The 286,107-nt window shown below is 45.4% G+C and overlaps 8 protein-coding genes, 4 non-coding genes and 1 pseudogene across 15 annotated transcripts in view; 4 read left to right on the top strand and 9 right to left on the bottom strand.

Annotated features, from left to right (window-relative positions):
* The window catches only part of LOC123458531, a 774-nt gene extending 181 nt beyond the window's left edge, over positions 1-593 (bottom strand). The window contains exon 1 of the mRNA XM_045142718.1: positions 1-593. This exon is cut by the window's left edge and continues 181 nt beyond it. Within this exon, the coding sequence (XP_044998653.1) occupies positions 1-479 (479 nt within the window). The 5' untranslated portion in view covers positions 480-593.
* A 5,249-nt stretch (positions 594-5,842) lies between these two features.
* Positions 5,843-7,674, bottom strand: LOC101612537 (probable ATP-dependent RNA helicase DDX28). The gene has a single exon (XM_004670726.2). It carries the CDS (start codon positions 7,672-7,674, stop codon positions 6,052-6,054), a length of 1,623 nt encoding a protein of 540 aa, XP_004670783.2. The 3' UTR covers positions 5,843-6,051.
* A 16,372-nt stretch (positions 7,675-24,046) lies between these two features.
* Positions 24,047-24,129, top strand: Trnal-cag. Its single transcript has one exon. It is a non-coding gene; the product is annotated as a tRNA-Leu (tRNA).
* Positions 24,130-24,497: 368 nt separating this feature from the next.
* On the bottom strand, positions 24,498-24,580 carry Trnal-cag. The gene has a single exon. It is a non-coding gene; the product is annotated as a tRNA-Leu (tRNA).
* A 10,390-nt stretch (positions 24,581-34,970) lies between these two features.
* Positions 34,971-59,555, top strand: LOC101612830 (plasmolipin). Of its 2 annotated transcripts, none has more exons than XM_045145165.1 (4): positions 34,971-35,120; positions 55,362-55,535; positions 57,275-57,397; positions 58,883-59,555. In XM_045145165.1, exons 1-4 carry the CDS (start codon positions 34,986-34,988, stop codon positions 58,991-58,993), a joined length of 543 nt encoding a protein of 180 aa, XP_045001100.1. In that variant the 5' UTR covers positions 34,971-34,985; the 3' UTR covers positions 58,994-59,555. The 2 variants fall into 2 exon arrangements, with proteins under 2 accessions (XP_045001100.1, XP_004670784.1); XM_004670727.2 differs by having other exon boundaries at positions 58,666-59,555.
* Positions 59,556-63,123: 3,568 nt separating this feature from the next.
* On the bottom strand, positions 63,124-73,228 carry LOC101613124 (ADP ribosylation factor like GTPase 2 binding protein). The gene is made up of 6 exons (XM_004670728.2): positions 73,085-73,228; positions 71,437-71,498; positions 66,891-66,997; positions 64,841-64,926; positions 64,574-64,670; positions 63,124-63,928 (listed from the first exon to the last, which is right to left on the bottom strand). Exons 1-6 carry the CDS (start codon positions 73,120-73,122, stop codon positions 63,827-63,829), a joined length of 492 nt encoding a protein of 163 aa, XP_004670785.1. The 5' UTR covers positions 73,123-73,228; the 3' UTR covers positions 63,124-63,826.
* An 11,739-nt stretch (positions 73,229-84,967) lies between these two features.
* Rspry1 (ring finger and SPRY domain containing 1) lies at positions 84,968-173,985 on the bottom strand. Its single transcript, XM_045136197.1, has 15 exons — positions 173,505-173,985; positions 149,172-149,676; positions 142,800-142,852; positions 142,019-142,131; positions 139,113-139,239; positions 138,276-138,334; positions 136,028-136,094; positions 134,111-134,242; positions 132,292-132,407; positions 130,659-130,802; positions 115,544-115,655; positions 113,092-113,194; positions 112,601-112,753; positions 105,887-105,991; positions 84,968-86,351 (listed from the first exon to the last, which is right to left on the bottom strand). The coding sequence occupies exons 2-15, from the start codon at positions 149,519-149,521 to the stop codon at positions 86,255-86,257; spliced, it is 1,731 nt and encodes a 576-aa protein (XP_044992132.1). The 5' UTR covers positions 149,522-149,676; positions 173,505-173,985; the 3' UTR covers positions 84,968-86,254.
* LOC123457920 lies at positions 87,007-87,141 on the bottom strand. Its single transcript, XR_006635271.1, has one exon.
* LOC123458338 lies at positions 124,652-124,756 on the top strand. Its single transcript, XR_006635613.1, has one exon. It is a non-coding gene; the product is annotated as a U6 spliceosomal RNA (small nuclear RNA).
* Positions 146,353-148,823, bottom strand: LOC105944922 (annotated as a pseudogene).
* Positions 173,986-174,249: 264 nt separating the features above from the next.
* Positions 174,250-220,728, top strand: Psme3ip1 (proteasome activator subunit 3 interacting protein 1). 2 transcript variants are annotated; one of them, XM_045133378.1, is made up of 7 exons: positions 174,250-174,453; positions 199,433-199,570; positions 200,022-200,120; positions 200,502-200,623; positions 207,500-207,633; positions 213,696-213,760; positions 219,788-220,728. In XM_045133378.1, exons 2-7 carry the CDS (start codon positions 199,444-199,446, stop codon positions 220,003-220,005), a joined length of 765 nt encoding a protein of 254 aa, XP_044989313.1. In that variant the 5' UTR covers positions 174,250-174,453; positions 199,433-199,443; the 3' UTR covers positions 220,006-220,728. The 2 variants fall into 2 exon arrangements, with proteins under 2 accessions (XP_044989313.1, XP_004670788.1); XM_004670731.2 differs by having other exon boundaries at positions 174,250-174,457.
* LOC101613874 (torsin-1A-interacting protein 2-like) lies at positions 193,654-194,049 on the bottom strand. Its single transcript, XM_045133380.1, has one exon. It carries the CDS (start codon positions 194,047-194,049, stop codon positions 193,654-193,656), a length of 396 nt encoding a protein of 131 aa, XP_044989315.1.
* A 6,067-nt stretch (positions 220,729-226,795) lies between the features above and the next one.
* Cpne2 (copine 2) lies at positions 226,796-279,042 on the bottom strand. 2 transcript variants are annotated; one of them, XM_045156191.1, is made up of 16 exons: positions 278,953-279,042; positions 262,828-263,045; positions 253,680-253,859; positions 251,812-251,886; positions 250,173-250,244; positions 248,240-248,323; positions 247,938-248,027; positions 247,333-247,431; positions 246,919-247,005; positions 245,017-245,076; positions 243,690-243,823; positions 241,799-241,853; positions 238,526-238,577; positions 235,151-235,284; positions 228,017-228,253; positions 226,796-227,221 (listed from the first exon to the last, which is right to left on the bottom strand). In XM_045156191.1, exons 2-16 carry the CDS (start codon positions 263,005-263,007, stop codon positions 227,114-227,116), a joined length of 1,647 nt encoding a protein of 548 aa, XP_045012126.1. In that variant the 5' UTR covers positions 263,008-263,045; positions 278,953-279,042; the 3' UTR covers positions 226,796-227,113. The 2 variants fall into 2 exon arrangements, with proteins under 2 accessions (XP_045012126.1, XP_004670790.1); XM_004670733.2 differs by lacking the exon at positions 278,953-279,042 and having other exon boundaries at positions 228,017-228,250.
* Between the last annotated feature and the right edge of the window lie 7,065 nt (positions 279,043-286,107).

The following is a 286,107-nucleotide window of genomic DNA, read 5'->3' as shown; positions in this document are numbered from 1 at the left end:
GGCAGGCTGTTCTTTCTTCTGCCCACGAAGGGGCTGGAGAGGACCGAGCAGAGGGTGGGATGGTCAGGGCAGCTGCTCCTTTCCAACTGCGCCTCGGAGGCTCCTTGCTCCTGGCCAGGGGACGTGACTATGGCTCCCGGATGAAGAAGGCTCAGGCAGAACAGGTCGTCTCCCAGAGGGGCAGTGGTCAGTGCTGAAGGGGCCTGAGCGGTCTCAGCAGCTCGAGGCTTGTCCTCGCCACCGAGATGCCCAACCAGCAAGCTTCTCTGGGCGCGCCTCTTGCTGCCACGCCTCAGGCGAGGAATTTTGGGGCTTGGGCACCCTCCATCTTTGTGGGACTCTTCCTGAGCTCGACGTCTCTTGGAAGCCTGCCTGGGTGCTGGCTCCTCTTCCTTGGCCTTTGCAGGGGTGGCAATGGGAGCGTCCCCATAGGCCCGGTAGCCACCAACCAGGCAGTAAGTCTCCCCATGCCAGCGCATCTGGCTCTCTCCATTTCCCCTGTAGACGACATGGTAGTAAGCAGGGGTAGGGTGCGGCGTGGGAGGCGGTGGTGCTGCAAGGAAAACCAGAACTGCAGTGAAGGTCACGGACCATTAGTGGAAGCTGCTACTGTTAACTGAATAATGCATATGCTGTGCTCATGAAATTACCCTCTAAACCGGGCGTGGTGGCGCACGCCTTTAATCCCAGCACTTGGGAGGCAGAGGTAGGAGGATCGCCATGAGTTCAAGGCCACCCTGAGACTACAGAGTTAATTCCAGGTCAGCCTGGACCAGAGTGAGACCCTACCTCAAAAAAACAAAAAAACAAAAAAAAAGAAAAAAAGAAAAAAGAAATTACCCTCTAAATATATCACGTTTAGCCCATAGGTTTGTGCTGATTGCGTGTTATTCAAAGAAGCATCTTTCCTTCCTCTCTTCCCTCCTTCCTTCTTTCTTTGAGGGAGAGAGAGGGAGAATGGGCATGTCAGGACCTCTAGCCACTGAAAACAAACTCTAGATGCATTTGCTATGGTGTGCATTTGGCAGTTTACATGGGTACTGGGGAATCAAACCTAGGTCCTTAGGCTTCACAGGTAAACGCCTTAACTACTAAGCTCTCTCTCCAACCAATGCTCTGGCCAGCCCATTCTCTGTCTCTCTCTGCCTCTCTTTCTCTCTCAAATAAATAAAATTTTGCTGGGTATAGTGGCATACACCTTTAATCCTAGCCCTGGGGAGGCAGAGGTAGGAGAATCACCATGAGTTCCAGGCCACCTTGACTACATAGTGAATTCCAGCTTAGCCTGGGCTAGAGTGAGACCCTACCTTGAAGAAAAACAAACAAACAAAAGTTTGAAGTTTATTTGTAAGCAGAGAGAGAGAGAGAGAGAGAGAGAGAGAGAGGGAGAAGAGAAACAGAATAGGCACACCAGGGCCTCCAGCTGCTACAAATAAACTCGAGGCATGTGCCACTGTGTGCATCTGGCTTTATGTGAGCACTGGGAAATCAAACCCTGGATATTAGGCTTTGCAGGCAAGTGCCTTCACCACCGAGCCATCTGTCCAGTCCCCTAAATTTTTTTTTTTTTTTTTGGCCAGGCATGGAGGCACATGCCTTTAATCCTAGGTAGGAGGATCACAGTGAATTCAAAGCCACTTAGTGAAATGCCAGTCATCCTGGACTAGAGTGATACCTTGCTTCAAAAAAAAAGGGGGGGGGGCTGGAGAGATGGCTTAGTGGTTAAAGCATTTGCCTGAGAAGCTGAAGGACCCAGATTCAATTCCCCAGGACCCATGTAAGCCAGATGCACAAAGTGGCACATGCATTTGGAGTTTGTTTACAGTGGCTGAAGGCCCAAGCATGCCCATTCTCTCTGCCTTTCTCTTTCTCAAATAAATTAAAAACTTGTTTAAAAAAAAAAAAAAGGAGGAGGAGGAGGAAGAAGAAGAAAGCTGAGTGTGGTGGTGCACACCTTTATTCCCAGCATTTGAGAGGCAGAAGTAGGAGGACTGCCATCAGTTTGAGGCCACCCTGAAACCATAGTGAATTCCAGGTCAGCCTGGGTTACAGCAAGACCCCATTTTGAAAATATATAATCTTTATTGGGCTGGAGAGATGTCTAAGTGGTTATGGTGCTTGCTTACAGAGTCTGACAACCCAGGTTTGGTTCCCCAGTATCCACATGGAGCCAGATGCACAAAGTGGCACATGTGTCTGGAGTTCATTTGCAGAGGCAAGAGGTCTTGGTGCACCTATTCTTATTCTCTCATCCTTCTTGCAAATAAAAATGCTTAAAATATATTGTTAATATTTTTTAAAAATTAATTTAAGAGAGGGCTGGAGAGATGGCTTAGCGGTTAAATGCTTGCCTGTGAAGCCTAAGGACCCCGGTTCGAGGCTCGGTTCCCCAGGTCCCACGTTAGCCAGATGCACAAGGGGGCGCACGCGTCTGGAGTTCGTTTGCAGAGGCTGGAAGCCCTGGCGCGCCCATTCTCTCTCTCTCCCTCTATCTGTCTTTCTCTCTGTGTCTGTCGCTCTCAAATAAATAAATAAAAAATGAACAAAAAAATTTAAAAAAATTAATTTAAGAGAAAGAGGCACAGAGAGAAAGAGAGAGAGGGAGAGAATAAGCATGCCAGAGGCTTCAGCCACTGCTCAGCCACTGCAACGAATTCCAGATGCACGTGCCACCTTGTGCATCTGGCTTATCTGTGTCCTTTGGCTTTGCAAGCAAGCACCTTAACCGCTAAGCCATCTCTAAAACGCCTAATTTTTTTTTTATTTCAGTTACTTATTTGAGAAAAAGAGATGCGGAAAGAGAGAAAATGGGCACACCAGGGCCTCTAGCCAGTGCAAATGAACTCCAGATACATGCACCACCTTGTGCATCTGGCTTACGTGGGTACTGGGGAATTGAACCTGGGACTTTAGGCTTCACAAGCAAGTTTCTTAACTGCTAAGCCATGTTTCCAGTCCTAAAATTTATTTATTTATTCATTTGCAAGGAGAATGTGTGTGTCAGGGCTTTTTGCCACTGCAAACTGAAAACGCATGGGCCACTGTGTGCATCTGGCTTTCCATGGGTACTGGGGCACTGAACCCAGTCAGGTTTTGCTAGTGAGTGCTTGTAACCACTGAGCAATCTCCCCAGCACCAGAGAAGCTTCTTTTTGCACATGGCAGTGACTACTGGGGAGACTCAATGCTCTCAAGTGTTAAGAAGTGAAGGATGAGTGTAAAGTGCTGAGAGATCTGTATATATAGCACCTATAGCCTCAGACTCGCCTCAAATGCCTGGCAATCCTTCCACCTCAGCTTGGCTTAAAAACTACTTTCATCTGTCCAATATGTTTAGGCTATTTCTTCTATAAATAAGAATGCAACATGAAAAAAAAATGTAGATAAACCAGGCATGGCAGTGTAGGCCTTTAATCCCTAGCCCTCTGTTTTGTTTTGTTTTGTTGTTTTTTCAAGACAAGTTCTTACTATGTTGGCCACTCAGCCTGAAACTCCTACAACCCACACAATCCTCCTGCCTCAGTCTCCCAAGTAGCTGCAACTACAGTTCTGCTCGACTGTGTCTAGGTCTAATATGTTCAAAGCTAAATTTTAAGTACCATGTTTATTCCCAAAGAGGCTTCTCACATCCACTTCCAGAGATACTATTTCCGCAGCTCTCCCTGCACAAGAGCACTTCATGTGCAATGCCTGGCTCTTTCGCTCTTCCCAGATGAGCAGTCAGCAGCTCACACTGCCACGTGACCTAGGGAAACTATGCGTGTTTCTCCATTACTGTGTAGGAAAGGTGCCTGGGTCTGAGGATAAGGGGATTAGCCTTCAACAGCTCTTCCTCAAACTGCTCCATTTACCACTTGGCAACAAAAGTACACTTGGCGTTTGCTAACAGATCAAGAAAGGATCTGGCTGGAAGTGGTGGCACATACCTAGAATCCTATCACCTGAAAGGCACGGGCAGCAGGATTGCCAAAAATTGGAGGCAAACCTGCTTCCCATACAGATTTCTAGGCCTGGCAGGGATACATGCTGAAACTGTCTTAAAAAATAAGTCTGCATGGGCTGGAGAGATGGCTTAGCGGTTAAGCGCTTGCCTGTGAAGCCTAAGGACCCCGGTTCGAGGCTCGGTTCCCCAGGTCCCACGTTAGCCAGATGCACAAGGGGGCACACGCGTCTGGAGTTCGTTTGCAGTGGCTGGAAGCCCTGGCGCGCCCATTCTCTCTCTCTCCCTCTATCTGCCTTTCTCTCTGTGTCTGTCGCTCTCAAATAAATAAATAAATAAATAAATAAGTCTGCAGGAAGCATTTTGTAGCCCAAGGGAAGGCTAAATTGATAAGAGTAGGACCTGCTTCAATACTTGACAAAGAGTAGCGAACATAAAAAGTTGGTCCTGAGTGTGTGGGGGTGAGAGGTAGGGTAGCCATTCACTGTACTGTATGCAAGGCATGGTGGCCATTTAGGAGGCTGAGGTAGGTGGATTGCTGTGAGTTCAAGGCCACCCTGCAGATACAGTGAATTCCAGGTTAGCCTGAGCTAAAATGAAACCCTACCTCAAAAAAAAAAAAAAAACATTAAGGTGTAGCAGGCAAGACCAAAGCAGTATGTAGTAGCTCAGTACCCCAACAAGTTTTTGTGTACCCCAAAGCCTCTTGTTGAGATCCTGGTCTACCTGGACTTACCTGACACACTGGCCTCACAGGGGACAGAGGAGAGGTTAGAGTTAATATAGAAGATTCGGTCACACATTCTCTCTGAGACAACCAAACAGACTGGTATCAGAGGGAAATGATAAGAAAGTTTCCCCAAGGGTACCAGGTGTGTTGTCACATTGCCATGGCAACTGAGAACAGTGATGTCATCATTACGGAGTGATGTCACGTAAGGAAGCTGTAACTGACGGGAAAGAGCTCAGCCTTGAGTACTTTATAGAGAAGAGCAGGGAAAAACCAGAGAGGAACTCTGGACTCGTCTGGTCTCCCCACCCACATCTTAAGTCCCTCTAGACAGCATTTGTAGGTGGGCACAACTCTGGTGACCATAGAAGGGCCCTGCCCCCCGCCAAAAAAAAAAAATTCTGAGATTTGTAACAATCAAGATAAAGATAACCATGGGCTGGAGAGATTGCTTAGCAGTTAACGTACTTGCCTGTGAACCCAGGACCCAGGTTCAATTCCTTAATACCTATGTAAAGCCAGATGTGCAACGTGGCACATGCATCTGGAGTTCATTAGCAGTGGGTACAGGGCTTAGTGAGCCCATTCTCTCTCTCATAAAGAAAGAATGAACGAGGTATTTAGGTATTTAGAAGGGCATGTTCATGTTGGCTTTCTGGATTTACAGCTGCCAGAAACATGAGCCCAGCTCATTATATTCAAAGCTGACCAGTACTGGCAAGAATGGTAAAGGTGTTCCATGGAAACCAGGAGTTGCCAGGGACTTTACACAGTGGGAATAGCAACTATTTTAACAGGAAATAGGAAATACACTCATGACGCAATGATATAGTAATAACGGACAATCTTAAAATTTCACTTCCATCTCAAAACAGGCAAATAAGGTGGGGATGTAGCTCAGCCCAGTGGTAGAGTACTTAGTTGCCAGGTATCCTTGAGGCCCTGGTTTCAAATGCTACTGTGGGACAAAGAAAAAAAGTAAAAATGGAGCGTGACTCCTCAAAACCTACTACTGTATTCTGCCCCAACAGTAATTACTGTGAAGAGAAGCCATTAAAACAAGGCATCATTTACTAGCTAGTTTACATTGCCTGTAATCCCAGCATTCAAGAGGCCAACCCCAGTTACACAGTGAGGTCAAGACCAGCCTGGGCTATACAGTAACAACTTGTCTCAAAACAAATCATTTATTGTTAGAAATCATTACATGATATGAAGTAAAACCACTGTATTTTTTTTATTATCATGTGAAAAACTCGCCTTGCTCAGCTCCTAATGCCCTCAGAGTAGCAACAGTAGTCCAGTGTCCTCTACAAGTGTGCTAATCCATCTGGGACCCCAGCAAGATTCCTGCTCTAACATGACATTTAAGCCAACCAAAATCAGGCTTCTTGAGGCAAAGGGTCTCTGACTGAGGATGCAAGTCCTGGAAGGCTTCTTCTTCGGCGAGCTGCCAACTCAATCTTCTGAACCAGGCTCACATCCCAGGGATGGGTCACAAAGCTGACGACCTTCCCTGGCACTTCGCTCCCCACACGGCCCACCCTTCCTGCTCTGTGGATATAATCCTGCAGGGTAGGGGGGAAGTCATAATTGACAACCAGTTCCACACCAGTGCTGTCTAGGCCACGAGAGGCTATGTCTGTGCAAACAAGGATGTCTTGGGAGCCCTTCTGGAAGCACTGGAAAATCCCTGCCCTCATGGCGGCTGGCATCTGCCCTTGCAGCCTTAGATGTTGGATCTTGTGGTCATCCAGAATATAGCCTAGCCAGTTCACAGTGCTGGAGCTGTTGCAGAACACCAGGACGGTTCCAGAGGACCCAGTCTTCCGTGCTTTATCATGCTGCTTGAGGATCTGCACCAACTCTGTCACCTTCTCTGCTCCCTTCAGCTTCATAAACGTCTGTCGGACATGAGGCATGATGCAGTGGAGCTTGGAGCTGGTGATGGTAATGAGAGACTCTGGGTTGGGAACTTTACTCAGCAACTGGCTTACACCTTCAGGAAATGTAGCTCCCACCAGCACTAACTGAGCTCTGGGGTTAAAGGGGTCTTGTAACTCATCCGGGCCTTCTGCAATATGGGTCTTTTCCAAGATGTAGTCCACCAGTTCCAGAAAACTTTCATCCAGCAGTGTGTCCGCTTCATCCAACACCATGAAGGAGAGGTGTTCTAAGCTGATCAGCCGACTTTTCAGAGCCTTCCACAGAGCCCCTGGAGTGGCCACCAGCACATCTGCTGACCGCTGTCTGGACAGCTGCAGCTTGATCCTACGTATGCCATGACCTCCCTCTATCTGCCGCACCTGCAAGCCCAAGGACTTGCCCAGTGACCGGGCCACAGCTTGCACCTGCTCGGCTAATTCTCGGGAAGGCACAAGAATCAGGCCCCGGGGGGCGGTGGCGGTGCTCGAGTCCAGACTTGGCCGGCTCAACAGCAGTTGAAACAGAGGTAGTAGATAGCTCAGAGTCTTGCCACTGCCGGTTTCCGCGGCGCAGACGACGTGGTGGCCGCGTAGTATTGGGGGGATGGTACTCGACTGCACCGTGGTGGGACGAATCACCTGGGGCGCGGCTTCCTCAAGGGCGCGCAGGACTCGGGGCTCCAGACCTAGGTGTGCAAAACTGCCCTGGGACGACGGGTTGCAGAGGGCGGGCGCCTCCTGTCGCACGCGCTCGATGGAGAACTGGTCCCCGCGAGCGCGGCGATGCTTCCAGCCGAGGGAGGCCAGAGGCGCGCACTGCCAACGGCTCAGGGCGAGGCGCGCGGGCTGCCTCCATTCGGGCCGCCGCGCCCACACCAGCAGGGCTCCAGGTCGCACCACCACCGGCCGCCGCCCACTCCCACGACCGCTCTGTCGCTGCTCCTGCTGTCGCTGCAACGCCCGCGGGATGCGCACCACGGGCAAGGGCTCGTCGGAAGCACGGACTGCCAGGTTCCGCCGCGGCGCCGGGAGCAACCGACCCACTAGCGACGAAAGCCGCACCGGCCGCGCGGCCGCCATCGTCTGGCGGAAGCGGAAGAGGCGCGCGTGAGTGACGTCACGCGCGCGCCGCGGCCTCTGGTTCGGTGCCTGACGCGGCTCAGCGCGGTGCGCGGAGCTGGAAAAGCGTCCCGAAGGAGGGAGGATCCTTAGAAGTCTGTGGCTGCGAGGTCTGTAGGTTCGAACCCGGCAGGACGCCATGCAGACCAGGGTCAACTTTAAGGAAGGGCGCGGGGTGAAGACAGGAACCTGGACAAGGCAGTACGCGGTAGCCATGTGTGCCCCGCGCAGTGGACCCGGAATGGGGATGGCAATTCCCTGCGATTCTCCTAAGTCGTCCTCATGGCTCCTGGCTTGTCCAGTGCGGGTTTCCCTGCAGACCCTGAGGGTGCCACGTTGTTTTCCCAGATGCAGACGCCCCGCGCATGTGGGCCCTACGTGTTTAGTGAGAGTCTGAATGAATGGTAGGCCTGCCGGCCGGGGCAAGGTTTGGGAGTTGTGAATTCAGAATCTCAGACAGCCCAGAGTGCCAGCTGATGGTCTTCAGCCTATTTCCTCTCTGAGGAGAGACGCAAGATCTCGGGCTTTTAAATGGAGTCTCTTTTTCACACACTCCTCCTCTACAGCCAAACTTCACCTTTCTCCATTTTTCTTTTCTTTTCTTCTTTCTTTCTTTCTTTTCTTTTTTTTTTTTTTTAAGGTAGGTTCTCTCTCTAGCCCAGGCTGACATGGAATTCATTATGTAGCCTCAGATGGCCTCAAATTCACAGCGGTCCTCTGGAGAGCTGGGATTAAAGGCATGCCCCACCACGCCCCGTTCTCTCCATTTTCTCGTCACTTCTTCCACCTTTCCACCTTGAACTCACTACTCCTGCAGCCTGCTTATGTCCATTGACTTCTCTGTCAGATTCCTACGTCATCTGAATAGGAGGAGTAGGGTGGTGAGATGATCTGGCTTATTTCACACAGCCCTTGTCAAGCTGACTACTTGACCTGAATGCAGAGGTTCAGCTTTAAAAACAATTCACTATTCATACTCTTGAACAGAACTGAAAAAATGAGTACCAGATCTTTTCTGTAATGTGAATGTATTTCCTGGGTTGGGAGATAAAGTAAATGTTTATGGACCTAAAATGGCCTAAAAATGAAAGACACAGGAGATTGTCTGGGCCCAGCATAGTGGTACATTCCTTAAATCCCAGGTAGCCTAGAAAAGAGGATCATCATGAGTTTGAGGCCAGCTGAGTGAATTCCAGGGCAGAATAAGCTACACTGCGGGGGGCCGGGGGGAGAAAGAGAGGAAGGAGGAAGAAATTAAATGATTGAAATGGTAAACTGGAAAAAAACTCAGTAGCAGAGGCCAGTAAGTTAAAAAAGAGATACAAAGGGAAGACAAAGGAAGGGAGGAGGGTACTTAATAGGTTGGTATTGTATATATGTAAGTAGAAGAATAGACTAACGGGGGTAAAAAGGCCCAAAGTAAGGTCAGGGGTGATTGAGTAAAGGAAAGGTGGAGGGAGAGCTAATCAAAATCTAAAAGGATATAAATAAATCATATGGAATTCTCCAATTTTGGACAATGGAACACTCAGGAGCCATAGAGCATTGCCAGAAAATTTTCAGTGCCAGGGATGGGATACCTTCCATTGAGTTGTTGGCCAGGGAGGTCCCTGATGCCCCTAAAACATTATAGGCCATTGCCAAGGCCATTGGTTTCCCTCCAGGAATCAATGGTAAGACCCTGTTGCTGAAGACTCCACATACTTGGGCTGCAAGGCCACTGAGCAATCCTGCTGGAACTGAGCTGATAACCTCCTCCATGTAGGCCAGCTGACAGAAAGCTGGAAGAAGCCATTCTACATGCCGTTCAATGAGAGAAAGAGATACCACCAGTGAAGATACTCAAGAGTGGACACTGCAACCTTATAATTGGCCAACCAGGCGAATGAGCCAATGGGTGCAATAGTGGCACATCTGTCATGGTGGAAACCAGTTGCCCTCCAATTGGACTGGAGGCCTGCTCCTTGGGAGGGAATATGTCCCTGATACTGAAAACTTAAAACAGGGGTAGTCATGATCCCTAGGGGTGTAACATCTGCTGATGTCTGGATAAGTGTATATACTATGCTTCTCAAACTGCCCAGTAAGCACTTAATATTCATTCCCTTACATTAATGCTACTCTCACTCTGGGTAGAGGATCTTCTCTTTTCAGATGGCAGTGACCTTGGGACGACTCAGAAGTTATCATGGTGCTGGAAAGAAGTGACAAGAGTACCGAGTAACATCTCAATCACACTATCCAGGGCTCAGGGTCTAATGCAGAAGAGGTGGCGGAAAGAATGTAAGAGCCAAAGGAAGGGTTGGACTCCTTACAACGTGCTCCCTCCAGACATAAAATGGCCTGGATATCCATGACCTCATAGTGCCTGACACTACCTACACAAGACCATCATAAGAGGAGAGAAAGATCATGACATCAAAATAAAAGACTTATTGAGATGGGGAGGGAATATGATGGAGAATGGAATTTCAAAGGGGAAAGTGGGGGGGAGAGGGAGGGTATTACCATGGGATATTTTATATAATGGGAGATGTTTTTAAAAATTAAGAAAAAATAAAATAAGATTAAAAAGATAAAATAAAATCCTACCTGCCCCCAAAGGAAAAAAAAAAGAAATGGTAAACTAGTTGTGATTGTTAGGGAGAAAGTCAGTGGTTTGGCAGGAGCTGGGGGAAGGTGAGCCTGTCTAGCTTTCTTTTATTTTATTTTATTTTTATTAACATTTTCCATGATTATAAAAAATATCCCATGGTAATACCTCCCCCCAGCCGCACTTTCCCCTTTGAAATTCCATTCTTCATCATATTACCTCCCCATCTCAATCATTGTACTTACATATATACAACACCAACCTATTAAGTACCCTCCTCCCTTCCTTTCTCTTCCCTTTATATCTCCTTTTTAACTTACTGGCCTCTGCTACTGAGTATTTTCCTTCTGTTCTCATGCAGAAGCCCAATTATCCGTAGCTAGGATCCACATATGAGGGAGAATATGTGGCGTTTGGCTTTCTGGGCCTGGGTTACCTCACTTAGTATAATCCTTTCCAGATCCATCCATTTTTCTGCAAATTTCATAACTTCATTTTTCTTAACCGCAGAGTAGAACTCCATTTTATAAATATACCACATTTTCATTATCCACTCATCAGTTGAGGGACATCTAGGCTGGTTCCATTTCCCAGCTATTATAAATTGAGTGGCAATAAACATGGTTGAGCACGTACTTCTAAGGAAATGAGATGAGTCCTTAGGATATATGCCTAGGAGTGCTATAGCTGGGTGCCTAGCTTTCTTGAGAGAACCCTTGTCAGAAGCAAGACATGTCAGGCACTTCTGTGCCCAGAGGAAGTCTCCAAACCAGGTGACTGATGAGTTAGGAAGCTGACAGTGAGTACCAGAGACTGATGCCTGCTGGCAAACTAAGCAGCCATCCCCCTGTCCTGTGGCGCTTGCTGCATGATGGTCTGGAGGAGGAGCTGACAGCACACCCATCAGTGTGGACACATGGATCCTACCTGTATGTCCAGAATTACAGGGTGTTGTGAGGTCATGTGACCAGGGCTCTAAAGGTGATTATATTGTAGGGATATATCTCCATTGAGGGGACATTCAAAGACGAGACGTTAGGTATGGAGTCTGGGAATAAATCAGGAAGAGTGTTTCTCACAAAGAGAGGAGGGCTAGAAAGGAGATAGAAAATAGAAAGGGAGGGAGGTGGGGACTTAGTAGGATGGTATTACATATATGTAAGTAGAAGAACAGATTACTGGGGGTGAAAAGGCCTAAGTGAGGCCAGGGGAAGAGATTGAATAAAGGTGGAGGGAGGGCTAATCAAAATCTGAGAGGATATAAATAAGTCATATGGAAACCTACTTTTTTGGGCAGTGGAACACTCAGAAGCTGTAGATTGTTGCTAGAAAATTTTCAGTGCCAGGGATGGGGTACCTTCCAGTAAATTGTTGGCCAGGGAGGTCCCTGATGCCCCTAAAACATTATAGGCCATTGCCAAGGCCATTGGTTTCCCTCCAGGAATCAATGGTAAGACCCTGTTGCTGAAGACTCCACATACTTGGGCTGCAAGGCCACTGAGCAATCCTGCTGGAACTGAGCTGTTAACCTCCTCCATGTAGACCAGCTGACAGAAAGCTGGAAGAAGCCATTCTGCATGCAGTTCAATGGGAGAAAGAGATACCACCAGTGAAGATACACACAGTGGACACTGCAAGCCTTATATTTGGTCACCCAGGCCAAATGAGTCAACAGGTGCAATAGTGGCACATCTGTCATGGTAGAAACCAATTGCTCTTTAATTGGACTGGAGGCCCACTCCATGGGAGGGAATACATCCCTGATACTGAAAACTGTAAACAAGGGTAGTTATGAGCCATAAGGGTGTAACATCTGCCACTGTCTGGCTGAATGTATATACTATGCTTATCAAACTGTCCTGCAAGCACTTCTCTTAGTGTTCATACCCATATAGTAATGCTACTCTCGCTTTTGGATAGGGAAGCTTCTCTTTTCAGATGGCAGTGACGTTGGAATGACTTAGAAAGCACCATGGTGCTAAGAAGTGACAGAGGAGCGCTCAACACTGAAATATCTCTTATCACATCTTCCAAGACTCAGAGTCCGTTACAGAAGAGGTGGCAGAAAGAATGTAAGAGCCAAAGGAAGGGTAGGACTCCTAAGAAGTGACAGAGGAGCGCTCAACACTGAAATATCTCTTATCACATCTTCCAAGACTCAGAGTCCGTTACAGAAGAGGTGGCAGAAAGAATGTAAGAGCCAAAGGAAGGGTAGGACTCCTTACAAAATGCTCTTCCCAACACAAAATGGCTTGAATATCCATGACCTGAAAGTGCCTGATACTACCTACATAAGATTATCATAATAGGAGGAAAAGATCATGACATCAAATAAAAGACTGATTGAAAGGGTGAGGGGAAATGATGGAGAGTGGTATGTCAAAGGGGAAAGTGGGGGGAAGGAGGGAAGTACTGTGGGATATTGTTTACAGTTATGGAATTTTCAATAAAACTAAATAAATAAATAAAAATTTTATGAAGAGGAGGAAGGAGACAGGCAAAAGGGAACAGAGAGGTAGGTAGGCTAGAGCAGAGAGTGAGACACAAAGGTGGGTAGGTAGGACCAGCGAGGACTGTGTGAGCTGTTCAAAGGGTTGCAATTTATCCTTAATTCAGTGGGAAGCCATTGCAAGTTAGAAATGGGGGAGTGGTGATATCAGAATCCCTTTAAAATGTCTTTTTACTTATTTATTGCAAGTAAAGAGAAAGAGTATGAGCACCCCAGGGTATCTTGACACTGTAAAGGAACTCCACACACATGCACCTTTTTGTGCATCTGGCTTTATGTGGGTGCTGGGGAATTGAACTGGGGTGCTTGGCTTTGCAGGCAAGCACCTTAACCACTAAGCCATCTCCAATCCCTGAATTCCTTTTTAAAACTGAGAGTGGTAGTACTTACTTGTAATTCCAGCACTTGGAATGTAGAGGCAAGAGAATTAGGAGTTCAGGGGGCAGGAGGGAATTACCATGGTTTATTGTCTGATTATGAAAGTTATCAATAAAAACATATATTAAAAAGAGAATTAGTAGTTCTTAGTTATCCTCTGCTACACAGTGCATTCAAAGCCAACTTGAGCCTCATGAAACAATCAAAAACAAACTTTAAAAAATATATATATTAAAAAAAATTTTAATTATATATTTGGGATTAAAGCCATGTGCCACCATGTCTGGCTTCATTTTTTTATTATTGACAACTTCCATAATTATAGAAAGTAAACTATGAAAATTCCCTCCCCCTCCACTTTGCCCTTCACAATTCCACTCTCCATCATATCCTCTCCCCCTCTCAATCATTCTCTCTCTTCTTTTTTATTTATTTATTTATTTTGGTTTTCCAAGGTAGGGTCTCATTCTAGCTCTGGATGACCTGGAATTCACAGTCTCGGGATAGCCTCAAACTCTCAGCAGTCCTCTTACCTCTGCCTCCTGAGTGCCAGGATTAAAGGCATACACCACCATGCCTGGCCTCTCTTTTATTTTGATGACATCATCTTTTCCTGGGGGTTGGTTTCCCCCATAATAGAAATGCCACTATTGCACATATTGGCTTATTTGGCCTAGCTGGCCAAACTTAAGACTTGCAGTGTCCACTGTTGTTTATCTTCACTGGTGATTTCTCTCCCCTGGAACTGCATGTGGCATAGCTTTTTCCAGCTTTCTATCAGCTGATCTACATATGAGGTTTGCAGCTCAGCTCCAGCAGGATTTCTCATTGACCTTGCAGCCAAAGCATGTGGAGTCTTCAGCAATAGGGTCTTAGCAGCTATTCTTGGGAAACTAAGAGCCTTGGCAATGGCCTGTAATTTTGGGGGGACTTCAGGGACCTCTCTGGCCAATAATTCACTGGAAGATATCCCATCCCTGGCACTGAAAATTTTCTACTAACAATCTATGTCTTCTGGATGTGCCATTGTCCATAAAAGTAGGTTTCTGTATGACTTACTTATACCCTCTTAGATTCTTTCTTTCTTCTTTTTTTTTTTTTATTTTTTAGTTTTGATTTTTTTGAGATAGCATCTCACTCTATCCCAGGCTGACCTGGACTTCACTATGTAGTCTCAGGGTTGCCTCAAATTTATGGCAATCCTCCTACCTCTGCCTCCCAAGTGCTGGGATTAAAGGCATGCGCCACCATGCCTGGCCCCTCTGAGATTTTGATTAACCCTCCTTCCTTTACTCAGTCTCTTAGTTAGGCCTTTACACCCCAAGTTATCTTTTTCTACTTACATATATAAAACACCATCCCCTTAAGTCCTCTCCTCCCTCTTTTGTAGCCCTTTCTAGATTGCTGGCCTCTGTTATCAAGTTTTAATCCAACTCACATACAAGTCCAAATATTTGTAGCTAGGATCCACATATGAGAGAAAACATACAGCACTTGGCTTTCTGGGGGGAAAATGTTTTTATTTATTTATTTGAGAGAAAGAGATTGAAATGTGGACATACCAGGGCCTCCAGCCTGCACAAATGAACTCCAGGCGCATGCCCCACATTGTGCATCTGGCTTATGTGAGTCCTGGAGAATTGAACCTGGGTCCTTTGGCTTTACAGGCAAGCACCTTAACAGCTAAGCTATCTCTCCACACCAACAAATTGCTTTTTTAAGATGTCTGGTCTTGGGCTGGAGAGACGGCTTAGCGGTTCAGCATTTGCCTGTGAAGCCAAAGGACCCCAGTTCGAGGCTCGATTCCCCAAGTCCCACGTAAGCCAAATGCACAAGGGGGCGCAATGCATCTGGAGTTCATTTTCAGTGGCTGGAAGCCCTGGCATGCCCATTCTATATCTATCTGCTGCTTTCTCTGTCTGTCGCTCTCAAATAAATAAAAAAAAAATTTTAATTTAAAAATGAAAAAACAAAAAGAAAAGATGTCTGGTCTGAAAAAATTGGACAGGAGGGAGCATGAATCAATTTGGGGTCCCATATGGTGGCACATGCCTGTAACACTTAGAAGGCATAGATAGGAGAATCTAAAGTTTGATGACAGCCAGTATTACATAACAAGACCTTGTCAAGAAAAACTCACATCTGGGGGATCCATTAGGAGACGTGGCTGAGATGTCAGGAGATGAGGTAAGGGCACTGGTGACAGTGGCAGCAGTGGATATGGAGTCATCATCTTGCACATGGCTTACTGAACTGCCCTTGATTGGTCTTGTAAGGTTCAGGAGTGACAAAGATCACTCTGAGGCAAAGATGGAAGCTTTTATTCGAGAAAAGCATGAGGTGTCAGGACTGACTCTCAAGAGCAGAGCACAGCCAACTTTGAGATTACAGATAGTGGGCTGTATAGAGTTCTTCAGTTGGGGGAAGGTGAAGAAGGGAAAAGAACTCCTTTGTTCTTTTTTTTTTTTTTTAATTTTTTGTTTATTTTCATTTATTTATTGAGAGTGACAGTCAGAGAGAAAGAGGCAGAGAGAGAGAGAGAATGGGCGCACCAGGGCCTCCAGCCGCTGCAAATGAACTCCAGACACGTGCGCCTCCTTGTGCATCTGGCTAACGTGGGTCCTGGGGAATGGAGCCTCGAACCGGGGTCCTTAGGCTTCGTAGGCAAGCGCTCAACCGCCAAGCCATCTCTCCAGCCCAACTCCTTTGTTCTTTACATTAGCCATTTCGAATAGCTAGGGTGTGAGACCAGAAGTGACCAGAAGTGGGAGATAAGGGGGCAGGAAACCAAGACCTGGGGCATTGTTGGGCAAGGAAGGGATAATGGTTGGACAGGTTTCTTGAAGAATGTGGATGACCCATTTCCTTGTGTCTGTCACCATCCTGCTGTCTGGTGACTCCATTTTGTCCCAACCTAACAGGCCTCCCTGGAGTCTTGTCTGTCACAAGTCTTTCTTTGACCCTCCTGCCCCACAGTCTACTTTTAATTTTGTTTGTTTTTTTTTTTTAACTTTGTTTTTTTTTTGTTAATATTTTTATCTATTTATTTGAGAGCGACAGACAGAGAGAGAAAGAGGTAAAGAGAGAGAGAGAGAATGGGCGCGCCAGGGCCTCCAGCCACTGCAAACGAACTCCAGACATGTGTGCGCCACCTTCTACATGCAGCTAATGTGGGTCCTGGGGAATCGAGGAACCGGGGTCCTTAGGCTTTAAAGGCAAGCGCTTAACCGCTAAGCCATCTCTCCAGCCCTAAACTTTGTTTTTAATTGACAAGTTCCATAATTATAGACAATAAACCATGGTAATTCCCTCCCCTCCTCCACTTTCTTCTTCCTGTTTCTACCCTCCATCATATCACCTCCGCTTTTTAGTCTGTAATATTTTTTCCTTTTCATTTGGGAAAACGGGGTTTATTTTGGCTTACAGATTCAAGGGGAAGCTCCATGATGGCAAGGAGAAATGATGGCATGAGCTGAGGGTGGACATCACACCAAGGCAACATCAGATGGACAACAGCAATAAGAGAGTGTGCCAAACACTGGCAAGAGGAAGCTGGCTATAATACCCATTAGCCTGCTCCCAACAATATACTTTCTCCAAGAGGAGAAATTCCCAAATCTCCATCGCAGGGAACCTAGCATTCAGAACACCTAAGTTTATGGAGGACACCTGAATCAAGCCACCACTTTCCACCCTAACCCCCATAAACTGAACCATCCATAATGTAAAATACAATGCATTCAGTGCAACTTTAAAAGTCCCCATAGTTTTTATCAATCCCAATGATGTTTAAACATCCCCATAGTCCAAGATCTTTTAACTGAGCTGTAATACCAAAAACCAAACAACAACAACACATATTGGCACAGAATCAACGTTCACACTGCAAAACATGGATCGGGCATTGGGCATAGCAACCAAGACAAGATGAGCAGGGCAAACACCAAACTCTTGTAGCTCCAAGTCCAACAACACCAGTCAGTGACAAATCTCCAAGTCAGATAATTCTAACTGGTGATGAGTCTCTGGAGTTCCAATTCCACCCTTCTAGCTAGGCTACTCCAACTCCCAGAAAACTTCATCTGGTGCTGGCAGCTCCCCTGAGCAGCCATCTCATAGTCCTGGCATCTCCACTGGGTCTCTACTGCAACCCACAGCTCATCCTAATGGCTCCATAATGTCTCCACACAGGTAATCCAGCAAGCCTTCTTCACACTACCCATAGCCATTTTCACAATCCAAAACCATGTTGCAAAATCAATGACCCTTTCTTTCCTGCATTTTTTAATACTCCATCATACAAGATAGGCTACCATTTTGTTAATCCGGGGGGAAATAAAGCAGACTTTGAAGAACCGGCCATTCCTTCAGCATTCAGGCCCCTTCAAAAGAGTCCACATTCTTCCTGTTGTCCCAGTGCAGGTCAACTGGCCCAATCTCAAAAGTCGTAATCTCTCATAAAATTGCAGCTGAACAGGCAGAAGTTTTGGCCCAAAGATTTCTTTTCCTGCCACATCCCTCTGCTCACACCAGTCCATTTCTACACAATGCAACCCTGCACAAGTTCTCAGGACACAGGCAGGCAGAACTTAGCAAGCCTCTCACATAAACTTTCTAGCCTAGGCTAAGCAAAGCTCTTCCTCACCCTCATAAACCAAACCTCACAGTGCATTGTTCTTGCTGCACTCAGATCTTTCAACTCTGATCAGAATAATCCAGCAAGCTGTATTTAGAGCACTGCAAGGCATCTCCTAGGCCAATGTTCCAAAGTCATCCACATTCTCCTGCAAAGCAGTTCCAAAAAAGCTGAAGTCACAGTCAGGTTTCTAACAGCAATGATCCCATCTCTCAGTACCAATTCTACTGTTGTAACCAGGTTTTCAGTGCTGGCAGAAATCACCTGACCAAGGGCAGCTTGTGGGTAAAAGCAGACTATCTTGGCTTACAGACTTGAGGAGGAACTCCATGTTGGCAATGAAAATGATGGTATGAGCAGTGGGTGGGCATCACCTCCTGGTCAACATGTGGTGAACTACAGCAACAAGAGAGTGTACCTTAGTGTCTCTTGTATTTTAATGTCATCACCTTTTCCTCATTATGAAGACTTGTGTAGGTAGTACCAGGCACTGTGAGGTCATGAATATCCATGTCTGGGTTGTTAGCAGTCCTACCCTTCCTTTGGCTCTTGAGTTCTTTCTGCTACCTGTCCCACAATGGACCCTGAGCCTTGAGAGGTGTGATAGAGGTCTCAGTGCTGAACACTCTTCTGTCACCTCTTCTCAGCACTGTGGTGCCTTTTGAGTCATCCCAGAGGTCACTGCCATCTGAAAAAAGAAGCTTCTCTAACCACAAGTGAAAGTAGCATGAATATATTGTTATAAACATTAAGAAAAGATGAGAACCTGGCAGAAGGGGAAGGAAAAGGCAAGATGTGAATGGAAGACACAGTGCGATGTCAGGCTGGCTCAGAGGAGGCAGGGAGGGTGCCCAGGGTTGAGGATGGCACTATAGAAACTCTGAAAGGTCAGAACTTGTCCCAAATATTCATCTTGTACCAAAAATATTGCCTTGCTTATTTTGCTGACTCCCCATTACATGAAGAGGTTGCCCAGCTTGGCTTAACTCATTTGATCCCAATAATCCCTGGAAGCAGACATTATTACTGAGCCCATTTTTTAGGTGGAGAAAGTGAGGAGCTGGGAGGATGAGTAACTTCCCTAAGGCCACTCCTTGCTTCTGGCAAAGGGCAGAAGCACGTTATGAACCCAGGTGATCTCGAGCCCACCACTTGCACTTATAGTCATGATACCTCCAGCTAAACTTGGCCCCACACTGGCTTCCAGAGTGGTAAGCAGAATGGTCAGCCATTCCTGGACTTCACTAGCTAGAATGACTATGGCTTTGGGTCTAGAGAACTTGGATATGCGCTCCTGGCCTTGGGAACATTCTGGTTACAGGGAAACACTCAGTTCCTATGTCATCCATTCAAATTGGGCCGCCTTGACTCTAGCGTCTGTGGTGGCCTTGGGGGGTCTTTGGCATACTCTACTACATTCAAGACCCACACCTGCTTCACCTATGCCAGCCCTTACTTCCTGCCCTTGAAGTAGCCTGGCTTCCCCAGTGTCTGAGATGCCAGGCCGGGTCCTTGGCATGGGCTACTGGTCACCTGATGGTTCTGACCTCCTTCCTTAGCTAAAGAAACCAGAGCCTGGAGCACAAAAGCTTGGCTGCATGGCTTGACGCTATGATGGGAAAAACCTGACCTTCTTTTAAGTTTCCTCCAATAATGAAAACATCACTATAAATAGCCACTCCCAGCCCATCCTGCCACCTAGATAAGCAAGTCCTCATGGCTATTTCTGTTCATTTCTTTTCCTTTCTTTTCTTAAGTAAACAATATGAAGGAAATACCCACTACAGTGCTAGGCACATGGTAGTTCTTTTTATTTTTTCCTTGGGGTTTTTCATGGTAGGGTCTTGCTCGATTACAGGATGACCTGGAATTCACTATGTTTGGAATAGAACTCAGTCATCCTCCTACCTGAGCCTCCTAAGTGCTGAGAGTAAAGGCACGCAGAACCAGCTTCGCTTCCCCAGAACCCATGGAAGCCAGATACACAAGGTGGTACTTGCATCTGGAGTTTGGTTGTAGTGGCTGGAAGCCCTGACATGCCCATTCTCTCCCCACCCCACCCCCTTCTCTTTTTCAAATAAATACTTTTTGGTTTTTTTTTTTTTTTTTTTTTTGGTTTTTCAAAGTCAGGCCTCATTCTATCCCAGGCTGACATGGAATCCACTCGGTGGTCTCAGGGTGGCCTTGAACTCACAGCAATACTCCTACTTCTGCCTCCCAAGTACTGAGATTAAAAACATGCACCACCACGCCCAGCTAAATTAATTTTTTGTTTTGTTTTCTTTTGGTTTTGTTTTCTGAGGCAGGATCTCATACTACCTCAGGCTGACCTGAAATTCACTACTACAGGGCGGCCTCGAACTCTTGGCAATCCTCCTACCTCTGCCTCCCGAGTGCTGGAGTTAAGAGTGTGTGCTGCCACACCTGGCCCTAAATAAAATATTTTTAAAGGGATGTGCCACCATGCCCAGCCACACAGTCATCCTTAAGAAGGGAATTAAGATGGCTTAGCAGTTAAGGCACTTGCCTGTGAAGTCTAAGGACCCAGGTTCAATTCCCCAGTACCCACGTAAACCAGATGCACATGGTGGCACATGCATATGGAGTTTGCAGTGGTTACAGGCCCTGGCATGCCCATTCTATCTCTCATTCTCTCTAAATAAATAAATAAAATATTTTAAAAGGGACTAACTAACTCAGGCAAAATGGGTTCTAATTATCTGTGTGAGTCTAGGGGCCTTGCTCTTCTCATCTGTGAAATGGGAGTACTGTACATCACTGTGATGCTGTTGCAACTATGAAGTCATAATGGAAGTAAAGAAGGTATGCTAATACTCAGCTTCCTGTCACCAGAAATGCAAGGAGTCTCTCTTTCAGGGCTCTTGACTGGGTGACTACCAGGCAGTTCATTTGGCAGTTCATTCTATCAGTACCAAGTACAGCCAGGGCAGCAAGAGTCATTCAAGCACTTCCCCAGCTGCCGTTGGGCCTTCCAAGTCCAGCTTGGGAACTTTCCTCGCCTGATTTGGACAAATGCCCAGAGCCAGGAATGGATAAGGCCTGTCCCCTGAGGACCTCTGCTGCTGTCGTCCAGGCTGTGGTGGCCTTGAGGACTCGGAACTAGAATGAGGTCATGACAAGCTTCCTCCAGGGCCAGGAGGCTATCTATCTGAAAAGTGTCAGGGGCAGACAATTGACCACTCACCCATACCTAGGTGATCTGGCTGACGGGAGCTAACACCGGCCCTGACCTTGACAAACTCCTGGGCAGGCCAGCAGGTGGGACAGGGGGACTACTTCTCCTTGGGACTTCTTTAAAATGCTGCATACTTAGAAAGGTTAGGTGTATGGGACATGAGGGGCATCAGAGGTAGAGAACTCAACGATCAGTGCCACAGAGGACCTTGGGTGAGTGCCCAGGGCCTGCCTGAGCCCTGGTCTCCTAGTCTGTAAGGTGTGCATGGGGTGGAGCCTGCAGCATCTACCTCAACAGGAGATGGTACCCTACCACTCCATGGTCTCCGTGGCTTCCTGTCGCAGCTCTCTCTGTATATCATCATATCAACACTACCACCACAAGCTAGCAGGCAGCAGGATATCCTTGATCACTGGGGCACAGCTCTACAATCTCTACTTTCTCTCATTTTCCCTGCCTTCTCCCTGAACTCTGAGTTCGATCAGATTCCCATGTTAAATCCACACAACAGCTAAAGGGATCATTTTGAAAGGACACCAGGAACCTTGTGAGGTAGACCTGAGGCTCCCTTCACCCTTACCCCTGCCTCATGGGCCTTGCCACTCTTAACACCTTCCTTCCCAGAAGACCATACTCTTCTCTGCCTCAGCGCCTGTGCACTGGCTATGCCTCCTATCTGGAATGCTACCACCACCCAGATTCAATTTTGCTAGTCTCTTCCTTTTGAACCCAGTGAAGGGGCTGGAGAGATGGCTCAGCAGTTAAAGGCACTTGCTTGCAAAGCCTGATGGCCTGGGTTCAACTCCCCAGTACACATGTAAACCAGATGCACAAAGTGGTGCATGTGTCTGAAGTTCATTTGCAGTGGCCGGAGACCTTGACATGCCCACTACTCCTGTTTCTCTTTCTCCTCTCCCTCTCTCCTTGCAAATAAATAAAAAAATATTATTTAAAAAATTAATGTTAGGGCTGGAGAGATGGCTTAGCGGTTAAGCGCTTGCCTGTGAAGCCTAAGGACCCCAGTTTGAGGCTCAGTTCCCCAGGTCCCACGTTAGCCAGATGCACAAGGGGGCGCACGCATCTGGAGTTCGTTTGCAGAGGCTGGAAGCCCTGGCGCGCCCATTCTCTCTCTCCCTCTATCTGTCTTTCTCTCTGTGTCTGTCGCTCTCAAAAAAAAAAAAAAAAAATTAATGTTAGCCTAGCATGGTGAAGCACACCTTTAATCCCAACACTCAGGAGGCAGAGATAGGAGGATTGCCATGAGCTCAAAGCCAGCCTGAAACTACATAGTGAATGTTGGGATTACAGGTGAGTTCAAGGCCCCCACGAGACTACAGAGTGAATTCCAGGTCAGCTTGAGCTAGAGTGAGACCCTACTTCCGGGGGGATGGACTGCTTGTATTTTGATAAAGACCCTCTGCACATAAAACAATGAAAGGTGTGTCGTCAGATAGCTGGAGCAGAGCAGGGGCGCACACAGGCCAGCCTAGCATTTGGGAAGCAGAGGCAGAAAGATCCTGAGTTCGATCCCAGGCTAAGTTACATAAAGAGGCCCAGTCTTTTGTTTTTGCTTTTTCAAGGTAGAGTTTCACTCTAGCCCAGGCTGACCTGGAATTCACTATGTAGTCTCAGGGTGGCCTCGAATTCATGGTGATCCTCCTACCTCTGCCTCCCTAGTGCTGGGATTAAAGGCATGTGCCACCACACCTGGCAACCCAGTCTTAAACAAAACAAAACAAAAATCACCAGAAGGAGCAGAAAAGAAAAAAAAAAAGCTAGTTTGCCACTTGGCCACCAGAAGGGAGGCCCTGGTGATCTTTTTGTGGGTCTCAAGGTCTTCCACAAGATTTGGCATATCCTCTTGCCGATGTTTGCCAACCCTGAACTCTTTGAGTTCTCCTGCTTCTTGGCTTGCTTTCCTCCTGTATGTTGGAAGGGACCTTGAGGAAGGCAATTCCGTCTTGCTCTCAGAATCCAGAAATGTCTAGCACGCAGCAAGTGCTCAAGAAATGTTCACTGGATCTCTTTCCACAGTGGAGGCCATCTGCATTTCAAGAGGAGAGCTAGAGGACTTCCGTGCAAACAGGAATCAATTCTGGCCATAACTGAGGGGCACTGGTGACAGGGAAAGGGGAGACAGGGTCTGTTCGTGTCTGTAATAATGGGGACCTCTGTTTACCCCCCAACAGCTGTGTCCTAATCCCTGAGGGTCCTGGGGAGGACTCAGGCTAATCTGCGGGCTCTAGGAGGCGCTAATCGGTCCCCACAGATCATGTCTTCGAGGACTGATCCAGGACTCTATGGCCAGCTTACAGACGACCACTCAGCACAGAGGTGCCATTAGCGCGGCTCGCCTGGGGTCTCCCCGCCTGGGCGCTTCTTTAGGAGTTGCATCTTGGGGACCTCCGGGAAGGGGTTCCTAGGGACCGAGCACTCGAGATCTCGGGAGCAGGAGGGCGCCCTTGTGTCTCCCTGGAAATCCCGTGGGGGAACGGCGCCCTCGCGGTCCTGAGAGTGGCGCGTGGGCAAGCCCGGGGTGAAGGAAGGAGGGGCGGAGGGGAGAAGGTATGCGCGCGGCGGGAGAGGAGGAATGAGTCACGGAATGACGGAATGCCAGGGGCAGGAAGCGAGGGAGGAAGTCCTGCGCACCTACTGTGTGCCAGACACGGGTGGACCCCGGAGACAGTAATAGGGCAGCCGCGGCTGCGCAGCCCTGGATTCACCCAAGCTGGAATCTGATCATGAAATACTCCAGATGGGAAGATGAGGTTTCCGTCAATGCTCAAAAGGGGCTGGAAGAGGACCGGGACCTTGCCGGTTAGCGGACCAGCTCTGCATCGGCTTGCTCACAGCGGTCCAGGGTCTCTCAGCGACTCTCCAGCGGGCTGCGCGCGCCCTCTGCCGGCCTCCGGGGCCTCTAGCGCCGCCCTGTGAGAAGACCTAGTTAGCGCTTGGTTGTTCGCTGCGCATGCGTGTGTTGAGAGCTTCCAAAGAGTTTGCTTCCGCGGAAGGCGGCCAGCAGTCAGGATGGCCGAGCGGTCTAAGGCGCTGCGTTCAGGTCGCAGTCTCCCCTGGAGGCGTGGGTTCGAATCCCACTTCTGACAAAGCCCTTTTTTTTTTCAATTTAAACAGCACCTGTATATAATTTTGTTGTTGTTGCGCTCCAACCATTTTTATTAGACGGGAAGGCGGGCAGGGTCTCAAGACATCCGCGGAGTCCCACGTCCTCCGCAGCACGATCTTCACGTTCCCCTTGTCGCTGAAAGCTATAAAATTTTTTTGAGTGTTATTCTTTTCAACTTGTTACAAAACCACTATCTACTTTTTAAAAACATTTTCTTCAGAGCATATTTGTTTGGCTTTCGATTGTAAAGAGAAATCCTCTTAAGGTCCCCGGTTATTTCTCTTGGTACATGCAGCCAAGGGTCCAAATTGTCCTTTGAAGAAAGTAGGTAAAGCAAAAACTAATTGTTGTCAGAAGTGGGATTCGAACCCACGCCTCCAGGGGAGACTGCGACCTGAACGCAGCGCCTTAGACCGCTCGGCCATCCTGACACAGCGCGCTTTGATTTTGATCCTGTTTACTTGAAAGCATCCTGAGACCTGCTTTGCCTGCAGTCAAGTTCCCATTTGGCTTCTATAGCCTATAGTCACCAACAGTTAACAAAACACCCGCGCAGGGAGAAGAAAATTAACAACCACAAAACCCTTGAGTACTGGTTATTGACTGTATTCCCAACACTCCGGGAGCTGAGGCAGGAGGATCACTTCCAATTCAAGATCACCCTGCGCTACTTAGTTCCAGGCCAGCAGAAGCTACAAGATCTCAAAACACAGGTAAACAAACAAACAAACAACACCCTTGAAAGGCTTAGTTCCACGTCTCTAATCCTAGCACTCCGGAGACAGAGGTAGGAGGATTATCGTGGGTTCGAGGGCAGCCTGATACTACAGAGTGAATTCCAGGTCAGCCCGAGCTGGGGGGGCAGGGGGGAAGCAAACTTCCTTGCCACGGAAACTTCCACTCTGTGGAACCCGCTCTGCTCTTTATACTGACGAGTTTTGACTGGAAGTGTTGCATCCTGAGTGAAAGTGGACATGCAGAACCAAGAGATAAAATATAAAGAAAATGAACTGGAAATTTTAGCCACGTGGCCCTTCCCTCACAGCAGCATGGCATTATTTCTTCTTAACCTTTACTGAAATTGGTGGGCATGCTGGGCTGCAGATGGTCTGCTGGGCTGGGATACTGTTGAGATTAAAGGTGTGTAAATACCATGCCTGTTTTAATTTATCAATTAATCTTTTTTTGTTTTTGTTTTCCGAAGTAGGGTCATGCACTAGCTCAGGCTTACCTGGAATTCACTATGTAGTCCCACAGTGGCCTCTAACTCATAGCAGTCCTCCTACTTCTGCCTTCCAAGTGCTAGGATTAAAGACATGCACCACCACGCCCTGCTAATTAATTAATCTTTTTTGTTTGTTTGTTTGTTTTTCGAGATAGGATTTCACTGCATCTCAGGCTAACATGGACTTCACTATGTAATCTCAGGGTGGTCTAAACTCACAATAATCCTCGTACCTCTACCTCCCTAGTGGTGGAATCAAAGGCAAGCACCACCATAGCTGGCCTAATATTTTATTTGCAAGCAGAAAGAGATAGAACAGAGAGAAAGAATGAGCACACCAGGGCCTCCAACCACTGCAAATGAATTCCAGATGCATGTGCCATTGTGCATCTGGCTTTACAGGGTACTGGGGTTGTTAAGCTTTGTAGGCAAGTGCCTTAACCACTGAACATCTCTCTAGCCTTATTTTTTTAAAAAATATGTTTCTTATTTATGAAAGAGAGAGAGAGAGAGAGAAAGAGAGAGAATGAGCATGCCAGGGCCTTCAGCTGTTGCAAATAAACTCCAGACACATGCACCACCTTGTGCATCTGGTTTACCATCTGGTGGGTCCTGGGGAATGGAACCTGGGTCCTTTGGCTTTGCAGGCAACCCCATTATTATTATTATTATTATTATTATTATTATTATTATTATTATTATTATTTGTAACAGGGTCTCACTATGTGGACCAAGCTGGATGATTCTGCCTCTGCCACCCCAATCCTGGGATCACAGGTGACTGCCAGGCCCAGCTTTGATTTTATCTGCATGGCTCATTCATCCACTTCATTGCATTTCACAGCCTGCCTCTCCAGAGCTACTCCTGCCCTCTAGTGACTGTCTGCCAAGGCTTTGGTGTATCCTATCTGATCTTTTCTTTTTTTCCCCACTGACATACGTCCATGCAGAAATATGGAGACGTTTCTGTGTTAATTAAAAATTGTATTCACGGGCTGGAGAGATGGCTTAGCGGTTAAGCGCTTGCCTGTGAAGCCTAAGGACCCCGGTTCCAGGCTTGGTTCCCCAGGTCCCATGTTAGCCAGATGCACAAGGGGGCGCACACATCTGGAGTTCGTTTGCAGAGGCTGGAAGCCCTGGCGCACCCATTCTCTCTCTCTCCCTCTATCTGTCTTTCTCTCTGTGTCTGTCGCTCTCAAAATAAATAAATAAATTTTAAAAAAATTGTATTCACATTTATACATTTATTCATAAATAGGATTATGTGTATGTTGAAACTGACCTTTCCATTGACCAGGTCTTGGAAATGTGCCCACAGCAGCATGTGGATAGGAATATCTGTCTCTTTGACATGCTACACAATAGTCCATCCTTCTCGACCCATCCCATCACAGGGTGATGCTAGGAGACCTCCAAGAAAGGCTGGTGCCAGCGATTGAACCTATGGTCTTGCATATACTAAGCAAGTGTTTCACCTCTGTGTTATCCCCTCAGTCCTTTACTGTTTTACTACTGAGGGCCTCAGACTACATAGTGAATTCCAAGTCAGCCTGGGCTACAGCGAGACCCTACTTCATTAACAAAAAAAGAAGTTGGGTTGGAGAGATGACTTAGCAGCTGAGGCACTTGCCTACAAATCATAAAGACCCAGGTTCAATTCCCCAATAACCCACATAGCCAGATGCACAAGGAGGCACATGTGTCTGGAGTTCCGTTCACAGTGGCTGGAGGCCCTGATGTGCCCATTCTGTCTCTATCTACTCTCTGCCTCTCTCTCTCTTTCTCTTAAATAAATTATCCATCCATCTATCTATCTATCTATCTATCTATCTATCTATCTATCTATCTATCGTTTGTTTGTTTTTCGAGGTAGAGTCTCACTCTAGTCCAGGCTGACCTGGAACTCACTATGTAATCTCAGGGTGCCCTTGAACTCACAGTGATTCACCTACCTCTGCCTCCCAAATTCTGGGATTAAAGGTATGCGCCACCCAGCTTTAAAATATTTTTTAAATTACTTTTTAGCCAGGTGTGGTGGCACACGTCTTTAATTTCTAGCACTCTGGAGGCAGAGGTGGGAGGATCACTATGAATTTGAGGCCAGCCTGGGACTACAGAATGAGTTCCAAGTCAGCCTGAGCTAGAGTGAGACCCTACCTTGAAAAAACAAACAACTACTCTTTTTAGACAAGGACTCCCTATGTTCCCCAGACTGGTCTTAAAACTTTTGATCCTTGTACTCTCAAATGCTGGGATGCCAGTTATGCATCACCATGCTTTGCATATTTTTAGTTTCTTTAAAAATATATTTAGGGGGCTGGAGAGATGGCTTAGCGGTTAAGCGCTTGCCTGTGAAGCCTAAGGACCCCGGTTCGAGGCTCAGTTCCCCAGGTCCCACGTTAGCCAGATGCACAAGGGGCGCACGCGTCTGGAGTTCGTTTGCAGTGGCTGGTAGCCCTGGCGCGCCCATTCTCTCTCTCTCTCTCTCTCTGCCTCGTTCTCTGTCTGTTGCTCTCAAATAAATAAATAAAAATAAACCAAAAAAATTTTTTTTAAAAAAGTTATTCCTTGAAGCCTAAGGACCCCAGTTCGAGTCTCAATTCCCCAGGACCCATGTTAGCCAGATGCACAAGGGGGCGCATGCATCCGGAGTTCATTTGCAGTGGCTGGAAGCTCTGGCACACCCATTCTCTCTCTCTCTGTATCACTTTAAAATAAATAAATAAAAATAAACCAAAAAAAATTAAAAATATATATATATATATATTTACTAGCCAGGCATGGTGGCACACGCCTTTAATCCCAGCACTTGGGAGGCAGAGGTAGGAGGATCATCATGAGTTCGAGGCCAGCCTGAGACTACATAGTAAACTCCAGGTCAGTCTGGGCTAGAGAAAGACCCTACCTTGAAAAATTAAATAAATAAATAAATAAATCAGGGGGCTGGTGAGATTCAGAGGGCTGGAGAGATGGCTTATTGGTTAAAGCACTTGCCTGCAAAGCTAAAAGATCCCAGTTCAACTCTCCAGGACTCTCGTAAACCAGATGCACAAGGGGGCACATGCATCTGGAGTTCTTTTGCAGTGGCTGGAGGCCCTGGTGAGCCCATTCTTCCCACCCCCACTTCTTTCTTTCTCTCAAATAAATAAATAATACATATTTAAAAAATTTGTTTACTGTAAACTTTAAAATAAATCAATTTAAAGAGAACATTTTGGAAGCCAGGTGCGGTAGCATATGCCACTAATCCCAGCACTTGGGAGGCAGAAGTAGGAGGATCACCATGAGTTCGAGGCCACCCTGAGACTACAGAGTGAATTCCAGGTCAGCCTGGGCTAGAGTGAGACTTTACCTATAAAAAAGAAGAAAAAGAAAACATTTTTGGGGGGAGGGGGGCAGGTAGGGTCTCACCCTGGCCCAGGCTGACCTGGAATTCACTCTGTAGTCTCAGGATGGCCTCAAACTCACGGTGATCCTCCTACCTCCCAAGTGCTGCATTTTGGTATTTTTAGTGTTTCTTTTTTATATTTTTATTTGAGAGAGACAAATAGAGAAAGAGAATGGGCACACCAAGGCCTTTTGCCACTGTAAATAAACTCCAGTCACATGTGCTAGCTACTTTGTACATCTGGCCTTATGTGGGTATTGGGGAATCAAATCCAAGCCGTCACATTTTACAAGCAATCGCCTTTAACCACTGAGCAACCTCCCCAGTCCAGTAGGTTATTTTTATTTATTTATTTATTTTGAGGTAGGGGCTCACGCTAGCCCAGGCTGACCTGGAACTCGCCATGATCCTTCCACCTCAGCCTCCAAAGTACTGGGATCAAAGGCATGCTCTACCCTACCCAGTGGGCAGTACGTTATTTTTTAAAAAGTACACCTGTAATGGTGGCTGTCTAGCATCCTAGCACTTGAAGGTGGAGGCAGAGGTAGCCCAAGTTCCATACCAGCCTGGGCTGCATAGTGAGCTTGAAGCCGGTCAGAGTTCCTTGAGAACTTGTCTCAAAACAAAAACAGGTAGCCGGGCCGGACGTGGTGGCACACGCCTTTAATCCCAGCACTTGGGAGGCAGAGATAGGAGGATTGCTGTGAGTTCGAGGCCACCCTGAGATGACAGAGTGAATTCCAGGTCAGCCTGGACTAGTGTGAGACCCTACCTCGAAAAACCAAAAAACAAAACAAACCAGGTAGCCGGGCATCGTGGCGCACGCCTTTAATCCCAGTACTCAGGAGGCAGAGGTAGGAGGATCACTGTGAGTTCAAGGCCACCCTGAGACTACATAGTGAATTCCAGGTCAGCCTGGGCTACAGTAAGACTCTACCTCAAAAAACCAAAAAGAAAAAACAAAAACAGAAACAAGAACAAAGCTCTTGAAAACTAGAGTTGAGAGGAGAATATGGGGAAGTTGAAAATTTTGTTCACTAATGGTGGAACATGATGGAGAGTTTCATCAGAATTCAGAGGGAACTAAGCACAGTGCCTGTAATCCTAACACTCAGGAGACTAATGCAGAGGATAGTGAGTTTGAAGCGAAGCTGAACTACATAGCAATCCCTTGTATCAAAAATCAACCAAGACGGGCGTGGTGGCACACACCTTTAATCCCAGAACTCTGGGAGGCAGAGGTAGAAGGATCGTTGTGAGTTTGAGGCCACTCTGAAACTACATAGTGAATTCCAGGTCATCCTGGGCTACCATGAAACCTTACCTTGAAAAAGCAAGAAAAATATTAAAAAATTAAAAAAATATATATATATATATAATGTATTTATTTATTTATTTAAGAAAGAGGCAGGTAGATAGAGAAAGGGCATGCTTGGGCCTCTAGCAACTGCCAACAAACTCCAGATACATGTACCACTTTGTGCAACTGGCTTTCTATGGGTACTGGGGAATCAAACCTGGGTCCTTATGCTTTTCAGGCAAGGACCTTAACTGCTGAGCCATCTCTCCAGCCCCAGATTAAAAAAAAAAATTTTTTTTTTTTAAATTCTCTCTCTTCTTTTGCCCTGTGACCTTGCCTGAGCATCATGTGATTCTGCCCCTCCTTCCCAATCTGGCTAGAAAGGGGAGGGCACTTTTTGGCCTTGGTATTTTTCTTCTTGCCTTCTACCTGTGTCATGTTAGGAGACACCTGGTCACTTTGATTACATGTATGATTTATCTTTGATCTCTGAGTCCTTCACTATTTCTTTTTTTAATTTTTTCTGTTTATTTTTATTTATTTATTTGAGAGCAACAGACAGAAAGAAAGAGGCAGACAGAGAAAGAATGGGCGTGCCAGGGCCTCCAGCCACTGCGAATGAATTCCAGATGCATGTGCCCCTTCTGGCTTCTGTGGGTCCTGGGCAATGGAGCCTCAAATTGGGGTTCTTAGGCTTCACAGGCAAGCATTTAACTGCTAAGCCATATCTCTCCAGCCCTTTTTTTTTCCTTTTTATATAATTATTTTGTTTTTTTTAGCCCAGGCTGTCTTGGAACTCACTCTGTAGTCCCAGATTGTCCTCAAGTTCATGGCGATCCTTCTACTTCTGCCTCCTGAGTGCTGGGATTAAAGGTGTGCACCACTATGCCTGGCTAAAAAGTAAATTTCTTTACACAGTTTAGTATCAGGAAATGTTTGATTTGTATACATTTTTATTTTAAATAGTTTTAACTATTTGCAAACAGAGTGAGGAGAGGGAGGAAAGAGATAGTACGGGCACACCAGGGCCTCCTGCCATTGCAAACATACTCCAGGCACATGCAACTATGTACGTCCGGATTATATGGTAACTGGGGGATTGAACCTGGGCCTTCTAGCTTTGTAAGCAAGCGCCTTTAACTGCTGAGCCATCTGACCCAGGCCTTCTTTGTATATTTAAAAAATATGTATCTATATATGTATATAATTTTTTTTTGAGAGAGAAAGAGACAAGAGACAGAGGGAGAGAGAGAATGGGTGCATCAAGGCATCTAGCCACTGCAAATGAACTCCAGATTGCATGTGCCACCTTATGCATCTGGCTTACGTTTCCTGGGGAATTGAACCTGGGTCCTGTGGCTTTGTAAGCAAGTGCCTTAACTGCTGAGCCATCTCTGCAGCCCTTGTATATATTTTTATATACCTCAATACTGGAGTTATGCAAGGGGTCATATGTTTAAAAGGTTTAAAAAGCCTAGCTCTAAATGGTATTGGCAGAATTTTTCTCTCCCATGCACCCTGCTTTATTCTGCGATAACATGTTCACAATTGGTGATTATCAGTCCCCTGCTTGGGGTTCCTGGAGGATGGGTCCCCTCAGCACTGTCCCCAAGGCCTGGGGTAACCCAGGTACCTGCCCCATATCTGCTTTGTGCTGAGTCCCCACTGCCTCTCCAGCATTGTTAGGGTCTAGCTGGAGTAGGGGCTCTGGGCAGAATTTAGGACAGAGACAAGCCGCTTCTAGTAGATAACTGGCAGAGCCACCAGCCCCGGGAGGGGACAGGCTTCTCCCCATCCCCAGCTAGCTCTTGGTGCAGATTCTCTCGGTGGGCAGCTGGCTCCACCCTGGGGCAGGTCCTTCCCACTTTTTCTGATGGGGGCGGGTGTAGTTGGCTGGAAGAAAATGTCCAAGACATAACAGGGTGCAGCAGTCCAGTCCTGCTCACTGCCATTTAAAAGGAATGAAAGTGGGATTAGCCAAAACAACAAAATGCAAAGCAAAAGCAAAACAAAAACACCCTACTGTTTTAGAAACTGCCTCAGAAACAGTCACCTTAGTGTGCTGTGTGTTATGATAAAATTAAGGGCTCACCCTGAGCTTTGATTTGAACTTAGACTGTTCTACAGAGAGATTGGTGTCTGGGTGCAATTTTACAGCTACTGAAACATTCTCTTGTGCAGAATAGCTGCTGTGGGCTGGGCGAGTGAAGTGTGAAGGGTTCCAGGTTCACTGGTGAGAAGGGTTTGAGTAGGCAAAGTGGTAAGCCACTATCAACCAAAGGATACTGTCAAAGTCCCAATATTGCCTCAAGTCCTCTGATTAAAACCCTCCAGCCTTTTGCGAAATATATATTTTTTTATTTATTTGAGAGGGAGAGAGAAAGGGGTGTGGGGAGAGAGAGAATGAGAGAACCAGGGCCTCCAGCCACTGCAAATGGACTCCAGATTTGTGTGCCACCTTGTGTAGCTGGTTTATGTGGGTTCTGGGGAATCAAACCTAGGTCCTTTGGCTTTGCAGGCAAGTGCCTTAACCACTAAGCCATCTCTCCAGCCCCCTCCAGCCTTTTTTGTTTTGTTTTGTTTTTTTGAGATAGGTTCCATGTAGCCCAGACTGGCTTCACACTTATTATGTAGCTGAGGAAGATCTTGAATGCATGATCCTCTTCCTTTTACCTTCCAAGTGCTGGAATTACAGTCATTGAATACTACCACACCACCTTAAAGCCCTCCAACCTTCAAATAATTATCAACCCATTACCATCACTGTAGTAAGCTGAATAAGGTCCACCCAGAGGTATTCCATGTCCTAGTGCTTAGAACCTGTGGATTTTACCTTATAAAAAACTAAACCTGAAGCAGGGCATGGTGCACATGCCTTTAATCCCAGTACTTGGGAGGCAAAGGTAGGAGGTTCACCATGAGTTTGAGGCCACCCTAAAACTACATTGTGAATTCCAGGTCAGCCTGGGATAGAGTGAGATACTACCTTGAAAAAACAAACAAATGAAAAAAGCTGGGCTGGAGAGATGGCTTAACAGTTAAGGCTGTTGCCTGCAAAGCCCAACAACCTGAGTTCAATTCGACAGTACCCATGTGGTTGGAGAGATGGCTTAGTGGTTAAGATGCTTGCCTGCAAAGCCTAAGGACCAGGTTCAATTCCCCAGGTCCCACACAAACCAGATGCACAAAGTGGCCACATGCGTTTGGAGTTTGTTTATAGTGGCTGGAGGCCCTGGAATGCTCTCTGATGGCTCTCTTCTATCTATAAATCAATAATAATAATAATAATAATAATAAATTTAAATAAGCAGGCTGCTAGGAAGATAGAATGGATAAAGTGCTTGCTGCCTCCTGTACTTACAAGCACACTTTCCTCAAGTAAATAAATAAATGAATTTACATAAGGAAACAATACAGGGCAGGGTATGTAACTCGGTAGATACATACAAAACCAGGCATGGTGACAGACACATGCTTCTAACCCCAGTACTTGGGAGGTGGAGGCAGGAGGATCAGTTCAAGTTCATTCATGGCAAAATAGAAAACTCCAGGCTATCACTTCTCAGCCTTTTAGCTAAGATCAAGTGTAGAAAATTCCAGGCTAGCCTAGGTTACATGCAACCTTATCTCAAAATTTTTTTTTTAAAAAATGAGAGGGAGGCAAGAAGGGGTGTAGGCATAGGTCTCCTTCCTCTTCCACCAGATCACCTTTTTCTAGTTTGACCTGCACACCCATTGGAGGAAGGAGGCCTTGGTATCTCCAACACGCTGTTCCAAACATACCCTTGAGAAATTAAAGGGTGAGAGCTGGGCATGGTGGTGCACTCCTTTAATCCCAGTACTTGAGAGCCAGAGGTAGGAGGATCCCTGTGAGTTCGAGGCCAGCCTGGGACTACAGAGTGAGTTGCAGGTCAGCCTGAGCTAAAGTAAGACCCTACATCAAAAAAGAAAAAAAAAAAAAAAAGTAAAAGGGTCATGGGTTGGGCATGTGCCTCAGTGGTAGAATGCTTGCATGTGGAGGGCCCTGGGTTCAATCCCTAGGATGGTCCGGAAAAAGAAAGAAAAGAAGGAAGCCTCTTTTCAGATTGAGTTAAGTGAGTAAATTAAATTAAGATGGGTAATTTTGAAATGGAGCTATTTGAGGGGTCCCTAATCCAAACACCTGTCCTTACAAGAGACACAAAATGAGGGTAATATGACCTGGGGAGGTAGAGATAGGGTGACAAAACTCAGGGTGGCTCACAGCTGCAATCCCAGCACTTGGGAGGTTGAGGTGAGAGGATCCTCTGTCTCAGTCTCCCCACTGCGGGGATTACAGGCCTGAGCTCCCAGTTATCCAGGTTTAGAAGTGGAACCGTGTGCACATCCCCTTTCTGTATTCCCGGGTCTCCCCAGACCCTTCCCCAGTTCCCTCAGTCTCCCTACAGCCTTCCCCTTTCCTCAGTCTCCCCAGACCCCTCCCCAGTTCTCCAGACCCTTCCCCAGTTCTCTCAGCCTCCCCAGTCCCTACCCCTGTTCCCCTAGTCTTCCCAGACTCTGCCCCGGTTCTCCCAGTCTCCCCAGGCCCTTCCCCAGAACGCAGCGTCCCGCTTTCCTTCCAGAGAGCCGCAGGGGATAGGCTGAGGACCCAGGGAGGCGTAGGTGGCAGGCCCCGGGGGCGCAGAGGGGCGCGGGGGCCGCGAGCGTGGGGCAGCGGTGAAGACTGAGCCTTCGTCGGGATCCGAACCCGTGACTCGTAGTCTCCAGCGGCCGCGGCCAGCCCAGGGTTAATGGGGCGGGGCTCGCGGGGCGGGGCGGGGCCGACGGCCGCACCTGGCGGCCCGGAGGGTTTGGCGACGGTCGCTCGGCGCCCGCATTGGCCGCAGCAGCAGGAGTCCCAGCGCGGAAGCGCGGCGGGAGGCACCGGGGCGCGTGCGAGCGGCCATGGCCGAGTTCCCGTCGAAAGTGAGCACGCGGACCAGCAGCCCTGCCCAGGGGGTCGGCGCCTCGGCCTCCGCGCTGCGCCCGGACCTCGGCTTCGTGCGCTCAAGCCTCGGGCTGCTGGCGCTGGTGCAACTGGTGAGTGCGGGTCCCCGGGGCTGGGGACTTGGGACACCCTCAGGGCCGGCTGGCGCGCCCCGACGCGCGGCGTCTATTCCGGGGCGCTTTTGAATCGCCCTGGAACCTTCCTCCTCGGTACCCCACCCTCTCCGAGCATCCCTGCGAGTGCCCGCTGCCCGCGCGGGGATTCAGACGGCCCGGGCACCCTGGCCCGAATGATCGGCGCAGCTAGACGCGATCCCTGCGCACGACTACGGGTCTGTCCCTCTCCTTCTGTACTAGGAGCTGGTCCCAGCTCTCCGAGGGCCGGGCAAAGTCCACTGCCTGCCCCACTGGCCGGCTCCGCACGGCTGCCCTTCAGCTCCCCTCCTGCAAGCGGGAAAGCGCACCGGTGACCCAGACGCACAGGCTAGGCGCAGCCCGCGGGGCCTCATTGTGCTTCTTGGACCAGCCGGTCCGGTCGGCTTCCCGGCTAGCTATATTGTGCCCTGGGCTGCGGAGTGGGGTTTATGGGAAGTCCGAGGCTGGCCATGATCCTCCTGCCGATCCCCCCGCCCACCCCGGGCTTCTGTGCAAATCAGCTGAGGTACCCGAAGGGGACGCCCCTCCCCACCAGGTGCAGCCTGGGGGTGTCATTTGTCTTCCCACAGAGCCCTCTTGCCAGTGCCTGCCTCTGGCGGAGAGAGCCCCGCCACCTGTGCGCCGGTCCACTGGCAGAGGTCTAGGGTGGCACTGAAGGTGGGCTTGGATCCCTGTTCCGTCACCATCCAGTGAGTAGGAATTCCGCCGGACCTCGACTGCTGCGTGCGAGCTTGGCTGCTGGGCCCGGGCTGGAAAGTCAATTGGAAATTTATATCGGTGCCACCAACCCCTCCGCGGAGATCAGTTCTTCCTGCCGCTAGCTTCTCAGGGGAACGGCCACCCCCACCCTGGCCCACCTCTTCAGTTACTCTCGGATTCCTCAGATTTCCCTCTGTGGACGACCCCCCGCCCCCAGCCTCCGCATCTGGAGTTTATATAAAATGCAGATCCTTGGACCCCACCCCTGGTAAAAATGTGGAATTTTTCTTTGAATCTCCGGAAGTGCAGACAGAAATTCGTATTTTAACAATCTTCTCCCAGTGTGGGTTTTGATGAGATGATGATTATTTTGGTGAGATTAGGGGGAGAGAGGTGACACCCTTTTACCTTCTTTCAGGACTAATTTAAATGTACCATGTGTAGATAGATCCCCTGCCATCAGTGGTGTTCTGGGCTCTTTTAGATAAGATCTCAACTGAGGCTGGCCTTGAATTCCTGATTTCTGCCTCCACCTCCCAAGTGTGGGATTGCAGGCATGAGCTACCACTCCTTGGTTTATCTGGGTTCTTTGTAAAATGTGGCCTGTGGGCAGCTTGGGGGCTGGCCTGGGAGAAGCTGGGTGGCCTGAGGTGGCTTTATGGTGGGTATGTGTGGCTTTTGGGCTGGGTTTTAACTGCAGTGGGAGGCAGAGGGAGCAGGGCACCAACTGGAGGCCGAAGATGGGAGAGTTGAGTGAGTGGGTGAAGCAGCTGGCACAGGGAGCAGGAATTAAAATACTCATTCTTGGTGTGGCCAGAAGCCCAACGTCAGTGTGCATCTCTGCCAGAGCTGGGGGCTCAGCTGCTTTGGTGGCCCTGGGAGGTTTGGGAGTATGGTGCCCATGGCTGGGTGGCTGGGTGGACCCTGAGGGCCAGTGCGTGGTGTACAGGACAAGAGCATGTTAATTACCTGGTGTAGAGGAACCTTGTAAGCATTCCCTGGGGGGAGGCTTCTGTTTTGGTGCTGGGGACCCCTGTGGGCTCAGCAACCAGTGATGGGCACCCTCACAGAGGTAGATCCCTCTAGTGGACTGCAGGGCACTCTCAAGTGTGGTAGAGCTTGCCATCTGGGCATCCAAGCCCTCTGGCATTGGGTGTGAGGCAGTGGCTTCCTTTGCCCCCCCTCCCCTCCGCTGCCAGCTCTTGGTCCCCATCCCAGTTCTGAAGACTATACCAGGCTGCTTGTTGGAGAAGCTGCTTCCTGAGCAGTTTCTGTGGCAACCGATCGTTCCATTGGGTAGAGACAGGGGCCCACGACAGCACCATCACCTGCTGGGAAGCCACAGCAGCTGCCACCCGAGGGACATACACTAGGCTCTAGGCCTTTGCCAAGGGCCTCTGCTCTACGGCTGAGGACCCAGCCTCGGAGGTAGTTCTTTGCCCACACGCTCACCACTCAGTATGTCCTAGGAGTCTGCTGACTTTTCCACCCCTGCTCTTCACGATCACCTTGGGCTGTGCCCCTGCAGTGCCTGAGGTGTGGCACTGCAGCGGGTGGCAGAGGCTCCAGCCCCAGCACTGCCCAGGGCATCAGGGAAGGCTGCATGAAGGAGGCTGTGACTGAGAAGATGGGCGCGTGTTGCCTGTCACCTTCCTCTGTACTCCAGTGTTGGGGAGGTGTTCCTGGGCGTTGGCAGGGAGCCCCAGCTCCTTGGGTGGGCGATTGTTCACCTTGTATGGAAGGTGCCCTGCAGAAGTGGTCTTGGTGGTCTAGCGGTCTTCTCGCTTTATAACTCCATCCATCTAGTGGTTGGTTCATTGTTGAGCTTCCGACGCAAGCAAAAAGGGAAATTGTGAATTTACACAGCTAGCCCTAAGCAAGAAAGTAGGCAAGTATGACTGAGTGACAACTCTTCTAGTCATAAAAACCTGGAGCCCTAGCCGGATGTGGTGGCGCACACCTTTAATCCCAGCACTTGGGAGGCAGAGGTAGGTGGATCACCGTGAATTCGAAGCCACCCTGAGACTTCATAGAGAATTCCAGGTCAGCCTGGGCCAGAGTGAGACCCTACGTTGGAAAAAAACAAAACAAACAAACAAAAAAAACCCTGGGGCTTCTTATGGTGCAGTTCTCTATGTGGCTAGGAGTGGAATAATGCTTTGGAAGGTATAGTTAACTGGTGCAAAAGGCAGGCCCTAAGGCCCTTTTAAAAAAGTATTTTATGTATTTGAGAAAGAAAGAGGCAGATAGAGAGAATGGGCACGCCAGGGCCTCCAGCCACTGAAAACAAACTCCAGATGCATGTGCCCTCTTGTGCATATGGCTTATGTGGATCCTGGAAAATCGAATCAGGGTCTTTAGGCTTCACAGGCAAATGCTTTAACCACTTAGCCATCTCCCCAGCCCCGTAAGGCCTTTTTCACATATGTATCAAATACATGGGGTGAGGTGTCCATCTCTTTCTGAGTTTTTATTTTTATTTTTTTATGTTTTGGATTTTTCAAGGTAGGGTCTGGCTCTAGCCCATGCTAACCTGGAACTGACTATAGTCTCAGGTTGGCCTTGAACTCACAGCGATCTTCCTATCTCTAATACCTGAGTCCTTGGACTAAAGGCGTGCACCACCACACTCAGCTTCCTTCTAATTTCTTAAACCCCACCCCCCTCCGCCAAGCTCTGGGGAGAAGGGTGATCTTACTTGGTGCTTACAGATGAGGAAACATCCATGTCCATGGTCACATGGGAAGCCTGCCACTCACCTTTCGGATTGGCTCGGATCTGGCCATCCAGAGAGTGGCTCGGCTACTCTTTCTGTTTGTTTTGTTGTGTTTGGGGGCTCTGGGGGGGTTTTAGAGGAGAAGGAAGCTCACGTCAGGAAGGGAGGCTCAGCCCCTTTGCAGAGGTGAGTGCTGAAGGGTCTGGCTACGTAGGTGGAGTGGTAAGTGACGTCCTGGCTGGTCGTGGGGGTGAAACACCTGCATTCCCAGCACTCAAAGCAGGAGGACTGTGAATCTAAGGTCAGTCTGGGTGACATAATGAGACCCTGTTTCCAAAAATAATAAATAACAAGGGGATCAGGAGGGACCACCACTTGTGCCAAGCCCTGGGGTGTTCAGAAGACCCAGGACAGGGAAGTGGTACAAGGCCCCGTGGCAATGGGGCCATTGGTGTCAGGCACCATCTTGCACTACCTTTTGGGACTGGGGACAGTGTCACAGTTCTGTCTGCAGGCGAATAGCCAAAGCCTACCAGATAACAGTGAGCCTCCGGGGTAGCTGTGAGAGCATTGGTTGACAGCCTGGACACACAGAGCCTAGGCTTCAAAATTGCCTCTTCCAACTTGAGAGCCTTAATTTATGCCTGTAGCCGCTAGGGCCCTTGTCTGTAAATGGTGATGGTGGGATTTCAAGGAGTGTGGGAAGTGGTGCCTGCCAAAGTCTTAGCTTGGTATGTGCTAGGAGGAGGGCAGGAATCACCGGGTCACATGATCTAGGATTCTTAGGGAAGCTTGAATGCTTCTGGGGACCAAGAGCTCAGTCCCTCAACGTTTACTCCCTCTGTAAGCACTTGTGAGTGTGAGAGGAAGTTCTTTCTGCTGGTGATATGTTCTATCTCCAGCCCTCAAAGGCAGCTGGCTTTTCTCTAGGAAGGGACTGCCCAGTTTTTGAGGTCCAGAAGGTCTGAGCAGTGACTGGTTGCATTAGAATAGCAATGCTGCAATCTGGTCTCTTAGGACTTCCTGACATTTGTCATGCTAGGTCTTTTGTTAGCCTCAGTGCAGCCTGTACCCCTACAGGGTCCCATGCCCAAGCCACACGTACCCTACAGTTAATTTCCACCACATTCCCTCGCAGTGGGCAGGAGGCAGTGGGTTTTGAAAATTCATTTGTAATTACCTAGTGAACATACAGATATAATCTTAACAAAACGAATACCCTGGCTAGGTGTATTGGTGCATGCTTGCCATCGCATCACTCAGGAGACTGAGAGGTAGGAGGCTTCAAGTTTGAGGCCAACTTGGGCTTTATAGTGAGACTCTAAAATCAGACAGTCAATACACAGACAACATTGTCTTCTTTGGATCACTAGCCCTCTCCCAATGGGAACAGTTATTTTGGAATGTTTTCCAGTTATCCTTTTCTCCTCCTCATTCTCCCCCTTCTTCTGAGAGGCTCACGTAGCTCTGGCTGGCCTTAAACTTTTTAGCTGAGGATGACCTTGAACTTTGGATTGTCCTGTCTCACCACCTCAGTGCTGAGATAACAGGTATGTGCACCAATCTCAAATTTATAGGGTGTTGGGGATTGAACTCAGGACTTTGTGCATGCTAGGTGAGCACTGGATGACTGAACTATACATCCCTAGCTCTTTTCTGTGCATTGAAAAATATTTATTACCTGGGCGTTGTGGTGCATACCTTTAATCCCAGCACTCAGGAGATAGAGGTAGGAGGATCACTGTGAGTTCAAAGGCACCCTGAGACTACATAGTGAATTCCAGGTCAGCCAGAACTAGAGTGAGACTCTACCTCAAAAAAAAAAGTATTCATTTATTTGTAAGCAAAGAGAGATAGAGACAGATAGCACCTGTGTACTGGGGAATTGAACTCAAGTCATTTGGCTTTGCAGGCACCTTAACCACAAAGCCCTCTTTCAGGCCCAAATAACACTTTTTTTGTTTGTTTGTTTGAGGTAGGATTTCACTGTATGCCAGGCTGACCTGGTACTCACTCTGGAGTCCCAGGTTCACCTTGAACTCACAGCAGTCCTCCTACCTCTGCTTCCTGCTACCTCTGCTGAGATTAAAGGCATGCATCACCATGTCCGGCTAAATAATACATTAAAATAAAAAAGAATAAAACAGAGTAAAAGAGTACAGTGGCCAATCTCTTTACAAAGCTGATGTGTGCAAAAGAGGGAGAGTCCCACCTCTCCCCATTTCCAGATGCTTCTGTACATTTCCTGTTAGGCATGGAAATGAGGTTCCAGTCTTCTTATCTTAGCACAGGGAGTACAGTCCCTCCCTAGGCAGCTTCTGTAAGGCCCTGTGCTACAGGTGGGTCAGATCTGGAAGGCCACTTCCTTGATTGACACACTTGTGAATTTCCATGCTTGGTGTCCGCACATGTCACACATCATGTGTCTATAGACTCCACAGCATGTTCTTGTGTGCTTGGGATTTTTTGTTTTGTTTTGTTACTTACTTTTTTTTTTTTTTTTTTTTAAATCTATTTGCAAACACAGCTGGGTACTGAACCACCTGCTAAGAAATGCTTGATCCTTGCTCTGTTGCTGTAGATGGAATATCTCAATGGACTTGCAGGGTTTAAACATTGTTATAAGTTTGTTGCCTTTAATTTTAAGGTTAGTTGCAAGTTACCTCCAGCCCTCTTTTTATTTTATCTTGAGATAGGGTATCACCCTGTAGTCTAGGCTAGCCTGGAACTTGCAATCCGCTTGCTTTAGTGTCTAGAGTACCTGCATGATGGGCTTGTACCATATCCTGCATTTGTGGGGTTTTTGGTTTTTTGGTATTTTTGAGGCAGGGTCTCATTCTGCCCCCAGCTGACCTGGAACTTACTCTGCTGTCCCAGGATGGGCTCAAACTCACCGTGATCCCCCAACCTCTGCCTCTCACGTGCTGGAATTAAAGGCATGTGCCATCAGGCCATGCTGCATTTCTGCATTTGTGATTTTGATGGAGATTGCCAAGTGCCCTCTTGGAGGTCACATCTTTTCTCCAGGCTGACCTGGAGTTCACTATGTAGTCTCAAGGTGGTCTAGAACTCATGGAGATCCTCCTACCTCTGCCTCCCGAGTGCTGGGATTAAATGCGTGCACCACCACGCCCGGCTCCGAGGTCACGCCTTTTGTGCTATTGCCAGTATTATTCCTATTCCCTATCTCCCCAGCCACCCTGACTCGTGATATAACACACTTCTGGATGAGCCCCCATCTGATAGGGCAAATGGGCAGGGCAGTGAAGTATTATTCACGGTCCTTAGAGGAGTGAGCTTGACCTTAAAAAACTGTTTCAGAGCCCTCAAATATCCTCCTCTGCCTCTGTTCCACCGAGATGTCGTGTGTCCTCTCCTGCCTGTGTTTTTCTGAGCTGTTGGTCAGTTGCAGTTCTAGAGGATTCCCTGGTATTTTTTCCTGGGTTTTTTTTTTTTTTTTTTCTGAGGGGGGGGTGGCAGAGTGGAGTGGAGTGTTGTTTGTGTGTTTTACTTAATTATGGTGGTTTTGCTGTATTGTTTTCAGACAATCTTGCTATCTAGTCCACGTCCTGGACTTGTCATCTTAATTCTCCTGGCTCCACCTCCCAAGGGCTGAGAATTCAGGCCTCTCCAGGCATATGAAGGTTAAGAAAAAAAATACATAATTTATTCGCTAGGGCTGGGTGTGGTGGTACACATCTTTAAACCCAGCACTTGGGAGATAGAAGTAGGAGGATTGCTGTGAGTTCCAAGCCATTCTGAAACTACATAATGAATTCCAGGCCAGCCCAGGCTAGAGCAAAACCCTACCTCGGAAAAAAAACAAAAAACAACAACAACAAAATAAATAAATCAGGGTCTCAGGGCTGGGAGAAGCTCAGCAGTTAAAGGGGCTTGCTTGCAAAGCCTGCCTGCCAGCCTATGTTTAATGCCCAAGCCAGATGCAAAAAGTGGCAAGTGTCCATGGTATGCCTGAAATGGGAATTGGACTTTCTCACTAATGTACCAATACAGTACACCAATGCACTAATAGTTTTAGGGTATTCCTGGATTCTTCTTCTTTTTTTTTTCTTTTTAATTTATTTGAGAGCAACAGACAGAGCGAGAAAGGCAGATAGACAGAGAGAGAATGGGTGCTCCAGGGCTTCCAGCCACGGCAAACGAATTCCAGATGCATGCGCCCCCTTGTGCATCTGGCTACCGCGGGTCCTGGGAAACCGATTTGAACCAGTGTCCTTAGGCTTCACAGGCAAACGCCTAACCGCTAAGCCACCTCTCCAGTCTTTTCTTTAAAATTTATTTTTATTTACCTGGGTTCTTATCTTATGAATTCTCTCTCACACACACATAAACAAACAAACATGAACTCAACAGGCCCATACTTAACTGCTACCAAAATCCCATGCTGCCCTGTGGGGCTAGACCAAGTAGGCTTCCTCCCTGTCACCCCAGGCTTTTGAGTCCCACCCCTAGGCCTGTTCTGGCTCCCTGAGCAAGTGGTGTTGCTTCCTAAGGGGTTCCAGTAACTTATAGCACCTCTGTCTAAATCCCATTCCCTCTTCCTGCTTCAGGGACCCATCCCCATTGTGCCTGTCTGGCCCTCCCCAGCACTGAGAAGACTCCTTGAGCCCCACAGAGCATTCCCAGGAAGGCCTCACCTCACTCGAGAAGACCTAGGCGGAACCCTGGAACTCATTCATCAAGCCTCTACACCTCCAGGGCCTTCCTCTCTGTGGGCCCAAGGGAGATGCTTGACCCATTTCATAGATGAGGAATACTGAGGCTCTCTCTGAAGATGAGGACCTAACTAAGGGCTGCTGTGGGGTCAGCTCCCCTCTCTTTGACACTGACTGGTGAGGTGGGGGTACTGCTCAGGAAACCACTACACTTAGGGGAAGCATCGAGCCCTAAAGGCCAAAGCTGAGGGGCTGTGGGAGCATTGCACCTGGGACAGCCTGAAGCAAGGTCTTTCTTACTCCTTGGGTTTCTTTCCTAAAACCCCACACTACTCTGAGTGGCTTGGGCCTGCCTCACCCAGGCCCTCCAACCTTAATCAGGCTGGCAAAGAGGGAAGGACCCGTGGGGTGTCAGACACCACCTTAACCCTAATCAAAGCCACAACATTCCCCAGCAGGCCCAGGTCAGTTTCCTTGCTGGCTCTTGCCTGACCTTTGGCCTTGTCCTGCCATCTGAGACAGTGGCAGGTTGCCTGCCTTTCCTCCTTAGGCAAACAGGAGGGGTGACCCCGCCCCACAGCAGGGATCTGGCCCTAGGTTATCAGGGCTGGCTTCACTGGCTGCCAAGGAAAACAGACCCACCTAGGTTCCCGAAGGCCACAGAGAGTGGTCACTGTGGTCCTAGCCACCATATCTGCAGCAATTGCCCAGTGCGTGGACTGGCTTCACACATGGGAACCCTGTCCTTTCCTGGTTCAATGTCACATTCTACTCACCAAGAGGGAGATCTCCCAGGACACCCAGCAAGTGGCACTGAACTCAACTTGCGCTTGCTGCTGTGTGGTCCTGAGCCTGACAGGCCTTCACATCTTCACATGCTGTCTACTCCTCTGCCCCTCAACAGTTTTATTTATTTGGAAAGAATATTTACTGTTTACTTGTTTTTTCTTTATTTATTTGTTTACTTTGTGCATCTGGCTTTACAATGAGTACTAGGGAATTGGACCAAGGCTGGTAGGCTTTGCAAGAAAGCATCTTTGGTGCTGGAGAGATGGTTTAGTGGTTAAGGTTCATGCCTATAAAATCCAAGGACCCAGGTTCAATTCTCCATGTCCCACGTAAGCCAGGTGCACATGGTGGCGCATGCGCTGGAGTTTGTTTGCAGTGGCTAGAGGCCCTGGTGTGCCCATTCTCCCTCTCTCTCTCCCTTTCTCTGTCTCTAATAAATAAATAAAAATAAATAAAAAATGTCTTTAGCCACTAAACCATTTCTCTAGCCTCATGCTTGCTTGTTTATTATTATGTTTGTTTTCTTTTTATGAGAGACAGAGAGAGAATTGGTATACCAGGGCCTCCAGCCATTTGATTGAACTCCAAACACCACTTTGTGCGCATGCATGAACTTGCATATGCATCACCTTGTGTGTCTGGCTTACATGTGATCTGGGTCCTTAGGCTTCACAGGCAAGCACCTTAACTGCTAAGCCATCTCTCCAGCCCTGTTTTTGGTTTTTTGAGGTAGAGTCTCACTCTAGTTTAGGCTGACCTGGAATTCACTATGTAGTCTCAGGCTGGCCTTGAACACCATGCTCTTCCTACCTCTGCCTTCCAAGTGCTGGGATTAAAGGTGTGCACCACCACACCTGGCCCATTATTACTATTATTACCATTACCATTATTATTATTATTATTTTGAAGCATGGTCTTGTGTAGCTCAGGCTGGCTTCAAACTCACAGTGAGCCTCCTGTCTTTGCCTCCCAAATGCTGGGATTACAGATGTGCACCAGCAGGATGGCTGGGAAATTTTTCTACAAACCCGAGGAACCGTCAAGAATTACATGGGCTTAACAACATGTGAGGTCCATGGTGCTTACTTATTGGGGTTTGTGTGCATAGAAAGATCTTTCATTTCTTTTTTTTTTTTTTTTTGTTTTTTCGAGGTAGGGTCTCACTGTGGTCCAGGCTGACCTGGAATAAACTCTGTAGTCTCAGGGTGGCCTTGAACTCACAGCGATCCTCCTACCTCTGCCTCCCGAGTGCTGGGATTAAAGGTGTGCGCCACCATGCCCGGCTAGATCTTTCATTTCTAGTATTTAAACACTCCCGGGGCTGGAGGGATGACTTAGCAGTTAAGTGCTTGCCTGTGAAGCCTGAGGATCCTAGGATTCAAGGCTCAATTCCCCAGGACCCACATAAGCCAGATGCACAAGGTGGTGCACACATCTAGAGTTTGTTTACAGTGACTGGAGGCCCTGGCACGCCCCTTTTCTCTCTCTCTCTCTGCCTCTTTCTCTCCCTGTCTGTCACTCTCAAATAAATAAACAAACAAAATTAAAACAAACTCCCTTTTGTGACCCAGGACTTGGGAATAGCAGGTAACATGGTAAAGGATGTGTTTGGGACCCTGGGTACAAACTGGGCTAACCTGCCATCTTACGTCGATCTGGAATGGTCTGGCACAGTGCTCGCTCTAAAAGTTTGTCCAGGGGCCGAGCTCCTCACTATGTCCATCGTGTGCCTGTGCTTCAGATAAGTGGCCTGGGGCTTTGTCATATGGCTCTCACGGTTCTTGGAAAGGCGAGAGAGATGACCCCAGGATTCTCGAATGTTCTGCGTGCAGTTCAGGAATTCCAAAGTGCCTCCCCCAGCCCTTCCCTGGCACAGAGAGGGGGTGGTGTATGGCGCTGGTATGGCTTACCCAGGCGCCTGGAGCCTCTGTCCCCTGCCCCTTTGTCTCGTGCGACACAATGGGTGTCTTTTTGTCCCCCATAAAGTCCCTTTCAGTGTAGGAAAAAGGGCCACAACGGGGGTGGAGGCTGGGCCAGGCTTAGGCCAAGTTCTGAGTGTCCTCAGCTGCCCAGATGTGTCCCAAGTGAGGGGAACCCCAGGAAGGGTCACGTGGCCATCCTGAGTGGGGGTGCTGTGGGGGGGGGCAGGAGTAGGGTGTGTGTAGCAGTCACTGGTACTTGTCCTCACACTGTTCCCAAGACATTTGACTTAGCTGTTAACGCTTTTTGGGTTGTGTGTGTGTTCATGTGTATACAGTTGCACGTGTGCCCCCACGTGTGTGGCAGTCAGAAAATAACTTTGGGGGGTTGGGGATTTAGCTCAGTGGATGAGCGCTTGCCTAGCAAGCGCAAGGCCCTGGGTTTGGTCCTCAGCACCGGAAAAAAAAAAAAAAAAGACAAAATCATAAAAGACCAAAAAAAAAAAAACAAGGGAACAGGAAAATAACTTTGGGTGTCAACCTCGCCTTCCACATTGTTTGAGGGTGGGTGAGGTATAACTCGGTTAGTTGCAGTGCACTTGCCTAACACGTGAGAGACCCTGGGTGGAGATCCCCAGTTCAAGGTACAGGTACAGGCCATTCCTCGGAACCCCAGTGTCAGTCTCCTGAGATGGTACCAGTGTGTGCAGCTCCTCAGGGGAGAGTGCTTGAGGAGATAATCTATACACAGGCACTAGGCATGGGTCTGTCCCAGATAAGGATCCAGCCAGTGTGGGTGTACCCCACCCAGAGGATAGACACAGTGGCCCAGCCCAGCCCTGCTCAGGTCCTTCAGGCTGCATCCCTCCACTCCGCAGGCTGAGGGTCCTGAAATGGGGGGCAAGGCCCTGGTGTCGTGTGGAAACTCAGGTCTCATTAGCCGGGTTGCTAGGTGGAACCCAGGCCCATTCATGCTAGTCAAGGACTCTACTACAAAGCCACACCCAGCCAAAGCTGTTAGATCTTGAGAGGACACTTGGGTTTATATGTAAAATCTTCAGAGTTTAAATGAGTCAGGCGTGATGGTGCATGCCTGCAATCCTAGCACTTGGGAGGCGGAGGCAGGAGAATCAGGAGTTCAAGGCCAGCCCAGGCTATATAATGAATTCAAGGCCAGCCTATGTTACATGAGTCTGTATCTTAAAAAAAAAAACAGGCTGGAGAGGTGGCTTAACAGTTAAGGCATTTGCCTGCAAAGCCAAAAAGGACCTTGGCTCGATTCCCCAGAACCCATGTAAGCCAAATGCACAGGTGGTATATGCGTTTGGAGTTAATTTGCAGTGGCTGGAGGCCCTGGCATGCCCGTTCTCTCTCTTTCACTCTCTCTGCCTCTTTCTCTCTTGAATAAATAAATAATTTTTTTTGTTGTTGTTGTTTTCAAGGTAGGGTCTTGCTCCCACCCAGGCTGACCTGGAATTCACTCTGTAGCCTCAGGGTGGCCTTGAACTCATAGTGACCCTCCTACCTCTGCCTCCCAATAAATTTATTTTTATTTTTTTTTTATTAACATTTTCCATGATTATAAAAAAATCCCATGGTAATTCCCTCCCCCCCACACTTTCCTCTTTGAAATTCCATTCTCCATCATATTACCTCCCCATCTCAATCATTGTACTTACATATATACGATATCAACCTATTAAGTACCCTCTTCCCTTCCTTTCTCTTCCCTTTGTTTTTTTTTAATATTTAAAAAAATTTTATTGGAAGGAAGGGAGGAGGGTTAGAATGGAATTAAATGGAATTAAAAGATTAAAAAAGAAAAAAAAAAGAATAAAAAAAACAGCCAATCAACTGGCTGGGAGAGATGATGGCTCAGTGGATAAAGTGCTTGTTGCTTAAATTTTTTAGAAATTGAAAATAGAGGGGCTAGAGCGATTGTTTAGTGGTTAAAGCACCTACCTGCTAAGCCAAAGGACCCAAGTTTGATTCCCCAGTACCCACATAAAGCCAGATGCATAAGGTGGTGCATCCATCTGGACTTCATTTGCAGTGGCTAGAAGCCCTGGTGCACCCATTCTCTCTCTCATCTGCCCCTCTCTCTCAAATAAATAAAAAAAATATTTTAAAAAATGAAAATACAAAAAAAATTCCACTAAAACAGACAAACCAAATGAGTGCATTAACCCTAAGAGGGATGGTGACACTGGACTTCAGGCTCAAAGGGTGGCTCAGAAAAATGCTCTGCTTCTCAAGGGCTTCCCTGACAGCATCACACCAAGCGGCTGAAAGCGTCCGAAGTATACTGTCTGCCAGTTCCTCATGCCAGAGTGGGCCATGGAGGCCTCGGTGTGGTTGTGCCTCTGAGGACTCTGATGGGGCAGTAGGGGCAGAGGGTATCTGTGCCTCCTCTTCCTTCTGGATTTTACTGACAATCTCTAGCAGCCCTTGGCTTGTGGATAGACACATCACTCTCACTCTGCCTGGGTCTTCACTTGGCCTTCTTTCTGGGTGACTATCTGCCCGAGTTCCCTGTTTTTACAGTCCAGTCATTTGATTAGAGCTGGAGGCTGTCTCCAAATGAGGTCACATTCACAGCACTTGGGCTCAGCGTACCAGTGGGAGGTCAAGGGAAAACCTGCCCTGAGTCACACGCTGTGAGTCCAGCTGTGTTATGGGCAGTTTCCAGGGAGGGTGCCAGGCCTTGCTGGAGGGAGGAATGCCTCCTGGTCATGCAGCTGGTTTTGTTTCTCTTTTATTTATCTGTTGTATTTCATTTTTGAGGCAATAGGGATAGAATTCAAGGCTTGGTGCACTCTAGGCAAAAGCTTCAGCATCAAGCCGCATCCCCAGCCTGGACAGTGTTAGCAAAATTTCTGAAGCCGGGCGTGGTGGCGCACGCCTTTAATCCCAGCATTCAGGAGGCAGAGGTAGGAGGATCGCTGTGACACTACCTCAAAAATAGCAGTGGTAGAACATTTGGCTAGCATGTGAGACCCTAGGTTTAGTCCCTAATGGTGAAACAAAAACATATATACACATAAACGTTTTAAAATTTTCTTGGCAGGGTCTCAATCTAGCCCAGGTTGACCTGGAACTCACTTGTAGCGCCATATGTGACTCAAATTAATCTTCCTACCTCTCCGCCTCCTGAGTGCTGGGATTAAAAGCATGTGCTACCACACCTGTAATATATAAAAGTTAAAAACCCCAACATTTCTTTTTGTTTGCTTATTTTGAGATAAAACAAGCTGGCCTCAAATTCCTAAGCAGCCCAGGATGGCCTCAAACACAAGGCTATTCTTCTGCCTCAGCATCCCAAGTGCTGGGATTACTCGCATCTCTATTGCAATGCGAAAATCCCACAAACGTATCCTGTTGGGCAATGTAGTTATTAAAAGAAAAGGTTCCAATCCAGGCATAGTGGTGCTCACCTATAACTCCAGTGGGGAGGTGTAGCCTGGAAGATTGGGATTTCAAGGCCAGTTTGGGCGACATGAGACCTGATCCCAAAACAAGTGATATTAACAAAGAAGGGAGGGCCGGGTGTAGTGGCGTATGCCTTTAATCCCAGCACTTGGGAGGATCACCATGAGTTCCAGGCCATCCTGAGACTACATAGTAAATTCCAGGTCAGCCTGGGTAGAGTGAGACTCTACTTTGTAAAACCAAAAAAAAAAAAAAAAAAGGAGGGAGGGAGAAAGCAGGGGGGGTGGGAGAAAGGTTCCCAATCCAAATTCTTCAGGCTTTTGAGAAAACAAGGCCCTTGAGATTTCCAGGCAGTACTCTTAATCTAATCAGTAGCCCCTGCCTGGGGAGGCGCTGCTGGCCTCAGACAGTGTGGAAGGAGAGAAAGAGGAGGTTTGGATGTGGTGTGAATAACACAGAGGTGTATGTACAAACACCCACAAAACTTGGGCAGATGGACAGAGATGAAGGTGATTCACACAGCCCTGAGGTAAAATTCTGTCCTTCCCCAGAGATCAACAGGGTTCCCTCTGTCCCTTCCCTCTGTCTGGTCTTCGTCACATATTGCTTTCCACTGAGATCTTTCTTGGCCCTTTATTTAAATTTGCATTAAGTGTGGGAGCTGGACAGATGGCTTAGCATTTGCCTGCAAAACCAAAGGATCCCTGTTCGATTCTGCAGGACCCATGTAAGCCCGATACACAAGGGGGCGCATGCATCTGGAGTTCGTTTGCAGTGGCTGGAGGCCCTGGTGTGCTCACTCTGTCCCTCCCTCTCTCTGCCTCTTTCTCTCTTTCAAATAAATAAATAAAATATTAAAATTGCATAAAAGTGACCCTCCTCCTCATTCCATTTCTGGTCTTGTTTATCTTCCACTGCACTTGCCTTGTGAGCAAGTGCATGTGTTAGACTGGCTTTTGGGTTAGATCCTGTGAGCCATGCAGACATGCTTCATGGAGGGTTCCACAGAGACACACAGGCTGTGCTGGAGGGGCATGCGGGCTATGTGAGGAGAGCTCTGGACTCAGAGCCCTAGGCAACATCCCTGGGCACAGGGCAGTGGGGGCCGGGGAGGGGACAGTCTTTTGGCCTTATTCTCCAGTCCCAGATGCTCTGTCCTCTGTTGCTAGAGGGTATCACAGCAGGAGGGGGCTCAGTGGATCCATTTGGAAGGGACTCAGAGGATCCTATAGCTTCTGGAACCTCGGCTTCCTGACAGGACCACCCAGGCCAACCAAGGGGTCAGTGATGTTCAGGCTGGGCTCAGGGATCAAGAGAAACCAGTTCTCCCAGTTAGGATGGAGGAATGAAACTTCTTTGTTCTAGGGCAGAAACTGAGGCGGCTCTGTGGGCTTGGGGCCAGGTAGCACAGCCTGCAGGGAAACAAATTCCCCTGGCTTATCTACCATGGCTCCTCTGGAAACCAGGGCTGAGGCTGGAGCACTGGGCAGGGCAGGCACAAGGAACCTAGCTGTCTGGTCATCCCCACCCTTGGAGGTGGCTGGCACACCCTCACTCTGTCCATCACTCAGCAGTAACTCACAGTCTCTTGCACTCAGGGCAGGGCAAATCTGAAGTCCAGGCCTGCCCTGCTGTTTCCCTTGGAGACCATAGCACATCTCCTTCGAAACCTAGTGAGACACTGGCAAGAGGTGTCAGGGAGAAGTGGTGATGTAGGGCAGGGGAGCTCCTCTGTGTGCCTGGTACAAAGTGGGGGCACCGAGTGGTGGCTCTGGTATGGGACCCTGTGAGTGACAGGCCAGAGCTGGTAGGCGAGCTCAAGTGTAAATGTGGATCAGTCTTTTCTGGACTTCCATTCAGTTCTATGCATTTTCTAGCTTTCAGTACCAGGCATCTCAAGGATGGGTATGGGTGTGGACTGTACTCCAAATAAGAGCGCATTGTCTTTGAGGCCCACCTCCCCGACTTCTTACCTGAGAATGGGGTGGAGATGCTGCTCTAAGAGGATGCATTCTCCAGGTAACACTGACTTCACCCTGCTCTGGGAGTCTGTGGTCTCCCTGGTGTGGCTGCTGTAGGCAGGGTGACGTGGGCTGGGGAGTAGAAGGCGTGTGGGTTGGGTGTAGTGGCATAACTAGTACTAGCACTTGCGAGGCAGGAGTTGAATGCCAGTCCAAGTTGTTGGAGAGACCCTTTCTCCAGAGGGAAACAAAAAGGGAAGGAAAGAAAAGAAGAGAGTAGAAAGAAAGAAAGAAAGAGAGCGAGAGAGCAAGAGAGAGAAAGAGAGAAAGAGAGAAAGAAAGAAAGAAAGAAAGAAAGAAAGAAAGAGAGGAAGAAAGAGAGAGAGAAAGAAAGAAATTAAGGAGCCAGAGGTGGTATTCTGTAGGCTGAGGGTAGAAAGATCACTGTGAGTTTGAGACCCAGTCTAGGGCTATAGACTGAGTTCCAAATCAGCCTGGGCTAATGTGAAACCCTGCCTTGGCGGGGGGAAGGGAGAGGAAAGAAAAGAAAAAAGCCTATTCTTTTAAAATTTTTTTAACATTCTTTTTTTTTTTCTTTTTGCTTTTTCAAGGTAGGGTCTCACTCTAGCCCAGGCTGACCTGGAATTCACTATGGAGTCTCAGTGGCCTCGAGCTCACGGCGATCCTCACACCTCTGCCTCCTTAGTGCTGGAATTAAAGGCGTGTGCCACCATGCCTGGCTCAGGCCATACTTTTATTTACTACATATGCTATAAAATACAATACATGCTACAAACAAAAATTTAACTGTCACCAGGCGTGGTGGCGCATGCCTTTAATTCCAGCACTAAGGAGGCAGAGGTGTGAGGATCGCCGTGAGCTCGAGGCCACTGAGACTCCATAGTGAATTCCAGGTCAGCCTGGGCTAGAGTGAGACCCTACCTTGAAAAAAAAAAAAATTAACTGTCAAGAAAGTGTATATACTGCAATAGCACATGTTCATATTTTATTTCAAATTGGTTTGCTTATCACCCATTGCAAACCATTAATAGTGAAATGTTACTTGTGGATAACTAAAATTATCTATTTACTTTATTAAGAAAAAAGCCTGGGCTGGAGAGATGGCTTAGCAGTTAAGGCACTTGCCTGCAAAACCTAAGGATCCAGGTTCGATTTTTCCAGTTCCCACGTAAGCCAGATGCACAAGGTAACACATGCATCCGGAGTTCGTTTGCAGTGGCTGGAGGCCCTGGCGCACCCATTCTCTCTCTCTGTCTCTAATAAATAAATAATAAATTTGAAAAAAGCCTAATTTTGCTGGGCATAATGGTATATGCCTTTACTCCCATCACCACATTGGAGGTGGAGGTAGGATCATTATGAGTTTGAGGCCAACCTGAACTACACAGTGAGTTCCAGTTGTTCCAGGTCAGTCTGGGCTAGAGTGAGACCCTACCTTCAAAAACAACAAAAAAAGACTATTCTAAGACCTGTGTGTGCCCTGGGCCCTCTCTGGGGGCTTTGCCCCCAGCATGACATAACCACAGACCAGGAAAGCCCTACAGCTCTGCCCCATGTTCCCTAGTGTAAAGTGGCCTGGCGTCTACCGCCGACCTGCTTGTGAGGATCAGAAACACGAACAGAAGGTAGGGGGCTGTGTGAGTGGAAGGTGTCTGGGGTATAGAGCCTGCTCAGGCTAGAGCGCTGCTGGGCTCCTGAACCTACTCAGCAGCAGGCTGTTGCTGTTCTGACCCCTCTGGTGGGGTGATGCTGGCAGAAGGGCCTGGCATGGCCTCTATCCAGGTGCATGGTCTGTCAGCAATGTGAACAGCCAGGAGTCTTGTCCCTGAAGACCAGCATCTGGAGGAGAGCCTTGCTCCTGATCTGTCTAAAGGTGGGCTCACCCGCAGGTGGGGAACCGCACATATGCATGCTATCCAGGGAAGGAGAGGGGCCGCCCTGCTGTGTCTTGATCAGCAAAGGAACCTTTCTTCTCACCCCCACAGTAGATTCCCACCGTGGTGGCCAGGGTTCCAGAGAATGCCCTTATGGGGAAGGGTGATGTTCCAACCTAGAGATTCTAGCCAGCAGAGAAGGCGCTAAGAAGGCTGGCACTGCCTATGGTACTCCCTGGACCCTGTCTAGATGAGTTAAGTCTCTGTGGAGTTCCCTTTGTCCCAGATGTTTGGGCATTGTGCCATCTGGCGAGACAGCCTCTTGGGGGAAGGAAAGAAGCACTGTAGAATAAACCAGAACTGTTACAGGTCTTTGAGTTGTTCTCCAAGTGGGCGTGTCCTTGCACTTCTTTGATGTGAGATAATTAAAGGCCAAACATATAAGGGGAGCGGGTTTTATTTTTTATCTTTTTGGTCTTATTTATGAGAGAGAGGGGCAGAGAAGAGAGAGAATGGGTGCACTAGGGTCTCTAGCCACTGCAAACTCCAGACTCATGCGCCATCTGGCTTTACGTGGGTACTGGGGAATCAAACCTGAGTCCTTGGGCTTTATAGGCAAGTGCCTTACTTAGCTGCTGGGTCATCTCTGCAACCACTGGTTGTAGGTTTTTTTTTTTTTTTTTTTTTTGGTAGCCTATGCTAGCCTAGGCTGACCTGGAGCCCACTCTATAGTCCCAAGCTGGCCTCAAATTCACAGCAATCCTCCTACCTCTGCCTCCCAAGTGTTGGGATGAAAGGCATGCTCCACTATGCCCAGCTGGCCTTTTTTTTAATTATTGGAAAAGTAATTATTTATTATGACAAAATAAAACTGTGAACTGAAAACAAATGAATGTTATTCTGTATTGCATCATGATTGCAAATTAGCCAAAGGCTGTCTAAAAGATGAACATTCCAGAGCGTCTTTCTCCTTGGGTAAGTTGGCATGCGAACAACTTATTAGAACATAATTGCATAAATAAAATCATGGAACAAGCAACTTGAACTTAACACAGAAAAGCGTTTCATGACAGATAAGATTTAAAATTCTAAAAACATGTCTTTAATACAACCTCACCACCAGAAGAACATGCTTGGAACAACTTATAGTAGTAAGTGGTAATGCAAAAATATGCATTTAGTCACTTACTTTTAAATTTTCCTTGTTAGTGCTTATATATTGGACTGATGGCACACATTTCTGTTGCTTCGTTAGGTTTCAGATGCAGTTTGAAAGATATTTTCTTTTTTCTGTACAAGAGGGCACACGAGAGACTAAATTCATAACTTTGACCTTATTAATAATAATACTCAATTCGCCAAGCTGATTAGCAAAAATATCATCAGAGCTTTTGCAAGAAGTCTGAAATGTAAAAGATGGCATGTATATTTAAATCTTAAGAAATGAATGGAAATATGAATACACATGTTACAGTAGTTTTACAATCTAAGGCAGAAAGTGTTCTGAGGTTTTTTGAGGTAGGGTTTCACTCTGGTCCAGGCTGACCTGGAATTCACTATATAGTCTCAGGTGGCCTCAAACTCACAGTGATCCTCCTACCTCTGCCTCCCAAGTGCTGTGATTAAAGGTGTGCACCACCATGCCCGGCTGACACATTGTTTTTAGTAGTTCTCTCTCTGTCTCATATAGAATTTCACAAAGCCCAAACTGGCCCAGAACTATGTACTGGCGGTTGGGCACATCCTCCTGCCTTTACCTTCCAAGTGCTGGAATTATAGACGTGCACCACTGCAAGTGTTCTTGCCTTTGAGGAGCTCACAGCCTGGGTGAGCCATCTGTGTAGAAGGTTCTGGCGCCCAGATCGTGGAAGTATGGAAGGTGCCTTGGGGCACATATCATCTCAACCAAGAGATGCTTCATGTCTTACAGCACAGTGGAGATTGAAAGGAGAAAGGGTGGTCAGTCAAGGCCCCCAGCACGGAGGTAGATGGCAGGGGCCAAAGCAGTGGGTAAATGAGAAAGGTGTTAGCATGGTCTGGAGCCTCCCGCCCAAGTTGTGGCGCTCAGGCGAACAACCTGTTTTATCCCCCCAGGTGCTGGGGCTGCTTGTGTGGGCTCTGGTTGCTGACACACCATACCACCTGTACCCTGCTTATGGCTGGGTGATGTTCGTCGCTGTCTTCCTCTGGCTGGTGACAATCGTCTTCTTCGTCCTCTTCCTGTTTCAGCTGCACATGAAATTGTACATGGTACCCTGGCCGCTGGTGGTAAGTCTTGGGCAGTCACTGGGTGGCTCCAGGCTGAGCCCCCTGGCTGCGGGGTGGCTGTGACAGGACCCCTGTGACTCTCTTAAAGGAGTAGAGGGTAGGGTGGGTGGGATAGCCAAAGTCATCCTGCTCCTTAGCTACCTGCAGTGGGTAGTGGGGAACCTTATTGATTGAGGTGTTCTGTTTTCTGAGAGCCATGCTTGACTTGGTCCTGGGAAAGGAACAGAAGTGAGGGACTATTGAGGAGTCACAAGAGACCCTTTGGAATCTTGAATGTAACCATTTTTTTTTTAAATTGAGTTTAAATTTTTTTTATTTTAGTTGGAAAGTATAATGTTCACGTTTTTGAGGATGGTTAGAATTTGAGTTGGGTTGTCGGGGTTTATCAGATGCTAGCTTGGATCTAGCATGGCCACCTGCTGCCTCCAGGTGGTCCTGCAACCTGAGAGGGGATGGACACCCCCAAGTTTACCTCAGGCAAGTCTTCTTAGACCAGAGGAGGAAGAACTCCCAGCCAGACACTGAGAAAGTAGCTGGGGTTTATGTGGAACCCGGAAAGCCCATGCAGCTGGGGTCCAAGCTTTTCAGTGAGCCGGGAGGCACGTGATTGGAAGACCAGCGAGGCTGGGACTAGGCAGCAATTGTTCTCAATTCAATGACTGTTTAGAGGGAGGAAACGTGAGTCATGCTCCAGACAGAATGAGTTTGTTAGCGCTTGCATCCTTGGCGGGAGCCAGGCAGGGTATACAGTGGTTGCTGTTGCACTTGGGACAATTTGGAGGGGAGGAGATGGTCACCTGACTTCCTCACTGGGGCCCAGCCCCCCTGCCACACGGCCCTGGACCTCTAAGGATGCTGCAAAGCTGGAGGCCTCTGTCTCTTTGAGCAAGGCCCCGGGCTCTAGTGTCGGAGGCTGGGCACTGTGCGTCTGGACCGTTTTAAAAAAAATTTATTTGAGAGAAAGAGGCAGAAAGAGAATAGGAATGCGAAGGGGCCTCCAGTGGCTACAAATGAACTCCAGACACATGCGCCATCTGGCTTACATGAGTCCTGGGGAATTGAACCTGGATCATTTGGCTTTGCAGGCAAGCACCTTCACTGCTAACCCATCTGTCCAGTCCTGCTGCTGGACCTTTAAGAGGTGGAGCAGGGAGTTCAAATGGCATTGAGAGGAGGCTCAATGGTGCTCCCTTCTACTCTTTGGAATAGGGACTACTCATCCCTAAAAGGTCCACACAAGAAAAGTGAGGTGGCCCAGGAGGGTTCCAGAAAACCTAACATACATATGGTCTTCCGGAAATCACGTGTGACCATGAGGAACAGCCTCTACTCAGCTCCACCTGTGGCCTTGAAGGGGTGCAGGCCTCTCATTGCCATGTCTTCAGATTTTTGAGGGTCCTGTGTTTTTGTTTGAGTTGTGTGGAGGATTGAACTCATGGCTTTGCACATGCTAGGCAGGCACTCTTCCTGTGAGTTACATTCTTAGTCCTGAGACTAATTCTCTCTCTTGTTTTGGATTCAGTCCCAACTATATATCCCAGACTGCCTCAAATTCATGCCCTCTCTCCAGCCCAACTTGCATTTCTTTAGCTAGTACATTGAGATGGGTCGTGGATGCACAGGCTGCCACTGCAGTGACCCATCACTTCAGGATTTCCAGCACATGCTTTCTGATTGAGCCTCAAGGGTACTGATGTTCCAGGTGGAGAATTTTACACCTTCTCTCCCTGCCTTTACAGTTAATGGTCTTCAATGTTGCTGCCACAGTTCTCTACATAACCGCCTTCATCACCTGCTCTGCATCAGTTAATCTAACGTCGCTAAAGGGCTCCCGGCCTTATAACCAGTATGCTGCTGCCTCTGTGAGTATGTCCCAGGGCCCCCAGCTTCCTTCAGAGGGTCCAGGCTGAGTCCAGGCCTCTGCACTTAGACACACCTGTGTGAGGCCAGGTACCAGCCACCTCTTGGTGGCCCTCAGGCTTCCTTGGAGGACCCCCAAGTGCTTGGGGTCTGCTGTGGAGCACTGATTGAAAGCAGTTGTGCCACACTCACTTTGGGTCACATGTCCCCTTGGATAGACAGTCTATTAATAACTACCCACCCACCATTTGAGAATTTGCATCCTCCCCCAAGAAGCCCAAGCTTACAGATGACTGGGCTTATGCGTGAGAATGAAAATACTTAGTAGCAGAGGCCAGTAAGTTGAAAAGGAGACATAAAGGGTGGAGAAAGGAAGGGAGAAGGATACTTAATAGGTTGATATTGTATATATGTAATTACAATGATTGTAATGGGGAGGTAATATGATGGAGAATGGAATTTCAAATGGGAAAGTGTGGGGGTGGGGAGGGAGGGAATTACCATGGGATATATTTTATAATCATGAAAAATGTTAATAAAAATTAAAAAAAATAAAAATAAAAAAAAAAAAAAGAAGCCCAAGCTTGAGCTCATGAGTCAAGTGGCCAGTCAAGTTACCGGTCCCCTCCCAACTTGCCAACTTATTGATGGAATGCATCAATAAGGCCTTGCAAAATTTGCCTTAGGAAGAGCCTATGGGTCTCTTTTTACAGACAAGAAAACTGGCACTCCTGGAGTTATGGTCAGGGCAGGGTGACCTTTGGTGTCCTCCCTCTTCCTGGTTAGGGTAGTTGTGAAACCAGTGAAATTCCTCATGGGAACAGAGCTTCTGAATAAAAATACAGGTTAGAGTGCAGGGCACACCTTTAATCCCAGCACTTGGGAGGCAGAGGTAGGATTGCTGTGAGTTTGAGGCCAGCCTGAGACTACACAGTGAATTCCAGGTCAGCCTACTCAAAAAACTGAAAAGAAAAAAAATACAGGTGAGATGTATAAACTGGTTCCAGAAAATTCCTGGGGCTGGGATTTGAATATGTGTGTGTGTGTGTGTGTGTGTGTGTGTGTATTCAGCTGGCTATTTGTGGCCATCTTGGCTGTCTAATGAGTATGGCTGGGTAGAAGGTATGTGGCTGCTGAACAGATGGTTCTCATTAACCAAGGGACCGACTGCTGCTCAAGATTTTACCCTCAGGCCCACCTTGGGAAACTGAGGGAGCTGTCACTTTCTGCCTGGTTCCTGCACTGATGTTGGCCTCTTCTCCCCTGTCAGTTCTTCGCCTGCCTGGTAATGATTGCCTACGGAGTGAGCGCTTTCTTCAGCTTCCAGGCCTGGCGAGGAGTGGGCAGCAATGCGGCCACCAGGCAAATGGCTGGTGGCTATGCCTAAGCCACCTGTGCAGAGGCCCAAGCTGTGGCTGGGTCATAGTGCACAGGGCTACCTGCGAGCCCAAGCCTGAGGCTGAACTTCCTCTTCTCACTGCTCACAGGACACAAGCTTGCCAGCACGCCTGAGGAACAGACCCACAGTGGCATGGGTGGCCTGCCAAGGGCCAGCCACCAGGACATCTCCTCCATCCCCCTTATTCAGCAGAAGGTGACGGGGGATGTGGGCTCTGGCAGACTCTGCCTTATCAGAGGACTTCGGTGTCCCAGGCTGGGCCTGTCTTTCCCACCAGCACTAAACACACTAACCAACTCCAGACCTGTAGCCTCCACCTCGCCACAGTAGAAGCCTAACACCAACACAATGTATGTGTTCCAGGAGAGCTGCTCAAGTCGACATGCGATTCTGCTCTGAGCCTCGCCTCGCCTCGCCTCCCCCAAGCCCACATGTCACCTGTAGGGAGACACTTCATGGGAAAAGTTAGGATTTCAGACATTTCAGGTTATTTAACAGTTGATTTGAAACTGGAGGCTGCCTTTCCACAGCCCCTCCCTCACCCAGAACCTCATTTGTAACTCTCCCTTTGGGAAAAGAGAGCATCAGGGCAGACTGCTTTCCTAGAGCTGCTGATTAGGCCCTGGGGACTTCATGGAGGGAGGGAAGGGAGAAGGGAGGGAAGTGGGACTTTGCCTGGTGAGTTGTCATGGGTTTGGTGACTTTATGGTTTGGGATTATTTTTTACAATTTGAATAAAGATGGAAGAACTTATTTGGAAAGGTGTTGTCCTCATGGTCTACATGCTTGTAAACTGCAGGAAGCAGCAAGTTGAGATACACCTGTCACAGGGCACTTCAAGTTGTAGCATCATTCAGTACCACCAACCGGCTCCCGCCTAGCTCGGGGCATGCCCAGTCCCGATTTAAGCTCCATAGCACTCCCTCTTGTTAAGTACCCTGGGGCTGGTGGTATAGCTCAGCAGAAGAGCTCCACTGAAACATGTTCAAAGCCTAGTGCTACTTAGACACAAGGATCCCAGTGTTGGTTACCTAGCTATCACCCTTTATCAGGCAAGTGGGTGATCTTACAGGACTTAGGATTTCAGTAATGTCACCTGCCTCGAATGTTTGTGAAACTGAGATAATATAATCAAGGTAGCTACTACACCGGGCTCTTATAACTGACAACAGGACAAAAGCAGCTGAAACCTGAACAAATTTTGCCAGTACCACACAACACATCCTATGAATAAGCCAAAGGCATTTCTAGTTATCTTTTTGGCCCTTAAAAAAATGGTAACAGGGGCTGGAGAGATGGCTTAGCAGTTAAGTGCTTGCCTGTGAAGCCTAAGGATCCCGGTTCGAGGCTCGGTTCCCCAGTTCCCACGTTAGCCAGATGCACAAGGGGGCGCACGCGTCTGGAGTTCGTTTGCAGAGGCTGGAAGCCCTGGCGCGCCCATTCTCTCTCTTTCCCTCTATCTGTCTTTCTCTCTGTGTCTGTTGCTCTCAAATAAATAAATAAATAAAATTAAAAAAAAATAGTAACAGGGCTGGAGAGATGGCTTAGCGGTTAAGCGCTTGCCTGTGAAGCCTAAGGACCCCGGTTCGAGGCTCGGTTCGCCAGGTCCCACGTTAGCCAGATGCACAAGGGGGCGCACACATCTGGAGTTCGTTTGCAGAGGCTGGAAGCCCTGGCGCGCCCATTCTCTCTTTCCCTCTATCTGTCTTTCTCTCTGTGTCTGTTGCTCTCAAATAAATAAATAAATAAAATTAAAAAAAAAATAGTAACAGGGCTGGAGAGATGGCTTAGCGGTTAAGCGCTTGCCTGTGAAGCCTAAGCAACCCGGTTCGAGGCTCGGTTCCCCAGGTCCCACGTTAGCCAGATGCACAAGGGGGCGCACGCGTCTAGAGTTCGTTTGCAGAGGCTGGAAGCCCTGGCGCACCCATTCTCTCTCTCTCCCTCTATCTGTCTTTCTCTCTGTGTCTGTCGCTCTCAAATAAATAAATAAATAATTAAAAAAAAAATGGTAACAAACCAGGCGTAGTGTCGCAGGCCTTTAATCCCAGCACTTGGGAGGCAGAGGTAGGAGGATTACTGAGAGTTCGAGGCCACCCTGAGACTCCATAGTGAATTCCAGGTCAGCCTGAGCTAGAGTGAGACCCTACCTTGAAAAAAACAAAAAAAAAAAAAAAAAAAAAAAGAAAGAGAGAGAGAGAGAGAGAGAGACCAGGTTTAATTTCCCAGTACCCATATAAAGCTGAATGCACAAGGTGGCACATGCCTGTGGAGTTCCTTTGCAGTGGCTAAAGGCCTGGCACACCCATTCTCTCAAATAAATAAATAAAACATTTTTTTTTTTTAAAGTGGCAACAATTAGCCAGACATGGTGGCACATGCCTTTAATCCCAGCCCTCTGGAGGCAGAAATAGGAGGATCACCATGAGGTTGAGGCCACCCTGAGACAACATAGTGAATTCCAGATCAGCCTGAGCTAGAGTGAGACCCTCCCATTAAAAAAAGGAGCGGGGGCTGGAGAGATGGCTTAGCGGTTAAGCGCTTGCCTGTGAAGCCCAAGGACCCCAGTTCAAGGCTCGGTTCCCCAGGTCCCACGTTAGCCAGATGCACAAGGGGGCGCATGCGTCTGGAGTTCGTTTGCAGTGGCTGGAGGCCCTGCCGCACCCATTCTCTCTCTCTCTTTCTCTCTTGATCTGCCTTTCTCTCTGTCTGTTGCTCTCAAATAAATAAATAAAAAATGAACAACAACAAAAGGCAACAATTAAAACGTAAGAGTCAAACAGCTGGGAGTCACAGTCTGGCTTCAGGTCCCAGTTTACTCTTGTTGCCCTGGTTACTGTAAATATTAATAGCATCCGCTTTGCTCTCCAGTGTCATTTGAGTCTCATCTCCCCAGGATTAACGTCTGAGGGGGAGGACAAGCAAGAGCTCACCCCTCCTATTAGGTCCCTCACTCCCTAATGTAGTCCTTAGGGGAGGCATTACAGGCTCTGCAGTTTGGGGGAGTGCTGCTTTCCCATGGCCTTCCAGTGTTTGGCCAGAATTTGGCAGAATGTCTTTTTTCTCATCCTAGGCCAGGCCCAACTCCTTCAAGAAGAGGCACCAAACATCAGTGTAAGCTTGTGTACTGAGATAAGAAAAGATGTCAAGAAGCCTTAGAATATGAAGCTGTGGCAATCTGGCAGCGTGCCTGTTTCTGGGTCCTTTTCAGTCCATCATCTCTGGACTTGTCCACCTGCCTTCTCTCAACGAGGCAGGCTGACCAACACAACTACTACATGTTCCCAACATGCCTGCCTGCACTGCATAATCCTACTTTTGAAGGAGCAGGAAGGGAAAGCAAACCCAGAAGGGAAGTACTTAAAGTTGGCCCCATGGACTGGAGGGATGGCTTAGCGGTTAAGGCGCTTGCCTGCAAAGCCAAAGGACTCAGGTTCAATTCCCCAGGACCCACGTTAGCCAGATGCACAATGGGGCACATGTGTCTGGAATTCGTTTGCAGTGGCTGGAGGCCCTGGCACACCCATTCTCTCTCTCCCCCCTTTTCTCTGTCAAATAAATAAATAAAAATAAAAATAAAGCTGGCCCCAGAGTGTTTTTGATCTAAAAGGACCAAAGCAACGACGACCAGACGGTGGTTACATTAGATAGAGTGGACAACTCATGAATGTCATGCAACATAGAATAATGGTTCTTGCAAAACACCTCCACTTTTACTCGTGTTACAAAAGTTGTAAGTGACACGTTACTACAGGAAAATACACAGCTTAGCTTGTAACTCACCCTTGAAAACGAGAAGTCACATGAAAGTCAGTACAGACTCTTATATTTACTTATAAAGGTTAAAATCAAAGGCATACATTAGGAGTGGAACCATTGTTTTCTTCTTTGTTGAGATGTGACACACATGTTTTTCTGTTGCTGTCTACCAAAGCTGACAGGTGACAGCAAAGCTGTGCGCCGCCCGCCGGAGCTGAGCCCGTCAGAGGAGCACTGTCTTGGCAGGGGAGAGTCTGACAGGATTAAGAACGTGCAGAGCCCTGACTAGCCCCGCAGAAAACCTCGCACACTGGCTTAAACAGAAAGGATTTTAAGCAAACGTGCAGAGACACAGTTAACATGCTATAATAACAAGATAGCTTTTGGTCTATATCCAGCATTTCAGCCAGTTTTTACTGGTTTCTGGGGAGAGAGGCACACCAACGTGGAAAGCAGTTTTGCATTCACAGCACTAGCAACTAATAAGCACACAGCATATAATACTCTGATCTTTGAGTGGGTAATCATGGAAGTTCCAAGATCACATCCACTAGGTTAGCCTGAGTTTTCACCTATAAAAATAGTTGTTTTTTTTTTTTGTTTTTTTGTTTTTTTTTTTAAATAACGCTTAAAAGAGACTTCTAGAAACAGTGGGATCCATGAGGACTAGCAGAACACAGGGTTGGAAGGACAGCAAATGAAATGCTGGGACTCTGTTTCCACAAGCAGCTTTTAGGTAGACTTCTCTCAGTATATTCCTACAGCCAAGCCAAGCTGCGATCATAGGAGGTTCAGAAATCAGGACAGGAAGCTGGTCCTAGTAACACCCTTGATAAATACTCCCAAACAGAAACCCTACTGAGGCCAAGGCCTGAAACCGACCCATATACAAAAGATCTGTGGTGCCCAAGAGAATCATGCAAAGCCTGCCGTGACCAAGGGCTCATGATGCTGGCTTATCCGTGCTGACATACCATGTTTGCTGGGGAAGGCCCCCAGCTGAGATGACCAACATGGGCCTGCTCCAGAAGAGTGTGACTCAAGCCCAGGAAAGGGGCCTGCACAGGGAGCTAAGGTGATTGGATAGGAGGTGTTTCAGGAGAAAAGGGTGAGGAGGGTCGCTCGTGGTGTTGGTGACCTGTCAATACTTCACGTGAATGAAGGGCTGTAGCACAGTTGGTCTTTCCAAGATACATCTGCTGCTGTCATGAGCCCGTGTCTCTGAGCCTGCTGGGTGGTGACATCAGAATGATCCCCCGTTGTCTGGAGGTGAGACCTAGTGCCGCAGGTTGTTCTGGGAAGTGGCTGTAGAAGATGACTTGCACAGGGAAGTCACTACCAGGCCACTGCTTAAATCCAGCCCACGGCCTTCCTTTTCCTACAGGAGAAAAGAGACAACTTCAAGGGCAAAGACTGGCAAGCAGCCTTCCTGGCTGAGGACCATGACTCTGGCAATGGGAACTCAGGGCAGCAGAGAGGAAGTGTGGACCCCAGTGAGTACAGAGGAAGGGAGGCAGGTTATTTCCATCTCTGCTCAACACTGGCCCTAAGCACTCTTAAAAATGAGCTTCTCAGCTAGGTGCAGTGATATATAACTTTAACCCCAGCATTGGAGGATGAGGTAGAGGATTACTGTGAGTTCAAAGCCAGCCTGGGTAAAACAGAAAGCCTGACTCAAAAATAAAACCAAAACCTGTCTTCTTCCTCTTTAGTGGAAAACATTTTTCTTAAAATGAGCCTGTGCTGTAAGAAAGGTGACAGAATGAGACATAATCTTTGCTTTCTGTCCTGACTGTGTGAGACCCTAAGGTGGTATGTGGACCAGTGCACTGAAACCTTAAAGGTCCTGGCCACAGTGAACAGCTGCCTCCCCCCCATCCCCGCAATGGTTGACAGACGGACAGTGGGAGTTCAAGGGGAATGAACCAGGCAGGATGCATGGAAGGTAGCTATCTCGGCAGCTCTGCTTGAAAGTCCCCATATGGGTTCACTGCAGCTGAGTAAGTGCTCAGTAGTAACTTACTGCTCTGTAGTCCAGAAACATTTCCTTAAAAGCCAAAAAGTCCGTGAATGTGAGCAGCATGTCAAATATGTCACCAGCCACTTCATCTTTATGGTGCCTGCAAACGACAGAGTGGTGGCTCCATGAATGAACGATGAGTCAGACCCCCTTTCAAGATGTCCTCCCCACCCAGGGCCTAGCCACATTCCTACTGGAAGAGAGAGCAGTTGTTCTTCTGTGTAGGGAAGGAAGATTAGAAACACAAAAGTGGAGTCACACTCAACTCACTGCAGTGATGTGGTAAAGGCCGCCATGTTGAATCCAGGGATCCGCTCCAGCAGCTGCTCTTCGATATACTTCTCTACCAGGGAAATCTGCAACAGCAGAGAGGAGTGTGTGGGACCACACTTTGAGAAATACAACTTCTTTGCAGAAAGCCTGCCCCTGCCCTTGGTAGGTGTCTCCTGTGTGCAGGTGCTAAGCGGCGTTCCTGGAACACTAAAGTGGAACAAGCCCAGTCCTGTCCTGGCTGAGTCCTGGGCCTGTCTAGAGCAGAGATGGACACTTGCACTGAACGAGGATGAACCAGGGAGGTGGCTCGAGTAAGACTCCTGCTCTCTAAGGACAGAAATAAGGGGCCCTTTTTCCTGAGGAAACAAGGTCTGTGCACACAGGACATAAATGATGCCACATTTGGAGGCAATCATGGCTTTTGGTAGTCAGTTTCCTCAATAAGGATGCTACACTTCTGTGATTAGAAATAAAGGCTCTGAGGCTCCCACCTGTTCTTAGGTGCATGAGATAAACTTAGGAGGCTGCAAGGCACCTTAGGGTATAGTTCAAAGAACCAAGGGTAAGATTTTTTAAGTTCCTGGATTCTAGTCCCATTTCTCCCCTACTGAGTGACTTTGTCTTACTTTTCACTTTTACTTGGGTACCTCACTGAACAATGTAAAGAAAATAGTGAGTGAAAGCAAAAGACAGTGTGGTGGTGCATGTGCAAGATTCTGGGTTCAATACCTAACACTACAAAATAACAATAAAGTTGTGGGGTTCTGTTGTTTTCATGGCAAACCCAGGTATTCCAACTGAAGGCAGGATTATAGTAAAGCCAAACTCCTTTTAAACAAGAAATTGCAAGCTTATCAAATACTGGTGGGAAACCTTTTGGAAAAACTCCAAGACGAGGCAAGAGAAAATGAACTAAACCAGAATCTAATCAGAATTACTGTCAGTATACTGCTGGCATATATTAAAAGGAAGCGAATTTCACTTAAAAAATTATTTATGAGAAAGAGAGAATAGGGATGCCAGGGTATCCAGCCACTGCAAACAAACTCCAGACACATGTGCCACCCTGTTCACCTGACTTATATGAATTCTAGGGAACTAAACCTGGGTCCTTAGGCTTTGCAGGCAAGCACCTTAACTGCTAAGACATCCTGCAGCAACCACCCCCCCTTTTTTTTTTTAAATTTTATTTATTTATTTATTTGAGAGTGACAGACACAGAGAGAAAGACAGATAGAGGGAGAGAGAGAGAATGGGCGCGCCAGGGCTTCCAGCCTCTGCAAACGAACTCCAGACGCGTGCGCCCCCTTGTGCATCTGGCTAACGTGGGACCTGGGGAACCGAGCCTCGAACCGGGGTCCTTAGGCTTCACAGGCAAGCGCTTAACCGCTAAGCCATCTCTCCAGCCCACCCGCCCCCTTTTTTTAGACTGTCTCGCTAGGTAGCATGATTTGACCTGAAACTCATTATGTAGCTCAGGCTGTTCTCAAACTTGCAGTAATCCTCTTGCCTCAGCCTCAGTGCTGGTTGACAGGCATTAGCCACCAATCCTGATAACATCTTTGATTCTAAATTCAAATTTTATTATTATTTTTTTGTTTTGTTTTTCATGGTAAGGTTTCATTAGAACCCAGACTGACCTGGAATTCACTATGTAAGTCTCAGGGTGGCCTCAAACTCACAGAAATCCTACCTCTACCTCCCTAATGCTGGGATTAAAGACATCCACCACCACACCCAGCCCTCTAAATTCAAATTTTAAATAGTTGTATTTATTTGTTTACAAAGAAAGAGGAAGAGAGAGATGAGAGAGAGAAAGAAAGAGAGAGAGAGAGAGAGTGTGTGTGTGGCAGGGCCTCCAGCCACTGCAAACGAACTCCAGACACTTGCGCCCCTTGTGCATCTGGCTAATATGGGTCCTGGGGAATTGAACCTGAGTCCTTTGGCTTTGCAGGCAAACGCCTTAACTGCTAAGCCATCCCCCCGGTCCTAAATTCAAATTATAAAGAAAACCCAATCTCTGGGCAGAAGAAACAAATGTACTTACGTATTCATTAAAGATGGGTGTATAGGTGAGTTTATTTTCTTCCGTGTCTTCAAACTCCTGGTAGTACTTGTCCATGAAGTTTCTCTGCAGTAACTGGAACTCATCATCTGAACACAACAGGGAAGTTGTAATGGAGACCCAAAGCCATTTTCACTCCAGGCAGTCACAGTATTGTTTTCAGTGGCTTGTCTCCAGGAGGGGAAAGCTGGAGATTTGAGGGGTGGATTGGTGGGGCTAAATGGGACACTGCTTTCAAATAGATCTTTTTTTCTCCCCTGATTTCTGTTGTGTTTGTTTGTGGGCACACATGTATGTGTGGTTGCACATGCATGTGGAGAACCTAGGTCGGATACCTTGATCACTCTCCACCTTATTTTTATTGATTTATTTATTAAATAAAAAGTTTATGTGTGTGGGGGGGAGGGGACAGATGGACACACAGAACGTGTACACCAAGGCCTCTAGCCACTGCAGACTAACTCCAGACTCATGTACTACCTTGTGCATCTGGCTTACAGTGGGTACTGCGGAATTAACCCTGAGTCCTGGGGCTTTGCAGGAAGTACCTTAACCACTAAGCCATCTCTCCAGCCCTTTGTTTTTTAAAAAATATTTTATTTATTTATTTGAGAGAAAGAGAGGGAGAGAATGGGTACACTAGGGCTTCTAGCCACTGCGAATGAACTCTAGATGCATGTGCCACTTAGTGCCTCTGGCTTACATGGGTACTGGGGAATTGAACCTGGGTCCTTAGGCTTTGCAGGCAAGCACCTTAATCGCTAAGCCTCCTCTCCGGCCCCTATTTTTTTGGTTTTGGTTTTTGAGGTAGAGTTCCACTCTAGTCCAGGCTGACCTGGAATTCACTAGTAGTCTTAGGGTGGCCTCAAACTAATGGTGATCCTCCTACCTCTGCCTCCCAAGTGCTGGGATTAAAGGCGTGTGCCACCACACCCCTATTTTTATTAGACAGAGTTATCACTCTATAGTAACCCAGGCTGGCCTTGAACTCGTGGTGATATGCCTGCCACAGCCTCCCAACTAATGGAATTAAAGGTATGAGCCACCACATCTGGCTTTCCAACTTATTTTTCAGTTTTTGAGATGGTCTCTCATTGAACCTAGAGCTCACTGCTTTGGCCAGACTAGAGATTCTCCTATCCTGCCTCCTCAGCACTGAGATTGCTTGTTTTGATGTGTGTTAGGATCCAAACTCAGGTCCTCCTGCTTGACAGCAACTACTTTACCACTGAGCCATCTCCCCAACCTGCCCCTTTTAAACTGTGACAAGATATACATAAAATTTACAAATGTAACCTTCTCAAAGTATTCAGTTTGGTAGCTTTAAGTATGTTCACATTACTATGAACTGTTTTTATTTTGGTTTCTTCAGACAGGATCTCAATTTGTATGTAGCCTTTGCTAGCCTGGAGCTCAATTTATAGGCCAGACCGACCTTGAACCTGAGACCATTTTCCTGTCTTTGCCTCCTGAGTGCTGGGCTTACAGACGTGTACCACCTGGCTTGTACAACTATTCTAAATACATTCCTACAGGACATTTTGTGAACTCCCTCATACTACTGTTTATGAAGGGATGAATTGGAAATCCTCTCAAATTAAGTAATATTTTACATGCAAAAGAGCACCTCTCTGGGCTGGAGAGATGGCTCAGCAGTTGAAACACTTGCCTGGAAAGCCTAAGGACCTGGGTTTGATTCTCCAGGACCCATGTAAGCCAGACGCACAAGGTGAGGCATGCATCTGGAGTTCATCTGCAGTGGCTGAGAGGCCCTGGCGTGCCCATACTCTCTTTCTATCTGCCTCTTTCTCTCTCTTTTAAAAGGGGTAGTTCTCAAACTGGGAGACTTCAACCCAAATGGCAAGAAGTCCTCTCTCACCTATTTTAATATTTTAGCAGCAGTGGTGAGAACAGTATAGTTGTTAAAAAGGTGACGCCTGACAGAGGCCAGACTGCCTGAGTTCAAACCCTACCTCCATATATTAACTGTATAATCTTGGACAAGTAAGTTACTTTATTTCTACAAACCTCAATCCCTCATCTGGAAGCCAAGTATGATTATACTATCATAGTGGATTGCTAGGTGGAACTCAGAAGAGAATCCATGTAACGATTAGTTCACAGTGAATACTTCATATTAAGGAACAAGGAATTTTGACAACTGAACAGAACAGCATTCCTAAAAATAAAAGCTTAAGAGAGGACACAGACTAACAGAAGGGTCCTTTCTCCACTGCAAGAGGATGCCCGCAGCAGGCAAGGAACTGAATAGTCCTCAGTGTTCCCCAGAAACCCTCACGTTCACTATAAAGAGCTGAATGACACATCTGTATGTTAGAAGTAAGGGCTTGAACCTTTCAAATAACGGGTCTTTCCTTAATTCTTAGTCAACAATTTTTACTCAATTTTAAGTGTTCCCCTCCTATCTACTTGTCTTAAACTTTGGTCTATTTCTTTTTCCCTCCTTCCTTCTTTCTTTCCTTCCTTCCTTCTTTCTTTCTTTCTTTCTTTCCTTCTTTCCTTCCTTCCTTCCTTCTTTCTTTCTTTCTTTCTTTCTTTCTTTCTTTCTTTCTTTCTTTCTTTCTTTCCTTCCTTCCTTCCTTCCTTCCTTCCTTCCTTCCTTCCTTCCTTCCTTCCGTTTTGTTTTGTTTTGTTTTGTTTTGTTTTGTTTTGTTTTGTTTTTCAAGGTATGGTCTTGCTCTGGCTCAGGCTGACCTGGAATTCACTATTTAGTCAGAGGCCTCGAACTCATGGCAATCCCTCCAACATCTGCCCTGCAAGTGTTGGGATTAAAAATGTGTACCACCACACACGACTTCTTTTTTGTTGTTATGGTTTTGTTTGTTTTTCGAGGTAGCGTCTCCCCCAGGCTGACCTGAAATTCACTATGTAGTCTCAGGATGGGCTTGAACCCTCGAACTCAAAGTGATTCTCCTACTTTTGCCTCCTAGTGCTGGGATTAAAGGCGCATGCCATCACACCCGGCTTTAAACTTTGGTATATTACTGCTTATCTGTTATTTAGTAGGATTTATGGATGCCAAAACGAATCCACAAGTAGGTATGTGAGACTCACTAAAACAGCAGGGCATCTTGGAATATGGCTGCAATCCCAATACTTGGGAGTCTGAGGTAGGAGGATAGAAAGTTCAAGGCTGGAATGTGAGACCGACTCAAAAATAAACTCAGAGAACTACAAAGCAGGCCAACTCAGGAAAAGAGATCCAGCTGCAGAGTGATTCCTTGTTTTCTTCACATACATATGGTTATGCTTGTAAATTGTTTTATGACATGAAAATGTTAAAACTTAAAACTATCTAAAAACACAGGTTCTTCTTACCATGTATGTGACATAAAGTCAGTCAGCATTTCCTGACACTTCTCAAAGAGTGCTGTACTTCTCTATTTTAGCTGCCCAGTTACCTGAATACCCTCCAGGCCTGAATCTACAGTGATTGTCTTAAAAGTACTGGGCATTTTCATTGTTGTTGTGCTGGGATTAAATGTGTGCACCACCATGCCCACTCCATTTTTAAGATTTTTAAAAATTTTTTAAAATTTTTTTATTTTTTGGTTTTTCGAGGTAGGGTCTCACTCTGGCTCAGGCTGACCTGGAATTCACTATGTAGTCTCAGGGTGGCCTCGAACTCACGGTGATCCTCCTACCTCTGCCTCCCGAGTGCTGGGATTAAAGATGTGCGCCACTATGCCCAGCCATTTTTAAGTTTTTTAAAAAATTTACTTATCTGGGGAGAGAGGAAGAAAATGGGCACACAAGAGTCTGTAGCTATGATAAACAAACTCCAGAGGCATAGTGCCACTTTGTGCATTTGGCTTTACATGGGCACTGGGGAATCAAACCAGGATTATCAGGCTTTGCAGGAAAGCACCTTAACCGTTGAGCCATCTCTCCAGCCCCAAGTTTTTTTTTGTTTTTTGTTTTAGAGGTAGGGTTTCACTCTAGCTGAGGCTGACCTGAAACTCACTATGTAGTCTCAGGGTGGCCTGGAACTCATGGCGATACTCCTACCTCTGCCTTAGGAGTGCTGGGATTACAGGATTCAAGGTATGTAACAACACACCCTGCTTTTTTTTTTTTTTTTTTAAGTTTATTCTTCCTTCTTTCTAACTACTCTCTCTTCTATTTTGATGCCATCATTTCTCCCCTCCTATCATGCAGGTGTTGGTCTGGGTCTGTTTGTTTTTGTAATTTTTTTTTTTTTCTTTTTGGTTTTTTGAGGTAGGGTCTTGCTCTAGCCCAGACTGACCTGGAATTAATCATGTAGTCTCTCTCTCTCTCAGGAGGCCACCCTGAGACTCTATAGTGAATTCTAGGTCAGCCTGGGCTAGAGTGAGACCCTACCTCAAAAAACAAATAACAACAACAACAACAAAAAAAACTCGAAAAAAAATCCCTTGCATATAACTTGGTATTTGGGGCTTAAGAACTTAAATTCATTTATTCAGATGCAAGGGTCTAAGTATGAGGAACTAAAGAGAGCAGGTCAGGTTGTCATGTGTAAGCTTACCCATGATGATGTCCTGTAAACATCCAACCACGGCATCAAATTCTGCATCAGAGGCAGAGGAGCTGAAAAACGCACCAGAATTAGGTGTTGGCTCAAAGAATTATTTTGAAAGTTGAATTTGTTTTCTTTGTGGAGCTGAGGATTTCACTCAGGGCCTTGCACATACCCTAGGCAAGCACATTAACACTGAGCCACACCCCCAGCATTTAAAAAAATTTTAAGGGAGGGCTGGAGAGATGGCTTAGCAGTTAAGGCACTCACTTGTGAAGCTAAAGACTAGTTTGCTTCCCCAGAACCCACATTATGCCAGATACACATGGTGGCACATGCATCTGAGTTCTTTTGCAGTAGCTAGAGGCCCTGGAGCACCCATTCTACCCCCCTCTCATAAATAAATAATAATATATGGACATTTTCCAACATGCACAAAAGTATAGCAACATAGTTCTCATCACTCATTTTCAATAACTAAACCTATCAATCAGAAGCAGAAGAGAATATGCGTGACACAGCTGAATGCCACTGCTCCACTTTCACAAAACATAGTATGACAATGAGTTACAAAACAGACAAGGGTGAGGGGGAATTAGGTAGCCAGTCAAGGGAGGGCCCAAAGAGCAAACACCCCGCCTGCCTGCTTCACCAGAACCAGAGTTCAGCTTCAGATCCAGCCAACCAATCAGCTCTCGCCCCCCTGTACGCCTCAGCCCGCACCTGATCCCAGACCAATCAGCTCTGTCTCTCAGACTCACCTGAGCCTGCGAGGAAAGCCCACCACAATAAGATCATAAATCCATCCTTACCAGGTGGCCAAGGCCTATTGTTGGCTTTCTACTTCTCCTGAACCTCCGTCATACCAGCTCTCCTGGGCTGAGATGTGTGTGTGTGTGGGGGCAACCCTTGCTCTATGTAGGCTCTCTACTTACTACCTCCTTCTTTCCACATGGCAGGAGCTCTCTGTATTTTCTCCTCTTTCTTTCTCTCTCTTTTTCCGAGATAGGGGCTCACTCTGTAGTCCCAGGCTGGCCTTGAACTCACGACGACCTTCCTACTTCTGCCTCTCGAGTGCTGGGATTAAAGGCCTGCACCACCACGCCCAGCTCCCTTCTCTTAATCTAATAAAGTCTAAGGATTACGCTCTGGGTCTATGTATTTAATTCTTTAAATTCATAAGAAAAGAAACCGGGGTACCCTAAAAATTTGTTGGTACATTAGTGTATTGCCAAGGAGCCCCAAAATTCCCGTTACAAGGGAACCCAAGGTTGGCAGGAGACATCTCCAGACTGCATTGCATTTATTTCCTGCGGGATCTACTCACAGCACACATATTTGCCAACGTGCGTGGCCCGGAGAGCGGCCGGGGCCTTCAGCAGCTCAAGCCCGCCAGGTTTTGCCGGCCTCTAAGGGTCAGGCGGGAGGACTGTGATGAAGTGTCCAGTAAGCGGTGACAGTGCCCCCCCACCCCACCCCATCCCGGGCCTGAACCTAGGACCCAGTAGCTGCAGGAGATAGAGAGCTAAAGGCTAAAGGAGAGTCAGAGTCGTCCGGCTCGACACCCCCGGCCCCCGAGGTCACCCGCGTGACACAGGTCGGGGCGGAGCGCTGGCACCGGGCCTCCAGCGGCCGGGATCCAGGCGGCATCACTCACAAGGACAGCGCGAAGCTCTCTTCCTCTAGAGCGTCCATGGCCGCGGCGCCGCATCCACCTGCGCCCGCGAGCGGACCCGTCGCCTCCTACGCGGCCCGCCGCCTGGGCCCGGCCTCCGCTGTGCTCCGCCAAGCCCCCAACCGCATCGAGGGCACGGGGGAAGGAGGCCTCGTCCGTTCACGGCCCAGCGCGGTCAGCGCCACCGCGCGAGGCCCGGCCTCCGGCTCCCGGCTGGGGCCCAGCGTCGGCCGGGCCTCCTCGCGCCGCAGGCCACCCCGCACGCGCCGAGACGTGGGTTACTGACCCGGCGAGCCGCAACCCCGCCTCCCGTCACCATGGTTACCGCCCCGCGGCCTCCCCTCGGCCAATCACAGGCGCGTGTTTGCCGCGCCGCCGCCAGGGGCGGAGTAAGAGGGAGGGGAGATCCGGAGAAGAAAAAGTGGGTGAGGCATTCTGGGACTCGGAATGCGCCGTGGGCTCTGAGGTGTTTGCATCCTCTAACATAGCACTCTGTGGATAAAGTGATTCTCACTTGCGGCTTGAGCACAAGCTGCACCTCGTACGGTGAGCAAGTATAGTAATTGGAAGTGTGTCCTTAAGAGCGCTGTCGACACGCTTGTTCACCACTTGAGAGATGGAGGCTGAGGATCAGGAGTTACAGGCCAACACTGGCTGCTTACTTTTTTTTTTTTTCAATTATTTTATTTATTTATTTATTTGAGAGCAACAGACACAGAGAGAAAGACAGATAGAGGGAGAGAGAGAGAGAGAATGGGCGCGCCAGAGCTTCCAGCCTCTGCAAACGAACTCCAGACGCGTGCGCCCCCTTGTGCATCTGGCTAACGTGGGACCTGGGGAAGCGAGCCTCGAACTGGGGTCCTTAGGCTTCACAGGCAAGCGCCTAACCGCTAAGCCATCTCTCCAGCCTTTTTTTTTTTTTTTTTTTTTTTTTTTGAGGTAGGGTCTCACTCTTACACTCTAGCCCAGGCTGACCTGAAATTTCCTATGTAGTCTCAGGGTGGCCTCGAACTCACGGCGATCCTCCTACCTCTGCCTCCCGAGGGCTGGTATTAAAGGCGTGCGCTACCATGCCCGGCTTTGGCTACTTAGTTTTAAACTTTTTTAAAAACATAGTTACTGGAGATTTTCCACAGTGGTTTTGGTTTTGTTTTTCTTTTTCCCTTCCTCCCTCCCTTTCTTCCTTCCTTTTCCGAGGTAGGGTCTCACTCTAGCTCAAGGAAACCTGGAATTCACTATGTAGTCTCAGGCTGCCCTGGGACTCACAGTGATCCCTCCTACCTCTGCTGGGATTAAAGGCGGCGTTGTTTGTTTTTCTTTATTAGAGAGAGAGGCAGATAGGGAGAAAATGGGCATGCCTGGGCCTCTAGCCACTGCAAACGAACTCCAGATGCATGCATCTCTTGTGCATCTCGCTTAAATGGGTACTGGGTAATCGAACCTGGGTCCTTGGGTTTCACAGGCAAATGCTTTAACTACTAAACCATCTATCTCTCCAGCCCCTAAAGTAGTTTTTTTCTTTTTTCTTTTTCTTTTTTTTTTTTTTCAGGTAAGATCTCACTCTAGCCCAGGCTGATCTGCAATTCACTGTGTAGTCAGTCTCAGGGTGGCCTCAAACTCAATAATCCTCCTACCTCTGCCTCCCAAGTGCTGGGATTAAAGTACTTAACTTTCAGAACAGCCTGCGTTTACATGAGACTGTCTCAACATAAAACACACCACAGGGGCTGGAGAGATGGTTTAGCCTAAGGACCCTGGTTCGAGGCTCGATTCCCCAGGACCCACGTTAGCCAGATGCACAAGGGGGCACATGCGTCTGAAGTTCGTTTGCAGTGGCTGGAAGCCCTGGTACACCCATTCTCCTGTCTACCTTCCTATTTCAGTATCTCTCTCTCTCAATTAAAAAAAAAAAAAAAAAAGAACCACAGGGCTGGAGAGATGCCCCAATGGTTAAGGCACTTGCCTACGAAGCCTAACAACCTGGGTTTGATTACCCAGTACCCACATAAAGCTGGGTGCACAAAGTGGTGCAGGTATCTAGAGTTCATTTGCAGAGGCCAGAGGCCCTGGTGCACCCATTCTCCTTGCAAAATAAATTTTAAAAAATGAGTCAGTGGATGGAGATATATGGCTTAGTGGTTAAGGCACTTGCTTGCAAAGTCTAAGGACCCAGGTTCTACTCTCCAGATCCCATGTAAGCCAGATGCACACGGTGATGCAAGCCAAGGTTGCCCATGTGTACAGATGGTGCAACCTTGAGTTGCAGTGGCTGGAGCCATTAAAGAAACAAAAACACCAGAAACAACAAAAAGATATGTAGTAAACAGTTTCTTGGCTACTCAAACAATACAAAAAAGTTTACAGACTCACTTTGATCCAGGCAATCAAAAATGAAATAACTTGAGCTGGGTGTGGTGGCACATGGTTTTAATCCTAGCACTTGGGAGGGATTACCATGAGTTCAAGGCCACCCTGAGACTACATCATGAATTCCGGGTCAGCCTGAGCTAGAGTGAGACCCTACCTGGAAAAAACAATGTGTGTGTATAAAATAAAAAGAGATAACTCTGCTCTGAGGAAAGTGCCCCCCAAACTGCCAAACTTTGAAAAAGTTAGCACCAGTTAGAAGACAAGCATCTAAAAATTCAGTTCATCAAGCACTGGTCAGCCAGCTCAGAGCAAACTAAGCAAAGATCCTTATTACCCATTTTTCCTACAAATCACATTTCTGAACCAAGTGAACTTGTCTGTTATTCATAAGGAATGTAATCAAAGCAAAGGAAGAAAAAAAATTGACTTTACCTATTCTAGGTATTATTACAAGCCACTGAGAAACTTGGTGGCCTAAAACAATTATTTTGCACATTGACCTGCAATTTGGGCAGAGATTGGCAATGGTAAACTAGTCTTTGTTCCATTTGGTGTCAGCTGCAATTGATCTGGAAGCCTCTTTGCAGGGAGCTCAGCTGGTGGAGGATGTGGGTGAGAAGTGAGGGTTGCTGTGTGTTCTGCAGTCCTGTCCATGTAAGTGTATGCTACTGCTTTCTCGCACAACACAAGGGCAGCTGGCTCCACGCACGTGTGTTTCAGGACATAGGAAGTGGAAGCTGCCAGTCACTTCAAGACCTGGTACCAGAATGGACATAGTAACATATCTGCTGTGTTCCACTGGACAAACGAACACAGAACCCACTCATATTGAATAAAAGACATAAGCCTCATCTTAAATTTTTTATTTTTGAGGTAGGGTCTCCCTCTAGCTCACAGAAATTCACTGTGGCTGGTCTTGAACTCACAGCGATTCTCCTACCTCTGCCTCCTGAGTGCTGGGATTAAAGGTGTGCACCATGATGCCCAGCTTCATCTTATTAAATTTTTTTTTTATTAGCAACTTCCATGATTGTAAATAATATCCCATGGTAATACCCTCCCCCCTCCAACTTCCCCCTTTGAAACTCCATTCTCCATCATATCCCCCTCTCAATCAGTCTCTCTTTTATTTTTATGTCATGATCTTTTCCTCCTATTATGATGGTCTTGTGTAGATAGTGTCAAGTACTGTGAGGTCATGGATATCCAGGCCATTTTGTGTGTGGAGGAGCACATTGTAAGGAGTTCTACCCTTCCTTTGGCTTTCACATTCTTTCTGCTACCTCTTCTGCAACAGACCCTGAACCTTGGAAGCTGTGATAGAGAGCTGAGCACTCCGGTCACTTCTTTCCAGCACCATGATGTCTTCTGAGTCATCCCAAGGTCACTGCCATCTGAAAAGAGAAGGTTTTCTACCAAAAGTGAGAGTAGCATTAATATATGGGTATGAACATTAAGAGAAGTTCTTACTGGGCAGTTGTATAAGCATAGTCTATACATTTAGCCAGACAGCAGCAGACGTTATACCCCTAGGGCTCATGACTACCCCGTTTTAAGTTTTCAGTATCAGGGATTTATTCACTCCTATGGAGCAGTCCTCTAGTCCAGTTAGAGGGTAGTTGGTTTCCACCATGACAGACATGCCACTATTGCACCCTTTGGCTCATTTGGCCTGGCTGGCAAAATGTAAGACTTGCAGTGTCCACTGTTGAGTATCTTCACTGGTGAAGATACTTAATGGCATCTTCCAGCTTTCTGACAGCTGGTCTACATGAAGAGGTTATCAGCTTAGTTTTCAGCAGGATTTCTCAGTGGCCTTGCAGCCCAAGTATGTGGAGTCTTCAGCAATAGGGCCTTACCATTTGTTCCTGGTGGGAAACCAAGGGCCTAGGCAATGGCCTATAATGTTTTGGGGGTATCAGGGTTATATATTTTTTTAAGATTTTTTTTTTTTTTTTTTTTTTTTTTGAGGCAGGAGTTTCAGTCTAGCCCAGGCTGACCTGGATTTCACTATGTAGTCTCAGGGTGGCATTGAACTCAAGGTGATCCTCTTACCTTTGCCTCCTGAGTGCTGGAATTAAAGGCATGCGCCACCATGCCTGGCAAGATTTTATTTTTATTTTTTTATTTATGAGAGAGAGAGAGAGAGAGAGAGAGAGAGAGAGAGGGGCTGTGAGAATGGGCACACCAGGGCCTCTAGCCACTGCAAACAAATTCCAGACACATGCGCCCCTATGTGCATCTGGCTTACCTGGGACCTGGAAAATTGAACTGGGGCCCATAGGCTCTGCAGGCATGCGCCTTAACTGCTAAATCATCTCTCCAGCCCTCTTATATGGTTTTCTTTTGTTTGTTTTCGTTTTTTTGCTTTTCAAGGTAGGGTCTTACTCTAGCCCAGGCTGATCTGGAATTCACTATGTAGTCTCAGGGTGGCCTTGAACTCTTGGCAATCCTCCTACCTCTGCCTCCTGAGTGCTGGGATTAAAGGCATGTACCACCATGCTTGGCTATAACCATCAGTGTTTTTTTTTTTAATTTAATTGAAAAAAAGAGAATGAGCACATCAGGACCTCTGGCCACTGCAAATGAACTCCAGATACATGTGCCACTTTGTGTATCTGGTTTACTTGGATACTGGAGAATTGAACGTGGGTCCTTAAGCTTTGCAGGCAAGCACCTTAACTGCTAAGAAGTCTCTCTAGCCCTATAAGCATCTTTTATTTTATTTATTTATTTTATTTATTTCTTTATTTGAGAGCGACAGACACAGAGAGAAAGACAGATAGAGGGAGAGAGAGAGAATGGGCACGCCAGGGCTTCCAGCCTCTGCAAACGAACTCCAGGTGCGTGCGCCCCCTTGTGCATCTGGCTAATGTGGGACCTGGGGAACTGAGCCTCGAACCAGGATCCTTAGGCTTCACAGGCAAGCGCTTAACCACTAAGCCATCTCTCCAGCCCTATTTATTTATTTTTTGAGGTAGGGTTTCACTCTAGCTCAAGCTGACCTCGAATTCACTATGTAGTTTCAGGGTGGCCTTGAACTCTGGGATTAAGGATTAAAGGTGTATACCACCATGCTCAGCAAAAACCATCTTTTAATCCTTGCCTCTAGGACCAAGGAGGATAAAGAAAACAGGTATGTAAGTAGGCATGTGTCAGTTTCCAAATTACATTGGTTTTGAAATATTTGAAATGCTATAAGAAAAAAAGCCAGGTGTGGTGGCATATGCCTTTAATCCCAGCACTTGTGAGTTTGAGGCTAACCTGGGACTATAGAGTGAGTTCCAGGTCAGCCTGGGCTAGAGTGAGAATTTACCTCAAAAAAAAAAAAAAAAGACTTGAATCTATTAAATGTCTTCCCATTAACAAACATTTAAAAACCTTGTTAGTTTTCATTAAGACTAACTGTGAGGTGGTATAGTGGCTCAATCCTTTAATCCTGGTACTTAGGAGGCAAAGGTAGGAGGATCACTGAGTTCAAGGCCACCCTGAAACAGTGAATTCCAGGCCTGAGTTAGAGCAAGATAACACCTGGAAAGACCAACCAACCAAACAAACAAACAAACAAACAAACAAACATCCAAGTGAGGCTAGATGTGGTAGTGCATACTTTTAGTTTAAGCACTGGGGAGGCTGAGGTAAAAGGGTTGACATGAGTGCAAGGCTACCTAGGCTACAGAGTAAGTTCCTGCCTCAAAAAACAGAGGCTGGATGGATTGCTTAGTGGTTAAGGCGTTTGCCTGCAAAGCCAAAGGACCCAGGTTTGATTCTCCAGGACCCACATTAGCCAGCTGCACAAGGGGGTGCATGCGTCTGGAGTTCTTTTGCAGTGGCTGGAGGACCTGGTGGCCCTGCCAAATAAATAAATAAATAAAAATTAAAAACAAGGAAAAATAAACTTCTAAGTGAATCAACAGCAAAAGATCAATAGTGGATTACCTTGGAAAGGCCAGATCTTATGCAGTTTGTTTGCACAGATACACATTCAAGATGGTTGAAATCCAGCAAAAGTCATGTTCTGCTGCCAAACTTGCTTCAGTATCTGTGGTGGAATCACTATTTCCTAGTACTCTGCCAATGGCATCATTGTTTTCTCTTGCTTTACATCATTTTAAAAAAAAGTGGAGGGACAGTAAGCACTTCTCTTAAGTTCATACCCATATATTAATGCTACTCTCACTTCTGGTAGAGAACCTTCTCTTTTCAGATGGCAGTGACCTTGGGATGACTCAGAAGACATCATGGTGCTGGAAAGAAGTGACAGGAGTGCTCAGCACTGCAATATCTCTATCACACCTTCCAAGGCTCAGGGTCTGTTGTGGAAGAGGTGGCATAAAGAATGTAAGAGCCAAAGGAAGGGTAAGACTCTTGCAGTCCGGTTCACATTGCTGGTAGAAATCACCCAACCAAAAGCAGTTTCTGGGAAAAAGAGATTTATTTTGGGTTACAGGCTCGAGGGGAAGCTCCACGATGGCAGGGGAAAACAATGGCATGAGCAGAGGGTGGACATCACCCCCTGACCAACATAAGATAGACCATAGCAACAGGAGAGTGTGCCAAACACTGGCATGGGGAAACTGGCTATAACACCCATAAGCCTGCCCCCAATAATATACTCCCTTCAAGAGGCATTAATTCCCAAATATCCAAAAGCTGGGAACCTAGCATTTAGAACACCTATGTTTATGTGGGACACCTGAATCAAACCACCACAGACTCCTTACAACGTGCTCCCCCCAGATACAAAATGGCCTGGATATCCATGACCTCACAGTGCCTGACACTACCTACACAAGACCATAATAATAGGAGGAAAAGATCATGACATCAAAATAAAAGACTGATTGAGAGGGGGAGGGGATATGATGGAGAATGGAGTTTCAAAGGGGAAAGTGGGGAGAGGGAAGGCATTATCATGGGATATTGTTTACAATCATGGAAGTTGTTAATAAAAAAAATTGAAAAAAATAAATAGTAAAAAGGTGGAGGGAGGCATGGTGGTGCACACTTTCAATCCCAGCACTTGGGAGGCAAAGGTAGGAGGATCACAGTGAATTTGACTCCACCCTAAGACTACACAGTAAATTCCAGGTCAGCCTGGACTAGAGTGTAACCCTACATCTAGATAAAAAAATAAAAAAAGGTGGAGGGCTGGGGAGATGGCTTAGTGGTTAAGGTGCATGCCTGTGAAGCCAAAGGATCCAGGTTTGATTCCCCAGGACCCACGTAAGGCAGATGCACAGGGTGGTGCATGCATCTAGAGTTCATGTGCAGCAGATAGAGCCCTGGTGCACCCATTCTCTGTCTGCCTCTCTTTCGCTAAATAAATAAATAAAAATTTAAAAAAAAAAGGTGGAGATTCATTACAATTTTTTTTTTTCTGGCTAGAACTTTGAATTTCTCCAGTGAATCACTGGAGAGTTGCTGTAATTTAAATTTTGTCTTTCCCTCTGGTAACATTTTTTATAAATATTATTTTAAGCTGGGCATGGTGGCATACACCTTTAATCCCAGCACCCAGGAGTCAGAAGTATGAGGATCACTGAGTTTGAGGCCACCCTGAGAGTACATAGTGAATTCCAGGTCAGCCTGGGCTAGAGTGAGACCCTACCTTGAAAAACAAAAAAAATTTTCCTTTTTTAGGGATGGAGAGATGGCTTAGCAGTTAAGGCACTTTGCCTGCAAAGCCTAAGGACCCATGTTCACCTCTCCAGGTCCCACGTAAGCCAGACGCACAAGGTGATGCAAGCGCACAACATTGCCCATATGTGCAAGGTGGTACACATGTCTGGAGTTTGATTACAGTGGCTGGAGGTCCTGGCATGCCAATTCTCTCTCTCTCACATTAAAAAAATTTCTTTTTCAGAGATGAAAGCAGGAGGGAGGGTGGAGAGAGAGACAGAGAATGAATATTAGCACACCAGGCCTCTAGCCACTGCAAATGAACTCCAGATGTATGTGCTACTAGTACATCTGGCTACACATGGGTAATGGAGACTCAAACTCAGGTTGTTAGGCTTTGCAGGCCAGTACTTTAACTGCTGAGCCATCTCTGGCCCTCTGTTAACATTTACCAGCAGTAAAACTTTTTTCTTTTGAGGTAGGGTTTCACTCTAGCTCAGGCTGACCTGGAATTCACTATGTAGTCTCAGGGTGGCCTCGAACTCATGGCAATCCTCCTACCTCTGCCTCCCAGGTGCTGGGATTAAAGGCATATGCCACTTATTCCTGGCTTAATATTTAACTTTTTCTTTTATGTGGAAGGCCTATAGCTGCAGAAAGAAAAGTTAGGTTCAATTCCTAGCACCATAAAACAAAAAGCAAACAACAATAACAAATCAAAAACAAGGGCTGGGAAGATTGTTTAGTTAGTAAAGTGCTTGCTATGCAAACATAAGAGCCTTAGCTCTCCAGTAAAAAGCTGGGCAGGGTAGAATTACACCATTTTTTGTGTCACCTGAGTGGCTTGGGAATTGAACCTGGGCTGACAGGCTTTTCAAGCAACCATATTTAACTGCTGAGCCTTCTTCCTAGCCCAAGATTATCTTTTTTTTTTTGTTAATTTTTTTTTGTTTATTATTTATTTATTTGAGAGTGACAGACACAGAAAGAAAGAGGGAGAGAGAGAGAGAGAGAGAGAAAGAGGGAGAGGGAGAGAATGGGTGTGCCAGGGCCTCCAGCCACTGCAAACGAACTCCAGATGCATGCACCCCCTTGTGCATCTGGCTAACGTGGGTCCTGGCGAATCGAGCCTTGAACCGGAGTCCTTAGGCTTAGGCTTAGGCTTCATAGCCAAGTGCTTAACCACTAAGCCATCTCTCCAGCCCCCAAGATTATCTTTTTTTTTTTTTTTTTAAAAAACTATTTGAGAGAGACAGACCTGCCACTGCAAATGAAGTCCCGATGCATGCATCACTTTGCATGTCTGGCTTTACATAGGTACTTGGGAATCAAATTCAGGTTGTCAGGCTTTTGAAGCATGTGTCTTTCACCACTGAGTAGTCTCTCAAGCCCATCATTATCTTCTTTTTTTTTTTTTTGTTTGTTTTGTTTTTCAAGGTAGAGTCTCACTCTAGCTCAGGCTGACCTGGAATTCACTATGTAGTCTCAGGGTGGCCTCGAACTCACAGCAATCCTCCTACCTCTGCCTCCCGAGTGCTGGGATTAAAGGCGTGCGCCACCACGCCCGGCCTGTTGCTGTTTTTTTTTTTTTTAATTTTTAATTTATTTATTTGAGAGCGACAGACACAGAGAGAAAGACAGATAGAGGGAGAGAGAGAGAAAGGGCGCGCCAGGGCTTCCAGCCTCTGCAAACGAACTCCAGACACGTGCGCCCCCTTGTGCATCTGGCTAACGTGGGACCTGGGGAACTGAGCCTCGAACCAGGGGTCCTTAGGCTTCACAGGCAAGCGTTTAACCACTAAGCCATCTCTCCAGCCCCTGTTGCTGTTTTTTGAGGTAGGGTTTCACTCTAGCACAGGCTGACCTGGAATTTACTCTGTATTCTCAGTGCAGCTTTGAACTCATGGCGATCCTCCTACCTCTGCCTGTCAAGTGCTGGGATTAAAGGTATGCGTGTCACCACATCTGGCTCCAACATTATCTTTTAATCCCATCTATTTTTCTTCAATGCCACCGAGTTTCCAAACTACCTTGGCATCTTAGTTGGACTATTTTCAGTGTCCTTACTGGTCGCGTTTCCATTTTCTGCTTCTCTTCTATCTTCATCCCACTCTTCCATTCCATTCTCCAAGTAGAGAGCCATCTTTTAAGAATATTTACCAAAGAACGTCCGTGCTAAACTGTTGCATTTTACTGCAATTAGGATCGATTACACCCTTTTTCAAATGGCTTTCATGGGCAGTCCCTGATCTCCAACACTGGAGGCACACTACTCTCCACACTGCTTCCTGTTTCCATAGAGACAAGGCCTTGCATTAGATCCCAGAGCATCGTGAGCTCTTTCCTTAGAGAGGACCTCTGCTGTGCGGTGCTCACCTCTGTCCCTCTGCTATGTCTCCCTGGGTCTCTTCTGACAAACCCTCTCACACCTGTACTCTAGCCAACACCTAAAGTAGTTCTGCCTCACTCTTTTTAGAACCACATTGTTCAGTCTTAGGAGTATGTTCTTTTCCTTCAGAGCACTAGCAAGTTATCACAGTAAACACAAACATATTGTCTCTTGCCTTCTACCATTCCACAGATACTTTATATACCACACAGGCAAAGTAGTGGCTCAATGAAAATGTGGTCAGTGAATGAGTGACTGAACTTACTTCTCAATTTTCTTTGTGGTGCTGGGGACAGAACAGAGTCTTGAGCATGTTAGGCAGTGATCTGCCACACAGCTACATCTCTAGCTCTAGCCCTGGCTGGCCTTGAACTCATGGTAAATCTTTTTTTTTTTTTTCTTTCAATTTTTTGAGGTATGGTCTTGCTCTATCCCAGACTGACCTGGAATTCACTATGTATTTTCAGGTGGATTAAAAGCATGTACTACCATGCCTGGCTTTTTAAAAAATTTTAATTTTTTTTTTTTTTGTTTTTTGGCTTTTCGAGGTAGGGTCTCACTCTAGCCCAGGCTGACCTGGAATTCACTATGGAGTCTCAGGGTGGCCTCGAACTCATGGCAATCTTCCTACCTCTGCCTCCCGAGTGCTGGGATTAAAGGTGTGTGCCACCACGCCCGGCAATTTATTTATTTATTTTTTTTTTGAGGTAGGGTCTCACTCTGGCCCAGGCTGACCTGGAATTCATTATGTAGTCTCAGGGTGGCCTCCAACTCATGGCGATCCTCCTACTTCTGCCTCCCAAGTGCTGGGGTTAAAGGCATGCGCCACCATGCCCGGCTCGTAATTTGTTTTTAACATTTTTCTGAGGTAGGGTCTCTCTCTAGCTCAGGCTGACCTGGAACTCTGTAGACCCAGGCTGACCTCAAACTCACATCAATCATTTTACCTCTGCCTCTCAAGTGCTGGGATTAAAGGTGTGTGCCACCATGCCAGGCTCATGGCAATCTTCCTACCTTAGCCTTCCAAGTGCTAGGACCACAGGTACGAACCAGCATGCCTGACTTTCCTAGCTCTTTATTACTTCTTTTTGTTTTGTTTTTCAAGATAGGGCTTTGCTCTAGCCCAGGCTAACCTGGAATTCATTATGCAGTCTCAGGGTGGCCTTGAACTCATGGTGATCCTCCTACCTCTGCCTCCTGAGTGCTGGGATTAAAGGTGTGTGCCACCATGTTCACTATTACTTAATTCTTATTCTGAATCGTAAGAACTTTGGTAGTGGACACCAATGAAAGTTGTAAAAACTTAGTAAAAAAAATTGCAACAGGTGTTTTATTTTTCAATGCAAATTACTATATTCACCACAAGCTAAAGAGAACACATAACTATGTATATATATATATATATTTATATATATTTGGATTTATGGAAGACTAGAGACATGGAAAAAAATCCAGCACCCCAACAAGTACAGCCAGGAAGAAAATCAGCTCTGCAAAGGACAGGTTTAATGAACTACAAACAAGAAAGAGGGGGAAGGGGAGGGGAAGAAAAAAATGTGCATTGAGTTTAAGATACTATAAAACTCAGAAGACATATTTACTATTCAAGTATAAACTCAGTAAGGACTTGGCATAAATTGAAAGGCAGTTGCTGAGGTACACCATTATAAAATAAGTCTCATGAATTTACAATTCTACCTTCCAATTTTCTGGGAGAAACAAATGAACTCTTGAAGGTCTTCACCAGAGACCCTGAGTGGGATAAACACTTTTGATGAAGACATAAGTCAACAATCCATGATTGAATTTACAGTTCAAAACATGTATCTATTTAAAACAAGAGTATGTGTTCTCAGAGTGTCTTCTAGAGTTGTTTCAGACTATTAATTCAAGAGTTTCAAAGTATATTACTTCCCAAAACAATACTGATTTAAAAAGTTTTTAAATAAAACAAAAAAAAACCTGATTTGATGGTACCTTAAAGGTACCCTAAATGCCAATTTTTCTCCAGTCTAACATTGCAATTAATTTATGAATTCCTCCTGCATTGGTAAAACATATTTTCCTCACAAAATGTGGGTACTGAAATTGGATAGAAATACCATGAATGTGAAAATACTACCAACTTTCTGTAGTAAAAAAACAAACAAACAGACAAAAAAAACTAGAATGTTCTTTGGAATCACTGAAATATAAAAAAAACTTTTTTTTCCCTGTACAGTCCGTACACGTACACCTTCTTTCAGGATCTCCATGTTGCTTGTAGTAATGAGCTGTGTGATTCTACTTTTAAAGATTTCAAGTCTTGCAGTGCAATATCCATGCTGAACACACTGGTGTTTCTCTGACCAGTGATACTTAACCCAGAAACGTTGTCATTTACTTGTCCAAAATGACTTCTCCCCAAAAGAAAAGCTGTAGACTATTACACAAAACATCTTGTGTGAAACAACCAAATGAACCCAACATGTAGAATTCCAGTGTGGTTTCAGCACTGAGGAGGGCCTTGTCACCAACTGTTTCCATGGAAGTACCACAGGCCTGGCTGCTAGCATTCAGCTTTCCTTGGCCTTATAAGGAATTCAGGGCTGGCGAGTTGGATTAGATTCTAAGAGAATTATGTCTTTGACAAACTATCATTTTTAGCATAAAATCTGACCATGGCTATAAGTTTTAATGTGCGTACAACTGATTAGAGATGTTTTTGTCTTTGTTTTGCAACATTGGCTGGAATTGAGTAGAAATAGGTCCATGATGTCTCTTCACATGTGTCATGAAATATGAGAGATCTGTCTGACTCTAGACACTATTTCTTTACGACACAATGGGCAGGTCTCCAGTTGCAAGGCACAATCCATGCACAGGTCGCTGAGGAAAAAGACATAAATGCCAGTTAATATTAACAAGTCTGCTAGTTGAATGGGCAATCGTTTAAAACAAAATGAGGGCTGGAGAGATTGCTTAGTGGTTAAGGCACTTGCCTGAGAAGCCTCAGGATCCAGGTTTGATTCCCAGAACCCACATAAGCTAGATGCATATGGTGGTACATATGTCTGGAATTTGTTTGCAATGGCTAGAGGCCATGGCTTGCCATTCTCTCTCCTCTCAAATAAATAAATAATATAAAAGAAAATAGAATGAAGTATATATATATAAATAAAAAATAGATCTCCTATTTCTGATCCCCATCTTCCTCTTCTGAGGAATAGGTAAAAGTTCATGGGCATTCTTCCCCAAAAGTGGTATGTACAGTGTACTAATATAGGCAGAGATACGATGTTATTTGTTTTTCTCTGATAGCTAGTCATTTACCCCAGTATCATTTAACAAATACCTTGAAAAAACAAAGCAAAAAAAAATTTTTTTTAAATTTGGTTTTCTGAGGTAGAGTCTCACTCTAGTTCAGGCTGACCTGGAATTCACTATGTAGTCGCAGGGTGGCCTTGAACTCATGGCGATCCTCCTACCTCTGCCTCCCAAGTGCTGGGATTAAAGGCATGAGCCCCAAAACACTGAAATTTTTAATGTATGGAGCCATCGCACAGAAAATCTGATAACTATACAGATTCTGTCGGCAGGAACCATCTGTTTGATGTGTGTGACTGTCTATGGTTGCATTGTACAAGTAACAAATGCAATCAATACCAGGAACAATCACATAAAATAATTTTTAATATACTTACATTTATTTTTTACTATGTAGCTCCGGCTGGCCTGGAAACTAAGGGGATACTTTTGTCCTTAGTACTGGGCTTATACATGTGATCCACAAAGGCTGGATGATAGACTTATTATTATTTTATTATTATTGTTATTTTAGTTTCTTTTTGAAACAGATTATTTGCTGTATAGCCGTGGCTGGCCTCAAACTCATTATGACATCAGGCTGGCCTTGAATTTGCAAGCAATCCTTAGCCTTTCTGCATCCTGAGTGCTGGGATTACATGCGTGTGCAACCATATCCAGCTTTTACTTATTTTTTGAAGAAAATAAGTTTTGAGAATTGAACTCACAGCCTTTTACATTCTGGGCAAATACTCCACTGGGATATGCACATCCCAAGTCCTTTTTTTTTTTCATGTTTTTTTAAATTTTGAGAAAGAGTCTTATTAATTGCATGGGCTGGCCTTGAACTCACTCTATATCCTTGGCAGGCCTTGAATTTCTAATGTACCTATATTAACCTCCTGGATACAGGGTTGTGCCACCAAGCCAGGCTATTTCCCCCCTTTTTTCCCCGCTTTTTCGAGGTAGGGTCACTCTATCTAGCTCAGGCTGACCACATGGAAATTACTCTGTAGTTTCAGGGTGGCCTCGAACTCATGGCAATCCTCCTACCTCTGCCTCCCGAGTGCTGGGAGTAAAGGTGAGCACCACCACACCCGGCTATTTTCCTTTTTTTTTTTTTTGGTTTTTCGAGGTAGGGTCTCACTCTAGCTCAGGCTGACCTGGAATTTACTATGGAGTCTCAGGGTGGCCTCGAACTCACGGCAATCCTATCTCTGCCTCCCGAGTGCTGGGATTAAAGGCGTGTGCCACCATGCCCGGCTATTTTCCATTTTTAAATTAACATGTCTAGGGCTGAAGAGATGGCTTAGCAGTTAAGGCCTTTGCCTGCAAAGCCAAACGATCCCAGTTCGATTCTCCAGAACCCACATAAGCCAGATGCACAAGGGGGCACATGCACCTGAAGTTCATTTGCAATGGCTAGATGCCCTGCATGCCCATTCTCTCTCTCTCTCTCTCTGCCTCTTTCTCTCAAATATATGTATATCTTAAATTTACATGTCTAGTTCCAGAAAACAGAAAAACAAAAACATATTGTCCTTTTTATATGTGCCAAATTAAGAGTTTAGGTAGCTGAATGTGGTAGCATATGCATGTAATCCTAGCACTTGGGATGTAGAGGCAGGAGTTTAAGACCATCCTTGGCTACATTTCAAGTTTGAGGTAACCCTGGATTACAGAGTGAGATTCTGTTTAATCTCCCCATTTCCCTACTAGAAAATAAAAACAACCTACACACACATATATAGATACAAAATTTAGAAGTTAGGGAAACTTATCTCACGGTACTAAGAACTTTCATCCTACATAAGAAGTAGTTATGTATTCAATTGTCTATTATTTCTTGTTTTTCTTTTTTTCCTTTGAAGTAAAGGACTTGCTATGTTTCCCAGTCTGGCTTTCAACTCTTTAGGCTATGCTCCTTCCTTACCCTCACAAGTAGCTGAAATTATAAGTCTGAGTGCTTGCTACCATACCTGGCTTTCTTTAAAAATTTTATTTAGGACTTCCGGTTAAGATGGCGGCATAGGTACCACCCCAAAGCAACATGGGGGGGGGGGAGTCAGAAAAGGCTCAGCAAAATACACACTTTTACTAAAAAGTGAGGTGTATAGGAAATTGAAATGACAGTGGCGAAGGAGAGATCCAGAGCATCCAGAGCCCACACAGGCCGGCAGAAGCAGCTCCAGCAGGTCCGCCGACCACCTCCGTGGCCACAGTGCGCTAGAAAGCCACCAGGGTCGGCTTGAGCCACAGGAAAAGCCAGGTGAGGGGAGCTTCCACTCACACTGGAGCTCTCCGCAAACTCAAGAACCATGAAGGGAGAGTGGCAGCGAACAATGGAGGAGCAGATCACAAGGTAGAAGAACACGTGGAACAGCAAGAGAACTAGAGCAGCATCAGCAGCCTCCCCTCCCCCACCACCCGTGCCCAGCTCCAGCGAACAGAACAGCAGTCCAGGAGCCAGGCATGGTGGCGAACGCCTTTAATCCCAGCCCTCGGGAGGCAGAGGTAGGAGGATGGCCATGAGTTCAAGGCCACCCTGAGACTCCATAGTGAATTCCAGGTCAGCCTGGGCTAGAGTGAGACCCTACCTTGAAAAACAAACAAACAAACAAACAAACAAACAAACAAACAAACAAACAAACAAACAAACAGAACAGTGGTCCAGGGACCCGGCCACACCAACTTGAACCGACAGTGGGACACATACAGGAGCAGAGGTAACTGGGATTACACCAGGGAAGGGTCTCACCTGGTCACAAGATGACTTGGAACCCTCAACAGATCAGAAATCTTAACCTTCTTGTTGTCAGGATTAAGGGTGTGGGTGGGGCACCACACACCCTAAGGGACAGTTAGAGAATCTGGTTGTCATAACACCTACTATTGGATAAATACTCTGAATTGCTTTTCCTTGAAAGTGTACATTATTTAGTTAAATTTTAGAATCTGCCTGTATTTTGTTCCATTCAACCTACTTGAATACTCTCATAGCAGGCAAACCCAACACCTAGGGTCACTTTTGTAGACACTCTGAGAGCCACACCTAGCACCTTAAGCTCCTACCCTGAAGTTATGTAACATCGTATTGTCTGATACATCTAATAATACCCAGCTAAGTAGAAAATCCAATCATTAAATATTCCAGGATGCAAAAATATATACATTATAACACAAGAAACACCAAAAATCAAGACAATATAAATCCACCAAAAAGTATTAATGCATCAGAAATGACCTCCAGTGAGAAGGAGTTAGAGGAAATGCTGAGAAAGATTTCAAAAGAATGATTATGAATATGTTCAAAGAAGTGAAAGAAATGTAAGAGGAAATCAAAGGAATCAAAGAAAACACAGGACACAATTTAATGAAATAAAGAGGTCAGTACTAGATATAAATAAGTAAATAGAAAAAATAAAGAAAAACCAGTCAGAATTACTAGCAATGAAGAGCACAGTTAATGAAATAAAAAACTCTGTGGAAAACTCACCAGTAGAATAGATGAAGGAGAGGACAGAGTATCTAAGCTAGACGACCAGGTGGCAGATCTAATACAGTCCAACAAAGAGAAAGACAAACTAATAGAAAAGTATGAGTGGGAATTTCAAGATATTTGGGACACTACGAAAAGATCAAACATAAGAATTCAGGGCCTGGTAGAAGGAGAAGAATTTCACTCCAAAGGCATAGTAGGCTTCGTCAACAAAATCATAGAAGAAAACTTCCCCCAGATTGGGAAAGAGGTGCCAATGCAGATAGAGGAAGCCTTTAAAACACCAGCCAGACAAAACCTTGCCATATTATAATCAAACTACTAAACACACAAACCAAAGAAAAAATATTGAAAGCAGTTAGAGAGAAAAATCAAGGTACTACAAAGGCAAGCCTATCAGGATTACAGCAGATTACTCAACACAAACTTTAAAAGCCAGAAGGGCATGGAGTGATGTATTCCAAGTCCTGAAAGATAACAACTGTCAACCAAGGTTACTTTATCCTGAAAAACTATCCATTCAAAGAGACGAGAAATAAGGACATTCCATGACAAAAGCAAGCTAAAGGAGTATTTGAAGACAAAACCAGCTCTACAGGAAATACTTGAAAGAATCCTCCATGCTGAAGAAAAAGAAAAGCACAAATATAAGGAACCAGGAAAAAACAAACAATACTCAAATGCTAGTTAACACAAGAGAGCAAAGGTAAAACTGGAAGAACTACAGAAAAAATGGCAAAAATGAATATACACCTTTCAATATTATCTCTTAATATCAATGGCTTCAATGCCCCAAACAAAAGGCATAGGTTCGCAGACTGGGTTAAAAATCAGGATCCTTCAATTTGTTGCCTCCAAGAAACCAAATTTCTACAAAGGATGGATACTATCTTAGGGTGAAAGGTTGGAAAATGGTGTTCCAAGCAAATGGACCTAGAAAACAGGCAGGGGTTGCTATCCTAATATCGGAGAAGCTGGACTTCAGTTCAATATTAGTTAAGAAACATAAGGAAGGTTACTTTATATTGATTAAAGGCATTCTCCAACAATCCTAAACATATATGGACCTAACATGGGGGCCCCCAAATTCATCAAACAAGCACTATTAGAACTAAGGTCACAGATAACATCAAACAGAGCGGTAGTGGGTGACTTCAAGACTCACTCTCATCAATTGACAGGTCATCCCAGGAAAAAATAAACAGAGAGACATCTGGACTAAATGAGGTCATAGAAGGAATGGACCTAACAGATATCTACAGGACATTTCATCCAAATGATGCAGAATACACATTATTTTAAGCAGCACATGGAACATTTTCTGAAATAGGCCATATATTAGGACACAAAGCAAATCTTAACAAATTCAGGAAAACTGAAATAATTCCTTGCATTCTATCTGACCACAACAGAATCAAACTACAAATCAATAGCAAGAAAGGCTATAGAGCATACACAAAATCATGGAAATGAAACAACACACTACTAAATGATGAATGGGTCAATGAAGAAATCAAGAAGGAAATCAAAAAATTATAGAGTCAAGCAATAATGAGAACACAACATACCCAAATCTCTGGGACACAATGAAGGCAGTCCTAAGAGGTAAATTTATAGCTTCAAGTGCCTGTATTAAGAAATTAGAAAGGTCGCAAGTAAATGACCTAATGCTTCACCTTAAAGCCTTTGAAAAAGAAGAACAAGGCAAACCACAAATCAGTAGATGGGAAGAAATAATAAATTTAGGGCAGAAATTAATGAAACACAAACAAACAAACAATCCAAAGAATCAATGAAACAAAGAGTTGGTTCTCTGAAAGGATAAACAAGATTGATAAACCCTTAGCAAATCTGACCAAAAGAAAGAGAGACAAGACACAAATTAACAAAATTAGAGATTAAAAAGGTAACATCACAACAGATGCCAGACAAATTCAAAAAATCATAGGGACATACTATAAAAGCATATACTCCACAAAATATGAAAATCTGAAAGAAATGGGTGATTTCCTTTATTTATTTGACCTACCTAAATTAAATCAAAGTGAGATTAATCACTTAAATAGACCTATAACAAGCATGAAGTTCCGAACAGTTATCAAAAATCTCCCAACTAAAAAAAGCCCAGGCCAAGATGGATTATTCACTGCTGAATTTTACCAGACCTTCAGGAAAGAACTAATGCCATTGCTTCTTAAGCTTTTCCATAAAACAGAAAAAGAAGGAATCCTACCAAATTCCTTCTATGCAGCCAGCATCACCCTGATGCCAAAACCAGGCAAAGATAGAACAAAAAAAGAAAATTACAGAGCAACCTCCCTAATGAACATAGATGCAAAAATTCTCAACAAAATATTGGCAAACAGAACACAAGAATATATCTGAAAGATCATTCACCCTGAGCAAGTAGGCTTTATCCCAGAGATGCAGGGATGGTTCAACATACATAAATCGATAAATGTAATTAATACATAATATAAATGGACTGAAGGACAAAAATCATATGATGTCATTAGATGCAGAGAAAGCATTTGACAAAATCCAACATCCCTTCATGATAAAAGTGCTACAGAGACTGTGATTAGAAGGAACATATCTCAATATAATAAAGGCTATTTATGATAAGCCTACAGCCAACATATTACTAAGTGGGGATAACCTGGAAGCTTTTCCACTAAAATCAGGAACAAGACAAGGATGTCCACTGTCCCCACTTTTATTTAATATAATACTGGAAGTCTTAGCCATAGCAATAAGGCAAGAGACACACATAAAAGGGATACGAATTGGAAAGGAAGAAATCAAGTTATCATTATTTGTAGGCGACATGATTCTATATATACAGGACCCTAAAGACTCTACTAGCAAACTGCTAGAGCTGATAAACACCTACAGCCATGTAGCAGGATACAAAATAAATACACAGAAATAAGTAGCCTTCACATATGCTAACAACAAACACACAGAGGATGAAATCAGAGAATCACTCCCATTCACAACTGCATCAAAGAAAATAAAGTACCTTGGAATAAACCTAACCAAAGAAGTAAAGGATCTCTACAGTGAAAACTATAAAACACTCAAGCAAGAAATTGCAGAAAACATTAGGAAATGGAAAAGCATCCCTTGTTCCTGGACTGGAAGAATCAATATTGTGAAAATGGCAATCTTACCAAAAGCAATCTACACATTTAATGCAATCCCCGTCAAAATTCCAAAGGCATTCGTCACGGAAATAGAAAAAAAAATCCAAAAATTCATTTGGAATCACAAAAAACCTCCAATATCTAAAATAATACTGAGCAACAAAAATAAGGCAGGAGGCATCACCATACCTGATGTTAACCTATACTACAGAGCCATAGTAACGAAAACAGCATGGTACTGGCACAAAAACAGATATGTACATCAATGGAACAGAATAGAGGACCCAGATATAAGTCCAGGTAGCTATAGCCACCTGATATTTGATTAAAATTCCAAAAATACTCATTGGAGAAGAGACAGCCTCTTCAGCAAATGGTGTTGAGAAAACTGGATATGTATCTGTAGAAGGATGAAAATAGATTCTCCTCTCTCTCCATGCACAAGAATTATACTAAATGGACTAAAGACCTTAACATCAGACCTGAAACTCTGAAATTGCTAGAGGAAAAAGTAGGGGAAACCCTTCAACATATTGTTCTTGGCAAAGACTTTCTGAGGCAATAAAACCACAGATTAACCACTGGGACCTAATGAAATTACAAAGATTTTGCACCGCAAAGGACACAGTGAAAAAAGCAAAGAGGCAACCTACAGAATGGGAAAAAATCTTTGCCAGCTATACATCTGATAGAGGATTAATACTTAGGATATACGAAAAACTCAAAAAGTTTAATAATAAGAAATCAAATAAGCCAATTAAAAAATGGGCTATGAAGCGCCACATGTTCTCTCTCATATGTGGATCCTAGCTACAGATGATTGGGCTTCTGCGTGAGAATGAAAATACTTAGTAGCAGAGGCCAGTAAGGTAAAAAGGAGACATAAAGGGAAGAGAAAGGAAGGGAGGAGGATACTTAATAGGTTGATATTGTATATATGTATTTACAATGATTGTAATGGGGAGGTAATATGATGGGGAATGGAACTTCAAATGGGAAAGTGTGGGGGTGGGGAGGGAGGGAATTACCATGGGATATATTTTATAATCATGGAAAATGTTAATAAAATTTTTTTAATTAAAAAAAAAGATGAATAGAATAGACTGATCAAGTCACAAATAAAAGTAGTACTTTTTTCTTTAAAAAAAAGATAAAAGCAAATAAAAAATGATATTGAAATAAAAAGTCACTTCGAAAAAAAAAAAAAGGGCTATGGAGCTAAATAGAAAGTTCTCAAAAGCCGGGCATGGTGGCACACGCCTTTAATCCCAGCACTCGGGAGGCAGAGGTAGGAGGATTGCTGTGAGTTTGAGGCCACCCTGAGTCTACGCAGTTAAATCCAGGTCAACCTAAAACAGAGTGAGACCTTACCTTGAAAATCCAAAAAAAGAAAGTTCTCAAAAGAAGAAATACGGATGGCGTATAAGCATCTAAAAAATGTTCTACATCCCTAGTCATCAGGGAAATGCAGAATAAAACTACATTGAGATTCCTTCTCACTCTTCAGATTGGCTACCATCATGAAAACAAATGATCATAAATGCTGGTGGGGATGTGGAAAAAGAGGAACCCTTGTACAGTGTTGGTGGAAATGCAATCTGGTCCAGCTATTGTGGAAATTAGTGTGGAGGTTCCTAAAACAAAATTGATCTGCCATATGACCCAGCGATAGCACTCCTAGGCATATATCCTAAGAACTCATCCCATTTCCTTAGAAGTACATGCTCAACTATGTTTATTGCCGCTCAATTCATAATAGCTGGGAAATGGAATCATCCTAGATGTCCTTCAAGTGATGAGTGGATAATGAAGATGTGGCACATTTATACAACGGAGTTCTACTCAGCGGTCAAGAAAAATGAAGTTAGGAAATTTGCAGGAAAATGGATGGATCTGGAAAAGATTATACTAAGTGAGGTAACCCAGGCCCTGAAAGCCAAGTGCTGCATGTTCTTCCTCATATGTGGATCCTAGCTACAGATGGTTGGGCTTCTGTGTGAGAAGGAAAAAACTCAGTAGCAGAGACCAGTAAGTTAAAAAGGAGATATAACGGGAAGAGAAAGGAAGGGAGGAGGGTACTTAATAGGTTGGTATTGTATATATGTAAGTAGAAAAATAGATTAATGGGGGTGAAAAGGCCCAAAGTGAGGTCAGGGGAAGAGATTAAGTAAAGGAAAGGTAGAGGGAGGGCTAATCAAAATCTAAGAGGATGCAAGTAAATCATATGGGATCCTCTGGTTTCAGACAATGGAACACTCAGGGTCCATAGATCATTGTTAGAAAATTTTAAGTGCCATGGCTGGGATACCTCCAGTGAGTTGTTGGTCAGGGAGGTCCCTGATGCCCCTAAAACATTATAGGCCATTTCCGAAGCCCTTGGTTTCCCACCAGGAATTGATGGTAAGACCCTATTGCCGAAGACTCCACATACTTGTGCTGCAAGGCCACTAAGAAATCCTGCTGGAGTTGAGCTGATAAACTCCTCCATGTAGACCAGGTGACAGAAAGCTGGAAGAAGCCATTCTACATGTAGTTCAATGGGAGAAAGAGATACCACCAGTGAAGATACTCAACAGTGGACACTGCAAGCCTTATAATTGGCCAGCCAGGCCAAATGAGCTAACAGGTGCAATAGTGGCACATCTGTCATGGTGGAAACCAACTGCCCTCCAACTGGACTGGAGGCCTGCTCCATGGGGTGGAATACATCCCTGATACTGAAAACTTTTTTTAAAAAAATAATTTATTTATTTATTTATTTGAGAGTGACAGACAGAGACAGAAAGACAGATAGAGGGAGAGAGAGAATGGGCGCGCCAGGGCTTCCAGCCTCTGCAAACGAACTCCAGACACGTGTACCCCTTGTGCATCTGGCTAACGTGGGACCTGGAGAACTGAGCCTCGATCTGGGGTCCTTAGGCTTCACAGGCAAGTGCTTAACCACTAAGCCATCTCTCCAGCCCTAATACTGAAAACTTTAAACAGGGGTAGTCACGAGCCCTAGGGGTGTAACATCTGCTGATGTCTGGATAAGTGTATATACTATGCTTATACCCTTATATTAACGCTACTCTAACTTTGGGTAAAGAATCTTCTCTTTTCAGATACCAGTGACCTTGGGATGACTCAAAAGGTATCACAGTGCTGGAAAGAAGTGACTGGAGTACTGAGTAATATCTCAATCACACCTTCCAAGGCTCAGGGTCTAATGCGGAAGAGGTGTTGGAAAGAATGTAAGAGCCAAAGAAAGGGTAGGACTCCTTACAACATGCTCCTCCAGACACAAAATGGCCTGCATATCCATACCTCACCGTGCCTGACACTACCTACACAATACCATCATAAGAGGAGGAAAAGATCATGACATCCAAATAAAAGAGAGACTGATTGAGATGGGGAGGTGATATGATGGAGAATGGAATTCCAAAGGGGGATGTAGGAGGGAGGGTATTACCATGGGATATTTTTTATAATCATGGCAAATGTTAATAAAAATTGAGAAAAGAAAGAAAAAAAATTATTTATTTATGAGAAAGAGCAAGCGAGAAAGAGAGAGAGAAAAAAAACATGGGCAAGAGAATGGGCATGTTAGGGCCTCCAGCCACTGCAAACAAACTCCATATGTATATATGTACCACCATGTGCATCTGGCTTATGTGGGTTCTGGAGAATTGAAACTTAGTCCTTAGGCTTTGCAGGCAAGTACCTGAACAGCTAAGCCATCTTTCAAGCATCACCTTCTCCCTTTTTAAAATAAGTGTGTGCAGGCTGAAGATATGGCATAGTAGTTAAGGTGCTTGCTGGCAAGGCCAAAGGACCCAGGTTCAATTCCCCAGAACCTACATAAGCCAGATGTAAAAGTGGTGCATGTGTCTGAAGTTCTTTTTTAGCAGCTGGAAGCCCTGGCATGTCCATCCTCTCTCTTTCTCTCTGTCTGTTTCTCCTTGCAAATAAATAAAAATATTAAAAAAATATGTGTGTGTTTGCCTGTATGGATGTACAAGTGCCATGGCAGCTATGTGGAGGTCAGAGGACAATCTCAGAGTGTTGTTTCTCTCCAGTCTAGTTTGAGACAGGGTCTCATGTCTTTTTGCAACTGAAAAGGCCAGCCTAACTGACCCACGAGCTTCAGGATTCTCCTGGAAGTACCTGTAACTGTCATAAAGGCACTGTGTGCCTCTTTACATAGGCACTGGGAATAGAGTTCAGGTTATCAGGCTTACTGAACAAACACCTTTAATCAGTGACCCATCTCCCAGCCCCTTCCTCTTCTTTTACATCTTGTTTTGTTTTGTTTTTTGGTTTTTCGAGCCCAGGCTGACCTGGAATTCACAATGGTGTTGCAGACTGGCCTTGAACGCATAGTGATCCTCCTACCTCTGCCTACTGAGTGCTGGGATTAAAGGCCTGCACCACCATGCCTGGCTTCTATTACATCCTTTTAAAATATTTATTTATTTGGTTTTTCCAGGTAGGGTCTCTCTTAAGCCCAGGCTGACCTGGAATTCACGATATCATCCCAGACTGGCGATTCTCCTATTTCTGCCTCCCAAGTGCTGGGATTAAACACATGTACCACCACGCATGCCTTCTTTTACATCTTTTTTTTGTTTTGTTTTAAGAAAAGATTTTTCAAAGCCGGGCGTGGTGTCGCACACCTTTAATCCCAGCACTCGGGAGGCAGAGGTAGGAGGATCACCGTGAGTTCGAGGCCACCCTGAGACTCCATAGTGAATTCCAGGTCAGCCTGGGCTAGAGTGAGACCCTACCTCAAAAACCAAAAAACAACAACAGAAAAAACGCTAGCTTAGCTGGGCATGGTGGTACATGCCTTTAATCCCAGTGCTAGGGAGGCAGAGGTAGCAGGGCCGCCATGAGCTTGAGGCCACTCTGAGACTACATAATGAATCCCAGGTCAGCCTGAGCTAGAGTGATACCCTATCTTGAAAAAAAAAAAAAATGCTAGTTTGGCATCACATGTTCTCTTATGAGGATACTAGCTACAAATGTTTAGACTTGTGAGTTGGAGTAAAAATTGGTAGCAGAGGATAGTAAGCTAGAAAGGGGCTATAAGGGAGGGAGGAGAGGGAAGGATTTAAGGGGATGGTATTATATATATGTAAGTAGATGAACAGATTACTGGGTATGCAATGGGCTAATGGGAAGAGATCGAGTAAAAAAAGGGTGGGGGAGGGTTAATCAAAATTTAAGATGTATATTAAGCCATATGGAAATCTATGTTTTTTGGATAATGGCACACCAAGAAGCCATTCAATGCCAGGGATGGGATATCTCCCAGTGAGTTGTTGGCCAGCGAGGTGGCCCCCAAACATTACAGGCCATTGTCAAGGCTCTTCGTTTTCTACCAGAAATAGATGGTAAGGCACTATTGCTGAAGACTCCACATGCCTGGGCTACAAAGTCACTGAGAAATCAAGCTGGAGCTGAGCTGAAAACCTCCCTGTAGACCAGCTGACAAAGTTGGAAAATCCTATGCTGCATGCAGCCCTATGGGAGACAGAAGCCATCAGTGATATAAAAACAGGAGACTTAAAGCTTTAAATTTGGCCAGCTAGGCCGAAGTGACTAAATGGGTGCAATAGTGGCATGTCCATTATGGCAGAAACCATCTGTTCTCTAATTTGACTGGAGGCCCATTCTACAGGAGGGTATACATGCCTGGTACTGAAAACCTAATCAAAAGCCTATGGTAGGGGAGGTCATGAGCCCTAGGAGTATAACACCTGCTCTTGTCTGGCTAAATCTATTTATTATGTCCATCAAATTGCCCTGTAAGCACTTTACTTAATGTTCATACTCATATGAATTCTTTTTTTTAAATTTTTTGTTCATTTTTTAAATTTATTTATTTGAGAGCGACAGAAAGAGAAAGAGGCAGATATATATATAGAGAGAGAATGGGCGCGCCAGGGCCTCCAGCCACTGCAGATGAACTCCAGATGCGTGCACCCCTTGTGCATCTGGCTAATGTGGGTCCTGGAGAATCGAGCCTCGAACCGGGGTCCTTAGGCTTCACAGGTAAGCATTTAACCGCTAAGCCATCTCTCCAGCCCATACTCATATGAATTCTATTCTTATTTCTGGTTAGAAAAGCTTCTCTTTTCCAGATGGTAGTGACTACTGGAATGACCCAAAAGGCATCACAGTGCTGAGAAGTGACAGAGGGGGCTGGAGAGATGGCTTAGTGGTTAAGGCACTTAAGGAAGAGCCAAAGGACCCAGGTTTGATTCCCTAGGACCCATGTAAGCCAGATGCACAAGAGGGTGCACACACCTGGAGTTCGTCTGCTGTGGCTGGAGGCCCTGTTGCACCCATTCTCTCTCTCTGAAATAAATAAATAATATATGAAGTGACAGAGGAGTATTCAGTACTGAAATAGCTCTATCATATCTTCCAAGGCTCAGGGCCCATTGCAAAAGAGGTGGCAGAAAGAATATAAGAGGCAAAGGAAGGGCAGGACTGCTTATAATGCAATCAATGAGAAAGAAACTGGTCTCAATATCCATGACCTCATAGTGCCTAGCATCACATTCACAAGATGCTCACAATAGGAAGAAAAGATGATGACATCAAAATGAAAGAGAGACTAATGGAGAGATGGAGGGGATATAATGGAGCATGGATTTGTAAAGGTGAAAGTGGGGTAGGAGAGGGAATTATCATGGTTTATTGCCTGTAATTATGAATGTTGTCAGTAAAAAAGTTAAAAAATAACTAAATAAAAAGAGATGAAACACTGAAAAAAAAAACATGCTAGTTTGGAGCTAGAGCTATGGCTTAGCAGTAAAGGCGCTTGCCTACAAAGCCAAAGGACCCAGGTTCAATTCCTAGGACCCATATAAGCCAGATGCACAAGGTGGGGCATGCATCTGGAGTTTGTTTTCAGTGGTGGGAGGCCCTGGCATGCAATTCTCTCTCATCTCTACCTCTTTTTCTATAATACATAAATAAATAAAAAAATTTTTTTTAATGCTAGCTTGGACTGGAGAGATAATTCAGTGATTAAATGTGCTTCCTGCACAAGCACGAGGGCCTCAGATCACCAGAGCTCAAATCTCCAGAATCCATATAAATAGCTTGGCTTGACCATGCTCACCTATAACCCCAGTCACAAGGGGGAGAGGATAAGCAGAGATATGGGAATCACAAGTTCCTAGGGGGACAAGGGGGAGGGAAGGCAAGCTCTAGACTGAGTAAGAGATTACAGTTTGAAATAAAAACCTATGGAAGAACAATGGAGCAGGATAACCACCATTCTGCTCTTTCCATTCAAGCCACCTTAGTTAAGGACATCCCATTGTAGGCGAGTAAATGGGAGCACCACAAGGGCACATACAAGTGCACATACCACTCCCTCACATTATACACACAAGAAACAAATGAACACACACAAAAAAGATGCTCGATGCCAGATGCGGTGGCACTAATCCCAGCACTTGGGAGGCGGAGGCAGGCCAGCCTGTGCTATACATCAAGACCCGATCTCAAAAACAAGCAAGCAGCGGGCGTGGTGGCGCACGCCTTTAATCCCAGCACTTGGGAGGCAGAAGTAGGAGGATCACCGTGCGTTTGAGGCCACCCTGAGATTCCATAGTGAATTCCAGGTCAACATGAGCTAGAGTGAGACCTTGAAAAACCAAAAACAAACAAAAAGCAAACAAAAATAAAATACTGTGGACTGGGGACATTGCTTGGTGTTATAGCACTTGCCTAGCATGTATCAGGCCCTGGGTTCTATTCTTGCACTGCCAAGAGAAAACAAACAAAAGATGTTAATTTGGTTGAATTTTTGTTTGTTTATTTTTGTTTTTCCAGGTAGGGTCTCACTCTAGCTCAGGCAGATCTGGAATTCATTATGCAGTCTCAGGGTGGCCTTGAACTCATGGTGATCCTCCTACCTCTGCCTCCCGAGTGCTGGGATTAAGAAATTTATGGCTGGGCTGGAGAGATGACTTAGTGGTTAAGGCACATGCCTGCGAAGCCTAAGGATCCAGATTTGAATTTCCAGGTCCCACATAAACCAGATGCATATGGTAACAGATACCTCTGGAATTTGTCTGCAGTGGCTAGAGGCCCTGGTGCACCCACTCTCTCTCTCTCTCCCTCTTTCTGTCTCAAATAAATAAATATAAATAAATCTTTGAAAGAAAAAAAGAAATTTACGTTTTTTTTTTTTGTTTTGTTTTGTTTTTTGAGCCAGGTGTGGTGGCACACGCCTTTAGTCCCAGCACTTGGGAGGCAGAGGTAGGAGGATCACCATGAGTTCAAGGCCACCCTGAGACCACAGAGTGAATTCCAGGTCAGCCTGAACTAGAGTGAAACCCTACCTTGAAAAAAACAAAACAAAACAAGAATATTTTTTTCCTGTCTTCATTGATTTTATTTTTATTTAAGGTTTTTAAAAAACTTTATTTATTTATTAGAGACAGAGGAAAGAGAGAAAGAACGGGCATACCAGGGCCTCCAGCTACTGCAAACGAATTCCAGATACATGTGCCACTTTGTGCATCTGGCTTATGTGGGACCTGGACAATCAAACCTGGGTCCTTGGGCCTTGCAGACATATACCTTAACCACGAACCCATGTCTCCATCCCACTTTTTTAATACTTATTTTTACTTGAGACAGAGAGAGGGAGGGTGACAGAGAAAATGGGTGAGCCAGGGCCTCCAGCTATTACAAATGAACTCCAGATGCATGAATCATCTTGTGCATCTGGATTATGTGGGACTTGGAGAATTAAACCTGGGTCCTTAGGCTTCTCAAACAAGCACTTAACTGCTAAGCCATCTCTGCAGTCCAAAACTTAAGTTTTATTTTTTCCATATTGTTAAGGAAAGCAGTATCTATCCATCTTTTTTTTCTTTTTTCTTTTTTTTTGGTTTTTCAAGGTTGGGTCTCACTCTGGCCCAGGCTGACCTGGAATTCACTATTTAATCTCAGGGTAACCTCGAACTTACTGTGATCCTCCTATCTCTGCCTCCCAAGTGCTGGTATTAAAGGCGTGTGCCACCATGCCTGGCTATCCATTCATATTTTATACTGTATTTTTCCTTCCATTCACTTTTGCTTTATAATATTCCATCTACTTGGAATGAATACTAATTTTTTAAAGACTTATTTTTATTTATTTATTTATTTGAGACAGAGAGGGGGAGAAAGAGGTAGAGAGAGAATGTGCATGTTAGGGCCTCTAGACACTGCAAATGAACTCCTGATGCATGCACCACCATGTGCATTTGGCTTATGTGGGACCTGGAGAATCAAACCTGGGTTCTTAGGCTTCACAGGCATATGCCTTAACCATTAAGCAATCTCTCCAGCCCTGGATACTAAATTTTAACACATGTCTTTTCACTACTTTCTTTCTTGCTTTTTTTTTTTTTTGTTGTTGTTGTTGGCACATGCCTTTAATTCCAGCATTTGGGAGGCTAAGGTAGGAGGATTGCTATGAGTTTGAGGCCAGCTTAAGACTACATAGTGAATTCCAGATCAGCCTGGGCCAGAATAAAACCTTACTTCAAACAAACAAACAAATAAACAAACAAAAAGCCTCTGAATACAGGATTACAGTTACAGTTGGTAGCGTTACAGTTGGTAGAGTGCTTGCTTGCCGATCGTGCATGGTTCCATCCCTATCACTGTGTAAAACTGAATGTGGTAGCACGTCAGTCATCCAATACTTGGAAGGCAGAAGCAGGAGAATGAGAAGTTCATCCTTGACTACATAGTGAGTTTGAGGCCAGATTGCTGTCTATGAAACTCTCTCTCAAAAGAAACTTAGGAAACCAGGCGTGGTGGTGCATGCCTTTAATTCCAGCACTTTGGGAGGCAGAGGTAGGATTGCCATGAGGTTCAAGGCCACTCGGAGACTCCATAGTGAATTCCAGGTCAGCCTGGACCTGAGTGAGACCCTACCTCGAAAAACCAACCCCCCCCCCCCAAAAAAAACCCACAAACTTAGGATATCCAGCTATGGTGATGCCTGCCTGTAATCATAGCACTCAGGAAGTAGAAGCAGGAGGATCAACCTAGGAACATATAGGATATAACAAATGCTTACTAAACAACAGTAGTCATTGTCATTATCATTATCATCATCACCACAACTAAGATAGCTAGTGAGTGGAATTCCCTCAGGAAAAGCAGTAGTTGATCACATATCCATCAGCTAGAACGTATCATTGGCCTAGCTTATGACTGTTTCATCAGCAACCTATAGTAGTACTGACTGATTTTGTTTAAAGTCAAAGTTGGGGACTGGAGAGATGACTTAGCGGTTAAGGCACTTGCCTGCAAAGCCAAAGGACCTCAGTTCGATTCCCCAGGATCCATGAAAGCCAGATGTACAAGATGGCACATGCATCTGTTTTCACTACTTTCTTCAAGAAAGTATGAATCCTCTCCCATTAGGGACTGTTTGGGTATGGGCCTACACTGTACTATCCTTTTAGCACTTGAGACTTCTCCCTCATCGTGCTGCACCCTATTTGCTACTGTTTTTTATTTCTTTTCTGTATCACTGAATGTTGAACCCAAGGTCTTGCACATGCTAAAAGCTTTACTTCTGAGCTACAGTCCCAGCCCAGCTGCCAGTACTCTGTTTAGATTTTTAGATCTATAAGTAAAAGCAATCTTCTTTGTTTTTTTCATATTTTCTTTTTCTTTTCTTTTCTTTCTTTTTTTTGGTTTTTTGAGGTAGGGTTTCACTTTAGCCCACACTGACCTGGAATTTATTCTGCAGTCTCAGGGTGGCCTCGAACTCATGGTGATCCTCCTACCTTTGCCTCTCGAGTGCTGGGATTAAAGGCATGTACCACCATGCCCTGCTTGTTCGTTCGTTCTCTTTTTTTGAGGTAGAGTCTTTCTCTCTCTCTCTGGTCCAGGCTGACCTGGAATTAACTATGTAGACTCAGGGTGGCCTGAAACTCATAGAGATCCTCCTACCTCTGCCTCCCAAATGCTGGGATTAAAGGCATGTACCACCAAGCCAAGCTCATATTTTCTTTATCAGCTTTTGTGTGATTACCATATAGGTTCTGTAAAAATGGTATTGTATATTTATCCTGTGGTCTGGAGAAACTGAGATAGATTTAGAAAACTGAAAAAAATTCATCTCTGTAGCTATCTAAGTATAGTGCTTTTGAGAGGAAAGGCAAAGGCAGGTTTGATAACCATCTCAATTTCTTCTATAGTAAAGGAAATGCTTAGATTTTCCATCTCTTTCAGGAATCAGTTCTTTATCCAGATTTCCTTTTGTTATCATCACCCTTTAAAATTTGTTATTATTCTAGTTGAGCTAAATATTCTTATAATAATTTATTTTCCAATCTTGTTTGGATATATGTTATAAAAATTCTGACCATACCTAAGATGATTAGATCTAAGTTTTAACACATTAGCTTCATTAGTGAGCTCTTAATAGTGTCCACAACAATAGGAGGAGCTGGTTGGCTCAAAGATCAAGATTAGATCTCACTGTTTGGCATCTAAACATTCTGAAACAGATGGAAAAAGGCATCAAAATATCTGACCTACTGTAAGCTCTGCATCTGTCTATAAGGCTCTGAGAGCTAAAACTTGCAGAGGTGTTTGATCTGAGAATTTGGGGGTTGCAGAAAAGAAACTGGTATAGCTAAGGGCAAAATGAAACATAATGCATACATCTCAGCGAATAGCCAGTCAGACAACAACCCACTTCAAAAGACAACAAACGTAGAGAGGTAGCACCAAGGGTTCAGGCTGAGTCCCTCTTGGGGACAACTCATTGTGGCCCATCATTTCAGGTCCTGGATCCCTGAGAATCAAGTGACTGACATTTTGTCAAAGATAATGGACTTGTAGAGTATAGGATGCAATAGATGACAAGCAACTGGGTTGTATTGTCAAACGAGTACTGCTCAGATGCTATGAGCACAGTGCATGTGCATGGCCAGGGCAACCACGCTACTCTGGCTCCTCTTCTTTCTAGACTTAGTCAGGATGGCTTTCTTGGCAAGGACCCGGTTATTTGCTGCATTGATTGATTGATTGCTGATTGATTGATGCTTATACACTGTCCTATAAAGATTCAGGCTGTCCTCTAAGTTCATTTCCTATGACTGAATGTAAAGTGATTGGTATTGAGGAAGGAACCTCTAAAAGTGATTTCTCAAGAAGCTTATAAAGCATTAAGCCTTTTACAAGCCAAAATTACATAAAAAATATAGTACTAAATAAATAAAGCATAAACTAGGCTTTCTATAGCAAGCAGTTTTTTCTATTTCAGGTACTTTCTAGAAGACAGCCAGGTACTATTCAGAAATCTAATTCCTCATTCTGCCCACTTTAGATAACTAAAACCTGATGGACACCTATGGAACCAGTAATAGTTTAGAAGCAATTCAAGAGCAGGAAGAAATGTTGCCTAATGTGAAATACAAAAGATAAAATCACCAAGCGGATCCTCTCACCTGTGTCCACAAGGCTTCAGCTGTGTGTCTGCTATCTCATCGCAGCACAGGGAGCAGCAGTTCTCTCGGATACTGACTTGCTTCAACAGAGCAAGGCGCCTGTGCCTGAGTGGAAAGAACACTTTGAAATTCATTTTGCCACCAAGGAGGCTTATTAGCAGTGAGACATGAAATGTTTGATGAAGCTCTGTACAAGGGAAATATATAAATACTCCTTAAGCTTTGTTCAGTAAAAGTTTGTGTGGGGGTGTGGGAGCTGGGTACAGGTGTATGTGCACACATGTGGAAGCCAGAGGACAACCTTGGGTATCATTCCTCAAGTGTTAGCTAGTTTTTTTTGTTTTTTAATAGCTACCTTTTTTTGAGACAGAGTCTCCCACTGGAACATCTCTCATTAGGCTAGAGCAGATTGCCAGCAAGCCCTAGGGATTTACCTATCTCTGTCTCCTCAGCTTGGGATCACAAGTGTTTGCAACCATGCTCATGTGTTTTGGTTTAAATGCAGATCTAGAGATTGACCTTAGATCCTTATGTTTGCAAGGCAAACACTTTACCAGCAGTTCTTCAGTTAGTTTTCACACATGATGTATCATTTCAATCTTAGTAGTGAATGAAGGAGGCTTGCCCATTTTCATTTTATAGACAAAGATATTAAAGTTCAATGAAATGATATGCATAAGATCACATATAATAAACAGCATTCAGACTCAAATATGTTGGTTCTAAATTCAGTATTCTTTTACCAGCAAAATTCATATTCATTCTCTCTCTCTCTCTCTCTCTCTCTCTCTCTCTCTCTCTATATATATATATATATATATATATATTTTTTTTTTTTTAAAGGCAGGGTCTCACTGTAGCCCAGGCTGACCTGGAATTCACTATGTAGCCTCAGGGAGGCCTCAAATTCACTGCGATCCTCCTACCTCTGCCTCCCAAGTGTTGGGATTAAAGGCGTGCACCACCATGCCTGGACAAAATTCAACTTTTAAAATTACACATCTTAGGAGTTTAATGAAAAGCTTAAGCCTTTCTCAGGTAAAACACACAAAGTTTTCATAAAGCTCATGGGGTTTATGATAGTCCATTGTAGACAAGTTCAGACACCTCAGGTTTGAACCCTTCCATTATACTCTCAACTTAGCATGACAAAAAAAAAAAAAACCATTTAGTTCATTTGTGGGCTATGTGCCTAGCACTGTCCCAAGCCCTGGCAACTCAGCAGTAAACAGAGAACCAAAGAACAGAGGACCTAGCCAGATGTAGTGGCTTATGCCTATAATTCTGAGAGTCACTTGAGAGTCTGAGGTAGAATTGTCATGAGTTCAAGGTTAGCCTATGGCACACAGGGAGTTCTAAACTGGGCTTAAAGTGAGACCTTGTTTCAGAAAACCAACTATCCCTACCTTTACAGAATTATACTTCAATGGAGGGAGACAAAAAAAAAACCAAAAAACAAAAAACGTTGAAAACAATTTTATGAAGAGAAATAAATCTGAAGTCAAAGAGAGAGAGAGAGAGAGAGGAGAGAGGTAGAGTGTGTATAAGTGTTATTTTAGGGGCTACAGAGATGGCTTAGCTGTTGACGCTTGCCTGTGAAGCTTAAGGACCCAGGTTTGACTCCCCAGTACCCACCATGTAAGCCAGATGCAAAAGGTGGTACATGTGTCTGGAGTTCGTTTGCAGTGGCTAGAGGCCCTGGTATGCCAATTCTCTCTGTCTCTCACTCTCTGTCTCTCTCATAAATATAAAATTTTAAAAGTTATTTTAATCACAAAAAGGAGTTATTTTAATTATGGCAGCCAAGGAAGGCCACATTAAGAGAACATTAGTAGAGTCATGAAAGGACTGAGGGAGTGAGCTTTGCTGTTGTCAATAGAGAGCATTCCAGGCAGCAGCAAAGAGGAAAACTGGGATGACAATGGGGTTGTTAACAGAGTGATGAGGGAAGATCACAGGAGTGGCTGACTCTTGTAGCTAAGGGTATATGGTTCTTCAATGTGCAATTCTTTTTTCCTGAATTTTCCATAATAAAGAGGTTAAGAAGGAACACAGTGAGGAAAATATTTGAGACAGAGGGTATATTTAACATAAACAAAAAAAATTCTAGGCAGCAGTAAAAAGGCCATGCTCTCCAGCTCTGAAGCCATAGAGAGAATGTAATCCTAATGACTTTGAGAAAAGTATTATGGGGTGGGGGCACTGGGAAGATAGCTCAATGGTCAAAAGCATTTGCTTACAAAGCCTGTGAGTTGGGGTTCAATTCCCAAACCACTCCCATAAGCCAGATGCAAAGAAATGGTAAAAGTGTCTGGCATTTGTTTGCAGCAGTAAGAGGACATAGTGTGTCTACACAGGTATGCATGCACACAAATAAATGAAAAAAAAGAAGTATCATTAGGGCTGAAGTGGCTCAGCATTTAAGCACTCTTGCCTAAAAAGGAGGGCTTTGAGAGGGCCTGTTTTACCCTAAGTTTGATTCCCTAGTATCAATGTAAACAGCTGGGTGAGGCCATACAAGCCTGTAACCCAAAGCTTATGGGGAGCAGAGACCAGAGCTGAAGGGACTTGTCAGCCTGTTTGATGGAAAATGGAAGCTTGGCGTTCTATGAGAAACTCCAGCTCAAGGAAATAAGCAGAAAGATAGGGGAGGACCACACGATGTTATCCTCTGGCCTCTGAATAAACACACAAAGAGAATATGTGTCTACACTCCCCCCCCTCCCCAAACACACCAAGTACAGTCAGGTGTGGCAGTGCATACCTTTAATCCCAGCACCTGAGAGGCCTATGTAGGAGAATCACTGTTAATTTGAGGCCAGTCTGGGCTACAGTGACTTCTAGGTCAGCTTGGGCTACAGTGAGACCCTACCTAGAAAAATAAAAACAAAATACCCCCTCCCCCCCCACACAAGTATCACTGAATATAAGTTTTTGGAATATAGGTTGGTGGTATTTTTAAAATTTTTTTTGTTTTTATTTTTATTTATTTGAGAGTGACACACAGAGAGAAAGGCAGATAGAGAAAGAGAGAGAGAATGGGCATGCCAGGGACTCCAGCAGCTGCAAATGAACTCCAGATATATGTACCATCTTGTGTATCTGGCTTACGTGGGTCCTGAGGAATTGAACCTGGGTCCATCTCTCCAGCCTTTGTGTGTGTGCGTGTGTGTTTATGGAAGGGTCTCGCTCTACTGGCCTGGAATTCACTATGTAGTCTCACTGCGATCTCCCTACCTCTGCCTCCCAAGTGCTGGGATTAAAGATAAGCACCACCACGCCTAGCTCCAACATCTGTTAAGTGCAACTGGAATGCTAAGAGAAGCAAGATATCAGTGGTGGGACCTAAGTGGAACACATAATCAGGCTCCTGACCTTCTTTCTTTTTATTTTAAATATTTATTTGCAAGTGGGGAGAAAATGGGCATGCCAGTGCAAATGAACTCCAGATGCATGTGCCTCTTTGTGCATCTGATTTTGCGTGGATACTGGAGAATTGAACCCAGGTTATAAGGCTTTGTAGGCAAGTGTCTTATCTGTTGAGCCAGCTCCCCAGACCACCTCTAGCACCACCTCTTCCTCTTCCTCCTCTCTCCTCCCCCTCCCCCTCCTTGTTTGTTTTGGAGTCTGCCCCTTTACTTACGACTAGGCAAACATTTTGCCACTGGGCTATATCCACAACTCTTTTTTTGTTGTTTTTAAAGACAAGGTCTCACTGACTTTAATTCACTCTGTAACCCTCCTGTCTCAGTTTCCCTAATAGCTGGGATTATAAACCTGTGCCACCAGACCTGGCTCTGACAACTCTTTTCTTGGTGTCACTGTCAGAGACAACAAAGTCTATATACCACATGGGATTGACCTATCTTGTAATTCTGCTGTTCTTGACTGGACAAATTCTGGGTACCAAATTCATATACACAGTCACCAAGACAACATGTATAAACTGGCTATAAAAGGCAACTTTCCGGGCTGGAGAGATGGCTTAGCGGTTAAGCGCTTGCCTGTGAAGCCTAAGGACCCTGGTTCGAGGCTCGGTTCCCCAGGTCCCACGTTAACCAGATGCACAAGGGGGCGCACGCATCTGGAGTTCGTTTGCAGAGGCTGGAAGCCCTGGCGTGCCCATTCTCTCTCTCTCCCTCTATCTGTCTCTCTGTGTCTGTCGCTCTCAAATAAATAAATAAATTTAAAAAAAAAAAAAGGCAACTTTCCACATGAGATTTGGCAAGTTTTATTACACAGATCAGCCTCCTCTCATGAGAAAAATAACTAAACAAGAAATGAGGCATGAAAGATGACAGGGAGTTGTCACCTCAGACTTTCACCAAGAGGAATTAAAAGTTCACCATCTCCCAAGCATCAAGACAAATAGAGTAAAAGCTCTAAGAACAAAATTCTAATGCCTGAGCTGGGATATATGTGGCCTTTATGATCCTATGATATTACCATGGCTCTGCTGCTGTCACTGTGACATGTTCTAGTTTATCTGGAAAGTGCTGAGCCACTGAGATTCAGAGTCAAAGGTGAAGCACAGAGGGTTGCTTTATAGATCTATATTTTGCTTCAAAATAAGTGCTAGGATTCTACTCCACTGTAGATTGTAGACACTTTCAGGGGCACTACAACTCAGCTATGCCCTGGCCAGTATAGGCACCTTAATTATCTTTTTTATTGGTTTTTCAAGGTAAGGTTTCACTTTAGCCCAGGCGACATGGAATTCACTATGTTGTCTCAGAGTGGCCTTGAACTAACAGCGATTCTCTCCCACTTCTGCCTCCTGAGTGCTGAGATTAAAGCCATGTGGCACCACTCCTGGCTCCTTAATTATCTTATTGATATAATACATATGGCATGAGTAACAGGACTACCCTGCCTCATATAGGCCCAGGAAGCTGCTCTGTTAAAAAACAATAAACTTTGGGGCTGGAGAGAGGGCTTAGCGGTTAAGCGCTTGCCTGTGAAGCCTAAGGACCCCGGTTCGAGGCTCAATTTCCCCAGGACCCACATTAGCCAGATGCACAAGGGGCACACACATCTGGAGTTTGTTTGCAGTGGCTGGAGGCCCTGGCGCACCCATTCTCCCTTTCTCTCTTTATCTGCCTCTTTCTCTCTCTGTCTGTTGCTCTCAAATAAATAAATTAAAAAAAATTTAAAACAAACAAACAAACAACAATAAACTTTGGATCACACTGTAACAAGCTTCAACTTGTAGTAATTACCAGGAAGCAGCTGGAGTCTTTCCCTAGCTGAAGGAACAGACTACATTCATATGTAAGGAAGACAAGCAGGCATCCATCCAAGGAAATAATTCATGCCAATCACAGTTTCTGTCAAATAATGACAGCAAAATATTATCTGAGAAGGTTTTCTTTGTGTTAATAGTAGTGGAATAGTGCTGGCATCTTTGCCATGCAGGTAAAACCCAAAAGAAGTCGGTTTTAATAAGCCAAGTCTGTTAGATTTCCTAATATTTAGGATTTTTACCCTGACATTCAAGTGAAATTAGTTTGTAGGTGTGTGTATGTGTTATATTTTTTTCTGATTTTTAAAAATATATTTAACTTACTTATTTTAGAGACAGACAGAAAACAGAGAGAGAGAGAGACAGAGAGACAGAGAATGGGCATGCCAGGGCCTCTAGTCACTGCAACTGAACTCCAGATGCATGCGCCCCCTTGTGCATCTGGCTTACATGAGTATTGGGGAATCAAACTAGGATTCTTTGGCTTTGTAGGCAAATGCCTTAACCGCTAAACCATCTCTCCAGCTCCTCCTGATTTTTTAAAAATATTTTTTGTAGCCGGGCGTGGTGGCGCACGCCTTTAATCCCAGCACTCGGGAGGCAGAGGTAGGAGGATCGCCATGAGTTCGAGGCCACCCTGAGACTCCATAGTGAATTCCAGGTCAGCCTGGGCTAGAGTGAGACCCTACCTCGAAAAATCAAAAAAAAAAAAAAAATTTTTTTTTGTTCATTTATTTATATGTTTATTTGAGAGTGACAGACACAGACAGAAAGACAGATAGAGGAAGAGAGAGAGAATGGGCACACCAGGGCTTCCAGCCACTGCAAACGAAATCCAGATGTGTGCGCCCCCTTGTGCATCTGGCTAACATGGGACCTGGGGAACCGAGCCTCGAACCAGGGGCCTTAGGCTTCACAGGCAAGTGCTTAACCGCTAAGCCATTTCTCCAGCCCACCTCCTGATTTTTTTATACCAAATGATTTGGCTCATAAGAAGAATTTATATGTGTTCCTTTTTTCTTTCTGGGTTCTGCAACACTTTAGATTACAATGAAGCTCTCTGTTATCCAGAATCTGATAGAGATCTCCTGTGAAAAAACCTAAGTGTTACTTTTAGGGGATACAGTTCCAATTTTTTCACATTTGCACTAATAACTGCTTTGTGGGTATCTTTTTTTGGGGGGGGGGATCTGTTTTAGTAACTTATATTTCTCATAAGGTCTACCTTTTCACTAAAAGTAGACTTAGAGCCAGAAGTGGTGGCGCATGCCTTTAATCCCAGCACTTGGGAGGCAGAAGTAGGAGAACTGCTGTTAGTTCAAGCCCACCCTGAGACCACAGTGAATTTCAGGTCAGCCTGAGCCAGAGTGAGACCCTACCTTGGGGGCGGGGGGGAAGAAAGAAAGACTTAAATTGTTTTGATTTTTCAAGAGATTCAAGTGATAGTCTGAAAACAACCTGGGCATTCTTACCTTGGCAAAATGATCTTTTCTTCAGGTTTCAGAAAGGCATAGTCATTAAAAGTGCTAAATTTCATAGACGGTGGGTATTTGAATGGTTTTGCTCCAAAATTGAACTCACATTGTTGATATGACATGAAACTAGCTGCTGCAAAAAATCCAGATCTATAAATAAAAATGAGTACAGAGGTCAACAGAATTTGTAAAAACAAAATTCATATACACAGTTGTTTTCAGAAAGGCAGGTTTAGCCAGCCATATCCTGGCAGAAAGGGAGATAGATTCTGCTTATTAAACAGGTCTGTGAACCAGAAAATCATGCCCCTCCCTTTTTTTATATCAAACTTTGAGATGGTTTTAGTTCAGATCAAATGGGTCCTCAATTAAATATAAATAAATTTCACATCATAATTGCTTACATAAATGAACAAAGAGATTTTCCCCCTGGAGAAAAGTGCATTCCACACATCTACTCAAATCTTCAACTGAGAGGAGCTACTTACACAGTAGATGAAAAGACTTGCTTCTCAGGAGGCAGCTGGTTGCCATTTAAAAAGAAGATCATTTGCTTTTCATTCAAGTCTAACAGAAATCCTACTGTGTCTCCTAGTGGATAAACAAAGCACTGTTAGGGAAATGCTGTGTACTACTGAGATGCTGGAAGGGCTTCAATGACTCAGTATGAAGTTTGCATCTTTAGCCACCTATTTAACACACTCATCTTTGTTTCTTCTGCAATTCATCTGAGGGCTCCCCCCCCAACATAGGAAAATTTTTATGTATCATTAAGAAAAAGAAACTTGCCATTTACACTATGACAAGCCATCAATTATAAGCTGTATCCCAATATCAAAGATGCAAAAATGTGAATTGTGAAAATGTGAAAAAAAATGCATGCCGGGTAAGATAAAATCTTATGTTGGCTTGCCTCTCTGGTAAAATTTAAAACTCCCTAACACTAGGTGTGGTGGTGCAGGTCTTTAATCCCAGCACTTGAGAGGTAGGAGGATCCCTGTGAGTTTGAGGCCACCATGAGACTACATAGTGAATTCCAGGTCAGACTGAGCTAGAGTGAAATCTTACCTCAAAAAATCAAAATAAACAAACACAAAAAAATCCCTAGACAACAACTACTCAAAACATGTCTTGAATTTTTTTTTTTTTTTTGCATGTGTAGTATGGTGGTAGTGATGTGTGTGTGGAGGGGTGTATGCACATGTATGTAAAGATATGCTCACAGATGCAGAGGCCAGGAAAAAATGCTGGGTGTCCTTCTAGTGCTCAACTGCATATTTCCATGGAGTCTTTTTCTGAATGCCAAGCTATGGTTTGTGTGAGCCCCATTGATTTTTCTCTGCTCCCCACAGACATGGCCATTCCCAGTGGGCCTTGGAGAACTGAACTCAGGCAGTCTCTGCCCTCTCAGACCCCCAAGCTGTGACAAGCCCTCCTTCCCACTGAGCCAACTCCCCAACCCTCCCCTTTATTTATTTGTTTATTTTTGGTTTGTCCAGGTAGTGTCTTGCTCCAGCCCAGGCTGACCTGGAATTCACTATGTAGTCTCAGGATGGCCTCAAACTCCCAGCAACTCTCCTACTTCTGCCTCCCGAGTGCTGGGATTGAAGGTATGCACCACTATGCCTGGCAACCCTCTCTCTCTCTCTTTTTTTTTTTTTCCAGGTAGGGTCTCAGTCTAGCTCAGGCTGACCTGGAATTCATTATGGAGTCTCAGGGGAGCCTCGAACTCATGATGATCCTCCTACCTCTGCCTCCCAAGTGCTGGGATTAAAGGTGTGTGCCACCACACCCAGAAACCATCCCTTTCTTAAAGCATGCATTCTCATTGATTTTTTTTCAAAGTTGATATTTCAGGTTTTTTTTTCTTTTCAAATTTTTTTATTAACAACTTCCATAATTATATAAAATATCCCATGGTAATGCCCTCCCTCCCCCCACTTTGCCCTAGGTTTTATTTTTTGGTGGTGGTATTGTTTTATTTTGGTCGGGTTTCATTCTAGCCCAAGTTGACTTGAAACTCACTCTGTAAACCAGGCTTGCCTCCAACTTACAGTGGTCCTCCTACTGATGCCTTCCATGAAAGTGTTGGGATTAAAGGTGTATGCCACCATGTTGGCTTAGTTTTTGTTTTTTAAACTCTCAAGGATAAACAAATGAAATTACCCAGTGATGACAAAATGGCCATTCAATGCTGGTGTAGGAAACCTGGCAGTAGTATACAGCAAAAATTCTGAAATTCTCTATTTTGCTTGCTAAGAAAGTTTTACTTTGGAGGACTTACCCTTGAGAAAAATCCAGAATGGTTTAAACTAACCATTTAACAGACCCAATGTCAATGTCCAAAGATGAGGCATTAAGCAAGCTATTATAGTACCACAAGCCATCAAAAGTAGTATTTTTTTGAGCTGGGCATGGTGGTGCACGCCTTTAATCCCAGCACTTGGGAGGCAGAGATAGAAGGATTACTGTGAGTTCGAGGCCACCCTGAGACTCCATAGTGAATTCTAGGTCAGCCTGGGCTAGAGTGAGACCCTATCTTGAAACCCCCTCCCCCCCAAAAAAAAGTAGTATCATTTTGGGCTGGAGAGATGGCCTAGCAATTAAGGCACTTGCCTGTGAAGGCTAACGACCCAGGTTTGATTCCCCAGTAACCATATAAGCCAGTTGCACAAGGTGGTGCAGGTGTCTGGAGTTTGTCTGTAGTGGTTGGAAGCCCTGGCATACCCATTTTCTCTATCTGCCTCTTCCTCTCTCTCTTTCTCTCTCTAAGTCAATAAATATATTCAGAAAGTATTTGTATTTGTTTTTTTGGGGGTGGTCTTTTTATTGTTTTGAGACATATCTTTTCTCAGTCTTCTATTAAGACATTTTAAGGCCTACCATAATAGCAGATGTCTTAACCCAGGTGACAAGTTCACAATGGAGAATAATGACTACCTTCTTTCCAGCACGGGTGTATATGAGGCTTACTTCTGGCATTGTACCAAATCAGCTGCCGACAGCCATCATATGCACAGGAATACTCATCATCGCCAATGCCATAGCCTTCCTGGATGGAGAGAGATGAAGACAACAAGATTAGCAAGGCTCTGCCTGTTCTGCCCTGAGAAAAGAGATGTGCTATTTCTTTTCTTTTTTAAAAGCAGATTGCTAGTTTCACTATGATCTGTAGGACCAGAGGATTTACAATGATGATTTAGCTATGTGTCGCATACATATTTAGATCATTGTTTAGAATATTCTGGAATAATCTTAAAGTGTAAGAATATTGACTTTGTTTTATTTTATTTTTTAAAATTTATTTTGCAAGGGGGGGATAGAGAGAGAGAGAGAGAAGGAGAGAGAGAGACAAACAGAGAGACAGAGAGAGAGGGAAAGAGAATGGGTGCACCAGGGCCTCCAGACACTGCAAACAAATTCCAGGTGCATGCACCACTTTGCGTAACTGGCTTTACGTGGGTACTGGAGACTCAAACCTGGGTTGTTAGGCTTTGTAGGTAAGTACCTTAACCACTAAGCCACCTCTCTAGCCTGAGAATATGCCATTTCTTTCTTTTAAAATATTTTTTATTGATTTACTTGCAAGCAGAGAGAATGACAGTGGGTGTGCCAGGACCTCTAGCCACTGCAAATGAACTTCAGATGCATGTACCACTTTGTGCATCTGGCTTTACATGGATACTGAGGAATCAAACCCAGGTTGTTAGACTTTGAAGGAAAGTACTTAACCACCGAGCCATCTCTCCAGCGTGAATGTGCCACTAACCACTAACCTAGTGACTATCATTCTAAGCCTTTTAGATAAGGTAGGGCCTATGATTCTTAGAAGATACCAAAATTATGACCCAAAGCTTTGTTCCAAGTAAATAGATAATGGCTTCCCCAAAAGATATCTGTCGAATGCTTCCTTTGTTCCAGGCGGTTCACATTTGTCAGTTCATTTAGTTTACGTGAACCACCACTGCACTGATACAGGAAACAAAGACCCAAGGTCAGTTTTCCTATGGACCACTACTAAGAGAAGCAGAGCCAGATTTAGATTTAAAATCTTGATTCCAAATCATTACCCTTTCCACTTTACCATGGCCAGGCAGATACCTTTCCTGTACGGTAATGATCTGAAACACCTATAAGCTCAGAGATTTTATGAGAAAAGTTACAGTGGACACTTGGATTGCAACTATTCTAAGAGCAGTACAATTTGAACATTATACAAGTACTTGACAATTTATTTCCTCCACCCCACCACCAGGCAGGGTCTCACTCTAGCCCAGACTGACCTGGAATTTACTATGTAGTCTCAGGGTTTGAATTCATGGTGATTCTCCTGTCACTGCCTCCTGAGTGCTGGGATTAAAGCTATGAGCCACCATGCCTGGCTGACAATTTCTTTTATTATTGCTTTTCAATTACTGTTCAGAATATTAACTATAAAGGTAAATGAGAAGCAGGCATTCCTGTAATTCTAATGCTTAGGAGGCAGAGGCAGGAAGATCAGGAGTTCCAGGCTAGCTTGAGCCACATGAGACTCTGTCTCAAAAAATAAACAAAACAGGTGAATGGGATCTTAGATATTTTCAGTGCTTGCCAAGAAACAGAAGCATGCATATCAAACAGCTACTATCGTTAAGCATCAATGGTGAAAGCAGTGTTAGTGGAGAAAAAGATTTAAAATGTGGGTCAAGGGGCAGAGACATGGCTCAGCAGTTAAAGGAATTTGCTTGCAAAGCTTGACAGCCTGGGTTCGATTCCCCATTACCCACATAAAGCCAGATGCACAAAGTGGCACATGTGTCTGTAGTTTATGTGCAGTAGCAAGAGGCCCTGGTGTGCCCATTCTCTCTCCCCGCCTCTCTTTTCCTTTCTCTGTGTGTATCTCAAATGAATAAACAAATCATACACATATATATATATGTATATGTATGTATGTATGTATGTGTGTGTATGTATATCTATCTATCTATCTATCTATCTATCTATCTATCTATCTATCTATCTATCTATCTACAGTTTGTTTGTTTGTTTTTTTGGTTTTTCGAGGTAGGGCCTCACTCTGGCTCAGGCTGACCTGGAATTCACTATGTAGTCTCAGGCTGGCCTTGAACTCATGATGATCCTCCTACCTCTGCCTCCCGAGTGCTGGGATTAAAGGCGTGCGCCACCATGCCCGGCTGTTTGTTTGCTTTTTAGAGATAGGGTCTCACTCTAGCCCAGGCTGACCTGGAATTCTCTATGTAGTCTCAGGGTGGCCCCAAACTCATGGTGATTCTCCTACCTCTGCCTCCTGAGTGATGGGATTAAAGGCATGTGCCATCATGCCCGGTTCTACTCTTTTTTAGTTTTTCAAGGTAGGGTTCCACTGTAGCCCAGGCTGACCTGGAATTCACTATGTAGTCTCAGGGTGGCTTCGAACTCATGGTGATCCTCCTACCTCTGCCTCCCAAGTGCTAGGATTAAAGTTAGTAAAGTGTGCCACCATACCAGGCTCTACTCTTTTAAAAGTGGAAAAAAAAAAAAGAAAGAAAGAAAAACGTAGGTCAAATCCAGATCTTAGTTCCTGATGCCTCCTTGTTTTATGGTATACATAATGAAGTCAAGACATAGATGGAATTCTGACAAACTTCTTGAACTACAATACTGAATTTTAGTGCATATTCTCCAAGGTGATGCCTCTGAACTTGAAGTTGAAGCCAGGCATGGTGGTGCATGTCTTTAATCCCAGCACTTGTCTTTAATCCCAGCACTCAGGAGGCAGAGGTAGGAGGATCACTGTGAGTTCAAGGCCGCCCTAAGAATACAGAATGAATGAATTCCAGGTTGGTCTGGACTGGAGTGAAACCCTACCTCAAAAAACAAACAAACAAAAACAAACAAACAAAAGCTATCTATAGCTTGTCATTTGTGGAGTTTTCTTGAATCCTTTCCTCATTTGGTAGACACTATCTTTTTTGTTTTTTAGTGCTATGCAACATTCCTATTATAGGGAGTGTAAAGAAGATAGTCCTGCTTCTTGCTCTTCAAGTAGACTAAGCACCAAGACTTGTGTTTGGACCCTTCCATCAGACACTCAGTATGAAGTGAATGACTTCACACGTTCTAGCCATGATGGCCTCCCAAAACTTTGGCAGTTGTAGTTCCTGTCTCTTAGCCCTGACACTATCTTACAGTTTGCCTATTTACCAAACTCTTCAATAGTTAGGGAGCTTCCAAAAGGCTTCCAAGCTATTCCTTTTCCATTTAAGACAGACTCAAGCTGGATGTGGTGGTGCACACTCCCAACCCTCGGGAGGCAGAAGTAGGATCACCGTGTGTTCGAAGCCATGGCCACCCTGAGACTACATAATGAATTCCAGGTCAGCCTGGACTAGTGAAACCCTACCTCGAAAAACCAAAAAAAAAAACAAACAAACAAACAACAAAAAAAACGTAGGGCTGGACAGATGGCTCACAAGTTAAAGGTGCTCGCTTATAAAGACAGCCAGTGTTCAATTCCCCAGTACTCATGTAGAGTCAGATGCACAAAGAGGAACATGTATCTGGAGTTTGTTTGCAGTGTGACAGGAGGGCCTGGCACACTCAATCCCTTTCTCTCTCTCTCAATTAAATAATTTTTTTTAAAGGTAGCAACTGAGACTTCTGGCGAAGATGGTGGCATAATAGCCATGCCAAAGCAGCCTGGTGGGGGGGGGGGAATAAGCAGAAAACACCACAATACACTCTTTTACTGAAAAGTGAAGGTGTATAAGGAATTATCAACCACAGCAGAGAAACATGAGACTCAGTTTCTAGCAACCATGCAACCAGGAAGACTAGGCTCCCACTAGTGGTCTGCCGAGAAGAACTGTGCGTGCCCAACCCTGCCTGAGCTGTAGAAACAGAAACCAGGTGGAGAGACTCTTCACTCACACCAGTCTCCTTGCAGAGTAGGGAAACCTGAGGGAAAGACAGCAGGGACCAGCTAAACCACTCCTGAGGAAGAGGACCACAGGGACCAGCTGGGTAGCTATGGCTTTGGGCACTCTACACAGCCTCTCCTCCTCCAACCTCCAGTGCCAGGAACCACTGGAGATCTGAGGAAGGGAACTCAGCCACACAGCATCCAGCACAGCCAACTGAAACAGCAGCTCCACCAACCCCACCAGCTGGCCAAGCCCACAGCACAGTAAAGAGAGACCCAGGTGGGCACACCCCATAAGACCTGAAGCCATCCCAAAAGGTAATGGCCTACTTATACTGGGTCAATAACTCCCCTAAAGTCTGGTATATAGGCCTGTACTGGCATTGCTAATCACACCATCCATGTCAGGGCAGGATATGTGTTAGATTTGATTGATGGTCAGCTTTGCCATTCATAAATAAGCTGTATTTTGGGGTTGACTTTTGTGGGTTAAAAAAAAATCTGGGCCGGGCGTGGTGGCGCATGCCTTTAATCCCAGCACTCAGGAGGCAGAGGTAGGAGGATCGCCGTGAGTTCGAGGCCACCCTGAGACTACATAGTGAATTCCAGGTCAGCCTGAGCCAGAGTAAGACCCTACCTCGAAAAACAAAACAAAACAAAACAAAACAAAAAAAATATCTGGGCTGGAGAGATGGCTTAACTGTTAAGGCACATGCCTGCAAGCCTAAGGACTCTGGTTCAATTCTCCAGGTCCCATGTAAGCCAGATGCACATGGTAGCTCATGCGTCTGGAGTTCATTTGCAGTGGTTAGAGGCCCTGGTGGGTCCATTCTCTCTGTCTCTCTCTCCCCCCACACACACTGTCTCTAATAAATAAATAAATAAATAAAATATTTTTTAAAATAGGCTGTAGAGATGGCTTAGCAGTTAAGGCACTTGCCTGCAAAGCCAAAGGACCCAGGTTCGACTCCCCAGGACCCACGTAAGCCAGATGTACAAAGGGGTGCACACATCTGGAGTTTGTTTGCAGTGGCTGGAGGCCCTGGTGCACCCATTCTTTCTACCTGCCTATTTCTGTATCTTTTTCTCATACAAATAAAAATATTTTAAAAATCTTATTTATTTATTTGAGTGCCAGAAAGAGAGAGAATTGGTGTGCCAGGACCTCCAGCCACTGCAAACGAACTCCAGATGCATATACACCACCTTGTGCATCTGGCTTACGTGGGACCTTTGAAATTGAACTGGGGCCTTTCAGCTTTGCAGGCAAATACCTTAACCACAGCCCCAACTTCTTTGGCTTTTGATGTTTCCTGATTTATAGTACTGTTGTCTTCTAATTGTGTCATTCTAAGGGACAGGGTCTCACTTGGACCCAGGCTGACCTGGAACTCATCACAGACCAGAAATCTCAGCCTCCCAGTTGACAGCATTGAGGGTGTGGGGCAACACACACCCTTAGAGACTTTGACTTTGTTAGATTATCTGATTTTTTTGTTGTTGTTGTTTTCAAAGTAGGGTCTCACTCTGGCCCAGGCTGACCTGGAATTCACTATGGAGTCTCAGGGTAGCCTCGAACTCATGGGGATCCTTCTACCTCTACCTCCCAGTGGTGGGATTAAAGGTGTGCGCCACCATGCCTGGCTTATCTGATTATTTTAATTCCCACTATTACATAAATATTCCATACTAGTTTTGATGGAGTGTCTATATTGCTTAGTTGAATTTGGAATTTGCCTGTGTTTTGCTCCACCCAGAGTACTGGAATACTTGAAAAGCAAGCAAACTCAACACCTAGGGTCACTTTTGCTGTTACTCTGGGAGTAATATAAGAGCCACACCTGGCACTTTAAGCTCCTACCCTGAAAATATATAATGTCAGATTTACACATCTAAGAATACTACAGATAATTAGAAAGCCCAAGCATCAAATTAACTCAAGATACAAGATCTGTACATTATAATAGAAGAAACACAAAAAAATCAAGACAATACCACCAAAATTATTATTGGAAATGACCTTCAGTGAGACTGATTTAGATGAAATACCGGACAAAGAATTCAAAACAATGATTATATCTATGTTCAAAGAATCAAAGAAGAAAGCTGGGTGTGGTGGGACATGTCCTTACTCCCAACACTAGGGAGGCAGAGGCAGGATTGCTGTGAGTTCGAGGCCACCCTCAGACTACGTAGTGAATTCCAGTTTAGCCTGAGCTAGAGAGAGATCCTCCCTCAAAAAACAAACAAACAAATCAAAGAAGAAAATAAACTCCTGAAGGAATCCTAAGAGAATATAGGAAAACAACTTAATGAAATGAGGAGGTCAATACAAGACATGAATAAGGAAATAGAAATGATGAAAACTATACCAATCAAAAATCCTAGAAAACAGGGTGTTGTAGCACTCACCTTTAATCCCAGCACTCAGGAGGAACATGTAGGAGTATCACCATGAATTTGAAGCCACCCCTGAAACTACATAGTGAATTCCAGGTCAGCCTGAGCTAGAGTGAGACCCTACCTCAAAACAAACAAACAAACAAACAAACAACAAACAACAACAACAACAAAAATAACAAAACCCTAGAAATGCAAAACAGAGTAAGTGAAATAGAAAACCCTATAGAAAGTCTCACCAGTAGAATGCATCAAAGAGAAGACAAAATACCTAAACTAGAAGACATAGTGGCAGATTTAATACTGTCCAAGAAAGAGAAAGACAAGCTAATAGGAAGGTATAAATTTTAAGACATTCAGGACATTATGAAGAAATCAAATATAAGAATTCAGGATATGGTAGGAGAAGAATTCCACACCAAAGGCAACAAAATCATAGAAGAAAATTTCCCCCAAATAGGGAAAGAGATGCCAATATAGATACAGGAAGACTTTAGAACACAAAATAGACAAAACCAGGAAAGAACCACTCCTTTCCATATTATAATTAAACTACTAAACACACAAACCAAAGAACATATATTGAAAGCAGTTAAGGAGAAATATCAAGTCACATACAAAGGCAAGCTCCTCAGGATAACAGCAGATTACTCAACACAAATTTTTAAGCCAGAAGGTCTTTGAATGATATATCCCAAATACTGAAAGATCCCAAATACTGAAAGATAACAACTGTCAACCCAGATTACTTTATTCAGTAAAGCTACCCACTCAAATTGACAGAAAAATAAATACATTCGACAACAATAACAAGCTAAAGGAATATATGGCCACTAAGCCAGCTCTACAGAAAATACTTGCAGGGATCCTTCACACTGAAGAGAAAGGAAAGCACACAAATGAGGAAATAGAAAAAAAAAATAACAGTTATTACAAGAGAGTAAGAGAAAAACAGGAAGCGCTATAAAATAAGAAGAAGAATGGCAAGAATAAACACACAACTTTCAATAATAACTCTTAATATCAGTTGCCCCAATGCCCCAACAAAAAGACAAAGGCTTGCAGACTGGATTAAAAGACAGGATCCTTCTGTTTGTTGCCTTCAGAAACCTCTCCATAAAAGATAAACACCATCTTAGGGTGAAAGGATGGAAAAATGTAATGGGCCTGGGAAACAAGCAGGGGTTGCTATTCTAATATCTGACAGGATAAACTTCAAACCAACATTAGTTGGGAAAGATAAAGAGGTCACTTTATACTGAATAAAGGAACAGTTCAACAGGAGGATATTACAATTCTAAATAAATATGCACCTAACATGGGTCCTCCCAATTTTATCAAATAAATGTTAGACTTAAGGTCTAATAGGTAACACCGAGTACAATTGTAGTGGTTGACTTTAATACCTGACTCTCATCAATTGACAGGTCATCCTGGCAAAAAATAAACATAGAAACATCTGGATTAAATGAGGTCATAGAACAAATGGACCTAAGAGATATCTATAGAACATTTCACCCAAATGCTGTAGAAAACACATTCTTTTCAGCAGCACATGAAACATTCTCTAAAATAGACCACATCTTAGGAAACAAAGCAAATCTTAACAATATAGGAAAATTGAAATAATTCCTTGTACAATAGGATTAAATTACAAATCAATAGCAAGAAAAACTGTAGAGCGTACACAAAATCATGGAAACTAAACAGTATACTACTGAATGATGAATGGGTCATTAAAGAAATAAAAAAGGAAACCAAAGATAATTATAACATAATATACCAAAACGTTTGGAACACAGTGAGGGCAATATAACGGGAAATTCATAGCTTTAGGTGTCTATGTTAAGAAACTAGAAGCTGGGCGTGGTGGTGTACACCTTTAATCCCTGCACTTGGGAGGCTGAGGTAGGAGGATTGCTGAGAGTTTGAGACCAGCCTGAGTGAATTCCAGGTCAGCCTGGGGTCATGTGAGACCCTACCTTGAAAAAAAAAAAAAAGAAATTAGAAAAGTTGCAAGTAAACAGTGCAATGCTTCATCTGAAGGTAAATGAAAAAAGAAAAACAGGAGCCAAAAATTAGTAGACAGGAGGCTGGGCACAGTGGCATATACCTTTAATCCTAGCACTTGGGAGGCAGAGGTAGAAGGATCCCTGTGAGTCCAAGAACAGCCTGAGATCACATAGTGAAATCCAAGTCAGCCTGGGCTAGAGTGAGACCCTACCTCAAAAAACCAAAACAAAATGATAATAACAACAAAAAAACCCAACAATACAAAGAATCAGTGAAACAAAGAGTTGATTCTTTGAAAGGGTAAGGATTGATAAACCCTCAGCAAATCTGACCAAAAGAGAGAGAGAAGAGAGCTGAAGAGATGGCTTAGCAGGTAAGGTGCTTCCTTGTGAAGCCTAAGGATCCAGGTTCGATTCCCCAGGACCCACATTAGCCAAATGCACAAGGTGGCACACACATCTGGAGTTTGTTTGCAGTGGCTGGAGGCCCTGAAGCACCCATTTACTCTCTCCCAAAATAAATAATTAATAAATAAAATTTAAAAAAAATAAAGAGGAGAGATACAGATTAATAAACTACACATGAACAAGGAACCATTGCAAAAAAAAAAATGAAATTCAGAAAATCATGAGGACATACTTTAAGAACATATACTTCACTAAATTTGCAAATCTGAAAACCATGGATGATTTCCTTGAGTTATATGACTACCCAAATTAAATCAAGATGACTGCTTGCTTCAGCAGCACATACACTAAAATTGAAATGATACAAAGATTAGCATGGCCACTGTGCAAGGATGACATGTAAACTTAAATCCAGATGAGAAAAACCATTTAAATAGACCTATAACAAGTATAGAGATCAAAACAGCTATAAAATATCTCCCTACTAAAAAAAACTCTAGGCCCAGATGGATTCACTGGTAAATTTTGCCAGACCTTCACAGAAGAACTAACACCAATGCTTCTCAAACTTTTCCATAAAATAGAAAATGAAGGAATACTACCAAACTCCTAGTACAAAGCAAGCATCACCCTGATACCAAAACCAGACAAAGACAGAACAACAAATACAGACCAATCTCCTTCATAAACATAGATGCAAAAATTCTCAACAGGGCTGGAGAGATGGCTTAGCAGTTAAGGCACTTGCCTGGAAAGCAAAAGGACCCATGTTCTACTCTCCAGATCCCACATTAGGCAAATGCACAAAGGTGAGGCAAGTATAAGATCGCACATGTCTATGAGGTGGTGGAAGCATCTGGAGTTTGACTGCAGTGGCTAAGGCCCTGGAATGCCAGTTCTCTCTCCTCTCTCTCTCTCTCTTGCTCTCTCTAAAATAAAATAATTTTTAAAATTCTCAACAAAATATTGCACATAGCAAAAGGATCACTCACCCTGACCAAGCAGGCTTTATCCCAGAGATGCAGGGATGGTTCATATATGCAAATCGACAAATGTAATACATTATATAAATGGACTGAAGGACAAAAATCACATGCTCATCTCAACAGACACAGAAAAGGCATTTAACAAAATCCAACATCCCTCCATGGTTAAAGTCCTAAAGAAACTGGCAATAAAGGGGACACATCTCAACATAATAAAGCCTATTTATGACAAACCTACAGCCAGCATAACACTTAATGGGGAAAAACCTGAAGCCTTTCAACTTAAGGAACAAAACAAGGGTGTCCATTATCCCCACTTTTATGTAATATAGTTCTAGAAGTCTTAGCTATGGCAATAAGGTAAGAGATACACATAAAAGGGATACAAATTGGAAAGGAAGAGACCAAATTATCATTATCTGCAGATGATATGCTTCTATACACAAAGGACCATAAAGATTGTATCAGCAAACTGTTAGAGGTGATGAATACTTTTAGCAACATAGTAGGATACAAACTAAAAGCACTCAGAAATCAGTAGCTAGCCATCTTATATACTAACAACAAATATGCTGAGGATGAAATCAAGGAATCACTCCCATTCACAACTGCCTCAAAAAAAAAAAAAGTACCTTGAAATAAACCTAACCAAGGAAGTGAAGGATCTCTACAGTGAAAATTTAATAAAACAATCAAGCTAGAAGTTGTAGAAGATTCTAGGAAATGTAAAGTCATCCCATGTTCTTGAAGTAGAAGAATCAATATTGTGAAAATGGCAATCTTATCAAAAGCAATCTACACATTTAATGCAATGCCCATCAAAATCCCAATGGCATTCTTCGTGGAAGTAGAAAAAACAATCCTAAAATTCATTTGGAAGAACAGAAAGCCTCAACTATTCAAAACAATTTTGAGCAACAAAAATAAGGCTGGTGGTATCACCATACCTAATTTTAAGCTATATTACAGAACCAATAGTAATAGAAACAGCATGGTACTGGCATAAAAACAGACACATGGATCAACAGAATAGAACAGAGGACCCAGATGTAAGTCTGAGTAGCTACAACCACCTGATCTTTGACAAAAATGTCAAAAATACTCACTGGAGAAAAGACAGCCTCTTCAACAATTGGTTCTGGGAAAACTGGATATATGTGTGTAGAAGGATGAAAATAGATTCTCTCCATGCATAAGAATTAAGTCCAAATGTATCAAAGACCTTAATATCAGACCTGAAATGCTGAAACTGCTACAGGAAAAAGTAAGAAAAACCCTTCAACATATTAGCACAGAGAATAACTTTCTGAATATAACCCATGTTGCTCAGGAAATAAAACCACTAGTCAACCAATGGGCCCTCATGAAATTACAAAGCTTTTCTACAGCAAAGGACACTTGTGAATAGAACAAACAGGCAAACTACAGAATGGGAGAAAATTTTTTCCAGCTATACATCTGACAGGGATTAATACCCAGGATATACAAAGAACTCAAAAAAAAAAAAAAAAACAAAAACAAAAACTAAATAATAAGAAATCAAGGCTGGAGAGACGGCTTAGCAGTTAAGGTACTTGCCTGCAAGGCCAAAACTCAGGACCCATGTAAGCCAGATGCAGAAAGGGGTGCATGTGTCTGAAGTTCATTTGTAGTAGCTGGATGCCCTGGCGTACCATTCTCTCTCTCTCTGTCTATTTCTCTCTTTCTCAAATAAATAAAAATAAAATAAAATGAAGAAATCAAATAACCCAATTAAAAAATGAGCTAAGGTGCTGGGCATCGTGGTGCATGCCTTTAATCCCAGCACGTGGGAGGCAGAGATAGGAGGATCACCATGAGTTCGAGGCCACCCTGAGACTACATAGTTAATTCCAGGTCAGCCTGGGCCAGAGTGAAACCCTACCTTGAAAATACAAAACCAAAATAAATAGATAAATAAATAAATAAATAAATGGCTAAGGAACTAATTAGAGAGTTCTCAAAAGAAGAAATACAGACGGCCTATAAACATCTAAAAATGTTCTCGACCTATAAACATCTAAAAATGCTCTACATTGCTAGCCATCAGGGAAATGCAAATTAAAACTACATTGAGCTTCCATCTCACTCCTGTCAGAACAACTAACATCAAGAAAACAAATGACAATAAATGTCGGCGAGGACGTGGAAATAGAGGAATCCTTGTACACTGTTGGTGGGAATGTAAACTGATACAGCCATTGTGGAAATCAGTGTGGAGGTTACTGAGACAGCTAAAAATAGATATACCATGTGGCCCAGCTATACCACTCCTAGGCATATATCCTAAGGGCTCATCACACTACCTTAGAGATACTTGCACATCCATGTTTATTGCCACTCTATTCACAATAGCTAGGAAATAGAATCAGCCTAGATATCCTTCAACTGATGCGTGGATAATGAAGATGTGGTACATTTATACAGCGGGGTCTTATTTAGTGGTAAAGAAAAATGAAATTTGCAAGGAAATGGATTAATCTGGAAAGAATTATACTTAGTGAGGTAACCCAGGCCCAGAAGGCCAAATAGCACATGTTCTTTCTCATATGTGGTTCCTAACTACAAGTGTTTAGACTTGTATGTGAGATGGAGTAAAAATTGGTAACAGAGGCCGGTAAGCTAGAAAGGGGCTATGAGGGAGGGAGAAGAGGGCAGGACTTACGAGAATGGCATTGTACATATGCTAGTAGATGAACAGATTACTGGGGGTGGAATGGCCTAAGTGAGGTCATGGGAAAAGATTGAGTAAGGAAGGATGGGGGAAGGGTTAATCAAAATTTGTTATGAATAAGCTGTATGGAAACCTACTTATTTTGGATAATGGTGTACTAAAGCCATAGATTGTTACTAGAAAATTTCAGTGCCAGGGATGGGATACATTCCAGTGAGTTGTTGGCCAGGGAGGTCCTTAATACTCCAAAACAGTAAAGGCCATTGCCAAGGCTCTTGGTTTCCCACCAGGAATACATGGTAAGACCCTATTGCTGAAGACTCCATATACTTGGGCTGCAAGGTCACTGAGAAATTAAGCTGGAGCTGAATTGAAACCTTCTCCCTGTAGACCAGCTGACTGAAAGCAGGAAAAAGCTATGCTGCAAATAGCTCTATGGGAGAAAGAAGTCATCAGTGGTGATAAACAACAGTGGACACTGCAAGCCTTAAGTTCAGCCAGCCAGGCCAAATGAGCCAAGAGGTGAAATCATGGTATGTCTGTTATGGGGAAAACCAAGAGCTCTCTAATTTGACTGGAGGCCCACTGACAGGAGGGAATACATGTTTTGTATTGAAAACCTAGTCAAGAGTCTATGGTGGGTGAGGTCATGAGCCCTAGGAGTTAATGCCTGTTCTTGTCTAGCTAAATGCATATATTATATTCATTAAACGTCCCTGTTATTACTTTTCCTAATGTTCATTCTCATATATTAATCCAACTTTTATTTCGGCTAGAGAAGCTTCTCTTTTCAGATGGTGGTGATAACTGAGATGACTCAAAAGGCACCAAAGTGCACAGAAGAAGTGACAGAGAAGTGTTTAGAACTGAGACATCTCTATCATACCTTCCAAGGATCAGGGTCCATTGCAGAAGAGGTGGTGGAAAGAATGTAAGAGCCAAAGGAAGGGTAGGACTGCTGACAATGCACTCTTCCAGACACAAAATGGCCTGGATATCCATGACCTCACAATGCCTGGTACTACCTACATAAGACTCTCATAATAGTAAAAAAACATGATGACATCAAAGGAAAGGAAAGACTAGTTGAGAAGGGAGGGGATATGATGGAGAGTGGATTTGTGAAGGAGAAAGTGGGGGAGAGAAGGGAATTATAATGGTTTATTGTCTATAATTATGGAAGTCGTCAATAAAAAAAGTAGCATCTACAGGTAACAGAGGATCTCTGACATACAGTGGTGTCCCATTTACTCTTATGGGCTTAATCTTCCCTTTTTTTTTCTTTTTCTTTTTGGTTTTTCGAGGTAGAGTACCACTCTAGGCCCAGGCTGATCTGGAATTCCCTATGTAGTTTCAGGGTGGCCTTGAACTCACTGAGATATTCCTACCTCTGCCTCCTGAGTGCTGGGATTAAAGTATATCCTAATTTCTTTCTTTCTTTTTCTTTTTTTTTAAGGTAGGGTTTCACTCTATCTAAGGCTGACCTGGAATTCACTATGTAGTCTTAGTCTCAGGGTGGCCTTGAACTCATGGAGATCCTCCTACCTCTGCTTCCTGAGTGCTGGGATTAAAGGCGTGTGCCACCATGCCTGACTTTTATATCCTAATTTCTATTACAAAATATACTAAATACTGAAAACAATTGTGTCTAATAATTACAAGGTAAAAGTCAAGTGAGAGAACTTAAGCTAATAATGAGTATTTTATGAACACAAGAGAAATTCCTACCAAGTTCTCAAAGCTTAATCTCAAGGTAAAAACATCACTAGTCACAAAATGAAAGTAGAGATTTGGTTAAAAAAAAAAAAAAAAAAAAAAAAAAGAAAAGAAAAAAATTAAGGTAGATATAAAACACAAGGAAAAAAAACCCAGGAGGCTAAGGGGCATTTTCCTTTGTGCTTCCTATTCATTTAAAAATAATATTTTATTTAGGGCTGGAGAGATGGCTTAGTACTTAAGGCACTTGCCTGTGAAGCCAGAGGACCCAGGTTCGATTCCCCAGGACCCACATTAGCCAGATACACAAAGGGTGCACATGTCTGGAGTTTGTTTGCAGTGGCTGGAGGCCCTGGCGCACCCATTCTCTCTCCCCCTCTTTCTCTGTCAAATAAAAATAAAGTATTAAAAAATATATATATATATATTATTTAGTCGGGTGTGGTGGTACACACCTTTAATCCCAGCACTTGGGAGGCAGATGAAGGAGGATCGCTGTGAGTTTGAGGCCACCCTGAGACTCCATAGTGAATTCCAGGTCAGCTTGGACTAGAGTGAGACCCTACCTCGAAAAAAAAAAAAAAAACCCACAAATTTTTATTTAGTTGAGTGAGAGAAAGTATGGATGAGCCAGGGCCTCCTGCCACTGCAAACAAACTCTATACACATTCCACTTTGCGCATCTGGCTTTATGTGGGTACTAGGGAATCAAACCCAGGCTGTCAGGCTTTGCAAACAAGCGCCTTTAACTGCTGAGCCATCTCCCGCACCCCTGTGTTTCCTGTTTCTGAATCAATACAGCCAACCAGTGTTAGGAACCTTGCACCATGAGGTTATTTAGTAACCTACTTAAAAAATAAGTGTGCCAGAATAGCTCCTATACACCCACCAGAAAAAACAAACTTCTGATGCTTGGTTGCATGGCCTCCCAGGTACTCACATGGTTGAGAAACTTGCTGTCTCGAGTGGCCCAGCCGATCTGCATGACACCAGAAGTGACAACTGTTACTTCATAGTACCACACACCAGCGTCCACACAAAAGGTGCAGCGTACACTTTCAAAAGAGGATGCATCGCAGCGAGCCTGGCAGAATGAAGAAGCACAATCAGGGGCTGGAGAGATGGCTTAGCGGTTAAGCGCTGGCCTGTGAAGCCTAAGGACCCCGGTTCGAGGCTCGGTTCCCCAGGTCCCACGTTAGCCAGATGCACAAGGGGGCGCACGTGTCTGGAGTTCGTTTGCAGTGGCTGGAGGCTCTGGCGCACCCATTCTCTCTGTCTCCCTTTATCTGTCTTTCTCTCTGAGTCTGTCGCTCTCAAATAAATAAATAAAAATAAATAAATAAAAAAAAAAGAAGAAGAAGCACAATCAGTGCCTGAAAAACACCAAGTGACTGGTATGGGGAAGTCTGGATAGAGTTCTCCTTCTTAAAGTTCTGTGTGGGATTCTATTCTCTCCACTGTCCAACCTCAGTGGTAAGAAGTATAAAACTGAATGAATACCCTATTAACTATCTGATTTCCAGGGAGTCCTAACAAGACTGGTACTAAGTTCAAAAGATCTCAAAGATGGTTGCAGTAAGAATTACTCACGAGTACTGGCTTCATTTTCAGTATTTACAGCTTTGCTTTCAGACTAGAATCCCGTAAAAAAATTTGTTGACAATTTTCATACACATACACACATACATATATAAAATATAGTTTGATCATAATCCTTTCTCATTACCTTTTCTTGTCCCTACTCCCTATATCTCTCCCATCATTTTTCTACGAAGATTACAGTGTTTACAAACACACAGACACTGCCTTCACCTGACAGAGGAAGGCATAAAATGGAATCTGCACATAATTTAAAACAGAAAACTACATATGGGGTTTGGCAACTATCCTTCATGTAGTTATTTAATCCTGAGATGCTTTAGTCCTGTGGTACCTTCTTATATACAAGCAACTCTTACCAATCTTTATTACAAAATTGGCAACATTCAACATACAGAAAGAAAGTGAAGCACTCAATCTAATATGATTTATGGGGATTTAAAATAGAAGGGATTTATTGGGGAAACACTTGGTTTTGGTACCTTTAGCTGAGTAAAATGGTAAATTAAAAAGATATTTTTAGGGGCCTGGGTATGTGGGTCAGCCACCCACATAAAGCCAGATAGACATTTAATGGGAGTAGCAAGAGACCCTGGGAGCAGCCCTACACACACATGCAAACAATATTTAAAATCCAGTCATATTTTGCCAAGGATGCAGCTCAATGGTAGTGTTTGCTGAGCAAATGTAAGGTCCAGGGTTCAAACCTGAGTAGCACAAACAAGTGAGCCAGACATTCAAACTGGCTAATAAGTATTATAGTGCTGCAATAGATGTAGCAACATGCGGAATATAAGAGTAGATAATGTCCCAAAATATTCTCTATCCCTCCATGTCTACAGCTAATCACTCTCCAGGTAGACAGTAAACTTATACCTATTCTGTAAAGCACTGCTTTTGTTCAAAGGCAGAATATGAAAATGGGAACAAAGTAACTCAGTCCTCAAAAGGTCTATCTGCGTGTGGAAGCTTACCTCCAAGCCATGAGGCGAGATTTTCAGGTACTCGCTGACATCATTGCTGTTTAGCATGGCCCTAATATTACTTAAGTCCACTTTCTCGTAGGTCAGCTGCCTACCTTCTTTTAAAACTGCAAAAGAAAAACTAGTCAGGTTTCCTCAGGCAGACTTCTGTAGAAACAAAATGTGGGGGTGGGGGCTAATCTCATGTCCAGCTGTTATCTTTGCCAAGGAGCTGAGCACTGGTAGGGAGGGTCAGTACCTTAGCTTTGCTTTACTCAAACAAAAAGGCGGACAACGGACATTGCAGGAAACAGCAGAACTGTGAGGCTGACCTGGAACTCACTCTGTAGTCCCAGGCTGGGCTTGAACTCACATCGATCCTCCTATCTCTGCTGCTCCCAACACTCGGGAGTGCATGGTGGTGCATGCCTTTAGTCCCAGCACTCAGCAGGCAGAGGTAGGAGGATTGCCATGAGTTTAAGATCACCCTGAGACTACATAGGGAATTCCAGGTCAGCCTGGGCTAGAATGAGACACTACCTCAAAAAAAAAAAAAAAAAAAAATTACGAGGGCTGGAGAGAGAGATAGCTTCTTAGTAGTTAAGGCACTTGCTTGTGAAGCCTAAGAACCCAGGTTCAACTTCCTAGAACCCATATAAGTGAGATACACATGGTGGCACTTGTGTCTGGAGTTTCATTTACAATGGCTAGAGGCCCTGGTGTGCCCATTCTCTCTAATGCCTTTAACCCCAGTACTTGGGAGGCAGAGGTAGGAGGATAGCTGTGAGTTTGAGGCCAGCCTGGGCAAACAGAGTGAGTTCAAGGTCAGCCTGGGCTAGAGTGAGATGCTGTCTTGAAAAAAGCCAAAACAAACAAACAAAAAAATTCTTTATTTGCAAGGGGAGAGAAGGGGGTGGGAGAGGGGAGGAAGGGAGGGAGGGAGGGAGAGAAAGAAACAGACAGAACCTCTTGCAGCTACAAATGAACTCCAGATGTATGTGCCACTCTGTGCATCTGGCTTTATGTAGGTATTGGGGAAGTGTACCTGGGCCATTAGGCTTTGCAAGAAAGTACCTTTAACCACTGAGCCATCTCTCCAGCCCCTCCATATAATTCTTATCTGAAGAGTCCCTGAGATACTTTTCTACTTCAATGTATCCAACCTGCTAGTAGAGGAATAAAAGGACTGATTCTGGTGGTTTGAATGTAAAATGCCTCACATAGGTTTATGTGTTTGAATACTTAATTCCCAGCTGGTGGTACTATTCTGGATGGTTGTAAAACTTTTTGGAGATTCAGCCTTGCTGAAGGAAGTATGTCATGGGAGCTGGCATTGAGACTGTATAGTCCAGCCCACTTGCTATTATTTTCCTCTCTCTACTTCCTTCCTGTTGATGTGATGCTAGTTTCCTATTACTCCTGCCTTGCTTTCTCCATCATGATGGAATCTACCCTCTGGAACTATAAGCCAAGATAAACTCTTTCCTTCCCTAAATTGTTTCTGGTCAGGTAGTTTGCCCCAACAATAAGAAAAAAAAACTGATATGCTCATATTTATTTTTGTAAGATACAGGCCAGTGAATCTATTAAAAATGTGGGTTTACAGGACCCACGTAAGCCAGATGTACTAGATGGCGCATTTGTCTGGAATTCGTTTACAGTGGTTTGAGACCCTGATGCACCCATTCTCTCTTTCTCTCTCTCTCTCTCTTGCTAATAAATGAATAAAAATAAATAAAAATTTATAAATAAATTAAATAAATAAAATATTTAAAATTTAAAAAAATGTGGGTTTAGAAATAGAAACACATTATAAAGGATGCCCACTTACAGAGATTGTCTAAGCTCCACTGGGCACAGAAGCCAACTTGACGTTTCAGATAATCAGGATCGTTAGCCCAGGACTCCAATGTGACAAGCCGGTCACTAATACTGGATTCAGAGATAGTCAATTTATTTTCACCTGTTTGGGAAGATTAAGCCTTAAATTAACAATGAGAGAATATGATAATTTACTAAGCAGATTAGTAGTAGGAAAGAGTGAGAAGAGGCAAATAGAGAATTTGGAGGCCAGAATGGATTTCTACTGAGCTTCAGGGGATGACACAGCCAAAGTTGTGGACTGTGGCTACTTTCTGGCAATCTCATCATTAATTTTTAGCTATAAAAAGAAAGAAAAGAGGACTGGGGAGATTGATAAGTGGTTAAAGGTGTATGCTTTCAAAGCCTGTTGGTGAGGGTTCAATTCCCCATTCCCTCTCTCTTCCTCTCAAATAAACAATTACAAGTATTTGGGCTGGGGAGATGGCTCAACTGTTAAAGTACTTGCATGAAAAGTCTGACCACCCAGGTTCAATTCCCCAGTACCCATGTAAAGCCAGGTGCAGAAAGTAATGCATGCAGCTAGAGTTCATGCCAGTGCCAGGAAGCCCTGGTATTTCCTTACTTTTTCTCTCTCTGAAATAAATTAAAAAAAAATTTTTTTTTGAGATAGTGGCTCACTCGAGTCCAGGCTGACTTGGAACTAACTCTGTAGTACCAGTCTGGCCTTGAACTCACAGTGATCCTCCTAGCTCTGCTTCCCAAGTGCTGGAATTAAAGGTATACACTACCACCATACATACATACATATATACATACATCTATCTATCAATCTACATTTCTTTAAGGAAGGAAGGATTTCTTAGTGGTTAAAGGCACTTGCTTGCAATGCCTGCTGGCTGGGTTCAATTCCCAAATTACATGTAAACCAAATTCAAAAACTGGTACAAATGTCTGGTGTTCATTTTGTAGTGGCAAGAGGTCCTGTATACCCACACACATGTGCAAATACATTTTCTTAACTTTTTTTTTTTTTGAGGTAGGGTCTCATTCTAGCTTAGGCTGACCTGTAATTCACTATGTAGTCTCAGGTTGGCCTCAAATTCATGGTAATCCTCCTACCTCTGCCTCCCAAGTGCTGGGATTAAAGGTGTGTACCACCACACCCAGCTCAAATACATTTTTTTTTTTTTGAGAGAAGCATATTTTCTTTTATGTACAAAACGAAGGCCCAAAATATGGTTTGTTGAAGTAGCTATCAATGAGACATTAAATGATTATATATTTTTTAAAAGTAAGTAATCATAGTCATTTTTGTTTTGAATCCTAGGTGACAAAAATTTTTGCTTTTGTAAAACACTGGCCTTCAAGTGTCTATCCAGACAAAACCAGAATATATGCATATTTGTTGGGGTTCAAAGTGTAGGTCAGCTGGATGTGGTGGTGCACATCTTTAATCCTAGCACTTGGGAGGCAGAGGTAGGAGGATTGACATGAGTTTGAGGCCAACCTGAAACTATACAGTGAATTCCAGGTAAGCCTAAGCTCGAATGAGACCCTACCTCAAAAAAAAAAAAAAAAAAAAAAAAGTTAAAAAAATGTATTTGCACATGTGTGTGGGTATACAGGACCTCTTGCCACTATAAAATGAACACCAGACATTTGTACCACTTTTTGAATTTGGTTTACATGTAATTTGGGAATTGAACCCAGCCAGCAAGCATTGCAAGCAAGTGCCTTTAACCACTAAGAAATCCTTCCTTACTTAAAGAAATGTAGATTGATAGATAGATGTACAGTAAAACCCTACCTCAAAAAAAAAAAAAAAAAGAGCTATGAATTAAAGTGTAGGCTAAATGTAACTAAGAAAGTAAGATTTTTACAACCATTACAGATGATCAATAGTGCAAGAAGTCACTATACCTACTTGTCTGGGCAAACTTTTCCAGTGCGATAAGTGCAAAAAGCATGACTGTGGGGTGGGACTGTAACTTCTGAAAGACAACATAAGATTAAGAAAAAGTTATTCCTTTGCATAAAACATCAATTTCATCTGCTTGCCCCATGTGTGTTTATTTACACACACATACACACACACACACACACACACACACACACACACACACACAAAATCTGGAGCAACTAAAAAAGTTTCAGGGCTAGAAGGATGGCTTAGTGGTTAAGGCATTTGCCTGCAAAGCCAAAGGACCCAGGTTCAATTCCCCAGCACCCACGTTAGCCAGATGCACAAGATGGCGCATGCATCTGGAGTTTGTTTGCAGTGGCTGGAGGCCCTCGCCTGCCCATTCTCTCTCCTTCTTTCTGTCAAATAAATTAAAAATTAAAATATTAAAAATAGTTTCATTCATCCTAGCCCTCAGCTGTCTGTTTGGTTAATAATGTTTAATAATGTTACTAATGGAGAATCAAGGTAGAGTGTCTAAATCTTTGTTTTTCTTGAAGTCAGTGAGTAATTTATAGATTTGGATTTTTTTCCAATCTTTTATATATTTTTCTTTTTGGCTTTTTCAAGGTGGGGTCTCACTCTAGCCTAGGCTGACCAGGATGTCACTCACTTTCTAATCCTAGGATGGCTTTAAACTCATGGAGATCCTTTTACCTCTGCCTCCCAAGTACTGGGATTAAAAGCACGTACCACCATGCCCAGCAAATTTGAAATTTTAGCATTTTATTAAATGCTTTATGTCATTAGAATTAGTAACATTTATTAGAGTCTTGTTTATTGATTCTTGCATTAATAGAAGCAAGCCAAACACAAAACTAGAATTATACCTAAAACTGACCTTTATAATCCTAAAAATATCATCAATACCAAGTTCCAGAACTATAAGTATAGAAATTAACAACTAATCTTAGTGCTAATCTGGGCTCTGAAAGGAATTCTATAAAAGTTGATGATAACAGGGAGAGAGTAAGAAGTGTGCTATGTGAGTTGCACTTGATTTGACATCAGTTCCCATCTAAAGAGAATCCTGTTTAACATTGTATCTTTTCATAGCCATGCTTTTCCTTAGTTGTTCTGGGAACCTCCAGAGCTATAGACCACCAGGGAACTTCCACTCACTTCTGTGGTGCCCACCAGAGCTCAGCAAAGCTCATAGCGTCACTGTCCTCCTCTGCTGCGAAGCTTCTATAGCATCTGGATTCTTGCCATATTCACTTGTAACCACTCCTGCCTGGTGTTTCCAGCCTTGAACCTCTCCACTTGGCTACTGACTTCAAGTTCTCCTATCTAGCTCTAAACACTACCAATCCTGAACAAGAAACTCTGTCTGTGGGCTTATATTTGTGATATGCCCTTAGCCAAGAAGCCTGGAGTCCTCATATGGGCACAATGAAACCCTAACCTTATGGCAAGACCAGGCTGAGGGCCACTTTCATCAAGAACCCATCTCCCTCACCTTCAGTGAGTTCTTATGGCACTCAGTCTAACGGAAGTAACTTGCACTTGATCACATACTGGCACAAAGTGGAAGCTAACTGTATTATCTGAGCGGTTAGATTCCATTAACTTAACCATAAACTTCTTAAAGGCAAGCAACTATCCTATCACTTCCCCTAGTTCTCATGTTGTATAAGTACTAACAAATGCAGTCTTCAGACTGGAAATTTGAAAATGGCAAATGCTCCCTAGGCTTGTGAAAATAACTTAGAACCCCAGGCCAGTCAAAACTTTAGTCCAGTGCTGTGCTGTGAAAGACCTGAAGGCAGCTTCAACAAACTCCTAGCTTCACAGTTGATATATCAAATACTCCAATGATGGCAATTTTAAGAGCTGTAGCAATTAGGGGAAGGGTGCATAGAAGTAGTGATTTATATATACTGATAACCCTGTCTGTTGTTGAAATACCATGTAATTTTGTCTCCACTGTGGGATCCCTATTACCATTTGGTATACTCTAAGGACACAAACAAAAGTAAGTTTAAGTAGTTATCTTATGACTAAATTTAAAACATGACCAAACTCAGCTGTTTTTGCTTGTAATAAATTCCTATACCTCCTCTTTTTAACATACGGAAGAATAAACACTCAGGAAACACCTGCAAATAAAATTTACAACTAATTCCTTTCTCTGTGCCAGAGTCTATGCTAGCAATTTGAGAATACCCAATTCTAGATGACTAAGAATGACCAGCTTTAACATCTCACTTACCAGACACTGCAGCAAATATTCCAGTATTCCTGGGCTAAGTAAACCTATACTCGCTGGACCTAGACAAATACAACAAACACTGGACATGATTAAAAGTGCCATTTTTAAACTGGTAATTAATGACAGTCAAATTATTCTGGTAGAAAACTGTGCCTTTGACAAAGTACTCTCATACACAATATCTTACTCAAGCTTCCTTCTGTGAGATTGTTTATAGTACCATCCCCATCTCATAGCTCAGCAACTGAGCCCATAGTGAAAACATACATGGCAGAGCATGAACCAGTACCCATGTGTTCTGAATTTTAATCCACTGTTTCTTCCAGTATATGAAATAACTACATGAGCTATTCAGATGTATTTTGCTATTCATGTTCCTAAAGTGGATAATATTCATTATTACAAACATATATAGTCATTATTTATTATGCTAAATTTAGTCTTTTCCCTTATTCTTACTTTTAAGGTGAATAAATGACTTTTTCTTTTAATTCTGAGAATCAACACAGTTAAACTAAGTTATATTTAATTCTGAATTCTTTGAGTTCATTTTCTTCCAGTTAAACCATTATTTCTACTGGAGTTTTTTTGTTTGTTTGTTTTTGTTTTTGGAGGCAGGATCCCACTGTAGCCCAGGCTGGCCTTGAAGTCACTATGCAGCTAACACTGGTAGAACCTCTGCATCCACCTCCCAAGTGGTGACAGAACAGATGTGTGTACCACACCTGGCCTCCTTCCTTTTTTCTGCTACAGTAGGTTTTGATCAAAGGCCTGCAGTGTAAATATTCCCTTAAGGTCAAACAAATAAGGATCTTCTGTGACATTTCCTAGAATTACCTGCTAGTTTTTCAGCCAAGCAGCCCAGGACTGCAGACGTGTTCCTGTGTTTGGCAGGATGGCCTGAGTCCTGGCAAGCTACTTCTCCATTTAAATTGAGAATTTCAGTCAATTTCTGGAGTGCATCCTATATGTATAAAAAAAAAAAGTACAAGTGGATTTGGTGCATACATATGTGTAGGTTATTTTCCCAAAGAATTCTCTGAGACAAAGCTATAAACAGGCATTCAATGAACTCAGAATAATATATGAAAATTTATCCAGTCCTTGTGACACATACCAATAATCCTAGCACTTGGGAAGCTGAGGCAAGGAGGATCAGGAGTTAAGATTTAAGTACATAGTGAATTTGAGGAACAGCCTGGGTTATATGAGATCCTGCCACAAGCAAGCAAGCAAGCAAGCAAACACACACATACTACAAACTATATAAATGACTCCCATGATGGGGAATACCAGCCTAAAAGTTTCCTCACATGAACTGCTACATTCTACCTCATTCAAAGTGTACCAGTTGTATCAAATATATACTATAATCTCTCTCTCTCTCTCTTTTGTTGTTGTTGTTTTGAGCCAGGATCTTGCTCTATAGCCCAGACAGGCCTTGGACTCATGGCAATCCTCTTGCCTCAGTCTCCTGAGTGCTAGGATTACAGGTATGTGCCATCATGCCTGGCTTATGATATATACTATTACTGAACCCATTCAAATGTCCCTATGATTAATGATATTAACCCTGCCATGGGGCATATACCTGAAATATGAGCACATAAGAGGCTGAGGCAGGAAAATTTTGAGTTCAAAGCTAGACTGGTCTACATAATGAGTTTAAGGTCAGCCTGAGCTACACAACAAGATCGAGTCCCCAAAATAAACAAAACATACATAGCTGAGACCCTGTCTGAAAACAGCCTCAAAACAAAACAAACAAGAAAATAACAACCCAAAAGTATTAACATTGGGACCTAGTGATATTAAGTAAAAAGGTAGTCTGAAGTAGTTGTTGGTGGTTATTATTATTTTGTTTTTTTGAGGTAGGGTCTTGCTTTAGCCCAGGCCGACCTGGAATTAATCTCAGGCTAGCCCCAAACTCACTATAATCCTCCTACTTTAACCTCCTGAGTTCTAAGATTAAAAGTGTACCCACCCCTCGTCCCCTGCAGAAAGGGAGAGAATATGAATGGGGCAGGGCCTCTAGGCACTGCAAACAAACTCTAGACACATATGCCTTGTACATCTGGCTTTAAAGGGGTACTGGGGAGTCAAACTTGGATCATTAGCTTTATGGGCAAGCATCTTAACTGATGAACCATCTCTCCATCCCTATTTGTTATTTAAAAAATTGTACTTATTTGAGAGAGACAGAGAGAGAATGGGTGGGTGCAACAGGGCTTCCTGCACTGAAAATGAACTCCAGATGTATGTGCTACTTTGCATACCTGGCTTTATGGGGGTACTGGAAAACTGAACTCAGGCCATCAGGCTTTGCAAGAAAGTACCTTTAACTGTTGAGCCACTGCTCCAGCCTCTTATTTATTCTTTTGCCTTTTATAAATTGTCTTTAAAATTTTTACTTTTATTTATATATTTATTATATACATAGAGAGAGAGACAAAGAGAGAGAATGGACATGCCAGCACCTCTAGTCACTGCAAACAAACTCCAGATGCATGTGCCACCATGTGCCTCTGGCCTATATGGGTACTGGGGAATCAAACTGGGTTCCTAGGCTTTGCAGGCAAGCACCTTAGCTGTTAAGCCATTTCTCCAATCCTTGCTTTTTTTTTTTTTTTTTTTTTTAAGACAAGGTTTTCTGTAGCCCATGCTGGTTCTCAAACAGTTTTACTGTGTAAGAACAAATCCTAACAATTTCTTTTTTTTTTTTTTTTGTTTTTTTTGTTTCTTGAGGTAAGAGTCTTGCCCATGCTGACCTGGAATTCACTATGTAGTCTCACAGTGGTCTTCCTACCTCTCTGCCTCTGAAGTGCTGGGATTAAAGGTGTGCACCACGATGCCTGGCCCAATAGAGGTTTTAAGGCAAATTAAAATGGAAATCTCTATAATTTTAGGCAAAGCCCGGTCCACCAGTAAATAGGCTAAAGACTTATCTGTTTGCCTATAATGTTATCCTGTACAGAGCCCAAGGATTTCTCTTTTAAAAAAATTGTTTAAGGGAGGTGAGAAGGGGGGGAGAGGGAAAGGGAGAGAATGGGCATGGCAGGGCCTCTAGCCATTGCAAAGAAACCACAGATAAATGCACCACCTTGTATATCTGGATTACATGGGTGCCAGGGAATTGTACCTGGGTCCTTTGGCTTTGCAGACAAGTGCCTTAACTGCTAAGCCATCTCTCCAGCCCAGCAGAGTCCAAACTTCCAAGGCTCACACAGAAAAATAAAAGGTGCTAGAATCCAAATTTTAAGAAAAAGGGTGGGCGGGTATCTGTAGAACACACAGACTAAGGCATTGAAAGTTTTAATGTTTTTATTCTAAGTAAAACATACTTAGAGGAAATATAAGAGGTAATACAAATCTCTAGCATGAATGAGTAGGACTCAAAAGTGCTTTTCAGTACATACTTTTCTCTTTTAATAGAAAACCTTTGTTATGAGGAAGTTGCTCAGAGATAAAATCATCTCATTCTCTTTTAAAGTTTCCAGACAAAGATTGTCGTTGAAGATATAAATACTTCTACTTTAAACATTAAAAAATGAAACTAAAACCCTATAGTATGCTACTGATAGAGTATAGCAATTCTTTAATAAACCATTTTACATAGTGATACTAGATAAATCATAGCAAATGTGTAAAGAGGAAATGCATTTTATCAAATCTCCTTTGTGGACATTCATCCTGTGCACAGATAACACAGATGAAAGATGCAGAAAAGATGAGTATAAACTTACTTTAGTGGGCAATGGACATTCATCTAGTAACAATGTGATAACAGCTGGTCCCAATGGATCTTCCAATGGAATAACTCTAATTAAAGACTGGACAACATCCAACCATCCTTCATCTAAGGGCAAATCAAGAAGATTATATAATGGAGTCACTATTTTCAGAATGTAAAAACACACAAGAGGACTATACATTAATACAGAAATCCTTCTGGCCATCATCCTCCAGTTTTTAAGGAATTACTAATTGGGATGTTCCTACTAATCAATGTTCAATCATCATGATGTAGTGAAACTCCTGTTAGAGGCATCTGGTGACTCAGGAGTATCTTTATTGGAGAAAATTTAAGCTAAGACCTTGAGTCTCAAATTATGAGTAAAAGAGCTTTCAGCATCTTACTTAATATATAGGACTTAACTGAATAAACTAAGCATATGCAGCAGCTAGTTATATTTTCAGAATGATTACTTAGAATGGTGGGGGATAAAAATCTATCTTCTCTATTCTAGAACAGGTATAGTCAAAGATTGGTCAATGAAAAGAAAATTCTTTCATAATTTGAAATGAGATAAAATCATCACTAAGGTGTTCAGTTAAATAGTCAGGATACAATACATGGTGCCTATTACACATTTACAAGGAGATTTCCATACACCCAGGGCTTTTTTTTTTTTAATCATTATGTATGGGCATTTCTGTAATCTTTTATCTTTAAAGAAAGAATCCATATGGTTCTTCATTATTGTTAATCCATTAAGAAGTATTAAAATAAAACTTTAAAAATACCTGTTTCTGCCATTTCATGTAATGTAATCATTGAATAGGGAGGTTCCTGATCACTGAAAAACAAACATTCAATACATTAAATTTGAAGAAACAGTAATTCCAAATAAAAATTCAAACTGGAAGTATAAAGTAGAAAGAAATCAACATGAATGAATGTAGGGAACAAGACAGAAGAGACAGACAATCAGAGCTGAAAGGACAAATGGATACCATATTTGTCCATTTTCACCATCACTATCTGCGATGGCCCATAAGCACAATGGGTAGATGGTGACATGCACAGCCCACTGTGTGGTCTGAGGTAAAAGCACAGGACTAAAACTGGGGACCAAGGTCTCATAGCTTTATTTATTAGTATTATTTTTTTTGAGGTAGGGACTCACTCTCACCCAAGGTGACCTTGAACTCACAGTGATCCTCCTACCTCTGCCTAGGGAGTGCTGGGATTAAAGATGTGTAGGACCACGCCCAGTTCTTAGCTTTACTTCTAAAGGGCCAATGCCAACTGAGATATGCAAGAAGGCCAACACTATTTTCCTCATACTTACCTCAAAGAGATGCCAGGATGGGTAATGGCAATACCAACTGAGGGACTTAGAGAAACAAGAGCTTAAACTCAAAAAAATATTAAAGCCAGGCATGATGGCTCATGCCTTTATTCCCAGCACTTGGGAGGTAGAGGTAGGAGGATCGCCGAGAGTTCAAGGCCACCCTGAGACTACATAGTTAATTCCAGGTCAGCCTGGACCAGAGTGAGACCCTATCTCAAAAAACCAAAAAAAAAAAAAAGATATTAAGAAAACGAGTAAGAGACGTCTCTAAAATGGCATTATATGACATGACTGATTTTTCACTCTTTAATACAAGAAGTTCTAAAGAGATGCTTCTATATTGAAATATTTTCTATGAAGCAATAATTCTAACTGCTTGAAGACTCACCACTTTTTCTTTTGATTTACAAATGCTGGATTTCTGCTATGGAAAAACCTATAAAAACATTGTCTTAAATCATTTAATCTTTAGAACAACTTTATGATATGAAAATTACTAAGTTTATCATTAGGTACTCAGTAGGTGCAGCTGTTTGCATATCCTGTGTCCTTACATAAGAAGGTGGAATTATTATTTTAAAAGGTATTTCAGGCTGGGCATGGTGGCACTAGTTTATAATTCCAGCACTAGGAAATCTGAGACAGAGGGATCCTGAGTTCAAGGACAGCCAGGGCTACAAAGACAGACCCTGTCGCAAAAGAAAAAAAAAAATTTAAAAAACAATATGATTGTTGAATATATTTCCAAAGAAAAACCTGGCAATAATGAAATTTAATATGCACTTACTCCACATTTTCAGAGAAACTCCTGCATATGTCTCTAAATTGATGCACATCCTCACTATTCACCACATGATTATTTACAGCAACAAAATTTGGCAATAATCTAAGTGGCTGTTGCTGGATGAAAAGATAACTAAATAGAGTACTTTCAGGCATACAATGGAATACTCTGTAGCAGTCAGAAGCAGTTCTAGGTTTATATGTAGAAAAAAGAGGTTCCAAACCTAATATTGAGAGAAGCTAAAAAAACAAAGGCTTATAGAATTAAATCAGTATGTTAAAGTTAAAACCCATACACAAATCTCTAAAGACATTCTTCCCAAGTTGACATAAGCAAACATAAGGTAACAAACTAGAAAATCTTATTTTAACTTGAAATGGTTACCTACTGACATTAGGAAGTAGGTGACGGAAAGGAGAATGCAATTAAGGGAGAAAAACAATACAACAGAGCCAACAACCATCAAGGAGCAGGAGTACTGCAATTCTACATGGAAGTATACAAATGACACCCCTCCCCTCCACACACCTACACTCAAAGAAGATAAACGCTCTATGAAACAGATACAGAATTGAACACATGGCATTAGTACATAGGACTAAAGTACACAGGACTGAAACTGGACAGCAGCAATAGCAGTAACAACAAAATTTTATTTCAATGAAGGGAAAAGATTGATGTAGCTCTCCTAGCCAAGAAAACAGCTGCACTGCTCTCTTCTTGCAAACAATAACTTTTTTGTTTCGAGGTAGGGTCTCACTCTAGCCCAGGCTGACCTGGAATTCACTATGGAGTCTCATGGTGGTCTCGAACTCACGGCGATCCTCCTACCTCTGCCTCCCGAGTGCTGGGATTAAAGGCGTGCGCCAACATGCCTGGCTTTTTTTTTTTTTTTAATAAAATTTTAAAAAGAGAGGAGAGGTTTAAATACAAACCATTTAATAACATAACAGATTTAGGATATTCTTGCTAAGCCTATCTGTCCTATTTTTCATATTTGCTTTTAACAATTCTATACTTTTTTTTTTCTTTTTTGAGGCAGGGTCTTACTCAAGCTATGGCTGACCTGGAACTTAACTCTGTAGCTCCTGGCTGTCCTTTAACTCATGGCAATCATCCTAACTCTGCCTCCACAGTGCTGGAGTAAAAGGCATGCTCCCCATGCCTGGCAGTGTACAAACACACAAGTATGCACACACTAGGGCCTCCTGCCACTGAAAACAAACTCCAGATGCATGAGCCACATAGTTCATTTGGCCTTATTTGGGGAATTGAGCCCAGACTGTCAGGCTTTGCAACAAGTACCTTTAACCACTGAACTATCTCCCCAGCCCCAACACTATTAAACCCTGTAAGTTATAAAATTCTACTTGTCAAGGACTTTCTAAAATTCAACCTATAAAGCAAGGTCTGGTAGCACAGGCCTATAAGGGCAAAAGACAGAGCTCAAGGCTAACCTGGGCAACTTAGTGAGACCCTGTCTCAAAAATTTAAAAAGTGGGGCTGAAGTGATGGCTCAACAGTTAAATGTGCTTACTTGCAAAGTCTAATAGCCTGGGTTTGATTCCCCAGGACCCACATACAGCTAGATGCACCAAATAGAGCATGCACCTGGAATTTGTTTGTAACAGCAAGAGGCCCTGGAATGTCCATTCTCATTTTCTGTCTCTCTCCTTCCTCCTGCAGCATGCAAATAAATAAACTTTAAACATAAAAATTTAAAAATAATGCAAAAAGGGCTGGAGCTATAGATCATTTATCTAGTACGCATTCAATCCTAATTAGATTAAGCTGTATGCTTCCATGTTCATAAACTCTCTGCATTGTTCTGCCATTATCTTTACCAACATGTACACATTTGCTTTATTTTTTCATTATTAGAAGTTATAGTTATTATTCTATAAAAGAAGCTTATGGTATGTTTCTTCATATTCAAATGTACATCATTTGCCTCATGGAAGTTACTTATGAGCTTTATCAGCAAGGTCACTATTAATTTGTAGTATTTTTCTGAAACTTGGAAATAAGGCTCTTACTTTGTTTCTGTTCCTTAATCACCGATTTTCAAAAATAAGTATATTCGGCACCTGCTTCCCCAATGGGATTAATTTAGCATTGTTTGTGGTTTACTTCCTGCTTTGGAAAGGATAACTTTTTATTTTATTTTATTTTATTTTTCTATTGATCTTTTATTGAAATATATTCTTTCTTATGCTTCTTAGCTAGCTGGGCATTCCACTGCACCACTGTTAATGTTGTCTATGATATAATGTGGGTGGCGGCCATCCACATTACATCCCACAGACTGTGCAGTGCCCAGGATCTCTTTGATGGTTCCAGAAAGTTCTCTGGCCATAGACTGGTGGTGCATCTGTCAGGCAATGTTGACAATCTCATTGAAAGAAATATTCCCACTGTGTTTAATGTTTTTCTGCTTCTTTCTGTCTCTTGGTGGCTCCTTGAGGGCTTTGATGATCAGGGCAGAAGCAGAAGGCACCACTTCAATTTGATCCCGTCTGTTCTGAATGGTCAGCTTCACTGTAGTCCTCAGACCCTTCCAATCTCTGGCTGCCTTGGTGATATCATCACCAACCTTTTTTGGAGACAGACCCAGGGGACCAATCTTGGGGGCCAGGGCAGATGTGGCGCCAACCTCGCCTCTGGTGCACCTGAGGTACACCACTTTGATCTCGTTGGGGTCAAACAAGGCAGCATGGTGGAAGTGGCTGGTGTTGGATGAACCCGGATTTGGGACAATTGAAGAAAGTTGCACCTTAGCCTTCTCTGAGCCGAAAGATGAAACTTTCATTTTAATTACATGATAATAAACTTTTCATTTTAATTACATGGTAATGAAAGAAATTTAAATTTTTTTTATTTATTTGAGAGGGAGGGAAAGGCACATCAGGGCCTCCAGCCGCTGCAAATGAACTCCAGATGCAGGCACCACCTTGAGCATCTGGCTTTATGTGGGTACTGGGGAACTGAACTTAAGTCTTCAGGCTTTGCAGGCAAGTGCCTTAACCACTAAGCCATCTCTCCAGCCAAGAAGTTTTTAAAAGATTTGTTTTCTTAAATATTTTCATTTAAGAGAGAGAAGATGAATGAAGGAAGGAATATGGGCATGCCAGAGTCTCCTGCCACTGCAACAACAAAAAGAAGCATGCATCACTTTATCTGGCTTTATGTGTGTCCTGGGGAATTGAACTTGGACTTGCAGGCTTTGCAAGCAAGCATCTTTAACCACCGAGTCATCTTCCCAGTCAAAAAGACATTCTGTTAATTCTTTCTTTGTGTGAGTATATGTGTGTTACTAAGGACTGAACCTAAAGCTTTGTGGGTGCTAGACAAGTGTTCTAACCACTGACATATATCCTGCAACCCAAAAAATTATTATTACTGAAGACTAACAAATATTCTAGTATTATTGGAAGAGTCTAATACAGCTCTAAGGATTTCTTTGTATATGTAGGTATGCAATGTTTTTGTTACAAATTTATTGGCATGATTATTAAATACACACTTTTTAGCAGGACAAAGCAAAAAAAAAAAAAAAAAAAAGCCTTTAAAGCCAACATCTGTAATCCCAGCCCTGTTGAGGGTAGAGATAACAGAATTGCTGGGGCTTTCAGACTAAAATAAAACACAAACAATCAAGCAAACAAACAAACAAAAAACAATGAAAACAGCTGCTGTAGGTTGAATGAAAGACTGTCTCAAGGAAGCAGGCAAAAGAGTAAAAGGAGAACACCTGATGTTCCTTGCAAGCCTCTGCCTGCATGTACATAGGGTATGTGCATCTGTACAAACATGCATATACACTACACATACATCATATTACATACCACACACTATATACACATGCCCAAAAAACTGATACCCCCACCTCTCTCACACACATATATAAACACATATGTAAAAAAAATTACAACCATCTATTGGGCAATTTTTTTTTCCCCCAAGGTAAGGTCTCACTCTAGCCCAGGCTGACCTGAAACTCACTCTGCAGTCCAACCTCAAACTCACAGTGATCCTCTTACCTCTGCCTCCCAAATGCTGGGATTAAAGATGTGTGCCTCCACATCCGGCTCCATTGGACAATTTTTTGTACAAAGCATTCTAGTACATGTTTAACATACATTTCCTTGTAAGAAATCTTTTTTTTTTTTTTGAGGTAGGGTCTTGCTCTAGCCAAAGCTGACCTGGAATTTACTATGTAATCTCAGGGTGGCCTTGAACTCCTCCTATCTCTGGGATTAAAGGCGTGCACCACCATGGGCTCGGGCTCGGCTCTTGTAAGAAATCTTGTAAGAAAAGTATTGTTTCCACGTACAGATGAAGAATCTGAGGGTTACAGAAATATTTTGCCCAATGTCATGCACTACAAAGTAGAATCTGAACCCAGATCTGTCATGGTTCTAAAATTTATGCCCTTACCAAACGACCTTAAATTTTTTTTTTTCCAATTTGAACAAGAACCTCCAATTTCATTGTCATTCAATCTAGTATTTTTGTTCTCAGTTAGATAAGCAGGGGAAAGACAACACAGGCCCAGGGTGCCCTGTGGTTTCAACTGACAATCTCCTCAAATGAATCTAAAGAACCCAAGTAAGAAATATTAAAACTGAGGAAGAGCAAGCTCTCCTTGACCACTGTCTTTAATTGCCAACAGAAGCTGCATGTAGCCATGCTCTTGGTAAGACTACTGATCTTGAATAGACTAGCAAGCACAAGAAACAATGTCCTACTATAGCCAGGAACACAAATTAACTCCATAGTTCTTCCTAATAAAAATCATAGTTTTAAGGTACCAAACTGTTTAGACATTTCCAGACAGGAGTAGATGATAGCCAGTAAATACTTCAAACCTTGTAATTTACTCTGCCATCAGAGAAGATGTAAATATTCTTTCTTTGTGTGTAAGCATACAGGTTAGCAAATACATTGTAAATGAATGAATGGAAGCTGTTCAGAAGTCATGGTTCTGGGCAGAAAGCTTTCCATTATACTGGAGGTGACAGTAAGTCAGATACTTACTTATCTACAAGAGTCCGTATTACTGCTAGTGTGTCCAGCACTAGCCCATCCACATTTTGTTTCTTTCTCCTTGGCTCATGTGGTCCTCGGCCCCTCCTTGGAGGCCGAACAGGGTCCCGAGGTTGGCTCCTAGTGTCCGCAGTGGGAACTGCACTGTTCTCAGCCTGCTGCTGGTGGGCATCAACACTGTCTTCCGCTCCACTGTCATCTCGGCAGATGCAGGAATTACCCATGGTAGCGGTGGCACCACTAGTGCCCAAGAGATGGGTTATGTGCTCCTCTAGAGTCAACAGCAGACCTTGGCCAAGGCTTCTGCTTGCTAAGAACACGGCCCAACCAAAGACAATCATTTAGATAGTTTTCAGTTTCCCAAGTTCTGTTTTCATAATGTGAGCTTGAGGAACTTTCATTTTGTTTGTTTTTAACAAGAAAATGAGAGAGAAAGTTGCACAGCTGATTTCCAACATTATCAGCTACTGGAAATCCTGGTCATCCACTGGTAGTTCTACAGGAAAGAGGAAAAGAAAAGGAAAATCAAGGAAAGATTTTTTGCCCCTGAATCACTCAAATTTTCCTAGTTTGATTTTATAGGCATTCAGGCTACAATGAAGAATCTTTTTTTTTTTTTTTTTTCCTCAAGGTAGGGTCCCACTCTAGCCTAGGCTGACCTGGAACCCACTCTGCAGTCCCAGGCTGGCCTTGAACTCCTAGTAATCCTCTTATCCCTGCTACTGCTGGGATCAAAGGTATGTACCACCATACCCAGCTCACCCTTGGTTATTTTTGTTTCCAATATAGACATATCTTTGGATAACAGAACTACTAATTATTCCTCTTTACCATTATATGATAAAATTGATTATTAAATCATATCCTTGTAAACCAAAGGAGTCAAATTAATGTTTAAAATCTATATATGGCTAGACATGGTGGTACACACCTTTAATCCCAGCACTTGGGAGGCAGAGGTAGAAGGATCTCCATGAGTTTGAGGCCACCCTGAGACTACATAGTAATTCCAGGACAGCCTGAGCTACAGTGAGACTCTACCTCAAAAAACCAAAACCAAACCAAACCAAAACAAAACAAAGCAAAACAACAACAAAAAAAGCCCAAACATTACACAAATGTGTAAAATTCAAAGGCTCCTTATAACATTTTAAAAAATATTTTTATTTTTGTTTATTTGTGAGAGGCAGGTAGAGAAAGAATGGACATGCCAGGGCCTCTAACCACTGCAAACAAACTTCAGACACATGTGCCTTGTGCATCTGGATTACCTGGGTTCTGGGGAATAGAACCTGGGTTCCTGTGGCTTTGCAGGAAAGTGCCTTAACAACTAAGCCATCTCTTCAGCCCCAAAGGCTCCTTTTATAATAAAGAGACAGTTTCCTTCATTTAAACACATGACATGTATTTCAAATAAAATATCATTTTAGAAATATATTTGAGGGGCTAGAAAGATTGCTCAGTGGTTAAGGCACTTGCCTGAAGAGTCTACCAACCAGGGTTTGATTTCCCAGTACTTATTTAAAGCCACATGCACATAGTGGCACATCCATCTGGAGTTCATTTACAGTAGCTAAGGCCTTGGTGTACCCATTTTCTCTGTTGGCCTCTCTTTTTCTCTCTCTCTGTTCTCAAATAAATAAAATAGTAGGAAAAATTTATATATATATATTTGAGAGATAGAAAACGAGAACATTGGTGCACTAGGGCCTCTAGGTGTGTCACTTTGTCCATCTGGCTTTATGTGGGTAATGGGGAATCAAACCTGGGCTGGAAGGCTTTATAAAGCAAATGCCTTTAACCACTGAGCTCTCTCTTCATCCCCCAAATAAAATATCTCATTACAGGTATCTTTTTTTTGTTTTTTGAGGTAGGGTCTCTCCCTAGCCCAGGCTGACCTAGAATTCATTATGTAGTCTCAGGGTGGCTTTGAACTTACAGAGATCCTCCTACCTCTGCCTCTCCAGTGTTGTGATTAAGTGTGTACCAGCAAGCCCTCACAAAGATATCTACTGTTGAAGAAGTTTTGATACAAATGCCATAGCACCTATCTCATAACAACAACAACAAAAAAAAGTGATGGGGTTTCTCTCTCTCTTTTTTAGAGGTAGGGTCTCACTCTAGCTCAGGCTGACCTGGAATTCACTATGTAGTTTCAGGGTGGCCTTGAACTCATGGTGATCCTCCTACCTCTGCCTCCCCCTGGGATTAAAGGTGTGTGCCACCATGCCCAATTGATAGTGTTTCTCTTAAATGACTGAAACAACAGTGACTTCCCAAAGGAGTGCCCATAGTTTTCCTGCTAGGTAAGCAAAACCCTCTTTTGAGAAATATGAACTTATGTTGCAAAGTTACATTTTCAACAGTAATCAACTAGTTTGTTGCTACAAAGTAGAGAATTAAGAGTAAAACACATTGATCACCTATGAATGAAAACACAAAGCACCTTGTGCTAAGCACTAGACCAACAGGAGGAAGATAAAGACAGAAGGCACAGTTCTGGCCTCCAGGAATCCACAGACAGATCATCCCACACAATATGCTTATCATCATAAAACCAAATGATATGCTCTTCACTGAGCAAAGAACAAGGTTAGGTTCTGGAAAGAAGATATGGAAGTAGGAGATGGATAAAGGGCTAGTAGTAAAAAGTCAAAACAAAACAAAATACCCCCAACAACAAAACAAGCAAACATCTGGAGACTAGGAGACATAAAGAACAATGAGGGGCTGGGGAGATGGCTCAGAGGCTAGTCGTTTGCTTGTGCAGTCTGCTGGTTCGGGTTCAATTCCCAAGCCACCCCTGTAAGCTAGACACAAAAAGTAGTATAAGAACATGGTGTTTGTTTAAAGTGGCAAGAGGCTGTGACATGTTTACACACCCACCCACACACCCACCAAATAAATAAAATTAAACAAGCTGGGCATGGTGGCACATGCCTTTAATCCCAGCACTCAAGAGGCAGATGTAGGAGAACTGCTGAGAGTTCAAGGCTATGTACAGGTCAGCCTAGGGTAGAGTGAGACCCTCCCTTGAAAAAACTAAAATAAATAAAAATAAACAAAAAGGATAAGCAATAAATAATGTATAGTCTATATTAAGCATTTAGCTATTTACAACTAATTTTTCATATTCTGAGTACTGGTGCAGTATTACATATAAATAAAATTTAGATTTAGTGGAATTAGAAGAAGAAAATGACTTGCATTAATCTGTATAGATTCATAGCAAATTACTTTCAGTATTTTCCCAGTTTACTATTCATGAGAAAAACAGGAAAAAGAGAACATGTACATAAGAAATTTTTACCCATGCACGCACACACACATGCAATTTGCTATAAAGGGGAAGTAAAGGAATGGGAAGAAATAGAACCAAAGAGGAGAAAGGAGTGGGAACAGACACATTATGTGACCCAAGACTATCAAGACAGCAGTGGCTTAACCAAGTAATACCACACATATTTTTGATTCCCTCAAACCAGCTTGGCTGTCTTTAAAATTTGGAAGTTGTAGCCAGGTGTGGTGGTGCATGCCTTTAACCCCAGCACTCGGGAGGCAGAGATAGGAGGATCGCCTTGAGTTCGAGGTCACCCTGAGACTACATAGTGAATTCCAGGTCAGCCTGGACTAGAATGAAATCCTACCTTGAAAAACCAAAAAAAAAAAAAAAAAAAATTTATAAATACACACACACACCTCTTTATTATTTGCAAGGGGAGAAAGGATGGAGAAAGGGAAGGAAGGGGAGGGGGAAAGAGAAGGAGAGAGAGGAATGGATGGGTACACCAGGGCTTCCTGCTACTGTAGCAAATGAACTCCAGATACATATGTACCACCCTGTGCTTCATGTGGGCACTGGGGAGTCAAAGCTGGGCCATCAGGCTTTACAAGCAAGCACTTTTTCTTTTGAGGCAAGCCCAACAGGCTGCCTTTTTTTTATATATATATGTGTGTGTATGTGGGGGAGATGAATATTGGTGTGTAAGGTCTACAGTCACTGCAATTGAACTCCAGACACATGTGCCACCCTGTGCACATGTGTGACCTTGTATGCTTGCGTCACTGTGCATTTAGCTTACGTAGGATCTGGAAAGTCAAACATGAATCCTTAGGCTTTGCAGGCAGGATGCTAAGCCATCTCTCCAGTCCTGAAAATAGCTTTTTAACAGATAACATTCTAAACCAGCAAAAAGTTGAAGCAAATGACAGTCACATTACTGTGAAGAACAATGTACAATTCCCTCTGGAGGGCACATAAACAAGAGACCTCAATGTTTAAAAGGTCAGAGGAGACAGAAACCTAAATAACTTTTTAAAATAGTTGAAAGGAACCAGTTGTGGCGGCATACACCTTTAATCCAGCACTCAGGAGGCTGAGGTACGAGGATCACTGTGAGTTTGGGGCCAGCTGGGGCTATAGCATGAGTTCCAGATCAGCCTGGGCTACAGAGAAACCCTGCTTCAAAATAGTAACAGCAGCAGTAGCAGCAACCCAGTTGAAAGGTTTTCCTGGTAAAAATTTCTATTGATTTCATAAATTATGCTGGTTTCTAAAAAAGATAAAAAAGTGTCATTTAAGAACACATATCTGTAATTCCAGCAATCAGGCTGAGGCAGGAGGATTATGAGTTCAAAGTATACTTACAAACAAAAAGAAATGTTCTGCCTCTTCTCAGCTATTGCAAAGCACAGTTGGAATGATTCAGATGAGAGGTTTTCTGACAGGCTGACCACTGGGCAGCAGCCCATCTGATTACAGCATCAAAGCAATTCTTTGAAATCTTACAGCCTTACATTAAAAGTTTTTATCTGCTAATTTTATTTTAGCAATGAATTCAGCTCAATTTTAAAACTTAAATGTAGGTCTGGAAGATGGCTCAATCAGTAAAGTGCTATACAAGCATGAGAACCTGAGTTTAGATCGCCAGATTTCTATGAGGCCATAAAGCTGGGAGCTGTAGTGTGAGCCTGTAATCCCGGTGCTGGGTATTGGTGGAAACAGGACAATCTCTGGGGCTTGCTGTCTAGTCTAGTTTAACTGGTGAACTCTAGATTCAGTGAGAGAGCCCCTTCTCAAAAAATATGGTGGTTTGCTGGGTGTGGTGATGTATGCCTTTAATCCTAGCACACAGGAGTCTTGAGGTAGGAGTACTGCAGTGAGTTCAAGGCCAGCCTGGGCTATAGCATGAGCTCTAGGTCAGTCTGGGCTAGAGTGAAACCCTGCTTCAAAAAAGAAACACTCCCCAAAAATAAAAATAAAAAATAAGGTGGTGGGGCTGGAGAGATGGCTTTACCAGTTAGGGCACTTGCTTGTAAAGCCAAAGGACCCAGGTTTGATCCCCCAGTACCCACAAGCACAAGATAGTGCATGTGTCTGGAGTTCATTTGCAAGTGACTAGGAGGCCCTGGTACATCCAGTGTGTCCCCCATCCCCCTTTCTCAAATAAATAAATAACAAAAAAAATAGGGTGGTGGGCTGGGAATGTGGCTCAGTGGATGAAGTACTTATCATGCAAGTGCAAGTTGAGTTTGAATTCTCCAGAACCCACATAAAGCTGAACATAGTTTTGTGCCATTTGTAATTCCAGCACTCCTACAGTAGGATGGCAGGAGGACACAGGAGAATCCCTGGCAATCTGCAGGCCAGCTAGCCTGGAGACTGCAGCAGTGAATGAGAAACCCTTCCTCAAACAAGCACTGACACCCAAGGTTGTCTTCTGATTGCTACACATGTGCCACAGCACACGCACACTTGTACTCATACACACCACATACATGCATGTGTAAAAGAAAAAAAAACCCTAAATGCTACAAGTCTAGAGGGCAAAATCACTCTTCTCCAAATATAACCTCTGTTACATATCTGCTTCCACACCCATCATTAGGCATTTACACGTTAGTTTTTCCCTTGGATCTGAGGTTACAAACATTATTCTTTGACATCCCCAGTTTAATCAAAACTACCTCATCAATTTAAAGTCTGTATAGAAATCTACTCTTGCTTATCCTAATACTTTACCCACTGTACTATAAAAATCTGTGGCTTGCTGGGCATGGTGGTTCATGCTTTCCCAGTATTTGGTAAGCAGAGGAAGGAGGATTGATGTGAGTTTGAGGCCAGCCTGGAACTACATAGTGAATTTCAGGTCAGCCTGGGCTAGAGTGAGACTTTGCCTTGAAAAATAAAAAAACAACCCCCCTGCCATACAAATAAATCTGTGGTTAAACCTATTAACACTTTAAAGTTGTTGAAAGGAATGGTCAAGGAGACTTTTTGGGGAATGCATTATCCCCTAGGGAAAGGCTAATTCTAAACTACTTCCTCACAGTGGTGAAAGCCTGGGACTGCTTAATACTGCCAGAGCACCAGATTCCACCAGCTTCTCTACTACTTCAAAGTCTTTCCACACCCATCACCCAGCTGACCTGGAATTCACCGCGCAGTCCCAGGCTGGCCTCCAGCTCACAGTGATACTCTTACCATTGCCTCCCAAGTGCTGGGACTAAAGGCAGGTTCTATTACGCCCAGCTTCAGTATGGAAAGCAGGATGAGACACAAGATACAAACAGTAGATTCAATCTAACCCAATATATTCAACTGGGGAAGGTACACCTGAGCAAGAGAGAAGAATCAGGTACTAAAAATAACTCACGGGACTGCCCAGATGGCTCAATGGTTAAAGGTGCTTGCCTACAAAGCCTGATGGCCTAGGTTCAATTCCCCAGTACCCACATAAAGCCAGACACACAAAGTGGTGCATGCATCTGGAGTTTGTTTGCACTGGCAAGAGGCACTAGTGCACCCAATATTCACTCTCTTTCTCTTTGTTTAACTCTCTCAAACATAATAAAAATATATAAACATGTTTGAAAAATAAGCCACAATAATTTGAGATGTTAAGATAATCCTAAGTCCAGGAAAGTAGACACTTAATGGGGAGAGAACAGAGGATCCTATAAAGAATACAGCTTGGGGACTGGAGAGATGGCTTAGCGGTAAAGTGCTTGCCTGTGAAATCTAAGGACCCCAGTTCAAGGCTCATTTCCCCAGAATCCACATAAGCCAGATGCACAAGGTGGCACATGCATCTGGAGTTTGTTTGCAGTGTCTTGAAGCCCTGGTGCACCCATTCTCTCTCTCTCTCTCTTTCTGCCTCTTTCTCAGTCTGTCACTCTCAAATACATAAATTAAAAAAATTAAAGGATACAGCTTAATACAGATATAAATTTATTTAGAATAATTCACAAAAAACAATGTTGAGATTGCCTGTGAATAAGGATCTCAATTCTTACTTTTTAAAAATGGATTTTTTGTTTTTAAAATATTTTATTTATATATTTGGGAGACAAAGGCAGAGAGAGAGAGAATGAGAATGAATACGAACATCGGTGCACCAGGGCCTCCAGCCACTATAAACAAACTCCAGATACATAGGTCACCTTGTGTATCTGGCTTATGTGGGTACTGGGGAAATCAAACCTGGGTTCTTAGTCTTTGCAGTATGTGCCTTAACCGCTAAGCCATCTCTCCAGCCCAGGATCTCAATTCTTAAATTCTATTCTACTAAAATTATTTACCTAAAGCCTGTTTAAATAGGATATAGAATAATTAATTAATGCAAATTACAAAAATGTATTCGTGTGTGTGTGTGTGTGTGTGTGTGTGTGTGTATTATGGGCACACCAGGACCTTTTGCCAAACAAATGCCAGATACATGCATTACCTTTTTGGGTATGGCTTTACATAGGAGGCTGGGGAAATGAACCTGGGCCAGCAACAAGTGCCTTTAACCACTAAGTCATTTCACCAGCTCCTTAATACAAATTTTTATTTACTATAACTTGAGGTGATTGGATAGTATCATTTAAATGCAGGCATTTTAAAAAGAATCTGACTGAATTTGGAAAAGACCAAAATTAATTTTTTTATTTCTGAATCAAGTGTACTTTGTGTCAGTTTCTTCCAAAAGAGCCACTTTCCTTAACTGGTGCAGAAAAAATATACCAAATATAACTTTGTCAGAGAAAAAAAAATGGAGTTTTTTGGTTTGGTTTTATGACTTATTTTTGAGACCAGATTGCACTATGTTGCCCAGGCTAAGACAGGCCTCAAAATCATGTATTCAAGTGATTTACTTGCCTCAGACTCCCAAGTAGCTGCAACTATTAAGCATATGCAATCCAGCGAGGCAAAATAGAGCTAAAAATTTTTATTTTTATTTATTTATTTATTTGACAGAGAAAAAGGGGATGGGGAGAGAATGGGCATGCTAGGGTCTCCAGCCACTGCAAACGAACTCCAGACGCATGTGCCCCCTTGTGCTGCTGGCTAACGTGGGTCCTGAGGAATCAAACCTGGGTCCTTTGGCTTTGTAGGAAAACATCTTAACCGCTAAGCCATCCCTCCAGCCCTTTTTTTTTTTTTTTTAAAACAGAAAGACTAGCTATAAAGACCAACTGTGAAGTAGGTGGTTGAAGCCATGAAGTATTTCATAGAGGAATACCTATGAGCCATACAAGGGGAAAAAAAAGCAGTTATCTTAAAGAATTTCTGAAATGAACATATTCTCAAGTTTCATACTCATAGGCATGGCACAGAGTTATTCAGTACTACAAACACATAAATTTTTACTTGGTAGCTACTCATGACACTTCATAGGAGAGAAGCTGTGACTATTATGTGGGTAACAGGCTAAACAATTACACTGCAAACAAATGAGCTTTATCTAATTTTTTAAAAAATTTATTTATTTGAGAGTGACAGACACAGAGAGAAAGACAGATAGAGGGAGAGAGAGAGAATGGGCGAGCCAGGGCTTCCAGCCTCTGCAAACGAACTCCAGACGCGTGCGCCCCCTTGTGCATCTGGCTTACATGGGACCTGGGGAACCGAGCCTTGAACCGGGGTCCTTAGGCTTCACAGGCAAACGCTTAACTGCTAAGCCATCTCTCCAGCCCTTTATCTAATTTTTTAAAGGTATTATGTGGTCCACTTTCCAAGGACCATTGTTTTAAGACACTATACTTCCCTACAGCTTTTGCACAGGATGCCAGAGGCCACTTATACGCACAAGCATAGCACCATAGACTTTGCAGTGAGACAGATATGGGTCCAAGTCCTAGCTCTGCAATGTTTTGGTGCTATGCATCATAATAATTAGCCTGTTGACACATTTAAAATAATTATTTACTGATTTATTGGTTTTTCGAGGTACAGTTTCACTCTAGCCCAGGCTGACCTAGAATTCACTATGTAGTCTCAGGGTGGCCTCGAACTCACAATGATCCTCCTACCTCTGCCTCCTGAGTGCTAGGATTAAATAAAGGCATGCGAGGGGCCGGGCGTGGTGGCACACGCCTTTAATCCCAGCACTTGGGAGGCAGAGGTAGGAGGATCACCGTGAGTTCGAGGCCACCCTGAGACTACATAGTGAATTCTAGGTCAGCTTGGGCTAGAGTGAGACCCTACCTCAAAAAACCAATAAATAAATAAATAAATAAATAAAAATAAAAAAAAGGCGTGTGCCACCACCACATGTTAACACACTTTACAAAAGGGAGATACTTAGTTCTCACCTCATAGTAACTCCAAATAGCCAGAAACCACATGTCTAGGATAGCCCAAGCCTACAAATTCTTAAAAGCTCTTTGGGTGACTCTGATGGCAGCTAAGTCTAGAAATCACTGTTATAATATTAACCACATAATCTAGCACAGCAGGTTAAGACCTACTGACTGAATGATGGGATAATCTAAAATGCTAGAGGGTAATTCTTGTGAGGTAAAAAATGTTAAATATTTGGGGCTGCAGAGGGCTCAGCAGTTAAGGCGCTTGTCTGCAAAACCTAACAATCTGGGTTCAATTCCCCAGTGTCCATATGAAGCGAGATGCACAAAGTGGTTCATTCATGTGGAATTTGCAGTGGCTGGAGGCCCTGCCTGCTCATTCTCCTTGTGTATCTGTATCTTTCTGCTTAATTAAATAAATAAAATATATTTTAAAAGTTAGTATTACTTTCCAAAAATATGAACCAAGATTTTGAATTTTGAATGCAATCTTTTGGAGATGGCAGCTCTCACTTTTGGCTAGAGAAGCTTCTCTTTTCCGAGGGTGGTGACTCAAATCTCACTTAAGTGCTGAGAAGAAGGGACAGTGTTCTGCTCTAGCCCCTGTAGACAAACACAGATGACCACATGGAGCTCTACAAATATATGTGCAACACGCCACACTATATACACACAAAACAACAGCTGCATATATGATTTCCCATCAGCTCCTCTCTATAAAGCATCATAATGAGCGCATATGGTAGCCTACTTATGGGTATTATCATCCAGGGCTGAAAGACTGTATGGAAATGAGCAAAACTAGAGACTCACAAAGACAACATCCATAATCCCTAAAAAATTTTCCATCAATTTCTCACTATTAGCTCATGGGATTAAGATCAAACAACTCTCCCATCCTGTGAATAAAACAGAAAAAAAAACCCACCTCCAACATTAAACCTAGTCACTTAATTTTTTTTAAAAAATATTTATTTGCAAGGGAAGAAAGAGGTGGGAGAGAGAGAATTAATGAATATGGGTGCACCAGGGCCTTTTGCCACTGTAAATGAACTCCAGACACATGTGGTACTTTGTGCATAAGGCTTTACATGAGTCCTGGGAAATCAAACCCAGTCTAGTCTGTCAGGCCTTGCAAACAAGTGCCTTAACTGCTCAGGCCCCCTTAGTCACTTAACTAAATGTAACTATTCCATCTGTGGGCGGGGCAATCATCAGCTGATTTAAATTATCACTGAGTATCATTGTTTAGCAGACTTTTTCTTTTTGGTTTGGTAGGGTCTCTAGCCCAGGCTGACCTGGAATTCAGTATGTAGTCTCTGGGTGGCCTTGAATTCATTGTGATCCTCTTACCTCTGCCTCCTGAGTGCTGGGATTAAAGGCATGAGCCACCACAATTGATCATTAGTAGACTTTTCTTATCTCAGTGGCAGCACTTTAAAAGCTTAGATTCTTAAATAGCCATTTTGCTACAAGATCATAATTGCAGTCAGATATTTCCTTTGTAGATATACTTCTTTCAAGTATGGAATTATCATTACATTTAAAAAAATTTTTTTTTGGTTTATTTTTATTTATTTATTTGAGAGCGACAGACAAAGAACAAGGCAGAGAGAGAGAGAGAATGGGCGCTCCAGGGCTTCCAGCCACTGCAGATGAATTCCAGATATGTGTGCCCCCTTGTGCATCTGGCTAATGTGGGTCCTGGGGAATTGAGCCTCGAACCGGGGTCCTTAGGCTTCACAGGCAAGCGCTTAACCGCTAAGCCATCTCTCCAGCCCTATTACTACATTTTCACAGTTAATGGCGCTCAAAACTCTTTTAAGGGGAAAAATATCAAGCTTGGAGTTACAGTAAATTTTGTGCTAAAGCAGTGACGTTCTGGTATTCACTGTCAGTACAAAACAGAGGCCTCTACCCTCAAAGCCAGCTCACCACAAAGGCATCTGACTAGTTGGTCTAACCCTCTCTAGAAATGGTCCAGGAATCTGTGATTCATTTCTGCAAATATGTCCTTTCATTCAGTAATTAAGCACAGTACTGACAAAATTTTCTTTTCACTGAGAAGAAAACTTCAGGATTATTCTGTCAAGAAGGGAAAGCTGGATAAATGAATGTTCATAAGGAAGAATAATCAGTCATTGAGCACAAAATTACTCTTAGTGAGATTTTCACCTCAAACATTCCAAAGCAGTTATAGGATGTGGTGTTTCTTCCATCATCTCACCCCCTTTTTCCAAGGCTAAATGAAATGGCATGGATGGCAACAATATATTGTTTATTGTTTCACTGATTTTCTCTCATTTTTCTAAATCTAAAAGTGCTAACAAATTAGATTTTTTTTTTTTTTTTTTTACTTTAAGCAATAGCTTCTGGTGTCACATTTTACTGTCCCACTCAACATTTTTATTTATTTAGTTTTTCGAGGTAGGGTCTCACTCTAGCTCAGGCTGACCTGGAATTCACTATAGAGTCTCGGGGTGGCCTCAAATTCATGGCAATCCTCCTTCCTCTGCTTCCCAAGTGATGGGATTAAAGGCATGCCCCACCATGCCTGGCCCACTCAACATTTTATTATGAAAAATTTGAAACATACAGCAAAACTGAATTAAATCCCTATTAACAGTAAATATCTGTATATATACCACTTAAGAGTGTACCATTAACATTTTATTATGTTTTCTTTATCACATAGGTATCCATCTCTACATCCATCATCAATCCATTTAAAGTTTTGATGTGTTCAAAGTAAATTACAGACTTTAGTATAAACTGTCTCCTTGGTAATTCTGTATGCAAAACATTAGTTAGACCTCAATGATTTTAGAAATTAATAAACTGTGCATACCTTACATATATGCTGAATTCTGGTAAATGTATACATCTGTGTCCTCAAACCCTATCAAGATATGGAACATTACCCAGAAATAAAGTTGTTTTACAAACATCTTGTAAGACACCCCAAAGGCCATGATTTCCTTACTGAAGACTGAGGTTAGAGGGAGGAAAACAAAGAAGTCAACAAACTGATTATTTGATACTACAATATGTAGATGAGAAATGTAAACATACTTATGAGTATGCTTACCAGTCAAAACAGAACTTATCTAAAGATGTTTTAATAAATGAGTGCTTCAATTATAAAGCACTTTGTTTTTTGTTTTATTGGTATTTTGTTGGAAGAGAAAAGGGAAAAATTGAATCAGCTCTCCATACCCATTGATCCTGCGGCTATGGGTTCCGCTAACTATAAACAAAAAATATTTGGGAAGGGCTGGAGAGAGAGAATGGGCGCTCCAGGGCTTCCAGCCACTGCAGATGAATTCCAGATGTGTGTGCCCCCTTGTGCATCTGGCTAATGTGGGTCCTGGGGAATTGAGCCTCGAACCGGGGTCCTTAGGCTTCACAGGCAAGCGCTTAACCGCTAAGCCATCTCTCCAGCCCTATTACTACATTTTCTACTACATTTGGTTAAGCGCTTGCTTGTGAAACCTAGGGACCCCGGTTCAAGGCACGATTCTCCAGGACCCACATTAGCCAGATGCACAAGGGGGCACATGCATCTGGAATTCGTTTGCAATGGCCAGAGGCCCTGGAGCACCCATTCTCTCTTTCTCTCTGTCACTTTCAAACAAGTAAAAATAAAAAAAATACTTGGAAAAAAAACACCTGTATCTATACTGAACATGAACAGGTTTCTTTTTGGGTCAGTATTCCCTAAGCAATACAGTACAGCAACTACTTATGTCCTATTTATTTTTAATTAGGCATAACTACATTAGAGGTAGCTTAAAGTATAGGGGAGGTTGTGTGTAGGTTATATGCAAATATGTCATTTTATTTAATTTTTTATTTTTATTTTTTTATTTTTTGTTTTTCGAGGTAGGGTCTCACTCTGGTCCAAACTGACCTGGAATTAACTCTGTCATCTCAGGGTGGCCTTGAACTCATAGCAATCCTCCTACCTCTGCCTCCTCAGTGCTAGGACTAAAGGCGTGCGCCACCATGCCCGGCCAAACATGTCATTTTATAAAAGGGGATATCTATGAACTTTGGTATCTGCAGAAGTCCTAGAACCAATCCCTCTTGAATATCAAGGGATATTTCTATATGGCTAGAATTTCACTTTATCCTCAAAAGGAAAGGTAGCATTGAGAAGGTATTTTAAAAACTTTATTATTTGTGTGTGTGTGTTGGGGGGGCATATCAGAGCCTCTTACTGCTGCAAACACTCACCAGTCTGGCTTTATGTGGGTGACTGGGAATTGAACCTGACTAGAAGGCTTTGTAAGCAAGCACCTTTGACCACTTAGTTATCTCCACAAGCCCCTTAATAAATAAGGTATTGTCACCACGTCATCCAGATGTTCAAAAATATCTATGTACAGTGGCACTGAGCACTTGAGTATAAGTGATGGTACTATTATCCCCTAGATTATAACTTTCAAGTAGCTGGGAAAGCATGGCATGATGCTGATACTTCTGTACTGAGGCTGGCTTAAGAGAGGACATTTGTGACAGAAACTAAGTCTCTGGTCAAACTACTATGAAAAAACCTCATGCTATGATACTGAGAGAAGTAGCATTTGAGGTCAGAAATTTACAGCAAGAGAGTAAGGTGAAACTACGGCAGAAAGACTTACAGAACAAAGTCCTGACCTGCAATATACAAAGGAAAAAATACAAATCCTTTTACCATTAAAAATATGTTTTAAAGCCGGGCGTGGTGGCGCACGCCTTTAATCCCAGCACTCGGGAGGCAGAGGTAGGAGGATCACCATGAGTTCAAGGCCACCCTGAGACTACAGAGTTAATCCCAGGTCAGCCTGGACCAGAGTGAGACCCTACCTCGAAAAACCAAAACAAAAAAACAAAAAAAAATGTTTTAAAAATAAAATTTAAGGGCTGGAAAATTGGCTTAGCAGCTAAGGCACTTGCATGTGAAGCCTAAGGACCTAGGTTCAACTCCCTGGAATCCATGCAAACCAGATGTATATGATGATGCATGTGTCTGGAGTTCATTTGCAGTGGCTAGAGGTCCTGGTGTGGTGTGTCCATTTTCTGTCTTATTTCTCTCTCTCAAATAAATAAACAGAAAATAAAAAATAAAATTTAAGCCTGGAATAGAGCAAGAAATTTACAGAAGCAAATAGAAAAAAGCAGCAGCAGCAGTAGTAACCCACTCTTGCTAAAGTTTTAAGGACTGAAAAATCTGCCTTAGACCCAAAAAGGAAATTCCAAGAAAGAACTGAGGTAAGCGCTAATGATACCTGCAATACAGGGAAGAAAAACAAATGTAATATTCTGTTTTCAAATACATACAAATCTGAAGGAAAAGGATTTCTGTATGGAAGAAAACTCTATGCCATTAAGAAAAGCAAACAAAATATCTTAAGTAGCATGAATGGTTAACACTTTCCTTAATGTCATCTACTTAAAATGGTGTCTAAAAACATCCATGTGCATATTTATTTGGATAACTATTAGAACCTAATACATGGTCATAAATATTTAGGTGAATTTACTCCAAAATCCTCCTGTAAAGACAGTGTTTCCAAACTGACACCATTCAATAAATATTTATCTAATACTTATATACCAGGGATTGAGAAAAGATGAAAACAAGTTCCCTGTGTTCTTGGCAAAGGGAACTGGGGCTAGTAATGAAGGATAGCAACTGACTGTACACTTAGCTCTCTAACCAAGCACGGACAAAGCATGAAGTTCTCTAGAATAAGGCTGTGGGCCATACCCATTTTCCAGTGGAAAGAACTTAACAATAGTGAACATCTCTGTATGGGCATATTTTTAGATTTCTATATAAATTAGCACTAGTTAACTGCACAATACATTCTCAAATTATATACTAAAATACTGTGGTACAAATATTCCCACTCATAGTGAAAAGTTAACCAAAAGAGCAAAAAGCCAGTTCTGGTGGTGCAAACCTTTAATCCCAGCACTCGGGAAACAAAGGTAGGAAGATCACTGTTGAGTTTGAGGCCAGTGGGGAAGTACGGAGTTCCAGGTCAGCCTGGTAGAGACTAAGACCCTACCTAACAAAAGGAGGAGGGAATGGAAAGATGGCTTAGGGGGTAAGGTGCTTGCCTGCAAAGTCAAAAGACCTAGGTTCAATTCCTCAGTACCCATGTAAGCCAGATGCACAAGGCGGCACATGTGTCTGCAGTTTGTTTTGTGGTGACTAGGAGGCTGTGGAGTGCCCATTCTCTCTTTATCTGCTTCTTTCTCCCTCTCTCAAATAAATAAATAATTTTTTAAAGATTCTTTTTATTTATTAGAGACAAAGAGGGGGAAAGAGAGAGACAGACAGACAGACACAGAATGGGCATGCCAGGGCCTCTAGCCACTGCAAACAAACTCCAAATGTGCATCTGGCTTACATGGAACCTGGAAAATCAAACTTGGGTCCTTAGGCTTCACAGGCATGCACCTTAACCACTAAGCCATCTCTCCAGCACATAATTTTTTTTTTTTTAAAGGGAGAGCTGGATTGATGGCTAAGTAGTTTAGGCACTTGCCGGTAAGGCCAAAAGACCCAAGTTCAATGTCTCCAATACTCACATAAAACCAGACACACAAGATGGTACAATCACCTGGAGTTTGTTTTGTAGAGGCTTAGAGGCCCTGACATGCTCATTCTCTCTCTGACTTTTTTCTCTCTCTCAAATAAATAAATAAAATACATTCTGAAAAATTGTTTTTTGAGGTAGGTTCTCATACTATCCCAGGCTGACCTGGAATTCATTATGTAGACTCAGGCTGGCCTCAAACTCACAGCAATCCCCTCCTACCTTACCCTCCCAAGTGCTGGGATTAAAAGCATGCACCACCACACTTGACTAAAATATTTTTTGTAAAGTTCAAAATAAACCTGATAAACCTGAAGCTGGAGAGATAGGCTTAGTGGTTAAGGCACTTGCCTGTGAAGCCTAAGGACGCTGGTTTGGTTCCCCAGGACCAATGTAAGCCAGCTGCACAAGGTGGCACATGTGTTTTGAGTTCGTTTGCAGTGGCTGAAGGCCCTGGCATGCCCATTCTTTCTCTCTCTCTCTCAAAAAAGATTTTTAAACAGTTGAAACTAAATCGTAAGTCTCATGAAAACACCACCAAAGGTTTTTCACTCACAATGAAAAACCAAGATCATTTTGAGACAATAAGGATGATGTGCACCAAACCAAGCAGCCTTCCTGAATACTGCAGGAATCTCTATTTTACACATGATATGAGACACTTGCAGTAAATGCCAAGTTTCCCAGGGTAGACTACCTGTGGGAAAGAGGTATAGATCACAGCAGATTCTAACTGCTTTAGTTTGAGGCAACTGATATGCTTTTTTTTTAAAGTAATCCTTAACAGTTACTTGGAAGGTTATCAATGTGTGGTGTTTATGAATATGTAACTATGAACTATGAACTATGAATAAATACGAACTTAATAAAGAGCTTTTGAGCTTATGCATTTTTCCAACTCACTGGCACACTTCCATTCTTGGAGTACCTTCATTTTTTTTTTTCCTGTGTGTGAGTGCTATGGAGCACTGTAGAGGTCAGATGACAATGTTAGGTATCAGTTCTCGCCTTCCACCTTGTTTGAGGCAGGGTCTCATTGTTCACTGCTGCATTTGCCAGGCTAGCTGGCCCAAGAGTTTTCATTTTATTCTCCTGTCTCTACCTCTCTTCTTGCCCTGGGCATGCAGGTGTTAACAGACACTAGCACTATAGAGTTTGACTTTACATGGGATCTGAACGCAGGTCCTCAAGCTTGTGTGGCAAGCACTTTATACACCAAGCAATCTTTCCAGCCCACTTTCTCTTTCTGAATTCTATTTTTTTTAAAGACTTATTTGAGATGGGGGGGGATATGGGTGCACCAGGGCCTCTAGCCACTGCAAACGAACTCCATACGCATGCGACACCATGTGCATCTGGCTTACGTGGGACCTGGAGAATTGAACCAGGGTCCTTAGGCTTCGCAAGCATGCACCTTAACCGCAAAGCCATTTCTCCAGCCCAGTAGTCTTTATCTTTAATAGCTTAAAAGTAAAAACAACTTAGGAAAAGATAATGACAGCAAAATAAAAGAGACTGATTGAGATGGGGAGGGGATATGATGGAGAATGGAATTTCAAAGGGGAAGGTGGGGGGGGTATTACCATGGGATATTTTATATAATCATGGAAAATGTTAATAAAAATTGAGAAAAAAATAAATAAAATATAAACAAAAAATAAAAACTATTTAATAAAGAAGCTGCATTTTCCATGTGGTGGGGTGAAGTAGGAGCTATATTTTGAGAATCATAGCATTAAATGAACAAAGGAAAGGAACATAATCCTTTAGGGGGGAGAAAAGATAAGTAAAAACAACACTTAAACATTAAACCATGAGGTAATAATATAGTTGCTGAGTAAGAAATTTCAAACCTTCCATTTGAGGTATATAGGATTTATGAACTTATGCCTGGAAACTATAATTTCAAGCAATAAGAAAGCTGCATGCATAGTTCATTCCATATTAAACTTAATTAAGAAGGGCATCAATTTCTTGCTAGTTAAAATGTCTTCTTGGTTCCTGAAAGCTCAGAAACAGGGCTGGAGAGATGGCCCAGGGGTTAAGGTGCTTACCTGCAAAGCCTAATGACCTGGGTTGAATTCCCCACCCATGTAAGTCAGATGCACCAGATAGCACATGCCTCTGACGTTCATTGGCAGTGGCTAAAGACCCTGGCGCATCCATGTACTTCCTCTCTGCCCCTCTCTCTCAAATAAATAAATAAGTTTTTTTTTTGTTTGTTTTTGTTTTTCAAGGTAGGGTTTCACCCTAGCCCAGATTGACCTGGGATTCACTAGGGAATTTCAGGGTGGCCTCAAACTCATGGTGATTCTCCTACCTCTGCCTCCCGAGTGCTGGGATTAAAGGTGTATGACACCATGCCTGGCTTCATTTAAAAAAATTTTTTTGTTTTGTTTATTTATTTGAGAGCAACAGGGGGAGAGAGAGAGAAAGGAAGAGAGAGAGAGAGAGAGAGAGAGAGAGAGAGGGAGAGAAAGAGCGAGGGAGGGAGGGAGGGAGGGAGGGTAACGTGCGAGCACGTGCCAGGGCCTCCAGCCACTGCAAACAAACTCCAGACGCGTGCACCCCCTTGTGCATCTGGCTAACATGGGTCATGGGGAATCGAGCCTCAAACTGGGGTCCTTAGGCTTCATAGGCAAGTGCTTAACCGCTAAGCCATCTCTCCAGAACCCCCCCCCCCCTTTTAAAGCTCAGGAACAAAGGTGAGAGTCTATTTTCTTTCTCTCTCTCTCTCTCTCATTGTTGTAGGGATTGAACTCAAGGTCTTGCACACACTAAGCATGTAGTCTACTACTGAGGTCCATCCCCAGCTAAAGGGGAATATTCTTTTATTTGTTTGTTTATTTTTAATTTTTATTAGCATTTTCCATGATTATAAAAAAATATCCCATGGTAATTCCCTCCCTCCCCCCCACACTTTCCCTTTTGAAATTCCATTCTCCATCATATTACCTCCCCATTTCAATCACTGTACTTACATATATACAATATCAACCTATTAAGTACCCTCCTCTCTTCTTTTCTCTTCCCTTTATGTCTCCTTGTTAACTTACTGGCCTCTGCTACTAAGTATTTTCATTCTCACGCCTTTTTTGTATTTTTGATAGGACCTCACTTTGTAGTCCAGGCTGACTCAAACTTTTGGCAATCCTTCTGCCTCAACCTCCCAAGTGCTAAGATTCCAGGCATGGGCCACCATGCCTGGCTTAATGAGAAATGTATTCTTTAAGAGCCCAGCACTTTCATAATGTAATTTTACCCGATTTAACCTTATTTGTCACACACATTTACTTATAGTTGTTTTTACTTTTTTTTTTTCAAGCTAGGATTTTGCTCTAGTCCAGGCTGACCTGGAATTCACTACGTAGTCTCAGGGTGACCTCGAAATCATAGCAATCCTCCTACCTCTGCCTCCCAAGTGCTAGGATTAAAGGCATTGCTGAAAGGCTGGCTTGTTTTTACATATTTAGCCAGCAACCACTCCTTTTTGGAATGGATATTTACTTTTTTATTATTTTTATTATTTATTATTATTATTTTGAGGAGGGGTCTCACTCTAGGCCAGGCTGACAGAACTCACTCTGTAGTCCCAGGCTTTAATCTCACAGCAATCCTCATTCTTTTTTTTTTTTTAAAGTTCTTTTTTTTTTTTAATTTTTTTTAATTTTTATTTATTTATTTGAGAGCGGCAGACACAGAGAGAAAGACAGATAGAGGGAGAGAGAGAGAATGGGCGCCCCAGGGCTTCCAGCCTCTGCAAACGAACTCCAGATGCGTGCGCCCCCTTGTGCATCTGGCTAACGTGGGACCTGGGGAACTGAGCCTCGAACCAAGGTCCTTAGGCTTCACAGGCAAGCGCTTAACCGCTAAGCCATCTCTCCAGCCCAACAATCCTCATTCTTGTGTCTCTTAAGTGCTGTGATTGAAGGCATGTGCATTTATGCCCAGCTGTACTTTTCTGGTAGTCATAAAGATTGGCAAATAGACTGAAAAGCTGATTAACCAAACTAAAGGGAAAATATTTATCTTATGTACTACAAAAAACTGTAAGTTTCCTCCTAAAGGCTGTACTCCAGGTTTGGGGATTTACTGCTCCCTGACATTTTATTTTTCAATTTCCTAATTTGTAAACCGTAGGGGACAGTCGTGGATTGTCCAAATTCAAGGGTAAATGACAAAAGCTTGAAGAAAATCTAAATCCATAGTTTACTATCACAAAATAGACTACTGGTTGAAACAGACTCCTGGATCATTTGTTCTACTCGTTTGTGATGTCTATTGACTGTCCCCTTATTCTTGGCAACTGTGACTATCACATTCTATTTCACATTGATCTGACCACTTCTTGAGGATTACTAATAATTTCATCAAACAAATTTTAAAGTGTCATAGGAAGTTTTTTTTGTTTGTTTTGTCAAGGTAGGGTCTCACTCTGGTCCAGGCTGACCTGGAATTAACTTTGTAGTCTCAGGGTGGCCTCGAACTCTTGGCGATCCTTCTACTTCTGCCTCCCGAGTGCTGGGATTAAAGGCATGCACCACCACCCAGCTCGAAAGTATTTTAAAACATGCAAAGTGACTTACAACTTCATTATAACAATCATTTTCATTATAGCCAGGCATGATGGTACATACTTGTAATCCCAACACTTAAGAGGCTGAGGTAGGAAGACTTGCAAACTGAAAGTCAGCCTAGGCTACATTGTGGTACCCTATCTCAAAAAAAAAAAAAAAAAAAATTGGGGAAATATGCAATCCTTGATAGATTCATTTAAGCTCATGAGTTGAAACAAATTATACTGTAAACACACTTCAGAGAACACAACAATTTCTTTTGTTAAAATCTTGCCAAGACATACTTTAGAGTTATTTTCACCTATAATCCCAGCACTCAGGAAACTGTAGGAGGATTACAAGTTCCAGGTCACAGCAAGCCCTAGCTACAAAAAAGAACACAGGGACAGGAGAAATGGTTTAGCAGTTAAAGTGCTTGCCTGTGGAGCCTAACAAGTGGAGTTCGAGTCCCCAGTTTCCATGTAAAGCCAGAAGCACAAAGTGCTGCATGCATCGGGACTTCATTTGTAGCAACTAGAGGCCCTGGTACACCCATTCTCATGCTCTCTCTCTGCCAGGCATGGTGGCACAAGCCTTTAACTTGGGAGGATCACTGTGAGTTTGTGGCCAGCCTGAAACTACGAGTGAATTCCAGGCCAGCCTGGGCTAGAGCAAGACTTGACCTCAAAAAACAAAACAAAAAAGAACACAAAAACTGAGGACTATTGAATTATCTTACTCACTAGAATAATACAATATTATATACACTGCTTTTTAAAATTTTTTTTTTAATTTATTTGAGAGAGATAGAAAGAGGGAGGGAGAGAGAAAGAAAATGTGCATGCCAGGGCCTCCAGCTACTGCATGCAACTGAGCTGCAGCACCACCTTGTGCATCTGGTTCACATGGGTCCTGGGGAATCGAACCTGGGTCCTTTTGCAAGCCAGTGTCTTAACTGTTAAGCCATCTCTCCAGCCCTACAATGCTGTTTTTATTTCCCCTTAATACTTACTAAAAAGTTATTTTGCTGGCAAAGCAAGTAAAAAAAAAAAAAAAACCCTACGTAGAATATGTCATAGAGCATGCTGGAAAACTTCCTATAATCAATAGCTTAAAAAAAAAAATCACTGAGGAAAAACTGAAGGGCTTTTAAAACATCAAAAAATTGGACTTAGGGGGGAGGGAGGGTATTACTATGGGATATTTTTTATAATCATAGAAAATGTTAGTAAAAATTGTGAAAAGAAAATAAAAAAATAGGTAGGGCTAGAAAAATAAATGATCATCATCATCATAATGGAGCTGGAGAGATGGTTTGACAGTTAAAGCACTTGTCTGTGAAGCCTAAGGACCCAGGTTCAATTCTCCAGTGCCCACGTAAGCCAGATACACGAGGTGGCACATGCGTCTGGAATTCCTTTGCAGTGGCTACAGGCCTTGGAGTGTCCACATTCATTCTCTCTACCTCCCTCCTTCCCTCTCCCTGTCCTTCCCTACTTTCTCTCTCTTATGTAAATAAATAAATAAAATTTTAAAATAATAATAATAGGGCTGGAGAGATGGCTTAGCAGTTAAGGCACTTGCCTGGAAAGTCAAAGGACTCAAGTCCGTTTCCCAGTACCCCCAGAAAGCCAGATGCACAAGATGGCGCATGCGTCTGGAGTTTGTTTGCAATGACTAAAGGCCCTGGTGCACTCATTCTCTCTCTCGTTCCCTTCCTCCCTCTCCCTCTTTCAGACACTCTCAAATAAATAAATATGTAAATATAAAATAAAAATAATAATAAATAAATAACCCCCACAAAAAATTGGACTTATAAAGATATTAAGTAACAGATCAGGGCACTATGTATTCTGGGAAATCATGAAGCACACAAAATTATCACAGTGATTAAAAAACTTGAAATACGATTAAAAAAACAGGAAATTCGGGTCAACTTTTATTATTATTATTTTTTACAAAAGGCTACTTAAAAATACGACAAAAAATTAATTTACTTCAAAAATCACAAATTTCAATCTGGGTGTGGTGGCACATGCCTTTAATCCCAGCACGTGGGAGGCAAAGGTAGGAAGACTGCCATGAATTTAAGGCCATCCTGAGACTCCATAATAAATTCCAGGTCAGCCTGGGCTAGAGCAAGACCCTACCTTAAAAAAAAAAAAAAAATTACAGATTTCTAAACCTGGGGGAACCAGCTCTAACAAATGCCAATAACCAAATTATTAGTGAAGTCACACATGGCCAGGATGTGGTTATACTATAACTTCATAATAACAGGGATCAGAGAGAGAACCCTGGAAATGCAAAAACTCTACATGAAGGGAAAAACCGAGAGCCCTTACAGAGGAGAAATAAAAGCTTACAATGTGCCTCATAATCTATACTGTGGGGCTACCACAAGGCATAATACTCATGGAGAGAAGACAGTTTTATTTACAAATTACAACAGGAGGAGGCAGGGTAGCAGTCATTACCTATAGACATTCAAAGGGCATGAACACACACACACACAAACACACACACACATACACTCCTACAATATTGAGATCAAATTACTTTGAGGAAAAAAAAACAACTTCCTGAAGCAAAAGATTATAGTCTGTGTTAAATCCTGCCAGCAGCATCAGAAGTTCAAAGTAAATTAAGACTCAGTAAAGAAAAACTGAAAACCCTTCCATGGGAAATCATGGGATTGGCTATAACGTGGCTAAGAGGCTGTGAATCTTGAACAGAATGGCTCCCAACACTATATAGGTGATCATCAACTTTCTTCAATGCCAATCTTTTAACATCTTTACAACTTAGAAAAATACTTTTCACTTTTATTCCTCAACAGAGACCCATTCCGGTACCTTACTTGCACATCCTGCCTTGGTTATTTTACACAAGAAAGTCAAGGAGGTGAAGTCACTCCACTAAGGACAAACAGATGGTTGACGAGAGGCCTGGAAAACTTCAGGATTCAGGCCCTGACTCTTCCAACCTTTAAAAGTTCAAAGTACAATACTCCAGGGGGAGCAACCTAGCTCAGACAACAGACGTAAGGCTCAGAGTCTCAGTCCAGGAACTCTGCCCCCGTGTCCCTTCCTAAGAACAGGGAAAATGAAGCAGACAACAGGCAGGGACACAACACACAGAAGCCCAATCTAGAAGCTCGCGGGCAAGGGGGATGACGGTGGCATGGACTCCCCTCACCCCACCCTGGCGCCGAGCCCAGAAGCGGCTGAATCCTGCCTCTGGGACACCTGGTCCGTCTCCAGACAGAGAAGAGCCCTGGCCATTCCTATTTCCTTCTACTGTCCTGCGCTCGGGTCTTCCTACGGGGACGTCTTCCCAGGACTCTCCTGTCCCCAAAGTCTTGGGTCTCCGGAGAAGAAGAGCCCGCGAGGTCCAGTTCCCGTGTCCCACCTCTCTCCGAGACACCCCCTCCCCACACCCACCCCTCGCATGACTAAATGTCCCCGCGGGACTTCTGCTTCCCACCGAAACCGCAAACTCCACAAAGGGAACTTCATTCCCAAAGCGATCTCCCCTCGGTCCCGGGCACCCCGCGAAGAGCACCCCTTAACCCCAGGTGCCGTCCCCGGAGATAACCTGCCTCTCACCTGGGCCCCGTTAGCCGCAGCCTCCTCACAAGGGTGACCCAACAACCTCCGGCGGGCAGGTCCCCCCAAAACGGGGAACACCCTCTTCCAGGTTCACCTCTTCAAGACGCCTCCAGCCCGGCCTCGGTAGAGTACCTTCCGGTTGCTTCCTGGGCTCTGCCCAGCGCCACCCGCTCCCAGGCCCCTTTCCCGAGCCTGCTCGGGCCCCAGTCCGGTCTCTCGGCCCCAGGCTCCAGCAGCAGTTCCGCTCCCTCACCGACGTCCCTAACCCGCCGGCTCCCTCCCGCTGCGCGTCCCCAGGGGCCTTCCAACGGCAGCGCGGACGGGCTGCGGCACTGACTTTCTCTCTAGCTCCCGGGCCCACCGGAGGGAGGGGGCGGCGACAGCAGCGCGACTCCTTTGTGACAGGTCCAAGAGAGCGGTAAAGATGGACGCGAGGACACGGCGCTGCCATTACGCGCAGGGCCCACCCCCGCTTCGTACCGCCCCGGCCCTCCCTCAGTCCCCTAGGAAACGCCCCTTCCTCGGTGGCAATCCTTCTCCCTGACAGCCAATCATCTCCCAAGAATCGCATCACGTGAGACCGCAGTTCGGCCCGCCCCCCCAGGAGAGAACCGGCCAATTCCCTTTGCCGACGGGTGAATGGACCAATCAGGTTTCTCCGACTCGTTTTTTTTTTTTTCTTTTTTGAGTCACCGGATTTCCATTAGGCTCACTGGGAGGAAGAGAGCTGTCGATTGGGTTAGGCCGCCGGAAGGGAGGTGGAAGTTTGTTGTGGCGGCGAGGAACAGGAAGCCCTGAAGGGTCAAAAGGAATACAAAAAGCAAAGTGTATTTGTTTCCTTTCCCCCATCTTTCTTTCTTTCTTGTTTTAAAGAGCCAGTGGCCCTCGCGGCGGCGGTTTGGGGTGGGCGGCGCCCAGTGGAGGGAGTCCTGCCTCCCGCGCTCTGGTAGGTGAGTGAGTGCGGCCTGGGTTCTGGCCAGACGGCGAACGTGGGCTTCTTTGCGGAGAAGGTGAACCGCAGTCCTCCGGGGTTAGGGTTAGGGCCTCCGCTTGTCTTCAGTCGGCACCCTCGCCCAGCGTGCCCGAGTCCCGCGGTTTGCAGGGACCATCCTGAGCGGAGCCTGCGGGGAGGCGTGTGGTAGTGGTGGGAGGTTACCCGACCCTGCAAGGCAGGCACCCGGGACTGTGGGGCCTGTAGTTGGCCTTTTTTTTTTTTTTAATTTTCCTGCTAGCTGGAGCCATCGCTCTTCCACCGGTCTTGAGGCAGCTCCAGGAGTCTTAAAAGACGTGGAGACCCGTACTTGGAAATAGCTGAATCTCAGAGTGTAGTTGCAGGGTGGGGAACACATTTATTATGCACCTTGTCCGAGTTGCAGTGCCTTTGGTGGGGGGGGGGTAGTAATAGAAGCCCAGACAGCGTGTCCGTTTTGTAGAACCGAGCTAAGAATGAGAGAGTTGTCTTTTTGAGAGTTGGTGTCCCTTGGGAATGGCAGTCCAGGCAGGGAAAAGGGGAGACCTGTTGTTCATAGCAGTGTTTCTTAAACACTAGAAGAAAATAAGATCCTGTGGCATCTGATTTTCAAATGCAGACCTTGTACATAATCCCCAGCTAGTCACTTCAGTAGGTCTGGAGTGTGACGCCAGAAGGCCGCTGATCAGAATTTCCAGGGCCCTCTTGTGTACTAGCTATGAGAGAGGTTTTTGTCGATTCTTCAGCGATTTGATTTATTGATATGCCCCCAGGGACACCTTAAGTGGTTTGGAGGATTTGGTCGTGATAGCCTTTACTCTTAATCGGGGGACCTGAGTCAGGAGTGTCCCTAGTTGAAGGCCAGCCTGGCTTTACCAAATTCATGGCCAACCTGGGCTATATAGCAATACTCTGCTTCAAAAATCAAAGCAGCTGGGTGTCGTGGCGCACGCCTTTGATCTCAGCACTCGGGAGTTAGAGGTAGGAGGATCACCATGAATTCGAGGCCACCCTGAGTTTACATAGTTAATTCCAGGTCAGCCTAGGCCAGAGTGAGACCCTACCTTGAAACACCCCTCCTCCCAATAAAAACAATGATTTGGAGGGCATTGCTTTGGAAATCTTTAAAAGAAGTCAGTGTGTAGACTCCTTTTTTATTTTGGACTCCTTTTGGTACCAAGGAATTGAGTTGAAGTAAAGGTATCTTATGTACTTCAATTAGAGCCTGTGATGAACTGCAGGCAATGTCTGAAAGAAGGGACTGCCCAATATCTTTGTCAGGCGACAGCTTAATGCCTTTAAGAGGAAGTTATGCCTGTTTTTTTAAAAATTTTATTTAGTTATTTGCAAGCAGAGAAGAGAAACAGAGAGAGGGAGGGGGAGGGAGGGAGAGAGAATGGGCACGCCAGGACCTCTAGCCACTGCAAATGAACTTGAGATGCATGCGCCACTTTGTACATCTGGCTTTACATGGATGCTGGTGAATCGAACTCTTTTGTGTACTTAGGCTTTGCAGGTAGTTAGCCATCTGTCCAGCTCTCTGCCTGGTTTTAAGAAAGGAATTACGGGGCTGGAGAGATGGCTTAGCGGTTAAGCGCTTGCCTGTGAAGCCTAAGGACCCCTGGTTCGAGGCTTGGTTCCCCAGGTCCCATGTTAGCCAGATGCACAAGGGGGCACACGCGTCTGGAGTTCATTTGCAGGGGCTGGAAGCCCTGGCGCGCCCACTCTCTCTCTCTCCCTCTATCTGTCTTTCTCTCTGTGTCTGTTGCTCTCAAATAAATAAATAAATAAATAAATTTTTTTAAAAAAAGAAAGGAATTACGTGGAGACCATTTACCAGGTTATCAGTCTTCATTTTTTACCATCCAATGAACTTGATGCTTGTTTAGAGTCAACCTTATGCTTTAGAAATTGAAAGCCACCTGGTCAGTAAAGCAGTTTCATAGCAGAGTTCCACTGTAGGCTTGATCATAGTGTAATATGCCTTTAGGGCAGCAAAATTAATTGCAGTGTGTTCACTGTTACTGGCTTTCTTAATATTCTTGTCTGCATTCTTAAGTAGGATCAGCTTTTATTCCGTTTGGAGAATATAGGTGTGATTTCATTTTCTAAAACAATAAGCTAAAGTAATGAACTTTTGTAATTTTAATTTGAAGATTGAATAAATATTTTTCATAAAAAAGCTTTACACTATGGAATATGTGTGTAGGAGGGTTGTTTTGTTTTTTTCTGTTTTTTTTTATTTTAAAGAGAAAATTTAAAAAATTTTTTGTTTTGTTTTATCTTTATTTATTTATTTGAGAGAGAGGGAGAGGGGGAGAGAGAGAGAGAGAGAGAGAGGGAGGCAGAGAGAGAGAGAGAGAATGGGTGCGCCAGGGCTTCTAGCCACTGCAAACAACTGCAGATGCATGTGCCCCCTTGTGCGTCTGGCTAACATGGGTCCTGGGGAATTGAGCTTCGAACCGGGGTCCTTAGGCTTCACAAGCAAGCACTTAACCACTAAGCCATCTCTCCAGCCCCTTTTTCTGGTTTTTTGAGGTAGGGTGTCTAGCCCAGGCTGACCTGGAATTCACTATGAAGTCTCAGGGTGACCTCAAACCCGCAGCAATCCTCCAATCTTTGCTGGCACTAAAGGCATGTGCCACCATGCCCGACTTGGAATGTGTTTTTAAGAGTGTTGTATCTTTTTGCATTTTCATTATGGTGCTTCCAACCATGATATTTTAAACTATGTTTATTTATTTATTTGAGAGAGAAAGAGAGGCAGATAGTGGGTACTGGGGAATTGAATCTGGATACTTTGGCTTTGTTGGTAAGCGACTTAACCATTAAGCCATGTCTCGAACCCCATGATTTTTTTTTAATTTTTATGTTTTGCTTATTTATTTGAGAGCGACAGACACAGAGAGAGAAAGAAACAGATATAGAGAAAGGGCGCACCAGGGCCTCCAGCCACTGCAAACGCACTCCAGATGCATGCGCCCCCTTGTGCATGTGGCTAATGTGGCTCCTGGGGAATCGAATCTGAGTCCTTTGGCTTTGCAGGCAAACGCGTTAACTGATAAGCCATCCCTCCATCCCCCATGATTTGTGTTTATTGGACTTTTAGACAATGTTTCATATAGCCAAGCCGGTCTAAAATTTGCTGTGTAGGGGGAAAATGTCCTTGTTTTTATATTCCTGCCTCTCCCTCTCAAGTGTTGAGATAACAAGCATACACCAGCATGTTTGGGGATACTAGACTTTTTGACTCTGGATTAGTGATTTATGTATAAAGTTCTAGCCACTCTATGTAGACATACACTGCTTCTCTGTTGTTTCTTCTTTACTGCCTTTACATAGATGCTTTTACTGTATTTTCCATGCCTGTTTGTGTGTATTTTTCTTTTATGTTTTTAGGCAGGGTTTTGCTATTTCATCTAGCTAGCCTCAATCTCAAGATCTTTCTGCCATATCCTCAAGAGTGTAGGATTACAGTTGTGGGCCCCCTACACCTAGCCTGGATAATTCAGGTTTTAGTAACTAAAGCTCTGTTTAGGCTTGTCACTGTTTTTAGTTACTAACACTTTACTATTTCAAGGCTATATTTCTTTCTCTGTGTGTGTGTGTGTGTTCACCTCAGCACAGGGATTACTGGTGAGCACAATCATGCCTAACTTATTTATTTAAAAGAGAGAGAGAGAGAGAATGAGAATGGATGCACCAGGGCCTCTAGCCACTGCAAATGAACTTCAGATGCATGAATGACCCCTTGTGCATCTGGCTTACATGGGTATTGGAAAAACAAACCAGGATCCTTTGGCTTTGGCAGGCAAATGCCTTAACCGCTAAACCATCTCTCCAGCCCCGTGCCTGGCTTTTTCTGTGGGTACTGGGGATTGAACTCAGGTCCTTAGGTTTGTGCTCACACTTGTGCTGCAAGTGCTCTTAGCCATTGAGCCATCTCCATACCCCTTAATTTTCAATTTATTTGCAAGAGGAGTGGGCCCCAGGGCCTCTAGCCTCTGCAAAGGAACCTCAAATGTATGTGGTAACCTGTGAATCTGGCTTTATATGTACTGGGGAGTTGAACCTGAGTCATTAGGCTTTGCAGGCAAGTGCCTTAACCACTGAGTCATCTCTTCAGTCCCTGCCCTTTGATTTTTATTGTAAACATAATAAAAATCGTTGTTGTATAATCCATGTATTTGATTCTACAGTTCTTTTGGTTTCCTTTCTCTTGTTCATTATTCCTGCTGTTTTGCTTCCTACCTTTAAGATGTAGTTCTTTGAGTCACCACGTTAAAGTAAGGAAGGGGTGGTAGTTACTACACACTGTTGATGAGTTCCTGGCTTTGACTTTTTTGTTGCCTAAAACTGTAGCTTTGGGTCAGAGAAATATAGGCTGAAGTTCACTTACAAATTCATACATACATACATACATATATATATAAAATTTTTTCAAGGTCGGGTCTCACTCTAGCTCAGGCTGACCTGAAATTTACTATGTGGTCTCAGGATGGCCTTGAACTCATGGCGATCCTCCTACTTCTGCCTTCTGAGTGCTGGAATTAAAGGCGTGCACCACCACACCCATCCACTTACAAATTTTTTTATTATTTTATGTTATTTTTTGAGGTAGGGTCTCACTCTAGCTCAGGCTGACCTGGAATTCACTATGTAGTATTAGGTCCTACCCTTCCTTCAGCTCTTAAATTCTTTCTGTCACCTCCTCTGCAATGGACCCTGAGCCTTGGAAGGTGTGATAGAGATGTTGCAGTGCTGAGCACTCCTCTGTCACTTCTTAGCACGTGATGCCTTCTGAGTCATCCCAAGGTCACTGCCATCTGAAAAGAGAAGATTCTCTATCAAAAGTGAGAGTAGCGGGCTGGAGAGATGGCTTAGCGGTTAAGCGCTTGCTTGTGAAGCCTAAGGACCCCAGTTCAAGGCTCAATTCCCCAGGACCCATGTTAGCCAGATGCACAAGGGGGCACAAGCGTCTGGAGTCTGTTTTCAGTGGCTGGAGGCCCTGGCGTGTCCATTCTCTCTCCCTCTCTCTCTCTCTCTCTGTCGCTCTCAAATAAATAAATAAAAATAAAATATTTTTAAAAAATGAGAGTAGCATTAATATATAGATATGAACATTAAGAGAAGTGCTTACTAGATAGTTTGGTGAGCATAGTATATACATTTAGCCAGACAGCAGCAGATGTTACACCCCTAGGGCTCATGACTACCCCTATTGTAGGTTTTCAGTATCAGGGATGTATTCCCTACTATGGAGCGAGTCTCTAGTCAAATTAGAGGGCAGTTGGTTTCCTCCAAACAGGACGTGCCACTATTGTACCCGTTGGCTCATTTGGCCTTTATAGATATTTTTATTGGCCTGGAGAGATGGCTGAGCGGTTGGGGCTCTTGCCTATAAAGCTTACTTACCTGACTTAAATTCCCCAGTACCCACGTAAGCCAGATGCACAAAATGGCACATGTATCTGGAGTTTATATGCAGTGGCCAGAGCACTGGCCCTGGTGCATCCATTCTTTCTGTCTTCTCTGTCTGCTTGCAAATAAATAAATATTTTAAATTTTTTGATTGATTTATTTATTTACAAGGAGAGAGAATGAATGGGTGTGCCTCCTGTAAATGAGCTCCATATACATGCGCCACTTTGTGCATCTGACTTTATGTGGGGGCTGGGGAGTTGAACTCAGTCTGGCAGACGTTACAAGCAAGTGTCTTTAACTGCTGAGCTATCTCCCCAGTCTGAAATCCATTTTTTTTTTTTTTGTTTCTTTGTTTTTTTGAGGTAGGATCTCACTTTAGCTCAGGCTGATCTGGAATTTATCTGTACTCTCAGGGTGGCCTTGAACTCACAGCAGTCCTCCTACCTCTGCCTCGTGTGCCACCATACCCAATTGAAATCCACTTTTTGAGTCTGGGGCTTAATAATCTAGTTTACACTTTCTGGACTTTGTTCAAATACTTTATAATCTTGTTCACTTTTTTTCCTCCTCCAAGGTAGGGTTCCACTCGAGCCCAGGCTGACCTAGAATTCACTATGTAGTCTCAGGGTGGCCTCGAACTCATGGTGATCCTCCTACCTCTGCCTCTTCAGTGCTAGGGTTAAAGGCCTGTGCCACCACACCCAGCTTGTTCACTTTTTGATTTAATAATTAATGTTATTTTAACTTTCAGCTTCTTTATCTTTATCTTTGCTAGTTGGTTTGTAGTGTAATATGGAATATGTGATGGGCACATATATGTGCCTTTTTGGCACCCCATGTGATAGCCTGCAGTGGTAGTTTTGGGGAGTGATTGTCTGTGGTTACTTGAGCAGACAGGTCACTCTCTGCTTCTGCTCCACTTCCCTGCTGCCTGTCCTTTTTTTTTTTTCTGGCTGTTCTTAGTTTGAGCTGGAGTCTCTTACCCAGCTCAGAGCTTGCTGTTTGACATGAGTCCAGGCAAGTTCTGGTCTCTACTTCCCTTTGCAGGACTGTGGCTATAGGCATACACTGCTATGCCCAACTGTGTGTGTGTAACCTGGTGATTTGAATTCTTTTGGTTTCAGGGGCCCTCTGGCCCTCATGCTTGCACAGAAGAAACCACTTAGCCATCTCTTCAGCCCAGCAGGTCCCTCCCCACACCTCTGGATGTAAGGTCTTGCTCTAGCCCAAGCTGAGCTAGAATTCACAGTGTGGTCTCAAGGTGGACTTGAATCACAGTGATCTCCTACCTCTGCCTCCTGAGTGTTGGAATTAAAGGTGTGTGTCACCACTTCCTGTTTGTTTGTTTGTTTGTTTGTTTGAGAGAGTGAGAGAGGCAGTGGAAGAGGCATATAGGATGAGTGCACCAGGGCCTCCAGCCACTGCAAATGGACTCCAGATGCATGTGCCGTCTTGTGCATCTGGTTTACATGGGTCCTTAGGCTTTGCGGGCAAGTGCCTTAACCACTAGGCCATCTCTTCAGCCCCCCCCTCTTGTTTTTTAAGTGCCTCTGTGTGTACATGTTTATATGTACAGGTGCGTGTGTGTGTGGAGGGAACCTCAGGAACACCATCCAACTTTGTGTGTGTGTGTGTGTGTGTGTGTATTTAGGTTCTGTCTCACTCTAGCCCAGTCTGACCTGGAAGTTACTCTCTAGTCCCAGGCTGCCCTCCAACTCACAGAGGTCCTCCACCTATATCTCTGCCTCCCAAGTACTGGGATTAAAGGCATGCAACACCACACCTGTCCATCATCCACCTTTTTGGAGACATGATCTTTCATTGGCTTGCAGTTTGCAGATTAGGCTGGAGTGGCTGGCCACTAAGCTCCAGGAAACCTGAGTCTGCCTCCCAGTGCTAGGGCCAGCATTTTTACATGGGTGCTGGGGGTGAAAGCCCAATTTCTAGCTATTAAAGAGTAGAAGTGGAGAATTGGTTTTATTTTATTTTATTTTATTTATTTTTATTTATTTTTTTTTTTTTGGTTTTTCGAGGTAGGGTCTCACTCTAGCTCAGGCTGACCTGGAATTCACTATGTAGTCTCAGGGTGGCCTTGAACTCATGGCGATCCTCCTACCTCTGCCTCCCGAGGGCTGGGATTAAAGGCGTGCGCCACCACGCCCAGCCGAGAATTGGTTTTAATTACTTAGTACATTTTTCCCCAGAAGTGAAAGCCTCCCCCCACCTTCATTTTGTTTTGGAATATGAAGTTTGTGGTTTTCCACACTGTTAGGTGAAAGATGATTTTTCTATGTAAAATGTCCACCACTTTCTCAATACAGTGTCACAGCTGCTATCAGAATGAAGCTTATTCTAGTCTCCTTTAACTAATGCTTAGCTTCTCTCTTATAGCATATAATTGCTCATATGGTCACATTCCTTAAATTATCCGGTTTAGTGCTTAGTACTGTGCCTTGTAAAGATTCACCAACAAAACCCAAGGCCTAAACAAACTGAATTGGTTAGCTTTGGGGCACTAGTATAATGCAAAGTCATTTTCTTTTCCTGTTTGGTCTTTTGAGTAGAGTTATATAATGATGGGTGTGCATGAAATAGGGTAGGATTTGATGTGTGGGGTGGGTTAGGTTCTTAAGCCAGTCAGGTGGGGAAAAGTTTAGAATCAAAGCTGCTATTGAAGATCTCTTAGGCACCGTATTAAATACCAGGGCTGAAAAGTTCTGACATGGCTGGGTCTTCCTCCAGCTTTGGAAAACATACCTGCTGTGTTTTGTTTTGTTTTTTCTGTGAGCCCCAGTTGAAGTGGTTGGTTTGCATTCTCTTGTCACAATGTGGAACAACATACAACTAATACTAGAATCATACATAGTGAGGGGATTGTTTACATTGGGACTTATGTGTGAACTGGCTGAAGACCGTTAAAGGAGCCGATATTCAAGTTCTGTGTTTTCATTTAGTGCAAGGAGATGAATTAAATGTACTTCTGAAGAGATTGCCATATTGTGCTATGGAAAGATAGACATAATAGACATGTTTGCATATAATTGCATGTGTTTCTTTGCTTCAGAGGTTCTTATAAATTTCTTTTTAAATTTTGTTTTATTTATTTATTTGAGATAAAGAGGCAGAGAGAGAGAGAGAGAGACAGATAGACAGAGAGAATGGGCACACCAGGGCCTCTAGCCCCTGCAAACAAACTCCAGACACATGCACCATCTTGTGCTTCTGGCTTACGTGGGTACTAGGGAATTGAACCTGGGACCTTAGGTTTTACTGTCAAGCACTTTAACTGCTAAGCCATTTATTTCTTCAGCCCTAAATTTCTTTCTTTCTTAAAATATTTTATTTTTTACTTATTTGAGAGAGGGAAAGAGGCAGAGAGACGGGGGGAAAGAGACAGAGAGAGAGAGAGAGAGAGAGAGAGAGAGAGAATGGGCACGCCAGGGCTTCCAGCCACTGCAAACGAACTCCAGATGCATGTGCCACCTTGTGCATCTGGCTTATGTGGGTACTAGGGAATTGAACTGAGGTCCTTTGGCTTTGCAGGCAAGCACTCAGCCCCAATATTTTTTACTTTTATTTTTTATTTATTTGACAGAAAGAGGAAGAGGGAGGAAGGAAAGGGGGGGGGTGGAGAGAATGGGCGTGCCAGGGCCTCCAGCCACTGCAAACAAACTCCAGATGCTGTGCCACCTTATACATCTGGTTAACGTGGGTCCTGGGGAATAGAACCTGTGTCCTTTGGCTTTGCAGGCAAACACCTTAACTGCTGAGCCATCCCTCCAGTCCCTAAATATCTTTTTATAATGAGCATCTTAAATAATAGATTAAATTACTTATGATGTGAACTCATTCTAGATTAATTAGGTCTCCTGTAGTATATTAGATAAACTTCAGTGTTAAAAGATTGATTTTTTATTTAGTCTAGTAATTGCTTTAGTAGTAACTATAATAGACTACTTTATTAGTAGTTCTCATGCTATTAAGAAGTCTTATAGGAAAAATTGTTTTGATCTAAATTACTATTTCTTGGTAGAAGTATCTTCTGGCCAGAAAGTGGTCTCTTTTTGGAGTTACTTGGATTAGCCAGAATGTGACTTGCTCTTAGTTCATGTCTTGGGTTTTGAAGTGCCTGGTGACCTAACCTCAGGGTAAAAACACTGGAAAATAGTCATTATATGTTTGCTGACAAAAAGAAATAGATTGGTCTGTTGTTTTTGCTACTCTGAATAAAGCCTTCTAATACTATGATACCATAACTTAGATTCTCTAAGTGCATTTTTACTTATACAGTCTTAATTTTAGAATTAGAAGGGTTTGGTGGCCAGTGACGTAAACACTTAAGTAGTCTGCCATCATGCAACTCATTTCCACAGGAAAGCAGATCTCATTAACTTGGATCACAGTACTAGCTAAGTGGATTACTTTTTAAATTCAGGGATAGTAATTTTCTAAGTTTTGTATTTTTAAACTTTCAGAGTGTGCTATTTAAGACACTAATCCTGTTTTGTCCCACCAGTCTGGAAATTAAATACCACAATCTCCAATATAAATCCAACAGTGAAATGTTAAACAGTTGCCTTGACCAGAAATACAGATCCTTGTTTTTCTTGGCTGTCAAACAAACTTGAAAACTCTGCTTTTTCCTTTTTTTTTCTTTTTTAAGGTAGGGTCTCACTTTAGCTCACGCTGACCTAGCATTCACTCTGTAGTCCCAGGCTGGCCCTGAGCTCATAGCAATCCTCCTACCTACCTCTGCCTCCTGAGTTCTATCTAGGATTAAAGGCATGTGCCACCATGCCCAGCTTGCAGTGAAGTTTCATACCTGAACACAGATACTGATGATTATACAGGACCTAAGGGGGACAAATACCTGAGAGATGCCAACTGTCATGCCACACAGTGGGGAGGGAAGGTGGACAGGTCAGGCTAAAGACAGGATCTTTCTCTTACAGTACTAAAACTGTAGCCCCTGTTGGCCGCAAACTCTTCGTCCTCTTGAGTGCTGACTATAGGCATGTGTCATACTCCTAGCACCATGTTCATTATTTGTGCCAGTTTGAAACCTTAAGTTTGGACAAAGAAATTTTGGTATGGTTTTCTACAAACCCTATATTTGAAAAATGTAAATATTCCTTTTCAAAACGACATTAGACTGGGTTCAGTGGTAGTACACTAGCCTGGTTTCACTCATCAGCACTGAAGAAGAAGTAATATTGGATTTATGAGTCATGTTGAAGCTGTGTGAGTAAAGTTGACCTTATTTACTTTTTCTAAGAGTGAACACCGGACTGGAGAGATGGCTTAATGGTTAAGGCAGTTGTCTGTGAAACCTAAGGACTCATGTTTGACTTGCCAGGTCCCATGTAAGCCAGATGCACTCAAGCTTGCACATGCGCACAAGGGGCCACATGGGTCTGGAGTTCGATTACAGTGGCTGTAGGTCCTAACCTACCATCTCTCTCTCTTGCTCTGCTGCATTTTGAAAAAAAGGCCAGTTTCTTGGGCTTGCCTCAAAAAGAAAAAAAAAAAAAGTACCACTGTCAGTGAGGGCAAAATAAGCACTCCTTCTATAAGTCTTCTGCACTCCTGCATCAATCTTGACAGATAACCACTGCCCTCGGTTTGTTTGTCCTTTCTTTTTTGAGGGGTGTATGTGTTTATGTATGTGGACACATGCATACCATGATGCACATGTGAAGTCAGAGGACAACCTCAGATGTGTCCTCACACTCACCTTCTTTAAGACAATGTCTTGTTCACGTCTTTGTTGAGTTACCTGGGAATTTTCATGTCTCTGCCTCCCATCTCATTGTAGGCTCTTTGGGATTATACAAAATGTGGCTGAGGATGCTGGGGACCTTCCATCTTTTATGTTTTAATTATTTTAGCAAGCAAAACTGGCTAAGTAGTAGGAATTAGTAGCAATACATCTATTTGTCTAGCTTTTCTTTTTCCAGAAGGAGGTCAGCAAATTACTGGTACAGAATAAGCCATGGGTGAATGTTAGACTCTGAAGAAAAATGGATAGTGCAGTGCATACATACATACATACATACATAATATACCTGATATTCTGGATACTCCTAATGTGCTTGGATAGAAAAGCTGCTGGAGGGATTGGGGAGATGGTTCAGCGGTAAGAGCACTTGGTGTGCAAGTATGAGGACTTGAATTTGATCCCTAGCATGCACATAAACAGCTGGGTGTGGCCTGTACCCCTGCTGAGGGGCTCGAAACAGGAAAATCACTGGGGCTTACAAGTGACAGAGGAGGGCACCTGGTGTTCTACTCTGGCCTCTGCATGTAGGTGCACAGGCGTGCACATCTGCATACACCACACACACACAAACTGCTAGAATGGCTGTCAGTATGAAAGCACAGTGGGTAAATGCTGCATAGAGCTTTGAATGGCTGTAGCAGGAACACGGGAAGGAAGCAGGTGTTGACTACTGTAGAAGGACATAGACAGTTTCTCAGAGGCAGACATTTCAGTCTGAGTCTGAGCAGGGACTTACGTGGGTCTGATGAAGATGAAGATGAAGATGAAGCAAGGGCATTTCTGGCCACGCAGCAAGGTGAGGGGCGTAAGTAGTGCAGTGGTTTCCAAGCACTATGTAGAGAAACACTGGGGAGGAATAAGACAGAGTCAAGGGGATCATGTCAATGAAAATGAACTTCACTCTGAAATAGTGATTTTCAACCCAGGAATAATTTTTCCTCAAGGTATTTTGGGCAATATCTGGGGAGGTAGGGAGAGAGAGAGTATGTGTGTATGTGTGAGAGAGATACGTGCACACATGTCCAGAGGAGAATGTTGGGTGTCCTCTTTTCACTCATCTGTTTCCTTGAGACAAATCTCTCACCTCTTACTCAACCTGGAGCTGTAGTTTGGAAACATTTTTTCCCCGACAAAGGGTTTTACACTAGCCCATACTGACCTGGAATTCACTATGTAGTCTCAGGATGGTCTTGAACTCACAGCAAGCCTCCTACCTCTGCCTCCTGAGGGCTGGGATTAAAGGCATGTGCCACCATGCCCGACAGTTTGAAGACATTAAAAAAAATATTTTTTGCTGTGCCTCGTGGCACACTCCTTTAACCCCAGCCCTTGGGAGGTAGAGGTAGGGGATTGCTATGAATTTGAAGCCACCCTGAGACTACATAGTAAGACCTTACCTTGAAAAACAACAACAACAACAAACCCACATATTTTTATTAGAGAGGGAGGGAGTATGTATAAGTGTGTATATGGATGTAGCAGAGCCTCTTGCTACTCCAAACAAACTCCAGATGTGCCAACATATATGGGTAGTTGAACCTGGGCGTCAGGTTTTGCCAGCAAGTGCTTTTAACCACTGAGCCATCTCTCCAACCCAGTTAAAAATTAAATGTGTGGGTATTTACTAACTTACCAGTTTGATGAGGTTCTCTATCTCACTTAAAATGTCCTATTTATGAATGACACTGGTTGCTATTTCCCCATTCCTTGAGGGCAGTCATATTTCACTCCTGTTATCTGTTTTTTTTTTTTAATTTTATTTAATTTATTTGCACATATATGTGTGTGTATGAGTGCACCAGAGTCTCCTGCCACTGCAGAAAAACTCTCATGTGCAATTCTATGTGGGTGCTGGGGGAAATGAACCAGTGTCTGGGAGGCTTCAACACATTGAACCTTTGAGCCATGTCCAGCCCCTCCCTCCTCTTTGAAACTCCACGCTCCATCATATCCCCTCCCCCCATCAGTCTCTCTTTCATTTGATGCCATCATCTTTTCCTCCTATTATGATGGTCTTGAGAAGATAGGGTCAGGCACTTTGAGGTCATGGATATCCAAGTGATTTTGTGTCTGGAGGAGCATGTTATAAGGAGTCCCACCCTTTCTTTGGCCCTTACATTCCTGCCACCTTTTCCGCAATGGACTCTGAGCCTTGGAAGGTGTGATAGAGATATTGCAGTGCTGAGCACTCCTCTGTCACTTCTTCTCAGCACCATGGTACCTTCTGGGTCATCCCAAAGTCACTGTCATCTGAAAAGAGAAGGATCTATAACCAAAAGTGAGAGTAGCATTAATATACGGTATTATGACAACCAGGTCCTCTAATTGTCCCTTAGGGTGTGTGATGCCCCACACCCTTAATCCTGTTAACAAGGAGGTTAGGATTTCTGGTCTGTTGAGGGTTCCAGGTCAGCTTGTGACCAAGTGAGACTCTTCCCTAATGTACAACAGAAGAGGAAACAAAGCCACTATAAATCAAGAAGCAACAAATAACAAGCCCATCCATCAGATTTAACATATAATTTATCCTGGTATGGAAGGTACATTTAGCACTTCCAGTTCAAGCCTATATGCCAGGTTTATTTGGTGGGTACTGACCTGGTGTAATCCCAGTTATTTTGGGGGATGATTTTGGTCTCAGTTATGCTGTGCTCCTGCTTGGGTCCCTCTTTGGTGCACTGTGGGTTCAAGTAGGCTGGCTGGGTCGTTGGATTGCTGCTCTGGTCACCAGGGCTGGGTGTTGTGAGCTCCCTTCCGCTGGTCTCTGGTGCTTGCTGGTGCTTGCACTGGCGGTGGGGAAGGGGAGGCTGTGATGGTGGCTCTAGTTCTGCTGGTCCACATGATCCTCTACCTTGTGATCTGCTCCTCCGTTGTTTGCTGTGGTTCTCCACGTTTCTTGAGTTTGCGAGGAGCTCCGGTGTGAGTGGAAAATCCCCTCACCTGGCTTTTCCTGCAGCTCAAGCTGAGCCTTGCAGCTGTGGCCCCGCGGACTTGGTGTCATCGCTGCTAAAGCCGCTTCTGCCTGCCTGTGTGGGCTCTGAGTGCTCTGGATCCCTCCTACTTCTCTGCTGCCATTAGTAATTTCTTATACACCTCACTTTTTAGTAGAAGAGTGCATTTTGCGGTTTTTTTTTTTCTTTTTGGCTTTTTCACCCCTAGGCTGCTTTGGCGTGGTTCCTATGCCACCATCTTAACCGGAAGTCAGCATTAATATATGGGTATGAACATTAAGAGAAGTGCTTAGGGCTGGATAGATGGCTTAGCGGTTAAGCGCTTGCCTGTGAAGCCTAAGGACCCCGATTCGAGGCTCGGTTCCCCAGGTCCCACGTTAGCCAGATGCACAAGGGGGCGCACGCGTCTGGAGTTCGTTTGCAGAGGCTGGAAGCCCTGGCGCGCCCATTCTCTCTCTCTCTCTCCCTCTATCTGTCTTTCTCTCTGTGTCTGTCGCTCTCAAATAAATAAATAAATAAAATTAAAAAAAAAAAAGAGAAGTGCTTACTGGGCAGATTGATGAGCATAGTACATACATTTAGCCAGACAGCAGCAAACGTTACACCCCTAGGGCTCATGACTACCCCTGTTGTAGGCTTTCAGTATCAGGGATATCTATATTCCCTTCCATGGAGTGGGCCTCCAGTCAAAGTAGAGAGCAGTTGATTTCTTCCATAATAGACATGACACTATTTCACCCATTGGCTCATTTGGCCTGGCTGGCCAAATATAAGGCTTGCAGTGTCCACTGCTGAGTATCTACAATGATGATTTCTCCTGTCCCACTCAACTGCATACAGTGTAGCTTTTTCCAGCTTTCTGTCAGCTGGTCTACATGGAGGAGGTTTGTTAGCTCAGCTCCAGCAGGATTTCTCAGTGACCTTGCAGCACACATGTGGAGTCTTCAGCAATAGGCTCTTAACATAGATTCCTGGTGGGAAACCAAAGGCCTCAGCAATAGCCTGTACTGTTTTGGGGGTGTCAGGGACCAACAACTCACTGGAAGGTATCCCATCCCTGGCACTGAAAGTTTTCTAGTAACAATTTATGGCTCCTGAGTGTTCCATTGTCCAAAAAAGTAGGTTTCCATACAACTTATTTATATCCTCTTAGATTTTGATAAGCTCTCGCTTCACCTTTCCTTTATTCAATCTCTTCCCCTGACCTCAGTGAGGCTTTTTTATCCTCATTAATCTGTTCTTCTACTTACATATATACAATACCATCCAAATTAAGTCCCCCCTCCCTCCCTTTCTATTCCCTTTATATCTCCTTTCTAGCTTACTGGACTCTGCTACTGCGTTTTCTTCCTACTCACACAGAATCCAACCCCAATTTTTAAAAAATTATTTATTTGAGAGAGAGAGAAACAGAGAAAGAGGAAGACACGGTGAGAATGGATATATACCAGAGCCTCCTGCCACTGCAAACTCAATGCATGTGCTGCTTTGTTCATTTGGCTTTATGTGGGCACTAGGGAATTGAGCCTGAACCATTAGGCTTTGCAAGGAATCACCTTTATCTGCTGAGCCACCCCTCAAACCCCAGCCCCAGTTTTTACTTTTTTAAAAAGATTTTATTTTTATTTATTAGAGACGGGGGGGGGGGGAGGGAGAGAGAGAATGAACATGCCAGGGCCTCTAGCCACTGCAAGTGAACTCCAGATGCATGTGCCACCATGTGTATCTGGCTTATGTGGGGCCTGGAGAATCAAACCTGGGTTCTTAGGCTTCGCAGGTATGTGCTTTAACCGCTAAGCCCCAAGTTTTTTTTTTTTTTTGTAAGAAACAATATATTTTATTTTTCTGACACCACACCTCTGGTGAGTGGTTTTGTACCAAATTTAATGAAGGTTACACAGAACGTCTTACGCATGGGAGAGGGAGGAAGGGGAAGGAACCACAGAATTTAAAACAAAACAAGATCCTTTTAGCATCTGTTCCATTCCCACATGGTAAATCTCTCTTGGGAATTCCTAAGAACAGGAGAACAGAAAACAAGGGGGGCAGAAAGAGTACACCGGGAAAGGACAGGGGTTGAGGGACAGGACTGCACTCAGGAGAGGTTTTGCCTTTGAGCGTGTCCCCCCAGGGGACACCGGGTATTGCAGCTGCCAAAGGGAAGGGAGGAGAGAGAAGCAGAGGTCACTAGTGAGGGTTACAAGGGAAAGGACCACACTTAACTAAGGGGACTAGAAGAGGGGAAGAAAAGGAGAGAAAACCGTGGTGATGGGTTTGTATACTGCAGCCCCAAGTTTTAAATTTTCTTTGAACATTTTTATTTTGTGTGTGTGTGCATATAGGTGCAAGTGCAATGACACTTTTCTGTGCTCCTGCCTTCTTTCAGACAGGGCCACTTGTCTGAAACAAACATGAAACTAGTTGGCACACGAGCTTCTGAGTCTCCTTGCTTTGTCTCCTATTGTTGTATGTAGGTACCTTGGGATCACAGATGCATGTTTCACTCAGTATTATATTTTACCAGGCAGGGTGTCATGGAGCCCAGACTAGTCTTGAACTCACTTATATAGCTAAGTGTTGCTCTGAACTCCTGATCCTCCAGCCTCTGCCTCCCAAGTGCTGGGATTACAGGTGTGTACCACTGTGCTGTGCAAGTTCACTGCTTTGAAACGCTTACTTCTCTTCATTTTGTAAAATTTAAGCAACTAGGGATATTTGGTTGAAAAAAGCAGCAAGTTAAGAGAGTATGGGAGGCCTAGAGAGATGGCTTAATGGTTAAGGTCTTTGCCTTCAAAGCCTAAGGACCTAGGTTCAACTCCTCAGAACCCACGTAAGCCAGATGTACATGGTGGTGCATGTATCTGGAGTTCACTTGTAGTAGTAGGAGGCCCTGGCATGCCCATTCTGCCTTTCTCTGTCTTTCATAAATAAATACATAACTTTTTGTTGTTGTTGTTGCTGCTGCTATCGTTTTTTTTCGAGGTAGGGTTTCATTGTAGTCCTGGCTGACCTGGAATTCACTGTGTAGTTTCAGGGTGGCCCCAAACTCATGGTGATCCTCCTACCTCTGCCTCCCGAGTGCTGGGATTAAAGGCGTGCGCCACCATGCCCAGCTAAAAAATAATTTTTTTTTTTTTAAGAGAGAGCATGGAAATTGTGTTGGAAAAGATTGGCTCCTTTTATGTCACCTGGTGGACTGAATTTTCGTGTGGATTTTTTTTTTTTTTTTTTTTGAGGCTAGCCCAACATACTGGCTTTTTTTTTTTTTTTTTTTTTTTAATGTGTGTGTGTATGTGTGTGAGCAGGGAGAGGAAGAGAGAGAGATTTGGTGCACCAGAACCTACAGCCACTATAATTGAACTCCAGATGCATGTGCCACCTTGTGTACATGTGGGACCTTGCAAGCTTGCATCACCTGTGCATCTGGCTTACATAGGACCTGGAGACTCCATTGTGGGTCCTTTGCAGACAAGCACCTTAAGTGCTAAGCCATCTCTTCAGCCCTTCATGTGAAATTTATAGGGAAACAGATTTTGGTTCCATCTAAGCAAGAACTGCCAGGTCTGAGAGCGGGCCTTCAGTCCAATTAGAGAGCAGTTGGTTTCCCCCAGAGCAGACATGCCACTGTTGCACCCGTTTCATCATTTGGCCTATCTGGCCAAACTTAAGGCTTTCAATGTCCACTGTTTTCATCACTGATGACTTCTGTCTCCCACAGAGCTGCATACATTGCAGCTTTTTCCAGCTTTCAGTAGGGTGGTTTACAGGGAGAAGGCTTTCAGCTCAGCCCCGCCCCAGCTTGATTTCTCAGTGACTTTGCCACCTAGGCATGTGCAGTCTTCAGCAGTAGGGTCTTACCATCAGTTTCTTGCAGGAAACCAAGAACCTTGGCAATAGTCTATAATGTTTTGAGGTCATCAGGATCTCTCTGGCCAACAATTCACTGGAAAGTATCCCATCCCTGGCACTGAAAAATTTCTAGTAACAATCTATGTCTTCAGGAGGTTATTTTTTTGTTTGTTTCTTTGTTTTAATATCTGGTTGGATCTCTGTACTTGTTATAGGTCTATTTAAATGGTTTATCTCATCTTGATTTAATTTTGGTAGGTCATATAAATCAAGGACATCATCCATTTCTTTCAGATTTTCAAACTTAGAGGAGTGTATATTCTTGGGGGGGGGGTTGAGATAGGGTCTCGCTATATAACTCAGGCTGACCTGGAATTCGCTATGTAGTCTCATTGTGGCCTTGAACTCACAGCAGTCCTCCTGCCTCTGCCTCCTGAGTGCTGGGATTAAAGGCATGTGCCACCACACCTGGTGGAGTATATATATTCTCATATTCTTAATGTATGTCCTCATGATTTTCTGAGTTTCTTTGGTATCTCTTGTAATGGTGCCTTTTTCATCTCTTATTTGTGTCTCGTCTCTGTTTCTTTTGGTCAGATTTGCTAAGGGTTTATCAATCTTGTTTATCCTTTCAGAGAACCTGCTGTTTGTTTCATTGATTCTTCTTTTTTTTTTCTTTCTCACAAAAGTTTATTTTTTAGAAAAACAATTATGGGGCATAGGGCATGGGTCCTTTCCTCCAGAACAATATTATCAAATGTCAGTAAGTAAGACTGTAAGTTTTCAGGAAGAGTAAGCTAGGTTCAAAATATAATTTATAGCAATTACAATTAATCTGGTTTCATATAAAGAGCCTGACTGGAATACTGATTAAATTTATGCTGAACAAGATATGCAAAGACCACAGAAGCAGATTCATCAGTTTAAGGAATTCCAAAGTAGGGACAATCAAGTCAGATGTAAAAATAAGGGCTTGGAGTGCAGTTCAGTGGCAGAACACTTGTCTAGCATGCATAAGGGCCAGCACCAAAAAAAAAAAAAAAAAAAAAAGGAAGAAAGAAAGAAAAGAAAAAAGACATAGAGAAAAGAAATGAGTTAGTTATTGATCATCTTCCCTGGGCTGTTGGTAAAAAAAAAAAAAATCCCTACCTCCATGACCATTACTTACAGAAGTTACTTGCTTTGGCGAAGTTTTTTGTTTAAGGTTTTGACTGTTCTAGTCAAGATTAATTGCAGTACAGGATTAAAACCAGCTGGTCTGGAGTCATGTATCCTTTTTGTAACCAGTGAAGGACCCAGAAGAAATGAATAGCAAGCCTTTTCAAAGGTCCACCTAGTGAGATTTTGGGGTGCCCACTCAAGTGGAAAAGACCAAGGAAGAACAAGGCTTCTGTTAGCAGGATTGTTAGTGTAACATTCAGGGCAGTAATTGGCCCTGTTAATGCGGTCTAAGAACACTTGGTAACACTCATTTTCAACAAGTTCAGTTTGGTGTAACCAATGGCCTACTTCTAAACTAGGAAGCCATTGCTGCCCACAATCAGGGCAGTGTGAATTATCGGAGAACATCTGGACTTAAAAAGACAACACAGAGCAATGTAAGATCAAGAGGCAACAGTAACAGGTACAGCAAGTCAGTCCTATTACAGGTTTTAGCAATTTCTCAGTTCAACATTACCTGAAGAGTGTTGAATTTGGCTCACACTTCAGTGCAATTCTTCAAGATTTCATTGTCAGTTGCAATGCAGTCTCTGAATTCAATAGACCGGTCCAGTCTATAACTTTTATCAGTCACTCACTAGCAGCACAGACCTCAGATCAAATCCCAGCTTCTGGAGAAAGGCTAGAGCTCTAGTCTAAGTGGGTTATTTTTCCTTGTGTGTTATCAGCAGGTGGTGGTGTCACCCAGAGGCACTCGGCTCACTCTGCCTTACTGGCAAGGTATTATGCTTGGTGAACAGAGGAGCTGACGGGTCCAGTGAGTCTTTTGTTGGTGCTGGCACTCTTGCCGCCATAAGACACGTATCCAAGTCTTAAGGCCTTGGCTCTTTACAGTGCTGTAGTGGGGAAAACCTGGTATAGTCCTCTTGAGGGTGGATCCAATAAAGTCTGTTGTGAGAGGACCTGAATCTGGACCCAGTCACAGAGAAGTAGCTGATGTTGAGTTGACTGGGAGGGGTCTGAGAATGTGTCACAGACAAATTCTAGGCGGGCTTTGATTGTGGAACTGTCAGTATGACTGGAGCCCTCCACTGCTCCCTCCGCTACCTGCACAAGGCTGGCTGCAGTCCTGGCTGTGGAACCCTCATTTGTTCTTTCTTTCTTTTTTTCCCTCCCTCCCTTCCTTCCTTCCTTCCTTCCTTCCTTCCTTCCTTCCTTCCTTCCTTCCTTCCTTCCTTCCTTCCTTCCTTCCTCCCTCCCTCCCTCCCTCCCTCCCTCCCTCCCTCCCTCCCTCCCCTCCTCCCTCCCTCCCTCCCTCCCTCCCTCCCCTCCTCCCTCCCTCCCTCCCCCCTCCCTTCCCTCCTGTCCCTTCCTCTCCCCTCCCTACCATACTCTTTCCTTTCCTTTCTTTGAGAATGACAAATAGAAAGAGGCAGCTAGAGAGAGAGAGAATGAGCGTGTCAGGGCATCCAGCCACTGCAGATGAACTCCAGACACTTGTACCCCCTTGTGCATCTGGTTAACGTGAGTCCTGGGCAATCAAGCCTCAAACCGAACTGGGGGCCTTAGGCTTCACAGGCAAGCACTTAGCCGCTAAGCCAACTCTCTAGCCCTCATTGATTCTTTATATATATATTTAAATTTGTGTTTCGTTAATTTCTGCCCTAATCTTTACTATTTCTTTCCATCTAGTGATTTGAGGTTTACCTTATTCGTCTTTTTCCAAGGCCTTAAAGTGAAGCAGTAAGTTGTTTGCTTGCAAACTTTCTTAATATAGGCACTTAAAACTATAAATAACCCTCTTAGAAATGCCTTCATTGTGTCCCAAAGGTTTGGGTATGTTGTGTTCTCATTATCATTTGATTCAATGAATTTTTTGATTTCTTCAATGAGCCATGCATCATTCAGTAGTGTACTGTTTAGTCTCCATGAATTTGTGTATCCTCTGTAGTTTTTCTTGTTGCTTATTTGTAGTTTAATCCCACTGTGATGAGATAGAGTACAAGGAATTATTTCAATTTTTCTGTATTTGTTAAGGTTTGCTTTGTGTCCTAATATGTTGTCTATTTTAGAGAATGTTCCATGTGCTGCTGAGAAAAATATGTATTCTGCAGCACTTGGGTGGAATGTTCTGTAGATATTTGTTAGGTCCATTTGTTCCATAACATCATTTTATCCAGATGTCTCTTTTTTTTTTTTTTTTTTTTTAATGCCAGGATGACCTGTCAATTGGTGAGAGTAGGGTATTGAAGTCACCCACCACAATTGTGTTTGGTGTTATCTGTGATCTTAAGTCTAATAGTGTTTTTTTTTTTGTTGTTGTTGTTTTTTATGAAATTAGGAGCACCCATGTTAGGTGCATATATGTTTAGGATTGTACTGTCCTGTTGGAGTGTGCCTTTAATCAATATAAAGTGACCTTTATCTTTCCCTCTAATGTTGGTTTGAGGTCTATTCTCTCAGATATTAGGATAGCAATACCTGCTTATTTCCTAGGTCCATTTGCTTGAAATAATGTTTTCCATCCTTTCACCCTAGATAGTATCTGTCTTTTATTGAGAGGTGAGTTTCTTGGAGCCAACAAACAGAAGGATCCTACCTTTTAATCCAGTCTGCAAGCTCTGTGTCTTTCAGTTGGGTCATTGAGGCCATTAATATTAAAGGTTATTATTGAGGGCTGGAGAGATGGCTTAGCGGTTAAGCGCTTGTCTGTGAAGCCTAAGGACCTTGGTTCAAGGCTCGGTTCCCCAGGACCCACGTTAGCCAGATGTACAAGGGGTCGTACACGTCTGGAGTTTGTTTGCAATGGCTGGAGGCCCTGGTGTGCCCATTCTTTCTTTCTCTATCTGCCTCTTTCTCTCTGTCAGTCACTCTCAAATAAATAAATAAAAATAAAAACAACAAAATTGAAAGAGTTATTACTGAAAGGTATATATTTATTCTTGCCCTTCTTATTTTGTAATGCTTCCTGTTTCCCTTTACTCTCTTTTATTAACTTTATTTGAGTATGGTTTATTTTTTCCTCATGTCTGTGCTTTGCTTTCTGTTCAGCATGAAGGATCCCTTCCAGTATTTTTTGTAGAGCTGGTTTTGTGGTTATATTGCTTTAGCCTGTTTTTGTTATGGAATGTCCTTTATCTCCACCAATTTGGATGGATAGCTTCTCTGGATAAAGTCATCTTGGTTAATAGTTATCTTTCAGAACTTGGAATACATCATTCCATGCCCTTCTGGCTTTTAAAGCTTCTATTAATTAAGTAATCTGATTATCCTGATGGGCTTGCCTTTATAAGTTTCTTGTTTTTTCTCTCTAACTGCTTGCAGTATATTTTATTTACTTGGTGTGTTTGATAGTTTAATTATACCATGGCAAGGAGAGGTTCTTTCCTGGTTTTATCTGTTTGGTGTTCTAAAAGCTTCCTGTATCTGCAGTGGCATTTCTTTCCCAATTTCGGGGAAATTTTCTTCTGTGATTTTGTTGAAAATACCTACTATGCCTTTGGAGTGAAATTATTGTACTATACCCTAAATTCTTAATGTTTGATGTTTTCATAGTGTCCCGAATATCTTGAAATTCCTAATCATACCTTCCTATTAGCTTGTCTTTCTCTTTGTTGGACTGTATTAGATCTGCCACCTAGTGTTCTAGTTCAGGTATTCTGTTCTCTCCTTCATCCATTCTACTGGTGAGATTTTCTGCAGAGTTTTTTCTTTAACTTACTGTGTTTTTCATTGCTAGTATTTCTGCCTGGTTCTTCTTCAGTATGTATTTCCTTAGTCGTGACTTGTATTGACCTTATTTCATTAAGTTGGTTTCTTGTCTTCTCCTTCAGGAGTTTGTTTTGTTCTTTAATTCCTTTTATTTCTTTGAGTATAGATAAAATCATTAAAAAAAATCTTTGTTATGCATTTCATCTAAAAGTCTCACTGGGGGTTCATTTCTGATGGATTTTTAATTTGAGGTGGTATTATATTGTCTTGATTCTTTGTGTTTCTTGTATTGTAGTGTGGAGATTTTTGCATCCTGAATTAATTTGATGCCTGGGTTTTCTAATGATCTGCAGTGTTCTTAGACGTATAAATCCAACTTTATATACCTTCAGGGTAGGTGTTTAAGGTGCCACGTATAGCTCTTGTACTCTGTGAAAACAGCAGGAGTAACCCTGAATGTTGAATTTGCCTTCTGTTCCAGTATTGTAGTGGGTTGGGTGGGGTAATTTACTGGCAAATTCTAAAATTCAACTGAGCAATATACATATTCAATCAAAACCAGCACAGAGTATTTATGCAGTAGTGGGGATTAAAACTAACAGACAACCTTATAAAGCCAAAGTCCCTAAGGGTGTGTGTTGCTCTACACTCTTAATTCTGTCAGCTGGGAGGTTGAGATTTCTCTTCTGAAATGGGTTCCAGATCAGTCTGGGTCTGAATCAGACCCTATCCCCAATAATGAAAGAAGAGAAAGACCTATAAATCAGGAAGTATCAAAGGCAACAATAGTCAATCCCAAAATACAGTTTATTTGAGAATGGTAAAGCCAACTGTTGCAGTCCAGTTTACATTGCTGGTAGAAATCACCCAACCAAGAGCAGCTTCTGGGAAAAAGAGGTTTATTTTGGCTTACAGGCTCGATGGGAAGCTCCACGATGGCAGGGAAAACTATGGCATGAGCAGAGGGTGGACATCACCCCCTGGCCAACATAAGGTGGACAATAGCAACAGGAGAGTGTGCTAAACACTGGCATGGGGAAACTGGCTATAAGACCCATAAGCCCACCCCCAACAACACCCCCCCCCCAGGAGGCATTAATTCCCAAATCTCCATCAGCTGGGAACCTAGCATTCAGAACACCTAAGTTTATGGGGGACACCTGAATCAAACCACCACACCAACCAAGAATATGTAACCCATAACCTGCCCTGACATGGAAAGAAACATTAGCATTTCCAGTGCATGCCTATGTACCTGCCCCCCCCCCCCTTGTGTGTTTTGGTTTTTTTGAGGTAAGATCTCACTTTAGCCCAGGCTGACCTGGAATTTACTATGTAGTCTGAGGCTGTTCTCCAACTCATAGCGATCATCCTACCTCTGCCTCCCAAGTGTTGGGATTAAAGGTGTATGCCACCACACCTGGCTATACCTGCTTTTTTGTCAGTTAGCCCCATTACCTTTTGGGACTACTTCCAATCTCACCAACACTCAGTGCCCACCTTGATCGCTCTGTGTTGTGCTGTGGTTCTGGTGTTCTGATTAGTTGTGCTGGATGTCCTGCATCTGGCGCCTGAATGAGCTCTCTGGTGGTTCACTGAGCCACTGAACGTTGGGGAATTGGAGAGCGCAGGATGCCTGGAGTTGTACCGGAGCTGCTCAGCTGGTCCCATTTGTGTTTTCCTTCAGCAGTGGCCCAGCCAGTGCCTGCTATCTTCTCCTTCAGGTTTCTTGACTTTTTGAGGAGGCTGATTCAGGTGGAAAATTCTCTCACTTGGTTTCTGCTCCTGCAGCTCTGGACTGGCCAAGTAGGCAGGCACTAGGACCCAGGGCCACTGGAACCTCAGTGGGACTCTGGCCAGTTTCCTCCTTTCTGGACAATTTTAGTCTCTCTTGTTTCTTTGCTGTGGTTGATAATCACTTACACACCTTCACTTTTTGGAGGAAGAGTGTATTTTGCTGTGTTTTTGCTTATTTTCCTCTGTAGGCTGGTTTGGCATGGCTCCTTTGCCGCCATCTTACCTGGAAGTCCCTGTCTTTGGAACTTAAATTGTAGTTCATATTTGTACTTTTTTTCTATAGACTGTTCCAGTATGGATGGAGGGGATGATGGTAACCTTGTTATCAAAAAGAGATTTGTGTCCGAAGCAGAACTAGATGAACGACGCAAAAGAAGGCAAGAAGAATGGGAGAAAGTTCGAAAACCCGAAGATCCAGAAGGTACATTGGGCATAGTTGGGCATTTACTGTAATGCTCTAACCCTGACAATACTGCCAAGCTCTGTCCTCACTTTGGAGTTCAGGAATCAAAGCTGAGAGGGTGAAGTAGGTAACCTGGGTCAAGCCTCCCCAGCAGAACTGGGGTGCTCTTGTTCTGGCTCTCTCTGCCACACTTCCTTCCACAGGCTTCCCTTAGTCTGCCATTGTTACTGCTGCTATGGAGGGTTGGACCTGGTGTTCGTCCACTTAACAACATGGTTTGACATTGGCAGTTGGCTTTGGAAGCTGTTGACTGCTGTCTGAGGTGCAAAGGGAAGCTGTAGGCTGTCTTATGTTTGTATTTCGTCCTCAGACCATGTAGGGACTTAGCTATTTTTTACACTCTTCGTGGTTTCAAAATAATATGAAGCTTTTAAAAGTATGTGTCTCCCCTGCCCCATCTTCCTTTCAGAGTGTCCAGAAGAGGTTTATGACCCTCGGTCTCTGTATGAACGGCTGCAGGAACAGAAGGACAGGAAGCAGCAGGAGTATGAGGAGCAGTTCAGATTCAGTAAGCTTCAGAAAATGCATGGTTGGCTCCACTGGGACTTCTGATGTACTTTGGCCCCAGGCAACACTTTTATATCTGGCAATAGAATTGTCTTGACTATCTACTCCAGTGCCCACTGGGTGGAAGAGACAGATTTCTGCCTTCTAAACCATATTGAACATTTTTGCTTAGAGCTTGAGCTACCATTTTAATTCTATGCTAATATGCAGTAATGGGAGAAATGTTTTGGTTTTATGCCATGCAATTTATCAAAAACCCATGGTCTTTATCAGTTCTTTTTCTAATCCCCTGAAGAATCTTTTGCTAAAAAAAGGAAAAGTTAAAGAAGACTATATTTTCCTTCTAGCCTTCTCAATGTTTCTTGTTTAATTACTTCTTCAGAAAACATGGTAAGAGGTTTAGATGAAGATGAGACCAACTTCCTTGATGAGGTTTCTCGGCAACAGGAACTAATAGAGAAGCAACGAAGAGAAGAAGAACTGAAAGAACTGAAGGAATACAGAATATCCTTTTTACCTTGAGAGAACTCTCATCTTTGCCACTGTCCTCAAAATCGAAACTACATGGCAGCCCTTTCAGTCTCTCTGCACTGACACCCTGTGGCTCTGACTGTGATTGGCGGAGTCGCTGTTGCTTGTAGAAAGTCTGTTGCCATCAAAAGCCAGCAGCCTTTAGGATTAACTGGGCACAAATCCTCATAGTCAATCGCAGGGTATTCTTGCTTTGTGGGATTAGACTCTCAGACAGATGGGTACTGCAGTCAGCCTCTGTCAGGGGAGAAATTGGCTACAGAGGTTTAAAAGGACATACTTAGCAACACTCTTGTTCTTAGCTAGACTTTTCCCTCAGTGGTGTCATGAAATCCATCCCTGTAGTGGTGCTCAGAATGCAACAAAGATCATTTCACTTTGGCTTAGCATTTCATTGTTGACAGCATCTACTTGAATGTCTTTTTCTTTAAAGAAAAAAAATTTTTTTGAGATAGTCTCACTATGCAGCCCAGGTTGTTCTCAGACCTGTGATCTTGCTTGAGCCTCCTGAGTGCTGAAATTGTACAGCCAGCCCAGATGTAATTTGGCAGATAGAAAATTCTTAGTTTCATGCCGCATCTGCTCCTTGCCCCCATCACATTACCCTATACCAGAGACTCTACTGGTCTTCGCAGTCTGTATAACCAGTGCTCCTGTGTCCCAGGTACAAAATTACTTACACATGGCATTCCAAGCCTTTCTAACTCTTGCTGCCTCAGTTGCCACTGTAGTAGTTGTGGACTTTCCTCAGGATTTTTACAGCCACTGATTGCTTTCTTTTTGCTCTCATCCTTAGCAGTATGTTCTCAGGGGGATCTTTTTTAACTTACATGGAAGCATTGTGTGACTTTACAGTTGAAATACTAGTGGCTTCCTATTACATTTAGTCCAACATCAGGCTCTACAAACTACATGATTTAGGCTACACCAATTTCCTCTTGTGTGTTCAAACCACTCTGTTCTTTTCTGATGTCAAACTTAAATTCTACTTCAAAGCCTCCAACTTGCTGTTTCCTCACATGGGAATGTTCTGCCTTCAGGTTTCCCAGGGCTAACATTTTATGGCTAGCTCAGTTCAGCACCTTCTCAGAGACCCTCCTTAGCATCTCCTCTATAGTTGCAGCTACCTATTGCTATCTGTAATAACTTTTGGGGATGCTGAATATAGAATCTGGGACCTTTGTGTATTCCAAGCACTTGCTGTACCTTTGAACTAAGTCCTTACTTTGTAATTTTTTTTTTTTTATTTTTTGTTTTTCAAGGTAGAGTCTAGTTATAGCCCAGGCTGACCTGGAATTCAGTATGTAGCCTTAGGCTGGCCTCAGACTCACAGTGATCCTCCTACCTCAGCCTTCCAAGTGCTGAGACTAAAGGCATGCGCCACAATGCCTGACCTGAAACAATTTTAAAAATATACTTTGTCACTATCTGAAAATGTTGCATAAACCTAACCCTATGCTTACTGGCTTGTTTTATCTTTTTACTGCTAGAATGTGAATAAAGTGAGTTCTGTATAAAACAGGACTTGGTCACTACTGATTTTCCCAGTGCCTGAGGCATGTAGTAAATTCTCATTTAGTAGATGAATCATTTCATGATTCTCTAGTACCCATGTAAAGCCAGATGCACAAAGTGACATAGATGTCTGGAGTTTGTTTGCGTTGACAAGAAGCCCTGGTGTGTCTGTTCTCCCTCCCTCCTTCCTTCCCCCTCCCCTCTCCTCATCTTTCCCTCCTTCCTTCCTCCCTTCCTCCTCCCCCCTCCTTGCCAATAAATATGTTTTAGGGACCGGAGAGATGGCTCAGCAGTGAAGTCAGATGCACAAAATGGCACATGTATCTGGAGTTTGTTTGCACTGGCTAGAGGCCTTGGCATGCCCATTTTCTCTGTGTCTCTCTCTCTCTCTCTGCTTGCAAATAAATAGATACACATCAGTTTCAGATATAAAATTAAGATCAAGGTTTCTGAACTTCACCTAAGGCCTATAGTTCCCAGAATAATAATAACAACAACAATATGAAATTGGTAATTGTAGAGGTAGGCAGATTCATGGATCATGTCATTCGTGCTTTTTCATGTAAGCAAATAGGTTACATTTCTCTCTCCAGTTATATCTTGCTTTAGATTGTCAGCATCTTGTTTTAATTTGCTGACTACAAGAAGTTAGTGTCTCCCAGAGGAGCATCTAGAGAGCAATGCTATTAGTGTCAAATGCCCTTCAGTGTTTTTTATTTATTTATTTTTTATTGACAACTTCCATAATTCTAAACAGTAACCCATGGTAATTCCTTCCCTCCCTTCACTTTCCCCTTTGCAACTCTACCCATCATCATACTCCTTCCCCCTCTCAGTCAGTCTCTCTTCTATTTTGATGTCATCATCTTTTCCTCCTATTATGATGGTCTTATGTAGGTGGTGTCAGGCACTGTGAGGTTATGGATATCCAGCTCATCTTGTGTCTGGAGGAGCACGTTGTAAGGAGTCCTACCCTTCCTTTGGCTTGTACATTCTTTCTGCCACCTCTTCTGCAATGGACCCTGAACCTTGGAAAGTATGATAGAGGTATTTCGGTGCTGAGCATTCCTGTCACTTCTTCTCACACCATGGTGCCTTCTGAGTCATCCCAAGGTCACTGCCTTCTAAAAAGAGAAGATCCTCTAACCAAAAGTGAGAGTAATATTAATACATGGGTATGAACATTAAGAGAAGTGCTTACTGGGAAGTTTGGTGAATATAGTATGTACATTTAGCCAGGCAGTAGGAAACGTTATACCCCTAGAGCTCATGACTGTACCCCTGCTGTAGGATTTCAGTCTGAGGGATGTATTCCCTCTCATGCAATGGGCCTCCAGTCCAGTTAGAGAGTGGTTAGTTTTCCCCATAACAGACATGCTACTATTAGATCCATTGGCTCATTTGGCCTGGCTGGACAAATTTAAGGCTTGAAGTGTCCACTGTTGAGTATCTCCACTGATTTCTGTCTCTCCCATTCAACTGCATGCAGCATAGTTTTTTGTCAACTGGTCTATACAGAGGAGGTTTTCAGCTCAGCTCCAACAGGATTTCTTACTGACCTTGCAGCCCAAGTATGTGGGGTTTTCAGCAGTCCATTTATTCTTGGTGGGAAACCAAGAGCCTCAGCAATGGCCTGTAATGTTTTGGGGTAATCAGTTACCTCCCTGGCCAAGAACTCACTAGAATGTATCCCATCCCAAGCACTGAATATTTTCTAGTAAGTCTATGGCTTCTGGGTGTTCCATTGTCCAAAACAGTAGGTTTCCATATGACTTATTTATATCCTCTTAGATTTTGATTAGCCCTTCCTCCACCTTTCCTTTACTCAGTCTCTTTGCCTGATCTCACTTAGGCCTTTTCACTCCCATTAAACTGTTCTACTTACATATGTACAGCGCCATCCTATTAAGTTCCTCCTCCCTCCCTTTCTATTCCCTTTATATCCCCTTTCTATATTACTGGCCTCTGCTACTGGGTTTTATTCCTACTCACATAGAAGTCCAATCATTTGTAGCTAGGATCCTAATATGCCCTTCATTTTTTAAAAAAAAATTAATTTTTATTTATTTATTTGAGAGCAACAGACAGAAAGAGGCAGATAGATAGATAAGAGAATGGGCATGCCAGGGCCTCTAGCCACTGCAAACGAACTCCAGATGTGTGTGCCCCTTGTGTATTTGGCTAACGTGGGTCTGGGGAATCGAGCCTCAGACCAGGGTCCTTAGGCTTGACAGGCAAGCACTTAACCACTAAGCCATCTCTCCAGCCCCCTTTTTTTAAAAAATTAAGGTAGGGTCTCGCTGTAGCCCAGGCTGACCTGGAATTCACTATGTAGTCTCAGGGTGGCCTTGAACTCACAGTGATACTCCTAACTCTGCCTCCCAAGTGTTAGAATTAAAGGCGTACCTCAGCACACCCAGTTACAGCCCTTCAGTTTTTAACACTAAGGACAGAAAGCATAGAAACTGGAGTATACCATTGAAGACTCTAGGAGTTTTGGCTTTAATTTGAAACTGGGTAAGTTCTGACAAGATGTCTTAACAACTAAAGAAAAGCAGACCTTCTACCCACAGGTGTATAATATAAAAATCCCACATACCCAAGAACCCAGTGGTGTGGAGTGGAAAGATTGGACTTTTGTTTTTTGGAACTGTAGATTAGAAGCTGGCCCTTGGCTTTGTGCATTGCAATGTGATGCATCTTATAACAGTGCTTCTGAATGCAAATGAGCTGTTAGTGCTGTCAGGTAAACAGTAGAACTCTACTTAATGTCTATCGGGTTCGTGTACTTTTCAGCAATATTAGTATATTTTAAAACACAGTTAAAAGTGCCTCATGTAACTCCTTGAAGTTTTTGAGGTGTGTTTATGTGTTGCAGCATTCTGGGAAGAAAGTGGCTTAAGGAGGTAAAGCCCTTATGCTTTAGATATGAATTAAAAAGAAAGGAAAAGAAAAGAAAGGTTGCTAAAGGTTAGAACTTTCCTATACTTTAGAAGACTAAAATGTTAAATTTTCTTAAATCTGTCTTTTGGCACTATAGATCCATGTATGTGTTTGTTGTATTAATTTTTGTGTTTTGTTTTTCAATATTTAATGTTAGGTGGTTCTTGTGAGCTTCTGTCCCTTAGTAATGGTGTTGCAGGTAAAAATTAACATAATAATCATTTTTCATTCTTAGCCATGGAAATGAAATCTCTGTTGCTTTTATTTTTCCTCTGTAAAAGTGAACATTTCACAATCTTGCATGGTGGCGTACACCTACGATACCAGCAGAGGGGAGATGAAACAGGCGGATTGGGACATCCTGGCCTACATGTAGAGTTTTAAGACAGCTGGAGCTAAATAGTGAGATGTTATTTCTAGAAAATCAAAAGTCCACTAAAGCAAAATCAACATTTGCTCTAACATGCTACATGTTTCCATAATAGTCTTAAAAACATTAAGTTAATGAAGCTCAGAATTTGGATACTGCACATATTGAAGGTAACTGATGGTTGGAGCAATAGCAGTTAGTGATTAAAGTGTGAATTGTTTGTTTCTGGTGCCCAGTATTCTCTATTATGCAAACATGTAGATAATTAGACTGCATGTCCATTGCCTAGATTTACATTGTTGCTTTTTAGATTTCTTGGACACTAGATGTCACTGTTGTCCCATTAAGGTACTAGATGTCTTCAGAACTTGCCCATCTCGATTCTTACCTATTTAATGTGCTGTGAGTCAGGCATAAAATGACAAGGACCTACTTCTGGGAAGAACAGCAAAAGTGGCAGACATGTGAGCCAGTGATGACAGTGAGGTCATGAGTGCTCTGCTCATGCTTTTTTAGGATCCTCTCCCCTATTGTAGGACTAGAGATTGAACCTAAGGTCTCATGTATGTTAGTTAAACACTTTACAACTAAGTTATAGCCATAGTCCTTTTCCTACTTTTTGTTTTTTTTGAGACAAGGTCTCAGTTATGCATGCTGACCTTGAACTCTGCAGCCCTTAAATCTGCAATCATCCTGCCTCAGCCTAGTTGATACAGGCCTGCACTACCAGCCCAGTTTTGTTGATTTGTTTCTTGGTTTCATTTTAGACAAGATCTTACTGTGTAATCCAGACTGACCTGGAATTTTGTAATTGATAATCTTCATACACGAACATAATATATTTTGATCATAATCCCCTCCCATTACTTACTTTTGTCCCTCTTCACCCATACCCCTTCCTCTGGACCCCTTCTTTCCAACTAATGACTTAGAATTTCAATCTGCCTCAGCCTAACTGCTGGGATTTCTGGTATGCACCTCCAAAAGTCTAAGCCTTCCTTTGCTTTTGAAAATGGCCTTTGGGTCCTTTGGTTATGTTTGCACAGAGTTCGTTAAAGTCATCTAAAGAAGCGCAGGGGTAGTGCTGGCACTGCTCATCTCAGCAGGACAGAGGTTTGTCTTCATGTCTGTGATTGAGTGTCACTGATAGTCATGAGACATTCTGCAAAACCTGATTTTACTCTCGAGAGGGCAAGCATATATTTTCAGTAAAGTTATATCCTCCCCCATTTCCTTTATATTCCCTAATATATTGTTTTCCCCTCAAGTATACTGGTCATGTCTTTGGTAATAGTGGGTTTTCTGACTGTGCTTAGATTATTTTTTATTTTATTTTTTGGTTTTTCAAGGTAGGGTCTCACTCTGGCCCAGGCTGATGTGGAATTCACTATGTAATCTCAGGCTGGCCTCAAACTCACAGCGATCCTCCTCCCTCTGCCTCCCGAGTGCTGGGATTAAAGGCATATGCCACCATCCCAGGCTGTGCTTAGATTTTTGTTGTGAATCAAGAAAAAGTTCCCTATATTGTTTTGAGGGTCAAATCAGCTGGATTTGTCTAACTGAATTAGAGGGAAGGGGCTCTCAAGAATTTTTATTTGGGGGCTGGGGAGATGTCTAAGATGGCTTGATTCACCCTAAGTTCAGTTCCCCAAACCAGTGTAAAAACTGGGTCATAGCCATGCATGTTTGTAATCCCAGTGTGGAGGTTCATACTGGAGAATCCCTGGTGTTCTCTGACTGAAAATGGAAGCTCCCAGTTGAGAGATTGTCTCAAGGAAACACACATGAACAACAGGACACTCTACATTCTCCTCTGATTTCCACACATATGTGTATGTAGCACATGCATCACACACCATCTACACATACTCTCTACACATGTATTGAAAATTTATTTTTATAAGAGGTCAAACATTACATGGCACAACAAGGGGTCCTTGGCTTATAGTTGTCCTTTGGATTTACCATGGCCTGTGGTAGGTCTTCCTTTTGCAAAGTTTGATCCTTAACCTGTAACTCACAGTAATCTCAACAAGGTTGGAATTTCTGCAGAAAACAAGAAGGAGGTGGAGAAGAAACTGGCTGTAAAACCCATAGAAACCAAGAACAAGTTCTCCCAGGCAAAGCTGTTGGCAGGAGCCGTGAAGCATAAGAGGTCAGCCAGTGCTTACACAGTGTAAATCTCCCTCTGGCTATGTCCTCTGAGCCTCTGAAATGCCACTTGTCATGGGACCTAGGGCAGAATGTTATTTGGCATGTCTTTGTTATGTGCACGCCTCTCTTCCTGTGCTAGATTTGATGTCTTCTGTCCTTTGATTCTTGGCTCTGATCATTCATTTGACTAACATTAAGCACCTACTAGGTGCCAGGCATTGCATTAAATGCTTCCCCTGATGAGCTCATGTATACATACATTTTACCAGTTCTACAAAGTACCCATTATTGTGGTCCCTTTTTTACAGATAGAAAGACTGAGAATTTGAAAGAGTAAGAAGTTTTTTTGTGTGTGTGAAGTTGAAACTTTGTATGGATACATAGAAAACTTTTTTTGTTTTAAGTGTTTTATTAATTTATTTGAGAGAGAGTCAGAGAGAGAGTGGGTATACATGCATCAGGGACTCCTGCCACTGCAAACAAACACCAGATGCATGCACCATTGTGAATTTGGCTTTACGTGGGTACTGGGGAATGGAACCTGGGCCACCAGGCTTTGCAAGCAAGTGCTTTGAACTTCTGGCCATCTCTCCAGCCCTGACATTGAGAACTTTTGTCCAAGGTTACATGGTAATAGAGTAATAGAACAGGAGTTTAAAATATTTGACCATTTGTGTCTCTAAGCAAATGAGGTAGCAAATGCTACTAAAAGAGAGAGAAAGAACATGGTAGTGAAAGCAAGGGAAGGAGCACAGCTCTGCCTGTCTGTTGGCTGAGTTTGCTCCTGCCAACAGAATAAAAGTGGCATTAGAAAAATGTCAGTGGACCAGCTGGAGGGATGGCTTAGCAGTTAAGGCATTTGCCTGAAAAGCCGAAGGACCCAGGTTCGATTCCCTAGGACCCGCTTTAGCCAGATGCACAAGGGGTCACACCTATCTGGAGGTTGTTTGCAGTGGCTAGAGGCCTTGGTGCACCCATTTCTCACTGTCTTTCCCTTTTTCTCTATCAGATAAATAAATAAATAAATAAAAATTTAGAAAGAAAAAGAAAAATGTCAGTGGAGCCGGGCATGGTGGCACATGCCTTTAATCTTTAATCCCAACACTCAGGAGGCAGAGGTAAGAGGATAACCTTGACTTCAAGGCCACCCTGAAACTACATAGTGAATTCCAGGTCAGCTTAGGCTACACTGAGACCCTACCTCAAAAAATCACAAAATAAAGAAAGAAGGGAAGGAAGGAAGGGAAGGAAGGAAGGAAGGAAGGAGAGAGAAAAGAAAGATGCTAATGGGGCTTTGATAGGCAGGCAAGGGAGGAAACCTCCCAGGGAGAAGGAACAGCTGCTGCAAAGGCATTGAGAGACTAAGAATGTGGCAGCTGTGACAGGGTTACAGACCTGGCTGTGGCTTGTGTTTAATTGATTTAGGGGGAGTGGGGACAGCACTACCCAGAGATTTTGATAAGTTTTTGTCATGTTTGTTCTTCCCTTTTCAACTCCTGAAATGGCACCAGAGTGATTGAATCAGCAAGACCAGCCTGACCGTGGGCAAAATGATCTTAAGTGTAGTCTATTAGGACAATCAATACGGTATATTGGCAACCAGCTACATGTTTTGAAGGGAGTGTATTGATGTAGTTTTGTGGTTTGGCACACCATTCATCTGCTGCAGATGTTCCTAGGAACACTGCCTCCATGTGAAAATGTCATTAGCGCACACAGCAGCTGGAGGAGGATCCGGTCTGAGAAGGGTATTAACAAGCCCTGAGTTATTCCTTTTAATCCTCCATGTAGGAATCCATGTAATGTCCAGTGGCTCTCAAGATGCAGACTTGGGTCAGTTTTACTGCACTGTGCCACAGAAAGGCTGCTGAGGTGAATGACCTCAGTGGTCTTGCTGGTGCCAATTCGGTATTCTCTAGGTCATGTTTAGGAAAGGTTCCTTAGCTTATTTGATGATCTGCATAGAATCCCTCTTGAGTTTTCAAAGAACAGGGTTTAATGTTGCTTTGCATAGCAACATCTCTAGGGGCAGGGGTTCCTAATCTTCCCTGTGCTGGGTTTATTAGAATCACCTGAAAGTTTGTTACTAAACAGTGGGCTCTCAGGCCTCATACTAATACTGGTTAAGGTTGAAGCGTGGTTTCCTTCATTGTCAAATCGGTATGGCTGATGCAGTTACCTAGTGGAGATCCGGAAGCCCCTAGTGTGTATATATATCAAGTACCCAAAATAAGAACCTACTTCTTACCTTCTTTCAAGAAATCTTTTGCTTTCTTCAAGTTTATTCTTTTATTTATTGTTAGAAACACCTATACTTAGCTCATTTGTTTTCAGTCTTTTCAGTTGAAAGCATTCGAAGCTATATCCTTTTCCCCAGCTTTTACTGAATACAGGCTTTGTCTTCTAAATATTTTAAAATTTCTATTGTGGCTTTGGTTCAGGAATAATATAAAAATAGTTAAAAATTTTTCAATATTGAGATTATTTGCCCGTCTTTCATTTGGTTCTAAAATAAACCTTTTTTCTCCCTTTCCTCTCCTCTTATACATTTTAACCCTGTATAATCTGAACTGTTTTAGAGGCTGTGGAATATGGCCCTCATCTTTTGTTATTACTCCTAGCTTTAATCACATTATGCTCTGCGTATCCTGATTTCATTTGAGAAAGCTTTAGAATGTCACCTGTTTTTGGAGAGAATGTCAGTGTTTCAAGTAAGTTTGAGGAGAATCTGTTTTGTAATGTTGGTTCTGGGTTTTATGTAGATGTAAAATTCAAGCGTTCTTCGTGTTGTTTGAATTTTCTTTGTTTGCTCTATTAGTGCTTGAGAGAAGGATTGAAAAGTTTTACTAATAATAATGATTTCTTTTCATACTTCTGTTGATTGTGGGTTTTTAAAAATGTTTTATTTAGCTGGGCATGGTGGCACATGCCTTTAATCCCAGCAGAGGCTGAAGTAGGAGGATTGCCATGAGTTCGAGGCTACCCTGAGATGACAGAGTTAATTCCAGGTTAGCCTGGACCAGAGTGAGACCCTACCTCGAAAAACCAAAAAAATAAAATAAAAATGTTTTATTTATTTATTTGACAGAGAGACCGAGGAAGAAGCAGAGAGAAAGAGAGAATGGGCATCCCAAGGCCTCCAGCCACTGCAAATGAACTCCTTGTGCATCTGGCTTACATGGGTCCTGGGGAATCAAACAAGGTTCCTTAGGCTTTGCAGACAAGCACCTTAACTGCTAAGCCACTTCCCCAGCCCAATTGTGGTTTTTTGTTTGCTTTGGTTTTTCAAGGTGGGCTTTTGCTTTAGCCCAGGCTGACCTGGAATTTTTTAAAAATGTATTTTCTTTTTTTTTTGGTTTTTTGAGGTAGGGTCTCACTCTAGCCCAGGCTGACCTGGAATTCACTATAGAGTCTCAGGGTGGCCTTGAACTCATGGCAATCCTCCTACTTCTGCCTCCCAAGTGCTGGGATTAAAGGCATGCGTCACTGCTCCTGGCTTAAAATTTATTTTCTATTTTGAGAGAGAGAGGGAGAGAGAGAGAGAATTGGCATGCCAGGGCATCAGGCACTGCAGTCAAACTCCAAATGCTTATGCCACCTAGTGGGCATGTGTGACCATGTACTTGCCTCATCTTTGTGCATCTGGCTTACCTTGGATCTAAAGAGTTGAACATGGCTCCTTAGGCCCCCAGGCAAGCACCTTAACCACTAAGCCATCTCTCCAGCCCCTGACCTGGAATTTACTATGTAGTTTTAAGGTAGCCTCCAGCTCTGCCTCCTGAGTGCTGGGAATAAAGGTGTGTGCCACCACACCCAGTGGGGGAGAGAGAATGGGCTTATCAGGTCCTCTAGCTGCTGCAGACGAATTTGAAAATCATCTGTGTATCTGGCATGGTTACAGGGGAACTGAACTTGGGTTGTTAGGTTTTATGGGCCAATGCCTTAACCACTGAGTTATCTCTCTAGCTCTGATTGCATATTTTAAGTTCCTTTATTAGATGCATAAATGTTCATAATTGTTATTTATTCAGAGTGAGTCGAATCTAGTTCATTAACAACTGCTTTGGGTCTTAAAGTCTTTTTCTTAATATTTGTGTGGGCACCCTCGTCTTCTTTAGGTTGGTATTTTCCTCATTGCCTCCTTTTCCGTTCTTTTACTTTAAATCTTTTTGAGTATTAAGTTGTTTGATTTTGTTTTCCTTTATTAAATTTTTAGAAGTGTCTCATAAGTGATTGCTTTTAAATTTATTCTCTTAATCTCTCTTTTATTAGTTGATGTGGTCTGTTTACATTTATTGAGATTTTAAAAGAAAATTATTACCATTTTTTGGTTTGCTTGTTTTTTGAGGTAGGGTCTCACTCTAGCCCAGGCTGACCTGGAATTCATTATGTAGTCTCTGGGTGGCCTTGAACCCAGGGTGATTCTCCTACCTCTGCCTCCCGAGTACTGGGATTAAAGGCATGTGCCACAATGTCCATTTTAATGTTTTTCCCCCTTTTTGGAGTTCAGGTCTCAGGCTAGCCTCAAACTTCCTATATAGCTGAGGATGACCTTGAACTTCTGATTCTCTTGGTTTCACTTCCCAAGTGTTATCATTATAGTAATGCACTGTTTGTGCAGTACTAGGGATTGAACCCAGAGCTTTACATGCAAAGCAAGCACTCTACTGAGTTACATTCCCAGACTTTTTACTTTTTTAAAAAAAAATTTCCTTCTGTGGGTGGTGGCAGATAGCTTTAATCCCAGCACTCAGGAGGCAGTGGTAGGAGGATCATTGTGAGTTCCAGGCCAGCCTGGGACTACAGAGTGAGGCCCTACCTTGAAAGGAAAAAAAAAAAAAAACCAACCAAAAACTAACAAAACATTTTCTCCTTATATTTTTGCTTTTGGGGAAAAAAAATCAGGAAGAGATTTTATAATCTTAATTTGTTTTCTTTCTAGTAGTTTGGATTTGGATTTTTATATATTCTGTTTCTATTCTTTAATTTTTTTTTTTTTTTTACTTGAGAGAGGGAAAGAAGCAGAGTGAGAGAGAGACAGAAAGAGAACGGGCATGCCAGGGCTTCCAGCCACTGCAAATGAACTCCAGATATATGTGCCACCTTGTGCAGCTGGCTTTCGTGGGTCCTGGGGAATTGAACTGAGGCCCTTTGGCTTTGCACACAAGTGCCTTGACTGCTAAGCCATCTCTCCAGCCTCTTGTTTCTGATCTTTTATTAGTTAGCCTTAAAATTTTCCAGACATACTTAACAAAACTCTAAATAACTATCTTGCCTGTATCTCTCTGCAAAATTAGACTTGGGATGGGGCTGTAGGTCACTGGTAGGGCACTTGTCTAGCAGCAGGCTCTGGATTCCATTCCCAGCACTGTACACACACAAACCCAAAAGATAAGCAATAGTGGAGCTTAAAATCTTGTGATAGAGGGCTGGAGAGATGGCTTAGCAGTTAAGGTGCTTGCCTGCGAAGCCATAAGGACTCAAGTTTGATTTCCAAGTACCCATGTAAACAGATGTACAAGGTGGTGCACGCATCTGGAGTTCATTTGCAATGGCTAGAGCCCTGATACACCCATTCTGTCTATCTGACTCTCAAATAAAGATTTTTTTAAAAAGTTTTTTGATACATTCACTGTGTTTCTTCCTTATATGTCCAGGATTTTATTGTGATTTTGTTTTGTTGTTGTTGGTTGTTTTTTGTTTTTGTTTTGGTTTTCTGAGGTAGGCTCTCACTACTCTAGCCCAGGCTGACCTGGAATTCACTATGTAGTCTTAGTGTGGCCATGAACTCTTGGCAATCCTCACTTCTCTGTCTCCCTCCCAAGTGCTGGGATTAAAGGTGTGTGCCGCCACACCCAGCTGTTAAGAGTTTTAAGTTGTCTTTAGTAACAAAATTTATATATGGAAGGAAATTAGGAACCAAAATCAGAGCTTGTCATTCCAGATCATTCTAGGTCCTTCAGAGTGCCCAAGACCCATAGAAAAAGTTTCTGGAGACTGTGGTTCCCAAGTGTTGATTCCAAGATTGGGCCTACCTTAAACCACTGTGTTTTTTTGTTACAGCTCAGAGAGTGGCAATAGTATGAAAAGACTGAAGCCAGACCCTGACCCAGATGACAAGACTCAAGGTGGGTGCACCCTCCTTCTTTCTTGTGCTCATGCACAGGAAGGACTAGACTGCATTACACCTGCAAAGGACAAGCCTTCTGAACCTGTGTTGCCAAACTGTTATATATGCCAGGCAGGATGTATACCCAAGTATATGCCAGCTGCCCTGCAAAAGTAATGTGTAAGAAACAGCAGAGCGTATAAATGACAAGTGTTCTCTCCGACAAGTGCTTCCCAAGCCCTGGTCAGAGGACCTCTACTCAAAGAGGGTTTGTCTTTGTCTCGGCCAAATGTCAAGTTTCTTGATTTCACCTGGCCTTCTACCAGTGGGAGGTAGAATACCTGGCTCCTGCTGATCGTTGGGCTGGATTGAGGCTAGAAGCTTACAACAGTCACCATGGTGCACTTTCCTTGGGGGTGACTTTAATGTTATGAAATCTGCTCTGTGTTAAGTGGCATGAAGTTGTCAGAAAAGGGGAACCTCCTTGGGCCTGGATTAAGAAATGACCAATTCAAGAGCTTGTTTTTAGTTCAACCTGTGTGATTGAGACTCTAAACTCAAGGGGTCATGTATAAAACAGAGCTTACATTTCTGTTTTTCTCAAGTGCTTTCTGTACAGCACCAGGGGTGGTGAGCCATTGCTGTCACTCTTGCTCATCAGTGAAGTCTCTTCTATTCACATCCTCTTCATGAACTTCTTGTCCACAAAGAAATAGCATTATGCATTTCTTATATATCCATCTAGAGGTATTTACATATGTGCAAGCAATGATATATTTTGAAAACCCTTTATTATAGATAGTTTGAAATGGTCAAAAGTTAGGATAATAATATGACCTATCACCTATGTAAAGCAATTTTATTATTTTGTGGTCCCTTGTGCATACTAGGCAGTCATGCTACTATTGAACTCCTGCACTCTATTGAAAAAAATTTATTGGGGGGCTGGAGAGATGGCTGCGAGGTTAAGGCACTTGCCTGTGAAGCCTAAGGATCCAGGTTCGATTCTCCGGGTCCCACATAAACCAGATGCACATGGTGGCACATGCATCAGGAGTTCAATTACAGTGGCTAGAGGCCTTGGCATGCCCATTCTCTCTCTCTCCCTCTCTCTGTGCCTAATAAGTTAATTAATTAGTAAAAATAAATCTTTTAAAAAATTTTATTGGGGCTAGAGAGATGGCTCAGCAGTTAAAGGTGCTTTCTTGCAATGCCTTGTATGCTATGGCACATTTTATATGTCTATTAAATGATGAGCACTTAGCATTTTTTGGCTAATATGAATCATACTGCTATGAATATCCATGTACAAGTCATCTCTCCAGCCCGAACCATGCATTTTCTGTAAAATGGTAATTACATCTAGAAGCTTGGTTAATTTTAGTTGATTTTTATTTATTTATTTTTATTTTCATTTGAGAGAGAAAGAGGGAGAGAGGAGAAAGAGAGAGAGAGATAGAATGGGTATGCCAAGGCCTCTAGTCACTGCAAGCAATCTCCAGACACGTGTGCCATGTATATCTGGCTTATGTGGGTACTGGGGAGTTAGGCTTCACAGACAAGCACCTCAACTGCTAAGCCATCTCTCCAGCTCCCTAGTTGATTTTTTTTTTTTGACATAGTTAATACTTCCAAAATATTATTAGTTTCTTTTAACTTATTCTTTTATAAAAATTACTTTTGTCTTTTTTATTTTTATTTTTTTCTCAATTTTGATTAACATTTTCCATGATTATAAAAAATATCAATGGTAAAAAATGTTTGTGAGAGAAAGAAAGAATGGGCATACCAGAGCCTCTTGCCACTGCAGATGACCTCCGGATACATGTGCCATTTTGTGTATCTGGCTTTATGTGAGTACTGGAGAATTGAACTATTGCCACTAGGCTTTGTTAAGAAAGTACCTTTAACCACTGTGCCATCTCTCCAACCCTTGTTTTAACTTTTATGTGTATTGCTTGACACGCTTTCTCTTGCACTTATTGAGTGTTGCATAGCTGCACATAATGAGCTGGATTTCTTTTGAAGGCTGGATAGTACCTAACACCATACCACAATGTATCTATACGAGTTTGTATTGAGGAATCCGTTTGCAGTTTTTCTTTATTCTGCTGCTTCAGTAATAACCCTGTGCATGTATAATTTCTCACCTAAATGCATCAGTCAGGTTAAACACTTACAACTAGCACTGTTGGCTCAAAGAAGATATATACATTTGTAATTTTAAAAAATAGAACCAAAGTGCCATCAGAAAAGTTTTTTTAAAAATTATTTATTTATTTATTTATTTGAAAGCGACAGACACAGAGAGAAAGACAGATAGAGGGAGAGAGAGAGAATGGGTGCGCCAGGGCTTCCAGCCTCTGCAAACGAACTCCAGACGCATGCAACCCCTTGTGCATCTGGCTAACGTGGGACCTGGGGAACCGAGCCTCGAACCGGGGTCCTTAGGCTTCACAGGCAAGCGCTTAACCGCTAAGCCATCTCTCCAGCCCAGAATAGTTATTTTAATTTACACTTTGATCTACAGTATAGGAATTCCTGTTCCTTGACATCTTTTATTTTAAGTTTCTTTTTTTAAAAAAAAAATATTTATTTATTTGAGAGAGAGAGTGTGTGCGTGTGTGAATGGGCATGCCAGGGCCTCTAGCCACTGCAAACGAACTCCAGATGCATGTGCCTCCTTGTGCATCTGGCTTACATGGGTCCTGGAGAATTGAGCCAGGATCCTCTGGCTTTGCAGGTAAACACTTTAACCACTAAGCTATTTCTCCAGCCCTCCTTAACATCTTTTTAATACATAGGAAACTTTAACACATGGATGTTTAAATAGAATGTGTGTATAGTTAGCCCTCTATACCCACAGGTTGTATATCTGTGGATTCAACTAATTAAATTGAAAACTTTAGAAGGAAAACATTTGAAATCTGTACTGAAAATATACAGACTTCTCGTCATTTTCTCTCTAAGCAGTGCAGTGTGTAACAACTGCTTGTATTATGTTAGGTGTATACTATAAGTAATCTAGACATGTTTCCCAGTATGTGGAGAGATATGCATAGGTTGTGTGCAAGTCCTGTACCATTTATATAAGGGCAGGAGGGGTGTAGCCTGCCACTAGCCCGTCATAAATATGTAGGAAGACTGTGCTACACAGACTCTTAAATACATATTAATCAGTAAGCTATTTGCCTGTATGTGGTACTCACTTGCTGATAGGAAATGCTGGAATGAATCAATGGAAAGGGAAACTATGTGGCTTCTTTGAACTATCTCAAGCAGATAGTTTTATCATTCTGAATGCCTTCTTCCTACCTCTGTATTCTTATACAACCTGGGCAAGAAATACCTTCTTTTGGTAGGAGGAAAATTATCCCTTCTTGTCCTCTGTAGGAGTAGGATTTGCCCTTTATCCTCCACAAGATAACCATGGCCCTGACAGAGATTCAGTTTCCCCTACTGAACATTAGCCTGAGCAGAGCCATCACATGCATAAGTTGGCCCATGCACTCCCAAGTCACGTGCCAGCATTCCAAGAACATTTTCTGTTAGTAATTTTCTGTTAATTTGGTGTGACAATGTAGTCCAGCAAAGGCAGGTTGGCAAGAAGCTTCCCAACTGGATGAGATCAGAGGGCACCATTTTGTTCTCTGGACAGTTAACTGCTTTTGGAATGAAATTTGCCAGGGTTGCAGTCTCTTTTCTTTCTTGAATCCTCCTAGATAATTAGGGGTTCTGGTCTTTTCACTTAAGCTCTTCTGATGTCACAGATTCCTCGGTCACAGTTCTGTAACAGGATTCATTCTTCCACAGGACAGCTGTTGTCCTCCATAGGCACTGTGACCTCCACACTTTTATTCTTAGCATCTTCAGTTCAATCCTTCTGCCAGAATTTTTCTGCCAGAATACTGAAAGCATTCTATGTGGTGCATAATAATACAATAAATGTTCAAGTAATGAAATATATAGCTGTTCTTATGTCCCAAACTTTTAAGAGCATTAGATTTTACTACCATCACTCCAGCCACCCCCAAATTAACCATTTCTGTGATAGTTTATATTAATTACCATCTTGGTTGTATATGTACATTTGTATGTGTGGAAGTGCATGTGCATGTTTTTGTGGAGGCATTGGATGTCTGCTTCAGTTGCTCTCCACATTATTTACTGAGGCAAGGTCTCTCTCTCACTTGAACCCAAGGTATGTTGATTTGGCTAGTCTCCTTAGCCAACTTGCTCTGGGGATTTCCTGTCTCTACTTCCAAAGTACTGGGATTGTAGGTGGGTGCTGGGGATTCAAACTACAGTCCTCATGCTTGCAGAGCAAGTGATTTACCCATTGGCCATCACCTAGCTTTTTTATTTGAGAGAGAGAGAGGGCAGATAGAGAATGGGTGCTCAGGACCTCCAGCTACTACAAACAAAGTCTAGACCCATGTACCCCCTTGTGCATCTGACTTATATGGGTCCTGGGAAGTTGAACTGGGTCCTTTTGCTTTGCAGGTAAATGTCTTAATGGCTAAGCCCATCTCTCTAGCCCCCCCTTTGAAAAAAAAGCAGGGTCTTATGTAGCCCAGACTAGCCTCAAACTCACTGTGTAGCTAAGGAGAATCTTGAATTTCTGATCCTCCTGCCTCCATCGCCCAAGTGCTGGGATTGTGGATGTGTGCCTCATGTCTGGTGTCAGTGTGGTGCTAGGGATCCCCCCCAAGGCTGTATGCGTGCTGGGCAGCCATTATACCAACCCTTCCCCACTTTTTTGAGGAAAAGTCTCATTCTATAGCCCTGGCTGGCTTTGAACTCACTGTAATCCTCCTGTTTCAGCCTCTCACCTGTGAGATTACAGATGTGCACCACCATGTCCTAGTCTTTTGTGTACTTTTCAGTAACTGATTGCTTTTTTTTTTTTTTTAGCATATTAAAAGAGAAAACTCTTTATACCTTAAAGACGTTAGCTTTGTGCTGTTCCTTGCAGACAGTTGCCTTTGCCTTCATGTAGTCTTGTTACTGCTGTCTCTGCAGTCATTGTTTGACCTTGTTCTCCTTTTAACATGGTCCTGTGTTAACATTGCTTATTTCCAACAGTCCCTTACTGGAATCTACTGTAAAGATGAGTACACATGCTAAAGTCCAGAATTTTGTGTCCAGTGAAGTTTGGTCTCACATTTAGTAAATCCCTATTTACTCAGGTTTAGGTTAATGTTTTTGTACACTTATAGCCTATAAACTTAACAGCTCACTTGTCTGTCCTCTTGTCACTTGTCTGTAAGTTGGGAGAGCACCCACATGTCAGATTGTTAAAGTGATTTCAGAAGGCTTAAAAGAAACATTCAAAAGGAGGTAGAGTTCCATCTTCCTTTAACCTTCAAGTCCTGTATTTTCTACATTGAGGCTTTCTGCCATTGGAGAGGTAGAATTACTGCCTTTACTGGGAAGGAAAGAAAGAAACAAAACAGCTACATGGTAACATTGTGCATGGTCTTAAAAAGAACACAATTGGAAAGTAAAGGTGTTGTTAAGTTGGTTTCTAAGTTGCTCATCTCCCCATCACCAAAAACAGCCCTTCTTAATAAAGAACATTCTGCAGCTAGTGTTTGGTCTTCACAAACTGTCTGGGCTAGCTGTTGGTCTCCAAGTGTAGCATAATACACTGAGAATCAGGTAGAATTGTGACTATCTCCACTGCGTCTCTTAATCTTGCCTTACCATTGAGAGTGCGTCCAGGAGACATCAGACCCAAGTCCTACTTTCTGTTCTAAGATTGAACCACAATAGGTGACACTGTAAAGCTATTTGTTCTGCATCTCAGCTGGTGGGAAATAAGGGAGTTTGGCAGACTTCTGGGATTAGACCTTGCTTCAAGTCACAGCTCTACCTCTTGACATTGCAAAGTTCTGACACTTTCCTTGCCTTCTGGTATCATCATTGGGTTTAGTGGCACCAGGGCTTCTGTGGGTGAAACTGTGGCATGGTACTCGGTGCCTGGGAAAGAACTTTTCAGCCTTGGAAAGGGTGATGACTAACAGTCCACCCTTCCTTTTTGCAGAAGCCCCATCCTGCGTTTCTCTTGGAAGCTCGTCCCTTGGTGGTCCCTCCATCCACTGCCCCTCTGCTGCTGTCTGCATCGGTATCCTCCCAGGCTTGGGCGCCTACTCCGGAAGCAGTGACTCCGAGTCCAGCTCAGACAGTGAAGGTACCATCAATGCTACTGGGAAGATTGTCTCCTCCATCTTCCGAACCAACACCTTCCTTGAGGCGCCCTAGCTTCTGATCTTACCACAAGGATCACCTCCCTAGAGGGCTGGACCATCTGTTCTGCCTCCAGGAATCACCTCCCTCAAAAAACTCCTTCTCCTGCATCCTGTGCACACCGTGACATTTTTAACCTAACCAGAAAGTGGGCCACATTCCACTTGTGGCCTGAATCGTGTGTGATTTCTCGTTCCACTCCAGTGCAGATGAGTGAACCTGTCCCACTGATGTGGGGGTAGGGTGGGCACTAGGTCCAGAGAAATGTCACTGACTGTGCTGGTATAGGCACCAGATAGCTTATAGCAGCCGTCACTGGAGCTCATTGCTTTCTTGTGCTTTTTCCTGTCCTAGCAGCACAGGGAAGCAGGGTCAGTTATTGGAAAAGTGTTATTGAAACATCGTATTGTAGACGCACAGTGCTTGGTTCTCCCGTGTAGTGTGTGGAGCATGCACAGAAAAGGGCTGACCAGAGGATGACATGGAGTGCTTCCTGGAACTCAGCCATCCTTGATGTTGTATGACTAAGTAAAGATTAGAAGCCACATCTGCAGGGTTGTCAGCTAACACCAGCCTTGGAGGTGGACCTTTTCCTTGTTCCTGTTCCTCCTCCTCCCCCCCCCCACATGGGTATAAGAAGGGACTGGTAATGAGGAAGCATCCATGTTCTGCCCACCTTCTCTCTGCCTGGAAAATTGTTTTGTTTTTGAAATAAAAGATTTAGTTTGAGATTCTAAACCTTAGAGAAACAAACTTACTGGATTATAGCAGAAACCCTAACTGCTGGTAGTTGTGTCAGAGATAACTTATTTCTAGCAGCTCTGGGATACTTCCTACTGCAAACTAGGTGGACACACCCACAGTTAGGGCTGTACTCTGCACTCTATCCTGGTGCTGCTTGCTTGCAGAACTGTGGAAGCAGTTCCCCACCCAAGGCACCGCCCAGTACTTTTCCTTTATCCACTGTGCCCCTGCTCTTTCTTCGCCAAAAAAGGAGCAGCTCTGAGATCATGAGCAGTTGAGAGGTAGTGGAACCTTACCCTGAGTAGGGGCTTGGAACCTCAGTGGGAGGGTTGGAGAAAAGGTGTAGAGACCCCCAGGGACAGAAGTAGATATGACCATCATAAAGATGGCCTCCTTTAGAATAAGCCAGAACAGTTCTCTCTTCCCTCCCAGTTCTAGCATCCATTGTTTCTTTCCCGGGTGTGAGACAGAGCGAGACACACACTGAATGTGTTGGCACTGAGATGCCGGCAGGCAGAGCAGCTCCTCAGTGTTAACGTGGGCAGAGTCCCCTGGATCTCATCCAACTCTTCTTTTCCCCTTCTAGTATAGCGACACTGGTGCCCACCAGCAGATGGTGGTTTGCCTTCACCCACAATGCCTGTGAACATTGTCTCCTGCGCAGTGCTAATCGGTCCTGACTGTCAGTGCAGGTGGGTCAGCTCCATCCTGAAAACAGACATTTAGGTAAAACTGCAGGTACTTTCTGCCTCTCTGTGTCACACTTCTTGTGACTGTGCTGTCATTGTCACACTTACCCAAGCCCAGGCCACCCCAAAACATTTCAGGAGGCAGACCAAGGTGTCAAAGTCACCAGCTTCATGCAGTGTGACTTGCCAGAGCCACTACTGTACTGATGTTGGAGGAAGTTGACAGAACTGTCCATTAACTTTAAATCTCACAGACCTGTCCGAGAACTTAGCTGTGCTGCGCCCCCTGCTATCATTTCTCCATTGCTCGTGGCTGAGTGTGTTGAGAGTCTCACACACTGCTTTTTTATGAGGTGAGTCCCACTCTGTAGTCTGGCTGGTCTCAGGCTTGCCATTCTTCCATCTTAGCCTTCCGAGAGCTAGGATGGAAGTTGAGCACAATGCCCAGCTGTAGGCGCCGCTGCTCATGGCATCCCAGGAGAGCATGTGAGTCACACAGGTGCTCTTATTGTCAGAGTCATGCCATCAGTACACAACTCACATATGGCTGCTGTGAACACCGTGGCTGGCAAAACAGGCTAACCGTTACGGGAAGCAGTCAGGGTGGATCTGTGGCCCCACCTTACAGGAAAAAGGTAACAATGAATGGCAGGAACCCCTGCTTTGAACCTTAGAACGTAAAGTCAACCCTCCGTGTGCAGCCTGTTATCTGAATCCCAAGAAGTAAAGTAGACAAAACATTGCATTGTTTTAGGCATCAAGGGTGTTTTAAAATGTTCAGGAAGATTTATGTGGATTCCTCCAGGCAAATACTGTATCATTATATAGAACTAACTTGAGCCTCTGCAGATGGTGGCATCTGAGGAGGGTCCTAGGACTCCCACCAGTGGTGCTCCTACCTTAACTGGGATGTTCAACTGGTAAAAAGAAAAGGGCTGGGGTGGGTTTCTTCAATTTCAAGTGCCAGCGGTCTTAGGATTGTGAAACTTTGTAAGGGAAAAAGCAGCGATCCTATTGCCAGCACTACCTGACAGGCAGGGGATGACCCAGCTTGTCACCTGTGTGCTCCCAGTCACTTCCTATCAGCTGTAACCCGCCTTAGTGAGGAAAAGGGGGCCTTGGAATTCAAAGCACCCATTTTTTCCTGCTATAAAACACAGGAATGCTGATGTGACTAGTCCCAGAAAGGAGGCTGGATCTGAGCCTCTACAGCTTCCTTGCGTTCCAGGACTCAGCGGAGAGAACTGTCTCCCCAGATTGAGAAGGGGCCAGGGAGCTGGTTATTTGCAGGAGTACTCTAGGCTGGGAGTCAAGTGTTCTTAACCAGGGATGACTTAGTTCTTCCTATCACACTTTCCAACTCCTAAGTTCTCTTCCAGCCACTTCCTTCCCACCCAAGGGAGAAGCAGCCCCATTTGGTTGGATGAGGCCTGCTACTTTGGCTTCTCTTTGGAAACTTGCCCTCTTTCTATCCTGCACAGGTATATCATGGTGACAATAAGTTTATAAGTGCAGAGCCAGACACTTGCTGCTTGTGTCACTTTGTTACTTGAACAAGGTCCTTTGTTCTCTGGGCCTCACTTTCCTCCTCAGGAAGCAGGAATAATTCCAACTTCCCAAGGAGGGTAAAAAGATCATCCTCTAGATTAGGTACCTGCTGTGGTACATGGGCAACATGGTCGCCCTCATTAGCACTGTAACCACAGACACTCTGCTTCTGAGTAGGTGCCCAGAGCATGTATGCGTCTGCCTTAGTCAGGTTCTTGTGTGGTACTGGCATTCTCCAGTTGTAGCCAGAACAGTGACATGTTGGAGGGTCAGAACTGGTCATCAGTTCCACCACCAGCTTCTGCCTTGCACTAAATGTTAATTGCTGAGGCACACCGGGTTCCTTGGCTCGAGTGTCCTTGCTGTGGGTATGTGGCTCAGCTGTCATCTCAGACCCCTCCAGAAAAACAAGGAGCACTCAGTGGTGGTGCATAGCCGTTTGGACTTGGGTGTTTTCCTGGCATGCCCACCCTAATTACACATACGGGTGGAATGCAGATTCTGCTTGGTGGGAGGCTGGAATCTTGGCAACACTTTGTAGTTACAAGTTGAGCACAAGAAGCTGGTGGCACGTTCATGCTTTAATGAAGCTGACAAGGGCTGCTGCTCTGCTCTTTACCTGCTGGAGCGAGTTTCCGAGGCTGGGAGGCAAAAGAAGCCCTAGTGGCCAAGGAGACCCAGAAAGGCCTCATGGGCGACAGGCCTCCTGCACTGTGTGCTGTAAACTGTTCTGCTTCTGTGACAGTGACACACGTTCACTCCTTTCATTCCGTATACACTAGGCAGTGGGGAACATCATGTGGTGAGTGGACTTCTTTTATCATGAATAAATCCTATGAAGCCTCCCTTCTCTACATTTTGTAGAGGAACCCAAAACTAAAGGCTCAGTGACTTGCCTGGATCACACAGCTAGATGACAGAACCAGAATTTTCATTTAAGCCTAAGTCTGGCTCTCTGGTTTCCATGACATTTTTACCACATGCAGTGGACAGACCTCAGCAGAGGAGTTTCCGGGGGCTGGGGGAGGGGAGGTCTGTCTAGTCAGACTTCCAAATTCACCCTTCTACATACATGTATAAACCAAGTGGCAGCCCCAAGGCCTGGCACTTTCAAAGTGATTCACCCTCGTGTAGAATTTAGATGCCATTTTTTCCCCTGGAGAGTGAGCCAGCCAGGAGCTCAGGCCCTGCTTGGCTCGGCTCACTCAGTCAGGCTCAGGCAGAGAAGGGGCAGATAAAGAGGGCTGTGGCTGGCCTTTGTGAAGCTTAGCTTGGTCTATAAGCTACAAGTGATGAGACCCAGCCCTTATATAAGGGACTTGGCTTTGTTATGGCCCAGTAGTCACTAGCCTCTCTTTGTTTTGCAGCTTGGGAAGCTACTGTTAGGGAGTTTTATAGGCAAGGTGTGGAGGTCTGGGTGAGAAGTCACCTAGCCTACCATCCCCTGAGAGTTAAGTGGGAAGGAGGACTAGCAGGCGGCTATTCTGCCTGCGGAGGCCTCTAATCAGACTTTCTCAGGCTAAACAGTGAAGACTTACCTGGGAGTGACTACGATACTCCCTAGTCTGCCAAGCTCGGAGTAAATGGGGTATATGAGCAGCTTGTGCTGATACCTAGTCTTGCAGCTGGCCCAGCAAGCTAACCAAAATGAGCTGATGTGCCAGGCTAAGGTTCCATCTGTGAAGTTGCTGCACTGCCTTCCTGTGGGACTATGCACACACCAGGGCTCCATGTGCTCTTGCAGCCCTTTTAAGAGAAATGAAAAGTGGCTCAAAAGGACCCTTTGGCTGGTCATGTTCCACATGCCTTTAATCCCAGCGCTCAGGAAGCAGAAATAGGAGGCCATCCTGAGACTAGTAAATTCCAGGTCAGCCTGGGCTAGAGCAAGACAAAACCAAACTGCCTCAAAAAAAACAAACAAACAAAAAACAAACAAACTTTTTCATCATTTCTTGGGCCATAGAAACTGGGGGCAGAGGAGTCCTTTCCTTACTACTGCTTCCACCATATACATGATAGCTCCTGAGCTTGCAAAACCCCTGGAAGTGAACTTCCTGGTGCCATCTACTTCTGGTAGGGCACTAGGCATAAGGACTGGCCTGGGAGGTAGGAACTGCTAGTGTCAGCTTGTGCAGGGAAGCCCCTTGCAAAACTAAGGGGGCTCTGGATGCATTGGGACACATAGGTGTGGGGTTAGCCAAACTCCCACCCACATTATGCCTTTCTGGCAGGGCTGGCACACTTCTTGCATGTTACCGTGTCTCTGCAAAGGTCATGGTTGGGGCTGTGAAATTGTTCAACAGTATCTGTAGAGCCATATAAAGGGAGGTAGAAACCTGGTGTTCAGTAGAAATGTTTGCTGTTTCTGGTCACATCAGCCTAGGTCAAAAGGCCTGACGGGCTGCAGAGAATGCAACCAAAAGATCCCTGTTTGACTCTCCAGGACCCATGTAAACCAGATACACAAGATGGCACATACCTGTGGAGTTCATTTGCAGTGGCTGGAGGCCCAGGTATGCCCATTCTCTCTCTCTCAAATAAATAAAAATAGAAATTAAAAAAAAAAAGGCCTGACTGGAACTCCAGGAGAGAATAAAAAGGAGACAGTGTTGTGAGAGAAAGTAGGGAATGGGGAAGAGGGTTGGGGCTAGGCTCATTAAGCGGGGTATTGTTGAGAGTGGGGTGCAGCAGAAAGCAGACAGACAAACTTATACAGGATCCTGGTGCCAAAGACAAAGAGATGGAAGAAGCAGATGGCAGCAAGGGCTGTTCAGCTGCAGTAGGAAGAAACTCAGGACCAAGAGGAAGGGGTCAGCCTGTTTTGGCTGGGCCCAAGACAGGGCTCCCAGAGACACTGGTGTGGCTTGTGCATTCCCGAGGATATGTGAGTGTATGTGGGTGCCATGTCCCATACTGGTTTCACAGGAGCCACCACAAATGATAGGAATGCTTGTCTCCGTGTACAGGGGATCACACCAACCCTGTATGTCTGCAGGGGAATGGGTCTATTAGTTTTCTTTTTCAGATCAGCAAGTCTGTGAGTCCCAGCTAAGGAAAGAGCTGACAGACACAGGGACGTTTGAAGCTCTTTTATTACCCTGAGTGTTGACAAGTAGAACACAGCATGTATTAAAAGGAAAAAAAAGCAGGGGCTGGAGAGATGGTTTAGCAGTTAAGACACTTGCCTACAAAGCCTAAGAACACATGTTTGAATCTCCATGTCCCACATAGCCAGATGCACAGTGGCACAGGCATGCAGTGTCATACATGTGCACAAGGGGGTGCATGCGTCTGGAGTTCATTCACAGCCGCTGAAAGGCCCTGGTACACCCGTTCTCTCCCTCTCTGTCAAAAAAGAAAGAAATGAACCAGGTGGGCTGGAGAGATGGCCTAGTGGTTAAGGTGCTTGCCTGCAAAGCTAAAGGATTCCCGCATAAGCCAGATGTACAAGGTGGCACGTGTGTCTGGAGTTTGTTTGCAGTGGCTGGAGGCCCTGGCCTGCCTGTTGTCTTTTACTTTATCTGCCCCTCTTTCTCAAATAAATAAAATTTTTAAAAGTATTTTAAAAAATGGAGCAGGACAGCCGGGCGTGGTGGCGCACGCCTTTAATCCCAGCACTCGGGAGGCAGAGGTAGGAGGATCGCGAGAGTTCGAGGCCACCCTGAGACTACATAGTGAATTCCAGGTCAGCCTGAGCCAGAGTGAGACCCTAACTCGAAAAACCAAAAAAAAAAAAAAAAATGGAGCAGGAATTGGGTGCAGACCATGACACAAAGTATGCACCAGAGATACGCCCCTTTTTGCAGCTACTTAGAAAAAGCCAGTTATGATTGTAAAAATTTTATTCTCTTTAATAATAATTCCACTAAAATTATACAAAGTACATTCAATACTTGAGTGGGGATGAGACGGGGTGGGGGTGGGGGTTGATGGAGAGGAAGCCAGTTTGGCCTGGAAGCATCATTTAGTTGACTCCGACAAAGGAAGCCCAGCTGGGCTGGGGGAAGTTGGGGGTGGAGGTCCGGTTGTAAAAAATAAAAATGTGGACTGGTAAAAAAAGGCCACCCACAAAGAAGGAGGGTGAGCATGCACGTTCCTGGGGAGGCTGGGGGCTCAGCCGGCATGCTGCTGCTGGGCGCCAATCAGGCAGGCTCCGAGTTGGTGGGGGGCAGGTTTTTATGCTTGAAATACTGCACAACTTGTTGGGGCAGCTCTGCCAGCACGGCTTTGGCCAGAGTCTCTTTTGCCGCCTACAGAGTCAAGGTGGAGAGAAGAGGAGAGAGAATGATTAATGCCCAGAAGTTAGGAGACACACCATGCCCAGACAGCTGTGATGGCAGGGGGTCCATGAAGGAGGTCATTAGGACTGAGGGTCAGGACCATCTGAAACTGGTGGCCCTCATCTCAGCCAGAATGCCACCTAAAGTAGCTGCCTTGATCAGGCTGGGAGTGTTTGTACTTGGCGGGAAGGATCTCTTGAGCATCACTGGGACGAGCCACAGTGCCTGCTCACTGACCGTCACTGTCTCAGGTAGGAACACATGACTGATGCCCACTTCTTGTCCTCGGGGATCCAGTGCTTCAGGAAGAGCAAAATCATCTCAAGCAAACCCAAGGAGCATCAAGTAGACACGGTGAGGCTGGCTCCTGGGATCTGAGCCCGGCACCTCAGAGGCTTCATTCACAGCCTCCCTCCCAGCTTCCTTCTTCCCAGCTGCAGAATGAGGGGGCTGTCTGCATGGGATGGACTGGAAGCCTCCAGCTCTGGGCCTGTGCCCTACCCCTATGCCTCCAATTCTGTGCCCATGAAGGTAGATTTGGTCTCACCCACAACACCCTGCCCCATGCCCAGGTTCCCTCAGCTTGTGGAAGCAGCAAGTGCCCACCAGGTCACAACGTCCTTGTCTGGGACAAGGCTAATAGCACCTACACATCATTGGCCCCCAGAAGCCAATGGAGCAGAGGGACAAGCCAAATGTTCATTCCAAGTTGAGCCATGGCTGCCAGCTCTAGGCCCACCAATCTCAGCCAGGACCCACACTCACGTTGCGGAACTCTCGGAAGGGCACGAACTGCACGATGTCACGAGCTGCTTCCTCGCCTGTGTGTGAGCGCAGCCTGCGGCTATCCCCGTCCAAGAACTCCATGGCTGCAAAGTCAGCATTGCCCACGCCCACAATGATAATGGACATGGGCAGCTTGGAAGCCTGCACCACAGCATGTCGTGTTTCCTCCATGTCACTGATGACCCCGTCCGTGATGATGAGGAGGATGAAGTACTGCTGCAGGGAAGGATAAGCCTGGCACTGAGCAGTGCCCAAGACCCATACCCTCCTTTCCAAGCCCCCATATTCCTAAGGCAGGAGGAGGTGGTCTGCCCATGAGCTGTGTGTCATCTTTGACTCCCCCGTTCTGGCTCTGGGCCTCTGATTAGACTCATTCTACCTCAGTTTCTTCACCTGTAAGCTGAGAGTTGTGGCTCAAAAGAACTAGGGGTGGGCTGGAGAGATAGTTTAGTGGTTAAGGCACTTGCCTGCAAGGCCAAAGGACCCAGGTTCAATTCCCCAGGACCCATGTTAGCCAGATGCTCAAGGTAGTGATTCATTTGGAGTTTGCAGAGGCTACAGGCCCTGGTGCATCCATTCATTCTCTCAAATAAACAAAATACTAAAAAAAGAACTAGGGGTTTGGGTATAGCTCAGCCAGTAAAACATTGGTGTTTAGACACAGCAACACCCATGTAAGTGCCAGGCAGGTGTGGCAGCCTTCTTGTAATCCCAGTGCTTGGGAGGCACAGATAGGACCCCTGGGCTAGCTAGACTAGCTGGATGAGCGAGCTCTGGATTCAAGTAAGAGGCCCCGTCCTAAAAAATAATGTGCAGAGTGATCAAGGAAGACTCAAAGCCAATCTGTCCTCCAGGTAAGTGCATGCACACACACATGTACACACACACACACACACACAGATACTAAGGCTGGTGTGTGCAAAAGCTGTCAGCTGTGTTCCTGACTGGCTCAGGCTAGGGAACAAACACATTTTGGCCTCCAGCCTTGGGGCCAGCCTCCCTCTCCAGCTCTCCCAGGCAGGAATACCTGAGTCCATTCACACCCTACTTAGCACAGCAGGAAATGCCCAGCACATCTGAATTTGATAAACAAATGGATTTGGTTCATGTTCCAGCCATAGCATTCAGTCACTGATGGAAGCACTAAGAGTGGTATGCCATGGTATTCCCATTCCATGCACTGTGCCTAATGAGGTAGCCTTAGTGTGGACTGGTGTCTTGGGCCTCACTGACTCTTCCCCCATCAACAGAAGCTCCAGGCTTCTGGCAGCAATGGGCTCCAGCTGGACCCTAATACGATTGTATATATGCGGTTTCTTACTGTTACCCTCTCCTTATGGCAAATGACACTAACTTTTTAATAGTTCCTTAAGAATTATTTCAGCTTAAACATTGAATAATGAACATGGGTGACCTGAGGATGAAGTACTTATGGCGATGACTGTGGAGAGGTGGGTTGAGCTCAGGAGGCTCACAGGACAATCCTGCAAACAGACCCAGGATTCTGAGCTGGCTGGCAGCATATCTCCACCTCAGCTATGCCCCAGGTGCCCTTTGGCCCTGTTTGGAGAAAGGTTTTTTCTTCAACCCATGGAATAAACAAAATGAGCTCTTATGTTGACTCACCCTTGGGGGCTTCTATCTTCTAAGATAACTCTCTGATTGTTATTGATGAGAAGGCTACAGAGCTAAGGTTGTCTCTTGATGACCCTGGACAACTTCTCCCCCAGCAAAACTATGTGCTCACTGGGGAACTTGCAGAAGCTACAAACTCAGTCCTCTGGGTAGCCCGCTCCTTTTCTATGTCCCCTAGTACAAACTGGAGGGCGGGGGGGGTGAGCTGGTAGAGACATGGGTGCCACCACCCTTCTCACTCCAAACTCCAGACAACTTGTGCACTGTGTCTTTAAGAGACCAATCTCTTGGCTGGGGATACCTGTTGCCATGGAGATGGCAGCCTGAATTCTGCAGTGGAGGGCTGCAGCTGCCAGCCCCCATCCCTGACTCTGGGGACCTTACTAGCACATCTAGACATCACTGTCCATTCCCTTCCATTAGCTGGCCCTCTTGCCCCACTTCTGTCCCTCCAGATTATGCACAGCAGTATTCCTGGGACACCCAGGCTTATAGGAGGGAGACTAGGAAGAGGCTTGGTGGTGAGGAAAGGAAGGAATGCTGGGCCTAATTGGCTTCTCAGTCAGGACTGGGACTCGTCTCTAAGGCCTATCTAGCTCAGTCCCCATGTGGCCTTCTTACACTCTTGCCATCAGCCTGCCATCTCAGGGACAGATAGGGCTCTGAAATACCCCAGGACTGTGGGTACCAGCAGAAAGGGCAAAGAATCCCTGAAAACACAGTAACCATGTTGGTAGACCAGTTCCTCTCACATTGTAAGTCCATTTGAAAGGTGACCAGAGGGGTTATAATGACTTGCTAAGACCTCATAACCCAGAACTGGCAGGGTCCAAATTCGAACACAAGTCTGGTTGACTCCAAAGTTGAGGTCCTCCTCTGTCACTGACTGCACCAGTAAACCTGGCAGGGAGAAGTTCCCCTGTTAGTCATTACCCAGCTGGTAGAGGCCTGAGGGCTGGGAGCACGGCCTGGAACACCACCTAGAGCCGGGCTATGGATCCTCACCTCTGGGCTATGGATGGGAAAGCTTGAAAGGTCCTGGGCTTCTTACCTGCCCTGGACAGAGCCATCTTGTCCTCAATCCTCAAAGATCCATCACCACTCCAGGGGTCCCCAGCCTAGCCCGCTGGGAGGGGACTGTTATAAATGGAGAACAGGAGGCAGGAAGGTAGGAAATGGCTCTGAGGTCCTGGTATCTCCAACTCCTTAGTCCCTTCAGCCTGGAATACCCTTCCCAGGCACAGACTCAAATGTCAAATCCTCTATGCCAAGAAGATGCAACCTGTCTGCTTTCACTGCCAGCAATGACCCACAGGAGGCTCCTCTTTCCCACATCCTGGGTGCCTGCTCCCAGAGAAGCCCACCACATACTGCATCTCAAGGGACTGGCGCCCCACCTAGGCCCAAGCAACAGCTACGCCATCAGGTCAAGCCACCAAGCCAGCACATTTCAAGGATAGACCATCTCACTGCTTCTCAGGTTTCTGGGACTGCCTGCCCACAGCTGCTTCCCCTAATGCATCTAGCTTATCGCTGGAGTTACAAGAAACCGACTGGACCGCAGTAATAATTCCAGGCAGAGCCAGGGGAAGCTGCACTCACTCCCAGCTCGTTTCAGCAAATTTGGCTGCCAGGGCTCTGGGCATGGGAATGGGAGACATTACCAGGATGCTGGCTGCTGGCCACCAACCAGGAATGGACCATGAAGAACAAGGGCCTTACTGGTCAAAGCAAAGGGCACCTTCAACCCACCCAAGCCTACTTAATACCCTCCAGAAAAATACCAAGTCTTCAATGGCTCCCAAGGCTCTGTGGGAATGGCCATCCTTTTCAATCTTACCTATCCTACAGCAGTCCTTTTGTATCACATCTTCCTTCAGGCATACCCACACAGTAGAGCCGTTCTGCTTGGAGATTCTCTCTCTCTTTCTCTCTCTTGAGGCTAACTCACAAGACCCAGTTTGGACACCTCTTTTCTAAGAATCACTCCTTCCTTGTGCCCTTTGTCAATGCTCTGTGTGGCCAGCCACCATAACAGGCTTAATCACACTGTATCATGGTGGCCTCCTGACCTAGCTCCTCACTTGCCCATGGGCCAGGCTTTGCTCACCGTGGTCTCTGGTGCTGTGCAGAAACACCCAGGAAAGACACACAGAGTGGATGAATGGAAGAGTGAGGCCTGCCTAGAGACACACCACCACCTGCTCTGTTTCCTGTACGTGGGTGTGCATGTGCATGTATGTGTGTGGGAATAGGGAGGGTGAAATCACACCAGATTCTTCAATACCAAAACACTGCTGAACAAAAGCATCAGACAACTTATCAAGTACGTCCTTTTTCTGGAGGCCTGTGCTCAGCATGACCAAATGCTAGCTTGAGAGATGCCCTTGGAAGTTTCTTTAACCGGCAAGCACTTACTGTGTACTGGGCACTGGGCCAAACAAAGTATATACCCATCTTCACAATGCTTGCAGAAGGCGGGTGCTGTTGTATGGGTGAGGAAAATGAAGTTGGTAACTTAAACGCCTTGTTCTGTCAAACAGCCAGGGAGGAGGGGAGATGAGACTTGAACCAGGTTCTCCAGAGCTTGCTACTGAGCCATCATGCGGCCCCATACCACTCCATTCATCAAAAGGGTGGAGGCAGATACTGAAGATGGCTGTATGCATTCCCAGAGCTCAGAGAGGGAGAGGAATAGGAATAGAGACCTCAGACCCCACTCTTGCAGCCAGAGATACTTAGAGATCATCTGAAGTCCCATCGCCTGGTGACAGAAGCGATCAGGGGCAGGGAACCAGGAGATGGCTTGGAGCACCACGTAAGACCAAAAGAGTGCCGGTGTCCAGGAAATCAGACCCGTGTCTGAGCTCAAGTTCTTTTACATAGCCGGCAGGGCAGGTTCTCACCTGGGGTCCTCACCAGATGTTCTCAAAACACAAAGCAACCTTCTTGGCCTTCCCTGGGCCCAAGTCTCCTCTCAACCTGGGGCTGAGCATCCTTCTTAGCCTTTCTTGGACCCTTGGTGCAGGGTTCTGCTGGCAAAGGTTGGACTTTGCTCAGCCTCCCCACCCAGGTGGCTTTTTTTTCTGGGGAGAAAAATGCAAGCCTATTCTCTCACTTTGAAAACAGGTTCAGGCAGCCAAAAGCCTGGGTGGTCGGAGCCTGGCACCCTAATGGGAGGGAATAAAGCTGAAAACTGCCTCTCGCTCTGTTCTCCAAGTAATTCTATCCTAGCACCTACAAGAACTCAAAAAAATGTCCCTGCTAGGCCTCACTGAGTAGATGCCCATTCAGGTTGCTTGGTCCTTACAGTGCTGTAGAAAAGCTTAGGCAAGGGAAGGGACTTGGCTCTCAGCTTCCAGTCAGGGACCTCTAGCTGAGGACCTGCTCCCACAAACACGGGCCACCTGCTCCTCCTTGCCTGTCCCCACCACACAGTGCTTTGTGTTTACTATTTCCTCTTTCCTGACCACAGTTCCCTGTACTCTGCTGGCTTGTCCCTCAAGACCTTTTGGTGATGGATGCGCTGGGATCACTGATGTCAATACCAACCCAGCCAGAGTGATCTGTACTCCTATGGCACAAACAGGACACTGGTTCACTGTGATTTGCCCCAGGCACATGTAGAGAGGTGGGACCTAAGATTGGGAGGGGAGGCGCTGTCCCCACAGGCCCTCCCCTGCCTCCAAGACAATCACAACAGGCTTACCCCTTCCTAGAATCAGCCCTATGTCTCCTTTGCGCTCCTGACCTCCTGCTCTTTCTGCTGCCACCTTAGGAGTCAACGTCTACTTCCCTGGCCTTCAGGTACCTCCCTCCTCTGGACAATGCTCTCCTTATTCATGGCCAAGGGCCCTTTCCTTTGGGAGAAGGGAAGTGGTGTGATCTGCATTATACAACTCTGAGGTGCACAAGGCATAGGACCCGAGGTACAACCTAACCCTGCCTACCCATGGAGCATTGTGCGCTTGCTGCTACTCACCCGGTGCTGGGCCGGGCTCAGAGAGGGGATGGTGAACACACCGAGCCCTGGCCTGTGTGCCCAAATCCGAAGCCAAGCAGATGCAGAGCCTGTGACCAAGAGGCTGCTGAGTAGCATCAGAGGCAAGATGGCCATGGACAGAGGTGGGAGGTGGTCATTGAGAGGGTCTCTAGGGGATGGCCCTGTAGGGCCAGTGAGAAGCCATGCAGTCTGGGAAGCTAGGCAGAGGCTCTGCTTGGCATGTCCAAGGAATGTGGAGGAAGTGGCAGGTGGACGAGGAGAGGCCAGCCACAGAGGTGGCATGGAGGGATTCCACCTGCCGGGGCATGAGTGGGAGGGGCAGTGCGGTATCCAGTGATAGATGGTCGTGGCAAAGGACATTTGAAATAATATTTTGGAGTGGAATGGAAAGGACATTCTAGAAGGGGACTTCAGTAACCCTTTTCTTTCAGTGGAGGTAGAAGCTGAGTGTTGGAGTGGTCTCCTGTTGGATGGGAAGGGGCGTAGTCAGGAGGGAAATGGACCCCAGAACTGAGTGCCCATCTCCTATTCTTGCTAACCAGTTAGGTCCCATCAGCCTCTGGATAGCTATCCAATACAGAGCAGGAGACATTAGAGATACTGTCCTTAGGGCAGCCAAGAGGACTTTTAACTAATGCTGCACAGGGAAGCCTGGGCGTGTTACTGTGGGCAAGGTGTGCAAGGTGCTTCAATCCTGGCACCTGGCCCTTGTGGATGTCTCTGACTGGAGACTGGAGCTTGGCAGTGTGTGGGGGGGGGGGCGGGGGGAGGGTGATGTAGGGAAGGACCTGGGAAGCAGATGCCCAGGGTGGCCACCTGCCATATGTTGCAGATACCACACTATAGCCTCAGCAACCTCAAGCCAGACCAGTGTGACTCTAGCTTTGTCACGGAGTCCTGGTCCAGTGACAGTTTGTAGTCTTCTGTGTGAGGCAGCAGCTGCTCTAACAGGGCTTGGATGGTCCTAAAAGCTCAAGACATGGGCCTCAGGGGTGTAGGAGGAATCAGCGCCCCAAATCACAATCCCACTTCTTTTGGTTTATTTTGTTTTTCAAGGCAGATTCTCCTGCTAGCTCAGGCTGACCCGGAATTCACTATGTAGTCTCAGGCTGGCCTCAAACTCACGGCGATCCTCCTACCTCTGCCTCCCGAGTGCTGGGATTAAAGGTGTGCGCCACCACGCCTGGCTCAGCCCCACTTCTTTCACCACACAAGTGATGCTGCTCTTCCAAAGGGGGCTCCAGGAAGCCAGGGTCCTTCCTTATCTAATCTCCTCAGAACCAGGTGGAGGGCAACCCAGACAGACACTGTGCCTCACCTGGACATACAGCCAGGCACAGATGCAGAATATCCCACTTGCCAGTCCCGTGGAGCATAGGAGGAAAGCAGTCTCCCTCTTGCCAAGCAGGGTGCCCAGCCATTGCTAGCCCGATTCTGGCATTCACATGCCCCTACTGCCCCTGCTACCTACTCACCGTAGCTGTGCGCTGCTGTGTGGCCTGGGCTGCAAACCTGGCCACGTGGTTGACAATGGGGGAGAAATTGGTGGGACCATAGAAGCGGATATGGGGCAGGCAAGCTGAGTATGCCTGGGCAATGCCATCGACACCTGTGGAAGAGGTCTTGGTGAGTCTGGTGCCCCACCCCACCCACGTTCATCCCGCTGCTGAAAAAGCATCGGCTTGATGCCTGCACAGAACGGCTCTGCTGTGGCCAGCATGACCCTGTGAAGCTCGCAAGGGCAGAAAGCCTGACTGGAGACTGACAGGCCTGGGTTAGCATCCTGATCTGTCGCTTCTGCCCATGGGCCTGGGGCAAGTTGTTTAGTCTTCCTGAGCCTGCTTCTTGTGAGTGAGTGCCAGAGAAGGGTCTGGTGAGGCTGGTGATAACACAGGAAGCCATCTGGAGGTCCAAACTGCACAGTCCATGGTGTCTGCATCAGTGCGGGTGGGGCTGACACAGATCCTTACACACCAGATGCTCTGAAAATAGCTGCTCTCATATGCCCACCAACTCCTCATGAGCCCGTGCTCCTGCCTGGAAGACCACTAGGCCAGGGCTGAAGCGGACCACCTTGAACTTGGACATGATGTCTCTGGACACTTAGCCAGACCAGACAGAGCCCAGAGGGCGCACAGGGCTACATTCTGGCCAAGGGCTGCCCATGCTTTACAAGTCGCAGCCACAGTCCCAAGGTGGACTTCCTTCCCTGTGGAATGCAACCTGGGCCAGTGTGGCGGTTTGATTAAGGTGCCCCCCATCAACTTAGGTGTTCTGGATGCTAGGTTTCCCAGCTGATGGCAATTGGAAATTAAAGCCTCCTGGAGGCAATATATTGTTGGGGGCAGGCTTATGGGTATTATAGCCAGTTTCCCCTTGCCAGTATTTGGCACACTCTCTTGTTCCTGTTGTCCACTTATGTGGGCCAGGGGGTGATGTCCACTCTCTGCTCATGCCATCGTTTTCCCTTACCATCATGGAGCTTCCCCCACCACACCCGTCAAGTGCGTAAACCAAAATAAACCTCTCTTCCCACAAGCTGCTCTTGGTTGGGTGATTTCTACCCACAATGCAAACCTGACTGCAACAATAAAGTGGTACCGAGGAGTGGGATTGCTGCTAGACACCTGTGTGGCTCTGGCCTTTTGGAGCTGATTTTCAAGAGGAATGTGGAAGGATTTTAAACCTTGGCCTAAGAGAAGCTTTGCAGTGCTGTAAGTACAGCTTGATGGACTATTCTGGTCAGAGTTGAAAGACCTGAATGCAGTAAGAACGATGGACTATAAGGTTTGGCTTATGAGGGTGAGAAAGAGCTTTACTTGTACTGGGCTGTTTGTATGAGAAGCTTGCTGTTATGCCTCTGTCCTGAGAAGTTGTGCAGGGTTGCTTTGCATAGAAATGAACTGGTGTGAGCTGAGGGATATGGCACAGAAAAAATGAAATCTTTGGGTCTAAACTGCTGCCCGTTCACCTGCAAATTGTTTGAGACAACAACTACTGAGATTGGGCCAGCTGACTGCACTGGGACAACAGGAAGAATGTAGACTTTTTTTTCAAGGGACCTGAGTGCTCAAGGAGTGTCCTGCTCTTTCAAAGCCTGCTTTATTCCCCCCTTGATTAACAAACTGGCACCCCACCTAATATTGTGGAGTATAAGAAATGCAGGAAAGAGAGGGTCATTGAGTTTGGAACACAGTCTTGTGTTTTGGAAATGGCCACGGGCAAAGTGAAGCAGGTTTGCTGGTTGCCTGCATGGAGACCCCATGGGACCATGAGGATGAACCTTGGATTTCAGTGGAGACCCAGTGGAGATGCCAGGACCACGAGATGGCTGCTAAGGAATGCTGCCTGCCCAGGATGAAGTTTTCCAGGACTGTGAGTAGCCTAGCTGGAGGGGTGGAATTGGAATGCCAGAGACTTGTTGCTGCTTAGAATTATCGAACTTCGAGACTTGTTACTGGCTAGAGTTGTTGGACTTGATGCTACAGAGTTTGATCTTTGCTCTGGTTATTTTAAATCTCCCATTGGCTGAATATTTCTTTGCTATGCCCAATGCCATCTTTTGCAGTGTGTTTATCCTGTGCCATTATGGGGTTTTTTTCTTTTTGAGGTTATTTTTTGGTATGATGGCTCAGTTAAAAGACCTTGGATTAGGGCTGGAGAGATGCCTTAGTGGTTAAGTGCTTGACTGTGAAGCCTAAAGACCCTGGTTCGAGGCTTGACTCCCCAGGACCCACAGCCAGATGCACAAGGGGGCGCACACATCTGGAGTTCATTTGCAGTGGCTGGAGGCCCTGGCATGCCCATTCTCTCTCTCTCTTTCTCTCTCTCTCTCATTCTCTGCCTTTTTCCCTGTCTCTCTCAAAAAAAAAAAAAAAAAAAAAGGACCTTGGATTATGGGGATGTATGAACATCATTGGAATTGATAACTATGGGGATTTTTAAAGTTGGATAAATATATTACATTATGTATGGTTATCAGTTTATAGTGGTCAGGGGTGGAAGTTGGTGGTTTGATTCAGGTGTCCCCCATAAACTTAGGTGGTCTGGATGTTAGGTTCCCCAGCTGATGGCAATTGGAAATTAAAGCCTCCTGGAGGCGGTGTATTGTTGGGGTCAGGCTTATGGGTTTACTGCCAGTTTCCCATTGCCAGTGTTTGGCATACTCTCTTGTTCCTGTTATCCACTTACATGGCCCTGGGGGTGATGTCTACCCTCTGCTCATGCCATCGTTTTCCCTGCCATCATGGAGCTTTCCCTTGAGCCTGTAAGCCAAAATAAACCTCTTTCTTCCTATAAGCTGCTCTTGGTTGTGTGATTTCTACCAGCAATGCAAACCTGACTGCCACAGCTAGTCTTGGGAAGGAGGTTGCCGCCTCTTCCATGCCCTCCTGTGTCCCCCTCTTTGTCCTGAGAGGTGGGGGTGAATCAAGATCCTATATTCACTCCCAGCTTCTGTGCCAGGCCACCCTTCCTCTTTAGCGAAGGAGAAAGGCAGGCAGGAGGCAAGAGCAGGTGTGTGATGCTCACTTCCCACCACGGTTTACACAGGGCTTCATCAAATGCTTCCCCAGACTCTCACCGGTACCCTTCCACCTGGGAAAGTGAGCTAGGCAAGGATCATGCCTCCCTAGGACAGGTAAGGGGGGAATGGCTCAGAGAAGGGCAGTGACTTCTCTAAGGCCTATCACCAAGAACAAGCAGCAGCTGGCTTTGAACCCTGGACTACAAAACTCCAAACTCCGTTCCTTCTCACCTGTCATTCTCAGCAAGTGTGACACGGAGGGGACAGAAAAGACTGAACTAGAACCTTGCCCCTCCCTCTACGGAGACAGATGGAGGTCACTCACCTGAGCAGAAGGGATTGGTGGGATTGAAGTTGATGGCAAACTCATGGGACACCTGGAACGCAGAGGACACAGTGAAGGGCAGCCTCCTACCCCATACCCAGCCCTAGCCTTAGCCCGTGCCAGGCTGGCCCCCGGAGGCTTCATACTTCTACTCCACGCATCCCACACTGCTTCCTTCTCTCAACAGGGAAATGGAGGCCTTCCATGTTACCCCCTTCCATGTCCTTTGTGGGATCCAGGCTGCCTGAGCACCCTCTCCCTGCCGAGACAGCCCAAGTGAGACAGAGATGTCCCTGGAGCACAGGGAATGCCCACCCCCTGTCTCCACTCTCTGGCTGGCTGCTCAGAACTGAACTGGAAATAAGGCTGTGTGATGAGGCTAAGTGGGTAGCCCATGGACCTGTGCGGATTCCCTAGGGGATTGGTCCTGTGTCCCTGCCACCAGCCCTGGCACCCAGCCCGGGGGCATCAGTGAAAGCTGATTTCACATGCTCCAGCGCCAACCTGGATCTGCTCAGGCCATGTCCCTAATACACTCTTGTCCATACACAAAGACTTCACACCAGGTGCTGGACATAGCAAGAAGGAACCAAGTGCCTTCCCCCAACAATCACAAGTAAATCACAGTGCTTTACTGAGCGGATGGTGCCTGCCTAGAGTAGAGAGGAGACCCTCGTGTGAGCATGGGCTGGCCAAGGCAGGCTCCCCTGGTGGGTGAAACCAGGGAAAGAGGCAACCAGCTGGGTGAAGGGCATATGAAAGGGCCTTGAGGTAGGAGGGGAAAGAGAAAGAAAAGATCATGGGACAAAGAGTAAGGGGGCAGACTGAGAAAGGCCCAAGGCTGAGTGGGCCCTGCCTGGCACGCTCTGACAGTAGGTGATGAGAGACCAAGCACCACTAGGCACCACTTGGATGCGTAGCCTGGTCAAGCACCAGCCTTTTCAGAGTTGCCCTGTGACATTTCCAAGGAGGTCTCTGCTCAAGAAAACATCTCTTTCAGCTGAGTTCTTTGGAAGCTGGCTGGTGTCCTAGCAACAGGCTCATGCTGGGCCTAGCTGCCAGCTCACTCTGCATCCCCGGTGTGGAATCTGTGCTCACTCGGGTCTCAGCCTTAGTCCCAGAGTCAGGCCTCACTCCCTCCATGCAGAGCCAGGATGTCTAGTGCTCCTATCCTGGTCCCAGAACCACTCCCTGAATCCCTAGATCACCACTGTCTACCCTAGGGACCAGAGAGGACACAAGGTCAGACTCATGCTGAAAACAGAATTCAGCACAGCAGGCAGACCAGAGGGCCCTGGCTGAGCTTGGCGTGCCTGAGGTGCCGGGCCCGCGAATGATCCTCCAACTGGGAGCCCACGCCCCTGTGGCTAAGGTAACATCGAGCAAGTGATATTGAGGCTCCATGCCTCAGCTTTTCCACCCATAAACAGGACCATGTGATCTGGCCCTGGCTGCGGAGAGCTAGCTCTTCTGGCCTTCACATAGCTCAGTGACTTCCCAAGATGGGCCATCCAATGTCCCCTGCTAGACTAAGTGAGGTCACCTGTCTCACCTGGGCTCTCCATCAGTACCTACAATCCCTCTCTCCCCCACCTCTGCATCCTGGCTCTTTCATAGCATCTGAGACCCCTCTGCCCTGGTCTTCAGCCCTGCCAGTATCTTGCACATCATTGGTCCTGGGCCCAGCTGGGTTCTCCACAATCGTGACTCTCACCATTGTGACTGGCTGCTGCCGAAAAGGTTGAGGCATGAGTCTGAGGGTCCCTTCTTCCTTCCCTGTGTGTGACTGAGACTCACTGATCACTCAGTTCTCAATGCAACCCAATTGCTCAGCCTCCTCCACCATGAAAAACAGAGTAAGACTGGCCTCTTCAGTTTCAGTGAGAATTAAAGCTGGCAAAGCTGGCAGTGCTGTTTCTAGAACACTCCAAGGACCTAGTAAGGCTGTTTCTTGTCTGACTTTCATGGCATCCAAGGTGTGCTGTGCTCACTCCCTGGACTTTCCCCTCCCCCAATTCCTTCTGACTCAGTTCTACCTTCCTCGCTGGCTTTGTGTGTCTTGACCTCTCCTTCTCACTCAACAGAGTTGTGTCCTGGCCCTATGGCCAGTGTTTACCCCTCCATTCTAAGCTCCTAACCATCTTCTGCCTTCCTCCCAGCCTCCCTCCCCATGACCACATCCCTTCTCCAATCTAAAGGCAGTATCTGCCACCTGAATGACCAGCTGGACAGCTGTGGCCTTCTTGGCCAGCACCCATTTGGTCAGTAGCCCTGTCAATACTGCTCATTCCAGCCCCCTGCCTCCTCCAGAAAGTCTTCTCTGATGCCCCCAGGCTGGGCTGGGCCTCCTCCCCAGGCTCCCCCAAGCCTGTACTGCCCATCTCAGCACCTATGACACTGCCTATCTTCAGGGATGGCTGACAGAAGGCCCAGTTAGGTCTGAATTTCAAATCAACAATGAGTGACTGTTAGAATTAGGCCCTGTGTAATTTTCGGCATATGCTTACATGTAAGAAATTGCTGTATGGGGCTGAAGAGATGGCACAGTGGTTAAGGTGCTTGCCTGCAAAACCTAACGACCTGGGTTCAATTTCCCAGTGCCCATGTAAAGACAGATGCACAAGGTGGCACATGCATTTGGAGTCCATCTGCAGTGGCTAGAGGCCCTGGTGTGCCCCTTCTCCCTCTATCTGCACACCTCTCTCTCTGTTAAATAAACAATTTATTTTTTCGTTTATTTTTTTTTTAAATTTATTTGAGAGCAACAGACAGAGAGAGAAAGAGGCAGATAGAGGGAGAGAAAGAGAATGGGCGCGCCAGGGTCTTCAGCCACTGCAAACGAACTCCAGACGTGTGCACCCCCTTGTGCATCTGGCTAATGTGGGTCCTGGGGAACCGAGCCTCGAACCAGGGTCCTTAGGCTTCATAGGCAAGTGCTTAACTGCTAAGTCATTTCTCCAGCCCTAAATAAACTATTTTAAAACTGTATTAGATCGCTATATATAATATGCTAATGTGATTAGGAATAGTGGGACAAGGCTACGTTCACTGACCCCCCCCAACTATCATCCCTACTTAACATGGGCTTCAGGGTGGTAACGTGCTGTGCCCTCAGAGCAGCGGTGCCTATAGGAGGAACAAACCTAAGACACGAGTGTGGTCTGGGGTAAATGCACAGTCCACGGAGCACCAGAGCCCTCCAACCTGCTTCCAGGGTCCTCACCCTCACCCCATCTCAACCAAAATAAAGCTGGATCTATCTGTTTTACTCACCTTCCAGTCTGGCGGTAGCTGGGCCCCAAACCCCAGAGCAGGAAACATCTTATCACTGGCCAGACAAAGAGAATACGTTAGACATTTGGATAGGGTCCCACCCACTACACTCCCCCATCCTGACTCAGGCATGGGCCACTTCTAGTGCCTCCAGGGACAGAGAAGAATAGCTCCTCTCTCTAGGAAAAGCACTATTAGAGCAATCCCCTTAAGACCAAGCCCACCTCTGGGTAGCTGGTGAGCTCACAGCCGACATATGTGTACCAGGGCAGACATGGCTAATCAATAGCAGCACTGCTGATCGATGAGCCTGGACACAGCCTCTAGGGCCTTCTCCAAGACCCCAGGCAGCTAGTGAACCAAGGTCATGAATGTACTGGCTTCAGGTCCCAACTTACTGTCTTTTGGTTTGGGGGTGTTTTTGTTTTGTTTTGTTTTATTTTGTGTTTGGCTTTACCAGGTAGGGTCTTACTCTAGCCCAGGCTGACCTGGAATTCACTATGTAGTCTCAGGCTGGCTTCAAACTCACAGCGATTCTACCTTGGCCTCCTGGATGCTGGAATTAAAACCACCACACCTGGCCCAACTTCCTGTTTCTAGCTGGGAGAAATGCTCCTAAGATGACCCAGATTTGCCAACGAGGTCCCTCCATCTTCAGCTCTGAAGCCCAGTTCCATCTTCTTCTACCTGTCTCTCACACCACCCCAAGCCTGGCCACTGGTCACTTGCAGTTCCTCAAACACACAGAACTTTACTGCCTCAACTTCAATTCTGTTACACTTCACAAAAAAATAGCTCTCCCCAGGTTGACCCCTAAGAAATCCCTACTCATCCTCTGGGGCAACAACCTCTTACTCTGGGAACTGATGGTCCCTGAGACCCCACAATGCCTCTTGTGTCCTCCCATAGCTTCTGCTTCACACATAAACAAGTGTCTCAGAGCGCCTGTGATTTCTTTTTCCCCTCTTTCTAGTTAAGAATTCCCTGCCTCATTTGTCCACTTATTCAGCATCTACTTAGCAGAGCCCCTCTGGCTTCCTCATGGAGGACAAGCTGTCATGGGCCAGGGCAGAGCTGGGAGACTGGTGCAAGAAGTTGGGCAAGAGGCAATGGTGGCTCCAACTCTATCCTGAGCACTCTGGGGCCTTGCTTAGTGAAGGGCCTGGTGACCAGGTGGACACAGGTTCCCTGCCGCAGGAGCACCTCCATTCGCCCACGGGCCTTCCCCTACTCTGCATGTTGTCCCTCTCTTAATGTGGTCTGGAGACACAGCTTCAGGCTCAAATCACATGAAGTCAGACACCATCAGACACTGGGATATATATTAGGCTGGAGAGATTGCTCAGTGGTTAGGCCTTAGGCCTGTGAAGCCTAAGGACCCCCATTCGAGGTTTGATTCCCCAGTACCCACGTTAGCCAGAGGCACAAGGGAGCACACGTGTCTGGAGTTCATATGCAGTAGCTGGAAGTCCTGGTGTGCCCATTCTCTCTCTCTCTGTCGCTCTCAAATAAATAAATAAAAATAAAAACAAAAAATTATGTCCCCTTGATCTGTGCATTTGGACATTTTTCGGGTCCCACCCAGGCCTCTATTTCCCCAGCTGTAAGCAGAGGCTACAGTAGTAGCAACTGAGTTTCATCACCCACGCTAACTCACTTCCTCATTGGCTGTGTGGTGTGCCATGTGCAGAAGGATCTCAGTTTGAATCTGGGCTTGGCAAGTAAAAGTGCAGCAATCTACTAGCAATGTCTGCCATAGACAAAGGAAGAGGTAATAACTGTGTGTACTACTTGCTCAGTATTCCTAAGCTTACAGATTCCACGTGGGGTCCCTTCTAGCTCTACCAAGCTAAGCTTTCCAGCCAGCATTTAGCGTCCTCTCCAAGCATACCTGTCATAGTCCTGAATGATCTGTCCCACTGCCCAGATGGCTGACAGGTATTCGTTGGTGCCCATGGGGTTGATATAGTGCAGAGAAGAAGGGTCAAGGGGATTGCCGTTGGAGGCTGTGAAGTCTATTCCAACCTGCAGAGGAAGGAGAAAGGTCACCCACTGTGGCCACCCACCTCAGCTTTCTACCCCAGTCCTACGGAATCAGGAGAGGATTAGGGGACATCAGAAGCCCACTTAGTTCCCAACCCCAATTATTCAGATGGTCTGAAACCCAGAAGAATCTCATTGTACCACTCTTCTGTTTTGATGCCACCCTACTGCCCATGGCTCCCTAGTGCCCATGCATTAAGTTCACTGCTTAGACCCTGCCACAAGGCTAACTTACAGCCCTGCATTCTCTCTCCTCACCATCCCTGCGCATACATTCAGTGGCTCCCATTTCCTTGCTTTTATTCATGAGGTTCCCTGGCCTGACTAGCCAGGCTCTCTTTTCTGTCTGCCTCTTTCAGTCCCCACACTCTGAAGGCCTCTGCCCTAAGAAGCCATACCAAATCTTCAGCCCTAACCCCAGCCCTCTCCCACTGTCCCCCCAGATACCCAGGGGCCAGGCAAGGGCTCCATACACCCCTGCGATGCCTCCACCCCACTGAGACCTAATGTGGTGGTAGAAGGATGAGGGGAGTGAGCAGAGAGAAGTACGAGACCCCTGGAATGGGAACCAAGAGCTGAGCAGCCCAGTTCTGTGATGGGTGCACATGGCAGCCATGGGCTGAGGGGCCTTCATCCTGATTGGCATTCACTGTGTGCCAGGAGCTGTGTGGCAAGCTGAGGCTGGGATGGAAACAAAATGTGTAGAGGGCTGAAGTTTATGGAACTTATAGTCTGGGTGGTGGGTACAATGGGGACGTGTGGAAATAGGTCAAAGGACAGGGAAGCACCAGGTTCTTTGAAAAGGTGGCAGAAACGAACCATGGCACAAAGCCCTCGGATGGGTAGGGTACCACTAGGAATGACACAACTGGAATGAGTAAATGAAGAGGTGGGGGCTGGATGGTGGGAGAGCTCAGGGTCAGTGGGAGAAGTGACATTTCTTCTCTGTGGAGGGCATGGTGAGACAACATGTACAGCTTTGCCCTGGCTGCAGTCAAGTTCCAACCGAGCCCCGCCACCAGAAGAGACCACCTGTGCCCTCTCTTTTGGGGCCAGACACATCCTTTGTCCCAAGTAAGTCTTGCTAAAGTTCATCCCAAGTCCCTGCTTCTACAGCTGAGGCCTAAGCTCTCTAGGAAGCCCATCATGGGCAGGTGCCAAGGAGGGAGGCTTACGGTAAACATGAGCTGGCAGCCTCCTAGGATGTAGTCCAAAAACGAGTAGTCTCGCTGTATCTGGAAGAATTGGTGAGTCAGCGGGTCCCTGGGTATTATCATAAATGCCCCTGTGGGTGTGGGTGTTGGCGCTGTGCCCTGAAGCCCTAGTAGGGACCAGGGAGACAAGGGCAGCATACAGGCCTAATGTGATTATGACAAACCCCAAGTCTCTATAGCACAGGCTGCCTCCCAATGAGCAGAACCCCTAGGGCACACACGAGGTTCCAGGAAAGGCCAGGGACCCACTGTCAATTATACCTCTAACTAATGCCCTGACGAGTGAGTATCCCTTCATCCTGACCCAGATCCCATCACCCTGGCCCTCAATGCCTTCCTCTTAAACACAAGCACATGCCACAGGCCCAAGGCCTCCTATGTAGGTTAACAAAGCTGGGAGGCACTGCCTTTGTAGGAAAAAAACTTGACTCATTTGGACAAAGCACGTTGGCCTATCCTTATGGGTGGAGTTAGAAGGACTTTCCTTAAGATAAATGTCATTAAATTAATTTTTTTAAGGGGGAGAAAGAGGAAGAGAGGGAGAGAATGGGAGCGCCAGGGCATCCAGCATCGCAAACAGGCTCCAGACACACGCGCCCCCTTGTGCATCTGGCCTACATGGGTACTGGAAAATTGAACTGGGATCCTTTGGCTTTGCAGGCAAACTCCTTAACCGCTAAGCCATCTCTCCAGTCCTAAATTAATTTTAAAAAATATTTTATTTTTATTTACTTGTTTGAGAGCGAGAGAGATATATGCAGAAATAGGCAGGCAGTGGGAGAGAGAGAGAGAGAATGGGTGTGCCAGGGCCTCCAGCCACTGCAAAAGAACTCCAGATGTGTGCGCCCCTTTGTGCATCTGGCTTACGTGGGTCCTGAGGAGTCGAATCTGGGTCCTTTGGCTTTACAGGCAAGTGCCTTAACCACTAAGCCATCCCTCCAGCCCCCTAAATGAATTTTTTAAATAGGGGAGAGGACTGAGTAGTTAAAGGTACTTTCTTGCAAAGGCTGATGGCCTGGGTTTGATTCCCCAGTGCCCACATGAAGCCAGATGCACAAAGTGGCGCAAGCATCTGGAGTTCATTTGCAGTGGTAGGAGGTCCTAGTGAGTCCATCCCTCCCCCTTCTTTCTCTCTTCAAATAAATAGCACATGCCTATGATCTAGCACTTGGGAAGCTGAGGCAGAAGGATCACAAGTTCAGACAGGCAGGATGTAATTGGAAAAACCAGTAAGGCTGGTGCCCAAAGTTGTACAAAGAGGATGTGAGTTACAGGCATTCCACAATGAAGACTGAAATTGTGTTTGACTTTTATAAGAGTACATTGTCACTGAAGATTTGCGTGACCCTATGACAACCCTGAACCAGGAGCTGGAGGCCAGGGCCACCTCAGGCCAAGCTAGGGGTCGCACTGTCCACATCGGCTGCCACCCTTAATGCCCCATCTGCTCAGCAGGGAGGCGGTCCAGCCACAGCTGCTGGGAGATCGGCTGACTTTCTGAGCCTCCGTGGCCTCTGCTCCAACCACAGGAGACAAGCCACCTGGGTCCTCACTGATGCCAGAGATCAGAGTGCCCCACGTTCCACAGCCCCTGCTTTGTCACTACCCCCAGGGTGTAGCGAGAGCCACCAGTGTGGACAAAGGTCGTAAGAGTCCCCAACTAGGAGAGTCTCTGGAGGTCATCCCTCACACCCTCCTTAGCTCTGCACTGAAGACTAAACCTTCACACACTTCCCATACTATGCATGAGGAGACTAAGGCTCAGAGGTGCCATGCTCAAAGGGTCACGTTGCCAAGACGTGGCAAAGCAGGGTTTGCGGGCGAGGGCTCTGCGTGGCCCGTGCATGGGTGCCTTTGGCTCACCTTGCAGGAGCGTACGATGATGATGCCCGAATTCTTGTAGCTCTTCTTCCTCCTCTGCTTCTTGGGGTTGATACACTCCATCTCCAGCTGGCACCAGGGCCAGAAAGAGAGGCTCAGCTGGGGCTTCCTGGGGGACCCATCCTCCCGGAGCACCCCACAACTTCCTCCACAGCCTGGACAGCTTCCTCCTCCAGGAAGCCACCCTGTATGACACCCTCAGCCACTGGCCTCTGGTCACTGCTTTCACTTGGACCCCACTCTGCACCTTTGTCCCATAGACAGAGGGAGAAACTGAGGCTCAGAGACACTGAATGTCTTGCTCAAGGCCAAGCCCCAGTCTGCCTGATTTGATGTCCTGGACGCCCCCCAGCCCCTGCTGAGAGACCTGGGTCATGGTACATACACCCATCTCACCGGGACGCCATCGCCAGCCTCACACATCTGCGACACCGAGGTCTGGCACTCGCCAATGAAGTCATGGCCCCCGTCATTGTCATAGTCGTAACACGCGACCTGGAGGGGTAGGTGCGGCACTGTTATCCCCGGGCTATCCCCAGAATGTGCTCTCGGCCTGGCCGTGCCTGAGACCTCAGGTCTGCTGTATGGGCATTGTCTCCCATGGTCTGGCTAGCCTGGGGCCCCCAAGCTGCCTCCTGCAGGAAGCCTTCCATGACTGCTGGGGAAGCAGGCTACAGCTGCCAGGGACAGAGGCCTCTAGTGCAGCGCTAGCCGCCCCACATACCTGATATCTGGTCCTCTTCCGACTGGGCCGGGACCCTTTGTGATATATAGCTCTCAGCGTGGGCAAGCAGTATTAGAGCAGAGACTTAAGGGATGGGAACCCTGCCAATGTTCTGGGGTTCAGGTAGACCTGGGCCAGGGATTCAGGTCTCCTGCCTTCCCCCCACCCCAAGATGAGGCTCCTCCCATCTTAGTCTGGGGCGCTTTGAAGAGATACCCCCTGAAGGAGACTGGGAGGCAGAGCTCTCAGTGGGGAACAAGACCCTAGAGCCCCTTACCTGGATGGGCTTTGCCAGGTCCCCATCACACAGGGACACCAGTGGCACAGTGAATGGTTTCCACACAGGGTCCAGGGTGTACTTGATCACCTGTGGGGCAGTGAGGGGCAAGGGATCTCAGGCCGGCTGATGACGGGAGCGATGACACAATCAGGCCCATAGCCACGCTTCCGGCTTTGAGCGCCGGCAAACTCACTGAGCTTTGGGAGCTATCTGCATGGCTGGGGCTGGGCAGGCCACCCCGCACTGTCAGTGTGGCTGGCTGCCGAGACACTGGGAGAACCTGGGCCTCTTGTACCCACCTCAGTCCTATGGACCAACATCCACTTGCCATCGACCCCCGGCTTGTAAAACTCAAGAAATGGGTCTGACTTCCCAAAGAGGTCCTGGAAGAGGCAAGAAGTCATGGGTGAGGGGCACGCCTCAGGAGACTCAGGGAGGCAGGGTGTGACCCAGCCACCTCCCCAGATGCAGGGTTGAGTGGAAGCTGTGATGCAGCCAGGCTGCCCCTCCTCTATCCCCTCAGCCTCTGAAGAGTTCAACCCTAAGAACCCCCCACTGAGCCTCAGCAGCACACGGGGTCCCAAGAGGGGCAAGCCTGAGATGGCTTTGTTGCAGCGAGATGGGAAATTAAGGCTACGATGCCTGTGACGAAAGAACATGGAGACCTTCAGTCATTCCTTGATCTAAGTTTAAAAAGAGTGGGCTGGAGAGACGGCTTAGTGGTTAAGGCACTTGCCTGCAAAGCCAAAGGACCCAGGTTCAACTCTCCAGGGCCCACATAAGCACATGCATCTGGAGTTTGTTTGCAGTGGCTAGAGGCCCTGGCATGCCCATTCTCTCTCTCTACCTGCCTATTTCTGTATATCTCTCTCAAATAAAAAAATTAAAATTAAAATAAACCTTTTAAAAAAATTAAAAAAAGAAGCCAGGCTTGGTGGTGCATACCTTTAAACCCAGCACTCGGGAGGCAGACATAGGAGGATCACTGTGAGTTAGAAGCCACCATGAGACTACATAGCGAATTCCAGGTCAGCCTGGGCTAGAGTGAAACCCTACCTCGAAAAAAAAAAAAAAATTAAAAAAAGGAAGAGCGGCACTAGCTGGGTGTGGTGGCGCACGCCTTTAATCCCAGCACTCGGAAGACAGAGGTAGAAGGATCAGTGTGAGTTGGAAGCCAGCCTGAAGCTACATAGCAAATTCCAGGTCAGCCTGGGCTACAGTGAGACCCTACCTTGAAAAACAAACAAACAAAAAAAAAAAAGTGGCACTGAGCTCTAAAGATGTCACATGGGGCTGGAACGATGGCTCAGCAGTTAAGGTGCTTGCCTGCAAAGCCTGATACCAGGTTTGCTTCCCCAGGACCCATGTAAAGCCAGATATACAAAGTGAAGCATGCATCTGGAGTTCGTTTGCAGTGGCTAGAGGCCCTGGCATGACCATGATCTCTCTCTGTCTCTCTGTGTACTAATATAACATGTGAGTCTGGAGAGATGGCTTAGTGGTTAAGGCACTTGCCTATAAAGCCAGATGTACATAGTGGCGCATGTGTCTCAAGTTCGTCTGCAGTGGCTAGAGGCCCTAGAGTACCCATTCTTTCCCTCTCTCTCTCCCTCCCTCTCTCTCCCTCCCTCTCTCTCTCATAAATAAATGGAAACGTGTGATAGTCATGTCATGGGGAAGGGTAAGCAGCAGAAGACTCCTGCCCCTGGAAGCAGGGAGGGCACCAAAGTAACAATGTTGTAGGAAGAACCTCCCAGGCCGAGGGAACAGCAAGTGTGACAGTCCTGAGACAGAAGGAAGCCTGGTTTAACCAAGGGACAGTGGGCTGGTGATGCAGCTCTGTGGTACAGAACTTTGCTAATTTGTGTGAGCTATGGGCTCCATCCCCAACGCTGGACAGCAAGAAAGAGGCTGGTTTAGTTGATGTCGGGAAAAAGGAGGGTAGGAAGGGGGCAGGGCAGGAGTCAGGGACTTGGAGCACATCAGGGGAACTGTTGGGACCCTGGCCTTGACACCACAGTGACAGGGTTGCCAGCTGTGGTTTATGTGCCTCTAGGTGGCGGGGAAGCTTTCTCCAGCAGTGGAGAAGGCTTAACTGGAGTGGCCAGTAAGGCTCTGTCCTCAGCCTGTCCCCAAGGGCAGGTGATAGCCAGACAGAGCTGGGCCACAGGGCCCTGGGCTTGGGGAGGGCACGGTGCTTGTGGAAACCCTCCTCATCCCCACCCGGCCCACCTTCTTGTCCAGCTTCCTGCCCGCCAGGCTCAGTGTGATGACGCGGTTGTCTGACAGCTCCTGGGCAGCAATCTGCAAGGTCAGGGTTGTGAGGGGGCCTGCTCCTTCCCTTCCCCACCACGCCAGGACTCACTTATCCAGGGACGGGCATGGGGTGGAGGAGAGAAGGGTGCCAAACAACCCTGGACCAGTCCCTTGTCTTCTAAACCTGTTTCTACCTTTTGGAAAATGGGATAACATAAGCTATCTGGTTATGAGGAATCAGGAAATGACTCCTGTGGCTCATGGGATGGTTGAGGAGATGTCACTGGGACAGGGGAGATAGTCTTGAGCCATGGGGACAGGTTCAGGGCCTGGGAGCACAGGCCAACTCCTGTCCCCTCGGCAAGCCAACAGCTCACATAGCTGGAAAAACTGAGGCCTAGAGAGGGACGGGGGTCTCACACGGGCTGTTTGTCCCCTATCTTTTCCTCATAGCCATGGTCCTCAGTCCTTGGTCCCCAGCCCAGCCAAAAGGGGGCCAGCTATGACCCTGAGCTGCCCAGGGTTCACTGTGACCTCTCTTCCCACAGATGGGTAAAAGTCCTCTGGCTGTACTTCCCCGCCCCCAGAATAGCCCTCAGCTTGTGAGGCTGGCCAGCTATCAGCCCTCAGCACCACAGGCCATTCTCCCCGCCCTGTCCTCCATCCTCAGCAGGCTTGTCGTCACCTCAGAGGAGGGAAGTAAGGCTAGAGCACAGCCCCTAGCATGTTGAGGGGCGCAATGGGCTGGGTACCCCACTAGCTCCTGAGTGCAAGCAAACTGTTGTGCACTGGCTTTGAACGCCAAGAGGTGGGTTGTGGGTGGGGGGAGGGGACTTCCAGGCTCCCTGGGTATGTTTGAGGCCGACCATGGATTCAGTCTGCCTTGAACTCAAGGCATGAAGGGAAGGGGTAGGAACTATCACGGCAGGATAGCAAAGCAAGGGCTGGAGGCCCCTCCCAGCTGAAGGAAGGGCTCTGTGGGCAATGGGGAGACACAGAAACCTCCATGGGCCACAGGAGCTCACAGAAGTGCGCGCTCCTGCTCCGGCGGGCCTGGGCGTCATGCACTGCGTGGGGAATCTCGCTGGCAGAATGGCCCCAGGGAGGTCCTCTTGGGTCCCATTTCCCTCATCTGTAAGATGGGGTTGCCCTGCCACAGGAAGTGTCTGCACAGCACTGCAATAACTGCGCAGCTCAGGGGAAGCGTTGCGCACCTCTGGAAGCACTGCACAGCGCACACGGAACGGCACCCCAGGTGCTCCTGAAAGATCCCCGGGGGACAGCAGCACGGGCCACTACTGACTGGCAGGGTTGCTGGGAGGGCTCTGGAAAATCCTCCTCCCCAGGATGAGGAGGAGGCTGCTAGCCCCGAGCTGCATCATATAGGGCCTTCTGACAGCCCCCCCTCCCACCCCAGCTCCATGCCCTCCGGTGCATCATCTGTGGAGCCAGGAGCCCGTTGCTAAGAGACCTGTTGCTAAGTTGTAAGTTGGGCCTTTTTACTCCCAACAAAGCTGGTGATTATCTGCCGGGAAGCAGCCCATTGATGGGGGAGGGCATGGTGGAGGCAGGGGGCGGGGTGTAGAGGGCAGGTGGGGAGGGGGGGGGCTGGTACCGTAATCAGGCCCTTGCCGGCAGGCTTGTCATTCATCAGCAGCAGAGGCCGGGTGATCTTTTTGCTGGAGACAATCTAGAGTGGAAGAGACCAGGAGAAGAGCTCAGGGATGAAGCCAGGGCCCTAGAGGACAGGTACTTTGCAAGACTGTCACCACTGAATACCACATCATGTGTAGCCTCCTACCAGGGCTGGCTGGACATTTGTTTGCATAGCTGGCATGGGGAAGCAGGTAGCAACCGTTCTAGCCACCATGCACAGCCCACAGAGGTGGAGTTGTGGGCTTGGGGTCCCACCCATAGTGGCAGCAGTCTGGTTCCCACCAACCTTGCAAGGCCCTGCTCATGGCCATGAAAATGTCACCCTCCTCATATTCTCATACTTCCTATGCATTTCTGTCATACTCAAAAGATGGCAGGTTGGATACTGGAAATCATACAGAAAGAAAGAATGAATACACTGGGAAACCATCCGTCTCTTCTCTCCGCACCCTGGCTCACGGGTTCTCCAGTAAAGTGCTGTGTCTCTTTATGCAAGGGTGAGTCCAAGCTAGTATGAGACGCCTCTGTCCCCTGGGGCTATTTCTATGACTCTCTCTTTACCTGTTCTGGCCTGTGGAGTATCTGACAGACTCATTTGTCCTTTGGGGAATCAGACAATGGGGGCACCAGTGGGACATGGCCAGCAGGAGGGTGAGGCCAGGGCATGGCTTGGAAGAAGCCGCATCAGTACTACAGTCCCAAGGCTTTCCTGTCTTGGCCATAGCCCTCAGATCCCTGGCACCACCTTTCTTGACCCCGTCATCCCTCCAGGCTATAGGTGGGGAGGCCCCACTGTTTTAAACCCTGGCTGCTTACCTGGCCCCTCCTGTTGGTTTACTGCCCCACCTGTAAGTCCTTAAGCTTGCTCCCCAGTTCCTATAGGAGCACGTAGACCCACAGTGGGGACCGTGACACATAGAGGGCTATCACAGCAACTGTCCAGCCCTGTTTCATGAACTTCCCATCCTGGATAGCCCGGGTCACTCAGTCTCTGTTATCCTATTTACAGGGCAAAGTACCCATCCCTATGTTGAAGTGAATGTGGGGAAACTGAGGCCCAGGAGGAAGTAGAAGCTTGCTGAAGACATCCAGCTTGTATCAGAGGCTCTTAGCCCTGTCCCTCTCAGTCTTCAGAAGGTGACCAAATCTTTGCTGGTTGGCAAAGTATGCAGAGAGGGAAAAGCTGCTGCCACTGACTGCTCCTGGGACCCTGACTGCCTGCCAGATGCATGGCCAGAGAGTGCAGGCCGCACCTAAAGACTTGCGATGTTTTTGTTGGTTTTGGTTTTGGTTTTTCAAGGTAGGGTCTCGGCTCTATCCAAGGCTAACCTGAAATTCACTCGGTAGTCTCAGGCTGGCCTCACACTCACAGTGATTCTCCTACCTCTGCCTCCCAAGTGCTGGGATTAAAGGCTTGTGCAGCCATGCCCAGCCTTGTGATGTTTTTGTTTATTTAGAGGCAGAATCTCACTATGTAGCTAGGCTGGCCTCAAATTCAAGATCCTCCTGCCTCAGTCTTCCCAACGCTGAGATGAGAAGTGTGCAGTACCACACCCACCCTGATGACTTATAGTGGTCAGCTCTAGCCATATGTGGTCCCTGCCTGTCTGTGGCAGCAGGTGGCTGGCACACTCTGGGTTTGACTGCCCCTTTAGATGCAAACTCTTCTACCTGGCTCCCAAACACAAGGCTACACTCCTCTGAAGCCCTCTGACTCTTAAGGCATGTGCACTGGCATTCACAAGACCTGACTCTGGGAGCAAGGGATCATCTTGGGAGTTTGTGTGCAATCAGCCCCAACCCTCCTACCCAGGAGCCCTGGCTCACCGTGCCCAGACTACATGAGAACTGGCCCAGGAAGTCATGTTCATCAAGCTGTGCACTGGACTTGTCCTGGTCAAACAGGGCAAACTTGAGCTTCTGCACCTCCTCGAAGTGGTAGTCCAGGACGAACTTCTTGGAGAAGGCAGGATTGAGGTTGTTGATGGCCGTTTCAGTCCTGTCATACTGGCAGAGGGAGGGTACAGGTAAGTAGAGTCATAGTGGCCAGCTTCTTGCTGGAGGTCATCCTTCTACCTCACTGAGTTCCTCCTGTGCCAGGCACTGAGAGCTTCCCAGAAGCACAGAGATGTTAAGAAAGTTGCCCAAGGTTTAACAGCTACTTAGGCAGGTCCAAGACATAATCCCAGGTCTGACTCAGGTCCTTTTTATTTTTTTGCATATGTATGTCATGTCCATGCATGGAATATGCATGCCTGTATGTGTGTGGGTGCACATGTGTGCAGGTATGTGTGTATGTGCATGTGCATGCCAAAGTCCAATATGGATTGTTTTTCTCAATTGCTCTCCACCTTGTTTATTTTGTATATTTGTACATATGTCTGAGTACGTGTGTGAATGCACATGCATGCCATGGTCAGAGGACAACTGTTGGGTCAGTCTTTGCTTGTCCACCTCTTTGGAGGAAGTGTTCCCGCTCTGGATTCTTGTTCTGATGTTCTTTACTGTGCTTGTCCCTAGATTCCAAGGAGATCCTCTTGTCTCCCAGCTCACCTTCAACATCAGTGTCACCATGCTGTGATTACAGAAGCCCACATTATCTTCTGGCTTTCACATGGGGTCTGGGGATTGAACTCAGGTGCTCTAGCTTGAGTAGTGAGTGCTTTAACCACTGAGTTATCCTCCTAGCCTGCTCTCCACCTTATTTTTTCTAAACTTTATTTTATTTGTTTGGTGGGGGGAGGCAGAGAGAGAGAAAGAGAGAATGGGCATGTTGGGGCCTTCAGCCACTGCAAATAAATTCCAGACACATGTGCCACCTTGTGCATCTGGCTTACATGGGTCCTGGGGAATTGAAGCTGGGTCCTTTGGCTTTGTAGGCAAGCAACTTAACCAGTAAACCATCTCTCCAGCCCCGCCTTATTTTTTAAAAAAATGTATTTATTTGAGAGAGAGAGGGAAAAGAACAGAATGGGCATGCCAGGGCTTTTAGCCACAGCAAATGAACTCCAGGTGCATGCACCAACTTAGGTCCTGGAGAATCGAACCTAGGTCCTTTGGCTTTACAGGCAAGTGCCTTAACTGCTAAGCCATTCCTCTTCCTCCAGCCTCCACCTTATTTAAAAAAAAAATTATCTTTATTTAGTTATTTGAGAGAGAGAGAGACAGAATGGGAGTGCCTGGGCCTCCAGCCACTGCAAACAAATTCCAGATATATGTGCCACATGTACATCTGTTTACATGGGTCCTGGAGAATCGAACCTGGGTCCTTTGGCTTTGTGGGTAAGTGCCTTAGCTGTTAAGCCATTTCCCCAGCCCCCACCTTATTTATTTTATTTATTTTATTTATTTGAGAGAGAGAGAGAGAGACAAATAGAGAATGGCACTCAGGGCCTCCAGCAACTGCAAATGAACTCCAGATGCATGCACTCCTTGTGCATCTAGCTTACGTGGGTTCTGGGGAGTTGAACCTGGGTCCTTTGGCTTTGTAGGCAAACACATTAATGGCTAAGCCATCTCTCCAGCCCTAAAAATATTTTTTAGTTAGTTATTTGCAAGCAAAGAGAGATAAGAGCAGACAGACAGAGAGAATGAGAATGGGTGTACCATGGGCTTCAGCTGCTGCAAATGAACTCCAGATGTATGGGACACTTTGTGTACCTGGCTTTATGTGGATACTGAGGAATTAAACCCAGGTCATTAGGCTTTGTAGACAAGGGCCTTAACTGGTGAGCCATCTCTCCAGCCCTATACCTTTTTTTTTTCTTTTTTCTTTTTTGGTTTTGGTTTTTCCAGGTAGGGTTTCACTCTAGTCCAGGCTGACCTGGAATTCACTATGTAGTCTCAGGGTGGCCTTGAAACTTGAAACTCATGGTGATCTTCCTACCTCTTTCTCCCCAGTGCTGGGATTAAAGGTGTGTACCTCCACACCCAGCAAATTTTTAAGGTAGAATCTCTCACTAAATTTGGAGCTCACTGATTGAGCTAATCTAGCCAGCCGGCGATCCTCTGTCCCAGTGGGCGCGTGCTTTTATGTGAGTGCAGGATCTAAACTCAGGCCCTCAAGCTTGAGCAGCAGGCACTACCCACTGAGCCACCTTCCCAGTCCCTAGGCTCCACACTCCTAGCTCTGCTCCATTACCATGTGCTGGTATAAGAGCTCGGGACCTAACCTTGCTTGCCAAAGTGACAGAGAGCAAAGTCCCTCTCCCCATCTGGCCTAGTCCCATTTCTGTAAAATGAAGGGATATAACTATCTGAGGCTCTTCCACTTTTTGCTCTGGAAAAAAATCACATTTTGCCTGCAGCTAGGGGAGGAGGTGATCTTGGGGGTGGGATGTTTGCAGTTAGGGGAGGAAAGAGAAAGGAGATGGTCCTGGGGGCAGGATGTTTGTGTCTTGGACTTGTGCGGCCCAGCATGCCTATGAGCACCAAAGCCTGGGTGGGGACAGGGCCAGGCACTGTGGGCTCATGGCGGTACTGGGCCAGACACTGTCTTTGGTCCTCTGGACACTGAGGCCTCACACTGAGGAGTCTTAGTGATGGTCTGTTTTGGAGCCCGGGATGTGTTGGTTTTTCCTCCCACCCAGGCTTTCAAGAGCTTACACTGTGAGGACCGGAAGAGGCCTTGGTTTGGCTTGGGCTATTTTTAGCCAGGGTGGACAGCCTGGGGAAGCAGAGATTGTGGGGAGAGGAGCATGTCCTGAGTGGGGAGGGGGAGCCACTCCCTGAGGGGAATGGTGGAGGAATGTGGAGACCAGTTGCAGAGGGGACTAGTACTCCATACACAGCTGCCAGAGGCCTGGGGCTGCCCTTGGAGTCCTGGGCTGCCACACCTCCTATCTGCCTCTTCCTGCTATAATGCCAACACATCGGACGACACAGAAAAATCACGACCTACTTGAGGCCCCACCTTCTCCTCACTAAAATGGACAAAAATGCCAGTTCCAAGTGGTTTTTGGAGGTTATCCTGCTACTTCGCTGAGTTCCTCCTATGCCAACATCTGTGGAAAATCTTATAAACCAAAGTATGTTCTGTGAATGCCCACTGAGGCCTAGTTCAGTCTTTTTATTAGAGGGGGAGCAAATAAGGACAGAGAGAGAAGGGGCACACCAGGGTGGTATCCACTGCAAATGACGCCAGATGCATGCACCACCTTGTGCATCTGGCTTTATGGGTGTACTGGGGAACTGAACCTGGGTCCTTCGGCTTTGCAGGCAAGCACCTTAACCACTAAGCAATCTCTTCAGCCCTGGTTCAGTATTTATTTAAAACAGAAACTATAAACTGGGCATGGTGGTACATGCCTTTGATCCCAGCACTTGGGAGGCAGAGATAAGGGGAGTTCGAGGCCAGCCTAGAACTACAGTGTGAGTTTCAGGTCATCCTAGGCTAGAGTGAGACTATACCTTGAAATTACTACATATATGCATGCATATATAGAGAGACAGACAGAGAGACTGGAGATATGGCATATGCAAAGCCAAAGGACTCAGGTTCAATTCTCCAGGACCCACATAAGCCAGATGCACAGGTAGTACATGCATCTGGAGTTTGTATGCAGAGACTGGAAGCCCTGGTATGCCCATTCTCTCTCTTTCTCTCCATCTTACCCTCTCTCAAATAAATAAATTTAATTAAATATTAAAAAAGAAAAAGACCAGTCTGTTGGGCTTGCCTCAAACAAACAAACAAAAAACTGGAGAGTAACTGAGTAAGATATGCACACATACGCACATGCATGCACATCAAATACATACACATGTTAACATGCACACACATCATACACATACACATGTAAAAAAAAGTTAAAGGCTAGCCTGGGCTACATGAGAATTTGTCTCAAAAAGTATGCATTTTGGAGCCAGGTGTGGTGGTGCATGCCTTTAATCCCAGCACTTGGGAGGCAGAGGTAGGAGGATCTGCTGTGAGTTCTAGGCCACCCTGAGACTGCATAGTGAATTGCAGGTCAGCCTGGGCTAGAGTGAAACCCTACCACAAAAAACCAAAACAAAGTATGCGCTTTGGGAACTATATATGCATGTAGAATGATCTGGAAGGCTACACATCCAACTATGAAAACTGATTCTCCCCAATAGGTAAGTCATCGCTTGTTTTCTTTTTAAAATATTTTTGGTTATAGAGATAGCTTAGTGGTTAAGACGCTTGCCTATGAAGCCAAAGGACCCATGTTCAACTCTCCAGATCCCACATAAGCCAGACGCACAGGTGACGCAAATGCACAAGGTCACACATGTGCATAAGGTAACACACCCGGCTGGAGCTCAATTACAGTGGCTGGAGGTCCTGGCATACCAATTCTCTCTTTCTCTCTTGCATTTAAAAAGACCAGTATGTGAGCTGGGCGTGGTGGCACAAACCTTTAATCCCAGCACTCGGGAGGCATAGGTAGGAAGATAACCATAAGTTCGAGGCCACCCTGAGACTACACAGTGAATTCCAGGTCAGCCTGGACCAGAGTGAGACCCTACTTGGAAAATCAAAAAATAAGACCAGTATGTTGGGTTTGCCTCAAAAAAAATTTTTTTAATTTATTATTTATTTGCAAGGAGAGAGAAATGGGCATGGCAGGGCCTCCTACCACTGTAACTGCATGTGGCTTTACATGGGTACTGGGGATCAAACCCAGGCCAGTAGGTCTTGTAAGCAGGCCCCTCAACCAACAAGCCATCTCTCCAGCCCCAACTTGTCTTACTTAATTCTGTTCGGAATTTTCCAAACAAGTACAGATTTCCCTTTGTAGTAAGAACAAAGCTGTTTTTTTGGGGGGGGGTTGTTGTTTTTTGTTTTTTCGAGGTAGGGTCCTCCTATCTCTGCCTCCTAAATGCTGGGATTAAAGGCGTGTGCCACCACACCCAGCAAAGGCGGATGTTAATGAGGCCAGTGCGAGCAGTTTGGGTTTCTTGATAGCCTTCCTGAGTAGCAGCCCACCCCAACCCTGAGGCCAATCTTCCAGCTCTGCAGTACTTGGCTAGAGAAAAAGTGAGTCACCAGCTCTGGAGCTCTCCACTGTAGGAAAAATAAAAAAGAAAGCCCTATTTCACTAAAGAGACAGGTTCAGAAGGGACAGTGGCTTGTCCAAGGTCACCCAATAGGGGGAGTGGTGTCGCTGGGCTTCGGACCAGCTCTGGGGCCAATGCCTAAGCAAGTAAGTTCTTCTATTTGTTTCTGGTTTTTTGTTTTTTGGTTTTTTTTGGCTTTGTTTTGTTTTTTTCGAGGTAGGATTTCACTCTAGTCCAGGCTAACCTGGAATTCACTATGTAGTCTCAGGGTGGCCTCGAATTCAGGGTGATCCTCCTTCCTCTGCTTCCCAAGTGCTTGGATTAAAAACCACCCCCGTTCTGTTTGTTTCTGACCAACACGAAACTCATTTATAAATAAAGCAGGAAGGTTGCTTATAGTGGAAACAAGAGTGTACAAAATTATAAATGCTGCGCCTGAGAAAATAGCTTGGTTGGTAAAGTTCTTGTCATGCAAGCAAGCATGAAGACCTGAACGTGACTCCACATAAAAAAGCTGGACATGACCCCAGCACTCGGGAGGCTAAAGTATGAAGATCAACCTGAGTTCAAGGCCAGACTGGGCTACATGTGAATTCCAAGTCAGCCTGGGCTAGTGTGAAGATCTTGCCTCAAAAATAAAATAAATTCCTTTGCTGAGGGTGGCGGCACACACCTTCAGTCCCAATACTCAGGAGGCTGAGATATGGATGGCCATGAGTTCAGGGCCAGCCTGGGCTATAGAGTGAGTTCTATGACCATTTGGGCTTCAGCAAGACCCGTCTCAGGGAAAAAAAAAAAAAAAAGCTGGGTATAGTGGTGCACACCTTTAATACCAGCACTCGGGAGGCAGAGGTAGGAGGATCACTATGAGTTAGAGGCCACCCTGAGACTACATAGTGAGTTCCAGGTCAGCCTGGGCTAGAGCAAGACCCTACCTTGAAACCCCCCCCCAAGAAAAAATAAAAAAGGGTTGGAGAGATGGCTTATTGATGAAGATGCTTGCCTGTGAAACCTAAGAACCCAGGTTCAATTCCCCAGTACCCATGTAAGCCAGATGCACAGGTGGCGCATGCATCTAGAGTTCATTTGCAGTGGCCAGAGGCCCTGCTGTGCCCATTCTATCTTCTTCTCCCTCTCAAATAAATAAATAAAAATTTTAAAAAGCTGGATGTGGTGGTATGTGCTTGTAATCTCAGAACTGGGGAGTCAGAGACAGGCAGATGGATTCCTCAGGTTTGTGGCCAGCCAGTCTAGACTACTTGGCAAGTACCAGACCAATAAGAGACTCTGTCTCAAGAAAATGTGGTTAGAACTTGAGGAATAACCCCTGAGGTTGTCCTCTGTTCTCCACAAGCATGCACATATATGAACCTACTCAAAATATGATCATGAGCCCACATGCACACACATATACAAAATACTATAAAAGATTTGCCTATGCTGGCCGTGCGTGGTGGCGCATACCTTTAATCCCAGCACTCAGGAGGCAGAGGTAGGAGGCCACCCTGAGACTACATAGTGAATTCCAGGACAGCCTGGGCCAGAGTGAGACCCTACCTCAAAAAACAAAACAAACAAACAAAAAGAAGAAAAGATTTGCCTATGAGCTAGGCGTGGTGGTGCATGCCTTTAATCCCAGCACTTGGGAGGCAGAGGTAGGAAGATCACCGAGAGTTCAAGACCACCCTGAGACTACATAGTACATAGTGAATTCCAGGTCAGCCTGTCAGCCTGAGATACAGTGAGACCCTACCTCAAAAAAAAAAAAGATTTGCCTATAACCATATGAAGTATTATGACATAATAGACATTAAATAATATAACTAATATATATGTAAGGGTAATAATTTAGATTTTTGTTTTTGAGGTAAGGTCTCACTCTGGCCCAGACCTATAATTCACTATGTAGTTTCAGGATGGCCTTGAACGCACAATGACCCTCCTACATTGGTCTCCCAAGTGGTGGGATTAAAGGCATGTACCACCAAGCCTGGCTAGATATATTTTTAATTTTTTTGTTTATTTTTATTTTCATTTATTTGAGAGTGACAGACACAGAGAGAAAGAGGCAGAGAGAGAGAGAGGAGAGTGGGCATGCCAGGGCTTCCAGTCACTGCAAATGAACTCCAGACGCATGCGCCCCCTTGTGCACTGGCTAGATATATTTTTAAATTCAGATCTATTTATAATTAGGTATAATTACGGTGATTTGCATGTGTATGGTGTGTACATGTATGTTCAAGTGTGTATAGATGCACATGTGTGCATATAGAGGTGTGTGTGCGCGCACATACGCACACATGGGATTGGAGGCCAGAGGTCAATAGCGGCATCTTCCTCAGTCACTTGCCACCTTATGCTTAGATTCAGCTAGACAAGCTAGCTGGCAAGCCCTAGAGATCGTCCTGTCTCTGCTTCTCCAGCACTGCAATTACAGATGCGCACTGCCATGCCTGGCATTTTACACGGGCACCGCTATCTGAACTCAGGTCCTCATGCTTACACAGTGCTTTACACCCACTAAGTCATTTCCCCAGTCCTCAATTTTGTTTTGTTTTTGAGACAGGTCTCATATGTAGCCTGGACTGGCACAGAATTCATGATTCTCTGGGCCCAACCTGCCTTCTTTTCTTTTCTCTTTTCTCCTCCTCCTCCTCCTTCCTTTCCCATTCTCTCTCTCTCATTCACTCTTTCTCATTTAAAGACAATCAAGTCTGTTGAGCTTGCCTCAGGAAAAAAAAAGTTGCCAAGCTGGAGAGATGGCTTAGTGGGTAAGGCATTTTCTTGCAAAGCCAAAGGACCCAGATTCAATTCCCCAGGACCCACATAAGCCAGATGCACAAGATGGCGCATGCATCTGGAGTTCACTTGCAGTAGCTGAAGGCCCTGGCGCACCCATCTGCATCTCTCTCTCAACTAAATAAATAAAAATAAATAATGTTTTTAAAAAGGCACCACAGCACCAAGAAGAAGTGACAATGGAGTATTCAGCACTGAGACATTTCTATCACACCTTCTAAGGCTTAGGGTCCATTGCAGAAGTAATGGAAAGAAGGTAAGAGCCAAAGGAAAGGTAGGACTCCTTACAATGCACTCTTCCGGACACAAAATGGCCTTGACCTCACTGTGCCTAAAACCACCTACACAAGACCTTCATAGTAGGAGGAAAAGATGATGACATCAAAATAAAAGACAGGCTAGCCAGGCGTGGTGGCACATGCCTTTAATCCCAGCACTCAGGAGGCAGAGGTAGGAAGTTTGCCGTGAGTTCGAGGCCACCCTGAGACTACATAGTGAATTCCAGGTCAGCCTGGGCTAGAGTGAAATACTACCTCGAAAAACAAAACAAAAAAATAAGGGGCTGGAGAGATGGCTTAGCAGTTAAGGTCCTTCCTTGCCTGTAAAGCCAAAGGACCCAGGTACAACTCCCTAGGACCTACATGAGCCAGATGCACAAGGGGGCGCACACATCTGGAGTTCATTTGCAGTAGCTTGAGGCCCTGGCACACCCATTCTCTCTCTCTCTCTCAAATAACTAAATATAAAAAATAAAAATAAAATAAGAGAGGCTAGATGGAAGGGGCAGGAGATTCAATGGAGGGTAGATTTGAGGGGTGGAATGGGAGTGGAGAGAGGGAATTATCATTTATTGTCTAATGTTCATAGTTATTGTCTATTTTATTTATTGTCTATGCTTATGGAAGCTGTCAATAAAACATCAAAAAAAGTGACAAAAGCACCTGGCATTTGTTTGCAACAGTAAAAGACTCTGCCCCATCCCCACTCCCATATTGGTACAAATAAATTTTAAAAAAAAAAGAGTGACAATTTTCTAACTAACCCTTAGCATCAGCTCACATTCTGCCTACTTCCCTGGTCCATACCCTGCATTCAAGGGAGCTACTGTGCGCAGCCCAGCCAGTCCTTACCCACCGCAGAGCCGGGGCCTCACCTCCATCCACCTGCCGTTGTTCTCTATGAAGAGGACACAGAAGGGGTCAGACTTCGAGGTGACGTCACGGTCCAGCAGGTTCTGGCCGCTCACTGACAGCTCCACCTTGCACACGCAGTACTGGGAGCCCATGAGTGTGGGCCCCGCAACCGGGGCACCCCCACCAGGGATGTAGGCCATGGGGGTCGGAGGTGGAGGCAGCAGCAGTTCCTGGCAGTCTGGAGAACAAGAGCAAGGGTCAGGAGGGGGCAGATAGTCGCTGGCTACCCTATCCCAGGGAGGCTTGATCACCTCCAAGAAAGGGTGGAGGTAAAAAAGAGCGGGTGGAGACAAGGCACAGTACTGTAATTCCAGTACTCAGAAGGCCGAGGCAAAAGAATCAGGAGTTCAAGGCCAACCTGAGCCACAGACTGAGATAAAAACAAAGACTCTTAGGCTGGAGAGATGGCTTAGCAGTTAAGGCATTTGCCTGCAAAGCCAAAGGACCTCGGTTCAATTCCCCAGGACCCACGTAAGCCAGATGCACAAAGTGGCACATGTGTCTGGAGTTCCTTTGCAGTGGCTGTAGGCCCTGGCGCACCCATTCCCCCTCTCTCAAATAATAATTTTTTTTTAAAAAAGACTCTCAGCTGGGTGTGGTGGAGCACACCTTTAATCCCAGCACTTGGGAGGTAGAGGTAGGAGGATCAGCGTGAGTTCAAGGCCACCCTGAGAATACAGTGAATTCCAGGTCAGCCTGGGCTAGAGTGAGACCCTACCTCGAAAAAAAAAAAACCAAACAAAGACTCCCTGGGACATGTGTCTGCTTTATCTTCAGTGCATTTCTGTGCTTTGGTCAGCCTTTACCCATGCGACATGCACAGGTGCTTGTGTCGTCCCTCTCGGATCACAGGGGATCATAGCAGACACGAGCATCCTACACAATGGCTGTGGCACAAAACTGGGCTTCTCCAGAGCATCGGGCACGCTGGCCTCCTGTGGCTACTGTGGAGTGTCTAATGGCATCAGACACTGGTGGGCCTTGTTCATTACCCATTGTGTTTGTCTTCCATCTCTAGCCCAAGCCCGGTGGCTGGCATGCAGAAAACCTTCACAGTACAATTGACGTGTGCACGAATGAATGAACAAACCTTCCGTCCGCTCAGGTCCTGCCAGAATTGGTCCTGGTCCTTTGGCACTTTGGCACAGAGCTGACCCCTGCAGTCATCCTTGGCTTTCCCAAGTTCCTGCCCCAGGAACTGCACACCTGTCCTGCTGAGGCTAGCGACCAACACCGCTAACAGCCAGCAGTCCACTTGGAGGACTGGAGGGTGGGGAGCTCTGAGACCCACCTGTCACCAACCCTGTAGCCAAGCTTTGGTTTCCTATCTGCCCACAGGACATCCTGTCTCAGTTCTTTGAGATCCCCACGGACATATGTGCATTAACACAAGTGACAAGTAAGTGCCCAAACACCCCATAGGGCTCAAATAATATTCTGTCCCATACCATAATATTCTGAACATACCTCCCATAGGGAATTGGGAAGTGGAAGGGGTTCCCATCCCTGAGCCTGGAGCAAGGATGGCATGTCACCTGTCGCTAGTCCTCACTCAGTCTTTCTTGCGGGGTAGGTAGGACTGTTGCTTTATAGGTTTTCTGAGCACCTACTAGTAGACGATGCCTACTGCGCATCTTCCCAGATCTGGGGAGGGGGATGTTCCTGGGGCTGAGGATTCTCCACAGGAAGCTTTCTGATCCATTTCCAGTGCCTGCAGAGGTCCTGTCCAAGTCTAGCTGGAATGCTGAGGCAGGATAGCAACCCACAGACGCCTCCATGGGAGCCAGGCTTCAGTCTGAGAGTGATAGGATGTCTTAGTGACACAGAGGTGATACAATCTGATTTGTCTTTTTTATTTTTACATTTTTGAGGCAGGGTCATGCTATGTGGTCTAGGTTGGCCTTGAACTTTCAATCCTCCTGCCCCAGCCTCCTGAGTGATGAGATTATAGGTGTGCACCACCACACACACAGATTTGTACCTTTTGAAAAAATTCACCCTGGGGCTGGAGAGATGGCTTAGCGGTTAAGGCATTTGCCTGCAAAGCTGAAAGACCCAGGTTCAATTCCCCAGTATCCACGTGAGCCCGTTACACCAAGTGGACCATGCATCTAGAGTTCGTTTGCCGTGGCTAGAGGCCCTGCCATGCCCATTCTCTCTCTAGCTTTTATTCTCTCTGAAACAAATAAATATTTTAAAAAAAAAAAAAAACCAACTCACTCTGCCCATGGGAAAGCTGCTTGTCACACTAAGAAGCAACAGATGCTGTCTGTCTCCAGCAAGGAAGGACCGCAGCGCAGGGCCCTTCTCCTCAAGCCCCGGGTCCCTCCTCCAGCCTCTAGCTCCCTACAAACCACTGCAGGCCTCTGGCTCTCTATGGACACAGTATCTGAGGGTTTTCCTGGCAGAGAGGGGCCTTAGGCAGTCAGGAAATCAGCCCTCAGCCCTTCTCTCCCTTCATCTGTTTCCAGAATCTCATTACAATCACAGGAGCCCAGGGTGTCAGGACAACACTGCAATTTGCCTGCAGGATTTATTCTTGTCATGCAAAAATCAGTTTCCACAGGAGGGACTGATGAGCCTTGTCACTCGGTAGTGTGCAGTGGGGAGGGAGAGCAAGGCTGAAGGCAGCCAAGGGCCACGTGGGTATCTATCAAGGCCTCTGCTGTCAGCTGACATGTTTGTCCTGTATTGGGGTGGGGTGTAAAGAGCAGGATCATCACCCCATTTTGCAGACAGGAAACAAAGACCCAGAGAGTGGAAGGCAATTACTCAGTGCCCATGCGACCCAGCCAAGAAGAAGCTGTGGGTGAACTGGCCCTGTACTCTTGAGCCAACGGTGGGCATTCTCACCAGAGCATAGAGATTGCAGGGCACTGCGGGGCAGCCAGGAAACCTGGGAGGAAGAGGGCAGGTTTGCACCCAGAGTCACAAGGCAGAGGAAACCAAAGACACCCCTACTTTATATATTTGCAGTGCTGGGAATTGAAGCTAGGACCTCCTGCATGCTAGCCAAGTGGTTTACACTAAGGTACAACCTGAATCCTTTTAAAAATTGTAATTAATTAATTAATTTTTTTGTTGTTGTTGTTGTTTTTTTGTTTTTCCAGGTAAGGTCTCGCTCTAGCCCAAGCTGACCGGGAATTCACTACATAGTCTCAGTGTGGCCTCGAACTCAGAGCAAATTCTCCTACCTCTGCCTCCCGAGTTTAGGGATTAAAAACGTGCACCACCACCACCAGCCATCAGTCCTTTAAAAAAAAAACAAAAAAACAAAAAAAAAACATTTATTTATTTATTTGAGAAAGAGAGACAGAGAGAGAGAAAAAGAGAATGAATATGGGTGTACCAGGACATCCAGGCACTGCAAACAAACTCCAGATGAATGTGCCACCTTGTGCATCTGGCTTACATGGGTCCTGGGGAACTGAACCTGGGTCCTTTGGCTTTGTAGGCAAGCATCTTAACCATTAAGCCATCTCTCCAACCCAGTTTTTTTATTCACAAGCATATATATACACACATACACACACATACATATATACACGCACACATACATATATAGAGAGAGAGGGAGGAAGGGAGAGGGAGAGAGAATGGGCACACCAGGTCTCTAGTCACTGCAAAGGAACTCCAGATACACAGTCCACTTTGTGTACCTGGCTTTACGTGGGTACTGGAGAATCAAACCCAGGCAGGTGGTTAGGTTTTGTAGGCAAGTGCTTTAACCACTGAACTATGTCTCCAGTCCCCTCAGTCCTTTTTATGTTTTGAGACAGAGTTTTACTAATTTGCCCGGGCTGGCCTGGAACTTACTCTGTAGCCCAAAAGGCCTTGAACCTGCCATCTTTTCTCCTCAGCCTCTCAAGTAGTTGGTACTGCAGGACTGTGCCCCCAGGCCTAGATCCTCTTCTCAATTTTAACAAGTATTTAGGACCCAGGGGGTCCTCAGTTCCCCAGGGTATCACCCCCTGAAGACCCCCCAGCACTGACAGGTAGGCTCCAGCTTGCTCTCCTCCATTCTAACACATAGGCTCCCTTCTGTGAGGTGTTCCATGCATGGTGGGCACCAGTCCCCACTGTCAAGTCTGAGCTCTGTTCCCACCCAGAGGACACGAGTCCAGCTTCACACACTTCCTTGGGCAGTACACACGTGGGCCTGGCGCTCTGTACGCATGGACACGCACACTCCCAGACTTATAAACGCAGAGGTAGACACTTACATGACCACTCTAAAGCCACTTCCTCCTGTCCTCACGGTGGCCCTGGACCCATCCAAGTCCCCAGCGTCTAGCCTTCCTTGCCTCACTAGCATCCCATCCTCACTCCCTCCGCCTGGCAGCAGGGCCCAGTCTCAGGGGAGGCCACAACTGCTCCACCTGGGTTAGTTGCCAGCCTCAGCTAGCGCAGGGCAGAAGAAGGGATGGTGGGTAGGCCTGCACAGGGGCAGGGCCTCCATCTCCAACTCACCCTCTGGCAGGAAGCTTCTGGATCCCCGGAATGGGGAGCACATGATGTCTGAAGTTGGAGCAGGCAGGGGGTCAAGGGGCCCTTGGTGCCAGCCCGGCAGCGGGCAGGTAGGCTGCACCCTGAGGCCTGACGCAATGGAAAAAGAAACCACAGCTTGGGCTGGGCCAGCCCCCTCCCCTCCTACCTCGGCAGCAGGCAGAGGGTGTCATTAGTGGGGGCTGGCTCTGCTGTGTGCATATGGGCAGGATGCAAAGGCTCTGGGACAGGCACTGCCTACAGGTAATTTGAGGTTTGGGGCTGGAGGAGGGGGCACAGGGAGCCAGGCCTACGTGTCCTACTTTATGGGGAGAAACTGAGGCCCAAGAAGAAACAAGGGACAGATGGTGCCCGTGCCCACAGGCACAAGTGCTATGCCTCCTGCCCTGGCCCAGAGGTTTCTGGGCCTAGGAGCTGGCTGCACTCTGAGGGTCTCTAGGCAGCCAAGCTGGCTGGGAGGACCTCGGCTTTGGGTAACAGTGATGGGACACCAGGCAAGGCAGGCCCAGGAGGTAGATGGCTGAGGGGAACCTGGAGACCCAGATGGACGGGAAGGGAGGTGCAGGCCCAAGGTGGCTCAGGAACAGCAGCTCCACCCCCCAACCCTGATTTTCTGTATGGCCAGTCTGGGGCCAGGATGCCTGTGGAATGGCCAGTGGGGACCTCGACTGGGAGGCCGGACATGCCTTCAGAGCAGCATGTCTAGATGGATATTTGGAAAATGAAAAAAAAAAAAAAATCTGGCCTGGCATGGTGGTGCCCACCTTTAATCCTAGCACTCGGAAGGCAGAAGTAGAAGGATTCTGTGAGTTCCAGGCCACCCTGAGAATACATTATGAATTCCAGGTCAGCCTGGGCTAGAATGAGAGCCTATGGAGGTGTAGGGGTTGTTTTCAAGCCCGGTGTGGTGGTACACACCTTTAATCCCAGCACTTGGGAGGCACAGGTAGGAGGATCACCTTGAGTTCAAGGCCACCCTGAGACTACACAGTGAATTCCAGGTTAGCCTGAGCTAGAATGAAACCTTACCTGGGGCGTGGGGGTGGGGGGCGGGAAGAGATGTTTTCAATGTCAACTACAGGTAATAAAGTCTTGCTGCAGGCAATCATAGAGTCACAGGCTCAGCTTCTGGTCAATATCCTAGAGCAGTTAAGAACACAGACTCCGGACTCCATCTCCCGCAGTTTGAATCCTGGAGTTCTGCCATTTACTTGCTGTGTGACCTCAGTCAAGTTACTTAACCTCTCTGTTGTTTTTTAAAAACAAAACAAAACAAAACTTTATTTACTTATTTGAGAGAGAGAGAAAGAGGCAGAGAGAGATAAGAATGGGTGCACCAAGGCTCCTAGCATCTGGCTTTATGTGGTACTAGAGTCAAACCTGGGTCCTTTGGCTTCACAGGCAAGCACCTTAACTTCTAAGCCATCTCTCCAGCCCTCTTTTTTAGTTTTGCTCTCTGTAAATATGGAACAGTAAGTGCTGTCCTGGTGTATTGGGAGGATTAAGTAAGATGAAGCACTTTTGCTATTTTTAGTAGTTCTTTTTTTAAAAAATAGTTTATTTTTATTTACTTTTTTTTTTTTTTTTTTGAAGTAGGGTCTCATTCTAGCCCAGGCTGACCTGGAACTCACTATGTAGTCTCAGGGTGGCCTCAAACTCACAGCAATCCTCCTACCTCTGCCTCCAAACTGCTGGGATTAAAGGCATGTGCCACCATGCTTGGCTAAATATTTTATTTTTATTTATTTAAGAAAGAAGTAGAGAGAAAGAATGGGGGCGCCAGGGCCTCCAGCCACTACAAATGAACTCCAGATGCATGCACCACTTTGTGCATCTGGCTTATGTGGGTCCTGGGCAATCGAACCTAGGTCCTTTGGCTTTGCAGGTAAGTGCCTTAACTGCTAAGCCATCTCCCAGGCCCATTTTCAGTCGTTCTTAATCTTTGGGGAGTTGTAGAGAACAGACCAAAATTTTCAGGCATGTGTGGTCTTTAAAGAGGGGAGGGGGCAGAAGAGATGGCTAAGTGGATAAGAACACTTGCTGCCTAAAGCAGGAGGGCCTGATTCACCATGAGTTTGATTCTCTAGCACCCATGTAAAGAGACTGGAGAATCACTGGGACCTGCTGGTCATCCAGTCTGACCAAAACAAGCAAACAAACAAAACAGTAGATCTGGGTTTAGTGAGAGACTCTATCTCAAGGAATCACGTTGGATGACAGAGGAAGACACTACACATTCTCTGACCTCCACACATGTCCAGGAGGCACATGCTTGGGATGCGCACACCTATACAAGGCAAGAAGCTAACACTACCTGAGTCACGTGGCCCTTACAGGAGGCTCTTTATTCTGCAGACACGGTGCGCCATGCCCAGAAGGCCAAAGATGTTGCCAGGAAGTGGCTAACAGCCTGGCAGTCCACTCAGGGCTATGGCTTCTAGGATCCTTGGGGCCTCTGGCCAGTTTTACCCTGGGGAGAAGGGAGTTTAACATCTGAAGTCAAGGGGGATGGCCTGGGTCATTCCTGCTCCCAGAGAGCCAAAAGCACAGCACCCAGCTCCACCCAGACTCCTTCCGAAGCCCTGGGGAGGTGCCATGGGCCCATGCTGGAACAAGCCCTGCAGGCTAATGGGAGGTGGCCCAGCAATACAAATCACTGGTTAGCAGGGCAGGTTTCTAACAAGCTCCAGGGGGAGCCTGAAGCTCTTCACCTGTGGCCACACTGGGAGCACGACCTGGTCCTGAAGCTGGGACACAACCCAGGAGATGTCTCTAGCTTTACCTGAACCTGGCAGATGTCATACTTAGTTCCTGGTCTAGACAGCAAAGCTTGCTAACCAGAAGTCTATTGTCCACTGACCCCTGGGCTACCAAGCCCTCTGGACTTTTGGAAGGCTGCAGTGGGCCTGGAGCACGTGTCAGCCCATTTCCTAGAGGAGAAGACCCAGAAAAACAAATGGCAAGCGTAGGGATTGGGGTTCTCCAGAGAAACAGGCACATGGCAACAGCTTTGTTCCAAGGAAGTGGCTCGTGGGGTCATAGGGTATAAAGTTTGAAGTTTGTAGGACACTTATGAGCTGTGGGCAGGGATTCTGCTTTGCCATTTTGAGGCTCATGGCCTCCTCTTGAGGAACCTCAGTCTCTAGCTGAAGGGTCTCCATCCACTGAGCAAGAAAATCCCCTTTACCCAAAGCCTACTTATTTCAATGTCAATCACATCTTCAGAACACCTTCACAGCAACATCTGGTATTTGGCCAACCAACCGGTCACCATAGCGGTCCAAGTTCACATGGACAGTGAACCTTCCCAGAAGCCATGAGCCAAAAGGGGCAGGAGACAGCTAGGGTGGGGCTCTGACCTCTCAAGTGAGGGAGCTAGAAGCCACCCCATCTGTCAGCTGGAAGGGAAGGAAAAGGAGGGGGTGGCTGTGTTGATGAGAGACAGGGACGTAATGGGTATGAATGAGAGTCATAATGAGGCCAGGTCCCCTGCTGTGCACATCAAAACCTCCATCTTCCAGGACTTCCCTACACCCCTGTGTGAACTTATGACTTTGCCCATTACCCTTGGAGGCTGGAGGACTTGTCTAAATGGTTTCTGTCCTCTGGGCTGCAAAAAATTCCCAGGATCCTGGACCATCCACCTGGCCTTCTCTGTTTTCATACCCACCCAATGGAAATGATAGAATGACACTCTGTAGGCACTATAGCAATGTGACAAAAGTCGTTTGGAGGCTGTCTCCCCTTCTCATGACAACATCCATTTCCCCTGGTGAGGTTCCACAGTCTTCTCCATCACACACATGGCTTTCATGACATGTGGTTCCAGCAATACCTTGGTGCTCCTCTTCCTAATTCTACACTTGCTGATCTCGCTGCCTGGAATATCCTCTTATTTCATTAAACTATTCTAAAATATATTTTTTTAGATTTTATTTGACTGAGAAAGAGGGAGAAGGAGAGAGAGTGAATGGGCACGCCAGGGCCTCCAGCCACTGCAGATGAACTCCAGATGCATGGGCCCCCTTGTGCATCTGGCTAACGTGGGTCCTGAGGAATCCAACCTGGGGCCTTCGGCTTTGCAAGCAAACACCTTTAACTGCTAAGCCATTCCTCCAGCCCTTTTAAAATATATGTTTAAGCCGGGTGTGGTGGCGCACACCTTTACTCCCCGCACTCGGGAGGCAGAGGTAGGAGGATCACCATGAGTTCAAGGCCACCCTGAGACTCCATAGTGAATTCCAGGTCAGCCTGGACTAGAGAGAGACCCTTCCTTGAAAAAACAAATTATATATATATATACATACATACATATATATATGTTTAAAATATTTTATTTGACAAAGAGAAAGGGATAGAGGGGGAGAAGAAATGCAAAAAAATATTTTAAATTTATTTGCAAGGACAGGGAGAGTGTATGGGACATGCCAGGACCTCTTGGTGATGCAAACTCCAGATGCACATGCCACTTTGTATATCTGGCTTGACGTGGGTGCTGGAGAATTGAACCTGGGCTGACAAGCTTTGCAATCAAACACCTTTAATCACTGATCAGTCTCCCTAGTCTCTTATTTCATATTGAGCTAAGTAAAACCAAATGCAGTAATGACATGAGCCCACACCACCTACACCCCTAGGGTGGCCAAAACTCATAGAAAGCTGACTATACCACATGTTGGCGAGAATGTGGAATGACCAGAATGCTCAGGTTACCAGAGGCACTGGGGAGCCACACAACCACTCAGCAGGAACGACTGGCAGTGCCCGTGCAAGCTGAATGCGTGCATTGCCTGGGATGACCCACCACACCCAACACTAATAATGTTCACTCAGATGTACCCAAGAATGTCCCCAGCAACACAAGGTCCAAGGGCTCTGAGCTAGAGCAGCCACCTCTATTCCTAGCATCCACAGAGGGGACAGGTGTGCAGAGAGTGGTGGGAGTTTGTGTGCCAGCAACAGGACGGACCTCTCAATATGAGGGAAAGAGATGGACAGAGGACACAGAGGCCCTATTGCTTTCCTTATACGACATTAAATGTGGACAAACAAAAGCTGCACTGTTGAAGTGAGGACAAAGGTAGGACAGACAGAGTGTAGGTGACCACAAGAGGACATTGAGGGGCTGTGGTGCTGGCTGTATTTTGGGTCTGAGTGCTGTCAGCCCAGATGTGTGGGTCTATTTTTATTTTTATTTTTTTTGTGGTTCTGGGAGGTTGAACCCAGGGCTCTGTGCAGCATGTGCTCTACCACAAAGCCACAACCCAGATCCTTTTTCGTTTTATGTATTAGAGATGGAGGGAAGAGAGAGAACACGGGCACACCATGTACCACCATGTACATCCTGCTTACGTGAGATCTGGGGAATCAAACCTGGGTCTTTAGCCTTAGCAGGTAAATGCCTTAAGTGCTGAGCCAGCTCTCCAGCCCCCTTTTGATTTTGAGACAGGGTCTTGTGCTATATTCCAGACTGGCCTTGAACTCACAATTCTGCCTCAGCCTCCCAAGTACCTAGAATTGCGGGTGTGCTCTGCTATGCCTACTTTATTTCAATATGATGTTTAAGGAAAAGCCTACAATCCGGAGCCCTCCACAAAGCCTGTCCTGCTTTCCTGGTCCCCAGGAGGAAGCACGGCCGCTATGGCCACATTGTAGCCAGTGGCTTCAGCAGAAAGGATGAGGCATCATGTCATCTTCACTGGCTTGTAAAGACATGGTCCTGCTAGGTAGACTTGGTTGACTGGGAACGTGGTATGTCACTCAGCCTGCCTTTGAACCTGTGGTGATCCTCCTGCCTCAATGATGGAATACAGAGGGACAGCAAGATGCCCAGTCTCATTTTCATCTCTGTTGTTCCCAGCACTGACAGGCTCTGTCAGAATGGGAGCTGAGCAAATTACAGAACATGAGGAAGAGCGGCAAGGAGAAGGAGTTACACAGGACAACAGAGTCAAAGTTCTCAGATGGAATTCTGGGTTTTTGGAATGATGAGTTTTCTGACTCTCTGTACCACAAGGCTATACGTTATTGCCTTCCTTCCACTCCCATAAGATCCTTGTTTCATCCCCACCACCTACATCCTAGTTGTTGGATGACAGGTCCAGCCCCAAGTCCCCCTACTTCCCAGGACTCCCCCCTCCCTGCCCCCCGCACAGCATAGCTGCCTGGCTCCTGCCAGGTGGTGCGCAGTCCTGGGAGCAGGCTGGCACTCTGGACAAAGTGGCTACACCAAAACCTCTTTTCACCTCAGCTATGGCACCGGCTGCTGCTCTCAGAAGGCATCACACTCCATCAAGCAGCCAGGCCCATTTATGGGGATAAATATAGATGCAGACAGCCAGGCGAGGAGGCTGGAGCAGGGGCTGGTCCTGAGGTCCTCCTGGGAGCCCGAGCTTCTGCCAGGCCACACCTGGCACCTGGAGTGAGGCTGGGTAACCACTCAACCTAAGCTCTGGCCCTCAGAAAAGGGGTTTCCTTCGGAACCCTAGGCTCTAGTACAGTAGTCACCCAGAGTCTCCCCAGTGCCATTACAGGGGCTGGTCCAGCAGGTGGCAAGGCTTAGCTCAGTTCTACTCCTGCTACTCCACCCTGGGGGCCTCACCTCTTCTTCTGCAAAGTAGGCTGGTGGTGCTGACCTCCTGCCTCCTGGAAGCTCTGCAGAGATGGGCAGGTTCTCCAAGCGACTGAGTACTCTGAGCACTTCAGTGACCTCAGGAGTGGGTCTGGCCAGGCTCGGAGGGAGGACCTGGCTAACGGAGGGCAGAGGGCTTGGTGACCATGTGTGTTCACTCAGATATTGGGTACAGCCCTGAGTCCCTCTGTAGTACTCACAGCCATGGGACAACTAGGTACCCCATGATTCTCTGTGTGAAGAACCCAGGCAAGCCCCTTCTTCTATGTGTTTCCCTGCCTGTGGCATGAGACATGGCTCCTTGAGCTTTAGAATGTGGCTATAAATGCCTCTCCATCCACACTAAGCTTCCCCAGCCCAGGGGCGAGCCTGCTTTGACCAGGGTCACACCCTTAACAAACAGTAGTTCCTGACCTTGGGTTGGGGGGGGGGGGGGCTGCTTGGGACGCATCTGCAGAGTAACCAAACAGCAGAGTTCCTGTTCTTAGAATGTCCATCTCTTGGATAAAGAGAGTAATGTCAGGGGCTTGGGCTAGAACTCAGTGGTAGGGTGCTTGCCAGTCAAGCTTGAGACTGAGTTTTGCTCCAGCACCAGTGTCAGTCAACCAACCAGTCAATGCAGGGCTTAAAAAATAAGCAAAAAGAAACTGAGGTCAGTGAGGTTCAGAAACTTAAGTCTAGAGTCACGGAGATGGCAAACATAGGTGCCCAGAACCCACATGAAAACTCTGGGCGTGGTGGTACACACCTTTAATCCCAGCACTTGGGAGGCAGATGTAGGAGGATAGCCACTAGTTCAAGGCCACCCTGAGATTATATAGTGAGTTTCAGGTCAGCCTGGCCTAGAGTGAAACCCTACTTCGAATAAAAAAAAAAAAACCTCTGGTCATAGTGGCACATGCCTATCACTCCAGCACTGGGAAGACAGAATTGCCGTGACTTGCTGGCTAGCTTGTCTAGATGACTCTGGGAGCTCTGGGCTCAGAGAGACCCTGTTTCAGAAAGTAAGGTGATGAGCAATTGAGTAAGACATGCAATGCTGACCTCTACACATACATGCACACACATCCCTTCCCCCACCCCCCCAAAAAAAACCCTGAAATCTAGGTCACATGGGAAATGGATTACTCTCCCAAGCATTTCTCAGTCTACTGGGTGGGCAGTCAATGGCATCAGGTGATAACATTTTCCATCTCCACACCCCAGGCTCTTGGTGATAGGCAAATTCTTTCCCCTTCCCCTTCCCCATGGGTCCCTGGTAGGCCCTGCCTTCCGCATGGTAAGAACAGGATTCCTTTGGGGACTCAAGAGGACAAGCTCATATTCTTCCAGACTGTCACTAAAAACCTGAGACCTCATTTAGCAGGAGGGGCAGACTGCTATATTCCTCACATGGCATTTGCTGAGCACCTACTATGTGCCAGGCACCATACTAAGTGTGGGCACACAGTCTTGTTCTTGCTCTTCTGTGGAGCTGCCACCTTTGGGGTGGGTAATTGATGCATAAATGATAATTTCAGGGCCGGAGAGATGGCTTAGTAGTTAAGGCGCTTGCTGGCAAAGCCAAAGGACTCAGGTTTGATTCCCCAGTACCCACATAAAGCCAGATGCACAAGGGGGTGCATGCATCTAGAATTTGTAGTGGCTTGAGGCCCTGCCATGCCCATTCTCTCTCTCAGGGCTGAAGACCCTGGCGCACCCATTATCTTTCTATCTGCCTGAACCCCCGCTCTCTCAACTAAATAAAAATAAAAATAAAAAGCCACCCTGAGGCTATAGGGTGAGTTCCAGGTCTACCTGAGCTAGAGTGAGACCCTACCTTAAAAAAAAAAAAAAAATGAATTTCAGAGTGACAAATACCCTTGGAAAATTAAAGCTAGATGATGGGACAGTGGTATGCCTTCTCATCCTGTCTTCTCCTTTCACAGCCCAAGGTAAGTAGGTGTGATTCTAGACTAGTTACACAAAACAGTGGTCCCCTAACCCCTCTATAGGAATAGGAGCCAGGTGGCACGTGAGGAAATGGGACCCAGCACCGGGAGTCAGAGCGCCTCTGGTCCTTGCTCAGTCCTAAGGTACTGGGGCTCCCACGTTGTCCCTCCTAGAAAGCAACATGATTGGACAGTCACCCTCTCCAGCTACTGCTGCCAAGACGGCAGGGTGACCCGGCCTCCCATTTCAATGGAGCGCACATTGTGTCCTTTCTGAAGCCATGTTCTCCAAGGCACCAGGACTGGATTCTCCAGGCGTTCACAGCCCTTTTGCTGTCTGGAAGGACTGGGAGAGCGCAAAGGGAAGAAACTCTGTATGGGGAAGGCAGGACCCCAACCCTGGGTTGGCTGCTTCTCAACAGGGGACTCTGCCTGGACAAGCCGCTCCCACTGGGACAGGAGTGTGAGGAACTACAAGAGCCTGTTCTTTTGTCTGCTCTTCAAGCCTCAGCCCTGTGTATGTGTGTGGGGGGGGAGGGATGGGGCACCTACACACAGGACCTACCACCTCACGTGGTATTTTCCACATCTCAGCTGGGTAGTGCCTTCCCATTCAGGCCTCTGCCCCTGGAATGGATTCCACAGCTCCTCTCTGCGGGGAGGGGCATGGGGAAGTGCCATCGGGTATGAGAAAAATCCCAGAAGGGTTTCCGAGCGCAGTTAGACTCGCCAGGCTTACTAAGACTCCCAGGAACAATAGGAATAAGAGTTGGCTGTTCCCAGCCAGTCACAGTGCTGGCACACAGCCCTCTGTCATCTAAATTGATCCCCACAACTACCTTTAATGAAACACACAATTACCCAGAGAGAATACGGTGCACAGAGTACACTCATCGCTGTGGTACAGGTGGAGAAACGGAGGCTCCATCTCGAGCCTCTCCTTCATGAAATCCCTTACAGTTTTTAATTCTCATGGCTTTCTGGGGGCAGGGGGGTGGGCATGAAACATCACCAGAGACCCTCATGAAGGGGCCTCACTTTGCAAAACACCTGCCCTACTCCCTGGCTCCAGCCTCCCAACCACTGTGCAAACGGGCTGGTGTTATAACTTGCTTCATTTTACAGATGGAAAAAAAAAACCCCAGCCCAAGGGAAGGCGACAAGCAAGAAAGGCAGGAAGTGGCAGAGGCAAGGAGAACTCAAGCATCCATATCCTTTGTCTCTGGTCTTTCATGCAGTGTCTGGTGAGCTCTGCCACTCCAGCAGGCTGGGACACCTGCCTGGGGGCAGGTTGAGAGCTCAGCAGGTGCTTATAAAACCCAGTACTCCCTGTTTGTCTGCCCCCACCCCCTCCAGGTGGCCCTGGGGATGTGCCCATTTTACAGATGACCCAGAAGTACAGATGGCTGGAGCCACAGTCCCACTTCTGGTCACAGGAAGGTGTTTAGGACCAGGTCTCCCACATCTACCCATTGGGGTTAAAAATAGGCAGGCCTCGGCCAACCAGAGATGACAACCTGGCCAAAATGGCCTTCCTGTGGGAGGACTCCCCTCTATGCACCCGGGCAGCAGTCTCCTTGTCCCTGCCATGGGAGCCAGAGCTAGGTGGCCGGTGAGGACAGAAGACAACTGATTAGGAGCCAGGAGGCACCTCTGGCCCTGGCTCAGTCCCAAGGCTCTGAGGATCCCACATTGTCCCTCCTGGACAGCAAGGGGTGGGGCATGATTGGATGGTCACCCTCTCCAGCTGCTGCCTGTCAAGATGGCAGGGTGACCCAACCTCCCGGCTGCTCCCATGGAGCCCACACCCGGTTCTTTCTGAGGCAGTGTTCTCTAAGGGGAACCGGTTAGGTGCTCCAGAATTGTCTAGGAAGGGTTGGGGGAGGGCAGGGGGATAAGGATCTCCTTGAGGCAGGTGGGACCCTGCTCCTGGGCCCTAGGGGCTTCTCAGAAGAGGACTCTGCCTAGCAACAGTGTCACCAACAGTAGAAGCTGTGTATAGATGCTCCAAGGGGTAGGAATTACCACTTGCCCCCCCCAGTCACCGCCACTTGTCAACAGCCCACAGCCCACACCCCTACAAGATCAAAATCTATGGGCAAACAAAACAGGAGGTAGCTGCTGGGCTAATCCTCAGACTTTTCACCCCTGTCCTTTTCCCCCCAATACTTACGGGGGAGGGGGGATTCAGGAGTCAGACAGCAAGATGAACCCTACCTGGCCACCCAGGGCTGTGACCATGGGCATATCCCAGCCCCACCCCCTTTCAGCACTGGCTAGTTTACTGAACCCGAGGTGGAGACAGGCTGAGGATAAAGATGGGAGAGGAGGGAAAAGAGGGGCGTCAGAATCCACTATTTTTGGGAGAAGCATCGCTGCCTGGAAAGAAAGGAAGAAAGGGACTCTCGCTTCCTCTCCCACCCCTTTGAAACACACAGGTGCCAGACAGCTTTTGCGCAAAAAAAAAGAAAAAACAAGTTTGCAAACACACTCCGACTTCTGGGATGCTGCCCAGCACTTCTCCCCCTCTCCTCTCCTCTTCCCAGGCAAAGAGCGGGTCCTCCAGTAGTTCTAGGCTGGCCCAGGGTGGGGTCAGGTAGTGAGGTAAAGTGGGGTGCGCCTGGCTTGAGCCCTCCCGCCTCCCGCCCCTCTCAGACGCCCTCCAGGCCCCTCGGAAAAGAAAGGAACCCTCCAAACAAATGGGCTTGCCCCCCCCCCCCACCGCCCCGTCCAGGGCCACGCCATCCTCCCACCCACGGCCCCCAACAGTGGTTCCCCCTCCAAGCGGGGCGCCCTCGCGTGGCCGGGTCGGAGCTGAGTCACCGAGGCTCCAGAGTCGGGGTGTGCGAGGGTGGCGGGGGAGGGGGTGGGGTTGGGTGTGCCGTGCACCCCGCGCGGAATCGGCTCCGCTCGGGCTTGCCCCCGGCACGCCGAACCCCACAGGCCGAACTTGAAGGCGCGCAGCCAGCAGCGCCCGTCCGGCCCGCGCTGGCCTGGCCGCGGGGGCCCCAACTCACCGCACGTCCGTCCGTCCCGCAGCCTCAGCACGCGGTGGCCGTTGCCCGCGCTCCGGGCCGCCGGGGCATCTCCACGAGCGGAGCGGGGCTGCGCTGCGCTGCGCTGCGCTGCTCGGCGGGGCCCGCGGCGCGGGACGGGGCTCAGGGCGCTGCCCGCGCGGCCCTGCCCGCTCGGTGCGCTCGCGGAGCCTGGGGCGGAGGGGGGGGGGGGGCGGTCCTCCTCGCCGCGGCGCGGACTCCTCCCTCCAGCCGAGGGCGGGTGTGGGAGGGAAGCGGGCGCTTCCTGGAGGGGCGGCACGCGAGGGACCTGGCGCGGCGGGCTGGGGGACTCGGCGCTGCGCCGCGGGTTCGAGGCCGCCCGCCCCGCGCCTGCTGAGCTCGGCGTCCCGCTCCTCCGAGCCTCGAGCGCGGCGCTCCGCTGCGGACGCGGGAACCGAGGGGTGGGGACCCGCCAGGTCTGCACCGCCCGCCCGCCGCCTCCCCACCCCGAGCGCGCAGGGGTGCGCGGCGCCGCACCCTCGGGGACACGCCGCAGGGCTGGGCTCAGAGCCGTTAGGGTGACACTAGAACTGCTCTGGTTTCTTCCTTCGGTGTTGTTTTTTTTTCCATTTTCCTTTTTTCTTTTTTTTCTTTCTTCTTTCAATAGCGCTTTCCTGCTGCCAGTGACTTGGGAAGATGACACATATTCCTGTGACAAAGACGACAAGATAAATACGAGAGCAGTGGAGGTCTGGGTCTAAATAGGGCCTCCGCAGCCGAGCTTACCCCTCTCCCCTTCACATAGCACTGGGAAGGCCGCCTTTGACCCACTACAGGCATCAGATTTTAAGGAATTAGTCTTTAGTTTGGCAGCTGTTGGCATTTTTGTACCCTTGGGGCAAGTTAACAACCGGGCATCTTAACCTGATTGGGGGGGGGGCAGGGGCGTGGCTGTTTCAAGGATCTCCAGGCCACCGCCTAAGCCCTTGACCTACGGGAGCTGGGGCTGGGCTAACGAGGTTGGACTCCAGGCGCTTGGGTCAGGAGGTCAGGAGTTTTCCATCAGGAAAGATGAGGGTTAAGGGAGCTTCACATTGCAGCTGGCAAACTCCCTCCCTCCACGTCTGAGTCATAGGCACTCAGCAGCTTTAGAGGGGCTGCCACCAAATAGCCCGAAGAGAGAGAGGCCCCCTCATCTCCCCCTCCCTCTCTTCTTCCTCCTCCCTCCCTCTCCCAGCCTGTTCCGCATGCACCCTGCCTTTCTCCAAGGGTTTTCAATCTCCCATGGGAGGTTCTCTGTACCCTCTACCCAGCTGTGGGGCCAAACAACCTGTGGGGCTTGCAGGAACAGGCTCCAGGCTCCGTTTCCCTCAGGAAAACTTCCTCGCTTGCCTTGGTCCCCAGGATCACTCCTGTTTCTAGGCACTAGAGTGGACAGTGGGGACCAGATAGCTCTCTCAAGCTAAGGGACTGGTGGAGGGGGTAAGGCCAGGGCCCAAGCAATCATATGACAGTGAAGTGAAAAGGTTGGAAGTGGTTGGCATAGAAGACCCAACTCAGCCTTGGGAGTCATTCAAGCAGAACTTCTCTTAAGAGACCAGAAGAATGAGGTGATTGGAGTGTGTGTGTGGCAGGGGCGGGGGATGGGGGGTGGTTGGAAGACACATTACTAAGGCCAAGGGTCACGGCAGATCCACTCTCTTCTACCCAAGAGAAATGAAAATGTATATCCACACAAAAACTTGCACATGAACGTTCGTAGCAGCATGAACCAAAACTTGGGAAGGACTCAAAGTGCAACTAACAAAGGGGGGAAAAATTGTGATGCATTTTTCCATAGAACCAGAAAATCCTTGGCCAGGAAAGGTATGCATGCCACAGTAGAGATGACCTCTACAGGCATTATGCAAAGCCCATAACAAAAGACCACGTGTTGTATGACTCCAAAATACACAAATTCGTAGAGTTAGAAGGCGTGTTCTAGTTGCCTGGGCCTGAGAGAGAGGGGAGATTGCAGCATGTCTGTCAGAGATTGTCAGTGACTGTGTTGTGTGTGTTCATGTGTGAGAGGGTGCACGTGTGCGGTGGCCCTCGCGTGGCGGTCAGAGGATAACCTTCAGGTGTTGATGTCGCCTTCCACCTCCTCTGAAGCAAGGTCTCGATTGTTCTGCACTGCTCTCTCAGGGCTCGCTGGTCCTACAGCTTCTAGTGGATTCTCTCTGCCTTCCTTCTTGCCCTTAGGTATGGATGGAACTACAAACACCTGCCAAGTGTCCAGTGGGTTTGGGGTTCCAAGCTCAGGTAATCATACTTGGTTTAGCCCGTGAGTCATCTCCCCAGCCTGATGAAGTGGTTTTTTTTTTTGTTTTTTTTTCTTTAAAGGGTGAGGAAAACATGTTTCAAAATTAGAGACTTAAGCCAGATGTGGTGGCCTGGCACTCTGGAGGCTGTTAGGAGGATCCCCATGAGTTCAGGGCAAGCCTGGGGCTACAGAGTGAGTTCCACATCTACTTGAATTAGAGAGACCTGCCTTGAAAAAAAAAAAAAGACCAAACAAAAATTAGAGAATAGAGGTGATTGCTGTTATGGGTTGGATCTTGAATGTCCCCAAAGGTTCGGGTGATGAAAGCTTGGTTGCAGTAGGTGGAGCTTTTGGGAGGTGGTGGGAACTTCAGGTGGGGCTGGGCTGGAGAACTGGGGTCATACCCTTGAGCGTATCTTGTCTCTGGTGACCTCTTCCCTGCCCACTTTTTCTTCACGACCTAACAGCTTTGCCCTGACACATTCTTTCAACACAGTGTCCTGTCTCACCACAGGCCCCCCCCCCAAACCATGGAGCCAGCTAACATGGACTGAAACCGTGAGCAAGAAGAAATGCTTCCTCCTTGTGGAAAGTTGTTTACCACAGGTGCCTTGCTACAGCATTAGGAAGTTGACTAACACAGTTGCGTAACTGCAGATTAATTCAAAGGACACGTGCATGTGCAAGGGCGAGCAGCATGCGTGTGGTTCTATCTCAATAAAGCTGCCTTAGAAAATAAAGCCAGGGGCAGAGGTCAGCAGACACAGATGGTCTGTCCCCAGTTGACGTCACACGCTGCATTTTGCCCACACTCATGATGCAAGACTGCAAAGTGGGGAAGAAGGCTTCTTTTCTGCCAGTAGGGAAATCTTCACAGTGGGAGCCTAAGGCCCCCTGAAAGGCCCTGTGGAGTTCATTCAGGACTTGCTTCTGGCTGTTTCCTCAGTGCTGTTTGGCAGACAGCTCAGGATAACCCAGGTGGCCTGCATGTTTGTGGATTTCAGAAACCCTGAGTACACCTGTCACCAAGACCTGGCTGGGCCTCAGGTGTGTGTGGAGTGGTGATAGACTGTGTTCTGATCCTGCTGTGTCTCCCTTGGGTCTGAGGGTCACCTGGACTCAGTGAGGGAGTTTCTTTTCCAAGGGCCTCAGATAGCTAAGTTCAGACCATGACTGGCCTGGGGTCATAAGGAAGACTCTCACCGTGGACTTCGGTTGTCAGCTGGGACCTCAGCTGGCTGTGTCACCTGCTGGTGACCAGTTCATGGGCCTGGGCTGCCTGAGGGCCTGATGCTGGGTTCCAAGAGGGAATATCTCAAGGGAAAGTGAGGGTGGGTTCTACCCGTTTAGTAGGACCTGGCCTCGGAAGTCACGTAATGTCACAGAGGCGCGTCACTGTCACCTGCCAGGAAAAGCACACCGAAGGAGAGTCGGATGCTGCCTTGAGGATAAGTGTGCCATGAGCACAGGGAATTGACTCAGTAGCGTGTCTGTGACACAGGTACGCACCCAGGAGTGCCATGTGGAGGCAGGCCTGAGCCCTGGGTGGAATCTCAGTTCATTTGGGGTCCTACCTGGGGAGGTCCTCTGTGCCTCAGTTTCCTTCTCTGTAAGAGCAGACTGGACTTAGTGTTCACGTCAGGGGTGAATGTGAGAGTTCATCAAGGCAAAATTCAGAGACTGCAGTGCGGCCAGCATGGTGCCAGGCCTGTGCAGACCCTGGGCCGAGTGTAGTTTGCTGTGTTTTTTTTTTTCTTCAGTAACATGTTACAGTATTATAGTTTCCATCTGGAATGTTCCCAAAGACTTGTGTGTTGAGGGTTTGGTTCCAGCTAGTGGCAGGACTGGGAAAACTTTAGGGGGCCTAGTTAGAGAAAGTGGGTCATTGCAGAGTGTTCCCGTGGGAGTATATTTTGCCTCACCTACCACACCACCTCCACCATCATGAAATGAGCCACTTAGTTCTGCCCACATTTTTCCACCATGATGTACTGCCTCTGAGTTCATATGAGCTCTGATAGATGCAGGAAAGGCCTCCTTTTGAGGGCCAGGACCACATACCTCGCTCGGCTCTAGCTCTGATCTGGAGAGGACAAGGAGGGACATTGATGCTACCCACCCCACAGATGGCTTTGAATTCCTGAGCCTCCACCTGCCTCTGTGTACTGCTAGACTGCAGACAGGTATCGCCATACCTGGCTCCTCGTATATATATTGAAACTACTCTGGGAAGAAATGGGCAGAGACACTGGACCTCATTAATATTGGATTAAAAAAAATTAGCTAAGATCTCCAAGTAGGCAGCTAGCCTGAGAGGAAGTTTCTTATAAGGAGCTTTCATGCCAACTTGGGGTATGCCCAACCAGCTCTGAGGCGCTGGCCAGTTGGTGGGGTGCCGCAGAGTTTCCTGGAGTTTGGAACTGGGCAGAAAAGAAGATAGAAAATGGCTTATGGCACTTGCCTGCCAAGCCAAAGGACCCAGGTTTGACTCCACAGGATCCATATAAGCCAGATGCACACGCATCTGGAGTTTGTTTGCAGTGGCTGGAGGACCCGAAGCACCCATTCTCTCTTACTCTCTCTCTCTGTTCCTGCCTATTTCTGTATCTCTCTCAAGTAAGTATAAAATATTTTTTTAAAAAAGACGGGGGGTGGTGCTGGAGAGATGGCTTAGTGGTTAAGCACTTGCCTGTGAGGCCTAAGGACCCTGGTTTGAGGCTAGATTCCCCAGGACCCATGTAAGCCCAAGGCACAAGTTGGTGCACGCATCTGGAGTTCATGTGGAGGCCCTGGCGTACCCATTCTCTATCTATCTGCCTCTTTCTCTGTCACTCTCAAATCACAAACAAACAAACAAAAAAGAAGATAGAAAGCAGAAAAGCAAAGCAACAAGCCACACAGTGTCCCTCACCTCTGGGCTCCCAGGCTCTGAGACTACCGCCATGTGCATGTCACCTAGCCTGGTGCTTCTGGCGAGCATTCTTGTTTCTTACCCTAGCCAAGACATCGTCAGTCACTGGAGGACACAACTCTGGTCTGGGGCAAAGAGAGGAAGACAACACAACCCTTATTGGCCAACCCATCATCACATCCCAAGAAGGGGCAGAATTTGGCCCAACATAAACTTCTTTGGGTACAACTCTTGGATTCTCTATTTGCTGACTTCTCGTCCATGGCTCTGATGGAGGATATTGGGTGTGCCTTGACCCTGGCCCAATAAGGGTGCCCTGGTACAATGGGTGGGGGCTTGGCATTCTGCCGGAGGACTTTTTCCTTATGCTTGGCCGGATGCCGGGAACAGTGAGAAAGGTCAAAAAGGTAAGGGCCAAGTCATTCTGGTGAGCCACAAGCAGGCTGGGACACCCCAGCTAAGAGGGTACAACCTGTAACATGCCTAACCTCTTCTGGGTGCAATGGTGGGGGAAGTTGTGCTCAGGAAATTGCCTGTAGACCAGCCTGCACTCTAGTGGCGTCCAGCTGTAGCTGCAACCTGCTGGCCTGCCTTTTCTCTATGAGGTGGAAAACTCCCCCTGGGTATAAACTTGCACACCCCTAGATGTCACATAGGCCATCTCTCCACCCTGGATGGCATTCAGACCTAGAAGGGGAAGAGAGCTAGCATAAAACCAGTACTCCTTTGTACCAGGGACTTTCCCACCTTGCTTCTTGGACCTAATCAATAATCCCGTGTGCGTGTGTGTGTGTGCGTGTGTGTAAAACATAGTACAGAAACAGTTCCTCCTTTACAAAACAGGGAAGACAGGGAGTGAGTGGCCAAGAGTGTTTTCATTCCAGACCCATGTAGTTCCCAAAGCCATGCTCCTAATGGGTCATGCAGCAGTGGAAGCCTCTGCCGGGGCTCTGCAGTCTGTCACAAGGATCAGGCAAGCTACAAAAAGCCAGGGTGGTGTGGTAGGGTGTGAAGACAAAGAGGGGGACTGCAGCAGCTCGGGGTTCTGCCCCCATCTAAAGGCACGCTCACGTGGCTCTGGCAGAATCCGCTCGTGCAGGAGTGCTAGACCAGCTCTTGACTTTGTTTTTTTAATTGAGACAAGAGCTCATGTAGCTATAACTTGCTGTGTAGACTAGCATAACCTTGACCTCTTTATCCTCTTGCCTCCACCTCCCAAGTGTTAGGGCTTAGATTACAGGCATGTGCCAGCATGCCCAGCTTTGGACGAGCTCTTGACATGCCAAAGTTGGGATTAAAAAAAAAAAAAATCTTTTCTTTATTTGAGGGAGAGAGAATGGGTGTGCAGGGCCTCCAGCCATTGCAAATGAACGTGCCACCTTGTGCATCTGGCTTATGTGGGTCCTAGGAATGGAACCTGGGTCCTTCGGCTTTGCAGGCAAGTGCCTTAACCACTAAGCCATGTCTCCAGTTCCCAAACTCGGGGATTTTATGTACAGGTTTACACTTTTAAATATCAATAATTTAGGCAAGAGTTTTAATATCGTCTAGGCCAAACAAACCTGTTTCTAACATGTGGGCTTCTAGAACACCCTCACGTTGCAGGTAAGGTCTGGAGAGATGAGGTGAATTGCCCACTATCACATGATCAGAGTAAGGGCCTGAACTTGAACCCTGTCTCCTGATTCCAAGCCATTGCCCTTCCAAGAACACTTCTGTCATCTCTCCTCCAGTTCCTAGAGCAGGGGTGATGCACTTCCAATCTCAGATGGGTAGTAGGAAACATTCGACACCAGCTACAGGCTAGCAGAGCATCCATGTTTATTGATCACATTTGGCCTAGAGTACAGCAGGGCCATCCTTGCCCCTCTCGGAAGTTACAAGAACACCGTATATGTGAAGCCTCCAGGGCTGGCCCGGATCCCGCTGAGGTAGTAGGTGGGTCCTTGGTTTTGCCTAGTGG

Source organism: Jaculus jaculus, chromosome 1 (genome assembly GCF_020740685.1).
Source record: "Jaculus jaculus isolate mJacJac1 chromosome 1, mJacJac1.mat.Y.cur, whole genome shotgun sequence".
In the NCBI taxonomy this organism is placed as follows: domain Eukaryota; kingdom Metazoa; phylum Chordata; class Mammalia; order Rodentia; family Dipodidae; genus Jaculus; species Jaculus jaculus.
The sequence above is the reverse complement of the archived record's forward strand: the minus strand, read 5'-3'. Positions and strand labels throughout refer to the sequence as shown.

Bases quoted from the DNA above. Each gene is read 5' to 3' on its own strand.
- LOC101612537 (XM_004670726.2), bottom strand. From the start codon at position 7,674: ATGGCGGCCGCGCGGCCGGTGCGGCTTTCGTCGCTAGTGGGTCGGTTG.
- LOC101612830 (XM_004670727.2), top strand. From the start codon at position 34,986: ATGGCCGAGTTCCCGTCGAAAGTGAGCACGCGGACCAGCAGCCCTGCC. The intron at 55,536-57,274 runs GTAAGTCTTGGG...CTGCCTTTACAG, and splicing joins TGGTACCCTGGCCGCTGGTG to TTAATGGTCTTCAATGTTGC. The intron at 57,398-58,665 runs GTGAGTATGTCC...CTCCCCTGTCAG, and splicing joins ACCAGTATGCTGCTGCCTCT to TTCTTCGCCTGCCTGGTAAT.
- LOC101613124 (XM_004670728.2), bottom strand. From the start codon at position 73,122: ATGGACGCTCTAGAGGAAGAGAGCTTCGCGCTGTCCTT. The intron at 71,499-73,084 runs GTGAGTGATGCC...TGCGTTTTTCAG, and splicing joins GAGAGCTTCGCGCTGTCCTT to CTCCTCTGCCTCTGATGCAG. The intron at 63,929-64,573 runs GTAAGTTACTAC...TTTCTCCTGTAG, and splicing joins TGTTTCTGGACTACAGAGCA to GAAAAGGAAGGCCGTGGGCT.
- Rspry1 (XM_045136197.1), bottom strand. From the start codon at position 149,521: ATGATTGTCTTTGGTTGGGCCGTGTTCTTAGCAAGCAGAAGCCTTGGC. The intron at 142,853-149,171 runs GTAAGTATCTGA...TTTGTTTTTCAG, and splicing joins ATACGGACTCTTGTAGATAA to TGATCAGGAACCTCCCTATT. The intron at 138,335-139,112 runs GTAATTCTAGGA...GTATTTGTCTAG, and splicing joins CTTGGCTGAAAAACTAGCAG to GTCCAGCGAGTATAGGTTTA.
- LOC101613874 (XM_045133380.1), bottom strand. From the start codon at position 194,049: ATGTTCTCCGATAATTCACACTGCCCTGATTGTGGGCAGCAATGGCTT.
- Psme3ip1 (XM_045133378.1), top strand. From the start codon at position 199,444: ATGGATGGAGGGGATGATGGTAACCTTGTTATCAAAAAGAGATTTGTG. The intron at 199,571-200,021 runs GTACATTGGGCA...TCTTCCTTTCAG, and splicing joins AAAACCCGAAGATCCAGAAG to AGTGTCCAGAAGAGGTTTAT. The intron at 200,121-200,501 runs GTAAGCTTCAGA...TTACTTCTTCAG, and splicing joins TGAGGAGCAGTTCAGATTCA to AAAACATGGTAAGAGGTTTA.
- Cpne2 (XM_045156191.1), bottom strand. From the start codon at position 263,007: ATGGCCTACATCCCTGGTGGGGGTGCCCCGGTTGCGGGGCCCACACTC. The intron at 245,077-246,918 runs GTGAGCCAAAGG...CAATTCTTCCAG, and splicing joins TCATCGTACGCTCCTGCAAG to ATACAGCGAGACTACTCGTT. The intron at 241,854-243,689 runs GTATGCTTGGAG...TTGTCTGGCCAG, and splicing joins ATCATTCAGGACTATGACAG to TGATAAGATGTTTCCTGCTC.